This window comes from Mus musculus, chromosome 17 (assembly GCF_000001635.26).
Source record: "Mus musculus strain C57BL/6J chromosome 17, GRCm38.p6 C57BL/6J".
Taxonomy (NCBI): Eukaryota; Metazoa; Chordata; class Mammalia; order Rodentia; family Muridae; genus Mus; species Mus musculus.
The window spans coordinates 33,593,511-33,865,186 of record NC_000083.6 but is presented as its reverse complement, the minus strand read 5'-3'; the positions used below and the strand labels follow the sequence as shown (position 1 = coordinate 33,865,186).

Sequence of the window (271,676 nt, the reverse complement as noted above, 5' to 3'; positions counted from 1 at the left end):
AACCAACTAAACAAACAAAAAACAGTGACAACTTCTGCAAAACTACAAAGCTCCCCAAAACCCATAAAAAACAAATCTAAAAAATAGTTTCTTTTAACACTTATTTTGTGTGTGTGTGTGTGTGTGTGTGTGTGTGTGTGTGTGTGTGCTCACAATGTGTGTCACAGTACATCCGTGGAGATCAGAGGACAACATACAGCAGTCAAGTCTCTCCAGCATGTCATTAGGCTTGGGGGCAAGTACCTTTACTGAGCCATCTCCCCAGCTCATGTGTGGAATTTTGATTCCAACTGTGTCTTTCATCTCCACCTAGGGCTCAGTCTTAGGGAAATCAGTGTAGTTCAAGCTAACTGGAGGTTAAGCTTGAGTTAAAGAGAGAGCAGAGGAGTCAGTTGAGCAGTGGAGCACGTGTCTAGCTTTCATGAGGTTCTGGGTTCTACTGTGGCATTGAAAGAAAAAAAAGAGAGAGTTCTCTAGTTTTGGTTCTCAGACTGGAAAGATTTCTGTGGTAGAAAGTAAATGGAGCAGCAGAAAGAGATGTGAGGCCATATTGGGGTCACATCTGACATTGGCCTGAGCTTGCTGTTCCACAGTGGAGTATTGGCTCTGGGAACCTGCTTCGTGAGTGCTCATTTCCACCGTTAGGAAGACACTACAAAGGAAATTCATCCTGAAAAACCATTGCATTTATTATTACCATTATCACTATTACTGCTGTTATTGTGTTTGTCCTTGTATGGGGTTGAACATGTCATGGCGTGCATGTGAAGGTCAGAGAATAATTTGAGAGAGTCAGTTCATTTCTTCTACCATATGCCTCCCAGGGCTCTAATGTAGGTTGTCAGGCTTGGTGGCAAGTGGCCAGTGCCTTTACCTACTGAAGCAAATAATCCAGCTTGCTACAGAGCACCAGGCACCAAGAACTGACATCTTCCCGTGCTTTCTTGTCTCCTCCTTTGGGTTTTTCTTAAAGGTAAAAAACCAGACTGTGAAAATGTTACTGCGACTAGCATGGGAGAAGCTGAACCAAGTCTCCTGATAAATCCTGAAGACATTGTCCCCAAAGAACCAGGAAGTCCAGAAGAGACTATCCGGACAATCCAGACACCAGGTGACAGAGTTTCTCACCGGAATAACAACGTCTTCTGAGATCAACGCTGTGGTTGGAGCTGTCCCCTCGATGTGTAAGCATGCCTCATCCCTCGTCCAGTTAACCGATCTGCAGCACGTCTGGAAGGGCAGTGTTCCTAGTGTGATCTTGCAGCGTTCCTAGTTGCTCTCTGCATCTGACTCTAGAGTTTCTCAAGGCCTTAAGTTTAACTGTGTATTGTAAGCACCCTGAGGTCTCACGGGTAAGTTTGACTGACCTCTTGACGATGGCCCAAGTTCAAAAGCAGCTCTGTATTAATAAAACTGAGACTCTCATGGATAAGAAAGTTGAATACTTTCCTAAGCTCTACTTGGACTTCTGTGTTCAAGTATTATTCTCTTGCCTCAGCCTGTCATGTCCTTGGAACCAAGGTGAATCCCACTGTGTTTGGCTACACTCTTCTTTTATGCAGTGTTTGGATTTTATGCAAGCACATTGTTGTTTAGGCTAGCTACATTTCAAGGGGTCTGTGGCCAAGTGTGGCTCATGGCTGCTGTTCTACAGCTGGGTTCAGGATGTCTTTGTCTCCCTCATTGATGGCCTAGGTTCCCACCTACGGTGTTCCAACCATCCCATCTGACATCTCTGCTCCCGGATTCGTCGAGTCAGTGACGTGAATAACTACGGTGACGAAGGCAATGCTTAGTCTCTGCTGCACCCCTCCATCTTCTCCCAGAGAGACTTCTTCAAGACCAGGTCAAAGGAAGAGGTACAGAGATCACCTCCAACTTTGGACTTAGCAATGATCACTATTATTTTCGTGACCACCATTGTTGCTGTTGTCTTTTATTTTGTTTTTTCGAGATGGCATTCACTGCTTACCCTTCTCTGGCCTGGTACTCACTATGCAGCCCAGACTGGCCTTCAGGACTTGGTGGTTTTTCTGTCTCGGCTTCCCAAAGCATTGGGATTGCGGGCACGAACAAACATACTTGACTAGTGTCTTATTGATTTGTTTTGTTTTGAGACTGAGCTTTGCTAGGTAGCCCAGACTGAATGTGAAGTCATGATCCTCTTGATTCCTCCTACTGAATTCAGGGATTACATATTGCTTTTTATTATTTATTTATTTATTTTACATATTTTTTAATATGATGCACAATATTTATCATCATCATCAATTTTTTTTCTTTTTAAGACAGGGTTTCTCTGGTTGTCCTGGAACTCACTCTGTAGACCAGACTGGCCTTGAACTCAGAAATTCACCTGCCTCTGCCTCCCAAGTGCTGGGATTAAAGGCTCGCGCCACCACGCCTGGCCACATCAACATCAATTTTATTATCATCTTGTGTAGTCCAGGCCAGCCTCTGAATCAGCCTCATAGCTGAGGCTGGTTTTGAACTTCTGATCCTCTCACCTCCACCTCCTGAGTGCAGGTACGTGCCTGGCACTTGTGGTGCTGGAGATCAAATCCAGGGTTTGTGCATGGTAGGCAAGAGCTTTTTGAGCTGAGCCCCAGCCTTAGCCCCAGCCCCAGGCCATGACTATCAGTTTTGACTTTTCAGAATTATGGCTTGTATAGGGGTCCTTGAATATAGGATTCTTATTTATTTAAATTTTTAGATTTATTTAATTATTTTATGTATGTGAGTACACTGTAGCTGTCTTAGACACTCCAGAAGAGGGCATCGGATCCCATTACAGATGGTTGTGAGCCACCATGTGGTTGCTGGGATTTGAACTCAGGACCTCTGGAAGAGCAGTCAGTGCTCTTAACCGATGAGCCATCTCTCCAGCCCGAATATAGGATTCTTGATGAATGATATTCAGTTTGGTTGTAATGTGCTTCAAAGTTCTTTTTCTTCCCTCAGTATATTATATAATTCTTTCCCCCTTCAAACAGGGTCTCACTGTGTAGGCCAGGTAGGCCTTCAACTCAAGAGCATCTTTCTGCCTCTGCCTCCCAAGTGATGACAAGCACAGATGACCATGTCCACCTGCTTTTCTTCACTTACATTTACTGAATTTTTATTTTGGGAGTTACATTTTAAAAAATATAATTTATTTCTCTCTGTGTGTATGTGTGTGTGCACATGGGCCTATGTATTTCATGTATGCCTGAGTATGTGTGGATATCAGAGGACACCTTGAGGGACTTGGTTCTCTCCTTCCATTATGTGGGCTTAGAGAATCAAATTAAGGTCTTGGCAGCCAGCACCTTCGCACCTTTGTTTTGTTTTTAATAATAAAAATAAATAAGAATGAGAAAAGGTCTCACTCTACAGCACAGGCTTATCTCAGATTCACTATGTAGTCCAGGCTGGCTTTTGGCTTTGAACTTCAACATTCCTGCTTTAGCCTCCCAAGTGCTGGAGCTACAGGAATGCATTCCCACGATGCCTGAAAAGTACTACAACTTTGATGTCTGCTAATTTCATATGTATGGGCACATATGCATATGTGAACACATGTACTTTTGTGGAGGACCAGTGACTGTCATATTAAATGTTAAAAGGCTTTTTTAAATATATATTTTATTTTATTTTATTTTATGTACTTAATTTTTAAAATACAAAATTAAAAACATAAATCTTAGTCTGGAATTAAATTCATTGTTTCTAGATTTCAGATATATTAACTAACATTGGAGTCAAGCTTTCTGAAAAAGAGTTCGAAAATGTGTGGAATCTTGCTTCAAAAAAACACCAGCAAGGAGAAGTTTGTGTTGAAACTATCAGGAATGCTCTAGATGACCTGCTGCATGCAGACCTCTTCAAGTGTAAAACGGCCATGTGATTGATATTTTTGGGAACTTACACATTTAAGCAAAGCAGACTAAATCTATATTCATCTAAAATGTCCTGGTTTTGCTGTGTGTTGGAACTTGGTCGTTACTTTGGTTTAACTCCTATGCCTGTGGATATGACTTCATCTTGTGAATTCGAGAGCCTTAAAGTAATTGAAGAGTGCTGTAGGAGCCTCCTGCTTCGCAGTGGTCATTGCTTAGAGTGATAATGAAAATTAGCAGTGTTTGGCAGGCCTGAGAACTCCACCCATATTAGCACCTCTGAGATTTGGTTGTTTTGTGATGCCAAGCTCATACTATTTTGCCTCCAATGCTTTGTTACTTATTTCAGCTCTGATGTGAAAGGGTGGTTTCTTAGGGTGCCTTTGGTCTCCAGGACTCCTAAGAGAAGCAGGTTATTGAAAGAAGCAGGACATAGGAAGAAGTCTTAAAACCCAACAATTGCATAACGGCCACTAGCTTACTATTTTCTTACCATTTTTTCACCTCTCTCTGCTTCCTGACTATAGATGCAATCTGAATGATTGCTGTTAATTCAAGACCACCCTGGGCTACATAAGTAACTTCCTGGCTAAGCCTAGGCCACCAAGTGAAACCCTGTTTCAAAATCAAAAACAGAAAAAAAATATTTTGACAAAATTTAAGAACTTCAGAAAACCCACAGTAGTACCCAGCAGTGCACGGTGGTGTGCTGGAGTCGGCCCCTCACAGGCCACAGAGGTCAGGCGTGAGCCTCTCTCTCCAGTACTAGATTAATTGGTAGCTTGTTATGAGGTGCGGTGAGATCATTCTATGAAGTAAAACACCAGAATCTACCACCTTCAGCCCTGCCCCAGGAGTTAAGAATTTATCAGGTCACACAACTGCATATGTGTCTATTGCTCATCTGTCCACCCATCCGGCCATACATGTGTCAGAGCAAGTTGCCTATATTGTGCTTCATCGCTCAATACAAGAAAACAGGCCAATGGTACTGGTCTCCCCTCCCTCCCTCCCCCTCCCCCTCCCTCCCCCTCCCTCCCTCCCTCCCTCCCTCCCCTGCCCCCTCCCTCCCTCCCTCCCTCCCTCTTAAGGCTCTGGTTCTAACTCAGGACCTTTTGTACACCTAGATTGCCAATGGCCACAGGACCACAACCCACAGTTCTCACTGTGGAAGTTCCATAATTGGGAAGATTCTGGTGTACAAGCCAGAGTTTTCTAGAGCAACAACTTTTATAATCTGTCCATATATACAGAAAGAGGACTTACTGGAATGACTGACAGGCTGCAGTCCAACTAATCCAACAGTGACTGGCTAGGCACAGAAAGTCCAAGAATCTAGTAGTTGCTCAGTCCACAAGGCAGGATGTCTCAGCTGGTTTTCAGTGTTCATACTATTTCAGTGTACGCTTGAAACCCTGAAGAATTAGGCTGTAATGTCAGGAAAGGAAAGGACTTGCTAGCAAGGCAAAAAAGAGCAGGCAAAGAGCAAAGGCTTCCTCCTTCCATTTTCTTACATAGACTTTCAACTGAAGTTGTGGCCTAGGTTAAAGGTGTGTCTTCCTGCCTCAGGATCTGGATAAAGGACATGTGTCATCCTACCTCAAAGGTCAGGATTGGAAGCACATCTAATTAAAATTATTTTTCAGATTGTAATATAATTACATTATTTCTCCCTTTCCTTTCTCCCCTACTGCTTTCCAATTTATGACCTCTTTCCCATTGTTACATGCACATATGTATATTTCTAAGTATAACCTGTTCAGTCTGTATAATGTATGTTTTCAGGGGTGATTAATTGGTATTGGATAAACAATGGGTGTGCTCTTCCCTCGGGAGGGCTTTCCTTCGGCTGTGAGCATCTTAGTGGCCCATAGATTTTTGTGTGGGATTCAAGACTTGTGGTCTTCCTTAGTACGTGTGTTGCTGTCCTTGTTCGGCTCATAATGAGCATAGGACCTTAATACTGGAAAAACTATCAGGTTGTTGAGAAAGTAATGCTAAAAAATTGAATTGATAGCCCGTGGCTGCAAGTAGATCGTCCCATCCTAAGGAGAGCAGAAGCTGGGCAGAGAGGAAGCAGAATTTATGTATGCTGAGGACCTCAAAGTTGTCCTCTGGATGGCAATGCCATCGTAAATCCCCTATCTAACTTTGATTAACTAGCTCTACCTCTGTATATTTTACTTTTGGGGGGGGGTTGGTTTTTTGAGACATGGTTTTTCTATATAGCCCTGGCTGTCCTGGAACTCACTTTGTAGACCAGGCTGGCCTCAAACTCAGAAATTCATCTGCCTCTGCCTCCCGAGTGCTGGGATTAAAGGCGTGTGCTACCACGCCCCGCTACCTCTGTATATTTTAACTATACAAAACAATTGGTTATTGAAAAAGTATAACATAAAAGCAAAATTCTAGGTCTTTAGGCCCAGGCTTGAGAATGTGACCTCTGTGACTCAATGCTCCAAGGTATGCTAATCATAACACAGACAGCGACATTCCTCCACCCACCCCCTTCCTGGGTTCAAAGAGTGTTAATTCAAAAAATGTGCTATTGTTAGGGGCTCTTAGAAACTGTCTTAAGAGATAACCTGAACAATTACCAGGTATTCCTTGTGACACTTGTGACTTTGCACTTCCTTGTGACTCTTAACTGGTATCTTTGGTATTTTCCAACAACGCCCTCCCCACTTTCTTGAGTTGTGGTTTCTCCCTTTAAATACCCCCTTATCCAGCTACTCGGGGCGCCATGGTCCTCTACCTCTGTGTGGTGTATGACTGTGGGCCCAAGAGCGCTCTTGAATAAAAATCCTCTCGCAGTTTGCAGCAAGACTGTTTCTTGTGGGTGATTTGGGGTGTCACCTCTCCTGAGTCAAAACGTGGGGGAGTCCTCACGTTGTGGGTCTTTCTTTCAGTTATCTTTTGTTAATTTTGTTATTTAACAATTTAGCAATTTTCATTCAGCTTATTTTGTGGGGCACGCCTTTAATCCCAGAACTCGGGAAGCAGAGGCAGGCGAATTTCTGAGTTTGAGGCCAGCCTGGTCTACAGAGTGAGTTCCAGGACAGCCAGGGCTATACAGAGAAACCCTGTCTCAAAAACAAACAAACAAAAGTTTATTTTGAATTATAATTTCTCACAGGTGATAAAAAATGTACTAGTACATTCATATTTCATAGCCTCCCGCAACTCTTTGAGTAGGCTTGCTTTGACCTTGCTGCCACTGAGAATGAGACCACCTGGGGTGGAGGCTTCCGACTTAGTTGGCTCTATTGTTCTGTCACCTGCTGCTGCTCTTCTTCAAGACACTGCTACCTGCTGAGAGGCTCTTGACAACAGACAACATCAAGAATGGATTGGCGGGGGATGGACCTCCCCCCTTTATAAGCACAGACTCTTGTAAACTTGGGGGCCTTCTTTCTCAACGGGTAGTCATTCAGTAGAGAGTTATTTTCATGAGTTTTTAAGCTTCCTGTTGTTTTCACTATTTTTTTGGAAGGGGTTGGTTTTTTTTTAGAGACAGGGTTTCTCTGTATAGCCCTGGCTATCCTGGAACTCACTTTGTAGACCAGGCTGGCCTCGAACTCAGAAATCCACCTGCCTCTGCCTCCCAAGTGTTGGCATTAAATGCGTGTGCCACCACTGCCTGGCTGTTTTCACTATTGTTGAATTTCAGCTTTAATCAATGGTGATCTGATAAGTTACAGGAGGTTGTTTTAATTTTCCTGTCTTTTGAGATTTACTTTGTGACTCATGTGGTCAGCTTTGGAAGATATTCCATGAAGTGCTGGGGAAAAAACAAACGTATATTCTTTTCTGTTTGGGAGAAAATTCTGTAGCTATCTGTTAGGTCCATTTGATTTGTAACATATTAGCCCCATTATTTCCAAGTTTAGTTTTTGTCTGGATGCCCTGTCCATTGGCGAGCATGAGGTTCAATATGTGATTTAAACTTTAGTAATGTTTCTTTTACAAATGTAGAAACCCTAGCATTTGAGGTATAGACATTAAGAAATAAAATGTCATCTTGTTGAATTTTTCCTTTGAGGAATATATAATGTCCTTCCCCATCTCTTGATTAATTTTGGTTTGAAGTCTGTTTTTGTTAGATATTAAAATGGATACACCGGCTTGTTTCTTCAGTCCATTTGTTTGGGAAATCCTTTCCAACTCTTTACTCTGAGGTAATGTTATCTTTGGTATTAAGGTGTGTTTCTCTTATACAGCAAGATGGATCCTGTTTTCACATCCATTCTGTTAGCCTGAGTCTTTTTATGAGGGAATTAAGTCCATAAAGGTTAATCATTAAGGTTAATGAACTAAGATTGTTAATTCCTGTTATTTTGTTGTAGATATTGGTGGTGGTGGTATATGTGCATGTGTACTCGTGCTTCCGTTCTTCTGATATAAAATTATTTCATAGGTATAGTTAACCTCCTTGGGTTAGTTTTCCTTCTAGCGTCTACTATAGGGCTAAATGTGTGGATATTGTCGGATTTTGTTGTATATCTTTTCTCCATCTATGATGTAAAATTTTGCTAAGTATAGTTGTCTGGGCTGGTACCTGTAGTCTTTTAGATTCTGCAAGCCATCTGCCCAGGCTGTTCTTTTACAGTCTCTGGTGAGAAGTTAGGTGTGATTTTATGGTACTTGGCCTCTTCCGTCACTGCTGTTAATATTCTACTTTATTCTGTTTAGTGGTTTGAATACTATATGGAGAAGGGAATTTTTCTCATCCAGGGTATTTAGTGCTCTGTAAGCTTTCTGTGCCTTAGGCATCTCCTTTAGGTTAGGGAAATTTTCTTTTATGATTTTGTTGAAAATATTTTCTAGCCCTTTGAACTGGGAATCGTTCCCTCCATCCCTATTATTTTGAAGTTTTGGTCTTTTCATAGTGTTCCAAATTTCCTGGATGTTTTCTGTCAAGAACTTTTTAGATTTAACGTTTTCTTTGAACAGTGTATCAATTGCTTCTATTATATCTTCTATACCTGAGATTTTTCTCTTCCATCTCTTGGATTATGTTGGTGATGTTTGCACCTATAGTTGCTGTTCTGTTTTTTTTTGTTTTTTTTTAGTTTTCTCGAGACAGGGTTTCTCTGTATAGCCCTGGCTGTCAGGTAATCAGGAGAGAGTAGTGAGTAGTAGTAGTCAACCGAGTAATATCCTCAGCCCCATTACACTTACGTGACCCCACACACATGCAGTCACCCACTGAAAGCAATGTCCTTATATCCACAGGTGACTATCTTCCTGCTGCTATGGAAACCAATTATTTCTCAACTGAGTCGTGCTAATTGGGACCTTTATTGTCAGTTGCATAAATTCTCATAATTTCATTGTTCTTTACACCACTGGATATGCATCGCCCTCTTGATTATCCACTGTCCATTGTTTATGGATATTTAAACTTTGTTGTGCTTAAATATGCTTTTAATTTTTTTTAAAGATTTATTTATTTATTATATGTAAGTACACTGTAGCTGTCTTCAGACACTCCAGAAGAAGGAGTCAGATCTCGTTACGGATGGTTGTGAGCCACCATGTGGTTGCTGGGATTTGAACTCCTGACCTTCCGAAGAGCAGTTGGGTGCTCTTACCCACTGAGCCATCTCACCAGCCCCCAAATATGCTTTTAAAACAAAGCAATACTATTCACAATTTCAAGGATATCCTTCAATCCAAGCAAAACTAACCCTTCTTCTTCAACTTCCACCATCTTACCAAGGCAAGGAAAAACAATTCCTCCTCTTCTAGATGGTTGCCACCAACAGAAAAGTGTAAAGATGCAACCTCCAGCCCTCACATTTAGATTTCAAATGTGAAATTCACGCGGTGTAATATAAGCCATGCTTAAAATTTAACAAGGTGACTTTATTCATAACTACAAGGAAATTAGAACAATAAAAATTAGATGGAGCATGGTGGCAATTAGCTTTTAATTCCAGCACTCAGGAGGCTGAAGCATGCACATCTCTGTAAGTTTAAGGCCAGCCTAGTCTACATAGCAAATTCCACGATAGCCTGGGCTATATACTAAAACACAGCATCTATCTATCAATAAGAAAGCAAGCAAAAATTAGGGGTATAAAGCACAATGGATTTTACTCAGCTATAAAGAAAAAAAGGAAACCATGAAATGTGCAAGAGAGCTCACTATTGTTCTCAGCAAAATTAAGCAAAGTAACTCAAACTCAGACAAAAATCACTTGCCTCACTTGGTATAGAACCAAACATATACATATGTATGTCTTATATATGTATACATTTTAAATGCATATATACGATGCAAAACCATCTTATATATGTATATATGTATACATAAATACATATTTATATGGCTTAGAGTTGGTAGAAGCTATGAAAGTAGACAGGAGATCACAACAGGGTCTGTATGAGATCTGCCCAGGATCTTCTGGCTTTCATAGTCTCTGGTGAGAAGTCTGGTGTTATTCTGATAGGTCTGCCTTTATATTTTACTTGACCTTTTTCCCTTACTGCTTTTAATATTCTTTCCTTGTTCAGTGCAATTGGTGTTTTGATTATTATGTGACAGGAGGAATTTCTTTTCTGGTCCAGTTCTGTAGGCTTCTTGTATGTTCATGGGCATCTCTTTCTTTAGGTTAGGGAAGTTTTCTTCTATAATTTTGTTGAAGATATTTATTGGCCCTTTGAGTTGGTAATCTTCGCTCTCTTCTATACCTGTTATCCTTAGGTTTTGTCTTCTCATTGTGTCTTAGATTTCCTGGGTGTTTTGGGTTAGGAGCTTTTTGCATTTTCTTTGACTGTTGTGTCAATGTTTTCTATGGTATCTTCTGAACCTGAGATTCTCTCTTCTATCTCTTATATTCTGTTGGTGATGCTTGCATCTATGACTCCTGATCTCTTTCCTACGTTTTCTAACTTCAGGGTTGTCTCCTTTTGTGTTTTCTTTATTGTTTCTATTTCCATTTTCAGATTTTGGATTGTTTTGTTCATCTCTTTTGCCTGTTTGTGTTTTCCTGTAATTCTTTAAGGGATTTTTGTGTTTCCCCTTTAAGGGCTTCTAGCTGTTTACCTGTGTTCTCATGTATTTCTTTTTTTCTTTTCTTTTTCTTTGATAGTTTATTTACATTTTGAATGTTATTTCCTTTCCTATTTTCCCCTCTGAAAACCCCCCTATCCCCTCCTCCCTCCCCCTGTTCACCAACCCACCCACTCCAGCTTCCTAGCCCTGGCATTCCCCCACACTGGGGCACAGAGCCTTCACAGGACCAAGGTCCTCTCATCCCATTGATGATGACTTAGGCCATCATCTGTTACATATGCAGCTAGAGCCATGAGTCCCACCATGTGTTTTTGTTGGTTGGTGATTTAGTCCCAGGGAGCTCTGGAGGAACTGGTTAGTTCATATTGTTGTTCCTCCTATGGGCTGCAAACCCCTTCAGCTCCTTACATACGTACAACTCAGATACTATGTGGTCCATGTAATTTAATTTCTACCACCTGTAAAAATGAACACAGGGAATGGAAGTAGCCCTACCTCCTAGCAACTTAAAAATGAATAAACAATAGGTGGTTAGCCTACATGATGGGATAGTGCTGAACTGTAAAACAAAACACTGGCATATACTGCAGCTCAATGAATCAGGAAAACACTATGTACAGTAATATGCGCTCTTGGAAAGATGAGGCAGGAAGATTACCCCAGATTGCAAGCACAGATTAGAGTGAAGCAGAACCATTTGGAGATACAGTATGTGACTATATCTAAAAAAAAAAAAAATTAAAATAATTAAATTAAAAAAAAAGAAAACAGGGCTGGAGAGATGGCTCAGTGGTTAAAAGCACTGACTGCTCTTCCAGGGGTCCTGAGTTCAAATCCCAGTAACCACATGGTGGCTCACAACCATCTATAAAGGGATCCGACATCCTCTTCTGATATGTCTGCAGCTACAATACAGTGTATTCATATACATAAAATAAATAAAATTTTAAAAAGAAAAAGAAAAGGGCAAAAGCAAAAAAATCACTTCAGGTGTGGTTCACTTCAGGTGTGGTTCACTTCAGGTGTGGTTCTGCATGGCTTTAATCCCAGCATTCAAAGGGTAAGAGAACAAGAGGGACCAGGAATCCAAGCAATCCTTAGCTACAGTGATTCAAAGCTACACTATGATATGAAAGCCTGACTAAAAAAAAAAAAGGGATCATCAGGTAAAGGTGCTGCTTCCAAGCCTAGAAACCTGAATTGGGATCCGAATATTGAAAAAGGAAAACCAAGTTGTCCTTTGATCTACACATAGCCACCATGGCATGCAAACACACAATAAACATATAAATCATGCATATGCAGAGAACCTTTGTGGGGGAGGGGGAGGGGAGGAGAGACTTGTACATCCATTTGTATGAAAACTCCAGGGAGATCCCTAGAGCCGGAAAGTGATGAGCTGCACTGGGAAGGGGGGAGGGAGCTGGAGAAGAAAAGGGGTGGGAAGTAACTGCTAATGAGGGAACAGGAGTTCTTCTCTTTCTTTCCTTTTTTATTTCCTTCCTTCCTTCCTTCCTTCCTTCCTTCCTTCCTTCCTTCCTTCCTTCCTTCCTTCCTCCCTCCCTCCCTCCCTCCCTCCCTCCCTTCCTTCCTTCCTTCCTTTCTTATTATATCTAAGTATACTGTAGCTGTCTTCAGACACACCAGAAGAGGGCATCGAATCTCATTACAAATGGTTGTGAGCCACCATGTGGTTGCTGGGATTTGAACTCAGGACCTCTGAAAGTGCAGCTAAGACTGTTCTTAACTGCTGAGCCATCTCTCTAGCCCTGGGAACAGGTTTTTTTTCCTTCTTTTTTTAAAAATTAGATGTTTTCTTTATTTACATTGCAAATTTTATCCCCTTTCCTCATTTCCCCTCTGAAAAGCCCCCTATCCCAACCCCCTTCCCCTGCTCACTAACCCATCTATTCCTACTTCCCTGTCCTGCCATTCCCCTACACTGGGGCATCGAGCCTTCACAAGACCAAGGGCCTCTCCTTTCATTGATGTCCTCTGCTACATATGCGGCTGGAGCCTTGGGTCCCTCCATGTGTACCCTTTGGTTGGTGGTTTAGTCCCTGGGAGCTCTGGGTGGGAGGGGGGAGGGGGGTCTGGTTGGTTCATTTGTTGTTCCTCCTATGGGCTGTAAACCCCTTCAGCTCCTTGTGTCCTTCTAGCTCCTCCACTGGAGACCCTGTGCTCAGTCCAATGGATCGCTGCGAGCATCCACTTCTGTATTTGTCAGGCACTGGCAGAGCCTCTCAGGAGACAGTTACAGGAACAGGATTTCTTACTTTTTGGTGGTGCTAGTGACTGCTGCTGTGTTGAGGAAACAGGGTGTATATAGCCCAGGCTAAACTCAAACTTGCGATTCTCCAGCCTCTTCTTGCCAAGTGCTGGGATCACAGAAGTGCACCAACAAGTCCCATGGGACTGGAGTTTCTTTAGGATGATGAAAGTCTCTCAAAACTAGACTGAGATATGAGGTAGTGACCTCACAATACTGTGAATATGCTAAATGCCACTAGACTGTGAGCTTTGAAACAGTTACTGGTTAATTTTAAGTTACGTGAATTTTCTTCTTCAACAAAGAAAGGAAATACTGGTCAAAACAGGACATAGATCCTCAACAGCCCTCCTTGCCCTCCCCATCTTTCAAACACAGTCCTGGCTACCTAAGACCACTTACAACCTTCACTCACACCACATGCCCAAACCTGAGTGCACACAGGGTTCACTCGGACTGCACAACATGACTAGGTTAGGAATGGTACTCTGGTTGCCTAGGAACCCTTCCTGTTTACCAAAGTAGGCTACCCTTTACCCTAAGTATAAACAGTAAAAGTGAAAGAGAAAAAAAGGTAATGGCTAGAAATACAGGTCAACTGGTACAGAGTCTGCATACACAAAATATAATCTATACTGAACTTGAGGTAATCCCACTTGAATCTAGTGTAGATCTCACCACTTTTAATACACAGAATTACAAAAATGAGCAACCACACCCGGCTGTATGTTCACACTTGGCATACACAAAGCCTTGGGTTCCATCCCTAGCACCCCATAAAGCCAGGCACGGTGGTATATACCTATAATTCTAGCACTGGGGAAGGGGCAGCAATCAGAAACAATAGTACAAAAGTCATTCTCAGCTATAGGGAGTTCAAGGCCACCATGGGTTACATAAGACCTGCTTCCAAGTAAGAGACCCTAACTGGGCAACCTCTGCTTTGCACCTTGGGACTCCCACCAACTCTCGCATTCAGATAAAAGACGGAACCACCTGGGTCAACCACACATTGCAGAACCACAGCCCAGGTGTGGTGGAACACAACAGTAACTCCAACACTGGGGAAACTGAGCCAGAAAGACATGGAGTTTGAGGCTAGCCTGTACTACATAGTGACACTCTGTTAAAAAGAACAGATTGTTTAGAACCACCAAGTACGTGGTAGTTCCCCCCAATAAGAACCCAAACACTCCAGATAACTCCAGATCCCAGATGGGTGCACGTGTAACAGGTAAATTTATAGCCCAGCATGGCCCACTATGGCCTGTGGTGGACAGGCATAGTCCATAGTTATAAGTAAAAACTGTTTATCCCTAACTAGCCTAAAAACAAAATTCATCTTCCAAATTTCAGATGGATAGATGGATGGATGGATGGATGGATGGATGGATAGATGGATGGACAAAGAATGGGTGGATGGAGAGATAGGTTCTATGTGGTCCAAGTTGGTCTGCAGTCGAAAATCTTTTGTCTTAAAGCTGAGGTTAGAGAATAGCTTTTCACCCAACCAGAAATGGCCTACTGTGGCTCTCCCTCCCTCCCCCTCCCCATCCTCTCCTCTCCTTCCCTCTCAGCTCACCCACCCCCAGCACACACACCCACAACACTCTGTTGGTCAAGATGAGTACCAAGTGTCAGTCTACAGAGCCAAGGAAAACCTTGTTCCCCACCTACCTCCAAGGGCCTCTACCATCAGCCAATGCTCCCCATCCTGGCTGAAGCATCAACTGCTATTTCAAAAACCCAGCCATAACACACTGCTCAGATCCAAACTGCTTCATCCACCTTCCCTTGTAAAGGATTGGGCGGGGGTAGAATCACAAAAACAAAGCAGTTCCCACCTTGAGAAAGCCCTCCTGGTGTACACTCCTGCCTTTTGCACCCAGCATCACATGAGCAGTGACCAAGTAACTGTCTACCAGACATCAGAGCTCCAGGAATTCTTTTTGTTGAGATTTGTATGTGTGTGTTGGGGTGGGTGAAAGCTTGTATTTGTATGTGTGTGGTGTGTATGTGTGTGTGTACACCTGGGTGCAGGCATATATTTGAGGGTCCACATGCATGTTCACGCAATCACGTGCATGTGGATACCTGAGGTTGATGACAGGAATCATTCTGGGTTGTTCTTCCACCAGTCAGTATCCTGCCTCAGCTTCCTGAGGCTGGAATTATAGGCAGGCCTCCACACTCGTCCAGCATTTACATGGGTTTGGGGGATACAAATTCTGTTTCCATGCTTATGCAACAGGTGTTTTAATCACTGAGACATATCCCCAGTCCCTCCCCTTTATTTTTTGAAACAAGGTTTCTCACTGAATCTTAAACTCTCAGGCTACACTATCTCCCCAGCAAGTCCCCGGGATCTTCCTGTGCTCATGCCCACCCGCAGTAATAAGATCATAGGCAAATCCAACTTCCTATAGGGTACTGGGGATCTGAATTCAGGTCCTCTTACTTGTACAGCCTCAGAGCTCCAATACTCATCATGGGCCTGGAGGTTACTAGGAGCTAGAGATACCAGGAAGGCCTCTCCTCTGCCTGTTGGAGGCATTCTAACAGTCCCCACCATTTTACTTAGGAATTTGAGAGTCTGGGAAGAGCTCTGGCCTTGTTACTCAGAAGTCAAGTTGTATTAACAATATTTTCTTGTTTTCTGTATGTCCATGTTCAGGTATCTTGGGCTTCAGTTATGACATGGGGACAGCCCTTCCCTACCTCCCGGGGCTAACTCATTGCTAGACAGTAAACAACCTGTCAGCCTAGAACAGAACTGTCTCATAAAACATCAACCAACTGCATCTGGGGAAGAAAGGAAATAAGGTCTCCCTGAATAGCACAGACATTCCTTGAACTCCAGCTCTTCAGGCCTCAACCTCCCCAGTGCTAGAATTACAGGCATGTACATCAAGCCTATTACTTCTAATTCTCCTATCTCCCCTTCCCAACTGCTGGGATTATAGCCCTGAAAAAACAGGGGATAGCCAAGTTCAAATCAGGTTAGCCCAGCTTCCATGTCACAGAAGAAGCCATGACAAAGGAATGCCCAATAAGGAAACATTACTTCAGGTCTCTTCTCCTATTAAGCCCACTGTTAATGTTGAGTGTGGACTCAATACTCGTCCTCACTTTATAAAAGTAGAGTATAGGAGGAAATGTCCAGGACACAGACCTCTTGGCTGAAGACTCCCTTTTAAAAGGTAGAAGGAGATCCAGCCGAGACCATAGGCTGCCCAGGCCAAGGGAAACAGGCTAGAGGCAGACAGAGGGGTGAAGAAACTTTAATAGCCACCCATCAATGTGAGCAGCAGGAGTGTCTAAACCACAGTAGCCCCATTTCTTGAGAGCGTCCTGGGGCCAGCCCCTCAGTCCTGGCTATGGCAAGTTTCCAGCCAAGCTCACCACATACAGCGGGAGTGTCTGAGGACCCCAGTCTCTAGGACCATATCTGTAGAAGCTTAAAAATCAAAGTTCTCTGTGCTCCAAAGAGCCCAGGTCTCAAAGCTGAGAAGCCAGAAGCTCCTTGCGTGTTTCACGGCTCCTTTGTCCCAGTCTGACTGCACTCAGGGCCAGGTGGTAACCATGTGTCCTCAGATCAGAGAGGTTTTCCTTTCTGACAGCAGCAGCGACTCCTTCACAGCCACCAACAGCCCTGGTGGGGGCAGATAACCCTGACCTCGGAGGCGTAGCAATATGAGAAGGGTGGCCGAAACCAGGATGGCACTCAACACCCCTGTAGGGGACAGACAGATGGTCAGGAGTAGGATAAGGAGGGCAGGAACTATCGCAGACTAGTAAGTGGAGAGCCCCAAGTTCCTCACATGGGAAAGCCTATCTTACCAGCAGCTGCAATAACCCCATAGGCACTTGGGTTTCGGGATGAGTCCCCAGCAGAGGTAAATGTTACATTCCTGAAAGAGGTCTCATTCTCCATGGTCGTAGAAATCCTTGTAGTTGTGGCATTCTCCTCCTGGAATATCTTATCAATTTCTGTGTCAGTGTCTGCAACAAGGCAAGGCATCAGTAGCTGAGGGGCGCCCAGGGCTTAGCAGTCTGGTACACAAGGTTTCCAGTGCCCAACTCTTAGAATTCATCCTGATCTAAGACAGAGTAAAGTTGGTGGGAAATCACTAATCCTCATGATGTCCTGTCCACCAGCACAGGGACGAAGGCCTGGGAGGAAGCGTGTGTTTACATCCTCAAACTAGTCACCCATGGAAGGAAAGAAATGTCCTTAAATAACTGTCAGCCTTCCCCACCCACACAGGTATACCAAGATCCCAGGACACAGACCACAGCTGAGCTCATCACTGGAGTCAAGACAGTCTGGGTGGCCATCACAGCGCCACGTGTGTGGAATACAGACATCATCCAGTATGCAATGCAGCTCACTCTCCTGACAGGGTGGGCGGCTGCAGTTGAGGTTCTTGTCAGAGACATCAGAGCAACCACTGATGTTGTCACAGGAGCAAGGAAGGGCAGACTGTGGTTGGCACTGCCCATTCTGAGCACATGACTCAATCCCTGAAACATAGAGTCAATCAGATTCAAAACATCCATGCAAGAAAATGCAGTATGCCAGGCACGGTGGTGCACACCTTTAATCCCAGCACTTGGAAGAGGAGGCCAGCCTAGTCTACATAGTGAGTTCTTTTTTTTTTTTTTTTTTTTTTTTTTTTTTTTTTTTTTTGGTTTTTCGAGACAGGGTTTCTCTGTATAGCCCTGGCTGTCCTGGAACTCACTTTGTAGACCAGGCTGGCCTCGAACTCAGAAATCCGCCTGCCTCTGCCTCCCGAGTGCTGGGATTAAAGGCGTGCGCCACCACGCCCCGGCTTACATAGTGAGTTCTAAGACAGCTATCAATATGTAAAGAAACCCTAACTCACTCTCTCTCTCTCTCTCTTTCTCTCTCTCTCTCTCTCATACACACACACACACACACACACACACACACACACACACACTCACACAAAGAAGAAATCCCAGTGCTCTGGTTACCCAATCCGCTCTAAATCCTAACTTCTTCCACAAGTAGCAAACTAAACTAAAAACTAAAAGCATCTCGTTCCTTTAGCTACTTTAATCCCAGCACTTGGGAGGCAAAGGCAGATAGATCTCTGTGAGTATGAAGCCAGCCTGATCGACATAGAGACTTTCAGGCCATCCTGGGACATACAAAATAAATGTATGAAAGCAGCTTCCTCAGAGCTGAGGAGATAACTCAGAGGGCAAAGTGCTTGTAGTACAAACATGTTGAATGAGTTTGATCCCCAGTACCTAGTAAAGGCCAGGTGCAGCAGGGCACATCTCTAACCACAAGGCTAAGAGTACACATGGCTGGATCTTGGGGCTCCCTGGAACAAACCATTCTAGCTGATTCTCTCCACTCTCCCCACACTAAATCCAAAGGCGCGTGCTGGGGGATTGTCAATTTTAGTGAAAGATGGTCTCAAAAGTAAGGTGGAGAGCAACAAAGGACACCACCAGTGTCAAGCTCCAGCCCTACATACACACAGACATGCTGGCAAACACTCCTGCACACACTTGTACCCAGACACACACTAAGTAAAATAAAGAAGTCTGTGTGTAAAGGCTTGCCCTATGGGAAGTCTCTGTGCAACACCTGTCAACTCCACCTACTAAGCCCTCGGCTTCCCATCAGGCTCCTCCTTTACCTGCTCACCCTCCCCGTACGCCTGCCTACCTATGTCTCTAGAGCGCTGGGTATAAAGCAATCCCAACAGTCCAGACCCACAGACTCCACCTTGCCCTGCTTATCCAGCCCTACAACCAGTCTTTTCCTAATCCCCTAATCTCCATGCCTGGCAGCAGTGTAAACACCCATCCTCAAGCCCCTCTCCAGGAATGGCCACTTACTACAGTCTTCCTCGTCACTGCCATCAGAGCAGTCCTGGTCCCCATCACAGCGCCAGGAAAGGGGCACACAATAGCCACTGGTAAGACACTGGAAGGTGTCTGTCGGGCAGGAGTCAGCTCTAGAGCCTGAGAAATGAACATAAATGAGGCCTTGGGAGGGTTGGGGGATCCAAATCTAGAATATCTTTCAAGAGGACAGTTATGAGCTGCAATCAGCTAGAGATAAGCGATGTAAAGAAAGGGTAAAGAAACTATATTGATAGCCACCCTCTACAGAGCCCTGGGTTTGGGGCCCTGGAAGTTCATGAATGCTGCTAGGCTCCAGTCTTCTGAAACACTATGACCACACAGAGCTGGTGACAAAAGTCGGGACTCAAACCCAGGTCTTACTGACCCTTGACACTATTAGGCTCCAAATGCTCCAAATGGCCACAAAGTCTACATTGGAGACCACCAAGCTCCATAGTTTAAACGGGCTCGGAGAAGAGCCGTTCCCCAACATGCTCTGCAAGAGACTCATGATCAAGGTCAGGGGGACCTAGTCTAACCCACCTGCTTAGCAAAGGGGAAACTGAGAGCCTGGGTAGTAAATCTGCTCAAAAGCCAGGCATGGTATTATATGTATGCAGGAGGTTGGAGGCAGAAGGACTCTGTGTTCCAGGCCAGTTAGGGTTATATAGGAAGACCTTGACTTAAAGCATGGTGATCATGTGTACTCGCCAAGACCTATTCCCTCATCTCCCAAGTTCTTCCCAGGTGAAAACACTCAGCTTGACCTAAATATGTCACCTCTGAACTAGACCCCTAGTACCGAATCTCCACCAGGCCAGAATATCACACTCTTATCTACTCTGATCACCCACTATCCCACGGGACCCAGGTCCTCTCACATCCAAGGCTAAATCCTTCCCTTCTCCATCAAACCCCTCTATCCTGGCCTCCTCCTCGTAGTTTATCTAAGAGACTTGACTCGCTTTCATCACAGGGCCTTTGCACGTGCCTTCCACAACCCAAGGGCCCTTCTTCCACTCTGTATTCAGAGGAAGAGGAGTCTAGACCGTTTTGCACATCAAGCAAACATTCTACCATTGAGCTATATACCCCAGCCACAGCCCACCTTGTCCTTCCACTCTATAGGTGTGATTCTTCTTCAGCTTTCAGATCTTAGTTTATATCTTGGGCAGTGTCTCATGTTCCCCAGGAAGCTCTGCCTCCCACAAACAACAGTCCCTAACTAGTAACATCCATATTCCTATTGACTGAACACTCTCAGTGAAAGTCAGGGACGTGGCCTCATGGCCATGTCTAGTGCCTGACAGTGTGTGAACAAGTCATGTGAGGGTCCACATTGACCCAGATAAAACCTAAGCCTTTCCAGGGAAGCCGGGGCTGTTTGCTGATCAAGAGGGGCAGGCAGTGAAGAGACCTGGTACTTGGGCCAGCAGGAAGGAATGAACAAAGACAGGAGGGAGCCTTTAGAGCTTCCTACCTCACACACAGAGCCAGAGCCTCCAAGACCCCTCCCTCCCTCTCCTTGTAGTCAAACGCAATTATACCTGCATACCACACAGTTCAGAAGCTCCAGAGAGCTGAAGAACTGAATACAAGCCCTGGCCACCACCCCTTCCTGCCCAGCATAGCCTCCTCTCCATGCCTAACAACTCACAGTCCTGCCAACTCAGACCTTCTCTTCCTGACTCTGTATTTTCTTGGAATGGGCCCAGAGCAGAGCAGACCCTATACCTCTTGGGGGCAATTAATCAGACAGGAGTCAGGATGACCCATGATTCCTCCTCCCAGTCTATGTCCTCATCTGTAAAAGAGGAATACTAAGGCCAGACTTAATGTTGCTCAATAGTAAGTCCAGCTCCTGGGATGCTGGAACAAGAAGACTGCTTGGAGCTACAAAACAGCCGAAAGTGGGAGGAGGGGTAGTTTATGGGTACAGATCCATAAACAGCCAAATACAATGGTCCATACCTAATAATCCCTGTGCTGGGGAGCCTAAGGCACAAGTTGAAAACAGCAGTCCAGCCTGTGTTATATAGTAAGTCCCTGTCTCAAAAAAAGGGGAACTAGTGCCTGCCTTTAATCCCAGTACTTGGGAGGTGGATCTCTAGGAGTTCAAGCCCAGCCTAGTCTATATAGCAAGTTGCAGACAGCCAGAGCTATAAAGTGAGACCCTGTTTGGAAAAAAAAAAAAAAAATCAAAACATAATAAAAACCTAAAAACAGAAACAAAAACAAACAAACCAAAAAAACCTTGAAACAGTTAAGACCTATTCTCATACAGAGTGGATGGTCAGTAGTGGCCAGTGGTCACAATCGGGCCTCCTCGTCCTGCCCGGGACAGGTTCCTGGCCAAGATTGGGGTTCACAGGGGAAATACACTCCAGGGCTCTTCCTTCCATTCTCTGAGGCAGGAATACAAGGAAAAACTGAAGCTCTGGGTGCTGAAAGAACAGCCACAGAACTGCAGCCTCAGGGCTGAAGGTTTCGGGAAGGCATACCTGCTGCAAGAAGGTACCGGGTGACCAGCCCTGCGTGGTGAGAGGTCAAAATCAGAAACAAAAGCCTTCCAGCCCACATTGAGCTGAAGGACGGCTTGGAGGTGACTTAGGGACAGCGCAGGAATAAGGGAGGAAGCTGAGCAGAACACAGGAGAAGGCACCCATGTGGCGGTCCCCTCTGCACGCACAGAGGGCCGATTCTCTCCACTCTACCCACGCTAAAGCCAAACACGCGTGCTGGGGGAGTGTCAACGACCGATGGGCGGCGCAGCCAATAGTGAGGCGATGCCAGCGCGTGGAGGCGGGATCAAAAGCGGTGTAGAAACGGGGGTTCACTCACCGGAGACTTGGACCCGGGTATGGGCCGGAGCCGGAGCGGCCTCTAGGCCTGTTCTGAGACCAAAGAGGAGCCGCAGCACCAGGCCCAGGGCCACTGCCCGCCCAGCTCCGCCCCGCGCCATCCAACAGCTAGCCGAACTGCTCCGCTCCAGCCGCAGCCGCTCAGTCAGAAGGACGCGCTGATTCTCGCGCACGCGCACACAAAGGCAGGGGGGAGTGGCGCAAGCAAGCCTGCGACCGTAAGTACCCGAATACAAGGGTACTTTGATTTTAGGGCTCCTCCTGGCTTCTTCCTAGCAGTAAAACCTAATGTGTTTGGTGACCTAGGCCTGTAACTCCCAGATATTCTACAGGCTGAGGAAGAACAAAGCCAACCTAGGCTATTAAAGGAGACCCTACCTCAGAATAAAAAACAGGAATTCGGGGAGTAGTTCAGTAGTAGAGCACTTGCCTAGTAGTATTCAGGAGGCTCTAGGTTTAATCCCCAGTTCCATGAAAATAACCACATTAACTTGAAATAATAAACTTCTGCTGAACAGTGGTGGTGTACGCCTTAAATCCCAGCACTTGGGAGGCAAAGACAGGCAGATTTCTGAGTTCCAGGCCAGCCTGGTCTACCGAGTAAGTTCCAGGACACCGGGGGCTACAAAGAGAAACCCTGTCTCAAAAAACCAAAAATAAAAATAAACCTTCTAGGGATATAAATGAACTTAGCAATTTTGACCTAAACTTCACATGTAGCCTACTGCAAATATCACTGCCCAATGGTCCCAATGAATATGGCAGCCACACCCTGTGAACACTCCCCAGCAGGTCCCTCCTTTGTGCCACCTAAGGATTTTACTTATTTTAGCTTTATTGTCTTGATTGCCCCCTAGAATGCCAGCTGCAGGCGAACCAGGATGTTGGTTTCCTTTGATGAATGGCGAAAATAGTGAGGGAATGATGGAATGATCAAATGAGTGAACAGTTACTGGCTTCGAACCTGGACTGACCATCTCCTTGGTTCCCATCCCAACCTCATTAACTTCTAGTTCTCACACACTTGAGAAACATTTATTCTAACATGGGCCTGGTAGATTGATACTACAATTGTATTAATTGTAATTGATACAGATTGGCAGCCTTGGGTTTTCTCATCCCACTTCCACAGTTGAATGCATTGAGTCAGCTTATCCAATGTGGCTAGTGATGTTGTGGTTTCTGCTGGTCTGAGGTAACCCAAGCTGGCCTGAAACTAGTGATCCTCTCTCTTGCTTTGGCCTCCGAAGTATTGGGGATATAGTCATGTACCAGCTTAGTGTTTTATTCTTCACATTACGTTTTCCATAGCTCTACCTTAAGATTCCACGACACTGGCCGGGCGTGGAGGCGCATGCCTTTAATCCCAGCACTCGGGAGGCAGAGGCAGGTGGATTTCTGAGTTCAAGGCCAGCCTGGTCTACAAAGTGAGTTCCAGGACAGCAGGGCTACACAGAGAAACCCTGTCTCGAAAAACCAAAAAGAAAAAAAAAAAAAAAAAAAAAAAAAGAATCTATGACACTACCTCCCAACAAGGCTGGAAGGCAAGTCACTAACCTTCAAATGGCTAAGTTTCCCAGAATGTAGACCAGAAGGCTACATAGAAGTCCAGACTTTCACACAAATGGTGCTGCTTGTGGATGGATGGCCTCTCTACCACCGTAAATGTTAGAGGTTATGACTACTTTTGGAGTGTACTGTGTAAGCCTCACCAATTTCTGGAGAAGGCAATGGTATTCAGGCAGAGAGGGATGCAGACAGAGGTAAGTAAGACAGCCCAGGGGAGGGTGGGGATCATCCTACATTTTTTTTTCCTCTTTTTTTTTTTTTATTATGTATTTTCCTCAATTACATTTCCAATGCTATCCCAAAAGTCCCCCCCTCCCCCCACCCATTCCCATTTTTTTTTTAAATTAGGTATTTTCCTCGTTTACATTTTCAATGCTATCCCAAAGGTCCCCCATACCCACCCCCCAGATCATCCTACTTTTGAGGATCAGGATCTTGGTAGGGTGCTACCTGCCCCTGGGACACGGCCATCAGGCATAGGCCTCCATGAGTGCAGAGCTTAAGGCTTGTTTGTATAACTATGTATATTACATTCCTCCTTCAAGGAATGTCCTCCCTGTTAAAGTTAATAACTCCATGATAATCAGAGACAGCAAGAGTGCAGGAGGCCAAGGTGTGGCTAATGTCTCAGCAAAATGGTAAACATTAGGATCTTAGGAACAGCTTAGGCCTGTGAGAAAGAACTTTAAAAAAAGAGTTCAAAAATATTTAATTTCTCAAAAAATAAGGATGCAATATGAATTATATGAGCTTCACTAATCTAAAGGAACAAAAGCAGTTGTGCTGGGAGCCGACTTGTCAGAAAGATACTCGGGAGATAAAGAGACGTGGGGAGTGGTGATCAAAGGATAGCCCACCCAGCTAAGTTTGTTTGTTTGTTTGTTTATGCTTACAAAAGCAGACATTTGAGTTCAGGGTTGGCCTGGGACAGAGCAAGTTTTTGGCCCAGGCATGGAAGAAATATTATTTCGGGATGGGGTCCCACCCAGCTAGCTTATGGTCTATGTTTAACAGTAGCAGGCATCTTCTGAATTCTTTTGCAATGTTTAAAAAAAAAAGGGTGTGCTTACTGTCTTCTAAGAATTAAGGGGCTGGGGTCACAAGATGCTGATTCATAGGATAATCAAAAGGGATCCTGGAATACATGACTAGATTGACATGTAAAATAAAAGACTGGGTTCATGATCTGCATGAGATACTCAGAGAATTTTTTTTTGAATAGCAAGAGAGAAGTGCTTGGAGAACTGGCATAAGCAGAACATAGAGAGAGAGCAGCTGTCTGGAGACCTCCAGAGAGAGCAGAACTTACAGAAAGCACTCTAGAGAGCTGTCTCAAGCAAAACATAGGTCCTCAGCTTAGACCCACAATTTGTTCTCACCTCCCAGACAACTCTTCTCTCAGAACCCCTTTCCAAGACAAGGCTGGTCCTTGGTGGTGGGGGAAGGTATCTGGGCAGACCCTAGATTTACACAGAGCAATGCAATCCACTCCCCAACTGCCTAGAATTCACCAGCTCTCAATGAGCCCGAGAGAGTGCACTGTCTGTTCAAGATGACCTCCCAGAATTGCTCAGAGAACTGCCAAAACAGAGATAAAGAGGTGAGCCCACACACGAAAGCAAACACCTATAATCTCTTCAGCTGAGGCTGAAGGACTTCATTAACTTCAAGGTCAGCACGAGTTATTTAGTAAGTTCCAAGTTAGCCTAAGTTAGAGTAGGGACCTGCCTCAGAAAACAAAAGGACTCAAGATGGAGCTCAGTTGGTAGAGAGCTTGCTTGTCTGGCATGCACCAAGCCCTGTGTTCAATTCCCAGCATCCTATAAACCAGGGCTGGGGGCACACACTAGTAATCCTAGTATTTCGGAAAAAAAAAAAAAAAAAAAAAAAAAAGGAGGAGGAGGAAAGAGAAAAAAAAAAAAAGAAAATCAGCCAGGCTTGGTGGCACACACCTTTAATCCCAGCACGCAGGAGGCAGAGGTAGAAGGATCTCTGAATTGGGGGCTAATTGTCAATAGTGAGTTCCAGGATAGCCAGGGCTACACAGAGAAACACTGTCTCAAAAAAGCAGAGAAAGGAAGGAAAGAAGGGAGGGAGGGAGGGAGGGAGGGAGGGAGGGAGGGAGGGAGGGAAGGTAGGAAGGAGGGAGGGAGGGAGTCCTTTCCCACACCACTCCTGCAATTTCCTAGGTCATAAATCTACACAGCAATTTTCAATACCACATATTGCCCGAGGCCTTTAGGAGTCCTCTGGCAGCAGGCTCTGTATACTATGACCACGGTTCCTCTCCCGTTTGACCTCCTTTCTGAATCTAGCTTGCCCTTTCACCTCCTCCGTGAAGCCTGCAGCTGTAGCATCCTATAACACTCACTCTGAGACCCTGACACCTTCCAGGCAGGGCTGTGGCCTTCTTGCTCTTGCTCTCAGCTTCCAGGCAGCCCCAGTCTCCACACTCTTGCTCATCTCTACTTTTCTTTTGATGCCAGTGTTCTGTTTGTTAGTCTGAGATATAGGTTCTCAATCTGTAACCTAAAATCTGGCCTCAAACTGGCAATCCTCCTGCCTCTGCCTCCTAAATTTGGGGTTAGCCATGCACCACCACACTCAACTTATTGTTTTATTTATGTTTTCCACAGTTCTACCTTCATCAATGACTACTTAAGGGCTACAGAGTCATTCCACGGAGCAAAAATGATATTCACCTACTAGCTCACCTACTGGCTTAGTAATACAGAGATTACAGGCACCAAGACCCCATTTAAAAAAAAAAAAACTGGCAAGATGGATCGCAAGTAAAAGTGCTAGCCTCAAAAGGCTGAGACCTAAGTCCCATCCTCAGAGCCCAAAAATGACACATAGTGGCTCAAATCTAATCCTACAGCAGGCTGGGAGGTACAGACAGCAGCCTCAGGCAGACACTCTTGGGCCAGCTAACCTGGAGTACACAGGACACCAAAAACCAAGTGGAAGGAGAAAACCAATTCCCAAAGTTGTCTTCTCATGTCCACACATGCTGCAGCGTGTGTTCACACACCCGGCACACATGTCCACACATGCTGCAGCATGTATTCACACACCCGGCACACATGTCCACACATGCTGCAGCATGTATTCACACACCCGGCACACATGTCCACACATGCTGCAGCGTGTGTTCACACACCCGGCACACATGTCCACACATGCTGCAGCATGTATTCACACACCTGGCACACATGTCCACACATGCTGCAGCGTGTGTTCACACACCTGGCACACATGTCCACACATGCTGCAGCGTGTGTTCACACACCTGGCACACATGTCCACACATGCTGCAGCATGTATTCACACACCCGGCACACAGTAATATCAAATCCAATCGATAAATACTAAGAAAAGACAGATTGGAAATAATGTGGAATTCTATATATTTGTTACAAATTAGGTCACACTCTCCCCAGAGGGAGTCCAAGGAGGAAAAGCAGTCATGTGGCCCTAGAGACATATATAGCAAGGTAACCTAGGGCAGGGTCACAGGTATGGCTGGTCCTTGGACAGCTCCCACCTCTTCATGGGAGGAGCAGGTGTCACTGCCTTCTTCTCAGTGGCTGCCATTGCAGAACTACAAGAAAAAACGACAAACTCCAGTTAGAACCAGGCCTACAAAGAACAGTGAGGATCTTTTGGTTTATTTGTGTTTGTTTTAAATTTTTATTGAAAATAAATTTTCCATACAATATATTCTCTGATCAGTTTCCTCTCTCATTTCCTCCCAGATCCTCCCTACTTCCAATCTCCATGCCTTCTTTCTGTCTTTATAAACAAACAGACAAACAAACAAACAAACAAAACAAAACAAAACAAAAAAGAAAAATATGGGCTGGCGAGATGGTTCAGTGGGTAAGAGCACTGACTGCTCTTCTGAAGGTCCTGAGGTCAAACCCCAGCAACCACATGGTGGCTCACAACCACCCGTAATGAGATCTTACGCCCTCTTCTGGTGTGTCTGAAGAAAGCTACAGTGTACTTATGTGTAACAATAAATCTTTATACACAAAACCCATAAAAACACAAAGTCAGAAACCACAATATAAAAGACCTGTAAGTAAAAAATGCCAAACAAAGCATTATGAAACAAACAGATCCAAAAACAGTACTAAGTTTGTTCTGTGTCGGCTGTCTACAGCTCTGCATGGGGACTGTCCTTCTGTATAGTTTGTACAAACAGTGAGACTCCACTGGAGAAAACTGATTTTTCCTTTGCAAGCAGTTGTCAAGTTCTAGGTTAAGAAAAGAGGCCCATGAGCCGGGCGGTGGTGGCGCACGCCTTTAATCCCAGCACTCGGGAGGCAGAGGCAGGCGGATTTCTGAGTTTGAGGCCAGCCTGGTCTACAAAGTGAGTTCCAGGACAGCCAGGGCTACACAAAGAAACCCTGTCTCAAAAAAAAAAAAAAAAAAAAAAAAAAAAAAAAAAAAAAAAAGAAAAGAAAAAAAAGAAAGAAAACAAGAGTAGAGGCTCATGTGCAGCTCCCCTGTCCCTGCTGGGACCCCCTTGTCTTGAGCATGCGCAGACTCTGTGAGGTCAGCACTGCTCCCTTGGTGTTCTCCATGCCCACTGGCTCCTCCAATCTTCCAGTCTCCTCTTCTGCTGAATTCCCTGAGCCCTGAGGGAGGGGTTTGAAGAAATCATCCCATAGAGGACTGACTGTTCAAGTTCTCTCACATTCTACACATTGGCTGACTGTGGGAATCTGTATCAGCAGTGGGGAAAGTAATTGCTGACCTTTCTAATCCAAATTTCCCTAGTTTATAAAAGTAGCTGTGCCCACCTAGATCAAATGCCAAGCTTTTTGGATATGGAGGGCAGAAGAAAGTATCTCAGAATGCCCAAACCCTTCCCTATGAAGTCCCTCAGAGGGGCATCTGATGCCTATTGAGAGCTGGCAGAACTCATGAAAAGCCTCACTTATTCTGCCCTGGTTCCCAGGCCCAGAACCCAGCCTTGAATACCTGGAATCCTCCCCCACTCCCAGTACGCAGTCTGGACAAACTCCAGAGCACAATGCTGGGTGTTAGATCCCACAGAAATCTGGGGCAAACAACTGACTGAGATGCCTACAACCATATCAAAGCCAGTGCTGCTTCCAGGCTGCAAGAGTCCTAGCTCCTCTCAGCCTCTAACCTAAGCGGCTCCGCCCTGAAGCCCCACGTCACCTCACTTCTCCTATACAACCCAGCCATTTCGGCTCCATATTCTAGATTCTTCCCTCTCTCCTGCTCCCCACTTTTCTCCCTCTTTTGTCTTCCTCTTCCACTCTCTTCTCATGGCCCAGGTTATTCTTTCTGTCTGGACCTTTCCAGATCCTCTGGCTAAATTCTCCCTCAAATCTATAATAAAGACCGTCTCCTCAACCATTCCTAGAAGTCATGACCTCACGCTCATTCACTGGTTAATGGGTGTCCACTGTTCTTCCTCAGATAGTTGGGTGCCACACAAAACCTCTATGGCAAGTGAACAGAGATGCAGTGCTAGTGACATAAGGCTAGCCCATGAGCTAGAGCAGAGTATGGAATGAAAACAGACAATCCGAGCACTTGGAAGGCTAATGTAGAATTCTGAGTTTACGGCCAGACTGGGCTACATGGAGAAACCTTATCTAAAAATACTGGGGGTTGGGGAATGGTGTTACGGGAAAGGAAAGTAGGGTGTGTGTGTTTAAGTGGCATACACCTATAATCCCAACTCATTACAACAGTCTAAAGCAAGCAACTAGATCCCCTGAGTCCATGTGTTCCAGGACAGCCAAGGCAAAATAGTAATGGGTATCATTACTATTGAGCTCTTACAGATTTATTTTAAGATTTATTTATTTATTATATGTAAGTACACCATAGCTGTCCTCAGACACTCCAGAAAAGGGCGTCAGATTTTTTTGTTATGGACGGTTGTGAGTCACCATGTGGTTGCTGGGATTTGAACTCAGGACCTTCAGAAGAGCAGCTGGTGCTCTTAACCACTAGGTCATCTCACCAGCCCCCACTATTGAGCTCTTATAAAGATAAAAAACAATGCTGGACATGCTGTGATGGCTATTCTTGGCTGTCAACTTGACATCTGGTTTTAACAAAAACCATAATGGCTGGGCACACCTGTGAGGGATTTTTCTTAATTAAGTTATTGAAGTAGGAAGGCCTACTTCTAATCTGAATCTTTGAGGTGGAAAGATAAACTTTAATCCAGATATTTTAAGGTGGGAACAATCCATCTTTAATTTGTACCACACCTTCTGCTGACAGCCAATATAAAAGACATGGAAGGAAGCTATCTCTGCCTGCTTGTTCTCTCATTTCCAAGTCTATTCCTGTACTGGCATTAGATCTCTCAAAGATAAGATGCTGGCTATGCTAAAGACATCCTGCTCCATGGACTAAACACTATTGGATTCTTAGCCCTTCCAATCATAGGCCGCCACTGTTGGATTCGCTGGACCACAGCCTGCAAGTCATTCTAATAAATCCCCTTCCTATACATAGAGAAATTCATTCTACAATTCTGTTCCTCCAGAAAGCCCTGAGTAATGTAAATACCTTCAATCCCAGCAGAAGTGAATCCCTGTAAATTAGAAGGCCAGCCTCGTCTACATAGTAAGTTCCAAGCCAGCAAAAGCCATATGTAGCTATATGGGAGACTTATTAGAAGACAAAACAAAAAACAAAAGCAAAAATAAACGCAGACGCAAAAACCACCTGAATCAGCAAGTTCAAACAAGCACCATCTGCCCCCAAACCATCACGGCTGCGTCATAGAGAGAGATAAGAGAGGTCAGAGACAGAGTGGAAAGGAGGTAAGAACATGTCACTTCGGAAGAGTCCCCAGGGGCAGAAGAGAGCCAGGGCTCTCACCATCCCCTAAAAAACAAAAGGCTGCTTCCCTAGAAAGTGAAACCATCCCCAGGGCCACAATGTAGAAGCTGAAAGAGTCAGGTAGCTTGACATGCTTTGCTCACTCTGGAACTGACTCCAGAAAAGAAAAAGGTGACAGGGACAATCAACTTGTTCTATCCTATCTATCTTCTAACAGGTCCTTGTCTCATCACCTCACAGGTGTCACATGAAAGTCTAATGTCACTGTTTTGCAGATAAAAGAAATTGAGGCTTAAGAAGGCCGAGAAAGTTGGAGCAGCCAGGTACTATGGCATACACCTTTAATCCTACCACTCCAAATAGGTCTTTGGGAGTTCAAGGCCAACATGGTCTACATTAACAAGTTCCAGGCTAGGCAGGGCCACATAGTGAGAATCTGTCTCAAAGCTGTGGCACACTGGCATGCACTTGTAATTCTAGTACCTGAGTACAAAGGCATGAGAAGTAGAAGTTCAAGGCCAACCTGGGCTTAAATGGAAAAAAATGTAGGACTAGAGATATAACTCAGGAAAGTATTTATCTCATGTGCCAAAAGCCCTGGGTTCAGCCAGGCGTGATGGTGCACGCCTTTAATCCCAGCACTTGGGAGGCAGAGGCAGGCGGATTTCTGAGTTCGAGGCTAGCCTGGTCTACAAAGTGAGTTCCAGGACAGCCAGGGCTATACAGAGAAACCCTGTCTCGAAAAAAACCAAACCAAAACAAAAGCCCTGGGTTCAACCTCCAACATCACATAAACCAAGAGTAGTAGTACATCCCTGTCAGCACTTGGGAGTTGGAGGCAGGGGGATTATGAGTTCTAGTTCTCAACTACATAGTAAATAGGAAGCCAACCTGGGCTACATGCAAGGCTGTTCCAAAAAATAAAATAATAAATAGGTTGATGGCTAGGGAGATGGTTTAGTAGGTAAAAGTTCTTGCTGTGCCAGCCTGACAAACTATAACTAGAAACTAGAAACGAAATAAAAAGCTGCACGTGGTAGTGGACATCTATAACCCCAGAACAGTTGAGAGGCAGAGACAGCTCATGGGCCAACTACCTTCAGTACATAGCACAAGAGGAGAAACATACAAAACCTTGTCCAAATAAGGAAAGGAAAAAACCAACTCCCAAAAACTTTCCTCTGACCTCCCCATGTGCTGTTACAGCTGCACCCATTCCCTCTCTATCTCTCTCCTCTCTCCTCCTCCTTCCTCATACACACACACACTCCACACACAAACTTTTTTTTTTTTTTTTTTTTTGGTTTTTTTCGAGACAGGTTTCTCCTGGAGCTCACTTTGTAGATCAGGCTGGCCTGGAACTCAGAAATCCGCCTGCCTCTGCCTCCCAAGTGCTGGGATTAAAGGCGTGCGCCACCACGCCCGGCTACTTTTTTTTTTTTAAATATAAAAAAAGGTTGAGGGTTAGAGAGAGTAAAAACCAAGCTTACTATCCTTACAGAAGACCTGAGTTCAGTTTCCAACACACACATCAGAATCTGTAACTCCAGGGGGATCGAATGCCTCTAGCCTCCAAGAGCACATGCATTCACATGCACAGAGCTTCAGACATGTAATTAAAAATAGTAACTTTTGGGACTGGAGAGACAGCTCAGCATGGGTTGCTCTTCCAGAAGACCCAGGCTATATTTTCAGCACTAACATGGCAGCTGTTAATCTATTCTAGTGTCAGAGGACCAGTGCCAGGCATGCATGTTATACAAAGATTTACTTGCAAGCAAAACATCCATACACTTAAAGTAAAAGTAAATGGGTTTGTTTGTTTGTCTGTTTTTCTGTGTAGGCCTGCTTGTTCTGGCACTCAAAAGATCCGCCTGCCTCTGCTTCCCAAGGATTGGCATTAAAGGAGTGTGCCACCACAACCAGGAAAAAAACAATCTTGAATGAAAAGGCTGAGGAAGCCGGGCATGGTGTGGCACGCCTTTAATCCCAGCACTGGGGAGGCAGAGGCAGGTGGATTTCTGAGTTCGAGGCCAGCCTGGTCTACAAAGTAAGTGCCAGGAAACCCTGTCTCAAAAAAACAAACAAACAAAAAAAAAAAACAAAAACCAAAAAAAACCAACCCCCCCCCCAAAAAAAAACCGAAACAAAACAAACAAACAAACAAAAAAAGAAAAGTCTGAGGAGTACCCAAAACCTCGAACTGGGTGAGTTGTACGGCCTAGGCTGTTAGCCTCTCTGGGCATCGATTCTGCTTTTCAAGGATTGTCAGTGATCAAGAACAGCATGCATTCCACTCATCAACTCAGTAAGAGCGCTACCATCAAGAGACAACAGTACAGTGTACTCACTCTAACTTTAGTTGGCTTTTCTTTGTGATTCCAGAAGTGGCCAGTATCTCGTTCTGTGTGTACACGTTTCTGTGTGCAGGTCTATGAGTGTGCCCAGGTCCATGTGTGTGTGTCTGTGTGTACATGTTTCTGTGTGCAGGTCTATGAGTGTGCCCACGTCCATGTGTGTGTGTGTGTGTGTATATGTGTGCAGGTCTATGAGTGTGCCCATGTCCATGTGTGTGTGTCTGTGTGTACATGTTTCTGTGTGCAGGTCTATGAGTGTGCCCATGTCCATGTATGTGTGTCTGTGTGTATATGCACATGCAGAGTCTTTGTTAGGTTGGGAATTCTCCTAGGCTGGATGGCCATCAAGTCCAGGGATCCACCTGTCCCTGCCCCCACAATGCTGAGATTACAAGTGTGCACTAGCAGACTCAGCTGGAGTTACAGACTGTTTAAGTCCCCAACTGAGCCGCAGCATCTTTTTTTTTTAAAGACTTATTTATTTTATGTATGTGAGTACATTGTCACTGTCTTCAGACACACCAGAAGGCATCGGATCCCATTACAGATGGTTGTGAGCCACCATGTGGTTGCTGGAAATTGAACTCAGGATCCTAGAAGAGAAGTCAGTGTTCTTAACCACTGAGCCATCTCTCCAGCCTCCCTCAGCATCTTTAAAAAATAGTAATAATAATAACATAAGCCTCATGTGGTGGTGCATGCTTTTAGTCCCAGCATTTAAAAGGCAGGAGCAGGGGCAGGCAGGTAGATAGATCTCTGTGAGTCTGACACCTGCCTGATCTATAGAGTTCCAGGATTAACAGACTGTTTCTCAGAGAAACCCTGTCTTAGACAAATAAATAGTGTCAAGAGGGTGAGGAGGTGGTCTATGTGTATGTAAATATATAGTCTACAGAGCAAGTTCTAGGATAGCCAGGGCTGTTTCTCTGTAGAAATCCTGTCATTCAGGAAGGAAGGAAGGATAATGAGGGGTGGGGAAGGTGGTGGGTGTAGGGAGGGGTGTGTGTATGTGTGTGTGTGTGTGTGTGTGTGTGTGTGTGTGTGTATGTGTACATGTACTTGTGAAAAGAGGCCACTGGACCCCTGGAAGCTGGAGTTACAGATGGTAAGCCAATCCACATGGGTGCTGAGAACAAACTCTGTTCCTCTCCAAGAGCATTAAACAATTTTAATCACTAGGCCATCTCTCCAGCCCGTTTGTTTGTTTGTGACAAGCGCTCTCTCTCTCTCTCTCTCTCTCTCTCTCTCTCTCTCTCTCTCTCTCTCTCTCCCTCCCTCCCTCCCTCCCTTCCCTCCCCCCCCCCCTCTCTCTCTCTCTCTCTCTCTGTGTGTGTTTTGAAACAGGGTCTTACTATGTACTCCCAATAGATCTGGAACTCAGTATGTAGACTAGGCTGGCCTCCAACTTGTAGCCATCCCTTGTGCTGGGATATAAGATGTGTGCCACTGCATCTGGTCTCAGCGTCTCATTCTTTTTTTTTCTAAGTGTATTGGTATGTCTATGTGTTTTGTAAGTCTATGTGTACAGGTATGTCTATGGATATGGGTAATTTGCCTACATGTATAAGTGTGTGTACCATTTGCATGTTTGGTACCTACAGAGCATCAGATACTCTGGAACAGGAGTTAAGGAAAGTTATGAATTGCCGCATAGGTGCTAGGAGCCCTACCCATGTCCTCTGCAAGATCAACAAGTGTTCTTAAATGCTACATATCGACAGTCCTTGAACCTCATTCTATAAACCAGAATGAGAGCTCTGTTAAATAGAGCATATAGACAGGAAAAGACTGAAGGAAGCAGAAGCCTAACAAAGAGATTGGTCAGTTCAAAGTTACCTTCCTTACAAAGGCTAAACCAGAGGGACCTTCATTATCATGCCAGCCAAAACCTGCTCTGCCAGGGAACTGACTGTGACCTGGTTTCTTAGAAGGCTAGATACACAACTAAGCTTCACTCGGTGGCTTAGACCGAGTAAATGCCTTTCTGTCTTGGTCTGCTGGATCTAGCACAGAAACTCATTCCAGACTATGGCCTCCTATGAACCTCATGAATACTACTGTTATCCTAAGAAAAGACCCCTGAGAACAGGGACCAAGTAGGTTGTTTTCCCTTGGGTTCCTTTGGGGTTCTTTTAATAATCATTTTTGGACATGCATGTCACGTCAGAAGTCAACTTGCAGGCACTGAATTTCTGCTTCCCACATGGATCCATGAGCTCAGGTCATCTAGTTTGACAGCAAGTGCCTTACCCACTAAGCCGTCTTACCTTCCTCAACTTGTTTTAAGACTACCCCTAACTATACCACACAGAATGGCCTGGAACCTGTAAACTTCCTACCTCAGCCTGACTTCACTTCCCCAACGCTGGGATTACAAACACACTACCAGGCCCCTGTCATTTTTTTTAACTTGGGTTCTGGGGATCAAACTCTCAATGCTCATAGGACAAGTAGCTTACTAAGTAAGTTACATTCTCAGCCCTGGCTTGAACTCTTGATTTTCTCAGCTTCAACCTCCTTAGTTCAGGGATCACAATCCTGCCCCACTATACCAGGACTGTGGAAAGCATGTTTCTACCTGCCAGGGAAGAAGAGCCAGTGGCAGTAGGGGACGTCGCAGAGTAAAGCCAATAGCAGTAGGGGATGTCACAGAGCTCTGGACGGGGACACTGAGGATCCTTACCTCTCGGCGGCCTTGCCTGACACCAGGGCCTTTTGTGAGGACATGATGATTGAGGGAGGCACAACTTCCCGGCGGCCATCACGAGTACAGTAGTAATTGTTGGACAGCTTGTGACTGGGGCCCACGGGGAGTTTCGGAGGTGGCTGGGTCCTGAGGGAAAAAAACATTGGCACTGAAACAATGTGACAGTCCCTCTCACTGGCACTCTCCTTTACAAGACTGAGGATTGGAGCTACAAGGGAGGCTGCAGGCCAAAGTCATGTCTTGCTGCATTATCATATTCTATACCTGCGTCTAGAACGAGAAACCAAGCAGCAGACACTAATCTATATATAAAAAAGTCGTCAAGCCAGGTTACAGAAATATGCTCCACCCCAGTCCCTCTAAGTCTCAAATATGGTTAGGTATAGAGGACCCTTACTGAAGTTCCCAAGACAAAGAAGAGACCTAGACATGCTCCTATCCCCAACACAAAGCTAAGCTTAGCAGCAGCCTTCCTTCCTACCTACACATGCTTATGAAAATCAGGTCAGAGTGCCAAGCTGTGACCATCCCTCATCCAGCAATTGTAGTCTCTAACACTGAAGCACAGCCCCAGATTACCCAACTGAAGTGCCTTTCTCCCCACCCCCAAAGACTAGGTCATAGAACTTTTTAATTCCTTGTTATCTCAGGAACCCTTTAAATCACCCTGCTGGGATAAAGGCTTATTACTCAAAGAACACCTTGCCCTGGGAACTCATCCAAGTTCCTGGCCTTCCTGCCACTGTGTGGTCTACTGCCAAGATTCCCTGGAGAGGGAAGCAGAGGGTTACATGGAACAAAGCTCAGCCTGGCCTCGGGCTAACCCTGAGCTTACCAAGCAGCCTAAGGCCTCGAAAGCAAACACTGAACTTCAAACAAAAAGGAAAATTCCCAGGGACAAAGGTGGGTGCTCATAAACAGTTGGGTTTTATTTGTTTATTTGGCTACATTTCAAATTTGGCCACCATTTTTACCCAGCAAGTTCTCCTTAAAAATGTAAAAGCCATTTTATTTTTTAAATAAAAAATATGGCAGAGCTGAGAAATGGCTTAGCAGTTAACACTGGCTGCTCTTCCAAAGGACAATGTTTCTATTCCCAGCAGCCACATGGCACCTCACAACTGTCTGTCATCCAGCTCCAGGTTACCTGACAGCCTCACACAGACAGACGTGCAGACAAAATACCAATGCACAGGAAGAGCAAGCAAAAGAATCAGCTTAAGGTCATTCTCAGCAACGGAAGCTCCAAGTCAGCATGGGTTACATGAAACTGTCTAAAAAATATTAAACAAAAAAAGAAACAACAACAAAGGCTAGACAGCAGCTTATCCATTAAGAGTAAATGCTATGCAATCATAAGGAACAGAGTGTAGATCCCAGCAGATGCATAACAAGCACAGCATTCCACAAATGCCTGCAACTCCAGTCCCATGGGATCCAATGCCTTCTCCTGGCTTCTGTATGCAAACAGGAACATCTTCACACATATGCATAGAAACAATTTATATGACTTATATAGTTTATTTAATAATGGGGGGAGGTTGGGTTTTTTGTTTTCTTGAGATAAGATCTCTGGCTGTCCTAGAATTCTATATAGACCAGGCTGCTGGCCTCAAATTCAGAGTTCACGTGCCTCTGCATTCCAGTCCTAGGATTTAAAGGCCTGTACCACTATGCCTAGCTTAAAATGTCCTAAGACTGCCAGGCAGTGGTAGAGCACACCTTTAATCCCAGCACTCAAGGGGGTACAGACAGGCGACAGGAGGATCTCTGAGTTCTAGGCCAGCCTGGTCTACAAATAGAATTCCACAGCAGCCAGAGCTACACAAAGAAGCCCCATCTCAAAAAACCTAAAAATTTCCTAAAATTAGCTGGAGTACATGCCTTTTAGTCCCAGTACTCAGGAAGCAGAGGAAGACAGATCTCTGAATGCAAGACTATCCTTGTCTACAAAGCAAGTTTCAGGATACCAAGGGCTACACAGAGAAACTCTGTCAAAAAAACAAAACAAAACAAAAACCCTTTTAAAATTAAAAAAAGGTAAAGTGAGACATATGGCTGGATACTGACTGGGTACACCACTACAGTCCCAGTACTCAAGACACTGAAGCAGGAGAGGTGCAGAGCCGAGTTCCAGGACAGCCTGAGCTGCCCAGTGATACCCTGTCTTTTGAGGAAAAGGCTGGAGACTGGAGAGGTGGCACAATAGGCAGCATTTCTTGCAGAACCCCAGTTCAGTTCCCAGCACCCACATGGTGGCTTACAACCATCCATAACTCCAGTTCCAGGAGATCCAACAACTTCTGGCCTCAGAGATATTGTATGCATATAATGCCTGTACAGCCATACATGCACATAAAACATCCACACACAAAACAAAATAAAACTTAAAAAAAAGTGATAGCCAGGCAGAGGGCTCAGCACGTAAAGGTGCTTGCCACCAAGCCTGATGACCTGACTTTAATCTCTGGGACCCAAATAGTGGGAAGAAAAGAACTATTACCACAAGTTTTCCTCTGACCTATACACAAACACACACAAACATAAACAATAACTCCAGTAATATTAAAAAGGAAAAAGCTATAAAGTTCTAAAATGACAAACACATCTGTGAAATTTAGAATTTGCCTGAAGAACATATATGCTATGTTCACATATATGTTCATCTGTTCACAGCAAAGTAAAAAGAACATTTGTCCAATGCCAAAACCCAAGTGAACCACTAGAGGGCGCCTTTACCCCGAAGAAGCTGGCTCCTGCCTGTATTTCCAGTAAATCCGTGCAACTCCTTTCCCTTACAGCCTTCAAGCCAACTTGGGGTCCATGCCATTCAGGACTACAGTGTAAGAGCTTGCCTCTGAACAGGAACACATGCCCAGCCAATTCAGCATGTGAAACTGATCAAAGTAAGACCTGCCTTAAATAGATAAATAGATAGATAGATAGATAGATAGATAGATAGATAGATAGATAGATAGATAAATGTTGTTTTTATAAATGTTTTTTTAATGCATGCTGTATTTATCCCTCCCTGACAACATCCACAAAAGAAATAAAGACAATTATGAGGCTGTTGAGATGGCTCTCTGGGTGGAGCACTTACTTGTTACTCTTGGAGAGAACCAGAATTTGATTCCCACATAGTGGCTCACAATCACCCGAAACTCTAGTTCCAGGGGTTCTCACGCAGTCTCCTGAACTCACAGGCATCAGGCCCATATACATAAACTCATGCAGGCACAACACACATATGAGTATAAATAAATCTAAAAATCTTTTAAGAAAAAAAGATGAAGATAGAATTTAAGTTGAGGGCTGGTGTAGTTCACTTGATAAAGGCATCCCTTGCACTACGTAAACCTAGTATACTGCTATATACGTATACTGCTATATACGTATAGTGGTATCTACTGCTGAAATCCCAGCGCTTTGAAGACAGAAGCAGGATCATGAGTGTAAGGCCATACTGCAGCTACACGACAATTTTGAGACCAGACTGGGCACTGTTTCAGATATTTCCCTCCCTTGGCGTCTGCTGGGTTTTCACACAGGGGCTCATTCTGAACTCAGCAAAGTGAGGTGGAGTCTCTGAGTGCTAAAGCCACCAACCCCACAAAGCAAGAACACTCGTTTGTATTGGCATCCAAAAGCCTGAGGACAAGGCAAAGACTCATCAGTATATAAATGTGATCAAAACTGACTTTAAGCAATGACTTGGCCTACATGGGCCTCATCCTCCCCCTTCAGTAGCTTGAGAACATAGCATTTCATGTGGGTGGTCACAATGAAGACTGCAAAGCTACCCAAGAGACCAACAAATAATACAACCTATCTCCTAACTATTCCAAGACAACCCAATGAAGTTAAAAGTTAAATTTTTGCTTTCACAGCCTGACAAGAAAGATCTCTGCTCAATTCTCCAAGGAAAGTTCAAGAGAACAGCAAATTTAGGGTTGTTTTTTCACGTTTGTTTATTAGACAGGGGTTAACCTGGAACCCATCATGTAGATCAGGCAGGCCTTGAACTCAGAACTCAGCCTGCCTGTTTCCCGAGTGCTGGGATTAAAGACTGTACCACTATGGCCAGCCTTGGGTTTGGTGGAAGAATGTCAGGATGAAGGCAGCAAGCACGGCCTGCTCACCGCTTGGCGATCTCCTGGTAGCGCAGCTGTAGCTTCGCCTGCAGGTCTTGCTGTGGGAGGAGAGAAGAAGTCAGAAACTAGGGAACCCCAGGATAGGGTTAGCGAACAGAAGTAGCCAGTTAGGGTAAGTTTACAAGTCATGCATATGAAGAAAGGCAAGGGCATGGCTTACAAAACTTTAAGGCTAAGTTTCCAGCCTTTCCAAGATCTAACCTAAAAAGCCTTCCTTTTAAAGAAAATCTCCTCTGTATATGGGTCAATATACTAAACGTGCTTACCCTAACATTATGGGAATTCTCACCCAAACAGTTGCTTACTAAGCTCCAGTGCTAGATATACCTCCTTTCTTGGACCCTAAATTATCTCTCCTCTTATCCATCTCCAACCTCCCAGGAGCTGCAGAGATCTACAGCTTCCCTGACCTCTTTGTTTTCTTCCAAAATCTAAAAACTGGTCCTCAGCCTTCCAAAAACAGGGGCACAAGATTCCAAGCTGATAGCCGGGCGTGGTGGCGCATGCCTTTAATCCTAGTCGGGAGGCAGAGGCAGGCGGATTTATGAGTTCAAGGCCAGCCTGGTCTACAAAGTGAGTTCCAGGACAGCCAGGGCTACACAGAGAAACCCTGTCTCGAAAAAGAAAAACAAAAACAAAAACAAACAAACAAACAAAGATTCCAAGCTGATACGGGGGATGAGGAAACACCTGGTCTCACGTGGGAGACAAATGAGGCGAAGAGAGAAAGGGATAGGAAGAGGGGCGGGGCGGGGGGGAGCTAAAGCCAGGCAATCTAAGGCCAAGGAAATCCCAGTAACCCGGCCAAAAACATTTAGGACCTTGAGTCTGACTACTGGAGTCACAAATTCAGGGATCCTGGATTATCCACTGAACTAAGGAGATGTTAAGGGGGATAGGATTCAAGGGCGTACAGAACCCAAATCCTTCCCGGCCCGGATCGGAACAGCACACGCACCCCAGACGCCCAGTTCCGCAGCTTTTGGATAACGCGAGTAGCGGACGCCATATTCCTTCCGCTCCGAAGGACGCTGGTGACGACTCTGTCCCGAGGATTCCTGGGTACCGCGTGCGGTCTCGCGAGAGCGAAAGTGAGGCGTGGTCAGAGCCGACTATAAAAGGCATCCCCTGCTCACGTGACTCCTCTCCGCCAGATCGCCGCCATCATGGACACGAGTCGCGTGCAGCCCATCAAGCTGGCTAGGGTGAGGCGACTGCGGGTGTTTAGAAACCTGAATAAAGAGAGAAGAAAGCTGAACATGTCGAGCCTAACTTTCCCTTATTTCCTGTAGGTAACCAAAGTGCTGGGCAGGACCGGTTCGCAGGGACAGTGCACGCAGGTGAGTGATGGGAACATTCGGACCACTTCCTGGGGTCGGAGCGGAGTCCTCCCGAGTACCAGGATTATAACTGGATTTGGTGACGTTTAATTCTAGTAGCTAGGTTCAGGGAGGATATGACTTTGTAAGAAACGCGGATACCGTAGTAAGACTGCCTTTGAAAGCTTTGGTGGTTTTTTGTTGGGGGGGGGGGGGTGTTCTAGACAGGGTTTCTCTGTGTAACCCTGGCTGTCCTCGAACTGAGAAATCCGCCTGCCTCTGCTTCCCAAGTGCTGAGATTAAAGGCGCGGGCTACCACTGCCCAGCTAAAAGATTTGGTTTTTAAAGAGGTGGAGTTGGCGGGACCTGTGTGTCAGTAGTAGACTTGCTTACCATACAAAGAACCCGAAAAAACTTGAGTACTGAACTCAAAGCTAGTAATTAAAGATGTCTAAGGAAGTTCACTTGGAGTTCCAGTCAAGCTTAGGCTACAAAATGATCCAGTACCGAAAAAACCTGGGCCACTGTTGATAGTGTGCTTGCCTCGGTCCACCACATAGAACAAGAACGGTAGGGCATCTCACCTACTCCAGGAGACAGACAAGCCTAGGCTAAAGATGCCCTGACCGTTCGTTCCCCTGGCTTATACCCAGGTCTCCCATCACAGCTAATTAAGAAACTAAGGTAGGGGGACCCGTAGATCAGGGCCAGCCTGAAGTAAGTTGGAGGCACCCAGATAAAATTGTAAGTGGGGAGGGTGTTGTAATTCCAGAAGGATCACAGGATTTCAAGGTCAGATCAGGCTACAGAGACCCTATCATGTGAGTGATTCAATGCCTTTGGTCTGGCAAATGAGACCTTAAGAGTAACAAATGCTTGTAACTGCTGAACCATCTGACCTGACCAGCCCCTGTCCCAGGCTCTGGTCCATATTACCTTTCCACCCCACTAGTAAGTAGCAGCATTTAACTCTTGTATTGGGCTTGTAGGTGCGAGTGGAATTCATGGATGACACCAGCCGCTCTATCATCCGAAATGTCAAAGGCCCCGTTCGAGAGGGTGACGTGCTCACCCTATTGGAGTCAGAAAGAGAAGCTCGAAGGTTGCGTTAATCTTGCAGCTGGTGGGTAAGTGGCAACCCTTGGGAGGGACTTGTTAGGAGGTAAGAAAGGCACTCTATCTAATGCTTGGGTCTGTTTACAGGGTTCTGGATATCCACTACTTAGCCCACGGAATGATCTGCAACTGTTAAATAAAGCATTTATATTAATTCTTGTCTAGAAATTGGTTTTTCCAGCAGCGTCTTGGCTTTATAAAAACTCCAGTGACCATGCACTCTGCTTTGAAAGCCCCCCTCCCCATAGGTGTTTGTTCCTACTGCTTCCATCCACACAATACGAACTTAGTAGAAATACTTTTATTAGGATGTTTCATGAAGTGAGTTGAGGGATATGGCATTACCCAGGCTTTGCCTCACTCTTTCCCCTCAGCATCCTAACAAGCTAGAGGGAGCATCTTCTCAAGGTGCCCTGCTGTGATTCAGACAGCAGAGAGAGTCTAGATGTAGTTAGCAGCTCACAGAGGTAGAGGTTCCTCATTTGTCATTGCATTCCTTTGCAGTGGGAGACCCTGTGGAAGACTGTCCCTAGAACAAAGAAAAGGGGTCCTATAGGCAAAAGGCTAGTTTCAGACACCCACTGGGGGGCAGTGCAGTAGAAGGATGGAAGAAATAAGAAACAATCTTCCAAGCTTCCTAGGTTGAATCCATGTTAGATACCTACCCTAGCTTGGTTGGTAAATAACTGGGATCAGTGATGCAGGAGACCCAGCACTTGCTCATCCCCATTTGAGTCTTGCATGAAATAACTGACCTGTTTGGCAGTTTCTCCATCTTTGGTCTTCTGAAGGTGCTTAACATCTTTGTTTCTTGGGGACCACACTTACCTGGTGGTTTGATGTCAGGTGGGCATGGAGCAGTGCAGCCACCTCATCCTGTTCAGCCTCCAGTGCAATGGCCAGGGCACTTGTGCCCTCCTGAGAAGTAATAGGACATTGGTCCCTGGGCTACAGAGGCAACCACCACCACTACTCCAGGCCCTTGCTAGTGGCTCACATTGTCTAAGATGGTTAGGTCACAACCTGGCTGGGCCAACAACAATTGAACTGTATCAAGGCGTCCATACTCGCTGGCACACATCAGTGCTGTGGCCCCATCAGCATCCTGTACATTGACATCAGCCCCGCATTCTAGCAAGGCAGCTACCATGTCCTGGTGGCCATGGCTGATGGCCAGCATGAGGGCTGTCTGTCCAGTCTGGGAAAAGAGAAAAGGAGGTCTCGAGTATTTTAAAAGTAGAAAGGGACACCACCTTACCCACCCATCAGGACTGGAGTGTCCATTGCACCTGGCTAGCCTTGGCATTGACATCACCCATACTGAAAAGTCTCTGGGCCACAGCCATGTCTTCCTCCTCTTGTCCTACAGAAGTGAGTGCAGCCAACATGAGGGCAGAGTAGCCAGCTCTATTCTGGTGATTCACATCACAGACCCCTGGGAAGAAGAAAGGTTAGTCACTTCATGTAAGCCTCAAATGCACTGATTTGTTGGGGGGGGGCAGTGTTGGGTCTCCAAATCACAGATGGTGGGTAGGCATCTTTTATCCCAAGCTGACCACAGACAATGACAACCAATGAACTTGTACTGCTTCCAGCTCCCCAGCACTGAGACTGCTGGGTAAGAACTCTCCCAGTTGACAGGACTACATCCCTTGTCCCTCAGCCAATTGCATTCTTGTGCATACATGGTGTGGCTATGTGTAAGAACTAAATACAGAGATTAGAGAGACCTGAGTGTTCCCTACCTAGGTTGGCAGCCAGTAAGGTCCTGTAGCCTCTACTACTCATAGCCCCAGAAATAAACCACTGGCTTACATGTACTCTGAAAATGCTAAGTGTTCTTTCCTGTGTCTGTCCCTCTTTAAAAATAAGATTTGCTAATTATTTCTCCTCAGGTCCACTCATACATGCTTTAAGAACAAGGACACAGACTTAAACACTGGAGAATTTGCCAGATATGTAATTCCAGCACTTAAAATATTGGCCAGCCTGAGCTATATAGTTCCAGGCCTATACAGTGAGCCTTGTCTCAAAAAGTAAAGTAAAATTTAGTAATTTTTTTAAACTTGGCCAGGTGATGGTGGCACACACCTTTAATCCCAGCATTTAGGAGGAAGAGGCAGTTCAAATCCAGCCTAATCTACAGAGCACATTCTAGAGCAGCCAGGGCTGAGCAATTTGTAAGACTCAAAAAAAAAAAAAAAGTGCCATGCTGAGGTGAAGGTCCCAACAAAGAGAATAATGAAGTTAGTAACAGGTAAAGGTTAGTAATAGGTACCCTCTATGTTGTTTCATAAGCAAAACAATTATGAGTGGTCACTCAAGGATGGTGCTAGTATACACTAGATTTGATAGTTATGAATAGCCACCTGAGTGTATTTGCCTCAGTGGGGCAATAAGATGAGGCAGAGTTAGGCAGGAGGCAAGTAAACAGCTTGATGACAGTCAACCTTAACAGTGTGAGCAGCACCCGCCCCCCAGGGGATAGACAGTGGAGCCCAAAAACTCAGGAAACAGCAAGGCTTAGGTATATGCTTTTAATTCCAGCAGAGACAGGTGGATCTTTCGTGAGTTCCAGGCTAGCCGGAACTACAGACAGTGTCTCAGGAAAAAAAGGAAATGTCAAGGCCTAGAGATAATATACCCAGGGAGGAAGGTGCTAAATTGAGGTCTCTGGTCTCAAAGCTGATTGTTATTGGGGCTGGGGAGCTAGCTCAGAACAGCTGAAGATATAATAATATCAAAAGGCCTCTACATCCCTGTAATTTCAGTATTTGGAAGGCAGAAGCAACATGGTCACAGATTTGAGGCCAGGCAGGGGCTAGATATCAAGGCATAAGGCCTTGATGGGTTATGTCTGGTACGCCTTATGTCTGGGTGCACAGAGGGGTTAGAACTACTGCAAGCTTGAGGACCACACTTGGATCCCAGCACATACATAGAAAGTTGAGCACCATTTGCAACTCCAAGGCTGGGGAGATGGAAACAGATGGGATTTGCTGGTCAAACAGCTCTAGGTTCAATAGGAAGTTCAGCTTCAGAAAACAAAGTAGGGAGTCAGAAGAAAACACCCAGTGCTGACTTTGGCCAAGTGAACAGCCACCAAGAATAACTTAAGAGAGGCTCAATGGGACCCTCTGCTACTCATCTGTGCCCCTCAGTGATCCAACCTTCACCTGCCTTAGCCCTCTTCTCCACAACTCTGACCTGTATCCAGTAGCAGGCTGGAAATGGCGAGATTCCCATGAGACACGCTGTAATGCAGAGCTGTGTTTCCATTGCCATCAGCCAGGTTCACCACATAAGCCAGCAGCTCAGGCCCCAGGCTTTTCACCCCTCGAAGAACCCCAGCCACAGACTCTGCCTGAGAGCGTTTTTGGCTGGACACTCGAAACCATTCCTGGGCCACAAGGCGTGCTGCATTCTGGCAGGACCAGGACAAAGAATTAATCAATGGTGAGAAAAAAAATGGGAGAGGCCAAAAAATAGTGTGTGTGTGCATAAGACATGTTTGGTGACCCTAGGGAGGCCAATGCTTTCTAAGTAGGGTGTCAAGAAACCAGGTGGAGCCGGTCGTGGTGGCGCAGGCCTTTAATCCCAGCACTTGGGAGGCAGAGGCAGGCGGATTTCTCAGTTCGAGGCCAGCCAGGGCTACACAGAGAAACCCTGTCTCAAAAAAACAAAAAAAGAAAAGAAACCAGGTGGAGAGCGGGGACCTCACTCACCCTCTTCGAGAAGGAGGTACAGTCAGTGAAGTTTGTATGCTCAGGAAAACAAGAGTTTACATACGGGGAAATGGGAGTGAGTACCCACTTGCTCTTGAAGCGTCATGGATGGGTCTGGGGCTCTGTTTACTTGAGGCTGTGGCTGGGCAGTCCAAGAAAAGGTCACAGCTCTCCTTGGGGTGGGGGTATCTCTTTGGAGAGGTTAGATCAAGTAAGGTCTTTCTAGTGAGAGGGGACCAAACTTGGTACTCTTGCTCTAGGAAACTCTGTCGGAGAGTAGAAATCTGGCCCACACTCACGCCATCTCTGCTGGTGACTCCACGTGGCCGGTTCAGCTGCTGATTCAGAGCAATGCAAGCCTCCCTCAAACGGGGGTTCAGTTCACACCTGCCAAGGAGGCCAGTCTAGACTCAGAATCCTGAACAGTGATGACCAGGAGGAAAGAGGCTATCCGCATTCCAAATCTTTAGAGAAAGCTCACCTCCCTTCTCTCCCTGCCGTCAGCTCTGGATGTGTCTCAAGCTCGCAGTCCCCAGCATCTTTGTCATTGTGGGGGCCAGGGGTTCCAGCGTCAGATCCCCCACTGCTATCATCTGATCCAGAAGAGCTACTCCTGGGGTGTTCAGCAACACCATCTTCATCATCGCTGTTGCCATCCTCACTGGAGGAACTCTCATACCTAAGAACAGGATGGGAGGCCCTGTAGGCTCATTCAAGTGTGTTGAAGTGAGAGTGGCATTTTAAAGATGAGGAAACTGAGGACTATCAAAGCCACTTTATGAGCAGAGGGGCAGAACTGGGATTAATAGCCTGTGTCCCTGTGGCTGCTATGGAAAGGAAGGAAAGTGCTCACTCTCCGTTGAGGACCCCAACGAACTGCAGACTCTTGGGTCCCTGACTGGATTGTGCACCTGGAATACCATCTTTCTTCTTCATGATGGATTTGAGGATGCCTGGCAGGGAATCATATGAGAGCACTGAGTTTGACTTCAGCGACCTGGCAGGCCAAGGTTCAACCAGTAGTGGAGACTCACCAACAGGGGCCATCTCGTCTCCAGCCGTGGGTCTGGGCTGGTTCTCCACTGGCAGCTCTGTCTGTGTGGTTTTCTCAGTGCAACCCAATGTAGTCTGGGCAGCAACGTCGCGAGACTGAGGCCTGGTCACTGCGGCCTCGTGGGCCTCCTCCAACTCCCTCAATCGGCCCCGCAAGAGTTCGCTCACCCCTCGCTGATGCTCCAAGCTGGTGCGGAGCAGCTCCAGCTCACGCTCTGCAGCCTCAGGCAACCCTAGGAGCTCCTCAGTCACCCACGTGTCCACCTCAACGGTCTCAGGGACCACCTCCACTCCAGCCTCCCCTGTCTCGGGTACTGCCTGGGCATCCACCTCTCGGGTCTCAGGCACGACTTCGGTGCCCGTCTCCCGAGTCCGGGGTTCCCCATCGGGTGTCCTAGACCCCGGGTCGAGCACCTGCAGCGCTCCTTCGCTGCGCCTGGCAGCCAACCCGTCGGGATCCTCTGCCCGGGGGCTAGCCCTGGAGCGCACTCCACGATCCGAGGTGGCCAGACGCTCGGTGAGGCGCCGAAGCTGGGCGAGCTTGTCTGGGCGCGCCTCGATCTCTACTTCTTGTTCTGGCTGCACGCGCCCGGCCAGTAGCCGCGCCTTCTCGGCACGCAGCGCGCGCACCTGCTCCTGCAGCTCGGGCAGAGCGCGCGCCTGGTCCTCGAGCTCACGCAGGCGCCGCAGCGCCGCGGCCATCTGCTCCCTCACTAGCTGCAGCTGGGCAGGGCCCGGGGAGGCAAGGGCGGGGTTAGGGGCGGGGCTGCTACGGCCGGACCCGCGCGGACTGCGTGTGACTGCGCGGGCCGGGCTGAGCGCGCGCTCCCGAGCCTGCGCCTGCTCCAGTCGTCGGCTGGTCTCCAAGAGCGTGTGCTCAACGCGCGGATTGCGCGACAAGGAGCGTGGCGACAGCGGAGGTAGCGAGAGCCCCGGGAACGCACCAGGAGAGAGTGCACCCGAGGCTCCGCCGTCGTCACTGGCCAGGGATTCGCTGGAAGTCCAAGCTCCTGGGCTCCGCGCTCCCGCGAGGCCCGTTCGAGACGCGCGCGGGCGGCGTGCATGAGGAGGTCCTGGAGTTCGGCGAGAGGCAGGGCCACGCTCGATTTCCTCCACGTATTTGAGGAAGTCCAGGTCCAAGTGGAAGCCATAGGGCGTCTCCACAGAATAGGGAGAGCTAGGGCTGCGGGCACTTCCAGTGGGGCCTGGGTACAGGGGAGGGCCGCCCAGGTCTGTGGTATAACAGGAGGGTTGAGAGGGAAGAGGGGTCAAACCAAGAAGCTCCCAAAGAGAGTGAACAAACATGTTTCCTCATCCCTTGTCCCTGCGGTGCACCTGTACTGCTGCCAGAGCTCAAGACCACACCTGAGGCTTGCAGGCGTACCTGCACACGATGGGCATGCAACCATGTTTAAGCACCCACTATGTGACAAATACTTATATTCTTGGGACACTATAATAAGGAAGACAATATCTTGACCCCTTGTTAGCTATAAATAGACACAATCATTTCAAATGATTTTCAAGGCACTAATACATGGTGAATTACAGAACCACTGCAGGAGCCAACTTTGGCTCTCACGTCAGAAAAAAATTTCCTGTGGCAGGAACTTAAGATTGAGCGCTTCATAAGGCAGACGCAGCTGCAAGAGCAGAAGGTTCCAAAAAGGAAAAACAGCCCATGGAAGACAGTAGACTGTAGAGTGACGGATGGAATTCAGATGTCTCCAGAATGGTGAAGGGGGTTGGGGGGAGAACTAAAGGGTGGGCAGAGGGCACACTGGGGGGGGGGGTCTCTCCTAGGCAACCACGGGGAGTTGGGACATTAATTATGGGGGCTGTTATGAGTGGGTTTTAAACAGAACCATTACGTTTGCTAATAATGCTTTTTGTTGTTGTTTTTGTTTGTTTGTTTGTTTGCTTGTTTGTTTTTCCAAGACAGGGTTTATCTGTATAGCTCTGGCTGTCCTGGAACTCACTTTGTAGACCAGGCTGGCCTCGAACTCAGAAATCCGCCTGCCTCTGCCTCCCAAGTGCTGGGATTAAAGGCATGTGCCGCCTGGCTGCCTATGTGGCTACTGTGTTAATAAAAATAAAAGGGAATTGTTAAGCTATATCCATATATACAAGCACCCAATGTGGATCTGTGTAAATACATTTACCTCATTTTGTAAACTCACCAGGAAGGTTCTGATTCAGGACAAACTTGGCCATGTTTCCTGGAGCAGCCACCAGACAGCCTGAAAAAATGTCCCCCAGAAAAGTAAGGGTGCAAATCCAGTTCTGCCCCTTGCTTTGACCTTGATATTAGCTACACCACCATTGAAACTTTGAGCAAACAGTTACGCCACATTGAAACTTCAAACCTCACCCACCCCCAGGTTCTCCTCCTCCCTTCCGGAACCTCGGAACTACTCTGCAACAGATGGATTCCAAGTGCTCTACCACTTTTGCTTTTGAGACAAAATATTGCTATGTGGCTAATACTGGTCTACAAATCGTGATCCTGCCTGAGCCTCTCAAGTTCTGGGATGACAAATATGTGCCACCATGTTTAGCCGAAATTTGAAGTTTATGAAGTATGAGCACCTAAGTTGCAAAGCTGGGAAGAAGGAAGCAAGAAAGACGTCAAGCAAAGAAAAATAAGAAAGTGGAAGTACTGCAGACTCTGGAAACTGAGACTAGAGTATCACAATTAGAGCTAGGCACAGTAGTGCACTCCTTTAATACCAGCACTTAGAAGGCAGATCTTGGGCTGGTGAGATGGCTTAGTGGGTAAGCTTAGTGCTCTTCCGAAGGTCCGGAGTTCAAATCCCAGCAACCACATGGTGACTCACAACCATCCGTAACGAGATGTGACTCTCAGTGTCCTTACATATAATAAATAAGTAAATCTTAAAAAAAAAAAAAAGAAGAAGAAGAAGAAGAAGGTGGATCTCGGAGTGTGAGGCCAGTCTGGTCTACATAGTAAGTTCCAGGACATTCAGAACTACATAGTAAGAAACTCTTGGGGGGGGGGGGGTAACGGGAGGGAGGGGCCAGAGAGATGGCTCAGAGGTTAAGAGCACTTCCAGAAGTTCTGAGTTCAATTCCCAGCAACCATATGGTGGTTCACAACCAGCTGTAATGGGATCCGATGTCCTCTTCTGGAGTGTCTGAAGATAGCAACAGTGTACTTATATAAATAAAATAAATAATTCTTTAAAAAAAAAAAGGTACAAGATAAGCCTAAGCAACTTAGACAGATCCTGTCTCAAACGTGAAAACAGAGCTGAGGATATAGTTCAGTGGCCAAATGCTCACCTATCATTCTCCAGGTTCAACCCCCATTTTTCTTAAGAGAAATGGTAAGAAGATTTAATGTGTAGAATTTTAACCAAGGTTACTTGCAAACCCCCTGTAGGAACGATAGATACAAAGTATAACTCTAGCTAAGTCTCAGTGTCACGATAGTTGAACACCTGTCTCTCTGGAATGTCTCTAGGACAGGCAAACACCAGCACCAAAAGAGGCAAAGCTGTAACTATGCATGAGGAGTTCAGTGAGCAGGACTCCTCAGATGACATTTGAAGGCTAAGAAAATGAGGGTCTAGAACTGGGGATTTGCCTGGCATACACAAGGACATGAATTTGATCTGGAGCAGCACCCAAAAAGCAACAAATCCTGGGCTGGAGATGTAGTTCACTAGGTAGAATACTTGTCTAGCACCCACGAAGCCCTTGGTTACTGACTAGTGGTGAATGCCCATCACTCAAGAGGTAGAAGCAGGCAGATCAGGAGTTCAAAATCATCTTCAGCTACATAAGATTTGAAGCCAGTCTGGAATACATAAGAGCCTATCTCAGAAAAGTAGGTTGGAGAGATGGCTCAGTAGTTGAGAGCACTTAACTATTCTTACAAAGGACTCAAGTTCAGTTCCCAGCACCCACACTGGACAGAAAGCTCAAAATCACTTGTAATTCCAGTTCCAGGGGATCCAACAGTCTTCTGACCCGGAGGACACTAGGTCTACATACATACTCAGATACGTTCACATATAATAAAAAACAAAATTTTAAAGTAAAGAAGGGGCTGAAGAGTTGAGTAATTGTTACTCTTCCAGAGAACCCAAGTTTGGTTGCCAGCACTCACACAGTGGCTCACAACTTCCTATAACTCCAGTTCCCGTGTATTCAATGCCCTCTTCTGCCACACACGTGGAGTGCATACGTAAATGCAGGCAAACACTCATGTGCATAAAATAACTTTTTTAAGGAAGGGAGGAATAAAGAAGAGAAAAGAAAGAAAGCTAGATGTGGTGGTACACTGTAAGCCTTCCTTCCACTCAGAAGGCTGAGATAGGAAGACAGATCAGGCTGGGCTACAAGCAAGGCTAAGTTGTATACTGAAAAACTATTTCCGAAAGAGGAAGAGCAGGTAGAGAAGGAATGAAATCACATGTAATGGGTTAGTTAAGATCAAGCATTAAATCTAGAACTTTAATCCCAGGACTCAGAAGCAGAAGCTGGAGAATACCAGTGGGTTCTCAGACAACCAGAGGTACCTAGAGAGACCCTGTCTCAAAAACCAGAAGCAGGATAGGATAGGGACGGGGACGTAGTTTCAGGCACTGCAGTGTTGTAACACGCATAAGGACCTGTGCTCAATCCTCAATGCCTAGCATCCCCATATACATGCAAAAATGGACAAAAAGGGAATGATGAGAGGGTGGGACTTTGAGTACCCACATGAAAAGCCTTGGGGGAGCAAAAAGTGGCTCACATTGATTTTCTACCGTATACTCTCCCTGAGTAGCCCCTGTAGAATTCTGCACCATGGATTATTGGTGGCAATTTACAGTGCAATTCAGTCCATTGCCTATGTGAAACACCTTTCAGATTAGGTTCTCTCCACCTTCTAGGGACCCCTTGTTTGTAGTGACCAGTCAAGCCCTTGATTGTGTAGCTTTACATCGAGCAGACCCAACCCATCTTCTTGCTAACCAACCCTCTGCTTCAAACAACTAAAAACCCAGCCACTCTTTCCAGCTTTTCAAATTCTGCATGGCGATCTGAGTGCCAGACATTACTAGCTCTTCAGCACCCATCAGCATGACTAACACATTACCCTCTCCACTGCTGGGAGAACCCCTTTCTACTCTCTGAGCTCCCTCCTCTAACCCTTCCCCTGTCCAACCTAAGGCTCTGAAGTTTTCCTCCCCACCCCAAGCAGCTGTTTCCTGTCCCCTCACACTGGCTACAAGGGCAGGACAGCAGGTCACCATGGAGGACAGCCAGTGCCTCTCAGGACTTGTTTTTAGGAAATTGCCAGGGAAAAACTGAGCTTCAGAAAAAACCTGGACCGGGGCTCAGGGGTCTGAAACTGCCTTTTGCGCAGCTGCAGTGTGATCCTGTGCAGTCTGCCCCTTCCTCCAGAAACCTGGTCACATCCGAATCCAAAGCAACAGGACCGAGAAAGCAGCCCCAGGTCATTTTTAAGACTGAAGCATCCAGGCACAAAGACTGGACTGAGACATAGGGCAGAGATTACTAGAGTGGTAAACAGCAATAAGGGTTGCTGTTTGCTTTTAATTTGGATGGTTTGGGGCTGTGTGTGGGTATTTGCCCATGGATGCCAAAAGCTGTAGCTCCCCTGGAGCTGGAGTCACAGGTGTGAGTTGACTAAGACAGCTGGAATCAAATGACAAGGGTCGTACTCAACCGTAAGCACTGAGTCATCTTTCCAGCCCATTAGTTTTGTTTTCTTTGGTTTTGTTTTGAGACAAGGTCTCAGGAAGCCTAGGCTGGCCTCCAACTCCTTCCATAGTTGACAGTGAACTCAACTCCCCTCCCTCCAACCCTTGAGTGCTGAGATGATCACGTGTGCTTTACCACACCTGGCTTGTGCAGTGCTGGAGATGGAGCACAAGGCTTTCATGCACACTAAACAAATACTGTAATAAGAGAGCTACTGCCACAGCCTCAGTTTCCCTCTTTTACATATGGATCAGCTTCGTTTTGTTCTGTTTTGTGTTTGAGAAAAATTCTCCCTATGTTATCTAGACCAGGCTGGCCTTGAACTCAAAGAACTTGTTCTGCCTCTCCCTGCTGAGTGCTGCCCTGTTTGCTTTTTGTTTTATTTTATGTATTTAAGACAGGGTCTCACTATGGAGAGCTAGCTGGCCTGAAATTTGCTAATCAGGATGGCCTCTAAAAAGAGATTCCCCTGTCTCTGCTTCTGGAATGCTAGGATTTCAGGTATGTACCACTACGCCCAAATGAATGCTTTTTTTTTTTTTTTTTTTTTTTTGCCCTCAGCCCCACTGACAGAAGCTAGGTGAGTTTTAAGCTACACCACTAACCCCTTTTTAATTTTTTTTTTTTACATTTTATTTATTTTATGTAGGAGGTGGAAGGGTGGGTGGGTGCAAGGATGCCATGGGGTGAGAGTGGAGGGCAGAGGGCAGCTCTATAGAGTCAGTTCTCTCCTTACACGAGTAAATCCCAGGGATGCAACAAGGATGTCATTCCCTGATCAAGTACCTTTACTGGCCAATCCATCTCACTGACCCCTTTACTCAATTGTTTAAACAGGCGTTGAACTCACTCTGCAGCTCTCAGGCAGGCCTTCAACTTTCTTTTCTTTTTTTTTTTTTTTTCTTCGAGACAGCGTTTCTCTTTATAGCCCTGGCTGTCCTGGAACTCACTTTGTAGACCAGGCTGCCCTCGAACTCAGAAATCTGCCTGCCTCTGCCTGTGCTGGGATTAAAGGCATGCGCCACCACGCCCGGCGCCTTCAACTTTTAATCATCCTACCTGGACCTCTCAGGTAACTAGGATAATAGGCGCTTTTGGAAAGATTCCCTTTTGCTCCCCTAGAAACTGCAGGGAACCCAGGCCACATATCACCCTCCCAGCTCACAGCTGTCAGTTCCAGCCTTGGGAGTAAGGAGTGTGGTGGGGCAAGCCAACATTAGACTGCTACACAAGCCAATGCCTCCCGGAGTAGGGCGTGTAGCTGCCCTCATATCTCCCACACTGCCTGGCTATCAAAGTTAAATCCGGATCCCCTGCCTGAGACCCCCTCATTAGGCTGTCAGAGCTGAAGCCACACGCCCCCACACCCAGCCCTGGGACTATTTCGGGACACAGAGCTGCGATCAGTCTAGAGAGCTGTGATCAGGAGAGCTGTCATCAGGAAACCTGAAGGACAGGACACAGAGCATGCATACCCGAGGTCCTGAAGAAGTTATGTCTTACTGATAAGGCTCTAGGTGGGAGCCCTTCATGTTGGGATAGGATTCTCAAACGCAGGATGGGGGAAAGAGCTAGATGATGGCAGGACAAGGGGTCCTTGAATCATCACACACACACACACACACACACACCTCCCCAAACATACAGAACCAAGTCCGCTTAGAAAAGACAGGGCAGTTTCCTACAGGAAAAACCGCTGGGCGGTTCCATCCGCTGCTATTGTCAGTAGGTCCGGGGAGTGGGGGACATCCGTTCCTCCCTCCAACACCGTTTCCGTACCATCCGCCCACTCCACCCCACTGCAAGAAACCCATTCCCAGGTCTTCAAGCCAACTCTGGGGAAGGGTCCCCTAAGGCATCTAGGAGACTAAAATGCGCACAAGTTCCTCTGGTTAGGTCCTGGATGGCCATGTGGTGGCGATCTGCCTAATAATCTAGGGTCCCCCCTCTCCGGTCGGCTTTAAACCACCTGAGGCTCCCAATGTCCAAATGGTCACCATTACAGGACACGGCGCCCACCCCGTTGCAACGCACAGAACCCATAGAAGGGGGCTAAAAGCATCACACCCCTCCCGGACACTTGGGTCCACTGTTCCCCTCCAGGACTCGCGTGGTTGACTTTACCTGAATGAGAAGCCCCGGCAGCGCCCGCACCGCACCCGAGCCCGCCCCCTCGAAGCTCCGCACGGGTTATCAAGGCTTTCACCCCTAACTGACGGCTTTTTCAGCCAACCAGAGCACGAATCTAACCGAACTATCCAATTGTAAGACAGAGTGAGCCATCTGGGCGGGGGCAGGGTGGGGACCCGCCTGAGGGCGGGCCTACAGTAGAATCTGAGAAGATCAGAGCAGGGCAGTGGGATGCTGCTCAGCCAGCTACCTCTAAATCCTGCCTGGTTCAGGAGTAAGAAAAGAGGTTTCATTCACAGGACAGTAGGGAGCTACAGGAAAAATCTAAGCAAACTATTCTAATGGGATTTATATAACGAGTTTAATTCCTACTGTCTTGTTGAAGTCGTAAGAGCCTGGATCTTGTCCACCGCAGGAACTTTGCATATATTGTGCCACTTTAAGAAATATTATCTGGGGGCTGGTGAGATGGCTCAGTGGGTAAGAGCACCCGACTGCTCTTCCGAAGGTCCGGAGTTCAAATCCCAGCAACCACATGGTGGCTCACAACCATCTGTAACAAGATCTGATGCCCTCTTCTGGAGTGTCTGAAGACAGCTACAGTGTACTTACATATAATAAATAAATAAATCTTTAAAAAAAAAAAAAAAAAAAAAGAAATATTATCTATATGTGATACTTTCCTATATTTCTAAGTGTTCAATCTATGTGCCCCTGAAATCTATGTGCCACAAGAAAACAAAACAAAAAACAAACAGAATCCTTAGCACAGCCTTTCCCTAGTCATTATCATTGCCATAGCAATGGTTTATTAACTAAATAGCAATTTTCATTAGTAGAAAGGCAAGGTTACTATCATCACCCCTACTAGACATTTTAGGATCAGGAAACTTTTTATCCACTGCCTCAGGCATACACTAGTTACTTAATAAATGTCTGCTCTACTGGAGATATCTAACTCAATGGTACAGAACTTGTCTAGCGCACCTATCACAATAGATAGGTAGGAAGACAGACAGACAGAGACAGATAGACAGATGAAAATAATGTAAATATAATAGACACATACAGGTGTACTTATAAACATACTGAGATTATAGATCAAAAAATTGTCACAGAAATAAATTAAAATTACATTTGTGAAGGTCAGTGAGATGACTTAGCATGTAAAGGTTCTTGCTGCCAAACTTGACGATCTGTGTTTCATCCCTAGGACCATGTAATGCAAAGAAAGACCCAACTCCTACAAGTTGTCTTCAGATCTCCATAGTGTGCTATATACATCAACCTATGCACATACATACCATATATCAATAAAACTTTTTAGCTGGGCAGTGGTGGTGCACACCTTTAATCCCAGCACTTGGGAGGCAGAGACAGGCAGATTTCTGAGTTTGAGACCAGCCTGGACCACAGAGTGAGTTCCAGGACAGCCAGTGCTATACAGAGAAACCCTGTCTAGAAGAAAGAAAAAAAAAAAGTTTTAAAAGTACATTTAACAACAACAACAACAGAAAAAGCAGAGGCAGGTGGATTTCTGAGTTCCAGGACAGCCTGAGCTATACAGAGAAACTCTGTCTAGAAGAAAGAAAAAAAAAAAAGTTTTAAAAGTACATTTAACAACAACAACAAAAAAAGCAGAGGCAGGTGGATTTCTGAGTTCGAGGCCAGCCTGGTCTACAGAGTGAGTTCCAGGACAACCAGGGCTACACAGAGAAACCCTGTCTCGAAAAAAAAAAAAAAAAAAAAGTACATTTAAACATTTAACTTTAACCCATTTGGAGTTATGATCTGATCAAAAGCTACTACAATTTGCTTGTTTGTTTTTTCCTCCTAACATAACTAGCTGATTTTGTGTCAGGCAAGGGAATCACTGAGATCTCTGCGCCTTGTTCAAGCCAAGGTTCTGTGAAGGAGTAATGAGTACTCTGAAAAAGAGATGCAAGACCCTCATCTGTACTGAATGGAGAATTTAGGGTTTAGGGGAAACGTTGTGGAAGGCAGCTTTCAAGGTGACACTTAAAAGGAGGATACTCCAGGCAAAGATAAGAAGTATAAAACTCCCTCACTGGGACCTTGAACTAGATATGTCAGCAAGAAATAAGTTGGCGGGATACCAGGGAGGTTTGTTTGTTCCCAGTTTTGGGCAAGGGGTTGGGTTTTTAGTTTGTTTTAGTTTTTGTGGGAACTAAAAGGGGTAGGTGAAGCGGGGAAGGGAGGATAGCCCACGTCCGGCCAGAGTTCCTCCTTTGCTCTGGGCAGGCAGACGCGGGAGGACTGCCAGACGCTTTCCACTGGGCCCCAGATGGGCATCTAAGCCACTGACCCCACTCTACGGGTGGTAGACAAGGGGCAGCCCCGACCAGGGCCCCAGGACAACACCCTGTAGCCCCGGGGTTATGGGAGAGAGGGCTGAGAGAGAGAGGTTCCCACACAGGCAAGAGTCTGCACAGCCTTGATGAACAGAGACAGTCCATGGTTTTAGAGCTTTATTGTAGAAAGGCAGGGGGAAAGAGAGAAGGTAGAAAGAGAGAGAGAGAGACTGGCCATGGCCAAGAGGAGAGAAGGGGAAAGGGAGAGAGAGAAGAAAGGCTAGAGAGGAAGAGGGAGAGAGAGAGAGGAGAGCATGAGGAGAGAGGAGAGGAGAGGGGAGGGGAGGGGAAAGGGGAGGGAGGGGAGGGGAGGGGGAAGGGGAGGGGAGGGCAGAGTAAGGGGAGGGGAGGGGGGAGTAAGGGGAGGGGAGTGAGGAGGGGAGGGGCGAGTAAGGGGAGGGGAGGGGAGAGTAAGGGGAGTAAGGGGAGTAAGAGCAAGAGAGTGAGGTGGAGCCAAGCAGCCCCTCTTATGGTCATTACTGTTTCTAGGTAACTGGGGAGGAGTTTAGCCTGAAGGTCAGAAGCTTGGGACCTTGCCTACGTGACTTCTAGCCATGCTTCTCTTGTGGGGGCTGAGGGGGGCGGTAACTTTGATAGGAGCCGGGGTTCCAGGAGACATGAGAGAACTCCTTCTGTCCCATGAAGGTGAATTATCACCACCGGTCCCGGGGTTCAGCTCGACTGGAGACCAGCCTGTCTGTGCATAGCCCATTGCCGCACACGTTTTGTCCATGTTCTGCTTTCCTGGGTTTTTGCTTTGTTTTGTACTTTGACTTTGTTGAAGTCACAGATGACCTTGAACTTCTGCTCCTTCAGCCTTCACCTCCCAAACAATGTGTATTTGGCTTTTTGAAACAAGATCTCACCACAGTTTGACAGGTTAAAGCCAGCCTTGCCATCTGAGTCTGTGATGGTGCAAGCCTGTAATCCCAGCCTTTGGGAAGAGGTTGGAAGAAGGGATCATGAGTTCAAAGGCAGCCTGAGCTGGGAGAGTCTTCTTTCCCAGTCTCTCTCATTGTTTCAATTACAGTAGCTGTAACCATGCTACAGTCAGATACTACATTAATACATTCCTATAGCGTGTGTGTGTGTGTGTGTGTGTGTGTGTAGTGTTTTCTATTAATACTGTGAGGTGATAGTCCATTGGGGAGAGTGTCAGGTCTTTTGCCTGCCTTTAAGGGCTCCCCATTTTTGTTTTTGTGCCAGGGTCTCTCCCTGAAGTTCACCAGCTTTCCTAGCTTGACCGGCTAATGATCTTCAGGAATCCTCCTGTGTCTCTCACCCTATTTCTTACCCTAATCCTGGAGTTACAGCCACATACCTCCATGCCGGGCTATACTCCCAACCCCTGGTTTTCTCCATTTACAAAAAGCTTGGCCTGTTTTCGTTGGTTGATAAGCTGAAGAAATATACCCAAATTTGCTGTAAAAAATTTTTGAAGTTGTAAAAATATTTTTATTGATTAATAAGTAGAGCGTGTGTCCTTACTCAATCTCCAAAACCAAAACCAAAAATGTTTAACTGAAAAATGAAATGTTGCACAGAGAGACAGAGACAGAGAGAGAACTAGATCAGTAAGACAAATGCAATGCATAACTAAGGAGGTTTTAACAATTTGCTGCTTAGAAACTGGTAGGTTATTTCTCCACCACCGAGTGAAACAAGCCAATTCAAGCCAGATTAGAATATATTAAAGGCAGGTTTATTGGGAAGCTGCTCTCAGGCAAGTTCACTGGTCCCAAGGACTGAGGCCAGGAAAGTCACCTTGGGGAGATGGGAAGGAAGAAGAGAAAGAGAGAAAGGGTGTAAGGCTGTGCCCACATAGAAAGAGAAGAGAAGGAGGAGGTAACGGAAGAAAGAGAGGGAAGGAGGAAAGGACAGGAGACAGGGAGGGGAAGGGGGAGAGAGAGAGAGAGAGAGAGAGAGAGAGAGAGAGAGAGAGAGAGAGAGAGAGAATACAGAGATATCTGGGGGTAGGGCAACCCAGCCCCTGAGCTGGAGTTAAGGTTTGGGGGCAGGGTGGGGACCTGAGGAAGCTGGGAGAACCTGGGAGCCAGCTTTGCTTTGATGTAAAATATGCACCTCAGTCCCTTGTCTGGAAGTCCTGTTTTGTTTTGTTTTGTTTTGTTTTGTTTTGTTTTGTTTTGTTTTGTTTTTCGAGACAGGGTTTCTCTGTGTAGCCCTGGCTGTCCTAGAACTCATTCTGTAGACCAGGCTGGCCCTGAACTCAGAGAGATTCACCTGTCTCTGCCTCCGGAGTTCTGAAATTAAGGGTGTGCACCACCAGCTCGGCAGACCTTTTCTTTCTTTCAGTGGTAGGAAGGAAACACAAATGGCAGATCATTGAGCTAATACCCAATCCAATAAGCAATTTTTGGTTGTTTTACAGACACCGTTTCGTTGTGTAGTATAGGACGATTTAAAATGTGTCATTCTCCTGCCTACAAATCTTTTTTGTTGTTGTTGTTTTTGTTTTTATTTTTATTTTTCAAGACAGGACTTCTCTGTGTAGCCCAAGCCTGGCTTCCTAGAAGCATCTTTAATTCTTGTGACTTGGGGAAAAGTATATGTCTTAGTCATTGTTCTATTGCTATATAGAGAGGCTATGACCAAGGCAACTCTTTATTTTAAAAAAACACTTAATTGGGGGCTTGCTTACAGTTTTAGATGGTTAGTCCATGATCATTATGCTGAGAAGCAGATAGGCATGGTGCTAGAACAGAAGCTGAGAGCCTTATATTCACATCCACAGCAGGAGAGAAAGACAGAGACAGAGACAGAGACAGAGACAGAGAGAATGTGATTGAAAACTTTTTAAAAAGCCCAGCAATGAAAGCATATGCCTTTAATCCTAGTGTTTGGGAGGCAGAGGCAGGCAGATTTCTGAGTTCGAGGCCAGCCTGGTCTACAGAATTAGTTCCAGGACAGCCAGGGCTACACAAAGAGACCCTGTCTCGAAAACAACAACAACAAAAAACTTAGAGCTCATTAATGACCCTCCCCTCCACACACACACCATTGGTAACACCCTTTATGTTCATCCTAAAAAAAAATTAATTAAATTAGATTAAATTAAATTAAATTAAAAAGGGGACCATTTTCTCTAGAGTCTCCAGAGGGAAGTGGGAGGGAGAAGCCAACTTCAGCCACTCCAGAATGTACACGAAGCCCTTGGAAGCACTTTGTGCTCTTTCACCATTTCAAGGACCTCCTAGATATATGCCAGACTACCTTCCACCCCTGTCTGGAATGCAACTGCCCCAAGGAGGCTGTGGTTGGCTCTCAACACTCAGATCTCCCAGCATTTGGGCTGAGAACACAGATGGGGCTTTGAAAAGACACAGGCCACCAATTTGGCTTCCAGGGTAACCCTGCATGCCCTCCCCTCCCTGGGCAAAGCAGATGGTCCACATCCAGTTGTTTCCCTCCCCAGAGAGTTCTGGAATGTATCCCTCTCCCACCTGTGGGAATAAAGGAACACATCATTGCTGGCGTGTGTATCACTCCCCCTGCCCTCCTGGCTTGTGTATCACTCCCCCTGCCCTCCTGGCATGTGTATCACTCCCCCTGCCCTCCTGGCATGTGTATCACTCCCCCTGCCCTCCTGGCGTGTGTATCACTCCCCCTGCCCTCCTGCTACATTTCCTAGCTTTGAGCAAGTTTGGTTATTGCACAGAGGGTGTGGTGATTTGAATATGCTTAGCCCAAAGAGTGCCACTATCAGGTGTTGCCTTGTTGAAGTAGGTGTGGCTTTGTTGGAGGAAGTGTGTCACTGTGGGGATGGGCTTTGAGACACTTCTAGCCACTTGAAACAGTCTGCTCCTGGCTTCCTTGGGATGAAGATGTAGAACTCTCAGCTCCTCTAGCACCATGCCTGCCTGAACGCTGCCATGCTTCCCCACCATTATGATAATGGACTGAACCTCAGAACCTGTAAACCAGCCCCAATTAAAGTTGTCTTTTAAGTAGCCGGGCGTGGTGGCGCTCGCCTTTAATCCCAGCACTCGGGAGGCAGAGGCAGGTGGATTTCTGAGTTCAAGGCCAGCCTGGTCTACAAAGTGAGTGCCAGGACAGCCAGGGCTATACAAAGAAATCCTGTCTTGAAAAACCAAAAAAAAAAAAAAAAAAAAAAAAAAGTTGTCTTTTATAAAAGTTGCCTTGGTCATGGTGTCTGTTCACAGCAATAAAATCCAAACTAGGTCAGAAGGGTTTCTCACAGCTTAACGATTTGGAAAAGTGGGTTGTCCTTGAGTTTAACAGAAACTTCCTAGCCCCAGGTGGGCTTTAAATCAGGAGTTAGAGTGATGAACTTTCATGGTCACACAAAATTTCCACTGAATTAGTGACAACCACTTTTTTTGTCTTATGAATTTAAAGAATGACATTCACATACAGCAGAATGGGCTCAGCCAGGAGTTTTATTATAGGTTTAATAGTAGGTACTTAAGAGAAAGAACTAGAAGGGCAAGATGGCTTGCTCCCAAGTCTGGGGACCTGAGTTCCACGGAAGCCACCTAGTTGAAGAAGAGAACCAGCCCGATTCAGACTTACATTCCATTCTTCAAAACTCTTTATTGGTTTGTTTTTGTTTGTTTGTTTGTTTGTTTAATGGTTATGGTGGCAAGTGGTTGTAATCCCAGCACTTCGAAAGCAGACAAGGAGAAATCTCTGGGGCTCTCTGGCTGGTCAGCCTAGTAGTCAACTTGGCAAGTTTCAGATCAGTGGGAGACACTGAGTGAAAATATACAAGAGGGATGACATTTGAGGAACAATGCCCAAAGTTGTCCTCTGGCCTCCACACACATACACATGCATAACACACCAGCGCCTGTGTCAACACACACATACACACAAAATAAGAAAAATAAAGAAATGAGCAAACTACTAAAGGCACTCAACCAGCCAGTCAGTGGTTCGTGCCTGTAAGTCCAGTGCTCAGGAGGCTGAGGCAGAAGAATCTCCAGAAGTTTGAAGCTAGCCTGGGCTACATACCGAGCTCCAAACCATTAAAGGGTTTTGGAGTAAGAGATTCTCTCTAGCTACCAAACAAACAAACAAACAAACAACAAAGCCAGTTAAATAATTGATTCAGGTTTACAGCTCTGCAGTGAAGCAAGTGAATGAAAGTTCCAGAAGAAATGGAACAGTAAAACAGCCTCAATGTATGTGCCCGACAGACAGTAATTACAGAAGAGCGCAGCTGCCACCTTGCTCCTTTCACAGAAGTCTCCTTTTACCAAGTCCTTATACTTAAAACTACCAGTAAGGCTGGAGAGCTAGAGAGCTGACTCAGTGGTACTGACTGCTCTTCCAAAGGACCAGGATTCCATTCCCAACACCCACATGGTGGCTCACAATTGTATTTCTAGATCCAAGGGATCCAATGCCTCTTCCAGCCTGTTTGGGCACTGTGTGTGCATATGGTACACACACATGTAGGCAAAACATCAATACTCATTAGAGAAAACAAAAACAAAAACAAAAAAACAGTAACCACACAATTGTGGTATTTGTGAGGATATATCACATGATCCTAATCACAAATAAAAAAAGCACCTTACAAAATTACTGCCTATTGCTTTCAAAAAAGTGCTCCTGGTCAGCACTTGGCTGACGGAGTCAGAAGTCCAGAAGTCACAGCCTCCCCTGTTACAAAATAAATTTGACCCTGTTTAGGAGGGAATGGGGGAAGGAGGTAAGGACAAGCAAAAAAAAAAAAAAAAAAAAAAAAAAAAACCTGAGCTTGGCTATTCCCCATATGACCAGTAGGTGGTGAGAGTTCTTTATTTTAAACTTCACTTAAACTTCAGACTCTAGAGTTAGGGGGTGGGGGACAGGGGAAGGGCTGGAGAGATCCCGAGTTCAAGAGATCCAAGGAGAGGCATCCTGAGTTCAAACCCCAGGAATCAAATAGAGGTTTTCACACTGTGGCATGCACAGCTCCACACTCAAACACATTCCCCCACATATACCCAATATCAATGCATATGTAATTTAAAAATTCCTCATGAGTATGAATTTTGCCTGCATGTTTACATGTACCATGCATTTATGTGCATATTACGCAAGCAGGCCTGAAAAGGGTCTCTTGGAACTGGATGGAGTTAAAGATGGTTGCTAGTCACCATGTGGATTCTGGGAACTAAACATATATCTTCTGAAAAAACAGCCAGTTCTCCTAACTGCTGAGCCATTTCTCCAGCCATAGTAAAATGCATTTTTTTTTTTTTTTTTTTTTTGGTTTTTCAAGACAGGGCTTCTCTGTATATAGCCCTGGCTGTCCTGGAACTCACTTTGTAGACCAGGCTGGCCTCGAACTCAGAAATCCACCTGCCTCTGCCTCCTGAGTGCTGGGATTAAAGGCGTGCGCCACCATGCCTGGCGGAAAATGCAATTTTTTAAAGGAAGGGATCAGTTCAATGTTATCCTCAGTTACACATCGAACTTTGAGGTCAGGCCGGGCTGTAGGAGACCCTCTCTTAAAGAAAGAAGGCAGTGACTCTGACTCGGCGAGCAAAGGCACGTGCACAAAGGCTTGCTGCACAAGCCTAAGGACCAGGGCTAAATCTCTAGGACCCACATGGTAGAAGGAGAGAGCCTACTCTAAAAGGATGTCTTCTGACTTCCACATTCTTGCCATAGTGTGCAAGTGACCACACTCAAATACACACACACACACACACACACACACACACACACACAAATAATTAACCAATATAATAAAAAATAAGAAAAAAGCATGTCTGTATAATAAAAGATAAAGACAACGGGAGATGCAGGTCAGTGGTAGAGTGTTCACCAGTGTGTGCCAGACTCTAGGTTCTACCCTTCATAGAGGAAAAAGAAGAGAAAATGAAGGAAGAAGGAATGTTCTGAGCTAAAGGTAGACTGAGAGATATGACATTAAAATGTCATAAATGATCCTGGATTGAACCAGAGTCTCAGTATGTAGCTCTAACAGTCCTGGAACATACTATGTAGACCATGTTCGCCTTGAACTTGCAGAGAGATTTGCCTGCCTTTTCCTCCCCAGTACTTCAATTGAGGATTAAAAATGTGTGTCACTAACATCCAGATAGAAAAAAATTATAATGCTTTAAGGGACAGGGGGCCTGTTGCTTTGCAATTTAATTTAAAATATTAAAACAGCAGGCAGGCATAGTGAGTGGTGCTTGCCTTTAGACCCAGCACCCAGGAGGCAGTGGTAGGCAGAGCTCTCTGTGTTCAAAAACAGCCTGATCCAGGATTGGCAGGGCTAGAGAGAGACCCCCATCTCAAAATAAATAAAATATGAAAATGGACAGGGTCTCGATTAATGATTACCCTGTTGTCTTTGATATCTATGCCATCAGCATCAAAACCACTCAGAGTCTTCTCTTGCTCACTGCTCACTCTTTAAAAGGTGTTTTGTTTTGAGAGAAGGTTTTATGTATCCCCAGGCACACACACGTGTGTGTGTGTGTGTATTTATTTATTTTTTTTTTTATTTTTTATTTTTTGGTTTTTTTCGTGACAGGGTTTCTCTGTGTAGCCCTGGCTGTCCTGGAACTCACTATGTAGACCAGGCTGGCCTCGAACTCAGAAATCTGCCTGTCTCTGCCTCCCGAGTGCTGGGATTAAAGGCATGCGCCACCACACCAGGCGTGTGTGTATTTATATATCTGGTGCAGGAGATGGAACCCTGGGCTCCATGTATGCTCAGCAAGTGTCCTATCAACTGAGTTAGAGCCCTGACCATCTCAGGACCCCATATTACAAGGATCAGCAAGTCCTTCATTTTCTCAAAATCTACCAATCCAGTATCCAACCATGCCTCACCACCATGTGGTTCCCTTCCTTGTCCAGCCCCGGCTAAGAAAGTCACCCTTGGGCTGGTGAGATGGCTCAGCGGGTAAGAGCACCTGACTGCTCTTCTGAAGGTCCGGAGTTCAAATCCCAGCAACCACATGGTGGCTCACAACCACCCGTAATGAGATCTGACTCCCTCTCCTGGAGTGTCTGAAGACAGCTACAGTGTACTTACATATAATAAATAAATAAATCTTTTAAAAAAAAAAAAAGAAAGTCACCCTTTCCTCTCATCATTTCAGTTCTGTGTGAGGCCACAAACCAGCTGGAGGAAAGCTCTTAACATCTAATCTTGTCTGGTTTTTTTTCTTAGAGTCCTATACATGACCTACATATTAAGGAAAGATGAAGTTCCATAACCCCGTGTGGTGGCAAACACCTTTAATCCCAGCACTTAGGAGTCAGAGGCAAAGAGTTTGAGGCCGTCCTGGTCTAAAACGTTCCAGAAGTACTACACAGAGAAACCCTGTTTTGAAAAAGACAAAAACAAGCAAAAAGATCAAGTCCTTTCCCAGTACCTTTAAGGACCTGACCTTGTTGTCTTCCTGCCTTGACTCACCCCCCACTTTAAAAAATGCATGTTACTTATTTTATTTCTTTAGTGTGTATACACGTGTGCATGTGTGTGGATTCAAGTGCTACAACACACAAATGGAAGACAGAGAATCTACAAAAGTCAGTTCTCTTCCTCCATTACACAGGTCCCAAAGATTAAACTCAGGTCCACAGGTTTGGTGGTAAGTGCCTTTACATAGTGAGCCATTCTGGAAGGTGACTTTTTCTTTCCCCACCGTTCACTCCTCTGCTCCAAGCACATGGTCTCCCTTCCTGTTTACTCAGTGGTCATATGTAATCATGTCTGCCACAGGACCTTTGCATTGGTAGTTTCCTCTTTCTGGAATATTATTACACCAGATCCACTTGGCCAGCTCTTTCACTTCCTAACTTCCCTGCTTTTGTCACCAAGTCCATTTCTGACCACTCCATTTAAAGTTGTTAATATCTGGGCTGGAGAGATGGCTCAGCAGTTATTAGCACTGACTCCTCTTCAAGAGGTCCTGAGTTCAATTCCTACATGGTGGCTCACAGCCATCTGTAATAAAAGCTGATGCCCTCTTCTGATATGTCTGGAAAGAGCTACTCTGTACTCAAATAAATATAATAAATAAATCTTTAAAACAAAACAGTTCATATCCTTTTAAAAAATTGTTAATCTCCCTTCCCCATTCTGTATGTTCTTCATCTTCTTTGCTTATTTTTCTTCCTTAGAGCAGGGTTTCTCTGTGTAGTGCTGGCTGTCCAGGCTGGCTTCTGCCTCCCAAGTGCTGGGATTAAAGGCGTGCACCACCACCGACTGGCTAAAGATTTTGGACCTAAGTGATGAGAACAAAATGTGGTGCAGAGTAGGTGCCCCACAAATGTTTGATATATTAATAGTGAAACGAGATGGGAGCTGATGAGATGGCTCAGTGGATAAAGGCACTTACTATGAAGCCTGAGGGCCTGAGTTCAATCCATAGGACTCATATGATCGGAAGTGGGAACTGACTCCCACAAGAGTTCCTTTAATTACGCAAACACTAAGTGATACAAACACCTCACACATGTGTATACACAATTTGTCCATCAATGAAATACTGCAGAAAGGGAGAAAAGAAAAGTAACAGAGGGAAACTTACTAATCATCACGTTCATACCCCCCCCCCCCCCGGATTATTTGACAGATTCTATGGACATGTTAATCATGCATCATGCCCAGGCTACACTGGGCATTTATAACTGCCCAAGAGAGCTTGGCAATCCTTCCTCCTGGCACATGTAAGAGCTGCTCACTGGAAAGCCAAGAGGGGGTGCTAGAACCTGGGTTACAACTCTAGAAATTTAGACCTGCTTAACATTTGAAGGAAGTTGTTTTCTTCCAAGAAGAAACACAACAAAAATGTCTTGCAGCCGCTTTGTCTTCCTGACCTAAAAACAATTTCTGGACCTCTGAAAGAAATTCTAAAGCACCTGGGCAAGGTGACTCATACCTGTAACCCTACCACTTCAGAGGATCAACAGTCCATAGTCATCTTTGGCTAAGTAGTGAGTTTGGGACCAGTCTGGGCTACACAAGACCTTATTTGGGTTTTTATTTTGTTTTGTTTTGTTTGTTTGTTTTAAAATAGAGACTGCTCACCAGGTGAAGATGTTTGCTACTGAAAGACTCCATGAGGAGCCCCTCGCTCAGGCCTCAGGACAATAGCGGACACTCAAGAACTCACGATAGGCAGAGCTTGTTGCAAACCACATGAGGCTTTATTCGGGGAAAGCCAGAGTTCTGGGGACGACTCATATCCCACGAAGGGGTAGAGGAGTCGACCTCGAGGGGAAAGAGGACCCAGTTTTTATAGGCCCTCGGGGGGGAAAGGAGAAGGGGGTGTAGGGGATTTCCAGATCTAAACAATATCTATTCTAAAATGATTGATTCCTCAAGAAATGGGTATGGGAGGGAAACAAGGAAAGAGTCTCATGAAGGTGCAGCAATGGGCACACACCTGGTCAGAACATTGGCAGACACACAGGTTCGAGGAGCGGCCAAAGCATTGTGCACCTTTATTTTTCCAAATGAGTGAAGCCAGTTCTACTAACAATAAAATCTATTTTGCCAATTTCAGGGCTTCTGTGACCTTTTACATTCTGCCAGGATCTTTCACAACCAAGCCTGAAAATTTTGAGTTCACGTCGAGAGACCCACTTAGTAGAAGGAGAGAGCAATGCCTAAAAATTGTTTTCTGACCTCTACACACATGCTGTGACATGTGCATGCTCACATACACACATACACATGGTAAATAAATAAAGTATTAAGAATATTATATTATTTGGTGCTTGAAAAACAGCTCAGCAGTTCAGAGCATTGCCCACTGTGCAGAGGACCTGTCTTTAGTTCCCAGCACCCAGTGATCAGATGCCCTATTCTGACTTCTGTGGGTTCCTGCACACACGTAGAGCACATATGTTCACTCAGGCATACATACAAACAAACACATAAAGTAAGTAAAATAAACACTTTTAAAAGAAAATGTGAATAATTATTTGACTTTTTGTAGTACTTATATTTCCCAAGTTAGTACTATTAAGTAGTTTTTGTTTAGATGTCCAATGTGCTAGCCATTGTGCCATAGAGCCAGTAATCCTTTTGTTTGTTTGTTTTTGTTTTTCAACACAGGGTTTCTCTGTGCAACCTGTAATCCTGGCTGGCCTGAACATACTCTATAGACCAGGCTGACCTTGAACTCACAGAGATAACTCACAGAGATCTGCCTGCCTTTGCCTTCAGCGTGCTGGGACTAAAGGTGTGCACCACCATGCCTGGCTTAGCCAGTAATCTTTCTAAAACTTTTTATTATCTGTGTAGATATATGTATGCAAGAGAAAAGAGAGAGAGACAGACAGAGACAAAGACAGAGAGGGGGGCAGGTTACACTCTTGGGGGCCAGAGAACTTGGAGGAGTCAGCCCTTTCCTTCCACCATGCAGACCAGATTATCAAATTCAGCTTATCACACTTGGCAGCAAGAGCCTTTATCCACTGAGCTATCTTGCTAGTCCCTTCAATCTTATTTTTGGGGGAGGGAAAATCTCTATGAAAGACATTCAAAGAGCTATTAAATAATTGGAAAGATAATTTGCACTCAGATGAAAATGAAAACTGTGTGAAATGTAATTTTCTGCCTATCAGATTGGCAAATGACCAAAAAGTTAATGAAATAATTTGTGGACAATAGCAGGAAGAAAAAGGTGAATAGTTATACAATGTTGGCATATGACAGTCTAGTTCCCATGAATAATGATTTGGTAACATCACCCTGAGCCGTAAACATGCATCACCTTTGACCCAGTTTTCCAGTTTGAAGAATTTACCCTACAGGTAGACTAAGTATAATTGTATATGTACAAGTTAATAATCTGAAATATTATTCATTCTTTGCTTAAGATTGCAGCATTTGGGAGTCAGAGGCAGGTAGAGGTGGAATTTGAGGTTAGCCTAGAATACATGTGGACCAGCAAGATGGCTCAGAGAAAAATCTTAGTTTGCTATCTGTCTTATTTAGGGTTTCATTGCTGTGAAGAGACACCATGACCAAGGCAACTTTTATAAAGGACAACATGTAATTGGGGCTGGCTTACAGGTTCTGAGGTTTAGTCCATTATCATCATGGCAGGAGGAATGGCAGTGCGAAGGCAGACGTGGTGCTAGAGAAGGAGCTGAGAGTTCTACATCTTTTATTTTTTTATTTTTTGGTTTTTCGAGACAGGGTTTCTCTGTATAGCCCTGGCTGTCCTGGAACTCACTTTGTAGACCAGGCTGGCCTCGAACTCAGAAATCTGCCTGCCTCTGCCTCCCAAGTGCTGGGATTAAAGGCGTTTTCGAGACAGGGTTTCTCTGTATAGCCCCGGCTGTCCTGGAACTCACTTTGTAGACCAGGCTGGCCTCGAACTCAGAAATCTGCCTGCCTCTGCCTCCCAAGTGCTGGGATTAAAGGCGTGCGCCACCACCGCCTGGTGAGAGTTCTATATCTTGATCAGAAGTCAACCAGGAGAGACTGTCTCTTCTGCACTGGGTGGAACTTCAAAGCCCATCCCCCTACCATCAGTGATGCACTTCCCTCGAACAAGGCTACACCTACTCCAACAAGGCCACACCTCTGAATAGTGCCATTTCCCATGAGGCAAGCATATTCAAACCACCATATTCCCTAGCCTTCATAGGCTTGTTCAAACACATGAGTCTATGAGGGCCATAGAATAATGCAGAATTAGACTAACTTGAAAAATCCCCATAATCTATTACAGTCTTAAGATTGCTGAAAAATCCAAAGTTCGGGCTGGAGAGATGGCTCAGTGGGTAAAAGCACCCGACTGCTCTTCCGAAGGTCCGGAGTTCAAATCCCAGCAACCACATGGTGGCTCACAACCATCTGTAATGAGATCTGACGCCCTCTTCTGGAGTGTCTGAAGATAGCTATAGTGTATTTGCATATAATAAATAAATAAATACTTTAAAAAAATCCAAAGTTCAAAGTCTCTTCTGAGATTCATGCAAATTCTTAACTGTAATTCCCTATAAAATCAAAATCAAAAAGCAGATCACATACTTCAACAATCAAAGGATAAATGTTACCATTCCAAAACATCATAGTGAGGAAATGCTGGATCAGAGCAAAACCAAAAGCCAGCTGGGCAAACTCCAAACTCTGCATTTCCATGTCTGATGCCCAACTCCTTTTAGCTTTGTTGACTACAACACAGTTCTTTCTCTTGGGCTGATTCCATTCCCTGTTAGCATCTTCCCTCTGCAGGAATCCCATGGCTCTGGCATCTGGAACACCTTGGGGTCTTCAAGGCAACTTGAACATTACAACTTATTGTTCTAATGTCTGGGATCCATACATGATCTTCTAGACTTCTCCAAAGGGCTTGGGTCACATATCCAACTCTGGCCTCAATAGCATTCCAGGGTTTAGATGTCTCTACTCCACTCCACTGCTGCTGCTGTTCTCAATACTCTGGAGTTTTTCAGTGCAACTATTCACCAATAACCTCTCACAGGTTCCCTTCATGGTGTTAAGATTCAACTTCTTTGCATGACCTTTTCAGTCCTGGGATGTCAATTGCAACTGAGGCTGCACTTTCACCAGTGACCTTTCCTGGCTTCTCACTGTGTCAACCCTTAATTGCTCTCCATGACCACGTCATGCCTTCAAAACCAGTACCTCCTGGTGACTATTATACATTACTAGGTCCAGCTGCAGCACAAGGTACAACCTTGGCCATCTCTGCAAGACAGCTTTTTTGTGCTCTAAGAAAACTTCCTGGAAGATTTCACCTCAGTGATGTCGGTCTCTTCTTAATCACTGCCAATATCTTAGCTCCAGCTAAGAAGCATCAACTGTCCCAGCAACTTCTTCCATTCTCTTTTTCTTTAATTTATTTTATGTATATGAGTACACTACAGTTATCTTCAGACACACCAGAAGAGGGTATCAGATTTCATTACAGATATCTATGAGCCACCATGTGGTTGCTGGAAATTTAACTCAGGATCTTTGTAAGAGCAGCCAATGCTCTTAACCACTGAGCCATCTCTCCAGCCCAACTCCTTCTATTCTTGACTCTAACACCAGTGCCAAATGTAACCTTAGCTGTCCTGGAACTCACTCTGTCAACCAGGCTAGCCTCTAACTCACAGAGCTCCATCTACCTCTGTCTGCCTGAGTGCTGGGATTAAAAGCTTGCACCAACACTGCCTGGAGTTTAGATGAAGTTTAACTTAGTTTAATTTTAAATACTGCTCTTCTACTGAAGAAGCTGTGTGCACTGTCTCACACTGTGATCCCAGCACTCAGAAGAATAAATCAGAAGAGCCATGGTGAATCTAAGGCCATAGGGGGATACTTCAAAAAACAAAAACAAAAATAAGAAGAAATATAAAAAGTTATCCAAAGTCTTGTACAGGAGTAAGCAGAAGAGGGGGACAGGCTCATGGGACCCCACCCCTAGCCTAAGGAGCTATTGTCAGTGAATGGATGCTGGAGGAGAGGGAGTCAGTGGTCAGCTGCCCACACTTATATAAATAACCCCACTCGCCCATGCTCATACAAGCAGCCCGACTTAGTGTGGGTCACAGGAAAAAAAAATAGGAGAGGGATTTAGGGGAAAGATCCAAACAGGCAGAGAGGAGAGAAAAGAGAGTAACTGGGGAGGGGAGAGCAGTGAATATGGACAAAATACATTATGCATATTATGAAGTTGTCAAGGAATAATGTAAAACTGTGATGGTTTGTATATTCTTGGACCAGGGAATGGCACCATTTTGGAGGTGTGGCCTTGTTGGAATAGGTGTGACCTGGTTGGAGTAGGTGTGCCACTGTGGGTGTGGGCATAAGATCCTCACCCTAGTTGCCTGGAAGTCAGTCTTCCACTAGCAGCCTTTGGATGAAGATGTAGAACTCTCAGCTCCTCCTGCACCATGCCTGCCTGGATGCTGCTATGCTCCCACCTTGATGGTAATGGACTGAACCTCTGAACCTGTATGTCAGCCCCAATTAAATGTTGTCCTTTTAAGAGTTGCCTTGGTCATTGTGTCTCTTCACAGCAGTAAAACCCTAACTAATACAAAAACATATTACAATATGTGTACAATGCCACTTTATTTGTAAAAGCCAAAGACAACTGGTAATCCAAATGTCCTTCAACATAGAAACAGACTAAGAAACTGGTTTTCCCTAGGCAATGTAGCACACGCCTTCAATTCCAGAACTCAAGAGGCAGAGGCAGGCAAATGTCTGAGTTTGAGGCCAGCCTGGTTTACAGAGCAAGTTCCAGAACAGCCAGAGCTACACAGAGAAACCCTGTCTCGAAAAAAACAAAAACAAAAAAAACCAAAACCAAAGAGTGAATTGCAGAATAATCATGCTGAGTAAAAGAAACCAGTCAAAAACAGAATATATTCTGAATATGTGTGATTTCATTTCTAGAACATTCTAAAAAATGCAAACTAATCAATAGAGATAGAGAGTATGCAATCATTTGAAGTACACAGAGAGAGAGAGAGAGAGGAGCCAGCGGCAGAGGTTCCCAAGCAACAAGAATAAACTTTTGGGTGTGGTTGATGTATCCATTAACTATGATAATAATTTAACAAGGAATACCTGTGTCAACATTTACTAAGGTCTAAGCTAGAAATACCTACGAGTTATAGCATAAACGTTATGCTTCAATAAAGCTGTCCAGAAAATTTTCTCCCTATCTTTAAAATGAACATGTTTATACATAAAAATACTTTGAAGCAGAGTTTGGAGAGATGACTTGGTGGTTAAGAGCACTGCTGCTCTTCAAGGGGAACTGGATTCAGCTCTCATCACGTACATGGCAGCTCATGACATTTATGATTCCAGACCCAGGGGATCTGACACCTTCTTCTCAATTCTGTGGTACAAGGTATACACATGATGTACATACATACATGCAAACATATATACATACACACACACATGCAAAACAAAGCCAGACATGATGAAGCATGACTTTATTCCCAGCACTCCAGAGGTGGAGCAGGCAGAGCTCTGTGTACTCAAGGCCAGCCCGGGTTACATAGCAAGTTGCAGGTCAGCCAGGGCTACATAGTGAGACCCTGTTTCAAAAATTAAAAATCAAATCATCCATACACATGAAATAAATAAAACAACTTCAAACTGATCATAAATCATTTTAAATTTAAATTTTTAAATTTTAATTTATGTTATGTGTATGAGTGTTTTGTCTGCGTGTATATCTGTGCACCATAGGCATGCCCGGTATTCACAAATGCCAAAAGACTGCATTGGACACCCTGGAACTGAAGTTCCCGATGGTTCAGAGCTGCCATGTGATAGCTGTCAAACAAACTTGGGTTATCTAGAAGAGCAGCCAGTACTCTTAATTTCTGACCCAGCTCTCCAGCTTCCTGAATAAATCTTTTCTAAAGATAGAATCATGGAAGCCTTGGCTGACTTTGAGTTCACTGTTCAGTGATGAGTAGCATTGAGCATCTGCTCTTTCTGTCTCTATCTCCCCATTCTTGGGGCTACGGGGATATGCCATCATACCTGGTTTTATGAGATGCTGGAGAGTAGAATCAGGGCTTTGTGCATTCCATGCAAGCACCCTACCAGTTGAGCTACACCTTCAAGCCAAAATATTCTCCAGTAATTTTCTATAGCCATATTATCAGAAATTTGACTTTTTTCAAGTTATTCATTTTGTATACTAGTTTTATCATATGTCTTTCTTCATACAAAACTATAACTCACAAAACAACAGGGTTTAGTTTTAACTTTTTAATCACATGTATTTATTTTATGTATTTATTTTATTATACTGTATGTATGTGGAAGTCATGGGAGTTAGTTCCCTGAGGACCAAATTCAAAGTCACTTAGCAGCAAGTGAGTTTACCTGATGAACTACTTCACCAGACCACGACATTCATAAAAACAAACAAAGAAACAAAACCTCAGTGGTTCATAACTAGAAAGCACGAGGTTCAAATCTTAGTTTTTGAATGTCTCAGAAGCTGTTTCTCTGTGTTATTAGCAAAAAAAGCAAGTATTCTTCCTTTCCAGAGCTGATGAGAGGGTAAAAATGGAATGGAGTGGGAATGGGGATACAGCTCAGTTCATAGTGAGTTTACCTAGCGTTCATAAAGCTCTAGGTTCCACCCTTAGCACTGCTTAAATCAAGAGTGATGATGCTCTAGAGATGGAATAGGAACAATAAATCAAGAGTGATGATACTCTAGAGATGGAATAGGAACAATAAATCAAGAGTGATGATACTCTAGAGATGGAATAGGAACAATAAATCAAGAGTGATGATACTCTAGAGGTGGAATAGGAACAATAAATCAAGAGTGATGATACTCTAGAGGTGGAATAGGAACAATAAGTTCATAGTACATATGAAATTAGAACTTAGCAAATTTGAATCGGTGAACGTGAGTTTATTTGGGTATTTACAGGAGCATGGATGATTCAAAGTAGCCGCATTACTCAAAAAGCCTGCCCTGGTGTGTGTGGCAACTCACAGAAGCCGCACACCTAGGGGTCCCTACACCGCGTGCAGTCAGTATTCTTGGTCAGGGAGACTCCTCTCTCAGCGACTATTAGTGCTTGTATATAACCTTGATTTTGTTAATTTCAGAAGCTTCCTGAAACATGTGAGTTTCGTTCGTTTGTTTGTTTTGACTTTCCTGAGCTTTGTAGTATTGGTATATTAGTCAGGGCTCTCTAACGCAGAAATTATGGAATGTCTCTATATATTAAGGGAATTTACAAGTCTACAGTCCAACTAGCCTAACAATGGGCAGTTGTGAATGGGAAGCCTAAGAATCTAGTTTGTTGCTCAGTACTACGAAGCTAGTTGTTTCAGCTGGTCTTCTGTATAATCTGGAATCCTGAAGAAGTAAATTCCAACAGATATGCAAGTAAGTGCAAGCAGGCAAAGCAGAGTGAATCTAATGTCCAGCAGATCTTCTAATGTCCACCACGCCTGGATCTAGAACTTGCCTTGTCACAGGCTGACCTTGAACTCAGAGATCTGTTTGCCTCAGTCTTCCGGGATGAAAGGTGTGTACTACCTTGCCTGGGCCTAAACTTTTCATGGCCACTATGCCTCAAGATCTCCATGTCAAGATTCAGGCCAGAAACTCATGTCTTCCAGCCTCAAGATCTGGATCATAGCTGTGCCCTCCATTTCTGGATTGTAGTTCATTCCAGATGTAGTCAAGTTGACAACCAGGAATAGCCATCACAATAGGTTACTTCAGGAATTTTTGGAAAGACTTTTTTTCCAAGACAGAACTTTCCAATTCATGGCAAGTAACGATACAACATCTGGTTCACCTGTTTTCCTCAGCTTTTTTGTCTGGGCGTCTCTCAGGAGTGCCCAGAGTTGGAGGTTTCTTCTTTGAAAAACCTTACTTGGTAGGGTGGACACCTCCCCCCATTTTTTTTTTTTTTGTTTTGTTTTTCAAGTCATTGTTGTCCTGTGTGTAGCTCTGGTTTTCCTGGAACTCACTCTATACACCAGGCCAGCATCAAACTCAGAGATTGGCCCACCTCTCCCTCTTGAGTGCTAGTATTAAAGGCATGTTCTACCACTGCCTAGCTTGTTTTGTCTAGTGCACTTCTTCTGTAATGTGTCTATTCATACAGGATCCAATGTATGTGCTTAAAAAAACCTTAGTTGGGGCTATTGATATAGCTCAGTGAGCGAAGTACTTGGTGCACAGGCATAAGGTCCTGAGTTCTAATCCCAAGCATCCACATAAAAAGCCACACCGGAGCTGGGGAGGCAGAAACAAGAGGATCCCTGCGGCTAGCTGGCCAGGCAGACTCTCCACATCAGTGAGCTCCAGGACTGAATGAATGAGAGACCTCTTCTCCAAAAGTAAGGTAGAGAGTTCCTTCCTGACAAACACACACACACACACACACACACACACACACACACACACACACACACACACACACTCATTCATACACAAACATGAATGAATGAAAGCATACATATAAAAATGTTTATATTAAACTTAAGATTCACCATTAATGGTGCCAATAAGGAGCAAAGGATTATCATACACACCCTAGGATACACTTAGAAGGATATGATATCACTTCCAAAGATTAATCACAGAACACTGCAAGGGAAGAGTCATCAAAAATATGTGCAATGGCAAATGTTCTCCAAATAACTGGCCTGTATTTGCCAAAACTGTCAACACTTAAAGGACAATGGAGGAACAAAGGGCATCAATGCAAAGTGCAGTGTTTGCTCCCCATGGGACGAAGCATACAGTTACAAAGGATATGACTGTACCGTGGATGAAAGTGGAATATGGACTGTAGATTAGATAACATGACTAGGTCAGGGTTACATTTCCTGCATCTGCTGACGGATAATTATATCAAGAGCCGTGCTGTTTTTAGCAAAGGCCAAAGGGTGGAAGGCAAACATTCCCTGTGTAACAGGCCTTCAAGTGGTTTAGAACAAACTGTGAATGGCACATTGATGGGATCATGATGAGCATAGCTGCCCTCCAGGATGGAATGTGCTTATGTGAAAGTATACTTTAAGCCGGGTGTGGTGGCACACGCCTTTAATCCCAGCACTCAGGAGGCAGAGGCAGGCAGTGAGTCCTGGAACTCACTCTGTAGACCAGGCTGGCCTCGAACTAAGAAATCCGCCTGCCTCTGTCTCCCAAATGCTGGGATTATGCCACCACTGCCCGGCTTGTTTTAAGATTTTTGTTTATTTGGTTTTTGTTTGTTTGTGTGTGTGTGGTTTTTTTTTTTAGGCTGGCCTCGAACTCAGAAATCCGCCTGCCTCTGCCTCCCGAGTGCTGGGATTAAAGGCGTGCACCACCACCGCTCAGTATGATAATATCTTTTAAAAATACAGTTCAGGGGCTGGAGGAATGCTCAAAGGTTATGAACACTGGCTACTCTTTTAGATGACTTGAATTCACTTCCCAGCATCCACATGAGAGCCTGTAATTCCAACTCCAGGGGATCCATTGCTCTCTCCTGTCCTCCAATGGCACTATGTGCAAGTGCACAGACATGCAAGGATAAACACTCCTACATATAAAGTAAATCAGTAAAAATTTAAAAATGAGTGAAATATTCCCAATAAATCCATCAAAAAGTAAAAGTAAAATTTAATGGCCTTTAAGTTGGACCATTATAAACGGAAAACTATTTGTATATAATGAAGCAGCAGTAAATACATTCACTAGGTGTGCAACTTTTTTAAAAACTCCAAAGAGAAACCCTAAAACATCACTTCTTGTTTGTCTCTTAAGAGTTCATTGTAAGAACAGAAGAGATAGCCATTGGTAAAGAGGATTGGATGTTCTCACAGAGGACAGGCTTGGTTCCCAGCACTTACGTGGCCTGTCGTAATTGTGTGTAACTCTAGTCTCAGAGGATATAGCCTTCTCTTCTAGCCTCAGTAGACACTGGACAAGCAGATGGTGCACGTACATTTATATAAGCAAACACCCATACATATAAAAATAATTCCTTAGAAAAAAATTTCATGTGTGAAAATAGGTGAGGGATTTGAGACAGGACCTGGTTAGACTACATTCTCTATGTACCTAGGGATCACCTTTACCTCCTGGTCCTTCTGCCTCCACCTCTCAAGTTTTGGGATTCCAGGAATGCATCACCACAGCCAATTGTTTTTGTTTTCTTTTGTATGAAATGGTAGGGATTGAGCCCACCATTTTGTGTATGCTTGGCAAGCATTCTACCAATTGAGATAGACTTCCAGCCCACCATATAACCTCATGTCATTTCGTTTCTGATTGCTGTGGGAAGAAATACCCTAACAAAAGCAGTTTTAAAGGAGAAAGGGCTTATTCAGGTTCATCGAAGCAAGGAAATCAACATAGGGATTTGAAGTAGCCAGTCACATCCACAGTCAACAGCTCACAATTTTATGATCAAGAGGAGAGAAAGAATGAACACATACATGTGTATATTCACATCAGTTCACTTTCTCCACACTTTTATTATTTCTGTTGTTGTTTTAAGACAGAGCCTTACTGTGTATTCTTTTTTTTTAAAGATTTATTTATTATTGTATCTAAGTACACTGTAGCTGTCCTCAGATGCACCAGAAGAGTGCGTCAGATCTCATTATGGGTGGTTGTGAGCCACTATGTGGTTGCTGGAATTTGAACTCAGGACCTTCAGAAGAGCAGTCGGTGCTTTCAACCACTGAGCCATCTCTCCAGCCCCCTTACTGTGTATTCTTGACTGGCCTGGAACTCCCTATGTAGACCAGGCTGGCCCTGAACTCATTGAGATCTGCCTGCCTCTGCCTCCCAAATACTGGGATTAAAGGCAAGCAGCACCACACTTGCTTCACTTTCTCCACTCTTACACAGCCCTGGATTCCCTGTCTAGGGATTGATGCTACCCATAGTGGGCTGTTTCTTCCCACCGTAATTAAAATAATCTAGACAATCTCCCACAGACATACCCACAGACCAACCTGATCTACGTCTAAAAAAAATCTCTCGGGGCTGGCGAAATGGCTCAGTGGCTAAGAGCGCCGACTTAAAGGCGTGTGCTACCACTGCCCGGCATCCAGCCTTGTTCTCATGTTCTCATTCTCCACTCTTACACAGTCTAGGATATGTGCCACCCACGTGAGTAACTTAACATAATCAAGATAACTACCATCAGTGGAGGGCCGTGGGTGTGTGGGAAGAGGGGAGTAGGAGAGTGCCAGAGTCCAGCCAGAGTTCTGCAGCTCTGGGTGGGCAGACACGGGATGACTTCCAGACGAGGGAGGACTGCCGGACGCTTTCCTCGCGGCCCGGGTGGGCATCTGGCTATGTTAAGCCACTGACCCCACACGGCGGGTGGTGGACAAGGGGCAGCCCCAGTTACTGGGTTCTGTCTCAGGCATCCCACTCTGGATAGGGCGGAGGAGCAGAGAACAGAATAGGGGCCCAGAGGTGGCACTCAGGGATAGGGATAGGGTTAGGGTTAGGGTTATAAGGAAGATAAGGGAAGAGGGCAGGGGGAGAGAGGGACGCTGGCTGGTTCCCACGCAGGCAAGAGTCTTTGGTCTGGTCTGTGGCTGCAGTGTAAGAAGGCCTTCTGTTGGGAGGTTAGACTCTGCTCGTTAAGAGAAAGCCTATCCCATTGTTCAAGCACAGTGGACCTTGATGAACACAGTCTATGGTTTTGAAGCTTTATTGTAGAAAGGCAGGGGGAAAGAAAGAAGGTAAAAGAGAGAATGAGAGAGAGAGAGAGAGAGAGAGAGAGAGAGAGGCTGGCCATGGCCACGTGGAGAGATGGGGGAGGGGAGAGAGAAGAAAGGTTAGAGTGTAAGAGAGGTAAAAGCTTAGAGAGAGAGAAAGAGGTGGGAAGAGAAAGAGAGAGAAGGAGAGCTAGAGAGTAAGAAAGCTTAAAGAGAGCAAGGAGGGGCCAAGCAGACCCTCTTATAGTGGGCTGCTATCTTGTTGTTGCTAGGTAACTGTGGGGAGGAGTCTAGCCAGAATGCCAGAAGCTTGGGACATTGTCTACTTGACTGCTAGTCACACACCTTTCTTGTGTGGGCTGTGGGGGGGGGGGGCGGGGGGGAAGTAACTTTGACAGGAACCAGGGGTCCAGGATAGAACGCCTTCTCTCCCATGCAGGTGGAAATTACCACCCATCGGGTCCCATCGGGGTTCAAGACCTAGGCTCAGCGCTCGACTGGAGACCAGGCTGTCTGTGCATAGCCCATTGCCCCACACACCATCACTTCACAGGTAATTCTAACTTTTGTCAAGTTGACCATTCATACTAACCATCACAACTAACCTGTGCCAGCCTTTCTATAGCTATTCATTGGTTGGTTGCAGTACTGTAGGTAAACCTAGGGTCTCATGCACACCAGGCAAGTGCTATACAACTAAGCTAAGTTCCCAGTCCAAATATAGTGCCATATTTTTTTTTCCAGTGTGAAGAACATTATCTCTGCTGGGTAAGAGCTCTAACAGTGAGCTGTATCCTCAGATCAAAGCCTTGTACCAAAGCTGGGAGTGTATGAAGACATGGACACGATATGATCCTAGCACAGTGCCAGCATATAATAGGTGCTTACAGAGTTATTGCAACAGCTGGGTAAGAGGGCACATTCCAGAAAGCAGTTTTTAGGATAAAAGCCAGAGCCAGTTCCAGATCCCAAGAGGACAGGAGTCTTTTGTCATGGTTGTACCCAGCAGGTACCTCCAAGAATCTTCAGGTTGTTCTGTACTCTCTGAAGCACGGCACTGAAGAAGTCCATGAAAAGTATGTGGAGAAAAGACTATGTGGGATTTGGGGCTGGAAAGATGGTTTAGTGGAGAAAGTCCTTGACTCACAGGGGCAAGGAATCAAATTCTGATTCCCAGAACCCACAAAAAATCAGGGCAGGCATAGTAACTTCCTGTAATCTCAGTACTCCAGGAGCAGGAATGGGGGATCCCTAGGGCAAGGTGGTGAGCTTCAGGTCCAAGAATATTTCTTGCCCCAGTAAATAGAGAAGGACACTTCGCTTTTCCATACACATGCACACACAAGAGCATGCTCACCTGCCCACGTGTGTGCCCATACATATGTTAATACACAGCACACAAAAAGCTGGTCATGTTGGCAAAGTAATTGGTTTCCTTTAGTTTTTTTAAGACTATTTTTTATTTTGTATGTATGAATGCCCCCCTGGAGATCCCAGAAGAGAACTGATCCCCTGGAACTGGAGTTGTAGATGGATGTGAATCACCACATGGGTTCTCAGATCCAAACACAGGTCTTGTACAAGAACAGCAAATGTGTGCATGTGTCTGTGTGTAGCTGTGTGCACACGTGTGCAGGTGCCTGAGAAGGCCAAGAGGGCACTGGGTCTTCCAAAGCTGAAGACTCAGACAGTTGTGAGCCCAGAGTGGGTGCTGGGAAGCAAATTCATTTGCTAGGGTATGCATGCTCTTAATCACTAAGCCATCTTTCTAGTCCCTGTTTCTCTCTCCCTCCTCCATCTATTCATTTATATTGCTTATGTGCATGCCACAGAAAACTGTTGAGGTCAGAGGATAATTTTGGGGAGTCCTTTCTCTCCTTCCAACATATGGGTTCATGAACTGTAGTCAGATCATCAGACTTGGAAGCAAGCATCTTTACCCACTGAGTCATATGACCAGCCCTAATTTTGTTTTGTTTTAATTTATTTATTATTATACATAAGTACATTGTGTAGCTGTCTTTAGACGCACCAGAAGAGGGCATCAGATTTTGTTACGGGTGGTTGTGAGCCACCATGTAGTTACTGGGATTTGAACTCAGGACCTTTGGAAGAGCAGTCAGTGCTCTTGCCTGCTGAGCCATCTCACCAGCCCTATTTTGTTTCTCTTACAGGTGGACCTTCTTGCTACTATCCTCTAAGTGCTAAGATGACAGGCATGCACCACCACACCCATCTTGGTGGTTTTTCTCTGGAGGCAAGAAGACTTGGACAAGGAGATGGCACATGGACTAGCATGGAATGGCTATGAGCTGTGCCCAAAGGCTGATGTTTGGAGAGAACAGATGGTGGATGTATGAATTCATCCCTTGTTGAGGGTTTTCTGCCTACTCTTCCTGTCTGCCTGTCACTGCTGCTGGGATCAGCCTGGCAAAAGGCCCAGCTGGTCAAGTGTACAAGCAGTGGCCTGCATGTCAGCCTTGAGGCATGCAGTTTCAGATTCCAGAGGTTTGCTGCTGGCTCCCAGCCCTGCTGACTCAACTTGGGGGTTTTTCAGTCAATTTGCCCTAAGGGTCTTCTTGTCAGACAGGTTTTCTGTGCCAGGCTTCAGGGGAACTGTCAGAAAAAGGAACACCAATGCAAACTTGTTGAATAAAAACTTAACCAGGCAGCATAAACAAGGAAAGCTGTCTGCCCCACCCCAGTCCTCTTTTGTCTCTGCCTTGTCCCTCTCCCCTGCTCAAAGGTAGGATTTATACACAAACTAAAAAACTCAGTACAGGATCTAGGCTGTATGGAATGAGTGAATGAATGGATGGGTGTGGAAGGGAAATCTTTGCTGATGTTCTCTAGATTGTTTGCTTTTTAAATTTTTTTTAAAAAAGATGTATTTATTTTATTTATATGAGTACATTGTAGCTGTCTTCAGACACACCGGAAGAGGGTATCAGATCCTATTACAGATGGTTGTAAGCCACCATGTGGTTGCTGGGAATTAACTCAGGACCTTTGGAAGAGCAGTCAGTACTCTTAACTGCTGAACCATCTCTCCAGCCTGCTTTTTAAATGTTTAAATGACTGTTTTAAATTGTGTGCATGTGTGTGAGTGCCTGAGGAGGTCAAAGTCACCATAGCTCCTGGAGCTGGAATTATAGGTGACTGTGAGCTGTTGGACTTAGATCCCCTGCAAAAGATGTAAATGCTCTTAACTGGTAAGATAGATTTCCAGTTCCTCCTGGCTTTTTTAGTTGTTGTTGTTGTTGTTTTGTGACAAGGTCTTCTTCCTGGATGGCCTGGAACTTCACTATGTAGACCAGGCTGACCTCAAACTCACAGAGCTTCCTCCAATTGCTTCTTGCTCTGCAGTGCTGGGAGTTAAAGTATGCATAACTATGAATTGTTTTTGTTTTGTTTTGAAACAAGGTCTTGCTGTTTCAGCGTTGACTGGTCTGTAACTTACTATGTAGAGCAGGCTAGCTTGTAGCTTGTACTATTCCCCTGTGTCCTGCGTGATGGGTTTACAGGTGCGTGCCACCAGTTTTGTTGTTGCTGTTGTTGTTTGGAGACCTGGCTCAGAGTAGCCCAGGCTCTCTTAAACTCACTTGTGTAGCTCAAGATGAATTCCACACTCTTCTGCTCCATGCCCCAAGAGCTGGGATGACAGGTCTGTCCTCAGACACTGATCCTCCTTTAACGCAGGTAAATTCCTGGACACCAAGACCCCTGGTGGTGGAGGACAGGCAACAGGAGGAAGCCTAGGGTTGCAATCTCTACAATGTAGACAGAAATCCCAGCTATTGACTATTTGGCCAGGAAGAGGTGACTAATTGAACAAGGGTGTTAGTGATCCTCACAAACACATCTGCAATGACGAATGCTTGAGCTGGAAAGAGCGTGGGAGCCAGAAAGGTGGTGGAAGTGAGAGTGGGGGCAGGGGTTCCGCCTGGTCTGTGGATTAAAGATCTCAGGAAGCCTCTAAGAGGCAGAGAGCAAGGTTCTGTAATCCCCCACTTGCCATCTGAACTCAGCCTACCAGGGAGAGAACTTTCTGCCACGTAACTCTGCCCTACTTTGCTTTTGACTTGAGAAGGGGTCAGTCAAGAAGGCATCCACGTAGCGGGAAGGGGAAAAAAAAAAAAGAAGGCATCTACGTCCTGATTTGTACGCCCTTTCCTCCATTGAACCGGGCTGGGATGCGGGCTAGGGCTGGGAATTTCCGGCCTTAGGATGAACCATGCAGTGCACAGACAGTCACGTCGCTTATTAGGTCGCAAGGAAGGCGAAGCAGCCATCCCCAAGAACTCTTCATACACACACACACACACACACACACACACACACACACACACGCCACACACACACACTCGTAACTACAAAGCCTGTGGCATTGCACCCTAAAACTTGGCCACTCGCTCCGCCCCCGGGCCCCGCCTCCAATGCTCTCCCTCCCACTCCCACACCCGCTTTATAAAGTGGGGCTTTAGGTGCAACCGTGAAACGCTTATGAGCTACGGGCTCCAGATCTTCTTCTGCACCAGAGCAAGTCTAAGTCTGAGCCGGCTCCCCCAGAACTCCAGCTGCTGGGTCTTGAACTCCTGCGTTCCGGAGTCCTAGCGTTGCTGCACCCAAGGCCACCCCCAGAATCATGCGCTGCGCTCCGACAGCAGGCGCTGCCCTGGTGCTATGCGCGGCTACTGCGGGGCTTTTGAGCGCGCAAGGGCGCCCTGCACAGCCAGAGCCACCGCGCTTTGCATCCTGGGACGAGATGAACTTGCTGGCTCACGGGCTGCTACAGCTCGGCCATGGGCTGCGCGAACACGTGGAGCGCACCCGTGGGCAGCTGGGCGCGCTGGAGCGCCGCATGGCTGCCTGTGGTAACGCTTGTCAGGGGCCCAAGGGAAAAGATGCACCCTTCAAAGACTCCGAGGATAGAGTCCCTGAAGGCCAGACTCCTGAGACTCTGCAGAGTTTGCAGGTAGGCGCATCTACTAGGACTCTGACTCTACTTAGACTAACGAGTCTAGTACTCCAGGACCTGGGTGGAGAAGGGCCTCAGAGCAGACTGTGAAAGGGTAGAAGGGAGGGTGAATAAGAGGAGGTTGCCGACATAAAGCCAGGTCTTCACTAGCCTTGCATATCTTCAGACTCAGCTCAAGGCTCAAAACAGCAAGATCCAGCAATTGTTCCAGAAGGTGGCCCAGCAGCAGAGATACCTATCAAAGCAGAATCTGAGAATACAGAATCTTCAGAGCCAGGTAATTACCCCAGCAATTGGCCCAAATGGGAAAGAGGAAACAAAGTGGGGGTGAAATGTAGTGATGAAATGTGGCTAAGCAGTTGTTATGGCATGAGTCAAAAGATCTAACCACCCGTTTCCTGCCCGGTCTTAGATAGACCTCTTGGCCCCCACGCACCTAGACAATGGAGTAGACAAGACTTCGAGGGGAAAGAGGCTTCCCAAGATGACCCAGCTCATTGGCTTGACTCCCAACGCCACCCACTTACACAGTGAGTATCTCTGGTCTTTGCTGTCATCTGGCAACTCCCCAACCACCCCACTTGCCATTCCAATCCTTAGCCTTCTTGTCAGGTCCACCTTAATAGGAAAGAAAGAGATTCTGGCCTTGGGTTCCTGTGGGCTCACTAGGCTCTCATCAAGGGTATTTTTATATATTGCACCCTCTTCACTTATGATCCTGCTTGGCCAGACCACCCCACCATTCTTTCCCAGCAAGAATCTTCCCAAAATCTTATTAGCCGTTAACCAGAACAAGTAGAGGAAGGCAGATCATAAGGAGCTAAAGTTTCAGGGGTTCTGGGAGATGGTGGTGTAGCTCAGGGACATCATGCAAAGGAATCCAGGGCTGTGTGTGGATGTGTGTGCGTTCCCGAGGTTTGGAACCCTCCAACATCTCTTGATGTAACTATAAAAGGGAAAACCAGAGTAAGCACACCCCCACCCCGGCTCCTAGACTAGACACATCCTCTTACATCTTACAGATACAGATCCTTTGTCCTGTATGCTTCCATCCAGTCACATACACATATATACATAACAGTTTCGATCACAATTTCTAGGTCTTAGATTGTGGATGTCCATGCCCAATACTTTGTTTCAAATTGAAGTGTGTGTGGAGCTACGCAGTGCGGGATGGGCGGGTGGGGGATGGGGGGCACAGAGTCAGAGGCTCCCAGTTCCAACCCTGAGTTCATGCCTATTCGTTCACCCTTCTTGACATCTGTGGCTCTCCACAGCCAACTAGGTGAAAGTTTGGATATCCCCTTCACACCCTAAGGCTGCTTGCTGGCTTTCAGCCCAATCCTCCTTAGACTTAATTCCTCCCCTGGCTTTTACTTAGGCAAGTACCTAGGCATGGCGAGGGTCATGGATGAGCTTTTCCAGGGTCGGCAGGCATAGGTTCTGGATGGGTGATGTGGTGGAAGAGAAGAGCTGAGGGGGTGGTTTTGTGGCTTTGGAACTCCCAGACTCAGCCTAGCCAAGTAGAGGAAAGTTCAGAGCTGGAGAGACAAACAGCTGGCCCTAATGGGAACCACATGGGTGGTTTGGCAGTGTGCCTGTCCCGATTGGATGAGAGGAAAGTAGGGGAAAGGGAGCTAGCTGCCCGAGGGATTGGAAAGTATACTTCCCATCTTTCTGGGTCTGCCCCCACTCCTGGCAGTGCAGACGGAGCTGGCTGGCAGAAAGTGCCTGCATGCCCCTCCCCCAGTGACCTTTCTCCTACTTTCCCTGGCTGGGCTGGGGGTGGTTCTTCCTGAATTTAGAGGACTTGTCAAGGCCAAGTTCTTTCTCTCCTCCTCTCCTCTTTTTCTTTTCTTCCTCTTCCCCCTTCTTCTGGTAACAGACATAGCCGTATCCCACACACACACCCAGCCTCAGTCTCCCAGTCCCACTGTCAGCATCTTCTACTAATTCAGAGTACCCCTTTGCTCAGTCAGCTCAGCTCTTGCCTTACCCCAGATCCACCCCGTCCATTGTTTGAAGTCTTCACTGAAACACTGACTGTGGGGTAGGCTTTAGGTGGTTACAGGTCCCTACTGTGGACAAACTTCCTCCTCGTCTCTGGCCTCAGTGGGAGGAGTGGGGACATGCCTCCAGATGACTCTTCATCAGCGACAATACCTCTGTTCACTTTTGGGAGTCTAACAGGGCTTGAGAGAGTGGAATAGCATCCTTTTAGAAGCTGAGACCCAGAGAAAGGAATGGGAAAATGGAATCCCTGGCATCAGGACCATGTGCTGATTGTCAATAACAGGAAGGTGTGATACATGGGAAAAAGGCTCAGGGAGAGAAGCCTTTGTGACCTGAGAGGGTAGACAAGCAGAGTGGGAAGAGTGAAGATTGGTCAAGGGACTGACCGTTCCTTAGTGTGCCTTGAGGACCCTACTGGAGAATGCTATAATGAGGCAGGAACGAGTTTAGGCAAATCACCCTGGGGCTCATCCTCTACCACCCAGCCTTCACACTCACCAGTCTCCTGAAATCACTGGGGGCTTCTCTCCTGCTTCACTCTCTCCCTTTGTCTACTTTCAGGGCCGCCCCGGGACTGCCAGGAACTCTTCCAAGAAGGGGAGCGGCACAGTGGACTTTTCCAGATCCAGCCTCTGGGGTCTCCACCATTTTTGGTCAACTGTGAGATGACTTCAGGTAGGATGTGCTGACACCCACCCCCCCAAGGAGCCTCCTTGCCATGCACAGCCCTGATGTCATAAAATAAAGCCATGTATAGATCAATAATTACAAGCACTTACCTAGCTTGTATAAGCTCCTGAGATCCTTCCACAGTAACACACACCCTATTATGCAGCTTGTAGGATGTAGCCTGTAGGAGGTATATAGATAATCTTCTTCCCTATTGACAGGCATCGCAAGCTCAGTGATAGGTTTCTGTGGTTAAGGTGTACAGCTGTCCAGGCCTAGTCATCTACAAGGTGAGATCAAGGCCAGCCTGGGTAACTTAGTATAACCCTGTCATGCAATAACAAAATATAAGTGAGCTGGGGGCATAGCTTAATGGGAAAGTGCCTCCTACAATGTACAAGACCCTAAATTCAATGCATAGAACCACAGTTGGATATGGTGACTTGTGCCTATATTTATAATCCCAATACTTGGGAGGTTGAGGCAAAATGATTGTTGAAAGTGCAAGGCCAGCCTTATCTCAGTCTTCATGGGCTGGGAATAAAGCTCAGTTGGTAAAGCGCTTCCATTGAATGTATGAAGCCCTGGCTTCCATCTCCAACACTGCATAAAATGGGTATGATAGTGCAAGTCTGCTACCCAAAACTCTGGAGGTGGTAGCAGGCTGATGAGGAGTTTGAGATCATCCACAGTTACATAGTGAGTTGAAGGACAGCTTGGGCTATAGGAAAAAGGTAGTCTAAGGTAGAGACTCTGTTTCAAACAACAAAACACATATACTCCTGGTTCCTGCAGGCTCCTAGGATAGAAGTCTGTTCTGATCCCACCCCCTGCGGGGACTGATGAGTGTGTTGCCCTTCCTGGGATTGTATGGGAGCATGATATTAGGCTTGCAAGCTAGGTAGGGCTATCAGTTTCCCTGTGAGAAGGGACTTCTGGTGACTTTTTGTCTTTCTGGGCAGATGGAGGCTGGACAGTGATTCAGAGACGCCTGAACGGCTCTGTGGACTTCAACCAGTCCTGGGAAGCCTACAAGGATGGCTTCGGAGATCCCCAAGGTAGGTGTTTCTCTGGAGGCCATAGTCATGGAAGGAGCAAAGGGTGCGAGAGTTGAGCCTGGCTCACATATGATTTCTCTTGATTCAGGCGAGTTCTGGCTGGGCCTGGAAAAGATGCACAGCATCACAGGGAACCGAGGAAGCCAATTGGCTGTGCAGCTCCAGGACTGGGATGGCAATGCCAAATTGCTCCAATTTCCCATCCATTTGGGGGGTGAGGACACAGCCTACAGCCTGCAGCTCACTGAGCCCACGGCCAATGAGCTGGGTGCCACCAATGTTTCCCCCAATGGCCTTTCCCTGCCCTTCTCTACTTGGGACCAAGACCATGACCTCCGTGGGGACCTTAACTGTGCCAAGAGCCTCTCTGGTAAGCAGGTTTTATTCCCACTGTAGCCTACATTCAGTCCCAAAGTGTGTATCCATGCCCTGCCCCCCTTTTCTCCTTGCCTCCTGTGTGCCTATGGGCCAGTCATTGAATTAATCTCTGCTGTTTTCAGTTTCCCTGTCTTTAAGTGAACATAATCATGGTGCCTGCTTTTGAAAATTCAACTGAGAACATTTGTGGGTGTGTAGCTGCCACAGGGCAAAGCCAAGACAAACCCTTGTCTTATTCTTTTCAATTCTGAGGTATAGGGTCTTGTGCCATTCTGGCACAGAGCTACACCCTGACCCCTGGTGTTTTGTTTTTGTTGTCTGTTTGACTCAGGGTCTTATATAGCTCTAGCTGGCCTTGAACTTGTTATACAGCTAAAGATAAGCTTAAAGGGTCAGCCTCGGAGCTGGAAAGATGGCTCAGTGGTTAAGAGCACTGACTGCTCTTCCCAGGGGTCCTGAGTTCAATTCCCAGCAACTCCATGGTGGCTCACAACCACCTCCAATGGGGTCTGATGCCCTCTTCTGGTGTGTCTGAAGAGAGCAATGGTGTATTCATATACATTAAATAAATAAACCATTTAAAAAGGGAGGGGGGCATCAGCCTCTAACTCCTGAGTGTTGGGGTAACAGGCATGTGCCATTGTGCTCCTGAGGATCAATCCCACAATTCCATGTCTGGTAGGCAAGCACTGTAACAAATGAGCTACAGTACTAGCTCTTTTTCTGCTTCACTTATTCAGTCAGGATCAAATTATAAAGAGCAGGCTGGCCTCAAACTTCCTATCATACTGCTGAGCACTGTGACTACAAATTTCTACCCACAAACTGCTTCATAGTGTAGCTCATTTGGCAGAGAACCTACCTAACATGAGTGAAGGCCTAGGTTTCATTACCCATACCATATAAAACACACATGGTTGTGCAATGTCAACCATAGACTCAGAAAGAGGAGGCAGGTAAAGCAGACATTTTAAATTGTCTTTGGCCACGTGGAGAGTTTGAGGCCAGCCCGATAGGAGACCCCGTCACAAAACAAAAATAGGACTTATGAGATGGCTCAGCCAGTAACAGTGTTTGCCTACAATCCTGAAGACCTAAGTTTGATCTCCAAGACTCACATAGTAGAAAGAGATCACTGGCTCGCTCCCACAAGCTGTCCTCTGACCTTCATACCCACTGTGGCATGTACACCCACACACATATACACGGGAACACAAAGTAAATAAATGTAATAAATTCTAAAGGTGTAAAATCCAAAGTTCATCTTGTCTCCAACTGTGCTCTCTCTCTCTCTCTCTCCTCTCTCTCTCTCTCTCTCTCTCAGTATGGAAACCCAAGACCTTGACCACATCTCCTGTTCTTTAACCCTATAGGTGGCTGGTGGTTTGGTACCTGTAGCCATTCCAATCTCAATGGACAATACTTCCACTCTATCCCACGGCAACGGCAGGAGCGTAAAAAGGGTATCTTCTGGAAAACATGGAAGGGCCGCTACTATCCTCTGCAGGCTACCACCCTGCTGATCCAGCCCATGGAGGCTACAGCAGCCTCTTAGCCTCCTCACTGGAGCCTGGTTCCAGGCCTAAGAAGACAGTGACTTTGGTTGTGGCCCTGAGATTTGGCCATTCTCTGCTGGGGGCAGGAGCTCTAAGTAGGGCTATCTGCGTCTTGTGGACAAAGAAGAAGCCCGTAACTGGAGAGACTGGAGGACCCCTTTTCCGTGTTGGGGTCTGCAAGCATTGTTGTCTGAAACAGTCAGAGCAACAGGAAACAAATGGCCCAGATCCAGAAAACATGGGCTCGAGGGGCACTGAATATCACTTCTCGCCTACCAGAGAAGTTGGGGATGCAGAGGGACCACTACAGTCCAACTAGCTGGGCCCTTAATGGCGGACTCAGTCATATTGACTGACTGGAGACAGGGTGCCAGGAGCCCTGGATACACTCATGGTGCTGTTGTAGGTGCTGTGGATGCACAGGTGCTAACTGTGGTTCCCAGGCACAGCTCACAGCATTCTTACAATAAAAACAACCTCAGAACATTTTGTTCTCTGTTGTTTCATTTGATTTTTCAAAGTGAATAGTTTCAAAGTTCAAGTAAACATGTTCCTCGGACATCGTATTCCCAGATCCGTTAAGGACAGAACTGGTTGGCTATTCCTTCCCAGTGATTTCAGCTTCCTTCTTTTAGTATTTCATGATGTGAGCCTCTCTTGTTTATATTTCAAAATCTCAAAACAGGTCCAGGGAGATGGCTCAGTGATTAGGAACATTCGTTCTTCCAGAGGGCCTGGGTTTGGTTCCCAGCCTTTACATAGCAGCTAACAATAGCCTATAACTCTACTTCAAGGGGGTCCAATGCCGCCTCTGACCTCTACTGGCTCCTGTACAAATGTGATAATATGCAAATATTTAGGCACTCATATAGAAAAGAAAGTATTGTTTAAAAAACAGAGTTAGGGAAATGGCTTAATGATTCCAAACACTTGCTGTCTAAGCCTGGTGACTGAGTTCAAGCACCCAAAAGGTCAAAGGACAGAACAGATTCCGCAAAGTTGGCCTTTGACCACCACATACAAGCCATGGCACTTGGGCTGTCACACAGATATATACACAATAATTGTTTTTTTTTTAATTTTTAAAAGTTAAAAATCATATAACTCATGCAGTCCAATCATTAGGGAAGTTGGTGATAGAGACAAGTAAAAAGTCTTTCTGATCAGTACTCGGTGGGGTACACACAGATCTCCAGCCCCTGGGAGCTGGACATAGGAGCTTTGCAAACTCTAAGCCAGACTAGGCAATACAACAAGATCCTGTATCACAAACAGGGTGAGTACTGTAGATGTAGCTCAACTGGACATACGAAGCATGCACAGACCCTGGGTTCTTTCCCAGCAGCACTGCATAAATAAAGTATAGCGCTAGATAACACTGTAATGCTCGTATTTGGGAGGTGGAGGCATGAGGATTAGAAGTTGAGGTAACCTGGGCTACAAGAAAGAAAAAGAAGAGAGAAAAGCAAAATGAGATGAAGTTAATTTTAGAAATCTAAACCCGATGTCATATTCCATACTTGTAATTTCAGCACTTGGGGAGCTGAGGCAGGGGGACCAGAATTACCATGAGTTTGAGTCCAACTTAGGCTATATAGTAAGACCTTGACTAATAAAAACAAAGACGTTAAAAAAGTATTTATTTGTTTGATTGCTTATGTATTTATTTATTCATCATTTATACACGTGGGCAAACTTCTGCCTTGACGCTTGTACAAAGTTCAGAGGACAGCTTGCAGGTCGATCCTTCACGTGTGTCTCAGGAATCCACACTTGGCAGCAACCTCCTTCACCTGGTAGGCCATCTTGCCAGTGCCACACATTTTCCTATTCAATGTGTGATCAATATTTTACAGAGCTTTTGCATTTTGAGACGAGGTTTCCTATAGCCTAAGCTGGCCTCTAAGTCAGTATGTTGCTGAGGCTTGCCTTGCTCCTCCTGCCTCCACTTTCTGACTGCTTCAATGACAGGCTAGACCTACCCTTCCTAGCTTATGCTATTTTTTTAAATTTCTTCTAAGTTATTCTGATGGCTGTATGTATTATCTGCTTCTAGCACTTCTCAGTTTGGACCAGCCATGACACACAGACTTATTGAACATGAGCCACTGGCTAGTGACTGCCATACTGGGTAGCATATTGGTAGCATAAACACAAACACAAGGTTTTCAGTAAATTCTTGACATTTTTTTTAAATTTATTTATTATATGTAAGTACACTGTAGCTGTCTTCAGACACTCCAGAAGAGGGAGTCAGATCTCGTTACGGATGGTTTTGAGCCACCATGTGGTTGCTGGGATTTGAACTCCAGACCTTTGGAAGAGCAGCCGGGTGCTCTTACCCACTGAGCCATCTCACCAGCCCAATTCTTGACATTTTTGACCATACCAAAATGGTATGAGAGAAGAGGAGGGACAGACAGGAGTATTGTTCTATATCACAAAAACACACTTGAGGCTAGTGAGATGGCTCACCAGGTAAAAGAGCATCAACGTGGGTGCTATGAATCAAACATGGCTCCTCTGCAAGAACAGCAAGCACTTCCAATTACTGAGCCATTTTTTAAACCCTATTATTTATTTATTTATATTGGTCCTGAGACTTGAACCCAGGACTTCTGGAAGAACAGCCAGTGCACTTAACCACTAAGCCATCTCTCCAACCCCTAAAATACTTTTAAAAATATAAACATAGAACTGAAAATATTTCAGGATGGTGTGCTTATTAAGCATGTCTTAGGTTCAACACACAGCATGGGGTGTGGGGAGAGACAAAAATAAAAGTCAAGGGTACACCAACCTATACTTTTGACTCAGCAAATCTACACTTAGCATTTGTTCATTAGATATGGTTTATGTAAATTTTACTTAAAGAAATCAGACTGTGTCAGTAAAGTATACTGGCATATGCCTGTAATTCCAGCGTTTGGAAGGTGGGTAGAAGAAAGATAATCAAGATTATCCCTGGCTGCCTAGTGAGATGGAGGCCAGCCTGGGGTATGTAAGACCCTGCCTCAAAAAAACAAAAACAAAAACAAAAAACCCTTAGAGTGTTTTGCCTAGCATGCATGAAGACCTGAGTTCCTAGAACAACATTCTCCAATCATAATATTCTTTAATGACAGTATTTGGAAGATGAAGGTATGAAGATCAAGAGTTTTAAGTCAGGGCTGCAGAGATGGCTCAGGGTTACATGGGATTGATTTCTAGCATCCACTTGGCAGTTCACAACTGTTCATACTTCCCATTCTCACATTCTCGGGTATCTGACTTCCTCTTCTGGCCTTCATAGGCAAAACATACATGCACATAAAAAATTAATTAATTAAAAGATTATCATACACAGACATACACAAAGACCATACACAAAGGAGGGAGAGAGAGAGAGAGAGAGAATGAAAACCAAAAGGAAAAAAAAACACCATCACTCTGAAGGGAAGGGAATTGGTTCAAGGCAGAGCGCCTGCCCAGTTCACACAACGCAGATGCCGTGACACACATTCGCTTCTTGGGAAGCTGAGGCAGCAGACTCACAAATTTGAAGCCAAGCTCAACTACACAGTCAGTTCCAGGCCAGCCTGAGATACAGTGGGACCCTATCTCAAAAGCCAAAACCAAGTCAAAACAACAAGCCACCAAAATGATAGGTTGGGGCTGTATCTTAGTTGTAGAGCACTGTACCTACCTCATATTCATTAAGGCAGCATTTGGTTCCATCCCCCAAAACTGAAGGGGGGTACTTTTTCAAAATGTAGTTCCATTCATAAAATATGTGTGTATATGAGTTCATGTGTATGCGTTTGATACAGGGTGGGTTGATACACACTGTGCATGTGAAGGCTAGAGGCCAATTGTAGGCATACATTTTTTTGCAACTTACTTTTAATAAGGGTTCAACCTCTCCTCTAGCCCACCACCCAGCAGAGGTAGTAAAAGAGAAAAGTTGTTAGGATATGGGGGAGGTGGACCTGTTCAGCAGTAGTTCTTTGGGGGCAAGCGCAACCTTCTTTGGCAGCAGTTCAGTCCTGTAGCAAACACCAAATACGACTGTTCATCTGCAGACCAGTCCTCTAGGCAGGCAGACACCATACTTGAACCAGCAGCTGTAGTTCAATCCTGAAGAAACTGCCAGGCTCGCCATCTGGCCTGACCCAAGGCCACTGAAAAGGCAAGCTGCCTCAGGAACCTCACAAGTTGTTCTGTGTTGGACTTTCTTACCTCACGTTGAGCTCAGCAATGCTATGTAAGATGAACCAATACATGTGAGTCGCTAGTGAAGAATAGAGAAGTGGAACAAACGAAACCAGTGGTCAGTGCTTGTCTCCCACTGTCTGTGGAGTCATATTTATACTCCTTCATCACTGGTCCTTTCACACGCTTCCTATATCAAAACAACCTTTCACCGGTTTCTGCTTCTGGAAGACAGTCTTTCATGTGCCTGCTTTAGCAAGACATCCTTTCACCTGTGTGCCCCAGCAAACCATCATTTGACATAACTCACTTTCCAAAGAAACTACAAGTTTCCACTTAAGTCAATAGTGGTGTCTTTAATTATTCTCTTATTTATTTGTTTGTTTGTTTGTTTTTGGTTTGGTTTTTCGAGACAGGGTTTCTCTGTATAAATAGCCCTGGCTGTCCCGGAACTCACTTTGTAGACCAGGCTGGCCTCTAACTCAGAAATCCACCTGCCTCTGCCTCCTGAGTGCTAGGATTAAAGGCGTGCGCCACCATCACCTGGCTCTGATTTATTTTTTGAGGTAGGATGTTTCATTGAACCAGGGGCTCATAGATTAAGACAGACTGGCTGGCCAGCATGTATTAGGGACCTTGCTCTTCCCCAGTAATGGTTGCTGCCACCTCAGATTCTCAGCCTTTTTTTTTTTTAAATTTAATGTAGTATGCTATCTTTATGCACATCAGAAACGAGCTTCGGATCCCATTACAGATGGTTGTAAGCCACCATGTGAATGCTGGAAATTGAACTCAGGAACTCTGCAAGAGCAACCAACTGGCAATCTTAACCACTGAGCCATCTGTCCAGCCCCCACCTCAGCTTTTTAAATGGACTGCTGGAGATTTAGACTCAGCTCCTCATGCTTGCTTGAAGGGCAAGTATCTTACCACCTCGATCATTTCCATAACAGACTCATTTTAGAAACAGAATGTCAGCTGGGCAGTGGTAGCCCATGCCTTTAATCCCAGCACTTGAGAGGCAGAGACAGGAGGATTTCTGAGTTCGAGGCCAGCCCTTTCTACAGAGTGAGTTCCAGGACAGCCAAGGTTATAGAGAAACACTGTCTCAAGAAAGAAAAAAAAAAAAAAGAAAAGAAAAGAAAAAAAAGAAGCAGAATGTCATTTTTTTTTTTTTTGAGTCAGGGTCTCAAATGGTTCTCAGACTTGCTGTGTAGTCAAGGTTGACTTTGAACTCCTGATCCTCCCCCTTCTACCTCCTGAGTACCAGGGTGAAAAGCATGCACCATCATGCTGAGTTTATGCACAGTCCGTAGAGATGGAATCCAGGGCATTGTACATGTTAGGCAAGTACTCTACCAATGGAGCCAAGCCCCCAGCTTCCACTGCTACAGTTTGAATATGTCTGCACAAAGCTCATGCTGTAATGGGCACTTAGAAACTGCTTTTGGGGCTGGCAAGATGGCTCAGTGGGTAAGAGCGCTGACTGCTCTTCCAAAGGTCCTGAGTTCAAATCCCAGCAACCACATGGTGGCTCACAACCACCAGTAATGAGATCTGACTCCCTCTTCTGGTGTTGTCTGAAGACAGCTACAGTGTACTTATTTAAAATAATAAATAAATCTTTGAGCCAGAGCGAGCAGGGACTGAGTGAGCAGGACCGACTGGAGTGAGTAGAGGTCCTAAATTCAATTCCCAACAACCACATGAAGGCTCACAACTACAGTGTAGTCATATACATAAAAATAAATAAATAAATCTTAAAAAAAGAAAGAGAGAAAGAAAGGAAGAAAGAGAGAAAGAAAGGAAGAAAGAAGAAAGAAAGAAAGAAGAAAGAAAGAAAGAAGAAAGAAAGGAAGGAAGAAAGAAAGAAAGAAAGAAAGAAAGAAAGAAAGAAAGAAAGAAAGAAAGAAAGAAACTGCTTTTGATGCACTAGCCAAATGGCTTAGGCAGTAAAGGCGTCTTTCTGCCATCTCTGAGAACCTGAGTTTGATCTGGAAGACCTACATGGTGGAAGAAGAGGACTGCTACCAGTTGTTCTCTGACCTTCATATATAGGCACACACTTATACACATTAACAAATAAATAAATGCAATAAGTTTGTTGTTGTTTTTGTTCTTTGTTTTTGTTTTTCAAGATAGGATTTCTCTGTATAACCTTGGCTGGCCTGGAACTCACAGAGCTCTGCCTGCCTCTGCCTCTCCCGTTTTAAAGTACGGGAATTAAAGGTTTATGCCATTACCACTTAGCTACAATAACTTAAAAAAAAATTAACCTGCTTTTGCTTAAAAAGAAAAGAGAAGACAACCACTGAGGTTTTTTTGAGATGGTCCAACAATAAAGGCACTTGCCACCAAGCCTGAGGAACTGAGTTCAATTCTGAGAATCTACACAGTGGGTGGAATGACAGAACCAACTCATGCAGGTTGCCCTACACACACACACACACACACACACACACACACACACACACACACTGTAATAAAAATAAAAATATTTTAAAAGAAAAAATACCATTGACTTCTCACAGAGGAACTAAAGGCAAGATAAACACCGGGCCTCTCTGCCTTTGATTTATGTCTGAGCCTATGTGAAATCTCTACTACACTGTTTTCTGTTTAAAGGCTAAAGGCACAGAGTCATTGTCCTGAAACTTTGTAAACACAGCTCGCACCTCAGATGGAATAAGAGACAGTTCATTCTGTAGCCAACGATAAGTGACTGTGACCTTGAAGCTTGCATTCAGCTTACCCTGGTTACCATGGTCCAAAAATGGTAACCATTTTGTAATTTTTTTTATAGTCATAGAGCAAAAGAAAGTCATAACTACAGGCATTTTTCAAACACAACTGTGGGAACATCAGGTAGGCAGGTTACAGCAAAAATGGGGAAATCTTTATTATAGTATTTTTAATACTATCTGATGGTATACTGGGATTTGGGGGGGGGGGCTACATAAAAGCTAGTTACTAACTGATACATGCCAAAAGACACCAAGGTAGAAAATGAGTAGATTAAAAAAAAATTATTCTCTGTGTTTGGGTGTTTTGCCTGCATGTGTATCTGTGCACCATGCGTGTGCAGTGCCTGAGAAGGACAGGATAGGACATTAGATCTGCTAGAGCTGGAGTTACGGATGACTGTGAGCTGCTATGTGGATTCTGGGAATGAGCCTGAGTCTTCTGGAAAAGCAGCCAGTGTTCTTAACACTAAGTCATCTTTCTAGCCCCATGAGTGGAGTTTTTTGTTTTTTGTTTTTTGGGTTTTTTTAAAAGATTTTTACTTATTTATTTGTTTATGAGTACACTGTAGCTGCCCTCAGACACACCAGAAAAGGGCAGACACACCAGAAGAGGGCATTGGATTTCATTATAGATGGTTGTAAACCACCATGTGGTTGCTGGGAATTGAACTTAGGACCTCTGGGAGAGCAGTCAGTGCTCTTAACCACTGAGCCATCTCTCCAGCCCCCTGAGTTAGTTAACTATTTACTTACTTATTTGTTTGTTTGTTTGTTTGTATATATGAGAGATGGTCTTTCTACATAGTTCTGGCTGTCCTGGAATTCACTATGTAGATAAAGCCTCAAATTCACAGAGATCCTCTTGCCTCTGTCTCCCAAGTGCTAGGAGTAAAGGCATGCACCATCACATTAGCCAATAAAAAACTTTTTAAAAAGTCTACTCTACAGGCATTGTGCAGCATCATTGTTACTATATGACCTATCTTGCCAGACTATGACTGGCTATTATGAGGGCTAAAGAGAGGCCAGAGAGATAGCTCAGTGCTTAAGAGCATTTGCTGCTCTTACAGAGTATCTGGGTTCAGTTCTCAGCATTCACAGGGTAGCTCAAAGCCATTTGTAACTGCACTTCCAGGACTTTTGATGGCTTCTTCTGGCTATAAGCCTGTGGTACACATATATACATGTAGGCAAAGTACTCATACACATTTTTTTAAATTTAAACAAGGCTAAAGTTGCATAGTTTGGCAATTGACCCACAATATTTGTGTGTGCGTGTATATGTGTGTATTGAGAAAGAGTGTTTTCCTAAGCCCTGGCTATCCTGGATCTCACTCTGTAGATCAGGCTAGTCTCAAACTCAAAGATATACCTACCTATGCCTCCCTAGTGCTGAATTTAAATGTATGCTGCACTATACCTGGCTGGACCTGCAGCATGTCAACTGTCTGCAATGCTGAATCGTAGTCAATCAATTGGTCTCATAGAATCCTTAATTCAGGTGTGGCGTTTTCCTGGGAATTTCAGCTCACGACCTACAGTTTATCTTGAAGACTGGAGCTTCACAGGGTAGATAGAGCATCCCAAAGATGAGAGCTGTTTTCTATGTGGGGAAGGCTGCCCACTGGAGCAGATCATCCTGTAGGAAACCAGATCAGTCCCCTCCATAGCTAGCGACAATGCTAAGAGACACTATCAATGGATTATAGTTTAACAGACTGATATCTTAGCAGCCACCAGAGAGGAGGAGCTGGGACCATTTCTAGACGAAAGCTACTTAATTATGCACACATCTTGCCCTTGCCCTAATTCTTCCTCTATCTAAAACCAAAAGTTCATATCAGTATCCTAAAAAAAGAAACTTGTGGTCATTTAACCCTTTTTGAGGTTCCCTCTTTCCATGGTGACTAATTAAATAAGTCTCCTTTTTCTTCTTTCAACCATTATTTACGCCTTTAATTAGAGTATTAAGATGGTTGAGCCTGACTGGTTGAAACTTCAAGAGCAGTGCCTTTTGCCTCAAAATCTGGTTATAGTTGTGTTGGAAGAGGTAGGAGGACCAGGAGTACAAGGCTAGTCCATTTCGTGCAAAACCAAAACCAAGCCAAACAAACACTCAATGTGTTAGAGTTTAACCTCCAACGTAATATATTGTGTGCCTGTTTTTGTTTTGTTTTGTTTTCTTGTTGTTTGGTTTTTTGAGAAAGGGTATCTCTGTGTAGCCTTGGCTGTCCTGGAACTCCCTCTGTAGACCAGGTTTGGCTCGAACTCAAGATATCCACTTGCTTCTGCCTCCTGAGTGCTAGAATTAAAGGCATGTACCACCCACCACCTGGCCCAAGTCATAACATTAATGGTGTTAGATTAGATGAAACTCAAAGCAGTGGACTCAGGATGGCATTAGTGGCTTTAGTTGTTTCATGTTTTCTTTTTGTTAGTTTGTTCTCTGTAGGGTTGTTTGGTGGGCAACACGTGCAGTGGTGTGCATGGGGGTCAGAGGACAACTTTCTCGATTCAGTTCTCTCCTTCCACTTTTACTTAGGCTCCAGTGATTGAATTTAGACCACCAGAGGCCAGCACTTTACTTACTAAGCCATCTTGCCGGCCCTGTTCACTGGTTTATTATCATCATTTGAGATGTGGTGTGGTATAACTCAGGCTGGCTCCAAATTTACAATTTTGTCAAGGATGAGTTTGAACTGGATAGCCTCTGTCTGGCCTCTGCCTCTCAAGTGTTGGGATCATAGGTATGTAGTACCACGCCTAGATGGTTGGAACAAGGTCTTGTTTGAACTTCAGAACAGCAAGATTATGGAAACTTGTGTGGTCTAGAACTGGCTATGGTCTCAAGTTTCCTTTGATCCTCCTGCCTCAGCTTCCATAGTAGCTGGATTATTGCCATGCACCATCATGAGAGGTTTCCTTTTGTTTAACTCTTTGCTGCCAGATTCTACCTGCCATGAGATTATTGAGACCGTCTCTTTCAGTGTTGAATTGCCAGCACATAGTAGGCACTTAGTGTTTACTGAAGGTTGGATTAAAAGGTGTTTCTTGTCTTTATCTTCCTAATATTTTTCTAAAAGGTTTTTAATCAAACAATTAACATGATCTCACTTGTTTTAAAAACTCCCTCTGAGACAGAAGAGGTGATAGATATGTGCCTGTTATCCTTAGCACTTGGAAATAAGAAGCAAGAAGACCTGTTTAACATCATCCCTGATACATAGTGAGTTCAAGGTCAACTAGGTCTACCTGAGATGCTAAATAAATAAATAACTACTCTTTCTGGTGGCTTTAGGTAAAACAGTGGCCTGTGAGTGATGAGGGCAAAGGAGGGAGAGCAAAGAGGAAGAAACTGCCCAGTCTAGTGATGAGGGTCATGATTAAATGGTAGTATGAAGTTGGTGAGAAGCAACTAGAACCAGAATATTTTAGTTTATTTCTCTGTTGCTGTGATAAAATGCTGAGCAAAAGCAAGCCGGCAAGGAAAAGATTTATTTGGCTTACAGGTTACAGTCCACCAAGAGAAGCCAAGGCTGGAACTCAAGACAGGAATCTGAAAGCAGGAACTGAAGCAGAGACCACAGAGGAACACTGCATAGTAGCTTGTAGTCTCCCCTCCCCCAGCCTGAAACCTGCTTGCTCAGGGGTGGAGCTTCCTGCTCATTCGTTCTGCCATGCCCACTGCTGGAACCTGCCGCTTTGCTGTTCGGAGCCACACACGTGCTCACCTTTCTACTGGATCCGAGATTATTCGGTGGGAATCGGGTCCCCTCCCCCTTCCTTCATAACTAGTGTCTCAACAATAAAATTTGAGCTTTGATCAGAATGAATTTGTCTTAGCTCAGTTTCTTCTTTCGCCCCGGCTAGATTCCTCTCTTACAGCTGGAGTAGCCATATCAATCGAACAGAGTTCATGTTGGGAGCTGCTGGCTGCCGCAACAGTAGCTTGTTTCTAGGCTCATGTACAACTATGTTTCTTACAGTCAAGGCCTACCTGCTTAGGGATAGTACTGACTGAAATAGGTTAGGTTCTCCTATTTCAATTATTAGCAGTCAAGAAAATGTCCATAGACATGTCCATAGGCTAATCTGGTGGAGATAATTCCTCAACTGTAGTTTAGTTTTCTTGAATATGTAAAGCCAATAACCAAGATTAGCTGAGGAATGCAGGAGGATGAGGGACAGAATGAGGTAGTCAAGGGTGACAAGTGGAAAAAAGTCAGGATTCCCCAAACCCAGAATAGAAACAAGTATTATTTAACTACCATGTGGACTCTGCAGTTATGTTATTCTTCACTCAACAGATGCTCAGTACAAGAGTACAGAAACATTGTGCACACAGTCCCCTGCCCTCTTGGTACTGATAATTCTGTTAGTGACTACAAAAGTTTAAGTGAGGGCTGGTTGTGTGTGTGACTCAGTCACTAAGCACTTGCATATAGGCTCTAGGTTTGGTCCTAGTCACTAGAAAGAGAAAACAAAAAGTAACTAGATCAAGAAAGTGATGCATATTTTGTGTTCCTAACATTCTGAAAGACAGCAATACATTTGCAACGTATGCCACAGCTTTCCTTAGATATCAGACACTTTGCTACACACACAAAAATTAACTACAGGTCTTAAACGCATTTGTATACCAAAATACCATTTTGTATATTTAAAAAGAACACAAAGTAAAAATAAACTTTCTCTCTGTGTCTCTGTGTCTGTCTGTCTTCAGAGTTTATGTAGTTCTGGAACTGACTATAAAGACCAGGATGGCCTTGAGGTCACAGAGACATGCCTGCATCATCTTCTGAAAGGGTCTCATGTAGCTCCTGCTAGCCTAGAGATTGCCATACACTATATATGCACACACACACAAACTTGTGGTTCTGTTTATAGAATCCAGGATTTTGTTCTTGTTAAGCAAACACTCTTTTTATCTATCTCTTTAATTGGCATATTGGGCTAACTAGGCTAGCCTTACTTGTGATGGTTTGTATATTCTTGTGCCAGGGAGTGGCACCATTTGGAGGTGTGACCTGGTTGGAGTAGGTGTGCCTCTGTGGGTGTGAGTTTAAGATCCTCATCCTAGTTGCCTAGGAGTCAGTCTTCCACTAGCAGCCTTTGGATGAAGACATAGAACTCTCAGCTCCTCCTGCACCATGCCTGCCTGAATGCTGCCATGCTCCCACCTTGATGATAATGGACTGAACCTCTGAACTTGTAAGCCAGCCCCAATTAAATGTTGTTTTTATAAGACTTGCCTTGGTCATGGTGTCTGTTCACAGCAGCAAAACCCTAACTAAGACCTTGTTCAGCTGCCAGAGGCTGGGTTTTCCCCCGACTCCAGTTACAGCACCAGTTTCCAATGTAACATTTCCCTCTTACCCTGCATCATTCCCTATATAGAATTTATCACCCTATTGCTTCAACATATGCTTTAGCTTGGTATAGAGACACACATCTTTGACCTCAGCACTACTGAGGCAGAGTCACACAGATTTCTGTGAGTTCAAGACTAATCTTGACTCAATAGTGAGTTCTAGGACTGGCAAGACTACACAGAGAGACCCTGTCTCCAAAAATAAAAACTTAAGAAAAAAAGGATGAACCCGGGCGTGGTGGTGCACGCCTTCAATCCCAGCACTCAGGAGGCAGAGGATTTCTGAGTTCCAGGACAGCCTGGTCTACAGTGTGAGTTCCAGGACAGCCAGGGCTACACAGAAAAACCCTGTCTCAAAAAACCAAAAACCAAAACAAACCAAAACCAAACCAAAACAAAGCAAAAAAAGAAAGAAAGAAAGAAAGAAAGAGAGAGAGAGAGAGAGAGAGAGAGAGAGAGAGAGAGAGAGAAAGAAAAGAAAAAGAAACATGAATACAGGACCCTAAGGTTTCAGATCCCCTGAAACTGTGGTTACAGATGGTTGTAAGCCACCATGTTGGTACTGAGAATCAAACCTGGGTCTTCTATAAGAACAGAATGTGATCTTAGTGGATGAGTTATCTCTCTAGCCTCTTATTTTTGTTTGTTTTAGTAAGGGCCTCAAACTCCATATGTGGCAGGAGATGACCTTGGACTCAACTCTCCTAATGGCATATGCCACCACACCCAGTTTATGTGCATACTAAGAACTCTCATTTGAGCCCCATTTTCAGCCCCAAAGCAGCTTCTAAACACCTGTTATAGTGCCAGTAATAACTTTTCCCCCACTTCAGTGCTAGGGATTGAAATCAAGCCTTTGCATTCTAATTAATTTAGCTTCCAGCTTGAGAGATTTCTCAGTGGTTAAGATCATTGGCTGCTCTTACAGAAGACCCAGGTTTGATTCCCAGTGCCCACATGGTGGATCACAACTGTCTATTACTCCAGTTAAGGATCCAACATCATCTCTGACCTCTATGGGCACTGCAAACACATAGTGCACAACATGCAAACATAACACACATACACATAAATAAAATTAAGCTGCATTGCTGTTCCTTACTATTCTCCCAATCTCTTAATATCTGTTAAACAAAGACTTCATGGCCCAAATGAGCCACATAATCTCAGGAATACACAAGCAGAGAAAGAAAATGAAATCAGAGAGGTAAATTTTTAAAAAAAGATTTTATTTATTTATTTTATATATGTGACGAGTACACTGTATCTGTCTTCAGACAAACCAGAAGAGGGCATCAGATCCCATTACAGATGGTTGTGAGCCACCATGTGCTTGGAATTGAACTCAGGACCTCTGGAAGAGCAGTCAGTCTCTTAACCACTGAGCCATCTCTCCAGCCCCCGAGAGGTAACTTCCAAGTTACCAGTGTACAAGAGAATCATAAGTTCAAAGTTGGCTAGCACGAGGTGGCGTGTTTAGCGGCGCAGAGCCAGGTGGATCTCTCAGTGTTAAATATCAGGTTCTAGGCAGGGAGACCCTGTGCTCCAAATAAAACAGAACAAGAAAAAAAGAAGTTAGTTCAAAGTAAATATGTATTGTTATCATTCCTTCTAGGCTCCCAGTTACCTGGCAATAGCTAGGTATGACTAACTCACTAGAAAAGGGGCTGTTTGCCCCCCTCCTCTCTTATCCTACACTCTGCCCCTTCTCCCTGGCCGGCCTCTCCTCTTCTCTCTCCACCCCCCTCCTTGCCACTCTCTCTCCCTTTCTCTATCTCTACTCCCTCTTCAATATGAAGCTAGTCAGGGTAACTTGAGGCCTCGTCTCAACAAACAAACAAACAAACAAACAAACAAGCAAACAAACAAAATCAAGCTGGGTGGTGGTGGCCAATGCCTCTAATCCCAGCACTTGGGAGGCAGAGACAGGCAGCTCTCTGTGTTCAAGGCCAGCCTGGTCTATACAGGGCAAGTTCCAGATGGCCAGGGCTACATGGTGCGACCCTGTCACAAAAAAAAAAAAAAAAAAAAAAAAAAAAAACAATAAAGAAAAAAGAAAATCAGACAGGTATAGTCTGATCCATATCACCAATTCCAGTCTAGCTAGGGTTTCATAGTGAAAAACCTGTCTTAAAAAAAGAAAAGAAAAAATATGAGTAATGGTGAAAGCAGAAAACAAGAGAACTTTTTGAGAAGAGGAACAAATAAAAAAGCCTAGGATCCCCATTTGTTTTGGAGGTACTGACATAAGCTTTGTATTTAAACAAAGAACTGGGGAACTGCAACCCAGAGAAGGCACCCCCAATCAACGAACATACGCCCGGAAATGGTCATTTATGGGGCTAGAATAAGAGGTCGGAGGAGACCCACTGATCTATGATGTCATCAGGACGTTAAAGTCCGTAACGTCACCTAGAGGTAGCTCAATTTCCCTTCCCCTACAGGTTCGCTGGAAGGCCCAGTCTGAGTTCAGTCTCTCATTGGTTACGCACTCTGTCAATCCACTTCATTGTTCAAGTGTTCCGTCCCGCCTTCCCCCATCTGCTTTTGATAGGCTGCTGAATCTGTCATTTCAAAAAGGTCCGCATTCCTTCCGCCTTTCTCCGGGAGACCGAGGGCTAGAAGGGTGGATCCCAGGAGGCTCCTACCCCCCGAGCTCGGTTTCTCAGCCTGATTGGCTTGTCCAGGTGCCTGTCACTACCGCTTTCACCGTTGACTGGCCTTTAGACCGCCGCTCTACGCGGCGCCGGTTCCGCCCCCGACGGGTGTTTGTGGTGGGGCTGCGGAGTCGCCGATCCCGCCGGAAGCGCCAGGACAATGGGGACCCGGGACGACGAGTACGATTACCTATTCAAAGGTGCGCCTTGTGGGGTACAGACAGGCGAGGTGGCGGTAGCGACTGGAGGGCCGAAGCCGTGCTACAGGAACAGAGAGCTCAGGGTGGAGGCCCGGACTTCAACGGGGCCTATCCGGGCTGGGAGTCGGAGGAAGCCGGGGCAAGTGGAGTTCGCTAGGCTTCGGGCCCTAGTACGCAGTGGTGAGGAAAGGGAGGCTCGGCGAGGCCTACGGACCCCGGATGCGCCGGGGCGGGGCCGGGGCCTTGGGGGGGTGGGGCCCGAGGTGGTAGGAGAGGCCGTTGGGGCGGGGCGTCCCGAGGGGCGGGGCTTTCCTGGGTTTGGCGGGCGGACTGCGTTGAAAGCAGGATTGTAGCTGGTGTTAAGGCGAAGGAGAAGGTTGTGGGCGTGCCCACAAAGCCTGATTGGTGTGAGCCTTCTAGGACTGACTGACACACCCGGGGCCTACCTTGGAGTGGAGCCTGGATCATGTGCAGGAACCCTATATTATGGTGCTTTGGAATTGGGTAGATTGGGGCCTGTCTGTCGACTAGTTCAAACTCTTGATATTCATGGAGAAGTGATTCAGTTGGTAGCATTCCTAGCAGCAGCATGCTCAAAGCCCTGGATTTTATCACTAACACCGCCTTGGTGATGGTGCAGGCCTGTAGTCGCAACACTTGGGAGGCAGAGGTAGGAAGATCAAAAGTGCAGAGGCCAGGCTGGATTACTGGAACCCTTTCTCAAAGGAAAAAAAGAAAAACCACACATGGACAACGTTAAATGCAGTACCTGTACTATTCTGAAACTTTTTAATAATGGTCCCTTTTACTCCTCCTTATTAGTTTATACAGCCCATATTATCCAGGAAACAGGCCAGTAGTGGTGCACACCTGCAATCCCAGTACTCAGAGTTGGAGGTAGGAGGATGTACTGGCTAGTTTTGTGTCAACTTGACACAGCTGGAGTTACCACAGAGAAAGGAGCTTCAGTTGAGGAAATGCCTCCATAAGATCCAACCGTAAGACATTTTCTCAATTAGTGATCAAGGAGGAAAGGCCCCTTGTAAGTAGGACCATCTCTGGGCTGGCAGCCTTGGGTTTTATCAGAGAGCAGGCTGAGCAAGCCAGGGGAAAGCAAGCCAGTAAAGAACATCCCTCCATGGCCTCTGCACCAGCTCCTGCTTTCTGACCTGCTTGAGTTCCAGTCCTGACTTCCTTGGGTGATGAACAGCAGTATGGAAGTGTAAGCCGAACAAACTCTTTCCTCCCCAGCTTGCTTCTTGGTCATGATGTTTGTGCAGGAATAGAAACCCTGACTTAAGACAGGATTTCTTTGCAGTTCAGAGCCAATCTGGGATGGTGAGGTAGCGTAGGTATTTGTGTACACTGCCAGGCCTGATGACCTGAGTTCAATCTTGGGACCTTCATGGTGGAAGAGAGTCTGCAAATTGTCTTCTGCCCGTCACAGGTACTCCACATCACATATAGAGATAAACTGAAAAAAAATCGTGTAATTTAGCAGAGTGTGGTGTCACACACCTTTAATCCCAGCTTCAGGAAGCAGAGACAGACAGAGCTCCATGAGTTCAAGGCAAGCCTGGTCTACATAAACGGGTGAGGTGGGAGTGGCAAGTCAACAGAATGAGATTTTTCTTGTATTTTTTTTTTTTTTTTCGAGACAGGGTTTCTCTGTGTAGTCCTGGCACTCACTTTGTAGACCAGGCTGGCCTCGAACTCACAGATCCGCCTGCCTCTGCCTCCCAAGTGCTGGGATTAAAGGCATGTGCCACCACGCCCGGCTTCTTTTAAATTTTTTAAAAGCTAACTTAGGTTACACATCCATAGTATGTCTTTAAAAAAAAAAGTGGGGGGGGCGGGGGGGGGAAACAAGTTCAGAAAGGCAGGTTCCTAAGGGTGGAGCAAGGTTGAGCCCAAGACAGATCTTACCACTTAGAGGTTAAGTTTAGGGGCAAAGATTGAAGCTTAGATATGGAAAAGACAGTTGTTATACCTCCTTCCTTCAACACATATGTATCCAATTACAGGAAGAGCTTTCCTACTTAGTGAGCCTCTGTCCGTGTCATTGGGGTTCCTCATTTTCTGATGAGCATATTTAGGGATCTCTGGCATTGTGACACCTTCTATGCCAAACTGAGCTTTTGGGTCCTCTAACCATTCATGCTGGACTCCCTGATTGATAGTGAATGATTTTGAGAGCTAACTCCTGGATCCTCAGGGGACATACCTTTGCCCTTCTGGGAGTGTGTCCTGGTCCTCAAAGCTAGCCTTGGCATCTTGGGACTGTGGAGGTACTGGGGTATCCTTGGGGCAAAAGGCTCCTGAGATGGAGCCAGACAGATTTCTGCAAAGATATGATTACCACACAGCACCATGGGCTGGGAGTGGGCTCTATCCAGATGTGAGACCAATTAGCAGGTGTTAGATTCCGGGTATCACTTTAGAGGCAGAGTACGTTTTGGAAAGGTTTTGGAGACCAGAGATTTGAAAGGCTCTCTGGTGATGGGTGGGACAGATTCAAATCCTGCTCTGTTAGGGGCCTGTCCCCACTCAGACCACCCAGAGGAAGCTTCTAGGCAGGGCAGGGGATCTGTTCTCTTCCAGTCAGCACATCCAGGCATCTGTGATCATTCCCTGCTTGTTTTCGGCTTTTTACTGTTATAAATAGCCTGGCATTGAATGTGTGCCCTAGTCCTCTCTTTGCCCTGTGGGCTAGTTCCTTGATGTGCGTTCCCAGAAGAGCAGTTACTAGGTCAGGGGCAATGGAACTCCTTTGCCATTACTGGTACTTGTCTCCAGAACTCACTTCCTGGAAGCACCAATCAGCTCCTGCAGCAGCTGGCAGTGGGGGAGTGGCCGCCTGCCCCGACTGCCCTCCCCCACTGGCCTCCTTTCCTGGTCTGGCAGGTACCTTCTTCAGTAAGTCACAGTAGCTGCCTAACCCCCAAGGTTAGCATTCTGTCTGTGCTTACCCTAGGTGTCCTCTCCATTCCTTCCATCTCATCTGAGGATTAACATTTGTCCTTTCCATTCAGACTTTAAACCATTAAATTAGAAAAAGGAGTGCTAGGAAACGAAAAGGGAAGAGAGCTAGCAGCAGACAGGCCACTATCTTCACTTGCCTGTATATGGCAAATCCCTCAGAATGTGAATACACTGCACCTGCCAGTCCCTTTTGAGACTCACAGCCTTCAGAGGCTCAGGCTTAGGGCAGGTCAGCCATTATAACAATGGTGGTGACCTGGTCAGCCTTGGAGAGTCATCTTATATTCAGTGGCAAGAAGATAAATTCAAGGTCAACCTATGCTATGTAGCAAGACCTTGTCTCAAGGAAAAAAAAATCTATGGTTGCACTAAAAGTGTTTACAGGGGCTGATTTTGTCACTTTGTGGCTCTCTTTGCCACCCGTAGGAACTCAGGAAGTATAGTAGTCTGGAGCCTTGCCCCACCCCCAAACCCTAGGGCTGGATCCACCAACTTTGTCTGTCTCTACCTCCTTATCCTAGGCTTTGGTCACATTTCTTTGACATGGAGGGCCACAAGTCTGTGCTTGAGACAGTGCTTGGCTCATACACAAACAGTTTTTGGCAGCCACATCACACTTTGGCCCCTTTGTCCTTAAGGCTGGGGCCAAGAGGTCTCAAGAGTGGGTGGCCACATGCCATTTGTTTTCCTCCATAAATAGTTTCTTCAGCCCCAGGAGTGAGGTTGTTTATTTGTACCTAATTATAGATCCTCACATTTCTTCTCCCACCATTTTCTCCTGTCAGCCACTGGCCATTTTCCTAACCTACTGGTGGATCCCCAGGGATAGCTGTGATTTCTCTGAGGAACACTGACTTAGGGTTATTGCACTTTGACCATCCAAGCTCCAGAGTTCCCAGCCATTAGTGCCCACCCAGTCTTCAAGGACATAGATCCTGTAGGAAGCACAGGAATTCTGTTATTTTAAGTTGTACCCACCCGTGCCCAAGGACATAGAAAGGACACCAGGGACAGGGCTAGCCCTAAAATTTGTAATCCTCTGCCAAGTACATCAGACTAGGCAGCTTGTCTGCGGGGCCTGCTGTGCTAGGGACTCGCTAGCCTCAGAGATGAAGGCAAGAATCCTCCCCTGTGCTAGTGCCTGGGCTAGTTCGAGCCACTTCATAGAGTGCACCTTTCCTACAGTGGGTCTCCAGGGCTGCTGTCCTGTCAGGACAGGCCAGAGCATCCAGGGCTCCTGAGAGGTGTCAGATCTTTGTTTTTGCCAACTGGACTTGCCTGTTCAAGCAGCCAAATGACATATCCAGGGGGACCGTTTCCCAGCCAGCAAAGCCACCAACTTCTTTGGAAATGCTGGGGGCTGTGTCCTGAAGGGCCCATTATTTTCCCAAGACAACTGATCACTTGTTTTCTTGACAATGACATTTCACACCCATTCTACATGTAGAGCCAGTCCAGTCACCACTCTGGTATACTGGGCACCTTGTGCCAGGGATGGCCCGAGCAGCCTCGCCTTCCTGCTGTTCCCCTGGGCATGGTCTATTGACTCTCAGCCTGGTCTGTGCATTCTTGTTCTAAGTGTGTAACCTTGGACTGGGGATTTGGTCTCCAGGGTTGAGTAGCCCTGACTGCTGTGGGATTATTGACATTTGCGTCTGTCCCTGGGGTGGCCCTGAGTCATTTGGGCGTGAGCTTGGCTCCAGGTCCCGTCCTGGTCGTAGTGCAGGTGCTGTGGCTGAGGGTCCCTGAGGCTGTGCAACAGAGGCAGGACTGAGAAGACAGCGAGGGTGTGAGAGGCCGCCTGAGCAGGGCACATTTTCCAGGTTACTTCTGTGGGCATGAGAATGAGCAACAAAGTTCTGGCTGTGGCAGCTCCTGAGAGAAGGAAGCGAAGGGCAGATGCTGTGGAGAGAGATTCCCGCAGTTCAGCTTGTTTCTGTATGGCTCAGAAGTCAGTCAATACCCCAACCCGTGTTGTTAGAAGTTCTTGGCTCTGGATTATAGGCTCTTGTCTACTAGCTCCACAACTATCCTTTATTTTTAATTATTTATTAAAATTTTTAATTATTTATTTTTATTTTTATTTTTAATTATTTATTTATTTATATCCCAAATGTTGCCCCCTCTCCCAGAATTTGACATTTTGGGTACCCAGAGAGTCTTGGAAGGATGCTAAGCCTGTCATTACATGTCTTGTGAACCAGGCCATGTGATAGTCTGCATGGGGAATGAAAGCCTGAACTGAGGAGTCTCACAGACTAGTGGATCTTGATGAGGAGTCAGAGTTTGTTGGCTATCCCTGATGACTGCTCAGGTGTTTTGAACCTGGGAAATAGGCAGGCTGAGGTGCGCTGGGTTTCACTGCCTCTAGGGGGAGAACCAGGACCCCTGAGTTGTATGACAGAGATGTAAGGAGAATGACAGGGAAGACATGAGACTAAGATGGAAGAGAAAGGCCTTGTTTTAGAGACCTGACTTCACATCCTGCCTAGACATTTTCCCAGGCAAGTTGCTCTGGACATGTATTGCTTGGTGAATGTGATTGGGGGTTTGGGGGCAAATCTGCACATAAACACAGGCTCTGACTCCTGCTTTGTTTCCACTTCCCTGATCATAGCAGGGTTCTCATTCCTCAACTGAACCTCAGTCTCCTTTTCTATAAAATGGGCTGTATGAGGTGGTGTTTGCCATCTTTTTTTCACGTAGAAGAGGTTTTATTGGGAGAGAGAGACAAGGTGACAGCAGAAAGAGAAGAGGGGAGAGGGAGGAAGGAAGAGAGAGAGAGAGAGAGAGAGAGAGAGAGAGAGAGAGCGCTAGCGAGCGCGGGTGTGCGAGCGAGCGGTGTTTGTCATCTAAACAGCCTCTTTTTGTTCTCTCTCTTAGTAATCAGTTTGTGGATTGTGGTGGTGGTGGGGTGTTGTTTGTTTTGTAGTTTTGTTTTTGTGGGTTTGTTTTGAGATAGGTTCTCACAGTATATCCCTGGCTGGCCTACACTAGTTTTCCAATCCAATGCTAGGATTAAAGGCATGTGCCACCACAACAGGCTTATTTTGTTTTTAAGAGTCTCATGAAGCTTAGGCCTGTTTCAAACTCACTATATAACCAAGGATAATAATGAACTTCTGATCTTCTGCCTCCATCTCCAGAGTAATTTCAGGGTATACCATCAGGCTTGGCTTTATGCCCACCACACTCAGTTTAATGCAGTGCTAGGGATCGAACCCAGGGCTTAATGCGTATTTAGACAAGCACTGTACCAACTGAGCAGCATCCTCAGTACTGTTTGTCCATTGAGACAGGGACTCAAAATATAATTCAAGCTGACATTGAGTTTACTATGTAGCCCAGTCTGTCTTTAAACTCAAAATTCTCTTGCTGCAATCTCCCGAGGCCTGGAATTATAGGCATGTAACACTGTGCCTGCTTCATCGTTAAGCCTGCCTCAGTCTTATTATTCTTGGCTCTAAAGCAACCATTCCCAAAGGTGAAATGGGTTGGGTTCCCTGTTTTGCCTCATTCTCACCTGTGCCCTGAGGTGACCTGGGCATCCTCCCAGTATGTTACAGGTTGATTTGGACAAGGTAGGCAGGGGAGACCCTTCCACCTGCTTTGGGGTGTGCTTATTTATTCCACAGACATTTGTTGGCACTTGATGTATACCAGGCCCTGTGTTAGGCCTGGAGATACAACAGGGAACAAGAGTCCTGCTTATAGCGCAGATAGCCACAAAAAAGAAAAGAGTGAAACTAGACACATATGAGGGTTGCAATAGCTGGGGGCTTAGAGGGAGGGGCCTAGGACAGAGAATGGGGAGGGTTGGGAAAGTAGTTAAAATAGGATTGTGGAGAGGGTCTTCTTGACCAAGTGGCATCCACAGGCTTACAAAGACATGAGGCAAGGGCCAGAGAAAGAACGATCAGGCAAGAATACTCTGTGTAAAGGTCCTAAGTTAGGACTGTGTTTGATGTATTAGGGGCAGAGCGGGAGCCCATGTAGCTGGCTAGAGCATGTGGGAGAGAGAAGGAAGGGGAAGAGGTTTCAGGACACATAGTGCTGTGCCTTGTAGGCCCCAGGGAGGACCTGGGCTTTGATTCTTAGGGACTTAGGACCCATCTAAGTTCTTCTGCTCGTAAGTCCCTGGCTGGGGCAAGCAGTATGGCTCTAGTGCTCACAGATGTTTTCTTGTGGCCGTGAGGAGTACAAGCTTTTGGCTGGGACCTCAAAAGAAGGCTGATTCTGTGATAACAGTGTAAGATGACAGACAACCTGGCCTTTGAAGGTAGCAGGGATAAACACACACACACACTTATACTTTGTCTAGCAACTGAATTTGTATACACAAGTACATATACAGGGCTAGGGATGTAGCTCAATTGGTAGAGCGCTTTCCTAGAATGCATGAGACCCTGGATTCTCAGCCCTAGTATCAAATACACCAGGTAGGCATGGTACCAAATACCTATAGTCCCCACACTCAAGAGGAAAGGCAAAATGATAAGTATTTCTAGGTATTTCTCAGGTACATCGTCAATTGGAGGCCAGCTTGTGCTACATGAGACCCTATCTCAAAAGAAAGTACACATATACGTATAATTCTGTATGTCTTCAGCATCTGAAGCCATCTGATGGAACCTACATGGGTCCCCAGAAGCATTCTAGTGTCCCTTCAGTTACAAAGGGGATGCAGGATTGATCTTAGAGTCTGAGAGGAAGAAAGAACTGAAGATGACTATCGGTGGTTGTCATGAGTACCTTTCAAGTTGAGTGAGTCATTGACTGAGCCCAGGAAGGTGAAGGTAGCACCTAGTGAGTAGATTGGGTGAGCAGGAGACTATTCTGTTGTGCTGATTTGAAATGTGGGGCTCTGTCAGGATATAAAGGCAGAGGGTGCACCAATCTGAGCTTGCAGAATGGAGGTTAATGTAAGAGTCACCAGCAGTATTTACAGCCAGAAGTCTGGGGACCCAGTTATGTGGCTCCCTTTTATTTTCAAGTAGAAGGATAGCTTGCAGCAGCTCTAACATGGGTAGTGTGGCACCACTGAAGCACAGGAAGAAACAGTGTAGGAGAAGGAGGGCCCTCTGAGCTGCTGCATGGGGACAAGGCAGTGATAGTTGACCTCTTTCTTGTAGCCCCTAGGATGTCTGTAGGTTGGTATATTCACTGGGGGGGGGGGGGGTCCTGAGTTCCTCCTGAGGGTTCTTCCTATTATGTGCCCCTCAGCCTGCTTAGCAGGGCTAGTGAGCTCAGCCTCAAGTCTGTTGCCTGACTGTATCTTTTCCACTGCACCATTGGCTCCTGATCCAAAGATGAATGCTCCTCCCACTCCCTATACCCTGGATGACAATGCTCAGTCTGGGGCCTGTGAAGCCTTGGAGAACTGGAGGCAGAGACAGAAGTATAGATAGTACTTTGTAGGGGTTAAGTGTGCAGAAAGGAGGAAATTAGGGCAGTGCTTGGAGAGGTAAAGCATCAAGAGAATGTATTCCTAGCCTGGCCTTTTGGTTCACTCCTATAATCCCAGCACTTAGGAGACTGAGGCAGGACGATGAAGTTAGGGGTCAGCAGGACTACCCTGTCTCACTGTCCTCTTTCTTTCCCCTTTCTCTTCACCCCACAAAAATGTATTCTTTTCAAGAAAGAAAAATCAGACATGTAAACTGAGCAGCTCACTTGACTGTAGGAAGGGAAGGGGGCTACCTGTTGGGCCTTGAGCCCTCCAGGCCTTAAAACTCCCAGGTAGGTCCTAGGTTCCTCCTGAGAGCTCTCCCACTGTTTGTCTCTCACACACTCAGTAGGGCCAGAGAGCTCAGGTTCAGTCTGTGGCCCTGCCATGCCTGTCTCTCCCTAGGCTGGGAGCCAGATCCTGGGTGAATACTCTTTCCTATTCCTCAGGCCTTGGATGACCAAGCCTGCAGCCCTCCCTTGGCTCTCCACTGGTAGGCCCACCTCAGCTACAGAGTTCCACACCTCTGCTTCCAGGGACCACAAGCTTTCTGGCTAAGGTATCTGATTAGATGCCTACTGCCAATCACATCTGCATTGTGTACATGTGAACAGAAATGTGAGCATGTGTACATGTGAACACATGCATGGTGAATCCTGGGACTAAGAACAGCCCTCCCAGGCCCTGTCCCTGGGGGCAGACATGGCTTTTTGAGACAGGGTCTCACTGTGTAGGTTTGAATGGCCTGGAGCTTGATATGTAGACCAGGCTGGCCTCCCAAGTGCTGGGATTAAAGATCTTAGATTTCTAATCAGCCTGCCTCCACTTCGGGAGTTCTGGGATTACAGTTCTGTTATTACAGGCATGCACCACCATGCTCTGTTTATGCGGTGCTGGAGACTGAACCAAGGGCTTGACCCATGGTAGGCAGTCTATCATCTGAGCTGCAGCCCGAGGTTCATATCTTCATGATTGGCTCCAGCTGCAAGGAGGCATTCACAGGGTTAGAGACCTTTTCTGCCTGTCACTGTTACAAGGCTAGTTTTTAGGCTAAAGGAAGCCATACACACTTACATATCAACCTTATAAAGAGATGACAGTGATGGGACCCTCTAGGAGCACTGAGTAGAGTAATCCTGACCTCAGGCAGGAGTGGTGGCCAGCTGTGTCTAGACTGCAGCCAGAACGCATATTCCTGTTGTTCATTTGACTGTCAGTGTTGTCTGAAGCAGCTGGAGAAGAAGCATGGACAGGGAGGTGCATTGCTTCCTGTTACTTAAAACACCGGACACAAACTCTAATAGATAGTAACCCATCCTGTGCCCTGAACAAAGCCATTGTAATAATGACGTGCTCACCTGTGTCCCTTCTTTGTACTGCATGCTGGCTGGTTCCTGACTCTGTGTACTCTCATTTCCATCTTTCAAGTAGGCCAGCTGCCTTCCTGTTCACACATGTAGAATAGGTGGCCCAGAAAGGTTAAGTGACTTGTTCAAGGTCACTCAACTTCAGACCTTTCTTTCTGTGACCATTCTTGACTTACTCAGCTGTCAGGTTGGTGAGTTTCAAGCCACCCTCCTACAGTATGGCCTGGAATGTCACCATATTCTAGCTGGGACAATCTTCCTCTGAAGGCAAGAGACAGGCGAAGGCACCTGTGCTGTTTCTGAAGCTTCCACTTACCAGTGTGTCCCAGCGTGGGAAAATCCGTGGGTGGCAGAAATCAGGGAGCCACCATGCAGGTTTGCTGGGTGGATATGGGAAACATTGGTTGCTGCCGGATCCTCACCTCTCCTCCCTCTCTCCCTGCCCGCAAGTGGTGCTTATTGGGGACTCAGGTGTAGGTAAGAGCAACCTGCTGTCACGCTTCACCAGAAACGAATTCAACCTAGAGAGCAAGAGTACCATCGGAGTGGAGTTCGCCACTCGCAGCATTCAGGTGGACGGCAAGACCATCAAGGCTCAGATCTGGGACACTGCTGGCCAGGAGCGCTACCGTGCCATTACCTCTGCGTGAGTTTAGCTAGGGTCAAGACCTAGAGATAGCAGGGGTGTGTGGATATATGTCATGGGAGCTTGGAAGGGTATGTAGGGGCTGAACTAGAGCATGGAAAATTTGAGATCAGGGCTGTGGGACCCAGAGGCAGACCAATATCCAGCCTATTGCGCAACCTGGCTGTGAGGTTATTACTGGGTAGACAGTGAAGGTCTAGCTTAGGCCTTCCATTTTCACCCAACCTCACCCAGGCAGCCTACCTGCTTTTCTATTCCTGGCATCTTCTCCCAGTCTTAGCATACATTTTGCCTCCCAGTTGCTAAGACCCACCCAGATTGCCTCTTTGTGACCCCCAACCCCCTGGCTGTTGCCTCACCTCATTTGTTGTGCTTTGCATTTTCTTCACCATGGCCTCATCATGGGTCCTTTATCCCCAGAGGATGGAAATGGTCCCATCTGTGGTACAGGCCTGTTTGCACAGTGGACACTGGCACTTCTGCCTGGTTGCAGCCTTTTCCCTACACGGCTGCTGTATCTTCTCCTTCTATTGATGGCCTTTGAGTGTCTTCTATTACTGAGCCCCAAATTCCCTCCTCAGTCTCTCCCATTCCTGAAGGGCCTCCTTCAAAGATAGGACGACTGCCCCTTCTGGGCCCTGTGCTTGGGCCATCCTGTAGGGTTTCCATGAGGCTGCCACCGCCCTCCCATCTAAGGCTCCTATCTGTACTTACTCTGCAGGTACTACCGTGGTGCAGTGGGTGCACTGCTGGTATATGACATTGCCAAGCACTTGACATATGAGAACGTGGAGCGCTGGCTGAAGGAGCTGCGGGATCATGCAGATAGCAACATTGTCATCATGCTGGTGGGCAACAAGAGTGACCTGCGCCACCTTCGGGCTGTGCCCACTGATGAGGCCCGTGCCTTTGCAGGTGAGCTTGTGGCAGACATGCCAGACTGTGCTCTGAGAACTAGACTGGACAGGTTCAGAGAAACATCTAGAAGTCCGGCACCCACCTCCTCCAGTGTCAAGGCTCATAGTCATAGTGCTTGTGTTCAGCCTCTTGTCCCTCAGTGGTCCCACCTACTAGCAGCAACTCTTCAGATCCTGAGTTGGCAGGTGGGCAGGTATGGTCCTGGAGGGGAGTGTCGTGAGAGGGGTGTGGGAGCCAGACCCTCTTATTTAGAGAGAATTTTCTCTTTTCCAGAAAAGAACAACTTGTCCTTCATTGAGACCTCAGCCTTGGATTCCACCAATGTAGAGGAAGCATTCAAGAACATCCTCACAGGTGGGCCCCGGGTCTGGGTGGCCGTTAGGAAGTGCTTTATGTGTAGGACCCAGTATAGACCTTCCTTGCCCCACAGAATCAGGACATAGCTAGCCCTTGCTGGCATGTGGACACAGAGGTCCTCACCTAAGTCCCTGTGATGTGGGCCCTTCTGGGTCTGCAGGGGAAGGAAGGAACAAGCAGCCTGGGTTAGATAGGACCGGTTCTGTGACTTGCTCCTGCCCCTGCCCACTTGGCTGTGCCTGGGAACCTCCAAGAGCCCAACCCCGAATTCTGTTTTACTGTGATGTGGTAGGGGTTCCCTACAGTGTGGTGGAGAATTGTCTTTGTTTCCTATTGCTATGATAAAATACTCTAAAAAAGGGGCAAATTCGGCATTTATTTTGGCTGTCAGCTTAAGGTACTAGAAGCAGCTGGTCATGCCATCACAGTCAGGAGACTGGGGATCCATGCAAGCTACCACTTCGCTCCCTTTCTCCACTAAACAGCTGAGCATCCCCTGCAGGGAATGGCTCTGCCCACGTCAATTAATGTCATCAAGATCCTCCCCGACGGGCGTGCTCAGAGGCCCTTCTCCCAAGTGATTCTAGGCTCTGTCGAGTTGGAGATTAGGAATCATCTAGCCAATACCCTGCAGAAAGGTAAATTGCCTTCCCTAGGGTACACAGCTTGCTCACGACATCCTCCCTGTTGCAGAAATCTACCGTATTGTGTCACAGAAGCAAATCGCTGACCGTGCAGCCCACGATGAGTCCCCTGGCAACAACGTGGTGGACATCAGTGTGCCACCCACCACCGATGGACAGAGACCCAACAAGCTGCAGTGCTGCCAGAGCCTGTGACTGCCCTGCACTTTCTTTTTCTTTTGGTTTTGGTTTGTTTTGTTTTGTTTTTCTTGGTTTTTTTTGGTTTTTCGAGACAGGGTTTCTCTGTGTAGCCCTGGCAGTCCTGGGACTCACTCTGTCAACCAGGCTGGCCTCGAACTCAGAAATCCACCTGCCTCTGCCTCCCAAGTGCTGGGATTAAAGGCGTGCGCCACCACTGCCCGGCTTGCCCTGCACTTTGACCCAGCGTGCGTGCACGTCCTCGATCCTTGGCCAGCCCTTCACCAGTGTCCTCCCGGCCCCTCCCTTGTCCCTCTAGGACAGGCTGCTCCCACCCTCCAAGTGAGCTCCGCCTGCCAGCCCAATGGCCCAGGAAGAGCAGGAGTCCAGTGGCCTCTCCTGTCCTGCCTGCTCAAGAGAAGCTAAAAGCCCCTTGCTTATGTACCTGCTCTTGGATATTGTGGGCATCTTGACAGGATAGGGAGGTTGGTAGGATGGACAAGGCCAGCCAGAGGTGAGGAAGATGAGTGGAAGGAACCTGCTTCTCCTGTTTTCCAGACTTCAGAGATCGAAACCGCCTTTCCTCTCTGGCCAGTTGACCAGCTGGCCCTGTATCCTCATCCCAAACTCTCTCTGAGCTGATACCCGAAGAGCCAGGCATCAGAGGCTGAGCAGGTGGACATTCTGGGCTCTGCCTCCTGCCTACACCACCATAGCCAGTGCCAGCACGGCCTCCAGCATTCCCAGGCCTGCGCACTCCTGCTCCTGCCTGTAGATTTATGCTGGGAGAAGACACCCTTGCCCCTCTCCCTCCTCCTCTGCACGCAGCGCTCTCCTCTGCCCATCCCCACTTCTCTGTCTCGTCTCCGTGTCTGGTCAGGAACCTGTCTGCAAGTGAAGCAATATCTTCGTGTTTTGTATATACAACTGCTCTTGTAGCCTTTGGTTTTTGTTATTGTAGAGAACAGATTCTTTATACACTTTGTAAAATTTACGCCAAACCCCAGCTCTCGAACTCTTATTCTCCCTGTAGCCCTTGCACTGTTGCCCGTTACTAAAATGTATAAGCCACTTCTGTACAGAAACCTACCACTCAGCTTCTGTCTTCTTTCTCTCCACCAAATGATGCACCTGAACCAGGGCCCTTTTACGTGTCCCCAATAGTAGGTTAGCGTAGTACCTGCTGAAGACAGTGGGCAGACATGCTGATCTTGCACAGTAGGCTGTGAGATAAGGATCTTGGGCTCCAAGGAGGGGAGAGTGAGTCCTCTGCAAGTGGCTCCTGTAGTATGGAGGAAGGAAATGATGGTGACCTGAAGTGGCAGCCTTCACTTGGAACAGTTTAAGGAGAAGTTGTACCAGCCTTTCCCAAATCGTTTGTATCTAGGATTGACAGGCCTAGGATGCCCCCTGGTGTGAATGGGAAGCATGAGCATGCTTGCCACTTCCATCTGCTGCCAACAATGGACTCCTTATCTGGAGTCCTGGCAAGGAAGGTGTGCTTGATAACAGTGGGTGATGTCAGCTCTACCATGGCTGTCTTTACTCAAGAATGACACTTGATGGGGACAGTAGAGGGCAACAGTGACTACAAGGTGAGCAGCTCTTGATCTTCACTGGCGCTTCCCAGAACCCATTGCCCTTGTTCCTGTACCCAAAGCAGATAGTAAGTAACGAGATGTGTTCTTCTCCACCCCTGAAGGAAATCTTACAATCCAAATACAGCCAGCTATTCTAGAAACCCTCATCTCTAAATGAAGAGAACCTGGGGGTGTCCTGCCTCCTGATTCTGGAATGAATGTAGCCTCCTTGTGTGTGTTGGAAGAGGGAAGTGGTCAATCCCAGATACATCTCTCAGATCCAAGCTGGGCACAGTGGCTCAGACTTGTTACCTCATACTTTGGAGGTGGTGACAGGAGATCAGGAGTTCAAGGCCAGCCTCAGCTACATAAGACCCTGTCTAAGAAAATAAAATTTAAATTAAAAAAAAAAAAAAAGGAAAAACTAAAGACCCCAAAGAAGTTGGGGTGGATTTTATGGGCATCTCACAATCCAGAAGTTACCCTTGGCCAAAGCTATGATGGAAGGTGGACTGTCTAGCAGACATAAGCAGGAGGTAGCATAGGTCTAAGACTCAGCTCGCAGGAACTGCCAATGGAGTTGACGTACTGGAAGAACCAACTCCAAGTTGTCTTCTGATTTCCACATGACACTAAATATTTTTACAAAACAAATGTCACTGGGTGGGGGCAAAGGCTCTAGGTAAAAGTGCTGCATGAGTACAGCTCCCAGAACTCACAAAGTTGGACTCAATGTAAACACCTGTAATGTCAACAATCCTTCGGGGAAATGAGAGGCAGAGCCAGGGTATTCAGAAGCTCGTGGACTAGCTTCTGTAGAGGTAAAACAAGAAAGACCCTGTCTCAAACCATGTGAAAGATGAGGACTCCCTATAAAGTTGTCCTCCCACCTGGACCCTTAGGAGAGACTATTTGCACACACAAATGTGCACATAGCCACATGCAATGTGCACACACAAATGTATCCACATAGAGTATACACTGATGCTCTCACAGTGTACACACGTAAGTAGATATGCAATGTCCATGCAACACATTATATGCTTTGGTTGTAAGAAATGGAAAAATCAAGGAGAACTGATCTGGAAGCTTCCTGCCTAGCTTTCATAGTGCCAGAAGCTGTGTAGCAGCTAGAGGAGAACTGTCTTTGACAGCTCTGCCTGTAGACCCTGCTACAGTACTAACATGTTAGGCAAGATATGCCTGCTGGTGCCATAGTGGCATGACTTACGAGTAGCAGTTCCTTTCTGATTAAATCTAAAGCCCATTCCACAGAAGTGAGTTCACATTTGGTACCGTGAGCCTAGTCAAAAGCTTGCAGCTAGGGATGTTGTAGGCTCTTACAGGATGCACATGCCTGCACTCACCTATACTAGCATTGTCTTTCACAACAAAAATAAAATTAGTGCATAAGCAACTCATTTTATTGTTTGGTCAAGCTTTTAGCTGCTGTGTCCAGGTAGGGACTAGACTAGAACTAGAGGCAGAATATCCAGGGCTAAGTCTAAGCCAAACAAACTTTTATTATAGAATCGTTGGGTTTGTAACTGTCATAGTGTAGCAAGGGACTGGAGAAAACACTACAAAGACCAACACATGAAAGACAAAAACACAAAACTACTGAAAACCCTTCCCCACATGCAACAAACGGAACCTGCTCAAGAAAGCCCGTGAACTTGGGAGGCAGGAGTATCCCTTAGTTTGAGGCCAGTCTGGTCTACATAGCAAATTCCAGGACTATACAGGAAAAAGAGAAAGCCCAAGATATAAAAATGTGGGGAAGCAGGTACAATGCTAATGCACCTCTAATGAATCATGAACCTTGTGGCTTAGCATGTCTGAGTACATATTTTCCCCTCAGCTCACAGAGCTCTTGCTGTCCAGGCCTTGATTTGTAATCCAGGGTGGCCCTGAACTCAAGAGATCTACCTGCCTCTACCTCCTGAATGCTGGGATTAAAGGCATGTACCACTATGCCCAGCTTGCTTTTTCTTTCTTTTTGAAACATTATGTGTATGCATGTTTTGACTGCATGTATGTCTGTATACCACATGCATGCAGTTTCCACAGAGGTCAGATGAACATGTCAACTGGAGTTACAAATAGTTGTAAACTGCCATGTGAGTGCTGGGAATTGAACCTGAGTCCTCTAGTAGAGCAACCTGTGCTATTAATCACAAAGCCATTTCCATCTTTCCTTTTCTTTATAAACTTTCTCTTTTTGTCTCTTTATATATGTATATGTTGAGTTTGTCATGTCTGCATGGTGTATGTTCATATGTGTGTAGAGATGCGCATATACCTATGGAGAGTACCAGAGGTAAGTTAGAAAGTGTCTTCCTCTATTTGAGGTAGGATTTCTCCCAGCAAGCCCAAGCAATCCCCTTCTCCCTGCATCATCAGTGCTGGGATCACAGATGTGTGCAGGGTGACACTTGGTTTATTACATGGATGATGGCACTCAAGGTCTGGTCTTCTTGCTTACACAGCAAGTGCTCTTAGCCACTAAGCCACCATTCAGCCCTAGACTCTATTTCTAACCATATGTCCTAGTGCAATTCTCTGTCCTGGAACAGTAGACCCTGGAAACCTCAGTGGGTGGCCTCGAAACTCTGATCCGAACCTGAAACAATATGTTAGTGGTGTTGGGAAGTGTGACCTTTCTGAGTTAACTAGAAACAGATGAGGTCATCAGAGTAGGGCTCCCATGACAGCATTGCAGCTTCATAAGATGAGGAAGAGAGACCCAGCTCGGCACACTTAGCGTCTCACCTTGCAATTCCTTCTGCCACGTTACAAAGTTGTAAGAAGTTCTTCACCAGATGTTGCACCTTGCTCCTAGACCTCTCAGTCATCAGAATAGTGAATTAAATAAGCATCTATACTTTAAAAAATTATATTCTATGTCTGCCTGCCTGCCTGTCTGTCTGTCTATCTGAGCTTAGTGGACAATTTATTTTCTGGAATTGATTCTTCTTCACTGTGTGGGTTCCAGGGATCAAACTGAAGTTGTGAGGCTTGGTGGTGGGCACCCTTACCTGCCGAATTATCCAACTGACCCTCCTCTTTCCAATATCCTGCTCCCAAACCCTTTGTCACGGCAACTAAAATGATCTTAGACAGGCGATGTGGCTAGAAGTTTGATTGGATGTGAGTTGGAAGGGGCTGTTGGGAAGATGAATAACTATTCTGGACCAAGGGAGCCGGAGCAGTCAGAGAATGAAGAGTCTGGGATAATTTTGGTACTTGGTTAGTATTAGAAGATTATTTTGGCTGGCTTAATGTCAACTTGACCCAAGCTAGACACATCTGAAAGAAGAGACTATCAGTTGAAAAAAAAATGCCTGCATAAGTTCCAGCTATAAAGCATTTTCTGAATTAGTGATTGATGGGGCTAGAGGGCCCGGTCCATTGTAGGTTGTGTCTCCCCTGGGTTGGTGGTTCTGGGTTCTGTAAGAAAGGCTAAGCAAGCCATGAAGAGCAAGCTGATAAGCAGCACTCATCTTCTGCATTGGCTTCAGCCTCCAGGACCTTACCCTGTTTGAGGTCCTGTCTTGACCTTCTTCAGTGATGGATTACAGTATGAAGTGTGAGCCAATAAACCCTTTCCTTCTCAACTTGCATTTTTGTCATGATGCTTCATCACAGCAAGAGAAACCCTAACTAGGACAAAGGTATTTTCTTGTTTTGGAAATTTTGTTTTTGTGTTGATTATTTTTATTTTCTTTCTTTCTTTCTTTCTTTCTTTCTTTCTTTCTTTCTTTCTTTCTTTCTTTCTTTCTTTCTTTCTTTCTTCCTTCCTTCCTTCCTTCCTTCCTTCCTTCCTTCCTTCCTTCCTTCCTTCCTTTCTTTCTTTCTTTCTTTCTTTCTTTCTTTCTTTCTTTCTTTTTGGTTTTTTGAGGCAGGGTTTCTCTGTGTATCCTTAGCTGTCCTGGAACTCACTTTGTAGACCAGGCTGGCCTCGAACTCAGAAATCCACCTGCTTCTGCCTCCCAAGTGCTGGGATTAAAGGCGTGCGCCACCACGCCCGGTGTGTTGATTGTTTTGTTTCTTTGTTTTGTTTTTGTTTTTTGTTTTTTGTTTTTTTGAGACAGGGTCTCTATGTAGCTATGGCTGTCCTGGAACTTACTACTTAGACCAAGGTAACCTCAAACTCAGGAGATCCTCCTGCATCTGCCTCCCAAGCACTGAATTTGTTGTTTTTATGAGACAAGGTCTTAGTATCTAGCACAGACTGGCCTCACACTTGAAAGGACCTCCTTCCTTGTCTCCCGTATGCTAAGATTAAAGGCAAGTGCTACCCATTCTGGCTGAATTATAAGTATTCAATCAAGCTTTTGTCATTTAAACTATTTTATTCTCATCATTACTATAATTTTTATTACTGTGAATGCATATGATATGATTGTGTGCATACACATGCCACAGTGCATGTGTGGAGGTCAGAGAACAAATTTGTGAAGTCAGTTCTCTTTTTTAACCTTCGCACGTGGTATATTAGTTACAAAACACCATGACCAAGGCAAAGTATCAGAAAAAGAACTTATTTTGGCTCACAGTTTCAGAGGAAAAAAGAGTCAATTATGGTAGGGAAGTATAACAGCAAGCAGGAGGCATGGTAGCAAAAGCAAGAAGCTGAGACGTTACATCATCAAGTGTAAAAACGAAGCACAGAGTGAAAGGAAAGTGGTGTGAGGCTTTACATTTTCAAAGCCTGCCCCCAGGGTCATACTCTTTTCGGCAAGGCACATAAACCTCCCCCAAATAATGCCATCATCTGGAAAACAAATACTCAAATATCAGAGCCTATAGGGAACGTTTTTCATTAAAATGACCTTACATGGCTTCCAGCGGTGAATTTGAGTACTCAGATGAACTAGTTATGTTTCTATTGCTGTGATAAAGCACTGTGGTGAAAACAACTTACTGAAGCAAGAGTTTCTTGGGGACTTACATTTCCATAAGGATAGGAGTTATGGTACTTTGTATGAAAATGGCTCCCATAGGCTCATAGGGAATGACACTGTCGGAGGTTTGGCCCTGTTGGAGGAACTGTGTCTCAGTCTCCTACTGCCTGTAGATCAAGATGTAGAGCTCTCAGCTCCTTCTGCAGCATCATATCTGGCTGCATGCTGTCAGGCTTTCTGCCGTGATAATAATGAACTAAACCTCTGAAACCTCTTAACTTTGTAAGCCAGCCCCAATGAAATGTTTTCCTCTATGAGAGTTGCTGTGGTCATGGTTGTGGGAAGCCGCCCCCACATTCGCCGTCACAAGATGGCGCTGAGAAAAAGTTTAGGTCAGGTAAGAATACCTGGAGAGAGATTGGAAGAAAGGAGAAGGAAAAAGAAAAGAAAAAAGATCAATCAGCGGAGGCTTCTAGGAGAAGGAGCCTATACTCATCACTAGATGAGCTCAAGGAGCCAGTTCTTAGTAGTTCTGAATCAGATGAAAAGGCTATTAGGGCCTGAAAGGCGCTCTCCGGAGCAGGTGAAGCCACTGGACAACTAACAAAGATCGTCCAGGGACCTCAGGAGTCCTTCTCAGATTTTGTGGCCAGTATGACAGAGGCAGGCTCTTGCAGCCTACAAGGTCTTATTGTCCACCCTGGAGTTGTAGATCAGGATTATAAAGGGGAACTTCAGGTTCTCTGTTCTTGTCCTCAAGTTGTCTTTTCTATATCACAAGGGGACAGAATAGCTCAACTAATAATTTTGCCAAGCCTACATGGCTGTTTTTTCTTCCTCTGGTATTCCTAGAGCTGCCAGAGGGATTGGTTCTACTGAAAGTGATTCTGATTACTTAATAATGCCTTTAGATTGTTGTCAAATTTTATCTACTCATGCCAGGCCATTACAGGTCTGGCAAATGGATGTCACGCATATTTCCTCCTTTGGGAGAAATCAACATTTACATGTTTCTATTGACACCTGCTCTGGTGTAATGTTTGCCACACCTTTAACAGGTGAAAAAGCCTCACATGTGATTCAACATTGCCTTGAGGCATAGAGTGCTTGGGGGAAACCCAAACTCCTTAAGACTGATAATGGACCAGCTTATACATCTCAAAAATTCCAGCAGTTCTGCCGTCAGATGGATGTGACCCACCTGACTGGACTTCCATACAACCCTCAAGGACAGGGTATTGTTGAGCGTGCGCATCGCACCCTCAAAGCCTATCTAATAAAGCAGAAGAGGGGAGTCGAGACTCTACCCCGAGTACCAAGAGTGTCTGTGTCTATGGCACTCTTTACACTCAATTTTTTAAATATTGATGCTCATGGCCATACTGCGGCTGAACGTCATTGTTCAGAGCCAGATAGGCCCAATGAGATGGTTAAATGAAAAAATGTCCTTGATAATAAATGGTATGGCCCGGATCCTATTTTGATAAGATCCAGGGGAGCTATTTGTGTTTTCCCACAGAATGAAGACAACCCATTTTGGATACCAGAAAGACTCACCCAAAAAATCCAGACTGACCAAGGGAATACTGATGTCCCTCGTCTTGGTGATGTCCAGGGCGTCAATAATAAAGAGAGAGCAGCGTTGGGGGATAATGTCGACATTTCCACTCCCAATGCCGGTGATGTATAATGCTCAAGTATTCCCCTGCTTTTTTACCACTAACTAAGAACTGGGTTTGGCCTTGATTCAGACAGCCTTGGCTCTGTCTGGACAGGTCCAGACGACTGACACCATTAACACTTTGTCAGCCTCAGTGACTACAGTCATAGATAAACAGGCCTCAGCTAATGTCAAGATACAGGGTGGTCTCATGCTGGTTAATCAACTCATAGATCTTGTCCAGAAACAACTAGATGTATTATGACAAATAGCTCAGCTGGGATGTGAACAAAAGTTTCCGGGATTGTGTGTTACTTCCATTCAGTATGAGAAATTTACTAGGGCAGCTAATTTGTCAAAAAGTCTTTCTCAGTATATGTTACAGAATTGGATGGCTGAATTTGAACAGATCCTTCGGAAATTGAGACTTCAGGTCAACTCCACGCACTTGGACCTGTCCCTGACCAAAGGATTACCCAATTGGATCTCCTCAGCATTTTCCTTCTTTAAAGAATGGGTGGGATTGATATTATTTGGAGATACACTTTGCTGTGGATTAGTGTTGCTTCTTTGGTTGGTCTGTAAGCTTAAGGCCCAAACTAGGAGAGACAAGGTGGTTATTGCCCAGGCGCTTGCAGGACTAGAACATGGTGCTTCCCCTGATTTATGGTTATCTATGCTTAAGCAATAGGTCGCTGGCCACTCAGCTTTTACACACCACGAGGCTAGTCTCATTGCACGGGACAGAGTGAGTGTGCTTCAGCAGCCCGAGAGAGTTGCACGGCTAAGCACTGCAGTAGAAGGGCTCTGTGGCATATATGAGCCTATTCTAGGGAGACATGTCATCTTTCAAGAAGGTTGAGTGTCCAAGTGTCCTTCTCTCCAGGTAAAACGACACGGGAGCAGGTCAGGGTTGCTCTGGGTAAAAGCCTGTGAGCCTAAGAGCTAATCCTGTACATGGCTCCTTTACCTGCACACTGGGGATTTGACCTCTATCTCCACTCTCATTAATATGGGTGGCCTATTGCTTTTATTAATAGAAAAGGGGGAACTGTGGGAAGCCGCCCCCACATTCGCCGTCACAAGATGGCGCTGACAGCTGTGTTCTAAGTGGTAAACAAATAATCTGCGCATGTGCCAAGGGTATTTCTCCACTCCATGTACTCTGCCTTCCCCGTGGCAACAACTCGGCCATGGGCTGCAGCCAATCAGGGAGTGATACGTCCTAGGCGAAGGATAACTCTCCTTAAGAGGGAAGGGGTTTCGCTTTCGCTTTGGGCTTGGGGCTTGGGGCTTGCTCTGCGCTCTGGCGCTCTGGCGCTCTTGCTCCTAAAGATGTAAACAATAGAGCGCGCTTTGGCGCTCTGGCGCTCTGGCTCCTAAAGATGTAAGCAAGGGTTTGAGTTTTGCACTCTTGCTCCTGAAGATGTAAGCAATAAAGTTTTGCCACAGAAGATTCTGGTTTGTTGTGTCTTTCCTGGCCGGTTGTGAAAACGCGTGTAAGACATGGTGTCTCCTCACAGCAGTCAATAGAAACCCCAAGGCAGGAGTACATCATGGCTGGGAGCAGCAGATGAGAGCTCACTTTTGAAGCCTTGAAGCCTTCCCCTAGTGATCTATCTTCTCAATAAGACCACATCTTCTAATCCTGCTCAAACAATTCTATTAACTTATTGAGTATTCAAATATATGAGCCTATGGGCACCCTTCTCATTCAACCCCCCCCCATGTGTGTGTGTGTGTGTGTGTGTGTGTGTGTGTGTGTGTATGTGTGTGTGAAATGGCAGAATGTCTCAGGCTATATGAGCTGGTGAGTGTCAACCAACTGCCGCTGAAATCTAGAAAGTCTAGATAGCACAAAACTCAAGCCTCAGTCTTGTACCAGCTTACGATTTTGATTATTTTAATAAGACAGATGGCATTTGGGGCCAAAGTAAAAACAAACAAACAAACAAACAAACTGTAACCAGGAACAACATGCAGAACCTACAGAAGGGAAGGGAGCTTTAAGGCAGGGGTGGGTGCTTTAATCAGGAAGAAAAGCTGCATGTGAACAGGAGGGAGAAGGTTTGGGGTGCAAGAGAAGAAACACTACATGGAAACAATTTATTAAATAAGTTTACCTTGAAATAGTAACAACAGCGGGTCACACCTTTGAGGTGGGGAGCCTGGTAGTTGCTTGGTCCTTGAGACTGGATGCCTCAGCAATTGTAGTAGTTCACAGTGTCCATCATTTTCACACTGGAGAAGTCAACAACATAGCGGTTGCCAAATGCACAGGAGTAGTGCCTCAGCAATCCCAAGAAAACTTGGAGGATTCCTGGAGAGTCAACCCACAGTGGAAGCAAGGAAATGCTGGTTCTGGCATCAGTGAAGGAATTGTCATCGGTAACAGCCACAGCAGGGTACATGCATGAACTCATTGACGAGAGGGTTCAAGCAGGCAAAAGGAGAATAATCTTTATTCTGCCATACCCTGTTTATCTGGCTGCCCGCAAATGGGTACATCTTCCCGCATTGACTAATGCAATTAAGACAATTTCTCAACTGACTCTCCTAGTCAAGTGATTCTAATTTGTAGTAAGATGACATTAAAACCAACCATCATATTATTACTTTATATGCATATGATGCATTGTGTGGATGTGGACATTCATGTGACATGGTACAAATGTGGACACCAGAAGAGGGCATCAGATTTCATTACCGATGGTTGTGAGCCGGGATTTGAACTCAGGACCTCTGGAAGAGCAGTCAGTGCTCTTAACCGGTGAGCCATCTCTCCAGCCCCAACTTTTTAATGTATATAATTTTTATTAATTATTTTATTTATTTACATTTCAAATGTCCCTCTTCCCCGTCTCCCTTCCACAAGCCTCCCTCCCTCCCTCTTCCTGTTGCCTTTGCCTCTAAGAGGGTGCTCACCTACCCACCCACCCACTCCCCACTCACCCTTCCAGCATCCCCATTCAATGGGGCAACAAGCCTCCATAGGACTAAGGGTCTCCCCTCCCATTGATGCCAGATAAGGCAGTCCTCTGCTGCATATATTGTGAAAGCCATGGACCCACTCTTTGGTTGGTGGTTTAGTTCCTGGGAGCTCTGTAGGGTCCAGTTAATTGATACTTTTGTTCTTCCTATGGGATTGCACTTCCCTTCAACTCCTTCAGTCCTTCCCCTAACTCTTCCATTGGGGGCCCCAGGCTCAGTCTGATGGTTGGTTGTGAGTATCTGCATCTGTATTGGTCAGGTGCTGGTAGAACCTCCCAGGGAACAGCCATACCAGGTTCCTGCCAGCAAGCACTTCTTGGCAACAGCAATAGTGTCAGGGTTTTGGTGTCTGCAGATGGGATGGATCCCAAGATGGAGTGGTCTTTCGATGGCCTTCCCTGCAGTCTCTGCTCCATTTTTTTTTTTTTTTAAGATTTATTTATTTATTTATTATATGTAAGTACACTGTAGCTGTCCTCAGACACTCCAGAAGAGGGAGTCAGATCTTATTGGTTGGATGGTTGTGAGCCACCATGTGGTTGCTGGGATTTGAACTTCCAACCTTTGGAAGAGCAGTCGGGTGCTCTTACCCACTGAGCCATCTCACCAGCCCCATATTTTTTTTTTTTTTTTAAGATTTATTTATTTATTTAACCATTTTTGTTCCTATGTTTCCTTTAAACGGGGACAATTCTGGGTTAAAAAATTTGAGATGGGTGGGTGGCCTCATCTCTCCCACTGGAGGCTGTGTAGACTCTTCAGGTTCCATCTCCTCGTTGTTGGGTATTTCGACTATCATCATCCCCATTGGGTCCTGGAGGCCTCTCAAATCCATAGAATATGGGACTTTCTAGTGGTTCCCTCTGTTCCCCATACCCCTACTACTTATTTCTATTCATTCTAGCCCTCTGAACTTCTCTGGTCCTGCCACCCCCTTTTTCCCTCCCTTTCCCTCTCACACCCTGTTCCTCCCTTCCTCTGCCTCTGTGATTATTTTGTTCCACACTTTGGCCTTCCTTCTTGTTAAGCTTCATATGGTGTGTGAGTTATATCATGGGTATTCTGAGCTTTGGCTAATATCCACTTATCAGTGAGTACATACCATGTGTGTCCTTTTGGATCTGGGTTACCCCATTCCAGATGTTATTTTCTAGTTCCATCTGTTTGCATGCAAAATTCATGAAGTCATTGTTTTCAATAGCTGAGTAGTACTCCATTGTGTATATGTACCACATTTTTGTATCCATTCTTCCATTGAGAGACATCTGGGCTGTTTCCAGCTTCTGGCTATTATTAATAAGGTTGTTATGAACATAATGGAGCACATGTCCTTGTTATATGTTGGAGCATCTTTTGAGTATATGCCTATGTCTTCGTACAGGGGAATTAAGTCCATTGATGTTGAGAGATATTAAAGACCAATGATTGTTGGTTCCTGTTAGTTTTGTTGTTAGAGGTGGTATTATGTTTGTGTGGTTCTCTTCTTTTAGGTTTATTGTGAGATAATTTCTTGGTTTTCCTCGTGTTGGAGTTTTCCTTCTATTATCCTCTGTAGGGCTGGATTAGTGGAAAGATATTGTTTAAATTTGGTTTTGTCATGGAATATCTTTGTTTCTCCATCGATGATGATTGAGAGCTTTGCTGGGTATAATTGCCTGGGCTGCCATTTGTGTTGTTTTAAGATCTGCATGACATCTGTCCAAATCTTTTGGCTGTTAGAGTCTCTGTTGAGAAGTCTGGTGTAATTTTGATAGCTCTGCTTTCTATGTTACATGGCCTTTCCCCCTTACCACTCTTAATATTCTTTCTTTGTTCTGTGCATTTAGTGTTTTGATTATTATGTGACAGGAGGAATTTCGTTTCTGGTCCAATCTTTTTGGTGTTTGTAGCCTTCTGGTACATTTATTGCCATTTCTTTCTTTAGGCTAGGGTGAAAGAAAGATGGAATTTCAAGACCTGTAAGTCATGTAAAGTACTTAGAAATTGCTGGTTGTTTGTGAGCCTAGAGGCTGCCTGGGGCTGAGAATAAAGAGAAACAAACCTGGGTATGCCCCGTAGTTAAAACATTCCTGGGAATAGCTTAACCTTAAAGATAAAGAGGAATGTGAAGACATAACAGGGCTATCTGAACTGAGTCAACAACTCACAGAACTCTGACACCCTGCACGTACATGTAATTTTTCTGCTGATGTTTGAATAAGCCAATAGTGTGTCGCTGTGCTGAATTTCACACCCCTAAGCCCCTTACCCCATAAAAACCCCTAGCTTTTGAGCCTCGTGGCCGACATCCGTTATCTCCTGTGTGGGATGCATGTCGGTCCAGAGCTCCGTCATTAAACAACCTCATGTAATTACATCAAGATGGTCCTTCATGATTTTTTGGGTGCACGCTGAGTGGGGGTTTCCCCACTAGGTTCTAACATTTGGAGGTTCCACTGAGATCTGCGTGACACCCGGGAACCCCAAAGGACCCCTTGGAGGTACGTTTGTTTGTGTGAGTCTTGTATGTTGTCTGTTGTCTAAGTGTCTAAGTGTGGCACCGCTGAATTTGTGTCTTGGTTTTTCAGTTCTGAGATTGTGGGTTTGAGTCCCACCTTGTGTCTTGGTTTTTCAGTTCTGGTATTCTGTATTCTGGCAGCTGCCACTTTGGACTGTAAGGACCTAGTGGCTTCGGGAGGAAGAAGTTCTAAGGCCCCGCAGGCTGCAACCTTGGAAGACGTTCCAAGGGTGACCCTGGAGGAAGTGCCCAGGGTGAGGGACAGTCAGAGAGGTCTGACTGTCATCTGGCAGAGTGAGAAAGATAAGATGCTTTTTCTGCCAGAAAGGGAGTCGATGTGGAATCCGACCCCCGTCAGGAAGTAGCGTTTGGCTGGTTGTACAAGTTCAGGCGTGGATGAGTGTGCTTAGATATACTGGTGTCTTTTTTTCTCTGTTGCTGTTTTGTTTTTGTTTGTGGTTTTCGTCATGGGACACAGACACTGTACATCGGAGGTAAAGTGGAATCCCTCCCTGCCTGTCTGTCTGAATGTTTGCCTGTCTGTCTGTTTTGTTCACTTGTGTGTCCTCCATTAGACCACCTTCTGATTCTGTTTTGCTTTTGATTTGTCTGGTTTCAGGTCTGGTTTTGGTTCCAAGGAGTTGACTGATTATCTTGGTTTGGTTTTAGGCCGGTCTCAGTTTCTGGGGCCTTCCCATGCAGAGAGGTCCATTTGGGTTGGTCGTAGTGACAGTGAGCTTCTCTGGAAATTGCGTGTAAGATGCCCTGTATTGGTCTTGCTTGTGTTTGTCATTTCTGTGGTACTGTGATTCTATGGTGGTTGCCTGAAAACGGTTTCTGTGTGTGTGTTGTGTGTCTCTTTGTGTTTGGACTTGGACTAACAACTGACGACTGTTTTTGAGTTATGCCCTCTGGAATAAGCCTAAGAATCCTGTCATATCCCTATGCTGACCACTTCCTTTCAGATCCTCAGCTGCCCTGCCTCCCTCTCCAACTCCAGGGAGCAGCCAGAGGGTCACAGTGGTCCCGCCCATGGACCTAGAGCCTAGGGAGAAATGAGCTCGGGAAACCAGGAGCAAGAGAGGTGTGGTCCCTGAGAAGTCAGTGGCCTGGATGTTGTGGCTGCTGAAGAGAAAAAGAAGAGGAGGCTGTGGGAGTAGCCGGCCAAGAGCACCGCAGGTTCCCTGGCAGCTTCTCATTCTCCTGTCCCTTGCATCCCGTCTCTTGTCAACAGAAAAACTGCTTTTACTTTGAGATATGAGTGGCCCAGTACAGCCAGCTGTGAGAGCTGCACTCCCTTCTCTGCCCGACGTGTTTTCTCTTCTAGGGTGACCTCGCCCTGAGCTGCTGGCAGTGAGTCTGTTCCAAGCTCCAGTGAGGGAGGCATCCACCCACTTGGGGCTTCTGTCCAAGGTAAGGAGCACCTATGAGTCTAACTGCCAGGCTCTGATGGGGGTCTCGTCTCTGTGGGACTAGAAAGTGCCCCAACAATCTGACCGAGGTAATAGGAAGTTACAGAAGTTAAGAGAAGGACAGGGTAAGTCGGTAAGAAAGTGCAAAGGAGGAGAAACAAAGAAAGGATAGAGGTCTGCAAAGAAGAGCTAAGAGCAAAGCTTCAGCAGACTCAGGAGAGATGGACGACAGTGGCAAATAGAGAGGTTAACAGTGAGGAGAAGTGAAAATAGAGATGAAGGAGATTAGAGAGGTCTGAGATGAGAGAGATACTCTGAATGAGAAATATTTAGAGGAGGAACCAGTAAGTAAGAGACAGGCAAGAAGAAGAGTTGAGGAAACAAGAGACTGACAAAGACAGAGACCAGAGTCAGAATCAGAGATGTGCAGTGAGACAGAAAGATAAACCAGGGTAGATTCGAACTATGAGAGAAGATAAGTGACAGGATATAGATGTGATAATTAGATAACATCCAAAGGAAGCAAAGACAAGGAGGAAGAACAAAAAGATATATATAGAGAAAACATTGCATGAGATTTCCATTCCAGTTAGGAAACAGGAGCAAATAGTGGTAAATAACAGAGACTAGAACCTAGCAAAGTAGCATATGCTAATAATGCTAGCACTTGGGAATGATCTGTAAGAAACAGGGAGCCAGGGAATTAAAAAGAGATAAGAGAAATGAAATGCTGGCCACAAAAGTCAGGGTGTGGCCAAGTATTTAGAGGTCAAGTGAAAATTATATTGTGTGTACAGACCTCAGAGCTCAGGACAGATAGAAAGAATAAATAGAACTCTAAAAGAGATCTTGACAAAATTAACCATGGAAACTGGCGCAGACTTGGTGCTCCTTCCCTTTGCCCTATTTGGAACTAGAAATACTCCCTCTTGATTCAGTCTTACTCTTTTTGAGATCCTTTATAGGGCTCCCATGCCCATAACTGTTTTAAATGATATGTTTAAACCTACATGTTGTTGTAATAATAATCTGTATGCTAAGTTAAAAGGTTTGCAGGTGGTGCAGAAAGAAGTCTGGTCACAACTGGCTACAGCGAACGAGCCGGGTACCCCAAAGACATCTCACCAGTTCCAGACAGAGATCTGATCTACGTACACCTACATCATGCCCAGATCCTCAAGCCTCTCTAGAAGGGTCCCTGCCTAGTCCTGTTTACTATCCCTTCTTCTGTTTTTGTTCCCATGTTAAGGATACAGTATAGCTTATGGTCTCCAGTGTCAACACCAACCTATAGTTAAGATAGAAGAAGAATATGATTTCTATTCTCCACATAGAGATATAGACTTCTGAAATTCTAAGATTAGAATTACTTAGTAGAAGAAGAGGGGAATGAAAGAAAGATGAAATTTCAAGACCTGTAAGTCATGTAAAGTACTTAGAAATTGCTGGTTGTTTGTGAGCCTAGAGGCTGCCTGGGGCTGAGAATAAAGAGAAACAAACCTGGGTATGCCCCGTAGTTAAAACATTCCTGGGAACAGCTTGACCTTAAAGATAAAGAGGAATGTGAAGACATAACAGGGCTATCTAAACTGAGTCAACAACTCACAGAACTCTGACACCCTGCACGTACATGTAATTTTTCTGTTGATGTTTGAATAAGCCAATAGTGTGTTGCTGTGCTGAATTCCACACCCCTAAGCCCCTTACCCCATAAAAACCCCTAGCTTTCGAGCCTCGTGGCCGACATCCGTTATCTCCTGTGTGGGATGCTTGTCGGTCCGGAGCTCCATCATTAAACGACCTCATGTAATTACATCAAGATGGTCCTTCGTGGTTTTTTGGGTGCACGCTGAATCGGGATTTGAGTGGGCGTTTCCCCACTAGGTTCTATCAAGGGAAGGGTGTGTGTGTGTGTGTGTGTGTGTGTGTGTGTGTGTGTGTGTGTGATTTTGTTGAAGATGTTTTTTGGCCCTTTGAATTGGGAATCTTCACTCTCTTCTATTTCTATTCTTAGGTTTGGTATTTTCATGGTGTCCTGAATTTCCTGGATGTTTTGAGTTAGGAGCTTTCTTTAAGGGAGTTATGTACTCCTTAAGGTCCTCTATCATCTTCATGATATGGGATTCTAGGTCAGAATCTTGCTTTTCAGGCATGTTAGGGTATCCAGGGCTTGCTGTAGTGGAAGAACTGGGTTCTGATGGTGCCAAGGGGCATTGGTTTCCGTTGTTTATGTCTTTGTGCTTGCCTCTCACCATCTGGTTATCCCAGGTGTTAAACTGGCCTTGCTGTCTCTGATTGGAGCCTGTCCCTCCTGTTAGCCTGGTTATGATAGACCTCTTTGAGTCAGGCTGTCTCTGGGTTTGGGAGGGAGTCTGCAGCTCCCCATCAGTGAGCCTGGTTATAACAGACCTCCTGTGAACCTGGTTGTAAAGGACTTACTGGGAGTCAAGCTGCCTCTGGGTGTGGGAGGACCCTGGAGCACCCGCTTTGTTCCTGGCGTGGTTTTGGATCAGAAGGATGATATGTCTACAGCAGGGCAGATAGGTCCTGCTTCCGCTGGAGTCTGTGGGAGGTCCCAGTTAGGCCAGGTATTGGGGTAGGAGGGGCTCATCTGTGAGCCTGGTTGTGATGGATCTACTGAGAGTCAAGCTGTCTCTGTGTGTGGGACGGGGTCTGGAGCGCTGGCTCTGCCCCTGGCAGAGTTGTGGGCTGGAAGCCAGAGGCCAACTTTTAAGAGTTATGTCTTCTAACTGCTGTGATTCTGGGGATCTCGCCCATCCTTTGTTTTTCAGGGAAAGGGAGATCTCATACTGTAACCCAGACTGGCCTAAAAACAGATATAGATAGGTCCTCTTTCTCACCTTCAAAAGGTCTTGGATTACAGGTGTACTCCGCTGGTCTGGCCTCTCATTGTTGTCAAATTCAAAAGAAACTCTGAACAAATGGCTATATATAGTACCTATGAGCATACCAAAGTGCATACTGGCCTCCAGGTTCTCTCAACATCACAAATACCTGGTATGGTATCCATGCTGGCATCCTGGCTCCACAATGATCCTTGCTTGCAGGGCCCATGCTAATCTTCTTTGTATTGTTCTAATTTTAGTTCATGTGCTGCTGAAACAAGCAAAAGATTGTGTGTGAGTGAGTGAGTGAGTGAGTGAGTGAGTGAGTGAGCGAGCATGTGTTTGTGAGTGGTATGTGTGCATTTTTGGATGCTGATGTGCCCTCTAGTGTTCACTGGAGCATTTTAGAGAAGAGTTTTGGCTATCCTGCTTTATCGTGCTCCTTCAGAGAAAGGCAGAGTCTCTCTAAATCTGGAATAAAAGTGACAGCCAGGAAGTATGAGAGATTCTCCACACTCTCTACCTCCTTACAGTGCTAAGGTTACAGGAAAACACTGCTAAGTCTTTATATGAGTGCTGAGGATTTGAACTCATGTTCTCAGGTCTGTATAGCAAGTATTCTTACCCACAGAGCTATCCCCTAAGCCCAGATTTCAAATTTAAACTTATTTTGTATTGTATGTGTATGAGTGTTTTGCCAGAATGTATGTCTGCGCACCACATACATGTCTAGGGCCCACAGAGGCCAGAAGAGGAAGTTAGGTCCCCTGAGACTAGCAAATATAATATAATATAATATAATATAATATAATATAATATAATATATATGGTTTATTTCTCTAGTCTCATGCCCCGTACCCCATCTTGATGTCTAGACATCATTTGGCAGATCCAGACCAGAGGCATTGGTTACTAGTCATCCTGAAATATCTTGCTGGGCTGATAAATAGGCAAGATAGAATCAAAAAATATCTTCCAGTAGGACTGTGATTCACTATAAAGTCTTGATAAGAGAGGACAAATGAGAGCCAGTCCCACAACACCCAGAGGAAGCTCCACTCCCAGGCACTTTAGCAGGATCATAGGATCAGAGGTGTTTTGAGCAGTCCTTTGGCGCTAACTTCACAGCCAGTCCCACAAGACCCAGAAGAAGCTCCACTCCCAGGTGCTCCAACACGCCCAGGACCACAGGATCCAGGAATCCCAGGATCCCAGCATCCTAGGAGCTTGGTCACACCAGAATCTCAGGCTCCCAGAGGCAGCTGGACTCCCAGGAGCTTCAACACACTCAGGATCTCAGGATCAGAGGATTTCAGAATCACAGGATCACAGAGAAAGCTGAACTCTGAGGAGTTCTGACACAACCAGGATCACAGGAAGGACAGGCTCCAGTCAGATATAGTGAGGGCAGGTAGCACTAGAGATAATCAGATGACAGGAGGCAAACATAAGAATATAAGCAACAGGGGCCGGACAGTGGTGGCGAACGCCTTTAATCCCAGCACTCGGGAGGCAGAGGCAGGCAGATTTCTGAGTTCGAGGCTAGCCTGATCTACAAAGTGAGTTCCAGGAAAACCAGGGTTACACAGAGAAACCTTGTCTCGAAAAAAACAAAAACAAAACCAAAAACAAACAAACAAAAAACCACCCCCCCCAAAAAAAGGAATATAAGCAACAGAAACAAGATTAGTTGGCATCATCAGAACCCAATTCTTCTACCATAGCAAGTCCTAGACACACCATCACACCAGAAAAGCAAGATTCGGATCTAAAATCACTTCTCTTGCTGGTGATAGAGGACTTTAAGAGGGACATAAACAACTCACTTAAAGAAATACAGGAGGCCGGGCAGTGGTGGCGCACGCCTTTAATCCCAGCACTTGGGAGGCAGAAGCAGGTGGATTTCTGAGCTCGAAGCCAGCCTTGTCTACAGAGTGAGTTCCAGGACAGCCAGGGCTACACAGAGAAACCCCGTCTCAAAACAAAACAAAACAAAACAAAACAAAACAAAACACGAAAAACGAAAAACGAAAAACAAAAAACAAAAAACAAAACAAAACAAAAAACAAAAAACAAAGAAAAGAAATACAGGAGAGCACACATAAACAGCTAAAAGCCCTTAAAGAGGAAACACAAAAATCCCTTAAAGAATTACAGGAAAACACAATCAAACAGGCAAAGGAAATGAACAAAACCATCCAAGATCTAAAAATGGAAATAGAAACAATAAAGAAAACACAAAGGGAGACAACCCTGAAGTTAGAAAATCTGGGGAAGAGATCAGGAGTCATAGTTGCAAGCATCATCAACAGAATACAAGAGAGAATCTCAGGTGCAGAAGATGCCATAGAAAACATTGACACAACAGTCAAAGAAAAGGCAAAAAGCAAAAAGCAAAAAGCTTCTAATCCAAAACATCCAGGAAATCCAGAATACAATGAGAAGACGAAACCTAAAGATAATAGATATAGTAGTGAGTGAAGATTCCCAACTCAAAGGGCCAGTCAATATCTTCAACAAAATTACAGAAGAAAACTTCCCTAACCTAAAGAAGAAGATGCCAATGAACATACAAGAAGCCTATAGAACTCCAAATAATACTGGACCAGAAAAGAAATTCTCCTATCACATAATAATCAAAACACCAAAGGCACTAAACAAAGAAAGAATATTAAAAGTAGTAAGGGGAAAAAGTCAAGTAACATATAAAGGCAGACCTATCAGAATTACACCAGACTTCTCCCCAGAGACTATGAAAGCCAGAAGGTCCTGGGCAGATGTCATACAGACCCTAAGAGAACTCAAATGCCAGCCTAGGCTATTATACCCAGCCAAACTCTCAATTACCATAGACGGAGAAAGCAAGATATTCCATGACAAAATCAAATTAATACAATGACTTTCCATAAATTCAGCCCTACAAAGGATAATAGATGGAAAACACCAACATAGAGGGAAACTACTCTCTAGAAAATCAAGAAAGTAATCTTTCAACAAACCCAAAAGAAGATAGCCATACAAACATAATTCTACCTCTAACAACAAAAATAACAGGAAGTAACAATCACTTTTCCTTAACATCTCTTAACATTAATGGACTTAGTTCCCCAATAAAAACACATAGACTAACAGACTGGATACATAAGCATGACCCAGCATCTGCTGCTTGAAGGAAACACACCTCAGTGACAAAGACAGACACTACCTCAGAGTAAAAAGTTGGAAAACAATTTTCCAAGCAAAAGGTCCCAAGAAACAAGCTGGAGTAGCCATTCTAATATCGAATAAAATCAACTTTCAACTAAAAGTCATCAAAAAGATAAGGAAGGACACTTCATTCTGGTCAAAGGAAAAATCTACCAAGATGAACTCTCAATTTTGAACATCCATGCTCTAAATGCAAGGGCACCCACATTCATAAAAGAAACTTTACTAAAGCTCAAAGCACACATCACACTCCACACAATAATAGTGGGAGACTTCAACACCTCACTCTCAGCAATGGACAGATCACAGGAACAGCAGCAAAGCAGAGACACAGTGAAACTAACAGAACTAACTAAATAACAGTTATGAACCAAGTGGACCTGACATTTATAGAACATTTCATCCTAAAGCAAAAGAATATATACCTTCTTCTCAGCACCTCATGGCACCTTCTCCAAAATTGACCATATATATATAAATTGGTCACAAAACAGGTCTCAACAGATGAAGAAGATTGAAATAATCCCATGCATCCTATCAGATCACCATGGACTAAGGCTGGTCTTTTTTTTTTTTTTTTTTTTTTTGGGGGGTTTTGGTTTTTGGTTTTTGGTTTTTGGTTTTTGGTTTTTGGTTTTTGGTTTTTTTTTGGTTTTTGGTTTTTGGTTTTTGATTTTTTGAGACAGGGTTTCTCTGTGTAGCCTTGGCTGTCCTGGAAGTCACTTTGTAGACCAGGGTGGCCTTGAACTCAGAAAACCACCTGCCTCTGCCTCCCAAGTGCTGGGATTAAAGGCAAGGCTCGACTTAAATATCAACAAAACCAACAGAAAGCACATATATATACACATGGAAGCTGAACAACGGTCTACTTGGTCAAGGAAGAAATAAAGAAACAAATTAAAGGCTTCTTAGAATTTAGTGAAAATGAAGACATATCATACCAAAACTTATGGGACACAATAAAAGCAGTGTTAAAAGGAAAACTCATAGCTCTAAGTGCCTCCAAAAAGAAACTGGAGAGGGCTTACACTAACAGCTTGACAGCACACCTAAAAGCTTTAGAACAAAAAGAAGCAATTATATTTAAGAGGAGTAGACAGCAGGAAATAATCAAACTCAGGATGAAATCAACCAAATAGAAACAAAATGAACTATACAAAGAGTCAACAAAACCAGGAGCTGGTTCTTTGAGAAAATCAACAAGATAGATAAGCCAGACTATCGGGCAGATAGACAGTATCCAAATTAATAAAATCAGAATGAAAAGGGAGACATAACAATGAAATATATCTTAAAATAATTATTCTGTCTGTTGAATAATTGAAAATATTAAGATCATGTTCTACAAACATCATGGAAATATTACTGATAATTTTTCTCACTGTTCTTGAAATTAGCATTTTCTTAATGTTTAACTTCAAAGATGTTTTTGTTTTTGTTTTTCAAGACAGGGTTTCTCTGTATAGCCCTGGCTGTCCTGGAACTTACTAGACCAGGCTGGCCTCATTTGCTGGACCAAATCTACAGGGAGAACCCAGAAATCCGCCTGCCTCTGCTGGGATTAAAGGCGTGTGCCGCCACGCCGGGCTCTCAAAGATTTTTTACTATTTTGAAATTTTTAAAATATACTTACTGATAATTTCTCTCTTAAAAACACTGATAATCTTTTTTTAAGTAAACTGATTGTTAGACAATGTACACAGATATATAATGTGGTTTTTTTTTTCAGTTTCCAAGTATTTTATTCAGAATTTTGTGTTTGTTTCCTGAATCAATAAATACTATACAAAACAATGTAAAAATGGCTACCATTTTCTCTCCCCTGCTCCCCTCACCGGGGGACAATTCCCCGAACAACCTCACTCAGGGGCTCTCCCTGTAGATTTGGTCCAGCAAATGAGGCCAGCCATGTTTTTTAGCCTCTTGACTCACTTTTGGAGATTTGGCTGGGGTAGGTATATAATGTGTTTTAAATGCTCTCTCACTATGTCAAGTGGTATCATATAAGGGCTTTTGAATACATTTCTTAATGATTCATTTTTAATATTTTATGCTCTTTTACTATGCTTAATTCCCAAAGAATATTTTGTATGTTTTGAAACAATTTATTATTCAACATTAGATATAGGATCTTTAGTTATGGATAGTATTAAATATTCATTAATGATATTTTCGGGGTATGAAAGGATATGAATATAAAAGTTGAAGAGAGAGAGAGAGAGAGAGAGAGAGAGAGAGAGAGAGAGAGAGAGGACAAATGATTTACAGAGAGCACTGTGCCTTTTCCTTCAGCTCACTAAGCCAAGGTTGCCTTAAACTTACAATCTTTCTCTGCTCCTGAAGAGCTGGGATGACAGGCATGTACTACCACATCCAGTTTATGTGGTGATAGGGATGGACTCAGGACTATCATTTTTTCTTTTTTTTTATTTTATTTTTTCTTTGTTTGAGACAGGATCTCATATAGCCTGGACTGGCTTTTACTGTGTACCCAAGGATGACCTTGAAGTTTTTATCTTCCTGTATCCACTGTCCAACTGTCAGGAATATTGGGGTACACCATAAGGCCCAGTTTTATATACTGCTAAATGTAGACCCCAGGGCTTGGTATCTGCTAGACAAGAACTCTACCAACTGAGCTACATCCTTATCCCCTCATCTTTTCTCTAATTTTTTTTGTGAGTTAGGGTCTCTCTATGTAGCCCTAGCTGATCTGGAACTCACTATATAGACCAGGCTGACCTTGAGCTTACAGAGATCAGTCTGCCTCTGCTTCTGCCTCTCTGTACTTTTATAGATTAAGGGTATGTACTATCACACCTGTTTCCAAAATGAATATGTTTGATGAGCATGAAGTAATGGGAACTTGAAGCTAACTTTTAAAAAAAAAAGCCTCTTAAAATTGTCTGTTTGCTCTGTCTGTCTGTCTGTCTGTCTCTATCTTTCTGTCTCTCACATACACATACACATACACATACACATACACATACACATACACATACACATACACATACACATACACATACACACTACACTACCACCACCACTAGACAAAGAACAAACAAACAAACAAAATGGGAACATAGTTCAGTTGGCAGAGTGCTCACCTAGCACAGACATCCTGGATTTCATTCCCATCATCACACAAACCACTCATGACAATGTGAGTTTAATCTCAGAGACTCACATAAAGGAAGGAGAGGACGGATTCCTGAAAATTGTCTTCTGATGTTCACATGGGTACCATGACAGGCACTCATGTGGGGGAAAGCACACACATACACAAAACTGATAAGTAAGTGACAAATTTTTAAACAGAGGGATTAAGTCCATAAGACCATAGTTTCCTCTAGCCGTGAATAAAAAAAATTGTTTCTGTGTGTCTGGAGTGATGGCTCAGTAGTTAAGAGCACTGTCTGCTCTTGTAGAGGACACAGGTTAGATTCCCAGAATCCACAGGGGCACTTCACAACCGTGTGTAACTCCAGCTCCAGGGATCTAATGCCTTCTTCTAGATTCTGCATGGACTGCACTTACCTAGGATACAGTCAAAACACCCATCAAATAAAGAATAAATCTTTAAAAAATTAAAATTGGGGCTGGAGAGATGGCTTAGCGGTTAAGAGCACCGACTGCTCTTCCAAAGGTCCTGAGTTCAAATCCCAGCAACCACATGGTGGCTTACAACCATCCTAACAAGATCTGACACCCTCTTCTGGAGAGTCTGAAGACAGCTACAGTATACTTACATATAATAAATAAATAAATCTTTAAAAAAATTTAAAATTGTCTCTATGGTAGAAGAGACAATGAAACAATGCATCTTACCTTTGGCCCAGATTGTCTTCGTCCAGAAAAAGACTCCTTAGTCGATGTCACAGCTAAATTTATTTCTGTTCTCGCCTTTTAGCTCACAGCTTTCCAGGACTGTAAAGGGCTACACTCATGGTGTATAGAAAGCAGACCTCTTCTCAATTTGGTGAAAGTGTAAAAGAAAAATAATTTTAAAGACTGGATTGTTAGTCTAGGCACTGAACTTTAACTTTCAAGTTAAAGTAAGGATGGCATTAAACTCTTGATGTCATCAAGAGTCTTCACCTTCTAAATGATGGAATACAGACATTGGACACCATGTCCTGTTGTTGTTGTGTAAGGAACTCTGCACTCTGTGAATGCTAGGCAAGAACTCTACCAACTAAGCTATATTCTTATCCCCAAACTATAAATAGATTGATTGGTGCTACTATCCTAATTTCTGTTTCTTAAATTTTTTTGCAAAACAGAGAAACTAAGACAGTGGGTTTATTGACCTATATGCCCAGAAACAATAGTAATAATCAAATCAGACAATAATCATCAATGGATATCAAATTGCTCAAAAACATTTGTTTTAAAATTTTTATTTATTTGTTTGTTTGTTTGTTTGTTTATTTATTTATATGAGTACACTGTAGCTGTCTTCAGACACACACCAGAATAGTGTGCATTGGATCCCATTGCAGATGGTTGTGAGAGCCAGCATGTGGTGGCTGGAATTGAACTCAGGACCTCTGGAAGAGCAGTCAGTGCTCTTAACCACTGAGCCATCTCTCCAGCCCCAAATATTTGTTGACAAATGATATTTAATTAATTTCAAAATATTTTCCCATAAGTCATTTTTTTATTTTGCTTTTTTATTAGGTATTTATTTCATTTACATTTCCAATGCTATCCCAAAAGTCCCCCCCACACTCCCCCACCCACCCACTCCCACTTCTTGGCCCTGGTGTTCCCCTGTACTGAGGCAGGTAAAGTTTGCAAGACCAGTGGGCCTCTCTTTCCACTGATGGCTGACTAGGCCATCTTCTGATACACATGCAGCTAGAGACACGAGCTCTGGGGGTACTGGGTAGTTCATATTGTTGTTCCACCTATAGGGTTGCAGATCCATTTAGCTCCTTGGTTACTTTCTCTAGCTCCATAAGTCATTTATTAACAGTATAGCACACTAACTCACATTGGAGAAACAGGAAGGCAACATTTTAACTCAGCATAATCATTAGTGGAGGTTATCAACACAATGTTGTTTTTGTACTTTCTACAAAAGAACAATGTGAGGAAGAAATGTAGATGTTTTCAAATGAAGGGCTAGTCTACAAAATATCTAGTCTGTCCTTTTGAAAAGCATCAAGGTCATGAAGACAAGGCATAATTGAGGAACTGTTCCTAGCCCCACTCCTGGGTGCTAAGAGATGAACCCAGTGTCTTGCACATGTTAGGGAGGGGCTCTACTGTTGAGCCAGGACCTTAGCCCCTCTGGGGGATTCCAGACCCTAAACTGTATCACCTAGCCCTACCTTTAAAAGATGTCATTAGTGCTTGCTTCGGCAGCACATATACTAAAAGATGCCATTCAAACTTTGAAAGGGCTTTGAGAATTATATGGTAATACATGGTTAATGTAAAATTTCTGATCTTGAAGGTTTTCCTCTGATTATATGGAACAATGTGCTCATATTCAGGGAATGGCTCAGCATGGTAGCATACAACTGCATTCCTAGTATATGGGAGGCTGAGGCAAGAGCATGACTCAAGATTAGCCCGAATTACATAGTAAGATCCTATCTCAAAAACCGAAGACAGGGCTGGGACTTTTGCTCAGTTGGCGGAGTGCTTGCGTAGCATGCATAAAGCCAGGGGTTCCAGAGTGGCGATGGAGACCTGCCATCCCAGCCCTCAGGAGATAAAGGCAAGAGCAACCCTCTTTGGCTACACAACAAATTGGAGGCCAGCCTAGGATACCTGAGATCCTGTCTCAGCTAAGAACAACAAAGCAAAAATAAAGAAAGACAGATAATGGAGAGCTACAAGATGGCAAGATGTGTACCACTGCAGACTAAGTACATTTCGGAGAGGTAGAGGCAAGGGGAATACTGTAAGAGTGAAATGAGAAGGAGATATCCTTGGAGATGGTGAACAATAACAAGAGTGATATCAGTCTGAGAAAGTGCAAAAATTGTTCAGCAAATGTCCTTGAATAAACATTTTTGTCAAGTCTCAGTGTCTTCAATAGTAATTTTTGTTATGATAGTTACGAGGCATGGGTGAGCGAAATACTCCTGATTTATAATTTCTGAGTTTTATGCTTTTTTTTTTTCTTTTTCTGCTGACAGGAGGTCTCACTATGGCTGTGTCAAGTAGGCTGGCCTACCTCACAGAATCTACAATTCATAGAGATTTGCCTGTTTCTGTCTCTGACGGCTGGTCTTCAAGGCCTGTGCCAGCACATCTAACTTTTTAAACTTCTTTTTACTGTTGCTGTTGGAACTGAACAAAAGTGATTCTACATTGTTTCTTATATGTTCATATTCTGTGGGCAAATTAAAAAAAATGTTACTAAAGCCGGGCGTGGTGACTCATGCCAGGCATGCCCACACTTAGAACTTGGAAGCGGGATTTCCAGGTCATCCTTGTCTGTATATCCACTTCAAAGCCACACTGGGCTTTAGGAAACCCTCTATCAAAAACCCAACCCAAACCAAACCAAATCAGCATCACCATAACCACCACCACCACCATGAAGCTTAAGGTGTGGCTCAGTGGTGGAGCACCTACCTAATGTATCAGGCTGCTGGCTCCATCACAGGCATTGTAAGAATAATAATTCATACTAATAACGTGGGGCTGTGGTGGCATATGCCTATAATCTTACGCTTGTGAGGGTGAGGCAGGACCTGGGCTACACAGTAAGACCTGTCTCTAACAAATAAGCAAACACAATGATTAAAAACCGCTAATGTTTGTCTCACAATATTTATATTAGTTAATGTGTCCCCAGGGTCTTGCACATGCCTGGACCATAATAATGCTTCCTACAGAATTTTGATCTTTTTGGTTTTCCTTCATATGGTTGGCCTTGCTTTCTGTGTAGTTGAGGGTGACCTTGAACTTCCTGGGTGCTGGGATTATAGGCATGTATGACCAAGCCCAGGGCTTTGTGTATGCTAGGCAAGTACTGCTAAGTGTTCTCTCACTGAAACCAGTGCTAGATTGGCAGACAGCAAACCCCAGCCATCTTCCTGTTTACACCATCTACAGCACTGAGGTTACAGGAGTTCGAGGCCCTATTCAGCTCTTTTATGTGGATGCTGGGGATTTTAACTCAGATCCTCATGTTTGCCATGCAAGAGCTCTTGCCCGCTGATCTATCTCAACAGCTCTTTCTACCATCTGTTGCTCCATTTTTTGAATGTATGTCTTGCTTGAATAATTGATGAGTAAATGATGATGGCTTTAGTTTCCTCCACAGAACTCTAACCCCTTTGGGCGGATTTCCTTCTGCAAAATGTGATCATAGCCACCCTAGGATTGGTAAGTGTGATAAAAATGTAGCTCAGTTCACACTGTTTGTGCCTAGCACGGAAGAAAAACTTCATTCCATTCTAGCTCCCGATAGAACTGGGAAGGTGGAGGCCAGAGGATCAGAGAGGTTATCCTTGGCTACAGAGTGAGTACGAGGTTAGCCTGATCTACATTAAAACTGTCTTTAAAAAACACAACAAACAAACAAACAAACAAACAAACAAACAAACAAACGGGGGCCGGGGGGAGCGGAGAAGAAGGCGGAAAGAAGTTATTTGGCAAGTGTGAAGTTGTTTACTTAAGCTCGCCTTTGTTCTGCTCCAGGCTCTGGCAGCAAGTCTACAGCCAGAGATTGGGATGGGGGAGGAGCTGGGATGAGGCGGGGTCCATTTTGGGGGTGGAGCCAGAACGCAGCAGGGGCGGAGTCAGAAGCTGCGGCGCCGCGGGGCCTGGACCGCCCAGGACGTCCCGTATTTTGAAGGCCCCACCTTCTTGGGCGGGGCGTGTATGCTGATTGGCAGATGATACTCAGAGGCAGTCTTCATTGGTTCGCCGTGCTGTCTGCTCGGCGGGCGGTGCCCGGACGCAGGTGCTCGCCGGAGCCGGAGCAAGCCGCTGCTGACGGGCCGGGCCGGGCCGGGACCCGGGCCAGGGAGAACCGAGGGGCCTGCGCGGTCGCCCGGCCCGGCCGCGGAACAGGTAGGCACGGAACAGCGAATGGGCCTGACCCGAGTATGTAGGCAGGTTTCCCAGGTTCCGGGTTCGAGCCTCCGGCTGAGTACTCGAGCGGGACAGATAGGGCGCTACCCTTGGCCTTACTTAGCCCTGCTCAGGACGCAGGCACCTCAATTATCATTTCAAGGTTGGTGAGAGGTCTCCGAGCCTCGCCACGCAGGAGAAACCTCTGTGAGCCTCGGTTTCCCCATCTAGGAAAAGTGGGTCATCTCGGAGCCAACATGATTTAGGAAATGGCTGATGAGAAAAGCGCCTGGCATACAGTAGGAGGTCAATAAGTGACTAATGTCACTCTGAAACCCTCTTCATAACGGTTCTGTTTGGGTGATTATTAACATTATAAAGAGTTGGGGCGCTTCACAAAAAGCTACTCAGTGCACTGTACTGAAAATGTTGTTTTTCAAACAGTAGTCAGGGACTGCCAAGATAGCTCAGCTGGTCAAGGTGCTTGTTGTCTGAGTTCAGTCTTGAGGTCTCATATGGTGAAAGAAAAACTGACAACAGAAAGTTGTCATTTGGACTCCATAGACACACCCTTGCATGAATATACACCACATACATATGCAAAAATACAAGCAAAATAAATATAATTGAAAACACTTTTTTTGTTTTGTTTTGTTTTTCGAGACAGGGTTTCTCTGTATAGCCCTGGCTGTCCTGGAACTCACTTTGTAGACCAGGCTAGCCTCGAACTCAGAAATCCGCCTGCCTCTGCCTCCCGAGTGCCAGGATTAAAGGTGTGCGCCACCATGCCTGGGGAAAACACTTTTAAAAAAACTCTGTAGTCAGAATTAATGTGGTTAGTGGGAAACATACTAGGTAGAAGTATTAAAAGTAATTCCTTTCATCTAAATGAGTAAATTGAAGTTCAGGGAAGTTAAAGCTGTTGCCCAAGGCCATACAGCAAATAGGAAGTAGAGCTTCTGGGATTAGAACTTAGTTTCTGGACTGGGGGTCTAGCTCAGTACTTGCCTAGCATGCACTAGGCCCTTGTTTTATCTCAGTACTGCCAAGAAAAACAACACACACACACACACACACACACACACACCCTAAAGTAAGAAAGAGATGGATGAGGCCCAGAAAAGCAAATTAACTTGAATCAAGACATACAGTATCAGTGACAGAGGCAGAATAAAGTGCCTAGGGCATGGAGCATGGTGGTACAGGCCTGTTAGGTCAGGTGCTCTGGAGGCTGAGGCAGGAAGACTTCAAGGTTCCGCTGGGTTATTTAGTGTAACTTTGGTATTGTTTAGTTCTTTTATTTTTGAGGTCTTACTCTGTAGCCTTGGCTGTCCTGGAACTCCTTACGGAGAACAGGCTGACTTAGAGATTGGATTGCCTCTGCCTTCCAGGTGCTGGGACTAAGCTTGTGTGCCACCATACCATTTTTTTTTTAAATGTATGTGTGCCTCTGTGAATTTATGTGTATTATGTAAGAGCCCTCAGAGGTCAGAAGAAAGTGCTGGATTCCCCAGAACTGGAGTCACAGGCAGTTGTGAGCTACCACATGGGTACTGGGAACCAAACCTGGGTCTCTGCAAGGGCAGTAAATAGTCTTAACTGCTGGCCCATTTCTCTAGCCCACAATTGTGTTTTTAACATTTATCCATTTGTTTGGTTTTGTGTATGTGTGAGTTTGTGAGCCCTCACCCATGGTAGCATATGTAGCGCTCAGAAGACAGCTTTGGGAGTTAGTTCCTCCTACTGGTTGGGTTCTGAGGATTAAACTCAAGTCATCAGAGTTGGTGGTGGCATGTACCTTTTCCCACGGAACCATCTTACCAGACTTTAAACACAAAGAAAGAAAGAGTAAAAGAGAGAAAGAAGGAAATCTCTGGAAGCTGTTCTTGGTGGCACATGTCTATAGTCAGCCCAGGCTCTCAGGAGAATGAGGCAAATGAGGCAGGATGCCTGCTGCAGGTTTGGGTACAACCAGAATCACATAGCCATAAGGTTTATACCATCCTAGGTGGAAAAAAAAAGTGTGGACTGTAGCTTAGTGACAGAGTTTTTACTTAACGTATTTGAGGGCCAGGTGTTACTTACAAAGCTTTCCTGAGAATCTGTGTGTGGGCAGTTCATGGTTGCTGAGGGAGGGAGAAACATTTCCTTTAGTGATGAAGACACTGGTAAGGTGCCCACATGCTTACCTTACTCCTATTTCTTATTGGCGTATTCCTTCAACAACAACAACAAAAACAACAACAACAACAACAACAACAACAACACCCCTAAATACATTAATGTAAAAAAAAAACAAAAAAGAATCTGAGTGTGATGGTACGTTCCTGAAATCTTAGCGGGCAGGAGGCTGAGGCAGGAGAATCACTAAGAATTCAAGGCCAGTATGGGTTATGTAATGAAGCATTGTCTCAAAAGGAAAGCAAACAAAGGAACAAAAACTAGGAGCTGGAGTTGGTTAAGAATTCTTGCTGCTCTTACAGAGAATCTGGGATCAGTTTCCAGAACTTACATGATGGCTCACAGCCATCTGTAACTCCATTTCATTGAGATGCAATTTGCCTCTTCTGGCCTCTTCAAGCACCCACTGGACATATGTGCATGTAAGTAGAACACTCATACATGTAAAATAAAATTAATAAAACATAATAAAATTAATAACAGCCGGGCGTGGTGCCGTACGCCTTTGATACCAGCACTCGGGAGGCAGAGGCAGGTGGATTTCTGAGTTCGAGGCCAGCCTGGTCTACAAAGTGAGTTCCAGGACAGCCAGGGCTACACAGGGAAACCCTGTCTCGAAAAACAAAACAAAAAAAAACCAAAACAAAACAAATAAAATTAATAATAAATAGAATTAAATGAGACAACAACAACAAAACCCCTAATGTCTCTTGAGGATCAGACAACTCACTGTATAGTTTAAATCCTGGCTGTGCTAGCTGTGTGTCCTTTCTGAACTTTGGCCTCTTTTCAATCAGCGAGGCTAATTACTGGACTTAAGTCATAGTTTTGTTGTGAAGATCTGATGAAATCCATCACAGTAGTCCTAGAGCTGTTTTTCATCAGAGAGATGGGCAGGGCAGCCTCTGAGTCTTAGGTCTCCCAGTTGGTTACAGAGTTGGAGGTAAGGAATGAATTCAGCAAGGCTCCATGCAGTCACTCTGTGCCAGATCCAGGGCTGGGTGCTGAGGACAGCAGGAAAAATGTACAACAAGGTCCCTCTGTGCCAGAATTCACTGGCGAGCATGAAGATGCGCATGACAGGTCTAGTAACAAATAAAACATTTCAGAGAGGACCCTATGCCATAAGTGAATTGTGAGTCCTTTTAGCCAGATTGGCCTAAGAGGGATGTTACCTTTGAAGGGGACACTTCACAGCAATTCCTTGAAGTTTGAACTTAGACAGATAGCTTGATCATCTAATATTTTGTGTGCATTATTTATTTTGGAGAGAGTGTCTCATGTAGCCCAGGCTGTCCTCAAATTCAATATATAGCTGAGGGTGCCCTTGACCTTGTGATCCTGTTACCTGATTGCCTGAGTGCTGGGATGACGATGTCATGGGGAGAAGCAACCCAGTGCTCTGCAAATGCTAGATAAGCATTCTACCAACTAAGCCACTACTCCAGCCTTAGTGTGCAGTGCTTAATACATTTTTGCTGCTATTATTGTTTATTTGAAACTTATTATAGTGTGTGTGTGTGTGTGTGTTTTCTCTCTTTCCACCATGTGGTCTGGGACTAGAACTCAGTCATCAATGCCTTAACCTGCCGAGCCATTTTACCTGCTGATGTTTGTTTTGGTTTTCGATGCAGGGTCTCTTGTAGCCCCACCTGGCCTCCAGCTCTCTGTAGCCCAAGTAAGCTTGAACTCTTGATCCTCTTGCCTCAGTGTCTAGAGTGCGGGAATCACAGGCATGTGCTACCTTGCCCGGCATTGCTGTTAATACGTTACAATTTAGGACTGATGTGAGCAGATTTACTAATATTGATGGATTTCCCCTTCAATAGTAGATAAAGTAAGGGGTTGTGATGATTCCTGTAATGCACAGTTGTTTGTATAAATACTAAGGTCTCTTCTCGGCTAGCATTTGGATGGCAGAGGTGGGAGGATCAGGAGTTCCAGCCTGAGCTGTATAGTGAGACCTTGTTACCAAGAAAAGAGAGCGAAAGAGTGAGAGAGACAGAGACAGAGAGACAGAGACAGAGCGAGCGAGCGAGCGAGCACTGGGGGTGTAGTTCAGTTGCTAGAGTGTTCACCTATCATGCACAAAGCCCTGGGTTCTATCCCCAGAACTACATACAGCAATGGGGCATTCCCAAAATGAATGTGTTTGGAAGGAAAAGGTGCAAAGACCAAGAGTTCAAGGTTGGGACTTCAGAGATGGCTCAGGGTTACGAGCACTGGCTGCTCTTCCAGAGGACCTGGATTTAATTCCCAGTATCCACATGGTGGTCACAACCACCTGCAACTCCAGTTCCAGGGGATCTAATGCCCTCTTCTTGCTTCACAGGCACTAGAAGAGGTGCACGTAGTTACACACAGGCAAAATGCCCTTGCACATAAAATACAAATAATAAAATTTAAAAACATTTAAAAAATGATAGTTAAAAGTCATCTTTGGCTATACAGTGAGTTCTAGGTCAGCCTAGAAATCTTTTCTTTAAGAAGAAAAGAAGCCGGGTGGTGGTGGTGGCGCACGCCTTTAATCCCAGCACTTGGGAGGCAGAGGCAGGTGGATTTCTGAGTTTGAAGCCAGCCTGGTCCACAGAGTGAGTTCCAGGACAGCCAGGGCTACACAGAGAAACCCTGTCTCAAAAAAAAAAAAAAAAAAAAAAAAGAAAAAAAGAAGAAAAGAAAAGAAAAAAGGGGGTGTGGGGAGAGAGGAAAGAGTGTTAAACAGACCATCATCAGAGGTTGAGGTGGACTTATTTCTGCGTGCATTCTCTTGGAGAGCCCAGCGCTTCCCCCACTGACCTCTCAGTTGTACACTCTGCTTAAAGGAGCATCAGGGTCCACAACAAGGCAGGCCTGGCCGATGGCCTGTAGCTGTTATCTCTGGCTCTCAGCCTTCCTCCTGGCTATGTCTGACTCTGGTTGATACTTGTTTATCTGACTCCTCGATCACCTATAGAGGCCTAGGAGGTTGTGCTGGGTTTTTTAGCTGAGCTCTTCAGGGACGAGTTGATTTGTTAACAGACTGTCTGGGTGCAAAAAGTCAGGTAACAATTTATTTTCCATGTCTTTGGGTCTCTGATTTTCATAGGCAGTGCTGGTAAGAGTTGACTTGGGGCCAGGCTGGCCCTATCAGTTGGAATTTACAAATACTATTAGGGTTGCTGTGGGCACTGGATTTAACTCTTAGAGATAAGAATCCTGGATGTTGGACAAATTGAAACCAATGATCTTTAGCTCTGGATTGATGCCTAAAGAGCCTTCTCTTACTTTCATGGATTTCTCATAAGAGTCGTGCCTGATGGTACAGTCCTATGACCTCAGGCATTTGAAGAGCTGAAGCAGGAGAGTCTTAAGTTCAAGGTTTGCCTAGGCTACAGAGCAAGTTTCAGACCATGTGGGCTTAAGTAGCTTAGTGATACTCTGTCCAAAATTAAAACATTATGAGTCGGTGAGGTAGTTCGTAGGCTATCAAACCTGATGACCTGAGTGTGAGCCTCCAAGACTTACTTGACAGGAGAGAACTGACATTCAGATGTACTCTATACGGCATCTACTCCCTCCCCATAAATGAGTGTAATATAAAATTAATAAAAATTTTTAAAAATCAACAAGAAAAAGTTTTAAAGTGTGTATGTGGTGGTGGTGGAGGAGCTGGGAGTATAGCTTAATGATAGGGTGCTTGCCTAGTAAGACGGATCTCTTCCTACTCCTAGGAAGGAGAGAACATTCATAGAAGGTTTGCACCAATCGAGAAGCTAGAATCCTGGTCATGCTACTCTGCAGAAGAGGACCAGTCTTCATAGGGTTCTCTTTGCTGATTAGACCCTGAGGCAGAGGGCAGAATCCCACCAGAGCTACCCAAAGCAGACGAGAATGGCTACCTAAGGTGTTCATTATCTCCTGTAGCCTCTCCTTGGGAACCGAGGACAGAGCAACTGGTCTTCTGGGGACACTAAAGTGTCATTTCCTAGATGAACTGAGGTCTCTTAGAGTGCACAGTTGGACAGAGGCCTGCACAGTGGGCCTGAGTGACTCACCGTTCTGGTGCAAAACATTAAATTTCTAGTTTCCTTCATCCCCCACCCATCCCAGGTGTGTGTGTGTGTGTGTGTGTGTGTGTGTGTGTGTGTATGTTGGGAATTGAACCCTCTCACTGCTAGGGCAGTGCTTTATATGTCTCAGGCCCTCACTGGATTCTTGGTAGGTACTCTACCTCTGACTCATGCTTGAGCCTCTCTAGATGCATTCTGCTTTCACTAACGATAGCTTAATATGTTTTGAGCTCAGTTTCAAGGATCCGGTTTTCGCTAGAATAGGGTGATTCTGGCTGTGTAAAAAACTGAGCAAAGGGCATGGCACACAGGTGTGCAGTCACTTTCAATCAATGTTCCTCTATGTGAAAATGTGATTTGGAGACTGGTTTTGTAGGAATTTGAAGTGGGGCCATGCCTGCCTTTTTCTAGAAGAATGAGAGAAAATCCAACACAAGCCCAGCTGTCTTCTACGCCTGCCTAAGTTGTATACATCAACTTGTAGAGTTCTCACCTACCTACATTTTACAAATGCAAAGATTCAAAGAGTCAAGTCTTTGCCCATAGTCTTTGAGTTCTGTTTTAGTGTTATTTCTGTTGCCCTGATAAAATACCAGGGCAAAAGCAACTTAAAGGATGTCTTACAGTTTTACTGCTGTGAACAGATACCATGACCAAGGCAAGTCATATAAAGAACAATGCTTAATTGGGGCTGGCTGACAGGTTCAGAGGTTCAGTCCATTATTATCAAGGTGGGAGCATGGCAGCATCCAGGCAGGCATGGTGCAAGATGAGCTGAGAGCCCTGCATCTTCATCTGAAGGCTGCTAGGAGAATACTGACTTACAGGCAGCTAGGATGAGGGTATTAAAGCCCACACCCACAGTGACACACCTACTCCAACAAGTCCACACCTAATCCAACAGGGCCACACCTACTCCAACAGGGCCACACCTTCTAATAATGCTATTCCCGGGGCTGAGCATATATAAACCATCACAGAGGAGAGGAAAGGATTTATTTTAGCTCACAGTTCCAGGCTATCACTTCAGAGAAGTCACAGTGGCAAGAGCTAGAGAGCATTCATCATATCATATCTATAATCAGGAACAGAGAACAATGTATGTAGGCTAGTGCCCAGCTCACTCTGCCCTTTTTGTTCAGTCCAGTGTGTAGCCTACCTACATCCAGGGTGGGTCTTCCCACCTCAAGTAACCAATTAAGAAAATCCCTAGATAGGAGAGACTCCAGATGTTTCAGAGAGCAGAATCCCACCAAAGCTACCCAAGGCAGACGAGAATGGCTACCTAAGGTGTTCATTATCTCCTGTAGCCTCTCCTTGGGAACCGGGGACAGAGCAACTGATCTTCAACCTTGATTTGAGATCAACCCCTAGGACCCATATTGTGGAAGAAGAGAACTGAGTTCTGCAAGCTATCTTCAGACTCTCACATGCATGCTCTGGAACATATACATCTACACACATATACATATTACACACAAAACAAACATAATTTAAAAAGAAAAAAAATTGTCTCCTATGGGCACGTGGTTATATCCCAACCTAGTCTAGACATTCCTCATTGAGAGCCCCTTCCCAGGTGAGTCTTGAGTGTGTCAGTTTGACAGGTAAATAATCTTCACAATCTCTGACAAGACAGGACTCAAGAGCCAGGCGTGATCTGTAATCTAGCATTCAGAAGGCTGAGATATTCAGTTCCAGGCTAGTCTACACTACAGAACGAGCTCAGAGGCTATGGCGATGGCTTGGAGGTTAAGAGCACTGGTTGCTCTTCCTTAGGACCTGGATTCAATTCCCAGCAACCACATGGTGGCTAGCAACCATGGGTACTCCAGTTTCAGGAGGTCTCTGCAGGCACCAGGCAGTAGTCTACAGACAGATGTGCAGGCAAAATACCTATACAGATAAACATTAAGTAAAACAGTGAGATCAGAAGAGGGACTCAGGCTGGGGACCCCACCCTACAGGAAGGTGTGGACTTTAGTCTACATCCCCTGAACCCATGCAAAGTAAGGCACAATAAGCCTTCCGTGCAGTCCTAGTCCTCATACTGTGAAGTGGGAGGAGGGGACAGGAGAATCTCTGGAAGCTGGGTGTGAGCTGGTCTGGTGTACCTAGCACAAAGAAGAGACTCTGTCTCAGGCAAGGTGGAAGACAAGGGTATTCTCCTGCCTCTGATCTCTACTAATGTACCTTTGCACATGTTCACTTGCACTCTCACACACATATTTGCAAGCACAGGAACATAAACACATACATACCTTAAAAAAAAAAAAGAGGAAACAAAACTGCTGTTGTGACTCACTAATTTTGCCTTTGATCTCTCTGCCCCCTCCCGCCCAGGTTTCTGGGACCATGGGCCTCAGGCCCTGAGGACAGGAGGCTCCCTGTGGCCATGACGACAGGTGACTGTTGCCACCTCCCTGGCTCCCTATGTGACTGTTCGAGCAGCCCTGCCTTTTCCAAGGTTGTAGAGGCCACAGGGCTTGGGCCACCTCAATATGTAGCACAAGTGACTTCACGGGATGGCCGGCTGCTCTCAACTGTCATCCGGGCTTTGGATTCACAGAGGTGAGTAGTGACCATTAGTAGCCAGGCTTTTGTCCCCATTTCTCTCTGGGTTGAATGATATTCTACTAGTCTAGGGTCAGGAGGTCCAATCACTTGAGAGAGTCAGAGAGGTTAATATGCTAGAGAAAAAAAGCCAAATACTGATGTTGGAGGAATGGCTCATTGGTAAAAGGACCTGCTGCTCTTTTAGGAGTTCAGTTCCCAATACCAACATTGAACAGTTCATAACTGTCTGTAACTCCATTTCTAGGGGATCTAACACCCTCTTCTGACCTCTTTGGGTACTCCTTTATTTGGGTACAAAGACAAAAAAATAGTGTGTGTGTATATATATACATATATATATATACATATATATATATGTATGCATGTATATATATGCATGTATACAACACATATATATAGTAATTAGTATGTATATATTAGCACACACACACACACACAGACACATGTACATCCAAGTAACTGGGGTGTTTGTTTATCAGTGGAGCTAGGGAGATGGTTCAGTTCATAAAATGCTTGCTGTGCAAGCTTGAAGACCTGAGGTCCATGCCTACAATCTATGTAAGAAACTGAGCATTGTAGCCTGGGTTTGTAATCCCAGTACTAGGGAGCCAGAGACAAGCAGATCTCTGGAGCTCTCTGGTGAGCCAAGCTACCTTAATTAGTGAGTCCTAGGCCAATTAGAGACTTAAAAAAAAAACCATGGTGGACATCCCCTGAGGAATATCACCTGATGTTGACCTCTGGCTTTTACATACACAGACCTACTCCAACAAGGCCACATTACCTAAAAGTGTCACTCCTTGTGGGCCTGTGGGGACCAATGAGTGTATGGGACTTGCTTATAGAGCCTGGGTATGTGGTTACTTACAGGAACATGGGTATTCAGCATCTTAGTTAGGGTCTTACTGCTGTGAAAAGACACCATGACCAAGGCAACTCTTATAAAGGACAGCATTTAATTGGGGTTGGCTCACAGGTTCAAAGGTTCAAAGGTTCGTCCATTATCATCAAGGTAGGAGCATAGCAATGTCTAGGCAGACATGGGGCTGGAGGAGCTGAGCATCTCACTACTAGTTCTGAAGGCAGCTAGAAGTAGACTGGCCTCCCAGCCAGCTAGAACAAGGGTCTTAAAACCTACCCCTACCATGACACACCTACTCCAACAAGGCCACACATCCTAATAGTGTCACTCCCTTGGCCAAGCAAATACAAAACCATCACACCCAGAATAGCTGAGTCACCAGAAAGTCTTAGCCAGCATCGATGAAGACTTTCCTATAGCGTCATACATGGAGTCCCTTTCGTGAAGCTCCTATGTACTGTATTTAGTCTAGCACCTTATAGACCATAAAAAGTCATGTGTAACTGAGAAATAATGGAGTATATTTAGCAGTAAAAGATGTAGGAGTCTGGGATCAGGAGAGGATCTAGTGACCTTCTCACCTCCTCCTCCTTGGAGGGGAAGGCCTAGAGTACACAGGCTGGGTCTTGAAGGTTACTGGCAAATAATGCCAGCTTCTCTGATGAAGATGATGACAGCTCTCGTGCCCACAGAGTGGGGCTATACAACACCAATGACCTCGGGCTTTGGGGAAGCAATGAAGAGAGAGAGGAATGTGGGGGACAGCACCTAGGATGAAACTCCTATGGATGTCTTTCTCTCCCCAAGTGACCTGGAACAAGTTGAAATGCCTTGCTGGTCGGATTATTCCAAGAATAGTGTTACAGTCCTCAGAATGTGGGGATTTGCTGCACCTTCCATAATGAAGGTTTGTTATGAGGAGCCCACTGTGAGTTGAAGGGATCATAAGCTGAAAATGCTGACAAGATGTCTCAATGTATAAAAAACTGGGTCGGTGTGCCTGGCAACCTGAGTTCAACCCTAGGAACCCACATAAAGTTGGAAAGAGAGACCTAACCACAATTTGGGCAAGAGACGTGGGCAGATCCTGAGAGTTTATTGGCTAGCATGCCAGCCTAGCTGAAAATGCAGACTTCCAGTTCAGTGAGAAACCTTAGGAAGACACATGCCTTCACATGTTTGCTCACAGGCACATGCACCTGTAACTCAATGTGTACCATACAAACACACACACACACACACACACACACACACACACACACACACACACACACACATTATAACTTTTCTAGGCCTTCATTTCTTCCCCTCTCCTTGCCTTCTTTTTTCTTTCTTTTTATTTTTTTTTTTAAGATTTATTTTATTTATATGAGTACACTGTAGCTGTCTTCAGACAGAAGAGGGCATTGGATCCCGTTACAGATGGTTGTGAGCCACCATGTGGTTGCTGGGAATTGAACTCAGGATCTCTGGAAGAGCAGTCAGTGCTCTTAACTGCTGAGCCATCTCTCCAGTCCTGCCTTCTCTTTTCTTCTTCCCCTCCCACTTTCTTTCCTCCCTCTCTATAAAATGGAAACAAGTGAGCACTTTCCTCCAAGCTTATTATGAGAATGAGATAAATAGCCGGGCAGTGGTGGCGCACACCTTTAATCCCAGCACTTGGGAGGCAGAGGCAGGCAGATTTCTGAGTTCGAGGCCAGCCTGGTCTACAAAGTGAGTTCTAGGACAGCCAGGGCTACACAGAGAAACCCTGTCTCGGAAAAGAGAGAAAGAGAAAGAAAAAGAGAAAGAGAGAGAATGAATGAGATAAATGAAGCCTAGTATTGCACTTGGAATACAGCCTGTAGTCACAGCTCTGGAACCAAGGGGAGAGGAACATTAGTTTGAGATTGGCTTGTGCAGCACAGTGAACAACAAGCTCAGCCTGGGTTATGCAGTGAGTTCCCTGTTTCAAAAAGCAAGACATGGTGTCGGACATAGCTCAAGAGGCAGAGGCAGGTGGATTTTTGTGAGTTCAAGGTTAGCTTGGTCTATATTAACAACTTCCAGGCTAGCCAAGGTTACATAGTGAGACTCTCTCTGTCTTTAAATAAATATAAAAACAAAGTATTAGTCATGGTGGCAGATGCCTGGCATCTCAGTACTAGAGAGATAGTCACAGGAGGGCCAGGAACAAAGTGTTCCTCAACTATGGTAGCAAGTTAGAGGCCAACCTGGGCTACATGAGACCCTGTCTGAAAACAAACAGACAAACAAACAAATAAAAAAGGTTGAAGTCAGATGTGGTGGTATATGTCATTAATCCTAGTTCTTGAAAGTCAGAGACTGGCATATCTCTATGAGTTTGAAGCTAGCCTGATCTACATAGAGAGCAATGTAGGCTACATAATCAATCAATATACAATAAAGGCTACATAATGAAACAATGTCTTTTTTTGTTGTTTTGCTGTTTTGAGACAGGGTTTCTCTGTGTAGCCCTGGATGTGTCCGGGAACTCACTCTGTAGACCAGGCTGGCTTGGAACTCAGAAATCCACCTGCCTCGGCCTCCTGAGTGCTAGGATTAAAGGTGTGCACCACTATTGCCTGGCAGGATTCTTCTTTTTCAAGACAAGGTTTCTCTTTGAAGCCCTGGAAACTATGTCTTAAATATATAAAAACATGCTAGAAAGATGGTTCAGTTGGTAAAAGGCCTGCTATGCAAGTGTAAAGACTTGATTTCAATCCCCGGAATCCATGTTCTCAAGCCTTCAAACCTTAACCACTCCTACAGAAAGATAGGGATGGGGACAGGAGAAACTCCTCAAAAGCTCAGAGAAGAGAGCCTGGCACTCACAGTACTGAACACTGACCCTGCCTCAAACAAGGTACTCGTCCTCTGTCTGACCTCCACCCATATGTCATGGCACACATACATACAGTCATTCATTCATACACACACATACACTCACTCATACAAGGTAAGCTAATTAAATGAAACAACAAAGACAAAATGGCCCCAGAAGTGCTGCATACATGGGGAGTGCTCAGTAAACTGTTAGCTTTTGCTCTCTCTGCCTTTGTTGAATTGGTGTTCCTGAGTTCCCAGGGCTTCCCAGCAGAAAGTGAGCAGATGTGGGTCTTAAGATTCGAGTGCTTCCTTTCTCTGAGTTGATTTCCGGAGTGGGGAGTCCTTTCCTGTGTGTGTGTGTGTGTGTCTGTGTGTGTTGTATAACTGCAAGTTTGCATGAGAGTTTGCATGTGTGTGAGTACACACACGTGCAGTTGTGTGTACATGTGTGCTTGTATGTTTGTGGAGGTCAGAAGCTGATATCAGGTGTCTTTCTTGGTTTCTTTCCAACAACACACACACACACACACACACACACACACACACACACACACACACAAATGTTGAGCCTGGGTCTCTCACTTGAACTCAGAGCTTGATGACTTTGTTAGTTTAGATTGTACATGGGCCACAAAACCTAGCTGGTATTTTTTTGTGGGTCCTGAGGATTCAACTCCAGTTCTTGTGCTTGCAGGCAAGCTCTTTACCAGCTGAGCGGCTCCCCAGTCTCGCCAGTGGACCTTTGCTACTGCAAAGGAAAACAGCGTCTTAGAGACCGGGTTAAAAGGAAAGATATAAACTCAGGCTAAGCTCCAGCCTGGAACTCCTGCTCCTTCTGTTTCTAACTCCAAGGTGCTGGCTTCACAGACATGTGGGTCTGCTGGTGGAGGTGGAACCCAGGGCTTTTTGACTACTAAGCAAGCATGCTGACAACTGAGGCTAAGCCCAAGCTCTCTGTTGAGCTCTTTTGAAAGTAGTCAGGCTTCAGCCACACAACAGGAAAGCTGGAAAAAAGAGTTGGGAAGTAGAAAACACCCTTGTTGAGAATAAAAAGCTCTCTCTCTCTCTCTCTCTCTCTCTCTCTCTCTCTCTCTCTCTCTCTCTCTCTCTCTGTGCGTGTGTGTGTGTGCGCGCGCACGCGTGTTTGAAAAGTTATGCCTGACACTATGCTTTCTGGGCAGAAATGTTTAGAAAACAATGACTTATATACTGGATAGTCCGCGGGTCCACTAAAGCCACACCTTCTACCTTCCTGAGCTGCCCCAGGAAGAACACAACTTTCCCAGAGACAAGGCTGTGATTAGAAACCCCCCAAAGCAGCTGTGTATACCTGGTTTCTGTGCCTGTTGCCCCGTCCCACCCTTTGTCTTCCTCAGCCATGCACAGAAAAACAGACGAGTGATTTTCTCACATGCACAGGCTCCTCAGATGCTGTGACCTTTATGTACGGATAGAGGCAGGAGTTTTAATAATGCCTTTAAAAAAATCTTGTGTTTGTAATGTACATGTGTATATGTAGTCATGTACGTGTGTGATGTGTGTTAGTGTAGTGTATATGTTGTGATCCATGTATGATGTGTGTTAGTGTATGGTTTCTGTATGATCATGTGTGTGCTGTAGTCCTTGAGGACTGTATTAGGTCCTGGAGGAACCTGGAGAAAGCAACTGAAGAAAGGAAAGGCTTATTCTGAATCACAGGTCCAAGCTTGTCTATCGTGTCCATCGTGTCTGGGAGTCACAGTGGCAGAAGCATGAGACGGTTGGTCACATTGCACACAGTTAGGAAGCTTAGGAATCAGAGAGATGAATGCTTGTGTTCAATTTGCTTTTTTCTTTAAAAAATTGTAAGTATGTATGTGTGTATATGCCACGGCATATGTATGGAGGTCAGAAGACTCTTCCATCATGTGGGTTCCAGGAATTGGAATCAGGCCATCAGACCTATCAGCGTGCACCTTTAGCCAATGAGCCATCTTTTTTCCTTCCTTCCTTCCTTCCTTCCTTCCTTCCTTCCTTCCTTCCTTCCTTCCTTCCTTCCTTCCTTCCTTCCTTTCTTTCTTTCTTTCTTTCTTTCTTTCTTTCTTTCTTTCTTTCTTTCTTTAAATTTATTTATTTATTATATGTAAGTACACTGTAGCTGTCTTCAGACACCCCAGAAGAGGGCATCAGATCTCATTACGGGTGGTTGTGAGCCACCATGTGGTTGCTAGGATTTGAACTCAGGACCTCCGGAAGAGCAGTCAGTGCTCTTAACCACTGAGCCATCTTTCCAGCCCGCCACTGAGCCATCTTAGGTCTCTGTTTCTTCCTTTTTATTCAGTTCAGGATCCCAGCCCATGGAATGGTATCATCCATGATTGGGGTGGGTCTCCCTACTTCCATTAACTTAATTTAGAAAATCTCTCATAAACATGCCCATAGATTTGTCTCCAAAGTGATTCCATCTCCTGTCAGGTTGACAATCTAAAACATCAGCAGGACCAAGAACGGACCACAGAAGGACCACCAAGAGATGACAGTTACTTAGGAATGTCATGATAGTATTTCACCAAAAGAAGAGAGCATTAGGCAGACAGATGAATGGACAGGATGCTCATTCTAGGCTACAAAGAGCCCACAGAAGCTCTGGGGAGGGAACATATGGGCCGACCAATGGGAGTTTGAAAAGTTATGTGAAGAAGAGGACGTCTGGAGCTGGGCTGTTGAAGGGTGAGTAGGGATTTTCCCAACAGCAACTCGGAAGTGACGGTGAGCTTGTAACCTAGCAAGTGCTGATGTTAGTCTAAACAAGGAACCGTACCATCGATCATTCACAAGTCTTGTCTCTGTGTCCCTTCAGTGACTGTCCCTTCTGCCGAATCTGCCACGAGGGAGCAAATGGGGAGAACTTGCTGTCCCCATGTGGCTGCACGGGCACACTGGGAGCTGTGCACAAGAGCTGCCTGGAGAAATGGCTGTCTTCCTCCAACACCAGCTACTGTGAGCTGTGTCACACTGAGTTTGCAGTGGAAAAGCGGCCCCGACCTCTCACAGAGGTATATTGCTTGGGGGAGACTGGACATCCTGAGGAGGAAGGGCAATTTGAGGACAGATGTAGCAGCTACCCAGGTCAGCTGGAAAGCGGATTATGTCCCCGCCAATGCTGGGAGGGATTTGCTGATATGTGGGAACCCAAGTGGTCAGAGGCTGCAGGTCTGCAAGCCCCTCCCTGCCATGCCCCTCTCCTCTGCTATTGTTTTGGTTTGTTTTTGAAACAGATTCTCAAGTGTGCTAGGCTGTCCTCAAGTAGCTTTTTTGTTTGTTTGTTTGTTTGTTTGTTTTTGGTTTTTCGAGACAAGGTTTCTCTGTATAGCCCTGGCTGTCCTAGAACTCACTTTGTAGACCAGGCTGGCCTCGAACTCAGAAATCTGCCTGCCTCTGCCTCCCAAGTGCTGGGATTAAAGGTGTGCCTGGCTCCTCAAGTAGCTTTTAGCTGAAGATGACTTTCCAACTCCTGATCATCCAGCCTCCACTTTGCAAGTGCTGGGATTACAGGCATCTCTGATTTATGCTGTTCTAGCAGTGAACCTAGGGCTTCATGTATGCTAGGCTAGCCCTCTATTAACTGAGTCATAATCCCAGTCCTAACCAACAACCACTTTTAATATTGCTGCTTTCTTCCTGTCTCTGGTTCCTGTTATGAGTACAAGCATGTGTCACCATGCTGGGCTGGTTTTGGTTTTTTTTTTTTTTTTTTTTTTTTTTTTGTAAGTAGATTGTTGTTCTATCTCACGGAGGCCTGGAACTCAGGGTTAGGTTAAGGAGATCCTCTTACACAGGGCTTGACCCCTAGGGCTACCATTGATAGTTCTTTATTATATTTTTGAGACATGGTCTCTTGTAGCTTAAAAATTGCTTTATAACAGACTGTCTTTAAAGTCCTAATCCTGGGATTAATAAGTATACCACCATGCCTAGGTTTTTATTTGTTTACATCTGTCTGTCTATCTATCTATCTATCTATCTATCTATCTATCTATCTATCTATCTATCTATCTAAGACAAGGTTGCATCATGTAACCCTGCTAGCTTGGAACTTGCTATGCAGACCAAGCTGGCTTTGAACTATCTGTGAGCCTCATGCTCCAGCTATCACACAGTTGTTGGGAGTAGTTTTTTTTTTTAAACTTTCTTTTAGATTTATTTATTTTATGTATGTGAGTACACTGTCCATCTTTTCAGACACACTAGAAGAGGGTTCTTAACTGCTGAGCCATTTCTTTAGTCCCTGGGGATATTTTTGAGACAGGTTCTCTCAAAGTAGCTCTAGAACTGGTCTAGAAATCTCTATGAAGACAAGGCTAGGCTCACAGAGATTTGCCTTCCTCTGCTTCCTGAGGGCTGGAATTAAAGATACGGTCTACCATGCCATCTTCTTGTTTCGTTTTAAAATACCTTTTTTTTTTTTTTTTTTTTTTTTTTTTTTGGTTTTTCGAGACAGGGTTTCTCTGTGTAGCCCTGGCTGTCCTGGAACTCACTTTGTAGACCAGGTTGGCCTCGAACTCAGAAATCCGCCTGCCTCTGCCTCCTGAGTGCTGGAATTAAAGGCGTGTACCACCACGCCCGGCTCTAAAATACTTTTTAAAAAATTAAATTACATGTATGTATGTGCATTTCTCTGTGTGTGTGTTTGTCTCTCTGTCTCTCTCTGTCTCTGTCTCTCTGTGTGTGTGTGTGTGTGTGTGTGTGTGTGTGTGTGTGTGTGTGTGTGTGTGTGAGACACATGTGCCATGGCATATGAGTGTATTTATAGGACAGCATGCAGAAGTTAGTTATCTCATGTGGGACCTGGGATTAAACTCAACTTGTCAGACTTGGTGCTTGGCAAGTGCCTTTACCTGCTGAGTCATCTACCATCCATCTATCTATCTATCTATCTATCTATCTATCTATCTATCTATCTATCTATCTTTCTTTCTCTCTCTCTCTCTCTCTCTCTCTCTCTCTCTCTCTCTCTCTCTCTCTCCCTCCCTCCCTCCCTCCCTCCCTCCCTCCCTCCGTCCTTCCCTCCCTCCCTCCACCTACCTATCTACCTACCTACCTACCTACCTACCTACCTATCTATCATCTACATATCTCCCTGTTATAGGCCCAGTTGACCCAAAGCTTGGAATCCTCCTGTCCCAGCCTTTTCTGGTTGCTGGGGTTAGTTACCAATAGATGCTACCAAGATCAGATCACCAAGTATTTCTTTGAGCACCTCTGGTGTGCCCAGTGTTTTGTCAAGTGCTGGTCCCAGTCACCAAGACTGGCTAGTTAGTAGGAATAATTATGAGAGTGTCTTAGTTCCTGTTTTGTTTGTTGTGATAAAATACCCTGACAAAAACAAGTTAAGCCTGGAGGTGGTGGCATACACCTTTAATTCCAGCACTTGGGAGGCAGATGCAGGCGGATTTCTGAGTTCCAGGACACCCAGGGCTATACAGAGAAACCCTGTCTCGAAAAAACAAAAAAAAACCAAACAAACAAACAAAAAAAAGAACAAGTTAAATAGGAAGAAAGACATCGTTATGGCTCAGAACTCCAGGTCACACTCCATCTCTTAAGTAAAGTCTTAGTGGTAGGGACTATCTGTCTCAAACAAGATGGCTGGTGACATTGTTTCATAGTTCAGAAGTGGAGAGGGAGCAACACCAGTGCTCATAGCTCTCCTTTTACTGTCCAGGCTAGGCTAGCCTATGAGATGGTGCCACCCATCAGTTCCCAGTTAGAGTCTTCTTACTTCAGTTAATATAATTAAGAGCATCCCTCACAGGCAGGTCTACAGGCCACCCTGATCCTGACAGTTCTTCCTTGATACTCTGATCCCCTGTGATTCCAGATTCTGTCAGATTGACTATTAACACTAAACATCACAGGGCTGGAGAAAAGGCTCAGTGGTTAAGAGTATTGACTACTCTTCCAGAGGACCCAGGTTCAATTCCAGGCACCCACATGGCAACTCACATCTGTTTGTCACTCTAGTTCCAGGGGATCTGGCACCCTCCCACAGATATACATAGAGGTAAAACACTAATGCATATAAAAATTAATTAATTTTAAAAACCTCGCTAAACATCACAGAGGGAAATAAATGTTGCAGGAGTGGGATTTGTGCAGGGCAACACGTGGAGCTCCTAAGAGAAGACTTAGGAGCTGGGAGATAGCTCAATGGATAAAGTGCTTGCCATAGAAGCACAAGGGTCTGAGTTCAAATCCCCAGAACCCACATAAAGACAGGTATAGCCTATTTGTGTAATTCCTAATGCAAGATGGGAGGTATAGACATAATCCGTGGAAACACACTGGCCAGCCATCCTGGTGTACACAAGAGGAAGACATCTCAGAGTGGGGGGTGAGGATTGATTGAGTTTGTCCACTGAACTCCACTTGTATGTTGTGGTACATGCTTTCCTGTACTCACACACCAACACACACATGCACAAAGATTGCAATTGTGTGAGTGAGGGAGAGACTTTGGCTGAGTGTGAATCCCCAAGTTGAGATCTGAGGTGACAGTCAGGAATTTAGAATGCCTAGGGAAAAGATAGTCTTGGCAGAGAGTACAGCACGTGCAAAGGTCCGGAGGCCAGGAGGAGCTTGTACAAAGCCCTGAGATCAATCTGTAGAATCCCAGCACTTGATAGGTAGAATCAAGAGGATTAGAAGTTAACGGTCATCCTTGGCTACATAGGGAGTTTGAAGCCAGTCTAGGCTGCAGGATACCTGTTGTGTAACACTATTCTTGGGGATATTCGAACAAACATATGAGATGTTTTGAACAAAAAACTGAGTGGTTAAAGTGCTTGCCATGTAAGCATGAACAGCACTGGGCTAAACTGTGCAGAACAGTATCCAGTCCTGGGACCAGAAAGTACTGCCTAGATCAGTCAAGGCTACTATAGGTCACTTGGGAGACCTAAATAAAACCTCCAGCCCACCTGGGAGCTGGGCTCCAAGGAGACAGTGAGTGGGACCAGAATCTGCATAAACTATCTCCTACCCTTGTCCCAGACCTCAGTGTGCCAGTTTAAAAGGCACTACCACAAACCCTTTGTGATGTTCCTGCTGTCAGTAGTGCTGTCTTCTTACCCACTCCTCCTGTCCATTCTACAAGGTCTTTAGCTCCCTAGCTATCTTCCCCATTTACAAAGATTATATTTTCCTGTGTGTGTGCATGTGTGTATATGCGCACACATGTATGATACAGCACACATGTGGAGGTTAGAGGATGGCTTGCAGGGAGTTGCTTCTCTCCCACCTTTATGTGGGTTCTGGGGGTTGAAGTCAGGTCATCAACCTTGTGTGGCAAGTGCCATCTTGCTGGCCCTAACTTTCCCTGCTAGCACTCGAGAACAGGGACCCTTTCTGCTAACTTCCCTAGATTTTTTTTTTAAATGAACCATGCTTGTTTCTCTTGGTCTATCATCTCTGTGAGTCTGTCAGTATGGTGACAAAGGGAGCTATAACTCTTATCCACAGTGCTTTGCTGGTTGTGATGGGGTACACAGGTAGTATGCTGAACAGTCAGAGACAGAAGGGTCACAGAGTCAAGGCCAGCCTGGTCTGTACCTTGGGCCTGGGGTCTGTGGTTCATCTGGCATATGACCTAACATACACAAAGCCCTGGATCTGATACTTAGCACTTTATAAAACTCTTCATGGTACCACACGACTATAGTCCCAGCACTGAGGAGGTGGTGCAGTGGGAATCAGAAGTTCAAGACCAGTATTGTCTATATTGTTGAGTTCAAGTTCAACTTAGGCTACATGAAACCCTGTCTTGAAAAAAAAAAAAGCTTGGGAATAGAGTGGTTTTGATTTTGAGAATTCCGGGAGGGGCGGTTGGAATGTTTAATGAATAACAGAGGTGTATATATACCTTATACTCTCCTCCTAAGGTAGGTTTATAAAAATATATTACTTTAGTTAATTAGTTTCTAGTATTGCTGGAACCCACGGCCTCGCTCACACTAGGCAAGAACTCTTTCACTGAGTGTCTTGGAGTCAACATACATGGTCAGATCTTTCTTTTTCTCTCTTTCCCTCCTTCTGGAAGGAAATGGCTCAGCATCGAGATCACTTACTGGTTTTTTGAGGACTGAAGTCCAATTCCCAGCACCCACATCAGTCTATTCACAACCACCTGTAAGCCTAGCTCCTGAAGGGACTGACTCCTTCATCTGGCCTTCACGGCCACCTTACTTACCTCATACACACACACACACACGCACGCGCACGCGCACGCGCACGCGCACGCGCACACGCACACGCACACACATGTAAAAAATTCAGTGTCAGTCTTAGTTTCTTTCCTATTGCTGTGATCAGACACCGTGACCAAGGCGAGTTTATTGGGAGCTTATGGTTTTAGAGGGTGAGTCTGTGGTCATCACGACAGGGAGCATAGCAGCAGACAGGCAGGCAGGCATAGCTGTATTTGAAACCTTATATTTTACCTGAAAATAGGATATAGAGAACGACTAACTGGAAATGATGTGTGGTGACATATCTCCTCCAACTAGGCCACACCACCTAATTCTTCCCTAGCAGTGTCATCAGCTGGGGACGAAGTTTTCAACTATAGGGGCATACGTAGGGCATCTTTACTCAAGCCACCACTTTCTACCTCTGCCTGCTGAGGAAGGTTCTCACATATTCTAGGAGGACCTCAGACCTAAAGAGGCTGGCCTTGAACTCATTGAACTCATGATGCTTATTCCTACATCTCTCAGGTATTGGGATTATAGGATTACATCACCACCTCCTCTGTTTCTTTCTTTTCTAGGGTGATATTAGTAATTGAACTTAGGGCCTCATTCATGCCAGGCAAGTGCTGAACCATTAAATTATACCCTAGATATAATATTTTAAATACTTTTGAGCTGGGCATTGGACCATACTTTCAGCACTTGGAAGCACAAGGGCCAGAAGTTCAAGGCCCACTTGGATTGCATGAGACTCTGTGTGAGAAAACAGGCACCCACGACAGTGGTAATGATGATGATGATAAATGATACACACACACACACATACACACATACACACACACACACACACACACACACACACACACACACACACACATACACACACACACACACACACACAGAGTTTCACAGTGTGGAATTTTCTACTGTACCACAGTGGTACACCTTTAATCCCAGCACTGGGGGGCAGAGGCAGGAGGATCTCTGTGAGTTCCAAGGCCAGCCTCGTCTATATACCAAGTTCCAGGACAGTCAGGACCACATAGAGAGATACTCAGAAACAAAGAGACAAAGAATTTATTTTTATTTCCTATTTAGGTATATGTATGTATGTTCACTCGGGTGCAGGTGCTGAGAGGCAGGTAGAAGACATGGGATCTCCTGGAGCTGGAGTTACAGGTGGTTGGTTATGAGCCCTTAACGTAGATGATGGGAACTGAACTCCAGTCCTTTGGAAGTAGCAACTGCAATTAACTTCTGGCCCAGCTCTCCAGTCCCCCTTTCCCCATTATGCTCTGTTTTAGAGTTTCAGATTGTTAGAACATTTTGGATTATAGAGTTTTAGGGTAGGAATAGTCAGTCTGTTCTTGCTATGGGAATTTGCATGAATGAATTAACTCTTCTTTTATTTTGATGCCCCCATTTGCACATCAGAAAAATGGGGACAAGCACTCAGCAGACTCCTTTCATTAATAGAAATATGGAGATCTAGGCTTACAGTCTGCCCCCCATTCCCTATCCATTCTGCAGCACCCATCCACATAACCCCTCTCTGTCATCTGCATCTCTACAGTGGCTAAAGGACCCAGGGCCGCGCACTGAGAAGCGAACACTGTGCTGTGACATGGTGTGCTTTGTGTTCATCACACCACTGGCTGCCATCTCAGGCTGGCTTTGCCTGCGAGGGGCCCAGGACCACCTCCGTCTGCATAGCCGGCTGGAAGCTGTAGGTCTCATTGCCCTCACCATCGCCCTCTTTACCATCTATGTGCTCTGGACACTGGTGAGTGGGTAAAGCCCATGTGGGTGGGCTCAGCTGGAATCCCTAGGCTGTGTATGAGTGTAGCTTCTGCTGGAAGTGGTCCCCTCAGCTTCCTGTTGTTCCAGGTTGACATTGTAACACAGGTCCAGGGATGCATCCAGCCAGTAGTGAGCCTTTTGTTTCAAGGGCACAAGAACATTTAATCACTGTGGGTCAGTTGGGAAGAAGGAAGACAGATCAGTAAAAGGCTGAAGCTAAGAAGACATTGGGAGTGAAGTGGAACAGATATATATTAAGAAACTGAGGGTAGGGCTGGAGAGAGAGCTCAGTGGTTAAGAGCACTGACTGCTCTTTCAGAGGTCGTGAGTTCAAATCCCAGCAACCACATGGTGACTCACAACTATCTGTAATGAGATCCATATGTCCTTCTCTGGTGTGTCTGAAGACAGCTACCATGTACTCATATAAATTAAAATAAATAAATTGAAAAAAAAGAAAGAAAGAAAGAAACTGAGGGTAGGTGAAACATCTTAGCAGTAAAGTAGCTGGCCCTGAGTTTGACTCCCTGGACCTATGTGGTGGAAGGTGAGAGCTGATTCCAGGTTGCCATCTGTCCTAACATAAGGGTGCCATGGGGTATGCTGCCATGGAAATAACTAAATAAATGTAGCAAAAGTATAGATTAAAAATCTTCCAAAAAATTATGAGCCCTCACCTCTCTCTGCTGAACTGTTGGCTTCTGATAGACTCCAGAGAAGGGGAGACTTTGTCTTTCTTCAGTTGTGTATCCACAGCTGGGCCCACTAGGTTCTGGTGTGTACCAGAATCCTTGGCCACACAGAGTAAAACAAAAGCCATGACTATGGGGAAAGGCTTTGTAGGGAGGGAGGGTTTGATGAGGTTAGGGGTGGTGTTGAAAATGAGCGGGAGTGAGAGCAATTAGAATGTATATATGCATAAATGAAATTGTGAAAGAGACATTAAATTAATATAAAAAGTTAAGAAAGACACACAGAAAGAAAGAAATCTGGCCAGAATGTAGCTCGGGTGGTGGAATCCTTACCCAGTTTTGCTTAGTGGTGTCTTAAGTACTGGCAGTGTTTGCACAACAAGGATGTGATGTAGTCTTCAAGATACATTCCCATCACAAAGGGACACATTTTAAAATACATACATTGCATGAAAACATATGTACTGCTTGTTTTATCCTTTGCTAATATCCTTTCAAAAGAAAAGAGGTCGCTCTGGAGAACACGAGTTGATTGTGTGGCTGTACTGTATTTATTTAGTCAATTCCTTTATGACATACTCTGAGACTTTTGGTAATGTGTGTGATTTTCACCTGTTACAAATAGTGTTTTGGGCCACTACCAATGAAGTTCTTCCTTGCTTCTTTTTCCCTCTTTCCCTCCCCCTCTCTCTTCCTTCCTTCTCTTCTCTTCCTGTGGTGCTGAGGACTGAATCTAGAGACTTGAGCATTCTAAGTAAGTGCTTTACCATGGACTTCGTCCCTAGCACTCAGAGAGCATTTTATATGTTCATTAAGTCTATGGGTGCAGATGTGCACATGTATACATATATGTGGAGGCCAGAGAGAGCCCAATATTGGGTGTCTTCCTCAATCACTGTTTATCTTATTTGTGTATTTCGTTATTATATTCATTGATTTTGTATGTGTATGTGTGTACATATATGAGCCATGGTATGTACATGGAGGTTAGAGCACAGCTTTAGGAAGTATGTTCTTTCCTTCTGCTATAAGGGTTCTGGGAATTGAACTTGGGTCTTGAAGTGGGTCAACTACCCTTATCCCCTGAGCCATTTCTCCAGCTCATCCACTTAAAAAAATTAAAAAAAAATTTTTTTTTGAGATGTAACCTGGAACTTATGCAGACCAGATCTGCACTTGTTTGTTTTCTCTCTCTATGTGTATTGGTTAGATGACAGCTTACAGAAGTTGATGGTCCCCTTTCCCGCTCTATAGTTCATGGTTGTCGGGCTTGGTAGCCTTTACTTACTGAGCCATCTGGCCAACATTCCACTTGTTATTTGAGACAGTCTCTCTCCGTACCTGGAGCCTACTGTTTTGTCTAGACTGGCTGAGCAGGGATCTCTAGAAATCTGCCTGTCTCTGACCTGAAGCACTGGTGTTACATATACATTGTACAAAGCACAGCTTTTTTTAATGCAAACTTTGGGGGTCTGAATTCAGATCTTCACACTCTCATGGCAGATACTTTATCAACTGAGCCATTTCCCTAGTCCCCTTGCTCACTTCCCTTTTTGAGACAGGGTCTCATGTAGGCCCTCACACTTGCTGGGTAGCCAGGATGGTCTTGAATTCCTGGTCCTCATATCTCTACTTCTAACGGCTGAGATATTACCACATCTGGCTTATGTACTAGTGTACATTTTTTATTACTCCTCTGTTCTCCACCTGTTTGTCCCGCTCTCTTCCAACACCCCTGGTGACCACCCATCTTTTTATTGTCTCCATAGTTTTTCCTCCTCTGAAATGTCACATACTCGAAGTTGTACAGTGTGACAGCATGCAGCCTATTAAGTTTTCTCCATGCCTTCTTGTGGCTTGATGGCCCACTTTTGTTGTTGTTCCATACTGAGTATTGAATCCATGGATCTCATATTCTAAGCAATCATGAGCTCATTCCCAGCCCTGTTTCTATATTGTTATTTTAAGACAGTACCTAAGTTTCTCAGACAGGTCTTGAACTCACTCTGTAGTCCTGGCAGACCTTGTCCAGTCTTAGTTTTCTGAGTAACTGGATTTACGCAGTTAATCAGGTTACATTCCTACAGTACCAGATGGACTCTTTTTAATGGTTCCACCAACCACATGCTGGACAAGCACTTTACCACTGATTTGCAGCTCCAGCTCTCACTTTGTGTGTGTGTGTGTGTAAGAGTGTTGTGTGTGTGTCTGTATGTGTGAATGATAGTGTCTTAGTTAAGGTTTTACTGCTGTAAACATTAGACACTGTGACCAAAGGCAAGTCTTATAAATGACATTATTTAACTGGGGCTGGCTTACAAGTTCAGAGGTTCAGTCCATTACCCTCAAGGCATGAATGTGGCAGCATCCAAGCAGGCATGGTGCAGGAGGAGCTGAGAGTTCTACATCTTCATCTGAAAGCTGTTGACAGAGTACTGGCTTCCAGGCAGATCTTAAATCCACACCCACATACCTACCCCAACAGGTCCACACCTTCTGATAGTGCCACTCCCTGGGCTGAGCATATACAAATCATCACAGGTGTGTGTGTGTGTGTGTGTGTGTGTGTGTGTGTTTGTTTTTGTGTGTAGGAGGGTATATATGTAGGTATATGTGTGTGTACACATGTGAGTGCTACCAGCCATCTAATCCTAGCAATTCTCTTATCTCTACCTCCCTCTCGTCCCCAGTTTTGGGGTTACAGGTATGGTACAGGGTCTTGCTCAGCTTTTTACATGGATGCTGGGGATTTGAACTTATGCCCTCAAGCAAGTTCTCTTACCCATTGAGCCATCTTCCCAGTCCAGTAAATGCACCATCATTTTTATCCTCTTACCTAAGAAGAGACACCTTGGTTGCTTCCAGGTTGGGCAATTTTGTGATTGGTTGGGGTTAAATAATCCCAAGAGACTGTTAAGGCTCCATTCTCATCAACTGTTAGAGTCATGCTCCCTCCTGGGATCAAGGTGGTAGATCCCTCATGTTTACAGGACTCGGAGCGTATCAGAGTATCCTCAGAGGACCGAATGGGTGAGTGTATGCATAGTATTCAGGAAATGCCCAGAGGTGGCACTGCTTCTAGGTTTGGCCCATGACAAATGCCAGGGCTCCCTTTCCTCCCCAGGGTGGAGGCCTGTCTCTACCTCCCCACCCACTGCAGGACTGCCCCCGCAGGTCTCTTTCCGATACCATTGCCAGCTGTACTCGGAATGGAGGAAGACAAATCAGAAAGTCCGCCTGAAGATTCGGGAAGCAGATGGCTCCGAGGATCCACATCACTCCTTGCTGGCTACTGGACTCTTAAAAAAGGTGGCAGAGGAGACCCCTGTGTGAAGGCCTGGCTGGCAGGGCTCAGAGGTAGTAGACAGACCAGAGTCAGATGGCAATGCAGCTGGCATTTGGAAAGATGGAGGCTGCCTGACTTTTCATGCACAGCTATGATGCTTCTCAGGCCCGTAGCCACAGCCAGCAGAGCCTGCTCTGTGATCCCGTGTGAACATATTTTCAAGGGTTTTGTTTTGCACATTGTTGTATATGACAAGCACAGATGGACAGATTTGAGCTTTGGATGGAGTAGGCACCTCTGTCTCATTTTGAGATCTGTTTGACACCTTTTGCACAGCAGCTTTAGCGCTGGTGTCAAGGGCGCCCGTTGGACTAGAAGGTTCCAGCAAGCTTCTTGCGTTACTCTGCACCTAGCTGGCTTGCTTTACTGGCACTCTTGACTTATAATCTTATAAAGTTGCACTGCATTTCAAAAACCCACCCCTGAATGAATAAAAGGAGCCCTTGCTGGCTAATATGGACGCATCAGTTATGTTTCTAAGCTGTTCCAAGCGAGTGATTCTGTGGGGGCACAAAGTCTAAAATGCTTGGCTTGTTCTGTGGGGACTGTATGAAGCTTCTTTTCTTCTCTTCTCTTATTGCTATGATAAAGGACCTGAAGTGGAGGGACAGAGATGGCTCAGGGGTGAAGAGCACTGGCTACTCGAGAAAAGGACTGGGGTTTAATTCCTAGTGCTCTTCACAGCTTGTAACGGTCTCCAACTCCAGCTTCAGGGGATCCAGTGCCTCTTTAGGCTCCCATAGACGCTGCTCACATATGGTGCAATACATAAGTGCAGGCAAGATACTCATACACATAAAATACAGTTTTTTTTTAAAAAAAGTAACTTAGCCCTGGGACTAAACCACCACTCAAAGAAAACACGTGGTGGGACTCATGGCTCCAGCTGCATATGTAGCAGAGGATGGCCTAGTGGGTCATCAATGGGAGGAGAGGCCCTTGGTCATGTGAAGGTTCTATGCCCCGGTATAGGGGAATGCCAAGACCAGGAAGCAGGAGTGGGTGGGTTGGGGAGCAGGGGTAGGCGGGAAGGGGATAGGGGATTTTTGGAGAGGAAACTAGGAAAGGGAATAACATTTGAAATGTAAATAAAGCAAATATCTAATTTAAAAAAGTAATGTAAGGGAGAAAGCACTTAGTTTTAGCTCACAGCTACAGGTACAGCCCCTCATGGTAGGGAAATCAAGGCATAATTAAGTTGGGTATTTCTATATCAATCAGTACAATCAAGATGATCCCCATAGTCATCCCCCGAGAGGTTCATCTCACAGGGGACTCTAGATTCTGTCAAGTTGACAGTTAAATCTAACCAGCATGGAAGCCTAAAGAAAAAATAAAGTCAGAGTTGTTGTTTTTGTATTTTTTTTTTTAAATAAAGACTAGGATTCAGGACCTTGGGAGACAACTCAGTAGTTAGAGGGCTTGCTACACAAACATGAAAATTTCCCATCTCTATAACCTATATAGATCAGTAGTGTGTGTGTTTCTGTCCTCTAGGAAATCCTAGTAGCAAGCTGGCTAGCTAAACTAACCATATGGGCAAAGCTCTAAGTACAGTTGAGACACCTTGCCTTAATGTATAAGGGGGAGAAGATGAGTGAAGACACCAACATTAGCCTCTGGCCTCTGCATGCACATGCACAGGTTTGAACAGGCATGCACTTGCACATATATGAGGGAAAAAAATAAAAGAACAAGAAATGAGGTTAGCTTATTTTTTATTATCATGTTAAAATGTATAATAATAATAATAACTATTATTATTATTATTATTGTTATTTTGCTGGAAGAGGTCAGAAGAAACCTTACTAGTAGAGCAGAGTCTCTCCTACCTTCATGTGGGCTCCAGGGATCACACTCAGGCTATCAGGTTTGCACAAGTGCTCTCATCCATTGACAACCCACCCCCCACCCCCGCCACTGGCCTGGGCAGGATTTATGGTGAATGATCTTTTAAAAATATTTTGTAAAGATTTTATTCTTGTGTAAAAGTGTTTTGTTTTCCCTGCATATAAGTGAGTGTTCCATGTGTATGCAGTGCTCAAGGAAGCCAGAAGAGGCCAAGAGATTCCTTGGAACTAGATGGAGTTAGAGATGGTTGTTAGTTGACATGTGGCTGCTAGAAACAAAACCTCTGTCTTCTAGAAGAACAGCAAGTGCTTTTAACCACTGAATCATCTCTCTGGCTACAATAAATGATTTTTTAAAAGTTATATTAAGCTGGGTATGGTGGCGCACGCCTTTAATCCCAGCACTCGGGAGGCAGAGGCAGGCAGATTTCTGAGTTCAAGGCCGGCCTGGTCTACAAAGTAAGTTTCAGGACAGCCAGGGCTATACAGAGAAACCCTGTCTCGAAAAAAAACCAAAAAAAAAAAAAAAAAAAAAAAACCACCAAAAACCAAAACAAACAAACAAAAAAGTTATTTTAGCTGGTGATATAGTTCAGTGATTGAATATTTGAATAACAAAGACAAAGTTCTGGGTTAGATTCCCAGGATCATTAAATAAATTAAGTTTTTAATATAATTTTAGTGCACACATACACAGAAACACACACACAGTCTCTGAGTAGCTCTGGCAGGCTAGAATTCAAAGAGATCCTCTTGCTTCTGTCTTCTGAGTGCTGTAATTACTAAAGGTATGCATCACCATGCCTGGCAATACATATATTCTCTCTGTCTCTCTCTCTGTCTCTCTCCCTATGTATATAATATATATATGTTATTTATATATACATATATATTTTTAAATGCTACTGGGGATTGAATTTGAGCTTCACATAGTCTAGGTAAATGATCTACCATGGAGTGATATACTCAGCAACAAATGACTTTAAGAGTAAACCAAGTTGGGGGTGGGTGTGTGTGCTGAAGAAATGGCTCAGTGGTTAAGAGCACTGGACTGCTCTTTTATTGAAGAGGACCTGGGTTTGATTCTCAGGATCCATGTAATGGCTCACAACCATCTGTATCTCTAGTATCAGGGGATCCAACTGATACCAAGGATACACATGGTACCAAGACACACAGGTAGGCAAAACACCTGTACACATAAAATAAATCACAAAGGGCCTTTTGTGGTGGTGCATATCTTTAATCCAGCACACAGATTTAGAGGTAGGCAGGCAGATCTTTGTGAGTTCGAGGGCAGCCTGAAATACATAGCAAATTCCAGACTTCCCATGGCTTCATAATGAGATCATGTCTCAAGGTAAAATAAGCCATGTGTGGTGGCATATACCTTTAGTCCCAGCCAAGAGGCAGAGGCAGTAGGAGCTCTTTGAGTTCAAGGCTAGCCTGGTCTATATAGGGAATTCCAGAACAGCTTAAATATTTTATCTTAAACAACAGTGACGACAATGGTAACAACAATAAAACAAACAAAAAGCAAATTAATAATAATAATAATAATAATAATAATAATAATAATAATAATAAAAACTTGACAGTATACCAGGGCCATGTATGTAACTCAATTGTACAATCTTAGGATTTTACTGCTGTGAACAGATACTATGACCAAGGCAACTCTTTTTTTTTTTTATTTGTTTGTTTTTCAAGGCAGGGTTTTTCTGTATAGCTTTGGCTGTCCTGGAACTCACTCTGTAGACCATGCTGGCCTTGAACTCAGAAATCCGCCTGCCTCTGCCTCCCAAGTGCTGGGATTAAGGGCATGTGCAACCACTGCCCGGCAAGGCAACTCTTATAAGAACACCATCCAATTTCGGGCTATCTTACAGCTTCAGAGATTCAGTCCATTATCATTAAGGCAAGAGCATGGCAGCATCCAGGGAGGCATGGTGCAGGTGGAGCTGAGAGTTCTGCATCTTCGTCTAAAGGAGGCTAGTGGAAGACTGACTCCCAGGCATCTAGGTCAAGTGCATTAAAGTCCACACCCACAAGCCTACATCTACTCCAACAAGGCCACACCTACAACAGTGCCACTCCACGGGCCAACCATATACAAACCATCATAGGTACAAAATATTTTTATCATGTGGGAAGTCCTGGTTCCATTCCAAAAGGAAAAAGGTAAGAACAATTTTCACATATTTTTTATTTCCAATTTGCCAGATCCCATAAATTCATTATAACTAATGATAATACTCTCTATACCAATCTGGGATTACCATGGATGAGACCCAAATCTGAGCTTGTTTCATATCTCTCCTCTTCTCTGGGGAAGAAGTTATTACCTTGATTTCTAAAGGTGGGAAGACAGAGGCTCAACATATGAAGACCTTTATCTGAAGTTCTACATCTTTAGGAGCTGGGGATGCCCCAGTGTTAAGCTTTGTGCCCTACCCTCTGGCAGACTCAGGAGAGATGTAGAATATGGCTGTGGTAATAACAGCTTCAGTTGCTCCTCATTCTCTTTTGTTTAGTTGGCCCTGGAATAATATAAATAGACTATTCTCAAATTTGTGGTACTCCTCTAGTGCCTGCCTCTGGAGCACTGAGATTACAGGTATGTGCCACCATGCCGGGCCAGCTCACTTTTGAGTTCTTGTTGCATGCTGAATTATGTAACAGCCCAGGGCTCTTGGCATTTTCCTGCATTGTATGCGCAGGACAGCCCTAAAAGGTGGTTTCTGGAGAGCATTTTGCTTACTTACTGGGTTTTTTTTTGTTTTTGTTTTTGAGACAGGGTTTCTCTGTGTAGCCCTGGCTGTCCTGGAACTTACTCTGTAAATTAGGCTGGCCTCAAAGTCACAGAGATCCACCTACTCTGACCCCCAAGTGCTGGAATTAAAGGTGTGTACTACTACTGTCTGGCAGGAGTCTTTCATTAACCCTACTTCCAGATGAGCAAATTGAGCCTCAGAAAAGCAGTCTCATCATCCCAGTGGGTCCAGTACAGTCTGGTCTTCCCTGTTGTTTTCTGCACCCATCTCTTGCCTAGTACACAGGCTCATGCATGGTAGTATCTTGCTGCCCTGACTGGAAACTCAAGGGGAAGTCAATTTTTCAGAAAGTAAAGACTCAGAGGCTGGAATCTGGCCCATAGGAAGAGCAGGTTGGGAGACTTCGTGACTGGAACAATATGATTGAGGAACAGAGCTGATGTGATCAGGCCTTGGGTGACTGGTGAACTGATATCCATAAAAAAAAAATTTATGTAAAAACACACAAGCATCTTCACTCTTCTGGCCTACCAAGCTTGGTACCTATTTCTCATCATAACTTTGGAATGTAGGGTCCCAGGAAATGGTGTCAGGGTGGTGCCGTAAGGAGAGATAGAATAGGAGGGAGGGAGGGGAAAGAAGGGGAAAAGAGGAGTCGGAAAAGGGTGGGAGGGAGGTTTCTGTTATACATCTCTTCTAATGCTTTGAATTACATGGAGAGTTTTAGTTTGATATTAACCTGTCAAGAATTCTGCATGCAGGGTTGGCTCTGTCTTAGTGGGTAAAGATGTTTGCTGCCAAGTTTGACAACCTAAATTTGATTACTGGAAAGAGAAAATCAATTCCCACATGCCAGCCATGGCATGCTCAAAGCCTGTATTCAATCATTCCCCCTCCATCCCCCCCCCAATAAAAATAATTCCTGCCAACATAATTTTTATATTTTTTCTCCATTTAAGGAAAGCTGATCTCTCCTTGACATGCCACGGACATTGTCAAAGCAGTTGTGGTTACTTGCACAAGATAGAACCTCATCATGTTGGGGTGGGGGAGCCTTGGGAGGCTTCACCCTTCCCTGAAGATCTATTGGTAGTAGATGCTGGAGGAAAGAGGTGTCATTTTCCTCAGTGTTGTAGCCACCTATTTAGTTGCCCCAATAAATCAACCCCTAATCTATGCTCTTGCAAGCAAACCCAACTCAGTAGGTCATAAAACAAAGACAAGGAGGTACATGGAGGAACTTGTTGGAAAGAAGGTACAGTGGAAATGCGGGAAATAAAAGGGCAATGGTAGGTGAATATGATAAAAGAACAGTATAGGGTCAGGGATTGAAGTTGATAGACTGCTAGCATGTTCAAATCACTGGGTTCAATTCCTAGCACTGATTAGCCTGGTTCCTCTGGCCTATCATTCTAGCACTCAAGAGGTGTAGGCGGCAGCTCAGACATTCAAGGCCAGTATTGGCTAGAAACTGTCTCAACAACAACAGCAAAACCCCAAGCAAGCGCAAAATACATGATATACATATATGAAGTTGCTGAAAAAAGAAAAAGAAAGAAAAGGCCAGGCGTGGTGGTGCTTGCCTTTATTTCCTGCACTTGGTAGGTAGGGAGAGGCTGGAGGGCTACATAGTGAGACCCTGCCTCAAAAAAGAAAGCTAATGAGTAAAACAAAACGGAAAAATATAAAGTAAGCTGGACCGACTAGGTCCGTATGTGCGCTCGTATTGTAAGTTCGAATGAGCGACACATATCTCTCCCCCTGTCCCACAACCCAACTGTATCTGCGGACATCGGGAAGTGAGGCCTGCCACTGGAGGAGGCGTGGCCTGACGTCCAGGGGGCGTGACCCGAGGCGAGCAGGAAGCGGGAGCCGGTCGCCGCACAAGGAGGCGTTACTGGTCGTTCGGGGTCACGTGAGCGCGCAGGCGCAGCTCGACAGAGCCCGCTCCCTCACACAAAGCCCAGACGCGGAGAAAATGGCGGCAGGGGTCGAAGCGGCAGCCGAAGTGGCGGCGACAGAACCCAAAATGGAGGAAGAGAGCGGCGCGCCCTGCGTGCCGAGCGGCAACGGAGCTCCGGGCCCGAAGGGGTGAGTAGTCTAACAGCAATTGATCCTTCTCTAACTCCAGCCAGGTTACTTCGCAGCTCCGTTAGGTCTGTGGGCCGCTTTCTCTTCTCCCACGGCGGCGCGGCGTCTGCGCAGGCCTTTTCCCTGCCGAGAGTTGGGGGCGGCCAAGGCTGTGACGACGACGAAGCCAGGAGAGCCTAATGGATCGCCCCCTGCCGACAGCGCTTGCCTCCGCTGCCTCAGCCTCCTGGCTGTCTGAGCGCGTCGTCGAGGCCTCAGGCCTGTGGCCTGGTATTTTATTCTCAGAGCAGTGATGGCGCGCGGGCTGCGGGAGATCAGGGCCCGCAGCACCTCTCACTGGGGTCTCGAGGGTTGAACCATTAAGACTGTGTAGTTTCAACCCTTCAGCATACAATCCATAGTAGTGGAAGTATTCTGTCTCAGTTTCTCAGATCTGAGAAGTTAGGGGCGGGAGGCTTGCGCGTGCGAGGTGTCACGTGTACGGTCGGCGGCGCGACCCGGAAGGTGTCGACATGACTCTTGTTGCGGGGTTCCGAGACACCGGTGTTACCCTCATTCTGCAAGAAGTGCTTCTTCCATTAGAATGGCCCCGGACCCGGGCTCCTGGGCTGGAGTTCTTTCCCCTCTTTATAGTCCTACTTCCTAAAGTGCAGTTGGTACCAATGGGAGAAATGGTCTTTGCTTGCTCAGTGTTCATCCTTAGCAACAGACCTAAAGTGTTCGGGTAGAGGCACCACTTCGGGGTTTCAGAAATTAAAATAGACAGACGTCATCATCCCTTTTTTGGAATCCTGCTTGGAGATCTGTCTAGGGACCTTGATTCGTTATTATAAGTGTCCTAGCATGGCCTGAGGAGTCCCAGCCTTTTGGGAGGAGTGGGAAGCTGCAGGATCCAGAGTGCAAAGTGTGGCCAGACTATATAGAGTGAGTTCAGTCTAGGTTGCCATTTAGTCATTGGGAAATTGAGCTAGACCCTAACTCTCAAAAAGAGGGATGAAAACATAGCAATAACCTGGCACTCCAAAGTCCCTAGATTCGATTCCTAATATCAGACCACAGGGTGGTCTTTCTGAGCCCTAAAAAGTTTTCTTCAAGGAGGAAACCATAAGATTCTGCTCCTGTGAAACTCTCCTCATACTGATATACTAATATATCAGCTTGAGGAGGTCTGGAGAAACATTTTGGTTCTAAAATCAGCAGCCCATGTCTCTGAATTTTTGTTTTCCATCAAATGTATAAGGTGGGAAGTTTTAGGACTCTGGGAGTTGAGAGTACTTAAAACACTTGTTAGTGAAGCATTTACCAAGTAATGGCTATTTTGTTACTGGAGGAAATTTCATATCTTTTATCTTAGTTAGGGAGAAGTAAAACACCATTGGTTAACTGGTTCTTGTGTGTTATTCAGCACTGGAGAGGCTGCGTGAGTTCCAGAGCTGATTCGGCTCAAGATTTGCCTAAGCTACATAAGTACTTGCCTGTCGTGTATGAGTGTGTAGATTATAGCCCATTAATAGAGTAGTTACTCAAGATGCACAAGGTCCTGGGGTTCACCCCATAGTACTAAAAGGATAAAGAGGCCTCTCTTTACTACCAGAAAGGCTCAGCTTAGGAGTGTGCTCATTTTTAACTTTCCCTTCCATCCTCTTGGGAACTCGGGGTCTTGAGGATGCTAGACAAGCACTCTTACCTCTGAGCTACACTTGAGCACCTTTAGTTAGTCTCATGTTCAGATTTTTCAGCTTTTGTCATAGAGATGCCTTGTAGGATCAGATTCCCTCTTCTAGTCTTTGTTGTTTTCAGTTTTTGAGTTAGATGCCTGGGCAAACTGTAGAGTCTACAGTGTAGACTGTGATGGCTTTGAATTCAGAACAACGCCTCTGCTTCTGTCACCTCCACCCAGTTGCTGGAATTACAGGTGTGTACTACCACGTCTGGTTCACTTTCTAGGATTTCAGAGGGCCTTATTTAAAAAGCTTTAAGGAAGTTAATTTCTGTCCAGAGTGGTAATGCATGCCTTTAATCACAGCACTTGGGAGGCAGAGGCAGGTGATTATCTGAGTTCAAGGCCAGCTTGGTCTACAGAGCCCAGGACAACCAGGGCTACACAAAGAAACCCTGTTGCAGGGGCAAAAAATTATTTCCTATATATAGAATGCAATGCCGCTAGAGCCTTTCTATATGAAAGATTGCATTTTTAATAGAACACGGTCCTATGGTACAGTTTTAAATTTCCACTGTCTGTATTCAGATAGATAACTTGTGGCTGAGTCATTTGACAGACAGAATGTGCATAGGAAGTATCAGATGAAATAGCCCTTGTGGGAAAGAACCTGAGTGGTCTCAGACTGGCTTAATGGAGGATACCTGAGAAAGTGGCAGCACTTAGTTTTGTAGTGTGGGTGAAAAATAATTGTTATTTTTGCATCACAAAGTTCTTGAAACAAACTCTTTTAAAAGCACAGAGTGTCTTTTTCTTCCCACCTTTTGACTAAGATTTGAACCCAGGTTTTCGTGCTTGTTAAGTATGCATGTATATTACCTAGTGAACCTTCTCACTAGCTTGCTTTTTTTTTTATTAAAAATATTATGAGAATGCATGTTTTGTCTGCGTATGTGTCTATGCACAACATGCATGTACATGGAGGCCAAGAGAGGGCATTGGGTCTCCTGGCACTAGAATTTTAGACAATTGTTGGCTGTCATGTGGGTACTATTACTTGAATCCAGGCCCTCTGGAAGAACAGCCAATATTCTTAACCACTGAGCCATCTCTCTAGCCCATTTATTTAGTTTTTGATAGTAGAGATCAATTGATGACCTCCTGCATGCTAGGCAAGAACTCTACCACTGAGCTGCATACCTAATTTTATTTTTTATTTTTAAGTGTTCTGTGTATGCACACAGGTGAGTGCCAGTGCTTGGAGGCAGGAAAAGGGTGTCAAATCACCTGGAGCTGGAGTTACAGGAAGTTGGGAACTATGGGTGCTCTTAACCACTGAGCCATCTCTACAGCCCCATTGTTTGGGGTTTTCAGACAACATTTCACTCTGTAGGTCAGGCTGGCCTTGAATCCTGCTGCTCTGTCTCCTGAGTGCTATGAATACATATGTGTACCATCATGCTCTACTCTTATTTCCTGTACTTTTTAAAAGTGATTGTGTACTTGGTGAAGAGTACTTTTAAGGCACATTAGATTGTTAGCTCAAGATTAGAAATGGAAGCTCTGTATTATTTGAGTGTGTGCTGTTAGAGCTTTGCTGTTACTTTGTCCTTTGATTTTTTTTTTTTTTTAATGACTACAGAAACAGATACCAGCCTGCAAAGATAAGCTTGCTTTTACTTTTTTTTCTCTCTTCAAGGGCTTCCCAAATGGACTCTCATATTACTCTGCTTTGCAGTATTAGTTAAAACTGAACTGTCACTTTGGTAGTTTGTAGTGAGTTCAGTGCTTAGGTTTCTTCTGTGATGGACAATGGTTGGAATGTTTTAAAACCTCCCAAGTGAATACAATACAGAAAGGCTAGGAGCAAATAGGTCTCCCTTTTTACACCTCAAAATTATTATTGGTGTGCTGTGTGCTAATTCTTTTAAAGACTTGTGACTTAGTAGTAGCCTCCACTTAAAAATGAGAGAATATATTATTCAGACTTGGATGTATGACTCTTAACTCTTTGTTACCCACAGTACTGGTCCTTACATATTTTGCTCTTAACGTATACCAACTCGCTTTTTGTCTTAGTATCTTTTTGTACTCAATTTATATTTGTTGAGGCAGGGTCTCACTTTAGATCATGTTTGCTTTAAACTAGATTGTGTTTGCTCTAAACTCAGAGATCACCTCTCAGTGCTAGAATTAAAGGTGTTCTCTACTATGCCTGGCAGATGTTTATTAACAAAGAAAAATAATGTTGCACTTTTATTTTGGGTTTTTTTTTGATGAGAGGGAATTAAGACAGGGTTTGTCTATGTAGCCTTGGCTGTCCTGGAATTCACAGAGAGCCACCATAATCCTACTGTTTTTGTTTTTGTTTGTTAAGGCAAGATCTTATGTATCTTTGGTTGATCTGAAACACCACAGTAGATTGGTCTCTTAATTTACCATACTCCCCCTCCCTCTTATTCCTGAATTCTGAGAGTATGAGTATGTACTACCATACTTCTTGACTAATTCTTTGGTTCTCACAGCAAGCCTGTGTGCTACTATGGATACAGGCTATAGAGTTACACTGGAAATGGACCTGATTATATGTTTTGATAGGGGAAGAATCTGTACCTAGAATAGTGTTCCATTAAGCTCTGAATTTAAAGGCCTTCTGTTGGGGGGGGACTTTATGTAAAAGATTATTTTCAAGAGGGAGGATGTATTTTTGTCCCAGAAGATGTGATCAGAATTTCAGGGTATTGAGATTTTTCCATATATTGAGAAATTCCAGAAATAGTATGAGTAGAATTAGGTATGGGGGTGTCATGAAGACATAAGAGATGTTAGGATGACAGTGGGGTTTTGTTTGTTTTCTGTTTTTGTTGTTTTACTTGAGATAGGGTCTCTGTATCTCTGGCTGTTCTGGAACTCATTTTATTGTCTAGGCTGGCTTGGAGCTCAGGTTAGCCCTGGGGTTAAAAGCATGTACTACCATGCATATTTAGTATACTAAATAGAGCAGTATAAAGGCATTTAATCTATAAAGTGTGACCTTTGTATGTAGTATACTTTAAGTGTGGCAGAACAATGACTTGATAAATGTCAATTTTCAAGCAACTTAGTAAAGCAATCCCAAAAGTTGTATTAAACAAAGTTGGTTTAATGTCTTGCCAGTACCTAACATGTTTTAGGTCTTAACAGTATATTATGAGATACAGCAGTGTATTAGACTATTAGAAAAGATTATTTTATTGGGCTTGATTAGAACTTGGAGTAGCTATTTTACTGGGTGTAAGGATCTAATTTTCTTTGGCAGTTTGGAATTGAGAGCCATATGTTAAAATATATTAGCTGCCTTAGATCTACCTGTTGTGTCTGCTGTTTCTTGAAAGGTTACAGTTTTGTTAGTTTATGTTAAGGTTACAATTCAAACTACTGGCATGTATTAGGACGTTTAAAAAACATGAAAAGTAAGTATAAATTTAACCCAGGCTGGGTGGTATATACCAGTAGTCCCAGCATTCAGTAGGTAGAGCCAAGAACTATATATTATCAACGTTTCTTCCAGATAAGTGCTCAAATTCTTCTTAACCCCACTTTGTAACATTTTTAGACTTTTCCTTGTTACTCCAGATGTTTTTGATAAGCTCCCCCAGGTGTATGTTAAGTTCCCCCTAGGTGTATGCCATTGATTCTCAGTGGATTACCTTCCTTTCCTTTGGGAATCTTAACTGGGGGTTGGGTTGTTACTGTTGCCTATTAAGTCAGGATGCCTCTAAGCATCCTGAAATGCAGAACATAGGATAACAAGAATATCATCCTAGGAGACTGAGGCAGTGAGATTGCCAGTTCCAATCTAAAAATAAAGAGCTGAGGATAGAGCTTGGTGATAAAACATTGCCTAAGGTGTGCAAAACCCTGTATTCAATCCTCAGGACTGACTGCCAAACAATAACTCATCCCCAGACAGTGAAAAAACATGCAAAGACGATTTCTTTTAAAAGTGAACCATGTGTCTGGCTAAAGTGCCTAAATCTAAAATATGTTAGTGAAATTCAGAATAAAGTAATAGACTAATTACAAATGGGGTGTGTGTGGTAGGTAGGTAGGTAGGTTGGTCAGAGGACAGCTTCTTTCTACCATGTAGATTCCAAGGACTAAACTTGGGTTATCGGGCCTGGTGCCAAATGTTTTTACTTTTACCTGATGTGCCAGCCCAATAACATGGTGTTTTAAAAATGGTCAGAAGAGGGCTAGAGAGATGGCTCAGTGGTTAAGAGCACCGACTGCTCTTCCAGAGGTCCTGAGTTCAATTCCCAGTAGCCATATGGTGGCTCACAGCCATCTGTAATGGGATCCGATGCCCTCTTCTGGTGTGTGTCTGGGGACAGCTACAGTGTACTCATATCAAATAAATAAATGAACCTTAAAAATAAAATGGTCAGAAGAGCTAGGTGTAATGGTATGAGCCTGTAACCTCAACACTAGAAGGGTAGAGGGAAGAGTTCATCATCCTTGGCTAAAGTTTAAGGCTACATTGAGCTGAATGAGACCTTGTCTTTAAGGGGGGGAAAGGACAAAGATTTGTCAGCATCTTACCAAAGACTATGGATTGCAAATTAAGCACATGCAAAACCAAAACCACAGAACTGTAAGTTAATAGAGAAAGAAAGTGAAACCAATATACTGGACCCTGGAACTCCTCTCTGGACCAACTTGGCCTCCAACTCAGATCTGCCTGCTTCTGTTAGGATTAAAAGCATAAGTCACCATTGCCCAGCTGAATTTTAAATTTCTTTATTACTACTTTTATTTTTCATAAAAACAGTCAAAAGGTCTTATAGATTCAGATAATCATGTATTGTCATTTTAAAATTTGCTTCAAGTACTTCAATCTAATGTTTAATACTTTCCAGATTTGGAGTATTTATGATAAAGATGCCTACAAAGGGTCAGCAGTTAAGGACACAGTGGTTAAAGGTGCAGGCAGGGCAAACATGGTGGAAGTAGAAAACTGACTCCCAATAGTTGTTTCCTTACTACCACATGCATTCCGAACAGCATGAATACTCAAACACATACATACACAAACTATTTATAATTCAGCACTCAAGAGGCAGAGTTCAAATCCAACCTGGTTACATAATCAGTTGCAGGCCATACAAGGCTGCATTGTGAGACCTTGTCTCAAACAACAACAACAACAACAACAAAAGTCTTTCTGTAAGTACATTTTGTATTATTTGCTTAAAAGAGGGACTTTCAGAATTAAATGTTATGTATTGATCTAGAGAAATGACTCGGTTAAGAGGACTCAAGTTTAATCAAATGTGACACCTCAGATCTGTCAGGAATTCCAGTTCCAGAGGAATTTGACACCCTCTTCTGCCCTCCTTGGGCACCAGACAAGCATGTAGTACAAAAAAATATTATGCACAGAATAAAGTAACTTTTTTTTAAATTGCATATAAGGATTTGAGAAGAAAATATTCAGTGGTCTTGTGACAAGTGAAAAAAAATAGCATTGGATATGTTACGATGTACTTTGTGAGATAATACCTGTTATATAATCTGCATTTGAATGTCTGAGAAAAATCTCTGAGTTATATTTAAATACGTTTCTATCCACAGTTCTCTGGTAGATGGTGACAAGAAGATTGATGTATAATTTACGAACTTTAGATAACATGTTGTCTGCCAAGAAACATTGAAAGATGTTTTGGCAGATAGTATTGTATTTGGTAAACTTAGGTGACAGATCCGCAGCCGCCACACACACACACACACACACACACACACACACCTGGAGAATTGTATCACTTCCATCTTCCTGTGTTAGTCAGTGTAAAGGACCTTACCTTAGGTAAGAAGATGCTCTTCTCTTGAGCATCTATTGATGATAGGTAGGTAGGTTTGTTCTCACGTAACTGAGGCTGACTCTGCCTCCTTTTTCTAGGTGTTAGGAAGACGGGCGTGTGCCACTGTGCCCATTGCGGGAGTAGGGTAGGTTTCAGGGAATGCCTAATTGCAGATATCTGCTCTGCAGAGACCTTCATTTGCAGGATTCCAAATCAAAACCAGCATTGACCACGTCATATATAACTGTAGGATTATATGTCTGGTACGGACAGATAATGTCTTTTCCTTGTATTAACTGAGGAACTTTTTTTTCTCTTGAATTCAGTGAAGAACGACCTACTCAGAATGAGAAGAGGAAGGAGAAAAACATAAAAAGAGGAGGCAATCGCTTTGAGCCATATTCCAACCCAACTAAAAGATACAGAGCCTTCATTACAAATATACCTTTTGATGTGAAATGGCAGTCACTTAAAGACCTGGTTAAAGAAAAAGGTAATGGTACTGGTGGTGAAGTAGGGTAAGAAGGTCAATGTGTCATCTTCTCTGTGGCTATCTCCTGGGTTTTTGTCAGTGGAAGCTGCTCTAGGAAGAGCATGTGTTCTGTTCAGGTTTAGCACTATCCCTCAGTCCACCCCCATCCATTTTATGTGATCATGCCCATGTGTTAAATAGGGTGATTTATATGGTCCGTTGCCCTACAAATGATTTTACTGGCTTAATATGGTTATTGGGACGCCAGTTAGTCAGTGAAGGGAGTTTTTATGTTAAGGAAAAGTATCAAATTCTTCACATTATTTGTTGTTTTGGGGTGTGTGTGTGTGTGTGTTTAATTTTTTAAAGTTTTTTAAAAGTCTGGTTAGGAGATAGTTTTAAATTTTGTGGGTATCCTCCTGGAATCAAAATTTAGTGCCTAGAATGTATGCTGTTCAGATTCTAAACTCTGCAACGGGATTTTCTGTTTGAACTATGAACTCTCCTCTGAAGTCAGAGATTGGCAATGGGAGATTTCAGGTCATCTGTGCATGTGGTGCCTTAAGGGTATATGGTGTCCCAGCCCAGGCATCCAGATTCTGGGCTAAGACAGGGCACATGACCAAGTGTCTCTGCACGCTGGAGCGTCGCCCTCTCCTGCACTGTGTTTGCTTTTGTCCTCCTTTCCTTCATGATTCTTATCCTGTTGGTGGCTCTCGGAACTGAAGAGATTGCTGGGTCCTGGTTTAGATAAGGTAGGGTGCCTTGAGCAGCTCCTCTCCTCCAAGGGAACCTAAGATCAAATCACCCTTAATGGAGTTTCTTTGAAGGACTGAAAGGAATTGGTTTTTTGGGAAGCATTCATAATGAAGAGAAGTTTGATCTTGATTTGTTGAATGGCTAATTCTTAGTGACGGGGTACCACTTGGATGGCCCTTTTGGTGTGTGTACTGGTGCCCCAGCATTGAGTTTTGAACCAGGTCATTATTCTGTCACTAACTTGACCGTGACATGCCAGAAGCACTAGGCACTGTGAACCTTCAGTCACATGTGCTGCTCCCATGTGAGATTGGTTTCTTGCCTTGATCAGCCAAATCATTCCTGCCAATTCTCCTAGAGCAAGAGTGAAGTTTCTTTTGTCTGAAGGGAGTGTCATGTGGCATCCCAGATACAGTGTTCTTGGTTCTATGGGACTGCTGCTATAATGTATTATAATTTAGAATTTCTGTATAGTACAGTTGGATCTCATTCAAATTAGTTTTCGGAATAAACCTCAAATTTGTGTTCTTTTGTGATTTGGTTGAACCACTGAATTGCTATCTCCATTGATAATAAGGTATAGTAGTTCCAAGAACCAGGAATGTGGCTTTGAAAATGAAATTGCTAGAGTTTTGTAAGAGATTGCAGGCTAAACTTTTTCAATTTTAGGAGTGTGTGAACCAGTTTTGGGACATGATAAAGTAGGTGACATTTTTACTGCTTTACCATTCAGTAATTAAGTTTTGGAAGCCATAAAGTAGCAGCCATGATGTTTCTGGATGTAGAAGCAGTTCACCTCAATGTACTATTTTGTCCTGTATTAAGTGTGGAGCCAACCTGGTGATTTATTCAGATCCTTCCAAACTGGTTCTCATATTCCCCTGGCATACTGCCATGGATGTGGGTGTGTCTTCCTCTCAGTGTACTTTTGATGGTGTTACTCAGAATTACAGGTGTGCAGTAAATCTTGTTTTTATTGAACATTAAAATGTTCTTGTTTAGAGCTCCCCAGTACAATTTAATTATTCTGCTGTATAAAAAAAATTAGCAGTATTAGCTTGGGAATAAAATGATTCATAACAGAAAGTGTAATTTTTCTATAATAGTGTTGAGATTCAGTGACGTTTAGACATTTATATATTGATTTATATATTGTATGGTTTAAAATATCCTTGTTTGATTTTTTTTTTAAACCTGTTGTCTTTCCTTTGTCTCCTCCCCCCTCATCCCCCCCAAGACAAGGTTTCACTTTGTAGCCGGATATCCTGGAGCTCATTATATGGACCAGGGTAGTCATAGAGATCCAGCTGCATCTGCCTCCAGAGTACATAATGTGTTGTCAGAAAGCCCTAAGTTTTTGAAAAGCTTAAGTGGCAGATAGAGGTACTTAAATCCTAAAAGGATTTGTTTCAAAGTAACCATAACTAAACAGATAATAGAGATTAGACTGATACAATCAAAGCAGTTTTCTCAGTCTTCAGTTTGCCCTGATAAAACTATGTCCTTCTGGAATAAGAGCTAAGATTAGTCGTCTTTACCTCCCTTTCTACCATTGCAACAGTGTCTTTAGTTGTAGCCTCTCAGAACAAAACAGGAAGGGCAACAATGTTGTTAATAGCATCTCATGTACCCCTTTCTCCTTTTCTGATCTTCCCTTTCTCTGATAGCAAGTGTATATTTTGTGTTTAATTTTACCACTTTAGAATCATCTATAATGATGCAAAATTTGTTTGGTGTTAATGGTGACATTAGAGTGTTACCCATTTTGAAGACAGGATGTATGGAAAGCATTGTTTTCCTGTGAGCCATGTTGCTGTTTTGTTCAAATCCTGTTAGTGTAGGGCCTAGATTAAGATACTATTTGTGGACTTTACTGTTTGCTTGAATACCTGCTCCTTGCTCCAAGGTGTTCCAAAGGAACAAAGTGAAGGTTTTTATTTATTTTTATTTTTAAATTTTTTTTTGGAGACCGGCTCGTCTAAGGTTTGCTTTTTGATCCCTGCTGCCTTAGTCTTCCAAGTGCTAGGGTGACAGATGACTTTCACAACTTAAGCATTCTTTTTAATGGAGGCAATGGTTGTGGTGCAAGAGAGTTCCCTGATTGGAAAAAAAAAATTGGAACCACTTTTACATGAATTAAATTAGAGGTTCCAGAACTATGTTTGAAAGTAACTTTCATTATCCACAGCTACTCAGATGAATTACAATAGAATAATGGGATACTGTCTTAAAAGTGTTTGACTGTAGGGCATGGGTACCAAAAATGAAGATTTGTTTTAAACAAAAGGTGGTGGTGGGGAGGTGTTTTTGCTTTGTTTTGTTTCTGTGCGTTTGTTTGTTTGTTTTTTTTTTCATATTAATGTGTTAGAGACCTTAAAATTCTCAGAATGAAGAAAGTTGGGTTCTGAGCTTCTTATTTCTGGGTTTACCTAGGGAGCTAGCAGTGTGAGGTGGGGCAGCTGCCACTCAGGCAGGACTTAGCAGTACTGGTGAATAAATACTTGCCCAGTTTGAGGAAGAAAGAAAAGTCAGTGATACAGTTTACTTTCAAATCCTAGTTTAGCAGCAGTCAGTTTACTTTGTATAACCAAAGATTTCTTTAAGCCTTTAATCCTTCCACTCTTATTTAATGATCATAACTTTGAGTAAATTTCAGATTGCTGCTGACAGAAAACTGAGGCCCAGAGGGCAGGTGTAGCCCAATAGAAAACCTCTCCTGTTTCTTTGCAATATGCATTGTGGGTTAAATGAGACAAAACTGCTTTCAGTTTAAATGACGTTCGTATCCAGTCTATTCTTCATATTTTCCTGTTGGAAATCGAGCTGTTATTTTGCAAGACCTGCTATGCAAAGAAAGCACTAGGTGTTTAAGTACTGCTGCTGAGCCCTAGCAGCACAGCCTGTGAAGCTTTCTTATGTGGTCTCTGTAGTAGAAAGTTTTCTTACCCTCTGTAAGTCTGAATTTGGCTTAGTCAGTTTCTTTCTGATCTGTCTATAAGTCAGCTCCTTGTTGTATAGAGTAGTTTGCCATATTTGAAGTTGTCTTTTTTTTTTTTCTTCTTCTTCTTCTTTTCCTTTTGAGACAGGGCTTCACTGTATTAGACCAGAGAGACCTTGAGAGCCACCTCCCTTCAAGGGGCTAAAGGCATGCTCCCACCTGAAGTTGTCTATAGAGAAACTTTCTGGACCATGCAATTTTCCCTTAGGTTGACTTAGTATTGACCATTATGATACAAAAAAGCATGTTCAACAGTGTGTCCTGCTTTCTTTCATGTACATATTCCATTTTTTTTTAAAAAAAAAAAGGATCCAGGTATGGTAGCACACCCATGTAATCTCCAGCATGTTGGGAGGTGAACACAGAAGGATTGGGCATTTAGAGGCAAGTCTAAGCTACATGAGACTTTGCCTTAAAAACATGGACTTGTTCTGTAGGTAAAGGTGTTTGCTGTACATGCATAAAGTCTAGCTTGAATTCCCCATATCAGTACAGTAATCTTACTGGTCCTACAAGGAGATAATAGCAGACTTCTCAGAGGCTCACAAGCCAGCTACATTGGTGTATGCAGAGGCAAAAATGAGAGTGCCTTAATCAATGTGGGGAGGCATGGACTGATATACCTAAGGTTGTCCACTGACCTCTACAGTGGTGTCATGGAACACACGCGCCATCTCATACGACTATGTACATGTATATACAAATACAAAGATTCCAAAAAAAGATGAAAGAAAGATCCTAAGTCCAATCCCTAGCATACAAGCACACATCCGTATTCTCTTCAGTAAAGCTTTAGTTTCTTTATTCTTTTATTTCTTTTTCAGTTTCTTCTTTTATTTAGATACTTTGAAATTTAAAGGTACAGTAGACTTGTCTTAGAAGTCTACTCTTGGGATTCTGTGGAATCCAGGTTGGTGATCAAGGAACATGTTTCATTAGCTAGGAGTTCCACTTGTGTGGCTGCTGTTGTCATTTAATTTACCTCCTGACTGCATACTAGTACAAAAAATGAAACAGCCTTTTTAAAGCTTTCGTGGGGGCTGGAGAGATGGCTTAGTGGTTAAGAGCACTGACTGCTCTTCTGAAGATCCTGAGTTCAATTCCCAGCAACCACATGGTGGCTCACAACCATTCGTAATGAGATCTGACTCCCTCTTCTAGAGTGTCTGAAGATAGCTACAGTGTAATCCTATAATAAATAATTAAATCTTTTTTAAAAAACAAAAAACTTTTAAAGCTTTCATGATTATCTTCCTCTATAGATATGAATTACAAACAGTTGGCAGATTCCCTAAAAGTAACCAGATGAAGTCTTTCAGGGTATCAAGATTGGAATGTTTCAAACTTGTGTCGTGTATGATTATGCTGATTGTACCTCAGTATAGAAATACTTAATTCTGGGCCACAGGAAATATTTCTAAGAGGGATATCATTTTTTAATCAAATTTTTAGTGCACAGAATTGAAGCTGGAGGTGTCTCATTACTAGAATGTCTAGTGGGAAAAGCTGCAATTTTCTTAACTTGGTATATTGTTAAATGGTTATGACTGTGGAAAAAGTTTGTTTTGGACTTGTTGTTTTCTAGGTTGCAATTAACATTGTTTTGGATAAAGTGTCTTTGGACACAAACTAGAAATTTCAAATGCAATAGTCCTTGGATTCTGACAAACTTAAAAGTTGTCTTGAGGTTGATATAGTGATTCTTTTATTTAAGGGCAGTAGTCACAGCTGGTAGGAAATAAACTTGGAATTTCTTCACTGGTTTGACACTAGGCATTTTCATCAGTGGAGATAAGAGCTGTTGGTCATTGAATGGCTGCTGCTGTTGAAATAAATGGCTTTTTAAAATGGCGTTAGAAGTGGTCATGGAGTTATGGAACTGTTTTTAACTATTGAAAGGGTAACATAAAGCCAACCTGTACAACTGTCACTTGGCTATGATCAGTTTTTTGTTTGTTTGTTTGTTTGTTTGCCTGCATAAAGTATGTACTCAAAGTCAAATGTAATGGCCTCTTCTATTTCCTCCCCACACCCCCTTTGCACTGATTCTCTTTGTTTTGTGCAAAGTACCAGTTTTGTAACATTTCAGGAAAGGACTAGGAGGATGAGGCTATAAAGTTTAAACGTTGAACACTTGGCCTTCAACCGCTCACTGTGCAACTCCATTAATAAATGCACCCTTAAAATGTTCACATGTGTTTGTGAAATAATTATATTTTGTTATCCATTTGAATCTTTGTGTATTTGAAACATTCTAATTCTAATGTCCTTCGAACAAAGGAGTTGTTAGCAGGGAAGGCCAATCAAGGCCATTAATGAGTCATGTTTACCTAGGCACTGCTGAACCTAAGTGAGCTGAAGGCTTTAATCATCCTTCTAAGGAAGGAGTGAGTGATTCCTAAGAATTCCCCCATCTCTCTTTTTTAAACTTTGGAAAATGGATTTAGATGTTTTCTACAAGTTAATGCTTTGAGCCATCTTCAAGTTCAGCAGCCATTTTGGTGGTTGTCTAGATGATTCTAACATCTGGTTCTGGTGGTCATGAATTGGCAATCCAAACCTTGAGGAAAATCTGCAGAAATTTTGAAAATCTGCTATTTTTTCCATTGCATGTAGCTTAGACTCGTTGTACTGTTTAACTGTCTTGTTGCCAACTGGACCCCAAACTTGAATTTTTACCCTCTGACAGGGATTTTTAAAACTGGAAAGAATAAAGCCTGATGCTATTCTGATTTAACAATTGAATAGCCAATATTCTTCCAAACCATGGTGTCTTGAACTGTATGCAAAATATAGCTATAGAATTTGAGGAGCCCAGTACAAAATGAGAGGCTGCTTGTTAACTCTAGAAATTTCAAGAACATGGTTCAGGCTAAAAATCTGACCTGTTACACAGTTTGTACACACAGAGCTGGCCCTGAAGTTGTATCTATATGCCATTTGGTTTATGTATAGGCACATTCTTGTATTTGTGACTTATGAGCTCAGTTTAGTGGCATTGTGATGTGTGTGCTGTTTATCTCGACTTCACCAGTAAGAGTATATCTGCAAAAACATCTTTTCTTCCTTCCCTCGAAAGTGAATCTTGCAGAATTCTTTCCTGTAGATTTGGATTGCCTCTAGTCATGAGTGAGCATTATAGACAGGGAAATTGATAATGGAAATCAGTGGAAGTAGTGTGCTTGTGGTGGGAGGAAAATCAAGGACATATTGTTAATGAGTTTTCACCTATTTTACTGCACACCTGTAATGCCTAGTTTGGTGGTTTAGAGAATATGGAGTGTTTCTGGGCTTTCTTATAAGGCAGAGGCTCCATACAAGGTTGCTGATGATTGTTCTAAATTCCCATTGTTTTCTTGGCTTTTCTCCCTTGGTTTATGTGTCGTCTGGAAACTGATTTGTAGTTGGTGAGGTAACATACGTGGAGCTCTTAATGGACGCTGAAGGAAAGTCAAGGGTAAGTGTCTGAGAGAATTTCTTCTGTGGATTTACTACATGACAAATGTAACTGTATGGTGGCGTGGACTCGAATGAAATCAGGAAGGCAGTGAGTGCTCATGTTACTGTAGCCATGTTTGATTTTTGCCAACATTCCAGTAGGGTGGGAGGGGGCTTGCAAACAGGAGTCCCGCTTTTCCAAATGGCTGGCCAAAGAGCTTTCTGGTATTCTGTTTGGATGCCCAATTTGGATAACTGGGGACCAATAGCAGCATTGTCTCTTTGTTTAACAGGAATTGGCTGTGTGTGAATTATGCATGGAATTTTAGTGGTGGTATAATTAAAGTAAAAGTGTGTTCTTGTCTAGAAAATGTTACTCTTGGTTGTTTGCTGATTTGAAAGTTGTGTGAACCAAAGATTCTGAAAAGTAGCCTCTGTGCCAGTAAATTGTAAACCACACCTTACAAACCTGAATGTTCAAACTTGGCCTAGTTTAATGAGAACATAAACTATGTTCTGTTGTGTAATAGAATGGCTTAGAATAATCAAAAGGAGGATTTTAGTTTATGGAAAGGATGGATTTATTTAGTAGGAGTATGGTAAGGATTGATTGAGTATAAAGGGAAGCAGATCAAAAGTTTGTGTGATTTCTTGGAGAACCTGATTAGGTCTGCTCAGGAGCTTTAGTGCAGTGCTGGTAATGTGTAGGAAGAGGAGATTAAGGAGCCCAGCTTTTTACAAGGAAGGCTAGGTCATGCACTTCTGTCAGCTTCCCCTTAGAAGGATTAATTTTAAAAATCTTCAACTTTTGTTACGTACATCATATCTTTTAATTTGTTCCTGCCATTGATATTTACTGTTTGTGTTTTTTGTTTTTTCTTTCCCCCCTTGCTCATCTGACTGGTCTGTGGCGTCTTTCAAAGGGATGTGCGTAAGTATTACTTACTTATACTTACTGGCATTTGAGTTTTTCAAGTTGTAGGACTGGTTTTATTCATTTTTTTTTGACTTTTTTTTATAGTGTTGTTGAATTCAAGATGGAGGAGAGCATGAAAAAAGCTGCTGAAGTTCTAAACAAGCATAGTCTGAGTGGAAGGCCACTGAAAGTCAAGGAAGTGAGCTCTTTTTTTTCCTTCTTTTTCCTTGGTGGTAGTAATGGAACCCAAGGCCTTGTACATACTAAGAAAACAGTATACTACTGAATTATATTCCCAACTCAAAAAGTAAGGTATAATTGTTTGATTAGGATAAGAATGGTCTTTGACTAGAATGTACTGAGTAGACAAACTTATTGTTTTTGGTTTATTTGGTTTTTTGTTCTTTTAAGACAGGCCCTGTAGTCAAGATTGACCTTGATCTTTCTTTCTTTGTCTTTTAATTGCTATGTACTCAGTCTGATGTTTTAATAGAAGATAGTGACTTTGTAATAGCAGATCCTGAGTAACCTGAGCTGACCACTCTTCAATCCTTGCTGTCTTAGAAATACAAAACCTGAGCCTCTGGATTTTAGAATTGGAATTGTGTTAGGAAGTCTTTATATCCACCAACCAGAACACTATTCTCTTTTGTTGCCCATCTGTTTTGTTGTTGTTGTTGTTTCTGGTGGTCTCAGCTTCCTAAGTGTTATGATTGCAGTGATGTGTCACTGAACACCTGCCTCTTTATTTTTGTCTATGTAGTATGTACCTATGTGTACACATGTGTGTACAGGTGGCCATGCTAGTAGTGAATGTTTTTCTTCCTCAGTCTCTCTACCTTAGATTTTGAGATAGGTGCTTTCACTAAACCTGGCCTCACTGTTGAAGCTAGACTGGTGGGCCAGTGGATTGCTTTCCCATTCCCTTCCTAGATGTGCGTGCCCCACAACCCCAGCTTTTTTTTTTTCCCCCCTTGGGTGACTGAGGATCTGAGCTCGGGTATTAATGCTTATTTATTTACCTGCTGAGCCATCTTATCCCTCTTTGAATTTTATAAAATGAATGTATTCATCTTTATTAAATCCAAACCATGGGGTTTTTATTTGTTTCATTGTTTGTTTTTGTGGTGGTGGCGGAAAAGATTGAACCCAGGGCTTTGTGCCTACAAGATTGCCACTATACTTTTTTTTTCTATAGAAGGATATTTTATTAACTGCCAAATATTATTTGCCTCCTTGACTGTGTGTGTATTTGGGGAACAGTGTTAAAATATCTGAAATTAGTTCTTTGCTGTGTATCCCAGGGTAATTTATAACTCATGATCCTCCTGCCTTAGCTGCCTGAGTGTGTAGATTAAAGGCAGCTCTTTTAGACCTTTTCCTTTTGGAAGAATACAGCATATTTGAGACTCTGAGGAAAGCATGGTCAGGTATAAGTCAGTTCTTACGTGTTAATGGTAAATTGAAGAGGCAGGCTTCAGGAATTGGGTCACGCTGTAAAGATGGCTCAGTGGTTGGGAGTGCTTTTTGCTTTTCCAGAGAGGATCTGCATTTGATTTCCAGCACTCAAGCAGGAAATACACAGTGCACGTACATGTGCTGTATACCTCTATATGGACACATAGACACAGATAAGAGTAAGATAGATAGTCATGCCAGCATCAAATTTCCATAAGTCTGTTCAGGTACTGATACACAGCATTGACTGTACTTGAATGCCAACACTGGTGCCCTTGAAGGGTTTAGGGAACCTTGGATTATAGAATGATGATTTAAGACTTTGTGAAAAATCATTGATGAGTTTTACATAAGTAACACTAATTAGTAAGAGTCATGCCCATGAAGATCTTGTTTCAATCTGGCATTTTTAACTCTGGTCAGCCAATCCTTTATCCCTTACCCGTTCATTTTAGTTAAAATTGAAGATTGTTTTTAGATTTTTAGTTTTATGCTTTTTGTTTCTGAACTGTTGCTCTTCCTAGAACTCTTCTTGTTGCTGTGGTTTATTTCATTTGTTAATAATTAGAGAAATACCTTTCAAACTGTCTGTTGGTCTGCAGATTTTTGTTTGCTTTTTTTGGTGTTGGTAATGGGAGTGGCTGGTGTATACTGTGCCGTATGATAAGGTCTGCCACTCTAAGTCGTATCCAAAGACAGACTTCGAGTACACAGCAAGAGGTACCAGACTGGACTGTGACAGAGCCCTCCCTGAAGCTTTTTACTTCAGCTTTGACCTTGAGCTGCTGTAGCAATCCTGAGAATTAAGGTTACAGACCTTTACCACCACTGCTACTGTGCTTTACTGGGAGCCTTTTTTATTTTATTTGTTTAATGATTGGGGGTAGGGATTGTACTTAGGAATACTAGGCAGAAACTCTATCACTGAGCTGCACCTCAGCAGACGAGAGCCTCTGTAGTGGTGAAGGCAGCAGTTCCACTAGTTTCTGCAAGCCTACTTCTGACCTACTTCTAGCTGTAACGCTTTATGCTTTTTTCAGGATCCTGATGGTGAACATGCAAGGAGAGCAATGCAAAAGGTGATGGCTACGACTGGTGGGATGGGTATGGGACCAGGTGGCCCAGGAATGATTAATATCCCACCCAGTATCCTAAATAATCCTAACATCCCAAATGAGATTATCCATGCATTACAGGCTGGAAGACTTGGAAGCACAGTATTTGTAGCAAATGTAAGTAAATGGGAACATTCTCTAAAATAGAAAAATAGGGAGGGACGGAAATAATGTGAAAATAGTGTGCATTTAATTTTAAATAAAATGAAAACAAATTAGAAAAATGTACAAAACACTTTATATTGATTGTATCACTGTTATACGAGTAATTTAAGTTAGACTTATGGTAGATAGCTTGTTTTCATTTTAAGTAGGCCTTCTACTTTGTTCTTGTGACCACTGCATTTGTGGCTTCAGGATTCACCTCAGTCCTATTAGGGTCTTGTTTCCTAAGGCTTTCTGATGCTACAGAGGCAGTAGCTGGGTACGCGTCCTTAATTGGGGTTTATTTAGGTAAAGGGAAGAATGGATAGACCATCAATATTTTCACATTTTTTTTGTATCTAGAGTAAATGGTGATATTTTTATTCTCTGCAAGGACAAATACTTTTAGAACTGAGTGGGTTCACAAGTTAAAAGGGGGGAAAGACTTAAAAGGAGAGTGACTTTTTGGGATTTTCAAGACAGTTTCTCAGTGGTGTTGCATTGGTGGGCCTTTGGCTCAAGAGATCTACCTGCCTTTGCCTTCTCTGTGCTGAGATTAAAGGCAGGTACCACCACCATCCTGCTGACTTTTTTAAGTATGAGGGGGAAAGCTTGTTAAATGTGAGGAGACTTATTCTGTTCCATTTAAGAAGAGAGGCAATAAATAGCAGAGTTAAGGCCCAGTTTTGCAGTCCTATTTAAAAATTCAACTGAAGTTAATTTTCTTGTAAAGTCAGTCAAAGCAATCTTAATATAGTAAAAGTGTGTCTTTTTCCCCAGAGAAGTTTACCTTGAAGTTTTCACCTTCTTCTTTCACCTAGCTGGATTATAAAGTTGGCTGGAAGAAACTGAAGGAAGTATTTAGTATGGCTGGTGTGGTGGTCCGAGCAGACATTCTGGAAGATAAAGATGGGAAAAGTCGTGGAATAGGCATTGTGACTTTTGAACAGTCCATTGAAGCTGTGCAAGCAATATGTATCCTTTTGTGGGAATTCAGCTCATGGCAAACAGTGCCCCCAGCACTGTTAGGCAATAGCATACCTAGGTATATTACGACAACAAGGTAGAAGTAACTATTTTCTCTGTGACTAGAGTAAATAGATTACTATGGAATCTGAAATTTTTCTGGAGTAGAACACAGATGGATAAAAGGTGTGGTTGTATCATAGACACATGCTATGAATGGTCTTTTCTTTTCAGAGGAGTTTAGGAAATAAACCATTTATGAGAACTGAGGGTTTTTCTTTTTTTCTTTTTCTTTTTGGTTTTTTTTTTCCAGACAGGGTTTCTGTGTGTAGCACTGGCTGTCCTAGAACTCACTCTGTAGACCAGGCTGGCCTCGAACTCAGAAATTCGCCTGTCTCTGCCTCCCAAGTGCTGGGATCAAAGGCGTGCGCCACCACGCCCGGTAGAACTGAGGCTTTTATTTCTTTATAATATATCCTTATGGACTCTGTCTGTTGTAGAGAGACGTTGTTTGAAGAGATCCCTTTCCTTGCTGTAGGCTTGCCCTCGGGTTACATCTTTTTAATTACAGTGAGTATGTCACACATAACTACAGAAATTAAACTCAGGAGACTATTACTGGTTGCTTTACCCAGAAAACATGATATTTCAGAAATACTAAAGACTCTTGGTCTGTTGAACACATAGATAACTGCTTTAACTAATTACCAGAAGCATTTTGCAGTGTAAAGTCATTACTAAAACTTCATACCTAGAGAGTTGAAATTTCTTATGAGTTCACTGGTAGCTATGGAGGTGTTACCTTTTTAACATTTTATATGGTATGCTTTAACAGTTGTTAGAAATAGCCTTAATTGTAATACCAGCTATGTTTAATGGCCAGTTGCTGTTTGATAGACCGATGCACGTCAAGATGGTAAGTTACTAGGATCACTTTCTTTGTAATGTGTTCAAGTAAGCTAGGAAAAATGTAGAATTACTAAAACTGTATCTAGCCCTTAAACTAAACCTGTTATTTAGTAGGCTGCAGAGTGATGAGTCTCTCTGCTCATGGAAGTTGTTTTCTGTACATTCCTGCCTGGTTGATTATTACTGTTAACTCCTATGTTCAGGAAGCCCATTGAGTATCCTGCGTGAGCTACAAAGAATCAGCTACAAAGGATCTTTAGCATAGAACTCCAGTTTTCAAAGTATAACATACAGTGCTTGGTTAGTATAATGAACAGGTATTTGATTCAGACAGCTTTTAAAGGTCTGTTGGAGTTCAGTCTTAATAAACAGTAACCCTACTATAACATTGCCAAAGATAATAATTTATAGAAACAGTATTAGAAGATATTGAGGCCAGTCTGGGTTAGGATTCAGATTCAGGAATAAAATAAAAGGAGCTATAAATTTTGTTATTTGAAGGAGTTTAAGTCTTTGAATAGCTAATGGATTCATAAGACTCAAAAACAAAAAAAAAAAAAAAAAATTAAAAGAGGGGCTGGAAAGTTGGCTCAGCTATTCTTCCATAAGACCCCGTTTTAGTTCTAGCACCCACATGACAGCTCACCACTGTCTGTAACAATAGTTCCAACACCTTCAGACAGATACACATGTAGGGTAAAAAAGCAATGCACATAAGATAAACAAACAAAAAAAAGAAATGATGTTTTGAGCCTCACTAGTACTTATTGCTCAGGTTCTGCTCTACATACCCAATAATACAAATGTATATTTATCCTTCCTGTTGGCATAGAAGATAAAATACCTCTCAAATACCTCTTTGTGTTTGATATAATTATTCTGTGCCATGGCTATGTCATAGTTTATTTATATTTAACTAGTTAACTTGTTTGTTTAGTTTAAATTTTTGCTTTTTCCCTGGTGCTAGGGACTGGACACAGGGCCTTGTATGTGATAGGCAGGTGTTTTATCTCTGGGCTACATCTGCAAACCTGTCTTTGTTATTATTGTTTGTTTGTCTTTTGTTTCATTTTTTTTGTGACAGTTTTGTGTAATGTAAACTATCCTAGAACTTGCTGTGTATCCCAAAGCTGGCCTTGAATTCCTGATCCTTTTGTGTAAGTCTCTCAAATATTGGGATTACAGGTGTGCAGCACACACACAGTACCTGACCTCTTTGGTTCTTTGTTGTGGTAATTGTTTCTCATCTTTTGCTATTGGTGCTCCAGTGGAGATTAAGATCTTTTTTCTTTTTCTTTTTTTCCAGGATGAGAGGGCTTTACCAAAGGGAGACTTTTTTCCTCCTGAACGCCCACAGCAACTTCCCCGTGAGTATATGAATTATACTAAATAGAAACTGTTCCAGTTAAATTTATACTTGCAGTTGTGGAAAGTTACCCTGGGGATTCTTGTGATCTGTTTGTCCTGTCACCACCCCACCCTACACAGGTTGCACTATGTAGCCTTGGATAGCCTGGAACTCACAGAGATCTGCTTGCCTCTGCCTCCTTAGTGCTGGGATTAATGGTGTGCACTGTATCGTGCATGTCTTGATTAGTCGTTTTCTATAGGTTTTTCAGGATAAGAAATGAGTAAAGAAATTTACGACTTAAGAGTAAATTTGATAGTGGCACTGGCTCAGAGGATAAAGGCATCTTATGCAAAACCTGATGACTAGAGTTTAACCCCTGGCACCCACGTGCTCGAGGGAGAGAATGAGTCCTTCAAGTTGTCCTCTGACCTCTATTCGTGTGTGGCTTTGTTGGAGATGATAAGTCACTGGGGCAGGCTTCAAGATTTCATAGGCCCACAATATCCACAGTTAACTCTCTGCTTTGTCTTTGTAAAAATGTTAGCTTTTTGGCAGTGGTGGCGCACGCCTTTAATCCCAGCACTCAGGAGGCAGGCGGATTTCTGAGTTCAAGGCCAGCCTGGTCTACAGAGTGAGTTCCAGGACAGCCAGGGCTACACAGAGAAATCCTGTTTTTTTTTTTGGGGGGGGGGGGCTTTTTTTTTTCTTCTTTTTTTTATTTTTTGGTTTTTCCGAGACAGGGTTTCTCTGTGTAGCCCTGGCTGTCCTGGAACTCACTCTGTAGACCAGGCTGGCCTCGAACTCAGAAATCCGCCTGCCTCTGCCTCCTGAGTGCTGGGATTAAAGGCGTGCGCCACCACACCCGGCTTTTTTTTTTTTTTTTTTCTTCTTTTCTTTTCTGAAGTTAGCTTTTAATTACTTTTCTAGTACCATGCCTGCCTTTCTGTCGCCATGCTCCCTGCCATGATGGTCAGGGAGTCTAACTCCTGGAACCATGAGCTCCATACTAATCTTTTTTTAATGAGTTGCCTTGGTCCTGGTATCTTGTCTTATCACAGCATTAGGAAAGTAACACATCGTGTTTCTCTGTTGCAGACACTTTTAAAGAAGGGCTCTTGGATTATACAGGCTGTCCAGATATAGAGAGCAAAATTATACAGTTTGAAAGTGTCTTGGAGTAGATGGGTGGTTAAACAAATTGAATAAATGCCAAGTTGAGCTGGATTTTGCTGTATAGTCAGTCTATCAGTATCCCTTTTAGGTGTATTCTAAGGACTAAACCTAATGTCCACATGAAGAAATGACATAAATGCTTAGAACAGCGTGTCTCATTAGTCAAAAAGTCAAGCCAGACTTGTTGGTAGTCTAAAGCAGGCAAATATGAGTTCAATGATGGTCTGAGTACACAGGTAGATGTTATTTTAAAAGGGAAGGGAGAATGTTGGAACTGATTCATTAATTTATGTATAGATAACTAAAATTTGGCAAAATCGGTTGATTAGTCAAAAGGGGGTGGGGGTGGAGCCACAATTTGGAAGAGATAAACCTTGTTTCCAACTGTGGGCAATGCCCAGAACAGGTGGGTCTAAAAGGCAGAAGATAGTTCCATGGTGCTGAGGAGAGAGCTGACTGCTATTGGAGATGAGGTTTTTAAAGTGATGAGAAAGTTAATGAAATTGTGATAATTGCTAGCTTGAAAGGGCCTGTAGCTTTAAGAATAGGTCAAAAAAATGCAGATATAGTGATTGAACACTTAGCAAAGGTTAGTCAGATTACCCAGTAGCAAAAAAGGGGTCAGGGAGACAGGAGATGGCTTGTCTGTTGAAAGGACAATATTTCCTTACTACCTGTCTGCAAGCAGGTGGTCACTTAACATGCTTGTTGTGGTTCTTGTTGATGCTTGTGCTAGAGGTAAAGGAGCACTGAGCCCCAGGGAACCTATTATCCCTGGTTCTTGGTCTCTTGGTATGACTCAAAGGGTTGACCTCAGAGCTTTGAGTACATTGGAATAATAACCCTTGGTGACTTATTGGAGTTGTTGCCATGCAATTAAAAACCTACTTGATAGATTAAGTACCTAGAGCCTGTTGAGGTTTTTTGTTGTTCGTTATCTTGGTTTAAGTGTCAGGCCTCAGTGGCTCTTTCCGATACCAGTCTGCATTTCTTGTTTCTTTAGTTGTGTTTGTAGAGCATAGCAGTGAGGATGTGCTGGATATCAATTTAGTAATTCTTGAGGTGCTAGCACACATCTGTGATGCCAGCATTCAGAGGGTGGAGGCAAGATGATCTTAAGTTGGAAGCCAGCCTTGGGCTGCATAATAAGACCTTGTTTTTAAAAGAAGGGGGCAAAGAGGGCAGGGGAGAGAGAAAGGTTAGATTTCTTTAGGGATAAAAAACAAACAAAAAACTGGGATGGGGCTCAGGCAGGGACATGTGGATCTTTGTAAGTTTGAGGCCAGAGAGGGCTACATAGTGGTACTATATATATTATTTTATTTGTTTCTTTAGTGCATTCATTTTGTGTGTGTATCTCTGTGTATGCATGTTAATGTGCAGATGCTTGAAGGTCATAGGGCAAATGAATGCACCAGCTTTCTCTACCATAGGTTCTGGAGGTAGAATTCGGGATTGGGAGTAAGGTCCTTAACCTTAAGTCATCTTGCCAGCCTGCGAACTGACTTTTTAGCTGCCCTTGTTGTGTAGGTACATATTTCATACTCCAGTCTCTGACTGTATGTCCAAAGCTGCACCTTCAGAAAGAGGGACACTCACAGGGATGCAGGTGTGTAGGTGTTGAAGTCAAGTCAGGCCCTGGGCTTGCTTGGTCTAGGGGTAAAGCACGGCAGCTAGAATATACCAGTTGTCTGCGGGTCACCATGTTTTCAGAAAGGGAAGCCATATTCTTGACTTTCTCTGCTTCTTTCAGATGGACTTGGTGGTATTGGCATGGGATTAGGACCTGGAGGTCAGCCTATTGATGCCAACCATCTGAGCAAAGGCATTGGAATGGGAAACCTAGGACCTGCAGGTGAGAATTGTAGTGGGGATAAATGGGGAAAATTGAATTTATTAAAAGCCACTATTAGTGCACTTGAAATCTGGAGATTTTCAAATATGATTAATGCACTTTCGACAAAATCCCCTTTTCATCTCAGCCTCGTGTCCACAAAAGCAGTGTTGTTTTTATTGAGTTGAGTTTGTGTTTTAAGCCACTGTGCCTCTTCATCTTAGTCATGATGACTTTTGAGCGGACAAGGAAGAGCGTTGGTCTTGTTCACGGTCACACTGAGCACAGTGCAGCCGCTGACTGCAGAACCACAGCTCTGCCGCTGGTATTTCAAGCCTGCCCAGAAGACCATTTTGCACCTGATGTTGACAGGACTTTTTCCATAAGTATAATAAGCATTGATAAAATAAAAGGAATTTGAAAAGCTTTTATGAATGACAAAACTCATGGGACACAAGGAAAAATGGATAGTTGTCTTTGTTCAGGAAGACAAGGAAACACGAGTGAAAGCTTAGCTGCGTGTGTGTTTAAGTTTCTGTGTACTGTGGTTCTGTGCCGTTAAGACACACTTCATTCTTTTGGATCTAGACTTGGACTTTTCGTAGACACATTGGAAACGGTGATGTGGATGCTCTGCCTCACCACTGTCACTCTTGCATATCCCTGATATCATGGCTCTACCAGCCTCAGCACACTTTATTTAATTGGGGCTGGGGGAGGGACTATGTGTAGCTTAGAAACTGCTTTATTATTATTTAAATTTTTGCTTTTAATATTTATTAAACATCTTTCTGTTCTACAACATTTTAAAACAGTAACTTTACATAGTTTGTGTCTGAGTGTTATATTTTATATTTAATATTGTCTAGCTTGGTCATGTAATAAAGATTACATGGCCTCCAATTTTTTTTTTAAAGATGTATACATTTATTATATGTAAGTATACTGTAGCTGATACTGTATCTGTCTTCAGACACTCCAGAAGAGGGCATCAGATCTCATTACGGATGGTTGTGAGCCATCATGTGGTTGCTGGGATTTGAATTCAAGACCTTTGGAAGAGCAGTCAGTGCTCTTAACCACTGAGCCATCTCTCCAGCCCCATGGCCTCCAATTTTAATCCACATTTAAACTTACTCTGTTAAAAGCTTTTGTTTGAAAAACAATCTTGACAGTTGAAATAGTGGCCATCCCACCTTTGAAATGTAGTAACATCAAAGATTTTTTTAAAATTCATTGGTTTGGAATTTTGTGCTTTTAAAGTTTAAGTATTACTGTTTTGATTTAAAGTTTGTTCGCATTGACTTTCTCTTTTAAAGGGATGGGAATGGAAGGCATAGGATTTGGAATAAATAAAATTGGAGGTAAGAAATTTAAAATAAAGTAATATGTAATCAAAGTGTTTTCCCCTCATTTTCCTTATCTTTGAAACCCTGCATGTGCATTCTTCCTTTGGTTTCTAGAAGTCTGAGTCTAAGAATTACTTTGCCTATCATTCTAGTGGGTGTCTGTTGCCTTGGTTCTGGCTTTCTCTCTAACTAGCTCTGTGACCTTGGGCAAATTGCTTTCTCTCTCTGTATTGCTTGTGTATTCATGAGGCTTGAATCAAGCCAAGTTTTAAAAAAGGAAGTCATCTTTTTTCCTCACCCTAAAGCTCTAAAACTTTGTATATTCATAACGTAATGCCAAAAGTGAAATATAAAACAGTTTTCCTTGCCTGATGATGTGAGCAGGCTTGTTGGGATGACATTACATACTTTTCTTTTAGGCATGGAAGGACCCTTTGGTGGTGGTATGGAAAACATGGGCCGATTTGGATCCGGGATGAACATGGGCCGAATAAATGGTAAGAATGGCATTTCTTCCTGCTGTGTCTTGTCTACTCTTTGATAGTTGAGGACTTCTTGTCCTTTTGTCCCATTTGTTTTTCTACTTAATCACATACCTGGTTGTGAAGAGATGTAGGAAAGCTATATTGTCAGTAATGCAGAGACAGTGGTTTACATTTCCAATGAACTGAGTTTTGTTCTCAAGAGTCCACATGGTTGAAGAAGAAAACCTGAATTCTGCCGGTTGTCCTATGGTAACTTAGCACATGCACATCTAAACAAACAATGGAAAAATCCTAGCCCAGCCTGCTTCCGTATCTCTAATTGTTTACTTCCTTGAAAGGATAAGTCTGTGAACTGCATGCAAGCACACTTACAGTTCTACACTAAAAGGTACATTCACAGTACCAATTTGCCAGATATTCCCGAGGAGTGAAATAATACTGTTTTTATTTCCCCTCAATCTGGGCTTAGAACCCAGTGCCTCATGCATGTCAGATAGACATGCATACCATGGATTTCTACTCCCCTGTCTATCTATCTAATACTACTGGATTTTCCTATAACTTCTCAGTAGAGAAGAAAAGCAAAGTAATACATATTTGAATCTTGCATGAGCGAGACGGATGTATATATATATACAGGAATAAAATAGATAGTGGTTGGAGTCATACAAGACTTTTGGTTTTTTCGAGACAGGGTTTCTCTGTATAGTCCTGGCTGTCCTAGAACTCACTTTGCAGACCAAGCTGGCCTCAAACTCAGAAATCCGCCTGCCTCTGCCTCCCAAGTGCTGGGATTAAAGGTGTGCGCCACCACCGCCCAGCAACTCTTTTTTTTTTTTTTTAATGAAGTTTATTTTATGCGTATGAGTGAGGGCTGGTGTATAAGTATATCATAAGCATGCCTGTTGCTTTTGAGGTCAGAAGAGGCTACTGGAACCCCCAAAACTGGAACAGACAGTTGTGAGCCTCTGTGGGTACTAGGAACCAAACCCAGATTGTCTGCTCTTAACCACTGAGCCATCTCTCCAGCCCCATGAAAGACTATCTTGGGCAGGTATTAAATGTGGTTGGCCTTTCCCTCACAGAACTTCAACATTTTTAAGACATTCCAAAGGATAGGATGACATAGTTCTCAACAATATTACAGTGATATAAAGAACAAATGGATAGAAGTTTGTACCCAGGTATATCTCTTCATTTGGTTTGCGCAGCCTTTGCCTCATGCTTGCCAGACATGTGAACTTGGCCAAGTTACTAAAGGGATTTTAGCCTCTTTATGAAAAGGCAGCAGTGGTTATGAGTAATCAGTGATGATATAACAGATTTTTTTTTTAAGGATTTATTTATTATATGTAAATACACTGTAGCTGTCTTCAGACACTCCAGAAGATGACATCAGATCTCATTACCGATGGTTGTGAGTCACCATGTGGTTGCTGGGAATTGAACTCAGGACCTTTGGAAGAGCAGTCAGTGCTCTTAACCACTGAGCCATCTCTCCAGCCCAATATAACAGCTTTTGGTAATGGATAAGAAGGTTCCATAGGCTCCATGTGGGCAGGGTCCACTTTGGGGCATAACAATACCATGACTTTTCCTGGGTATAGTCTGCTAATCTTCTTTCCAGTTGATAGTTGCTATGTTCTTTAAATGTTTAAAGGCCCTAGGAAGATTGTCTACATCGTTTAGCTAAGCATCCCAACTCTACAGTTGTTGTTTGGTTTGTAGACAGTGTCTTTTTTGAGATTTAGGAACTGCTGAAACTGTTTCCCAGTATTTGGTGGCTATTGTTGGGTGGAAACTTTTCTTCACTGCGTGGTTAGGGAACAAATGGTTTTCTTTGTAAATTTAGTTTTATATGTACAGGTGTTTGCCTGTGTATGGTCTGTGTAACAGTTTCATTACTGTTGCCCAAGGAGGCCAGAGAGAGTGTTGGATCTCATGGAACTGGAGTTACAGAATGTGAGCTGCCATGCTGGTGCTGGGAATTGAACCCATGATCTTCTGGAAAAACAGCCAGTGCTCTTAACAATCCCATAAATGGTTGTCTTAAATCTAACCTAGCTTGGGTGCATGTGAAGGTGCGCTTACTGCCTCTAACTTTATCTATTTAATCTAAACAGGCATGAGAGACAGAGAGGAGAGGAACATATGATATATGAAAGAGAAAGGGTTCTAGCATCCTATGGAGGGCTGAGGGAGGAGCAAGCAAAACCTAAGAGGAACAAAAATAGCATGAAGAAAGTTCCTGATTTCTTAATAAATAAAGAGTAAAGCTAGGTCAGTAATAATAAAGGCATCTAAGTCTGAAATGGGGAAAACTTAGTTTTTCCTGGACTTTGTCTTGATTATCTGACTAGTTCAGATTCTTTAACCTTTAAAATTTATGAGTGAGTTCAGACCTGTATCTGACTAGGATGATTGAATTTCCTATTGCTACAACTAATTTGTTTTGATATCTAAAATAGTACTTCATAAAAGATGTATTTTAAAACATGTCTATGGCAAAAAGAAAATGACATAATGTTATGTTATGAACCTTCCATCATTGCCATTCTGTTATCCCTCTCACATGTGTGACAAAGGTATCAACTGTTCCTGTCCTGAAGTGTCTATGAAGTTACTATGACAACAGGAACAGGTCCTGTTCTGACCTGGATGGAAACATTACCTTTAGGCCTTGCCACTGTTAATTAATACTATTACTTTCTAATTAATTCTATTTAGTCATTGAATTCCCTGCTACTGCTTGTGATCAAACACAAAGGAGTAGAACATTCTTTACCAAATAAAATAGTGAAGTTGAATTTTCAGAGTAATGGCCTGGATTGGTTTGGGTTTCCTTCAGTTTTTTATCTGTTACCCCTTCCTACACATTTTCCCTTTCCAATCATAGCAGTAGATCTTTGCACTTCTTGGTACTTTAAAAATAGGTTTGTGGTCCTTGATCTTGAATGCAGTTGAAAAGATGATAGCTATGAATGGCCAGGTGAGTGGTCTGATGAGTAGGTGTGTGAGAGCTTTTGTTTCCAGGCCCTAGGCAGCTATATCAGCAGCACATGAAGTATGCGTAGACCTAGAAAAGATTGTTCTTTACAACCAGTACATAAGCTATGCTCAAAGCAAAAATGTAGGGAGACAGGGTAAACTTTAGACCATTGAAGTTGATGACTTGGAGGCCTAGAGGTTTGGCACAGAGTTAGTTGGCATTTGCATGAGGGCAGGGGTGGGGTGTCTATGAATATCTAAAAAGTTTGACAGTTTCAATTTATTGAGTACTTTTTTCCCACATAGCAGAAGACTGAGGAGAATGTACACTTTTTTTTTCTTTTTTGGTTTCTCTGTGTAGCCCTGACTGTCCTGGAACTCACTTTGTAGACCAGGCTGGCCTCGAACTCAGAAATCCGCCTTTCTCTGCCTCTCAAGTGCTGGGATTAAAGGCGTGCGCCACCACGCTCAGCTGAATGTACACTTTAAATCCCAACACTCAGGAGTCAGGTAGTTGGATCTCTGAGTTCCAGGACAGCCAAGGCTACACAGAGAAACCCATCTCAAACAAACAAACAAAGATAGGAAAACAACAAGGTGTTTGAGGGGGTTTATATTCCTTTTCAAAGATGTCCTTATATGATATACAAGGTGAAACTTAGTCTACCTTGAAAAGTACAAGAAAGATAATAAAATGGGTATTTTCTCATTAAATATTTCATATACATACTTATACATATATATGCTTTATCAAATGTTAAAATGGTTCTTTTGCAAAATAATAAGAAATAGAACACAGCTGAAGCATGCAAGTTGTGTGTGTTTTGCTTTATAAATATTTATTTTATTCTTTGGCTATATTTTAATTTTTTCTAGACAGGGTTTCTCTGTCTGGCCCTGACTGTACTGGAACTTACTCGGTAGACCAGGCTGGCCTTGAAGTACAGAGAGAGATCACCTGCCTCTGCCTCTGCCTCTGCCTCCTCTTCCTCTTCCTCTTCCATAGGGTTCAGATAAAGATGTGTGCTACCACCGCCTAGTTTCTAAGTCTACAAATCTGTGCTCTAAGAAAAAAATATATTAGTAAACTTCAGTTTCCAGGAAGTTTTTTATCATTTCTTTTGAAAGCCCTCTTCCCGTCTAATTAATTCTGACCTGATGACCTTAAGTACACATTAGGACAGTGAGCAAAACTTTAATGATAAGAGACTCCTGTTGTGGGCATTCTTAGTAAACATTAGTATTCTGTGAACCCCAAATAAGTCCTGAATGAGTCTCAGGTGTCAATGTAGCAAGGTTGAGCATTTTCAGATGAATACTAACTCTTGATAAAAAGCTTCCATTTCCTGTGTATTTGTTGCCCAAGAAGAAGTGTTGATTTCCAGCTGCAATAGGAAAACCAGGTCTAATAACAATACTTAGGTATCCAATGTAATACAGATTATTAATCACAAAGGCTTTCAACAGTCTCCATCTGGGGACAGCTAGGAGATACAGAAACACAGAGTGCGTGCAGCATGCAGAGGCCAAGGCAGGATCTCTCTCTCTCTTCCTCCTTCCCCTTCCCCTCCCCCCCCCCCCCCTCTGTCGTCTGTCTGTCTGTCTGTCTGTCTGTTACACTGTATAAGGGCATTGTATACAGGTGGACCTGTATACAATGCCCTTAAACAACACTGACTGACACACTTCATAGCACCACATTAAGTTTCCCTTTTGTCTCCAAAAGCAATTAAAGGAATGTCTTTTGTCTGCCAGGTCCTGTGGAACTGGGTCTTTGGCTCACACCCCTCTAAGCTTGCTGGGTCTGTGCTTAAGCTGGGAGCCAAGTAGCCATTCATTCTCCCCTTTATTTTCCCACATGCCCAACATGATTATTATTCTACTTATCTCTCTATCAGCAGTCAGGATACATTTAAGTGTCTTCTCTCAGTTCCTTGCAAATACTGTGTCCATTATGTTATACATTCCTACAGAGATGATGACCAGGGTGACTTACTTAACCTCTACTCCCTTAGAAACACCACACAGTAGTGGGTGCTTCCCAACTAAAAGGAGATGCCAGAGTCTGTAGGAACAGCTCTGTGGACCTCAGAAGGGGCAAAGGTTACCTAGGTTCAGGTGCCTGCCATTGGCAAGTGTGCTGTAAGATTGCTATGGCTACATGGCAGCATAGAGCATGACACAGACATGTGGTCCTAAGAGATGGCCACAGAAAGTGCATCTGCTCGTGTATGTCATTCTATAAAGATTTCCCCTGTGGTCTGGTTTGCAAACCATTATGACTGCTGGGAAGTCCAGCTAGCAAATTTGATGTATTTTAAGGACCCATGATAGAAGCTAAAGCTTTGGATTTCTAAGGTGGGTATTAATAGTAGCAGTAGCAAACTTGAGGAGGCTTAGATGAGCCATTGGCCAGCAAGCAACAATGTTTTCTCTATGGGACAGTGGGGCAGGAAGATAATTCTTTATCTTTGTCACCACCACATACTGCCTACTCATTAGGTGCTCAAAGTCCTCACCTCCTGCTCTGTACAGGTACTTTGAATTACTTTGTGATGCGGAGAAGAAGAGTCCATGCAGGTTCTAGGACACCTGAAGAATCCTTGGTTTCCTGCCCACCGAGGAAGTCTCAGTACTAAGAGTGTCCAGACCACCTTTAGAAAACTGCTACTGAGCAAGGGTTGAGGGCCTTCCTCTTTGTTCTCTTTGCTGGACAAATTTGCAGGCACCCCTGTAAACTGGGCCTTACTCAAGAGTTACAAGGAGTCCTAGCATTATGACTTTCCTGGGTTTTTGGTTTGGTTTGGTTTGGTTTTTTAAGACAGCGCTTCTCTGTATAGCCCTGGCTGTCCTGGAACTCACTCGGTCGACCAGGCTGGCCTCGAACTCAGAAATCCGCCTGCCTCTGCCTCCCAAGTGCTGGGATCAAAGGTGTGCGCCACCACGTTTTTTGTAAAATGATGTTAAATGTATGTTTCTCAAACCCGTTCTCTATTCTTAAAATATATATACTTTTAGAACATAATGAGCAGGTTTCTGTTATAGAACAATTTGGCTAATTATTTTTTCTTCCTGATTTCCTTAGAAATCCTAAGTAATGCACTGAAGAGAGGAGAGATCATTGCAAAACAGGGAGGAGGTAGGAATCACTTAGCTTGATGTTCTGTGTGGTGGTGTTGTTGTTAGAACGAGCACTTAATGGAAAGTCAACGGTAATGTGACAAAGATGGCTGTGACACAGGTTACCCAGGGTGGTATCAATTGTTGCCTTTTCCTGTGTGGCTTATGACAAATGACAAAACTCACCTATAAAATGGGGGGGGGGGGTTTAATAGATACAACCTCCGAAGGCTATAAAAGAGCCAGTGCATGTAAAAAGTCTTAAAACTGAAAAGTGCACCATCCTAAAGCAAGGCAAATGTTTGTTGGAACCCTCATGCAGGCCCAGTGTGCATTGAGTGTTGCAAACATTTTGGTATATGATCGTCCATGATAGTTTTATGAGCACTTAGAATTAAAAGTACTATGAAGATTTAAGAGAGTGAGTGGTGTGTGTGTGTGTGTGTGTGTGTGTGTGTGTGTGTGTGTGTGTGTGTGTGTGTGTGTGTGTAAATGCAAGTGGAAACCAGAGACAGCAGATCTCTTGAGAGTTGGAGCTATTTGGTGGTTGTAAGTTGTAAGATGTGGGTCTTGGGAACTGAATGAGTTCTGGTACTTTGCAAGAATAGTTAAGTTCTCTTAACTGCAGAGCCAGCTCTCTAGCCTAACCTTACCTTTTAAAGTTTACCCACTCCACCTTCCCTTTTTCCCTAATCTTTGAGTTTGGCTTTCCCATAGCAACCCACTTGCCAGGCATTTCTGTAGGATCCTTGCTAAATTCTTTTCTGGGTCTGCTGCTGTGGACATATATTACTATGTTGCCAGCATCATTACTATACTCTGTGTTGAGCCAGCAACTCTTTTCCCCTTGCAAATGTGAAGAAGTTACTTTTTGAGCTACTTGTGTTCTGAAATGCTATTGAAGTTGTACTTGGATTTTGCCAACCAGTGTGCTACATTTCAGCCACAGAAGTGGGCACAGAAAGATGAGTTGATTTGTGCCAGGTACATAGCTTTGGCCAGTTATATACTGTTAGAAAAATTGCTGAGTGATCTCTTGTAATTTTTACCTTGTGTCAGTAGTAGGCCAGCTGTGGGCTAGACTGCTATGCTGAGAAGTGGGCACTATGAAACTTCAGTTTTGAGCTCTGCTTGGTTAGGTGGTGAGGTAATGGCCTTGGTGATAGTCAGACCTTCCTTGTCTAGGTTTGCAAGCATTATGGATAAGAGTCATTGTGCACTGGTCTCTGACCCTTAGCCTCTTCCAGAATTGAACTTGCCATGGTGTCAGCATCTTTCTTCCAAAGCCAATGAAGTAGCTATCAATTTCCCCTATAGAAGGAAAGGTTCCAGAAAATGATCAGTTTGTATGCTTGTGTATATTGAGGGTCATTTTTGTTTTATCTTTTACATGGCTGTGTGATTATTTTGTGCCCTAGAAGTGCTAAAGGAATTGCAGCAATAGTGGACATCAGCAGGGCATTTTAAGAGGGACAGGTTCTCTCAACTTGAAGGTTGTAAGTAACTTTGAATTGTCTCCTGTCAGTTACCCTGAGTATGAAGTTTTCTGTGCTTTTTAAAGAGCATTCGTAATGTCTGCTGATGGGGACACTACAAAGGTTTTTAGAAATTGAAGTATGACAACTCATAGCCAGTATGGAGGTGAAGTTTTATTCCTTCTAAATTTTATTGTGAAATTTTTACCTGTGCTATGTAGTGGAAAGGATGATTGTGTGGATTTCAATGTGAAAACTTTCAAGAGGTTTTTTTTTGTTTTTGTTTTAATAGTAAATTACTTTGAGCATGACTTCCTGATTTGAGCTTAGGATCTGAAGTGCCCAGCCAGGCACACATTAGTATATGAACATCTACATAAGTCTCTGACTTCTACTTGTGCTTTTTATTCCTGTTTCAGGTGGAGCTGGAGGCAGTGTCCCTGGGATCGAGAGGATGGGCCCTGGCATTGACCGCATTAGCGGTGCTGGCATGGAGCGCATGGGCGCAGGCTTAGGCCATGGCATGGATCGAGTGGGCTCTGAGATTGAGCGCATGGGCCTGGTCATGGACCGCATGGGCTCAGTTGAGCGCATGGGCTCCAGCATTGAGCGCATGGGCCCACTAGGCCTTGACCACATGGCCTCCAGTATTGAGCGCATGGGCCAGACCATGGAGCGCATTGGTTCTGGCGTGGAGCGCATGGGTGCCGGCATGGGCTTCGGCCTGGAGCGCATGGCCGCACCCATTGACCGTGTGGGCCAAACCATTGAGCGCATGGGCTCTGGTGTAGAGCGCATGGGTCCTGCCATTGAACGCATGGGCCTAAGCATGGATCGGATGGTGCCCACAGGCATGGGGGCCAGCCTGGAGCGCATGGGTCCTGTGATGGATCGGATGGCCACCGGCCTGGAGCGCATGGGCGCCAACAACCTGGAGCGCATGGGCCTGGAGCGTATGGGAGCCAACAGTCTTGAGCGCATGGGCCTGGAGCGAATGGGCGCCAACAGCCTGGAACGTATGGGCCCTGCCATGGGCCCAGCATTGGGCGCTGGTATTGAGCGAATGGGCCTGGCCATGGGTGGAGCCGGAGGTGCTAGCTTTGACCGAGCCATTGAGATGGAGCGGGGCAACTTTGGAGGAAGCTTCGCAGGTTCCTTTGGCGGAGCTGGAGGCCATGCACCTGGAGTAGCCAGGAAGGCCTGCCAGATATTTGTGAGAAATGTAAGTGGTTCTTTAGTGGAATTTTCTTGTGGTTGTTGTGAAGTGGGGAGGCCAGTAGACTGAATGATGTAGACTGGAGAGGGAAGTTTGATGAAGGGAGAACTGGGCAGTACGGGTGATACAGCTTGCCTATCTCCAGAGTTGAACTGGAAGTTGAGGGGTTACTGGAAGAGCAGTAGTCTTAGTGCCAGGCATGGTGGTCCACTCCTTTAATTCCAGCACTCTAGAGGCAAAGGTGAAGTGGCACTCTGGGATCCAGTCTAAAAAGAGCTACCAGGTGAGACACTGTCTCCAAAATACAAAGAAACAAAAATACAATTGCCTGGCATTGCCTGTGATATGCCAGGTGAGGAATAGACTGAGCTCTAAAGGTCTGTGGTTTCTGGTCCCTGGCTTGAGGAGCACTTCAGCCTTGGCACAGTGATTCTGAGAAAGGTAGCTGTGCTTGAGTTACGTATTGTCACCAGATTGTGAGTTGTGCCACTTAGTAGCCTAGTTCTACATAGACTTGTTTTGTTCCCTGCTGATTGTCTTGAGGTCAGCAAGTGAGGATTTGAGGGATTACTGGGGGTTCAATCTAGGGCTGTCCACACACTAGGCAAATCACTGTATACCCCATAAGCTGCACTCCAGCCCAAGTGCCTTCAAGTCATATTCTCGTATCTAGTAGAATGTTTGTACATTAAGACTTTGTTGTATCACAGATTAGTCTGCCTCTTTTTTTCCTCAGCTCCCATTTGATTTTACATGGAAGATGCTAAAGGACAAGTTCAATGAATGTGGTAAGTGTGTAACAGGCTCTCTGTGCTTCCTGTGTCGTGGCTTGGTGATGCTGCTGAGTTGGAGCAGTGGAGCTTCTTTCCTAGTCTTACCCACCACTGTCCATGGGCTCCAGAGCGACCATGGGCCTTGCCATTGTTCTACCTGCAGGTGTACAGGCAGCTGTTGGGTGTCCTGGTATGTGTCATGCTGTGTGCTCATTTCATCCTTGCAGTTCTTTTCTAGTTAGTTTTTGGAAGCAGACTCTCACTTTATAACCTAGGCAAAACTCAAGTTCATGATTCTCTTGCCTCTGCCTTGCATTTGCTGGAACTATAGGTGAATGCTACCACTCCTGCTTTTTCAGAGTTTCTGAGAGGAGGCAGTGTTGTCATCTTTTTACATAAGAGTCAGCAAAGCAGTATTCCTACGGTCACAGACTTGTAAAACACAAAAAAAGTAAATTTAAGAAAAATTGATTTCCTCCATTAAACTCATAGCTGGTTTGGTTCCTCGGGAACTCATGCTTAGCAGTTGTAGGTCTGAGCACACAGTATGGGGTGAAAGTCTGGTTGTGGATTCTTAACACGAGGCAACCTTTCTGGAAAGCTTCTTTGATGACCAGGATGCAGTCGTCCCCTGCTTGCATTGCACCTTCTCAGCTAAACCAAGATGTGGGTGGCTGCTGGATCAAGACACCTGTTTCTTGTTTCCTCATGCAGAAATGGCTCACATTCCAATGTTCTTGGTGTGTTCCTTGATTCTTTGGGATAAGCTGTAGAGTCAAAGCCAACTATCTTTCCTAGTCCCGTGATTCTCTGAGTTGCAGTTTTCACAACAGTCAATATTGTAACTAGATATTCCAAAAACTGGGAATGGAATGTGTCACTCTCCCCACTTCTGAGAAAATTCAAACTCAAAAGATTCTGCAGACTTGGTTACATTTCTCTCCTGCCCTTGAACATGAGTTATATGTTCAGGTATATCCTCTGCTTTCCTGCCAGAAAATTCTCTCTGCCCCTTTGCTTTTTTCCTCCCCCTTTTCTCTTTTTGAGATAGGCTTCAAAGTCCTTATGTAATCAAGAATGACCTTAAACTCTTAGTTGTATTGGGGAGGGGGGTGACGGGGGGGGGGGGGATATAGATTGGGCCTTTTAAAACTCAGATGGCCCTCACTATATAGCTAGAAATAACCTTGAACTTGTAGTCTTCTACCTCCTGAATGCTTGGATTACAGAGGTAGCCACCCTGCCTGGTTTGTACAAATGCTGGGGTTCAACCCAGGGGTTTTATGCATGCTAGGCAAAGCACTGTGCCCACTGAGCTGCATCCTTAGTGACCTTGAATTCTTGATTCTTCTACCTCCAACTTCCAAGGGCTGGGATTACAGGTGAGATACTTTTCCCTCTCTTTTTCTCCTGTCTTATCATTCTCTTTTGAGCCTGGGCCTTGCCAGGTAGCTCTAGACTGGCCTAGAACTCAAAATCTTGCTTTAGCTTCCCAATCACTGGGATTGCAGGTGTGTACCATTGTGTCCTACTCTGGCAGGAATGTTTGTTCTGATGAATTTGTACTTACTATCTTTTAGAACTTTATCATGAGAAGCCACTGGAATGTCATCTCTCCCCAAGCCATTAGTAGGACTAGAATTGTGGGCCTTAACAGTACTAATGTGTCTTTGACTCTTACTTTATTATAGACCCATTTCTTTTGTGCTTGACACATACCTGGGTACATAATCATCATATAGGTCCATAAGCTACTCACTAAGTATACCTGTCTTACAGAACCATCATATTGGTAATGGCCTTGTGACAAGATGGTTGTATTCAATAGTCAACCCTCTAGAATTCTAATCTAAAGTTGGCTCCACAGTTCCCTCTCTCTGTAACTTGCTGGAGCATAAGGACAAACATTTGAAGCCATTTGGCAGGTTCTTCACAGCAGGTTAGGCTGTTGTCATGCTTGGAGAACAATGGCAATGTAGTGGAGGGAGCTGTAGTTGCTGGCGCTGCCATACGTGGTGTTCTAAGCATTCACTTCATACGCAAGGGTCTCTCCTTTTTGACTATGTCACCGAAATCCAACAGGTGATCTGGACTGAGTGGAGCCCAGACTGAGGCTGAGCTCTGGGTTTGCCTGATGCGTGTGGTCTCTTCTTCCCTCCCTGTGCCAGGCCACGTGCTGTACGCCGACATCAAGATGGAGAACGGAAAGTCCAAGGGGTGCGGTGTGGTTAAGTTTGAGTCTCCAGAGGTGGCTGAGAGAGCCTGCCGGATGATGAATGGCATGAAGCTGAGTGGCCGAGAGATTGATGTTCGAATTGATAGAAATGCTTAAGCAGTTGCCTTTTTTAAACATCAATACCAGACCTCTGAATTTGTATTTTTTCTTGTTAACCATTTTAATTTGTTGGCTGGATGTATAAAGATGTTTAAAAAATTCAGTTGCTTTTTTGGGGTAATTTGAATTAATTTTTTAATGATTGGGGTTCCATTTGACTGTTTGCATTGAGATTGCAATGTGCGCAATTTTTTTTGTAGTTGTGGCATCTTGTTGACATCGAATATGACTTTGATAATAAATACCAGTTCCTGAAAGTGGCTTGCCTTTTTTGTTTTTGTATATTTTGTAGAGGTGGCCATTTGAGATCTGCAGAGCTGTCAACACCAGGGATCTCACCCTCATTGTTGCTTGCGTGTGGGCCCCAAGGTTTGAAGAGAGAACCTGGTTATACACTTATTAGTAAAGATTCTAGAAGGTCGTCATTTTCCTAGGTGTGATAATAGCAATCCTGAAAGTCGTCCTGTAGCTTTATTCTGTAAGTCCCAGCTTACTTCACTTTGGCTTTTCTTTGTTCAAGCCCACTGAGAATGTCACTGTTTGGGGCTTGTTAGGCAGGAGCCCCACCATAGACTCACTCTCTTGGCAACACAAATGTTTGCAGCCTACAAGGGGTTTTTGGGTGCAGCTACTAGTCATCTAAGTTGTGTGTGGATGTATCCTCTCATCAGCTCCTTTCAGTTGGGAGGGTAACTGATTTTTTCCCCCCACCTTTCGTTCCAGGCATATGCCTGTGTTCTACTGTGTGTGCCAGTTAGGAAGGAGAGAAAAGACAAGAAACAAGGATATTTTAAAGAGGAGTTTTATATAAGCACATGCCTTTGGGTGTCTGTTTGCCAGGCTGGGATCCCGGGCTCCTGAGTGAGCAGTAGCTGGACTGTTGGTCCTGGAACCCACTTATCTGCTGTTCCATACTGTCACCGAGGAAATGGTTGCATGTCCAGAGGGTCTACAGAGAAGGATGAATTTCAAGTGACCCTGTGCCACAGAGGCATGATACAAAGCATCCCTATGAGGAATCACTGTACATACCCCCAAAGCTGACGTCATCATATACCTCTGTTTCCCTGGCAGAGAGAGCATGATATAGTCAGCAGAAGCCAACCCTGGTGTTCCCCATTCCACCCAGGCAGGACCAACACTTACAAGGGCAACAGTGCAGTTCTGGGCACATAGCCATCTGCAGGAGAGAATGGGTAGAGTGAATTCTCAGCCCTAGCACCCCTCCTTTCTCTGGATGTAGGCCAAGCACACTTACACTTGCCCTTGGGGTCCCGGCAGAGCATCTCATCCTTGCTAGTGAACTCGATCACCTCTAGGATCTCTCCACGCCGGATGCCCAGGTGCTTGCCACCCCCACGCCGGGTCTTGGCATTGGGGTCAATCATCATCTTCGTGTGAATCACAATCTCACCTTCAAACTTGGAGAACATCATGTTAAGACTTAACTTCTGCTGTTAGTTTGGTTTCTTCCTCAGGATGGAAGTCCTGGGTCCTAGATACCAATCCTCCCAGAATTCTTTACTCCATGTTCTCACCTTAAACTTCTTTCTAAACTCTCTCTCAGCCTTTTCTGCCTTCCTGATCTGTTTCAGCAGCTTGGGGTCTGTAGCTGGCAGCTGCTGTGGCTGAGTGGCCTTCTTCCTGAAAGACCCAGGTATTGGAGTATTTATGAGCAAGAAGTAGTCCCATCTGAGTACCAGAGCTCAGCCCAACACCTTAACACCCCATTTGCCTTGTGTACCTGAGCTCTGGCTCCTGTTGAGGCCATCTGGTGGCTTGCTGGGTAGACAGCATTTCATCTGAGAGCATTGGACAGAGTCAGGACAAAGGCCCCCTGTTGTGTACCTCTACCCTAGTGACTTGTGAGATGATCCTACCCACTCTGGGTTTTCAGTGACCCCTGAATCTCAATCACTTTTCTCCACCTTTCTCATTAGCTCCTGTGGGTAAGGTTCACTTTGGTGAGGAAAATAAAGGCTGAAAAGTTTGTCAGCTCTTTAAGGCTACCCAGCTAGTAAAATTGTAGAGGTGGGATGGATTTGTGGGGTGGGCCTTTTTGTTACTATGTAGACCAAGCTACCCTGGAATTCAGATCTATCTACCTCCTCCTCGAGTACTGGGATTAAAGGTGTGGCCACCATGACCAGTCTACAAGCTGTAGGCTTTGGGAGCCATTTTGCTTCTGCCTCCCAGAATATGGTGGAAGTTTGGATTCAGAGCTAAAAACGGGCGTCCTCTTCTGGCACCCACTGCTTGCCTCTGAGGAGTAGTAGCCAGGGTGGGGTTCTTCGCCTGAACCTTCTGCTGCTGATGCTGATGCTGAAGCCCAGGGGGGCTAACTTGTAGTAAGCCAGCAGTAAGCCAGGCTTCCAGAGTGAGTCCAACTGTTAGCAGAGAGTTTGCATGCCAACCTCTTGAAGCCTGAGTGAGTGAGGGCCTGAATCAACAGCTTCCTTTTGTTAATGACCCAAATGTCTCTGTGGACGTTTCAGACTAACAGTCTTTTCTGATGAGCAGCCCACAGAGGGGTTATCTATGCACTACTTGATCTCCACTCCAGCAGATACCTGGTTCCTGCCTAGAACCTGTACTGCACCTGCTTCTCTCATCTGCCTCAGCTTTGTGTGGTCTCACAGAGGCAAACTTGACTGATATTCCTGGATCCTGTGGTCCTGGATTATCCTACATACAGCTTGTTCTGAGCAGGCCACTGAAAGTCTGCCCTTTTTTGGTCTGCACATATCCTGGAAAGGCTGAACCCTGCCTGTCTCCCAGATGAGTCCCCAGATGAACAAAGAGGTAGGCTGTCATGCTTCAAAGGAACCCAAGTGTAGGAGGGAGAAGCTAATGGTTTCGGGCCACTCTGGTACTAGAAAGATCACCGAAATGCTCAAAGCAGCAGCCTTTAAGAGGCTCTGTGCCCAGAGGAAGGCTCACACCATGTTCCACTGAAAGAAACTCAAAGAAGTCTGGTAAATTTTATCATCTTGAAGAAAGGTGGATAAAAACCGGGAGGATGTTACTAAAATCATTGGGGGCCAGGGGTGTGGTCTATTTAGGAAAAGCAGTCCTTGGAAATAGTAGTCAAGGATCTCATCAGCCTCTCTGCACAGCTGAACCCTATCAAAAAAACAAAACAACCCCTCACCCCCTCCCCCCAAAATAAAACCCATAGAGTATCTTCTCAATGGAAGCATGAGGGGGCGAGGTAAGAAACTACCACCAGCTCTTAAGAGGCAGAGGCAGTCTGATCTTCAAGTTCAAGGACAGCCTGGTCAGAGTGAGCTCCAGGATATCCAGGACTGTTACACAGAAACCCTATCTCAAGAAATAAAGAAGAACTAAAGGAAGTATTGCAAATATTGTCACAGTTATACTACGATAAGCAAACAAAAGGGACCCAGGAAGGAGCAAGGGCAGGAGAATTTGAAGGCACCTGGCTTTGTATGAGGACCTCCACCTGGGACCGGAAGAGCAAGTGGATCTCAAAGCCTAGAGTCCCCTCCTAGGAGGCCCAGTAAGACAGGGGAAGGGAAGCTCAGCTGGAATCCCAACAGATGGAATCAACTGGTTGACCTAGTCTTAGATATTTGAATTTGGTAATGGGGTACCTTCCTTGGCTGTAGCTTCAGAATCGCAGTTTTCTCATAGAAACTCATGTTACCATGAGGCACCAGTCCTGGAGCCCCTTGAAATGACTTAAAAGAACCTTCTGCCACACTGCTCCAGCCTAAACTGATTTCAGGGATACATCTTGCTGGGGCATCCTCCTAGGATGGGCTGCAAGGAACAGGATGGGTAGGATTTGCTTTGGTTTTGTTGCAAGGTTTCATCTAATCCAGGTTGGTCTTGATTGCTAAGTAGCCAAGGTTGATCATCCTGCCCCCTTCTAAATGCTGAAGTTACAGGTGTGCATTATAATTAATTGTACCCAGCTTTGCAACCTTAATGCCTTACTCTGCCATGTCTCTTCTGCACATGAGTGCTAGGCTTTATAAAGGGAACATGCCATACCATGATCTCACTCACACTGTCTAGCCTTGTTTGCCAACTTTGATTTCTTCAATTCTTTCATTGCTGTTCATTCTCTTGTCATCTCACTGGACCATGCCTCTACCTATAGCAAACCTGGCTGCTTGGGTACCTCTGGGTTTTCCCTGCCTCACCATCTGGCCTGTATGGATCACTTCGTGGTCTTAAACCTGGGGCATGAGAGAATGAATGCCTTTTTGCAATTAATGTTTCATGGGTGCCCAGGCCAACCACCAAGACCACCTACAAACCTCTGCCTCTGGGGCTGATACTAGAGTCATCTGTGGCCTCCACAGCATCATACAGTTCGTAGATCTCATCCGGGTTCCTGGAAGGATACTTAGAATGAGGACTTTCTTTAGCCTTACACCCATGTCTGACCCCACTCTCCATACACTCACTGTGCAATATGTTGAGGTTGTTGAGCTTGGAAGTGGGTCCCAGTAGAAGAGCCTGTCTTCAGTACCGCTGTGGAGGAAAGAGCAAGGAAGGGAAATGGCTCTGCGCAGATATTTAGCACCCTCTTCTGCCTGAGCCTTACCTGCGGCTGTTGCTGCGGCTCTCCTGAAGCTTTGGATATTGATGGGGCCAGGTGGTAGTGCGGGCTTGGCTGGGGGGTGTCCCAGGCTGCTGGCTGAGGGCAGGGGCCGCCGTCGGGGTGGGCGCTGGACTTGGAAGTCTTCTGATCTCCAGCGGGGTATCCCAGGGACTATAAGCCCAGGGCTGAGAGGGCACTGGGGGCTGGAGCCCGCACTAGCAGAGGGCAGGGAGCATTCAGACACTGAACCAGGAAGCTTGGGCTTTCTAGGCAGACCCTTGGGGAACTCAGGCTGGAAGAACTTGCCGTGTTGAGGCTGCAGAAACTTCCTCGGGAGCGAGTTGAACTCGGGGTCCGAGGATGTTCTAGGGAGGTGACCCAATTCTGGCTGTGAGGGCTTCTGAGAAAGCACATTGGGGTCTGGCTTCTGAGTCTTTTTGGGAACCTTGCAGACTTCAGGCTCCGAGGATGCCCTGGTAAGGTCACTTGGCTGGAGCTGTGGATGCTTCTTAGGGAATGCATTGAAGTCTGGCAGCGGGGAGTGAGACTGGGGGTTACATGACTCAGGCTTCCGAGGGGGTGTCTGGGGGAACTCATAGAACATGGGCTGCTTTGGGGACTTGGGGCAACCAGTGGCTTGAGGATATGAAGGTTTCCTAAAGTTCTCATTGTTCTTAGGAAAGGTACTGATGTCAGGCTGTGGGGAGTGAGAGTCAAGCTCCCTGGACCCACACTTAGAGGGGGATGTCTGAGAAACTTCGATGGACTCTGACTGTGGCTGGGACTTCCTAGAGAAACCAACAACAGCCTCAGGCTGCAGTGGCTTCTTGGGAAAAGTACTGGATTCAGATGGCAAGGGCCTCTTAGGTGCCTCATTGGCCTCAAGGTGCCAAAACATCTTGGGTTTGAGCTCTCCTAGAGGCCTGGCAGGATTGTTAGGCTCGGGCTTCAGGAGCTTCTGGGCAGGAGGAGCACTAGGCTCCTGGGGTGTCTCAAGCTGTGGAGGTCTCTTGGAGAGCTCTCCAAACTCAGGTTTTGGGGGCTTCTTGGGGAGGCTGGCAAACTGGGGCTGTGGGGGCTTCTTGAGATCTGTGAACTCAGCCTGGGAAGGCTTTTTGAGACCTGTGAACTCTGGATGTAGAGGCTTCCTTGGGAATTCAGCCTGTACAGGCTTGTTGGCTAGATGAGGGAACTCAGGCTGTGGTGACTTTTTAAGAACTCCAGGCTGTGGGGGCTTCCTGGGGAGGTCTGCAAACTGCAGCTGCAGTGGTTTCAAAGACACTGCACTGAGCTCAGACTGTGAGGACTTCTTGGGCTGCTCACTTAACTCAGTCTGTGGAAATTTCTTCAGGACTTTGTTTAACTCAGGCTTTGGGGTTTTTCTGAACAGTTCTCCAAGTTCTGGCTGAGAGGTTTGGAACTTAGCTTGGAGGTTTCGGAAGTCCTGATTGCTCCCCTAAAAGACATGGGTCATTCAGGAAGGCTCTCATCACAAGGCGGCAGATGGAGAAACGGTTACAGTTGGTCACAGGCACACAAACCCATCACCCTCCTCTTCCCTTAGGTTCTCATTCTAACTTTGGTTCTTCCCCAATCTCAGCTTCTCTTTTTGGGTAAGAACTACTCCTGTCCCCAGGTTCCTGGAACCCACGCCCTCCAGACTCCTCCACCTAAGCTGTGTCTAACCTCTAACAGGACCTAACTACTTATTCCTTTCTACTAGCCCATGGCCCACGCTTCTGATCAACAATATCTTCAACCTTTGTGCTTTGTGCCACTGCTCCCCCTTGACCTCTCTTTGCCCTCTGCCTGATCACCGGTTCTCCCCAGTCCTTTTTTTTTTTTTTTTCCTGATTTCAAAATACATCCGGAATTCAACTACTTCTCACTGTCACCCCAAGTAGAGGAACTGCCCTCCACAGTCCAGATCACTGTAATGGGCTCCTCCTCCGTGGTCTGCTGCCCTAGAGGAGGCCTATAAAGTGTCTGCTCCCAATCTCTCAGCGAGTTCATCTCTGAGGAAAGCAAACAGTCCCTGAATGACTCAGCAGTGGTCCCCCCACCCCGCCTCTGTCCTGTCTGTAATGCATACCACTCAATGCATGGGTCTCTCCTCTTCCTCCTCTGTGTCTTTATGATAATGCTCCTTAAGGGTGACCTCGGAGATAACCCCATTTTAAATCAGTTTTCTCTTCCCAGTTGCCCACAGTCACCAACATTTTCTACTCTCTTTGTCTCCCATTACCTATGAAGTTTTTTATATTAGTTCTTATATTAGGGTTGTTTTGAGGATTTTTATTTTTGTGGTGTTAGGGATGGAACTTAGCACCTTGCTAAACAAGCTCTAGCAATGAACTATATCTTCCCAGTGATGAGGGTTTTTTGTCATCGTCCTCTCCTCCTCCTCTTCCTCCTCCTTTTTTTTAATTTGTTTTTTGAAGCAGGGTCTCATATATCCTGGGCTGGCCTCAAACTTGCTTTATAGTTGAGGATAACCTTCTGCCTCTGCCTCCCATGTGCTGAGATTACAGGTGTGTGCCACCATTAGTTTAGCTTGCTTGCTTGCTTTTCTTTTTCTCTTCTCTCTTCTCTCCTCTCCTCTTCTCTCTTCCTCTCCTCGCCCCCCTCTCTTTTTCTTTCCTTTCCCTTTCCCTTTTCCCTTTTTCCTTTTTCCTTTCCTTTCCTTTTTTTGTTTTTTGTTTATTTTAAGTCAGTTTCTCACTATGTAGCCCAGGCTGGGATTCAACAGTTCTACTGCTTCAGCCATCTGAGTGCTGGCATTACAGGTGTATACCACCATACCCATTTTGACTATAAATTGTTAAAATTTAGTTGGGGGGACTAGAGAGATTTCTCAGTAGGTAAAGTACTTGTCATGCAAGCCTGAGTTCTAGCTTCAGTACTCATACATAACAAAGTCAGGAGCAGTACCTGTCATCCTAGTTAGCTCTGGAGAGCTTAGGCCAGGAGGCCCTCTAGGGCTTGTTGGCTAGCCATTCTAACTAAGTTAACAAGCTCTACATACATCTATCTAAGATGTGGGTATTAGGTGTCATAGTCCCTGACATGTCTCATGAGGACCAGAAGGGAGGCTCCCCAAATGTACAGGCACTATATGATATGTTTAGAACATTTCTGGTGCTCTCAAGTCTGACCTGCTCTTTGCCATAGGTGCTGGTAGATATCCCCAGCCTATCTTCACCAAGGGTAAAAAAGATTGGAGGACAGAGAGGACAGAACCTTGTAAATCTATCTAGAGATGGACTCAGAAGGATCTCTGGGAAGGAAGCAATTCTTGCCTGGGGTCAGACATTTCTTTGTTGAAGCCCCAGTCTAAGTGAGTTGATGACCACAAGGGTAGATAAGGAAGGGTTTAGCAGAGCACAGCTTGGGTAACGGACTGGAGATGGGGACTGGTGTAGCAGGTGCGTGACCCATTTAATCACTTCACAGGAAACCTCTGCTTATATCCCAGCTGCTGACCTGGATTGAGGGTATATCATTCCAGGCAGACCCAACCAGCACCACACTGCCTTGCAGTCACAGATACAAAGCTGGTCCACAAGAGCTCAAGCTATTATGCCTTGGTTGTTTCTTATCTTTTCCTGTGCCATCTCATCCCCAAGACTGTTCTAGCTCTGTTCTGCTAGGTTACCCATGAGGGCATATTTACCAGTTCCCCAGTTTCTACTTGGGACCCTTGTTACCTGAATGAACTTCCAATGGGGGCTTGAGGACTCACCATGGCTTCAGGGGATGATGAACCACAGGGTGAATGAGCTCTGAGCTTAGGCTTCTGCCTTGAGGAAGTTAAGTGTGGTTTCTGCTCCACGGGCTGACACACCAAGTCGGAGCTGTTGGGCTGGGGAGGGCAGAGGAGGAAGGAGGCGGAGATAGCCTTTCTGTCCCCTCCTTGAGTTCCTGCCTGTCCACTACTGTCCCCAAAGTCAGGTCATTAGACCTAAGCACATCTATAAAGCACAAGTTTCCTAGCTCCTACTAGCCTCTTGATTCCCTATTGTCCCCCTTAGTTTTAACACTTTGGGGTCCTGACAAGCTTTGTCTCTGAAGAGGCAAGCTTAGGACAAACTCAGGACAGTCACAGCACCTTAGTGGGGATTTTATGGCTTTCTCTGGGTCTTAAGACGTCTCTAAAGAGGTAGACCTAGGATATGGCTGTTGCAATGGTGAGGACATATCTGTCCTCCTGTATTGCTTCATCTACCTTGTTTCACCATTTGTACTCTCAACAGGACTTCCCTGTTAAGGTGACAAATGCCCCATCAGCCAGGGCTATGCACCCAAAGCATCATCAACTGGGATAAGCAGACTTATGGGTGGGTGGCATTAAAAGATGTCTAAGTCCTGGGCTGAAGGGACATCACTGTTGCTGTGAAGGTATGGGGTTTTAGGACCTCTCAAGTTCACAGTGGTTAAAGGAAGCAGAGAGAGGAGAAACAAGAAAACTGGATTGCAGGAAAATGAAGCCCAAAGTGGGACAAAGGTAGATATAGGAAAGGAGAGCCCTGACACGTGATTCAGTCCACAGGAACAAAGAACACTCAGCAGGGTTCAGAGGTATGATTCTCAGTTTGGGAACAGAATAGAATTCTTTGAGCTGTTAAAAAAATATCTTCCAGAGATTCTGATGTCACCAGTCTGGGATGTGGTCCAAGGAGGAGGACTACTTACACCCTAGCAGGATGGTTCTGGTGTATAGATGAGTGTACATGTGTCTATGTCCCTGGAGTCACAAAGTACATGCTCTAAGCAACTGGCGTAGTGGTGCATACTTGTAATCCCAGCAGAAGCAGGAAGTTCACTACATTTCCAAGGTTAGCCTAATCTACATAGTGAATTTCAGGCCAGCCAGCACTACATAATGAGACCCTGACTCAGAAACGTAACCAAAAAAGTACATGTTCTACCCAGGTATAGTGGCACACATCCGTAATCCTCGCATGTGGGAGAAGAGGATATTAAGTGCATGACCATCCCCCGGCTGGAAAGTTGAGACCCTGTGAAGGAAGATAACATAAACTAAATCCAAAGTTTGTAGCTCTGTTGGTAGTGTACTTATATAGCATGTACAAAGCCTTAAATCTGATTTCTAGAATCTCATAAAACAGCACTTGGGAGTTAAAAGCAGGAGGATTGGAAAGTCTGGTAGTTTAAGGCTATTGTTGCAGTGCCTTGTAAAAATACAATGAAGCCGGGCAGTGGTGGCGCACGCCTTTAATTCCAGCACTTGGGAGGCAGAGGCAGGCGGATTTCGAGTTCGAGGCCAGCCTGGTCTACAAAGTGAGTTCCAGGACAGCCAAGGCTACACAGAGAAACCCTGTCTCGAGTAAAAGAAAAAAAAAAAAAACCCACAATGAAAACCAATCTTAGAAACAAAATAAATATATGTTTTGACTTAGGTGATGGGCCTGCTGTTGGGTATTATAAGGCTGATAGAGTAGCAAGAACTTGTATAACTCTTGGGAATGAGCCAGGTATGGTTTCAGCTTATTTAAATGGAAATAAAGCAGCTTAGGTTGAGAGGCACACCTTCCTTATTTTAGCACATAGCATCAAGATTCTGATGCTTGTTTTCCTGTCTTGGGTCACAGTTCCTAGAGACGAGTCTGCTTTTATAGGAGTCTCAAGTGGATAGTTTCCAGAATCTTGGTGAATGGAGTCAGGTAGAAATATGAAAGAAGCCACGCCACGCCTATAATCCCAGGTACTGGTTGAGAATATGGCTGGTGGATGTCAGATTCAATTCAGGTTTGGTAACTGAGTGGAGACCCAATCTCAAAACCGAAAACAATGAGTCAGTGAGATGGCTAGGGGTTGTGGTTATGGTTAAAACATTTGCCACACAAACTGGATGACCATAGTTCGATTCCTGGAACACATGTAAGGTGGAGGGGAAAAACCAACCCCACAGCTGTCCTCTGATCTTTATGCTGGCCTGAAAGCACACAGTAGGCCATCAAGGCCAGCACAAGCTAAAGGATTGAACGGCAGGAGACCCAACAGGGGAGAATGCAGGGTTGTTGGTAACCTCCCAGCATGGCTGGCAGACTGTATTTGACCTGCATGAGGATGACCTGGTGGCCCTAACTAAACTATGGAACTAGAAGTCTAAAACAATGGAGGGCCAATTATTGTGGTGTTCCTGGAAGATCTGGGAGTTCTTTGAAGGAGGGAGCGGGAGCGTGGTCCAGAGGCATGAGCTGGGATCCACCTGGGGTTGTTGCTGCTCTCCACTTCTCTTAGGATAAATAGAAGCAATTCCACATCCCTCAGGTGACAGATCTGTTAGTGCATAATTGCCACGAGGTAGCCTGAAACCTGAGTCTGCAGACAAATCTCCAGGAATTTCTCCATCTATTCAAGTCAACCTGAGCAGCTGCATAAGTTCCTGCCAGCAGATACTTTCCCCACACTGACACTCTTGGGTGTTGTCTGCTGGAAAGCTGGGGCACTAGGATGACTTCATTGTTTAGGTGGGAGGTGGAGGTAGAACACTGTGGAGTTCCAGTTTAAAGAGAAGGAGGTTGGGGATTATGGGAGTTCAGGAGCAGGAAGTGGGGTGCACAAGCGTGGGTTGAGCTGCGGATGGGGATCCCCAAGGCATCCCAGAAGAGCAAAGACTGGGCATGTGTAAAGCAGTAAGGATAGCTACTTTGGGCAGCAAATGGAGTGCAATGGAAGTTCTGTATGTCCCTGGTATCTGACCCCCCTGTACTAAGTTTCTGGGACAGGAAATCTCAGAATCCCCGAGTCTTTCTACTCAACCTCTCTCATCCAGAAGATCCCATTCTGTGTGGGTGCATGAATCTGTGCCTATGTTTGCAGAGGTTAATGGCTGCCATCAGTGTCCCACTTACTTTTTGAGACAAGGTCTCCGAACTTGAAGCTTACTATTTACTAGACTGGCCGACCAAGCAGCCCTAGGTATCTACCCACCTCTTTCTTCCTTTCCCTAACCATTTGCTATTTACTCTTTTACTTTGGCTTAATAAACTCATTCAAAACCAAGTATGGCTGCTGTAAATTATTCTCTGGTTCCTACAAACTGTAGTTAAATAGAAGGTAGGAGGGTTGTGACAGGGATCCAGGGCCTAGAGGACCTAGCTTAGCAGGTGACTAATGTCACCTTTTGGTTATAGATACCAGGACAAAGAGGTGATAGAGGGTAATTCTGATTTAAAGTTAGGATACAAGGAAGTGGTGAGTGAGACAAACTAGGGTGGTACCAAGGAGGTCTTTGGGTTTTTCTTTTCCAGATTCTTACATTTCCCAGAAGAAGCAGGTATGAAGAGTAGAGCCATGGAGGTTTGAGAAGGAGCCTTGTGGGCTACTAGAACAGGATCTATGTTTGTGTATGTATTGTGCATGTGGGGTACAGGCAACCATGCCAGCACATGTGGAGACCAGACAGAAGTTAATATTAGAATGCCTTCCTCAAAGTCACTTCACTTTGAGACAAGGTCTGTCAATGGAACTTTTAACTGTTTTGGCTAGACTGGCTGGCCATCGAGCCCCAAAGATGACTGTCTTCTCCCTGTTTCCCCCATTACTGGGTTACAGACATGTGCTACCATATAGTTTTAAAATGGCTACTGGGAATCTGAACTCAGATCTTGTTTGTACCTACTATCTCTCCAGCCCAAGGAGTCTTTATCCAGAGCTATAGGGGGCACTGAGGAACACTGGCGAAAGGCTGTTTCCGCGGGTGCTCTGACTGAGATAGGAGGGGATGCCCTAGCTAGACAGAATAAGACCAACCTCTAGGCGATGGCTGAACACTGGACTTCTAAACAACACACTTGGATTTCCAAGAGGCATGGCCAGTCTGGCTCTGGTCTGGAACAGAAGCAAGGCACCATATTTTCTTTGTGGATATATATAAGAAAGAGGTGAGGTGGGGCGGGCGGGGCGGGGGTGGGGGGTATAAGTGTGTTATATACTCTATACATAGCCAGGACAACCTTGAATTCCTAATCCTCTCGAGTCCACTCTCCCACCCCTTCCAAGTTCTGGAGGAAATGTATGCACTTATTAGCATGCCTGGCTTATGTGGTGCTTGGGACAGAAAGAGCTCAAGAATTTGTGCATGGTAGGCAAGTACTGTACTGAGCTACATCTCCATCCTCAGTACATTTCAAATGGACCCAACTCTCCAGAATGGAGATTGGGGCAGAAGCCAGCAACAACACAAGGTTTGCTGACTGAAAGGAGGATGCGGAAAAAGTTCAATTCCCCATCTTGCCCCTTCTCAACTCTTCAACTACAGTAACCCAGGCTCTTCTCTCTCTGAATCCATTGGCCTCAGGAGCAAGGGAGGTGGAGGTCTAATGCAGAAGAGCTCAGAGTTTACTCACACCTAGATTTCCACATTGCCTTCCTAATTTTTTTTTTTTTTCGAGACAAGGTTCCAATGTATATCCCTGGCTGTCCTGGAACTCACTCTGTAGACCAAGCTGGCCTCGAACTCAGAAATCCGTCTGCCTCTGCCTCCCGAGTGCTGGGATTAAAGGCGTGCACCACCACCGCCCGGCTTGCCTTCCTAATTCTTGATACTAATAACAAAATTTCTTGAGATAGTGTTTACTATGTACCCTGGCTGGACCTTGTCACTTAGATCTGCCTGACTGTCTAGCAAGTGCGGGGATTAAAGGTGCGTGCCACAATACTTTAAACTCGGGGCCTAATATATGAAAGGACAACTTTGGAGACTTGATCTTTCCCTCTCTGCCTCACACAGGCCATCAGGGCTGCATAGGCAAGCACTTGAACATGGTGAGCCATGAAATTTCAAGACACTGTTTCTCTGTGTAGTCCTGACTATATTAGAACTAGCTCTGTAGAACAGGCTGGCCATAAACTCAGAGATCCACTTAACTCTGCCTCCCAAGTGCTGGGATTAAAGGCATGTGCCACTATGCCTGTTTGTTTGTTTTTAAATAAAGGAAAACAACCTGGAATAAAGAACAACCCTATTGTATCTGGTTTCTGGAAGTTGTGGAACAGAACAGTGGGCACTGACTACCCTATCTACAGCTGGCTACGATGGGCACTGAGTTGGAGAGAGATCCCATGGCTGAGGTGCCAGGAAAACAGGAGTACTGATGAGGGCCAGATTCTGTGAAGCCAATTCTAAGTCGCCCTCCCATTGCATGTGAGCACCCTAGTCCAACAGCCTAGTGCTTATTTGGGGGGTGGTGGTGGTGGGTTGCAGGAGAGGAATCACAGTTAAAAGTTTAAAATAAATTAATTTTTAAAAGAAATTAGCTGTGACGCTTAAAAAAAATTCACTCTCATACTGCTCTTACAGAAGACCCAAGTTTGGTTCCCAGCACCCATCCCGACAGCTTACAAGTGCTTGGGGCTCCTATACCCTCTTTTGGCTTCCATGAGCATTAATTACACTTGTGTACACACATACACTCTCATACTTTCTCAAAAAATAAAAAAAATTAGAAAAAAAATCTTATCTGGGGGGTAAGGGACCCAAGACAGCACACACTAGCTCAACGTGCCTCCTCTATTGTCCCCTCCTCCCTCAAATTACAAAACTCTCTGTATTCCTTCCCACTCAGTTCAACAGAGCTGTTTCAAAGCTTCCATAAAACTAGCTTCTCCCCCTCTGACAGTTGTGACACCCCAGGAGCAAACAGGGTTGAGTCTGTATAGAGTTGAGGGGGGGCCAGCTGAGCCTAGGTCTCATCCCTTGCTTCTAGCTCTATGCCTGAACATTGCTCAGCCTTATCCAACTGGGTGTTGGCACCAAGGAACCCAGGTGTCAGGGCTGTGGGGTGACCAGGGTGATGGTCCTGGAAGTGGACCGTGAGGCTCTTGAAGAAGTCACACACTGCATACACAAATAGCAGCCATCTGTGTGTTTCCACGTGATGTGGCTGGGAGCCAGGTACCCTGCAGGCACCTCAGTCTCCCTCCAGAAAGCCTTTCAACCATGGATGGTAGACGTTGGCCAGAACAGATTAGACTTTTCCCTGGGTCCATCCCCCTCAGCTGCCAGGGTCCAGGCAAGCTGGATTCTTTTTCCTGGGCTTGACTGCCCATCACCGCAGGCACCACATTTGCCTCCTATCCCTGGATCCACCACCGGAGAAGAGCACTCAGAGATTGGACAAGACACAAATGTTTACACAGGAACGCCAGCGCAGATGAAGGCATAGGTACCAGTCATTTTAAAGGTAAAAATCATGTATTTTAAGGGACAGGCACTGCTGCTTTCCAGCATTCGCAAGGCCCACACAGGGCATAGGAATGAAGGCCCCTCCACCCTGCCCTGGTGGTCACCTGCACGCACCTGAGGGCGCATCAGAGCCACCCTGAGGTCTTCTGGGACTACTGGTAGCGCCTGCAGGAAAGAAGCAGTTCAAGTTCAGAATAAAGGTGGGCTCAGCCAGCTTTGCAGGCAACCTGCTCCTATACTCACCTTGACTCTTCTTCCAGATGGCAGTGCTGGATGCTGGTGGCCCTGGAGTGGCAGCCAGGAATGGGCGCAGTCGAGGGGGACTCAGGCCAAAGGGTGCAGGGTTCAAGTATGGAAGGAAGGGCCCAGTGGGGGCAGAGGTAAAAGGCTCAAGTAGTGGGAATGGCAGGCCCAGGGAAGACGAAGGGTCGGACTCTGGGGGACGCTCGGGTACAGGTGGCTCTTTGTCCAGGGCAGGGGGTGGTGGCGGGGCTGGGTTCTGACCATGGTCTATACAAACATGCAGATGCTTGAAGAGTGAACGGTGAGTGCGGAAGCGCAGGAGGCAATTCTCACACCTGGGGGCAGGCACAGTACTGGACTATATCCTGGGCAACAGGAAGGGCCTATCCACTGCTTCCCAGGGACCAAGATGTAGGAAGGGTATCTATATCAGAATCTCTGTAGTACTGCACACAAAGTAAAGGAGCTTGGCCTACAGGCCCTCCTTTACTGTAGTCTTAATTCTTCTGGACCTTTCCAGCTCAGAATCTCAAGTTTGGTTTTACTTAAGTGCCAGTTTTCCACATAAGACATGAGGTAGAACTGGACGGAACCACGGCATGTATACCCTGCACCTCCAAACTGAGCCCGTAGCCAGAATGACTTAATTCCCATCTGTTTTCCATGCATGGTTGGAGCTGGTTTCCCAGGCCACACTCATACTTCAACCCACCCTTCCTCCACACACACTAAGAAGCACTAAAGATCTGGGAATTGAAAGAGGGGGATGGTCAGGCTCTCACTTGAAGTAGCGGTTGGGCTTGTAATGCAGCTTGCCGTGGGCTACCAGCTCCTGCATGCTGGGGAAACTCTCAGTGCAGCTCAGCGCGGAGCATCGGAAGAGTTTGCCTGGTAGGGATAAAGTGCAGATGTGGAGTGGGGTGGTTAAGACTAACTCTGGGGGGGGGGGCTCTGCCTATCTGCTTCACTATCAGCAACCCTCATCTTACCTTCCAGTGACTGTGTGGGTGGGCAGTGGGTACGGAGATGCTGTGCTAGATCACGAACACTGGGGAAACTGAGGCAGCAGCCGGGGCTAGAGCAGGGTATTTGTTTCCCTGCAGGAACGAATGGGTGTCATTACTCTCTTCCTTACTGACCTACCCAAAAGCCTTGATTACTCCCCACCCAGCCACTGTCAGAATAAACTGCCCGGAAGGGCTGGATTGGTTTAGTTCATCTCTGGAGCCACACCTGACATATTGACAAGGTGCTCAGTAAATGGTGAAGACCACCCCCCACCCCACCCCCCCACCCCCGCAATGGGATAAAAGGTGATTCCTTGTCTTGCACCATCTCAGCCCTATCAAAGGCATGTGACTCCCCAGAAAGGTCCACAGATAACCTGGCGGTGGACGGCGTCTGGGCAACCGAAGGTCCTCATTGGTCCCCACGCCTGTGTTGGTTGAGCCAGTCTGGCAACTGTCTGAGGCTGGATAGGCAACTTGCTGCAGAGGTCCTCCATGGTCCCACACTGGTGGCATGGCTGTTGGGTTAGGGCTGGGCTCCTCCACGGAGGAAAAAGTGGCTGGAGCTGCCCCATCTGGAGATGCCACCTCCTTGTCTGGCTCACCGGAGCTGGATTCTACAGTGGTCAGCGTGTCCGAGCTGGGCCTGGATGGTTCCTCCTGGTGCAAGAAGTGGCTAAAATCAGGCTGGGATCCCTAGGTCAGACAGATGCCCTTCTACTACAAAGGTCCACAAGACAGACTCCTTCAACACTCACCAGATATTACCCAGTCATTCCACTTTCTGAGTCACCAGCAAGATACGGGAGATAAGGGCAGACCGAGCTACTGTCTCCTAATTCCAATTGCAGGAGTTATCAGGGATTATGCATAAAAAAGCAGCATTAACATCCCTTCCTCAATTTTGGCAGGAGAGGCACTAGGGGCGGAGGTGTGGCCTAGAGGAGCAACTAGGAAATGCTGGAGGGCCTACAGTGGATCGTGTGATGATGGGGAATACTGGCTAAGCTAGAGCTGAGCAGATAGACGCTCTGAGCCAATACGTGTTAAATTTAGGGACTGAACTCTAGGAGAGTGGGTGTGGCCCGGCCTTCAGGGCTGGACGAAAGCTAAGTGACAGTCAGAGGCGGGCGGGGACCCGGATGTGGGGGCGGGGTCAGCTGGAGGGGGGCGCGCGGCAGGACCGTTCCCTGTCAGTCCCGCTGCTCTTCCGCGTCCGCGTGCGGGGTGCTGCGCTCACCATCCTCTACTCAGTTACACCTCTGGTTCCCGTGCCTTCGGAGGCTCTGGCTCCAGCAGGGGCGTCTTCCTCGGCGACACGGTCTCTCGCTCACATCGGCGCCATTTTCCCGCTTCTCAGATCTCGCGAGACATGGGGTGTGGCCTAATTCTGGGCGCTTCTCTAGAAGGAGGGGCCTGAGACTACACTGCAGCTCTTATACAGAAACAGAGAAGGTCTGCTTTTGATTGGTCTTAAATTTCAGAGAAAACTGACAAAAGCTCTTCCCCTCCCCACTTTTATAGCCCAGGTTGGCCTTACACAGAAGTTGACCTTGAACTTAGATGCCAATACACCAGGTTTTAGGTGGTACTGAGTATCAAACCCAGAGTTTTCATATATGCTAGGCAAACTCTCTACAAAGCAAGCCACATCCTTAGCTCTGTACACATACACGTACAAATGAATATGTATATGCACAGATGTGAGCAGGTAAGAGCGGAGGTCCAAGGTAGACATTGTCTTCCTTCATTGCTCTCCACTTCATTCACTGAGGCAACATCTCTCACTGAAGTTGGAGCTCACCAGTTCCCACCTAGCTAGCTAACTTACTTGTCAGAAGATTCCTGTGTCCACCTCCAAAGGGCCCTGATTACAGGAAGCTGCTATGCCTCACAGGGAGGGCTAGAGATCCAAACTCTTTCTCATTTACATGATTGTGGGTTTGAACCCTGGTCCCTTGTGTCTGCACAGACCCATCTTCCTAGCAAGCACCATAAAATTTTCAGCACATCCAGTGTGCAGCAAGTACGAATCTGTTGTAATAGCCCAATGTGAGAAACACTCTAACTAATGGATCTTCAGGAACAAGCAAATTCCACAGGTCGAGAGGTGTGAAAATGAATCCCAAGTGCACTACTACTGAGAGGTCGCCTGCCCACCCTACTTTCCTTAAGTGCATCCTATGTGCCAGGAACTTAGTACTGCTCTTGGGAGTCTCTAGTCAACCAAGAAAATGGAGAGACAATAAATCAACAACAGCAGAAAAATGATCTTGGATCTATCCTAGGAGATAAGAAAACAAACAAAACTGATGTGAAATGAGGAGTCAGGGAAGCCTGTCTAAGGGGGTGACTTGAGCTGTGCCTTGATGCCTACAGAAGCAGAGCACTACAGCAAGCTGGCGCAGATGTCCTGAGCTGGCAAAGAGCAAGCTCCCCTTTCGTAAGCAAGGGCGAGACCTCTGCACTATTGAAACAGAATAAAGATGTTGGTATGGAGGTCAGAAAGAGAACTTGGGTGAGTCCTGTAGGGCTTCCTTTCTTCCTTCCTTTCTTTCTTTCTTTCTTTCTTTCTTTCTTTCTTTCTTTCTTTCTTTCTTTTGTTTTGTTTTTTCGAGACAGGGTTTCTCTGTGTAGCCCTGGCTGGAACTCACTCTGTAGATCAGGCTGGCCTCGAACTCAGAAATCTGCCTGCCTCTGCCTCCCGAGTGCTGGGATTAAAGGCGTGCGCCACCACGCCTGGCTCCTGTAGGACTTTCAAGAGGTGGAAGAGAGAGAAACCATGGTTTCTGAAGTAGTCATTGATGAATGTTTGTTTTTCCATTTTTGTGTATGTGGTTGCATGTATATATGCACACATGTTTGTGGGGTATTTGTTTGCAGGTGCATACTCACATTTGTGGGTACATGTTCACTTTGTGGCTTGTGCATATGGAGGCTGGTGGTTGCAGTGGGGAATAATCCTCCAGGCCTCTTCCTCCTTATTCGATGAGACAGGACCTCAAAATCAAACTCAGAGCTCAACAATATGACTATTCTTGCTCTGGGGATGCACGGTCTCTACTGTCTGAGGCTGAAGCTGCAGGTGGGCCATAGTGCCCACCTGGCATTTACCTGGTATCTGGGGATATGAACTTAGGTCGTCATATTTCTATGGTAGGATCAGTTGTATGACAAGACTTTTTCCAGGGAAACACAAACACTTCTACTCACCTTAGATAAATAACCCATGACAGAGCAAAGTATGAATAACACCAAAGCCACTATAGTGGATCAAGGGTTTTCTTAAGTTACTACAGGGATATAGGCAAGGGGTTACTTACTGAGGGAGAAATGACTCAAAGACATTTGAATCTGCCTTACCAAATTCCACCCCTTAATGGGTGTATTAGTTAGGATTTTACTGTTGTGAACTGACACCATGACCAAGGCAACTCTTTTTTTTTTTTTTTGAAAAAATTTTTATTAGGTATTTATTTCATTTACATTTCGAATGCTATCCCAAAAGTCCCCTCCACACTCCCCCACCAACTCCCCCACCCACCCACTCCCACTTCTTGGCCCTGGCCTTCCCCATATAAAGTTTGCACTACCAATGGGCCTCTCTTTCCACTGATGGCCGACTAGGACATCTTCTGATACATATGCAGCTAGAGACATGAGCTCCGGGGGTACTGGTTAGTTCATATTGTTGTTCCACCTATAGGGTTGCAGATCCCTTTAGCTCTTTGGTTACTTTCTCTAGCTCCTCCATTGTGGGCCCTGTGATCCATCCAATAAATGATTGTGAGCATCCACTTCTGTGTTTGCTAGGCCCCGGCATAGCCTCACAAGAGACTGCTATATCTGGGTCCTTTCAGCAAAATCTTGCTAGTGTATGCAATGGTGTCAGCATTTGAAAGCTGATTATGGGATGGATCCCCGGATATGGCAGCTCTAGATGGTCCATCCTTTCATCTCAGCTCCAAACTTTGTCTCTGTAACTCCTTCCATGGGTGTTTTGTTCCCAATTCTAAGAAGGGGCAAAGAGTCTGCACTTTGATTTTCATTCTTCTTGAGTTTCATGTGTTTAGCAAATTGTATCTTATATCTTGGGTATTCTAAGTTTCTGGGCTAACATCCACTTATCAGTGAGTACATATTGTGTGAGTTCTTTTGTGATTGGGTTACCTCACTCAGGATGATGCCCTCTAGGTCCATCCATTTGCCTAGGAATTTCATAAATTCATTCTTTTTAATAGCTGAGTAGTACTCCATTGTGTAAATGTACCACATTTTCTGTATCCATTCCTCTGTTGAGGGGCATCTGGGTTCTTTCCAGCTTCTGGCTATTATAAATAAGGCTGCTATGAACATAGTGGAGCATGTGTCCTTCTTACCGGTTGGAACATCTTCTGGATATATGCCCAGAAGAGGTATTGAGGGATCTTCTGGTAGTACTATGTCCAATTTTCTGAGGAAGTGCCATACTGATTTCCAGAGTGGTTGTACAAGCTTGCAATCCCACCAACAACGAAGGAGTGTTCCTCTTTCTCCACATCCTTGCCAGCATCTCCTGTCACCAGAATTTTTGACCTTAGCCATTCTGACTGGTGTAAGGTGGAATCTCAGGGTTGTTTTGATTTGCATTTCCCTGATGATTAAGAATGTTGAACATTTTTTCAGGTGCTTCTCAGCCATTCGGTATTCCTCAGGTGAGAATTCTTTGTTTAGCTCTGAGCCCCATTTTTTAATGGGGTTATTTGATTTTCTGGCATCCACCTTCTTGAGTTCTTTATATATATTGGATATCAGTCCCCTATCTGATTTAGGATAGATAAACATCCTTTCCCAATCTGTTGGTGGCCCTTTTGTCTTATTGACAGTGTCTTTTGCCTTTCAGAAGCTTTGCAATTTTATGAGGTCCCATTTGTTGATTCTCTATCTTACAGCACAAGCCATTGCTGTTCTATTCAGGAATTTTTCCCCTGTACCCATATCTTCGAGGCTTTTTCCTACTTTTTCCTCTATAAGTTTCAGTGTCTCTGGTTTTATGTGGAGTTCCTTTAATCCACTTAGATTTGACTTTAGTGCAATGTTGGGAGCCGCGCCCACATTCGCCGTTACAAGATGGCGCTGACAGCTGTGTTCTAAGTGGTAAACAAATAATCTGCGCATGTGCCGAGGGTGGTTCTCCACTCCATGTGCTCTGCCTTCCCCGTGACGTCAACTCGGCCGATGGGCTGCAGCCAATCAGGGAGTGACACGTCCTAGGCGAAATATAACTCTCCTAAAAAAGGGACGGGGTTTCGTTTTCTCTCTCTCTTGCTTCTTACACTCTTGCTCCTGAAGATGTAAGCAATAAAGTTTTGCCGCAGAAGATTCTGGTCTGTGGTGTTCTTCCTGGCCGGGCGTGAGAACGCGTCTAATAACAATTGGTGCTGAAATCCGGGACGAGAAAAAATCCGGGACGAAAAAATACAAAAAAACTCGGGACTGGCGCAAGGAAGATCCCTCATTCCAGAACCAGAACTGCGGGTCGCGGTAATAAAGGTTCCCGTAAAGCAGACTGTTAAGAAGGATTCAACTGTATGAATTCAGAACTTTTCAGCTGGGGAACGAGAGTACCAGTGAGTATAGCTTTACGAGGTAAGCCTGGCCTTGAACTTTCTAAGGAAATTCAAGACAGTCTATCAGAAGTAAAGTGGAAAATAGCTTTATAAGGTATGTTTGGCCTTGAACTTTCTCTAGTGTTAGAAGCCCTTTTGTTCCTTTTCACATGTTATCAAGTGGTTAAGGCAGGGAGGATTCTAGAGGAAATTCAGGACAAGCTATCAGAAGTAAAGTGGGGAGAGAGAGTAGGAACAAAGAGGAAATATGGTACACAAAATAAGTATACAGGCCTTTCCAAGGGTCTTGAACCCGAGGAAAAGTTAAGGTTAGGTAGGAATACCTGGAGAGAGATTAGAAGAAAAAGAGGAAAAAGGGAAAAGAAGAAAGATCAATTAGCGGAGGTCTCTAGGAAAAGGAGCCTGTGCTCATCGCTGGATGGGCTCGGGGAGCCAGCTCTTAGTAGCTCTGAAGCAGATGAAGAATTCTCCTCTGAAGAAACAGACTGGGAGGAAGAAGCAGCTCATTATGAGAAAAAAGGGTACCAGCCAGGTAAAGTGCTAGCTAATCAGTTAAGGAAGCCAAAAGCGGCTGGCGAAGGCCAGTTTGCTGATTGGCCTCAGGGCAGTCGGCTTCAAGGTCCGCCCTATGCGGAGTCCCCGCCCTGCGTAGTGCGTCAGCCCTGCGCAGAGAGGCAGTGCGCAGAGAGGCAGTGCGCAGACTCATTCATTCCCAGAGAGGAACAAAGGAAAATACAACAGGCATTTCCGGTCTTTGAAGGAGCCGAGGGTGGGCGTGTCCACGCTCCGGTAGAATACTTACAAATTAAAGAAATTGCCGAGTCGGTCCGTAAATACGGAACCAATGCTAATTTTACCTTGGTGCAGTTAGACAGGCTTGCCGGCATGGCACTAACTCCTGCCGACTGGCAAACGGTTGTAAAAGCCGCTCTCCCTAGTATGGGCAAATATATGGAATGGAGAGCGCTTTGGCACGAAGCTGCACAAGCGCAGGCCCGAGCAAACGCAGCTGCTTTGACTCCAGAGCAGAGAGATTGGACTTTTGACTTGTTAACGGGTCAGGGAGCTTATTCTGCTGATCAAACAAACTACCATTGGGGAGCTTATGCCCAAGTTTCCTCCACGGCTATTAGGGCCTGGAAGGTGCTCTCTCGAGCAGGTGAAACCACTGGGCAGTTAACAAAGATAATCCAGGGACCTCAGGAATCCTTCTCAGATTTTGTGGCCAGAATGACAGAGGCAGCAGAGCGTATTTTTGGAGAGTCAGAGCAAGCTGCGCCTCTGATAGAACAGCTAATCTATGAGCAAGCCACAAAGGAGTGCCGAGCGGCCATAGCCCCAAGAAAGAACAAAGGCTTACAAGACTGGCTCAGGGTCTGTCGAGAGCTTGGGGGACCTCTCACCAATGCAGGCTTAGCGGCCGCCATCCTTCAATCTCAGAACCGCTCCATGGGCAGAAATGATCAGAGGACATGTTTTAATTGCGGAAAGCCTGGGCATTTTAAGAAAGATTGCAGAGCTCCAGATAAACAGGGAGGGACTCTCACTCTTTGCTCTAAGTGTGGCAAGGGTTATCATAGAGCTGACCAGTGTCGCTCTGTGAGGGATATAAAGGGCAGAGTCCTTCCCCCACCTGATAGTCAATCAGCTTATGTGCCAAAAAACGGGTCATCGGGCCCTCGGTCCCAGGGCCCTCAAAGATATGGGAACCGGTTTGTCAGGACCCAGGAAGCAGTCAGAGAGGCGACCCAGGAAGACCCACAAGGGTGGACCTGCGTGCCGCCTCCGACTTCCTATTAATGCCTCAAATGAGTATTCAGCCGGTGCCGGTGGAGCCTATACCATCCTTGCCCCCGGGAACCATGGGCCTTATTCTCGGCCGGGGTTCACTCACCTTGCAGGGCTTAGTAGTCCACCCTGGAGTTATGGATTGTCAACATTCCCCTGAAATACAGGTCCTGTGCTCAAGCCCTAAAGGCGTTTTTTCTATTAGTAAAGGAGATAGGATAGCTCAGCTGCTGCTCCTCCCTGATAATACCAGGGAGAAATTTGCAGGACCTGAGATAAAGAAAATGGGCTCCTCAGGAAATGATTCTGCCTATTTGGTTGTATCTTTAAATGATAGACCTAAGCTCCGCCTTAAGATCAACGGAAAAGAGTTTGAAGGCATCCTTGATACCGGAGCAGATAAAAGTATAATTTCTACACATTGGTGGCCCAAAGCATGGCCCACCACAGAGTCATCTCATTCATTACAGGGCCTAGGTTATCAATCATGTCCCACTATAAGCTCCATTGCCTTGACGTGGGAATCCTCTGAAGGGCAGCAAGGGAAATTCATACCTTATGTGCTCCCACTCCCGGTTAACCTCTGGGGAAGGGATATTATGCAGCATTTGGGCCTTATTTTGTCCAATGAAAACGCCCCATCGGGAGGGTATTCAACTAAAGCAAAAAATATCATGGCAAAGATGGGTTATAAAGAAGGAAAAGGGTTAGGACATCAAGAACAGGGAAGGATAGAGCCTATCTCACCTAATGGAAACCAAGACAGACAGGGTCTGGGTTTTTCCTTAGTGGCCATTGGGGCAGCACGACCCATACCATGGAAAACAGGGGACCCAGTGTGGGTTCCTCAATGGCACCTATCCTCTGAAAAACTGGAAGCTGTGATTCAACTGGTAGAGGAACAATTAAAACTAGGCCATATTGAGCCATCTACCTCACCTTGGAATACTCCAATTTTTGTAATTAAGAAAAAGTCAGGAAAGTGGAGACTGCTCCATGACCTCAGAGCCATTAATGAGCAAATGAACTTATTTGGCCCAGTACAGAGGGGTCTCCCTGTACTTTCCGCCTTACCACGTGGCTGGAATTTAATTATTATAGATATTAAAGATTGTTTCTTTTCTATACCTTTGTGTCCAAGGGATAGGCCCAGATTTGCCTTTACCATCCCCTCTATTAATCACATGGAACCTGATAAGAGGTATCAATGGAAGGTCTTACCACAGGGAATGTCCAATAGTCCTACTATGTGTCAACTTTATGTGCAAGAAGCTCTTTTGCCAGTGAGGGAACAATTCCCCTCTTTAATTTTGCTCCTTTACATGGATGACATCCTCCTGTGCCATAAAGACCTTACCATGCTACAAAAGGCATATCCTTTTCTACTTAAAACTTTAAGTCAGTGGGGTTTACAGATAGCCACAGAAAAGGTCCAAATTTCTGATACAGGACAATTCTTGGGCTCTGTGGTGTCCCCAGATAAGATTGTGCCCCAAAAGGTAGAGATAAGAAGAGATCACCTCCATACCTTAAATGATTTTCAAAAGCTGTTGGGAGATATTAATTGGCTCAGACCTTTTTTAAAGATTCCTTCCGCTGAGTTAAGGCCTTTGTTTGGTATTTTAGAAGGAGATCTTCATATCTCCTCCCCTAGGACTCTTACTCTAGCTGCTAACCAGGCCTTACAAAAAGTGGAAAAGGCCTTACAGAATGCACAATTACAACGTATTGAGGATTCGCAGCCTTTCAGTTTGTGTGTCTTTAAGACAGCACAATTGCCAACTGCAGTTTTGTGGCAGAATGGGCCATTGTTGTGGATCCATCCAAACGTATCCCCAGCTAAAATAATAGATTGGTATCCTGATGCAATTGCACAGCTTGCCCTTAAAGGTCTAAAAGCAGCAATCACCCACTTTGGGCGAAGTCCATATCTTTTAATTGTACCTTATACCGCTGCACAGGTTCAAACCTTGGCAGCCACATCTAATGATTGGGCAGTTTTAGTTACCTCCTTTTCAGGACAAATAGATAACCATTATCCAAAACATCCAATCTTACAGTTTGCCCAAAATCAATCTGTTGTGTTTCCACAAATAACAGTAAGAAACCCACTTAAAAATGGGATTGTGGTATATACTGATGGATCAAAAACTGGCATAGGTGCCTATGTGGCTAATGGTAAAGTGGTATCCAAACAATATAATGAAAATTCACCTCAAGTGGTAGAATGTTTAGTGGTTTTAGAAGTTTTAAAAACCTTTTTAGAACCCCTTAATATTGTGTCAGATTCCTGTTATGTGGTTAATGCAGTAAATCTTTTAGAAGTGGCTGGAGTGATTAAGCCTTCCAGTAGAGTTGCCAATATTTTTCAGCAGATACAATTAGTTTTGTTATCTAGAAGATTTCCTGTTTATATTACTCATGTTAGAGCCCATTCAGGCCTACCTGGCCCCATGGCTCTGGGAAATGATTTGGCAGATAAGGCCACTAAAGTGGTGGCTGCTGCCCTATCATCCCCGGTAGAGGCTGCAAGAAATTTTCATAACAATTTTCATGTGACGGCTGAAACATTACGCAGTCGTTTCTCCTTGACAAGAAAAGAAGCCCGTGACATTGTTACTCAATGTCAAAGCTGCTGTGAGTTCTTGCCAGTTCCTCATGTGGGAATTAACCCACGCGGTATTCGACCTCTACAGGTCTGGCAAATGGATGTTACACATGTTTCTTCCTTTGGAAAACTTCAATATCTCCATGTGTCCATTGACACATGTTCTGGCATCATGTTTGCCTCTCCGTTAACCGGAGAAAAAGCCTCACATGTGATTCAACATTGTCTTGAGGCATGGAGTGCTTGGGGGAAACCCAGACTCCTTAAGACTGATAATGGACCAGCTTATACGTCTCAAAAATTCCAACAGTTCTGCCGTCAGATGGACGTAACCCACCTGACTGGACTTCCATACAACCCTCAAGGACAGGGTATTGTTGAGCGTGCGCATCGCACCCTCAAAGCCTATCTTATAAAACAGAAGAGGGGAACTTTTGAGGAGACTGTACCCCGAGCACCAAGAGTGTCTGTGTCTTTGGCACTCTTTACACTCAATTTTTTAAATATTGATGCTCATGGCCATACTGCGGCTGAACGTCATTGTTCAGAGCCAGATAGGCCCAATGAGATGGTTAAATGGAAAAATGTCCTTGATAATAAATGGTATGGCCCGGATCCTATTTTGATAAGATCCAGGGGAGCTATCTGTGTTTTCCCACAGAATGAAGACAACCCATTTTGGATACCAGAAAGACTCACCCGAAAAATCCAGACTGACCAAGGGAATACTAATGTCCCTCGTCTTGGTGATGTCCAGGGCGTCAATAATAAAGAGAGAGCAGCGTTGGGGGATAATGTCGACATTTCCACTCCCAATGACGGTGATGTATAATGCTCAAGTATTCTCCTGCCTTTTTACACTAACTAGGAACTGGGTTTAGCCTTGATTCAGACAGCCTTGGCTCTGTCTGGACAGGTCCAGACAACTGACACCATTAACACTTTGTCAGCCTCAGTGACTACAGTCATAGATGAACAGGCCTCAGCTAATGTCAAGATACAGAGAGGTCTCATGCTGGTTAATCAACTCATAGATCTTGTCCAGATACAACTAGATGTATTATGACAAATAACTCAGCAGGGTTGTGAACAAAAGTTTCCGGGATTGTGTGTTATTTCCATTCAGTATGTTAAATTTACTAGGGCAGCTAAATTGTCAAAAAGTCTTTTTCAGTATATGTTACAGAATTGGATGGCTGAATTTGAACAGATCCTTCGGGAATTGAGACTTCAGGTCAACTCCACGCGCTTGGACCTGTCGCTGACCAAAGGATTACCCAATTGGATCTCCTCAGCATTTTCCTTCTTTAAAAAATTGGGTGGGATTAATATTATTTGGAGATACACTTTGCTGTGGATTAGTGTTGCTTCTTTGATTGGTCTGTAAGCTTAAGGCCCAAACTAGGAGAGACAAGGTGGTTATTGCCCAGGCGCTTGCAGGACTAGAACATGGAGCTCCCCCTGATATATGGTTATCTATGCTTAGGCAATAGGTCGCTGGCCACTCAGCTCTTACATCTCACGAGGCTAGACTCATTGCACGGGATAGAGTGAGTGTGCTTCAGCAGCCCGAGAGAGTTGCACGGCTAAGCACTGCAATGGAAAGGCTCTGCGGCATATATGAGCCTATTCTAGGGAGACATGTCATCTTTCATGAAGGTTCAGTGTCCTAGTTCCCTTCCCCCAGGCAAAACGACACGGGAGCAGGTCAGGGTTGCTCTGGGTAAAAGCCTGTGAGCCTAAGAGCTAATCCTGTACATGGCTCCTTTACCTACACACTGGGGATTTGACCTCTATCTCCACTCTCATTAATATGGGTGGCCTATTTGCTCTTATTAAAAGGAAAGTGGGAGATGTTGGGAGCCGCGCCCACATTCGCCGTTACAAGATGGCGCTGACAGCTGTGTTCTAAGTGGTAAACAAATAATCTGCGCATGTGCCGAGGGTGGTTCTCCACTCCATGTGCTCTGCCTTCCCCGTGACGTCAACTCGGCCGATGGGCTGCAGCCAATCAGGGAGTGACACGTCCTAGGCGAAATATAACTCTCCTAAAAAAGGGACGGGGTTTCGTTTTCTCTCTCTCTTGCTTCTTACACTCTTGCTCCTGAAGATGTAAGCAATAAAGTTTTGCCGCAGAAGATTCTGGTCTGTGGTGTGAGAACGCGTCTAATAACAGTGCAAGGAGATAGGAATGGATCAATTCACATTCTTCTACATAATAACCACCAGTTGTGCCAGCACCATTTGTTGAAAGTGCTGTCTTTTTTCCACTGGATGGTTTTTGCTCCCTTGTCAAAGATCAAGTGACCATAGGTGTATGAGTTCATTTCTGGGTCTTCAATTCTATTCCATTGGTCTACTTGTCTGTCGCTATACCAGTACCATGCAGTTTTTATCACAATTGCTCTATAGTACAGCTTTAGGTCAGGCATGGTGATTCCACCGGAGGTTTTTTTTTTTTATCCTTAAGCAGAGTTTTTGCTATCCTAGGTTTTTTGTTATTCCAGATGAATTTGCAGATTGCCCTTTCCAATTCGTTGAAGAATTGAATTGGAATTTTGATGGGGATTGTATTGAATCTGTAGATTGCTTTTGGCAAATGGCCATTTTTACTATATTGATTCTGCCAATCCATGAGCATGGGAGATCTTTCCATCTTCTGAGATCTTCTTTAATTTCTTTCTTCAGAGACATGAAGTTCTTATCATACAGATCTTTCACTTCCTTAATTAGAGTCACACCAAGGTATTTTATATTATTTGTGACTATTGAGAAGGGTGTTGTTTCCCTAATTTCTTTCTCAGCCTGTTTATCCTTTGTGTACAGAAAGGCCATTGACTTGTTTGAGTTAATTTTATATCCAGCTACTTCATTGAAGCTGTTTATCAGGTTTAGGAGTTCTCTGGTGGAATTTTTAGGGTCACTTATATATACTATCATATCATCTGCAGAAAGTGATATTTTGACTTCTTCCTTTCCATTTTGTATCCCCTTGATCTCCTTTTGTTGTCAAATTGCTCTGGCTAGGACTTCAAGTACAATGTTGAATAGGTAGGGAGAAAGTGGGCAGCCTTGTCTAGTCCCTGATTTTGGTGGGATTGCTTCCAGCTTCTCACCATTTACTTTGATGTTGGCTACTGGTTTGCTGTAGATTGCTTTTAACATGTTTAGGTATGGGCCTTGAATTCCTGATCTTTCCAAGACTTTTATCATGAATGGGTGTTGGATTTTGTCAAATGCTTTCTCCGCATCTAATGAGATGATCTTGTGGTTTTTGTCTTTAGAGTTTGTTTATATACTGGATTACATTGATGGATTTCCATATATTGAACCATCCCTGCATCCCTGGAATAAAACCTACTAGGTCAGGATGGATGATTGTTTTGATGTGTTCTTGGATTCGGTTAGCAAGAACTTTATTGAGGATTTTTGCATCGATATTCATAAGGGAAATTGGGTCTGAAGTTCTCTATCTTTGTTGGGTCTTTCTGTGGTTTAGGTATCAGAGTAATTGTGGCTTCATAGAATTAGTTGGGTAGAGTACCTTCTGCTTCTATTTTGTGGAATAGTTTGTGAAGAACTGGGATTAGATCTTCTTTGAAGGTCTGATAGAACTCTGCATTAAACACATCTGGTCCTGGGCTTTTTTTGGTTGGGAGACTATTAATGACTGCTTCTATTTCTTTAGGGGATATAGGACTGTTTAGATCATTAACCTGATCTTGATTTAACTTTGGTACCTGGTATCTGTCTAGAAACTTGTCCATTTCATCCAGGTTCTCCAGTTTTGTTGAGTATAGCCTTTTGTAGAAGGATCTGATGGTGTTTTGGATTTCTTCAGGATCTGTTGTTAGGTCTCCCTTTTCATTTCTCATTTTGTTAATTAGGATGCTTTCCCTGTGCCCTCTAGTGAGTCTGGCTAGGGGTTTATCTATATTGTTGATTTTCTCAAAGAACCAGCTCCTCGTTTGATTGATTCTTTGAATAGTTCTTCTTGTTTCCACTTGGTTGATTTCACCCCTGAGTTTGATTATTTCCTGCCGTCTACTCCTCTTGGGAGAATTTGCTTCCTTTTTTTCTAGAGCTTTTAGGTGTGTTGTCAAGCTGCTAGTGTGTGCTCTCTCTAGTTTCTTTTTGGAGGCACTCAGAGCTATGAGTTTTCCTCTTAGAAATGCTTTCATTGTGTCCCATGAGTTTGGGTATGTTGTGGCTTCATTTTCATTAAACTCTAAAAAGTCCTTAATTTCTTTCTTTATTCCTTCCTTGACCAAGGTATCATTGAGAAGAGTGTTGTTCAGTTTCCACATGAATGTTGGCTTTCTATTATTTATTTTGTTATTGAAGATCAGCCTTAGTCCAGGGTGATCTGATTGGATGCATGGGACAATTTCAATATTTTTGTATCTGTTGAGGCTTGTTTTGTGACCAATTATGTGCTCAATTTTGGAGAAGGTACCATGAGGTGCCGAGAAGAAGGTATATCCTTTTGTTTTAGGATAAAATGTTCTGTAGATATCTGTTAAATCCATTTGTTTCATAACTTCTGTTAGTTTCACTGTGTCCCTGTTTAGTTTCTGTTTCCATAATCTGTCTATTGGTGAAAGTGGTGTGTTGAAGTCTCCCACTATTATTGTGTGAGGTGCAATGTGTGCTTTGAGCTTTACTAAAGTTTCTTTAATGAATGTGGCTGCCCTTGTATTTGGAGCAAAGATATTCAGAATTGAGAGTTCCTCTTGGAAGATTTTACCTTTGATGAGTATGAAGTGCCCCTCCTTGTCTTTTTTGATGACTTTAGGTTGGAAGTCGATTTTATTAGATATTAGAGTGGCTACTCCAGCTTGTTTCTTCAGACCATTTGCTTGGAAAATTGTTTTCCAGCCTTTCATTCTGAGGTAGTGCCTGTCTTTTTCCCTGAGATGGGTTTATTGTAAGCAGCAAAATGTTGGGTTCTTTTTGTGTAGCCAGTCTGTTAGTCTATGTCTTTTTATTGGGGAGTTGAGTCCATTGATATTAAGAGATATTAAGGAAAAGTAGTTGCTTCCTATTATTTTTGTTGTTAAAGTTGGCATTCTGTTCTTGTGGCTGTCTTCTTTTAGGTTTGTTGAAGGATTACTTCCTTGCTTTTTCTAGGACGTGGTTTCCGTCCTTATATTTGTTTTTTTTTTTTTTTTTTCTGTTATTATCCTTTGAGGGGCTGGATTCGTGGAAAGATAATGTGTGAATTTGGTTTTGTCGTGGAGTACTTTGGTTTCTCCATCTACGGTAATTGAAAGTTGTCTGGGTATAGTAGCCTGGGCTGACATTTGTGTTCTCTTAGTGTCTGTATAACATCTGTCCAGGATCTTCTGTCTTTCATAGTCTCTGGTGAAAAATCTGGTGTAATTCTGATAGGCTTGCCTTTATATGTTACTTGACCTTTTCCCCTACTGCTTTTAATAATATATCTTTATTTAGTGCATTTGTTGTTCTGATTATTATTTGTAGGGAGGAATTTCTTTTCTGGTCCAGTCTATTTGGAGTTCTGTAGGCTTCTTGTATGTTCATGGGCATTTCTTTCTTTAGGTTTGGGAAGTTTTCTTCTATAATCTTGTTGAAGATATTTGCTGGCCCTTTGAGTTGAAAATCTTCATTCTCATCTACTCCTATTATCCATAGGTTTGGTCTTCTCGTTGTGCCCTGTATTTCCTGGATGTTTTGAGTTAGGACCTTTTTGCATTTTGCATTTTCTTTGATTGTTGTGCCGATGTTCTCTATGCAATCTTCTGCACCTGAGATTCTCTCTTCCATCTCTTGTATTCTGTTGCTGATGCTCGCATCTATGGTTCCAGATTTCTTTCCTAGTGTTTCTATCTCCAGTGTTGCCTCACTTTGGGTTTTCTTTATTGTGACTATTTCCCTTTTTAGGTCTAGTATAGTTTTGTTCCTTTCCATCACCTGTGTGGATGTGTTTTCCTGTTTTTCTATAAGGACTTGCAACTCTTTAGCAGTGTTCTCCTGTATTTCTTTAAGTGAGTTATTAAAGACCTTCTTGATGTCTTTTACCATCATCATGAGATATGCCTTTAAATCCGGGTCTAGGTTTTCGGGTGTGTTGGGGTGCCCTGGACTGGCTGAGGTGGGAGTGCTGGGTTCTGATGATGGAGAGTGGTCTTGGTTTCTGTTAGTAAGATTGTTATATCTGCCTTTCGCCATCTGGTAAACTCTGGAGTCAGTTATTATAGTTGTCTCTGGTTAGAGCTTTTTCTCTCATGATTCTGTTATTCTCTACCAGCAGACCTGGGTGACTAGCTCTCTCCTGAGTTTCAGTGGTCAGAGCACTCTCTGCAGGCAGGCTCTCCTCTTTCAGGGAAGGTGCACACATATCTGGTGTTCAGACTTGCCTCCTGGCAGAAGATGAAGGCCCAAAACAGGACCTGTCCCAGAAGCTGTTAGCTTCTGTAGTCCACACTCTCATCTGTGCAGACTAGTCTTGGTGGAGTCCGGGAACCAAGATGTCCCCTGCAGATGCTCTGGCAATTCCCTCACGGGCCGGGCAGACACCTATCCACTGGCAGGGAAGGTACCTGGATGTCTGGAGCGCCAAAAGGGGGCTGTCTCAGAAGCTCCCAAGGCAACTCTTAAAAAGAACATTTAATTGGGGCTGGCTTACAGGTTCAGAGCTTCGTTCAGTTATCACAAAGACAGGTACATGGCAGCATCCAGGCAGACATGGTGGAGGAGGAGAAGTTGAGAGTTATACAGCTTCATCTGAGGGCTGCAAGCCGAATACTGGCTTCTAGGCAGCTAGGACGAGGGTCTTAAAGCCCACACCCACAGTGACACACCTACTCCAACAAGGCCACACCAACTCCACACCCTCTAATAGTGTCACTCCCTGGGCTGAACCAGCACAATAAAATCTCATAAAAGCTCATAAAAGCTGGGAACCTGGAACACACTGCATAGCAACTCAACAGGTTAGAGAGTATTCTTTCCAAGTGACTCAGTTGATCTAAACCTCTTCCAGGTGGCTGGCCGGGTCTCAGAGTCTTATTTGCAGTTTCACTTTTCTGAGAGTGACTCTGAGCAATCTGTGTGGTTTACTATGGCAGGGATGGTCCTAGTGAACCTTGTCAGTTTCAGGGACTTCCTGAAGCTATTTTAAATGTTTATCTTTAGGCTTAAGGAGCTTCCTATGGGGTTGAACAGCTACACAACAGCTGAGCCACTTCCCCAACCATATAGATGTCTCTGGGGGGGGGGGGAAGATCTAATATCTCTTTCTAGTGATCATTTTAGGGTGTGCTTAGGGTTACATGGTAAAATAGAACTTAGATCTCAGATTTCTATACATTTAGCTATTCAAGGGATGTTTACTGAGTCATAAGCAACTGTAGAATTCACATGCAACATGTATTTAGGTAAACATATGTTTAATCTGTATGTGCCACTATAGGCAAAGGAGATGGTTAGAAGACATTTAAAAACTGAGAAAAATGGAGGCTAGAAAGATGAACCAGTGGTCAAGCTCTTGTAGAGAACCCAGGTTCAGTGCCCAGCACCCACATGGTAGCTCACAACTGTCTGTTCCTGGGAATTGGATGTCCTCTGCTGGCACTTGTACTCACACAGATACACACATACACATAAATAAATAGTATAAATCTCTTAAAAAGTAAAATTGAAACTGAAAAAAGAGAAAACAGTTGAATGCCCAGCTCTAAATGAGACCTATATATCACACCCTTCCCTCCTGGGATCATCTTCTCAAAAGAAATTCATAACATAAGAACCAGAAGGGTCAATAACGTCAAGGACACAATAACCCCTGATAGACTGACCACATACTGAGGCAAGCCCCGTTTCCAAGAATAAAAGGGCAATACAAAGTAGATCCAATGAGGGAATTTTTAAAAAGAAAGAAAGAAATTGTTTAAAGTTCATTTGGAATGGATGAGATGATGGAGAGAGGGTGGGGATGTCACTCAGTAGACTGTGGTAGAGCCCTTGCCATCCCAGAACTGGCAAGGTGGAGGCAAGAGGGTCAGGAGTTCAAAGTCATCTTCAGTTATATGTAGAATTCAATAGCAGCCTGCACAACATGAGACCCTGCCTCAAAAAACTAAAACAAGCCAGGAATGTTAGCACATACCTTTAATCCCAGTATTTGGTAGGCAGAAGCAGTCTGATCTCTATGAGTTAAAGACCAACCTGATCTACATAAAAGTTCTAGGCTAGCCAGAGCTACATAGTGAAACCCTATCTCACAAACAAACAAACAAACAAACAAGCATACAACTAACCCCTAAACAACATCCCCCAAAACAATGATACCAAGAACAAAGGGGAGGACCAAGGAAGTAATACAATGTTGGGATTAAAAGTGTGTTACCACACCCAGGCTTCTTCAGTTTCTTTGGTACTGGAATCACAGGTGTGTCACCATGTGTAGCTAGTAAGATCTTTTTCAAGAGAGGAGTGGAGCCTGGAGAGATGGCTCAACATACAAGTAACACACTCATACACATAAAATAAGATAAATATACTTAATTTTTTGAGAAAACCCTCACACATACAGGGTCTCCCTAGTTGGTCAACATGCACAGACTAAGAGACTGTTGAATGCTCAGCTCTAAATGAGACCTGTATAATCACACCCCTCCCTCCAGGGATCATCTTCTCAGAAGAAATGTCAGAAAGAATGTAAGAATCAGAGATGGTCAATAACATCAAGAAAACAGTGGCCCCTGACAGGCTGCCCACATGCCAAGGCAGGTCAAAACTAGATCTAATGGGGAAAGTTTAAAACAGAAAGAAAGAGAGAGAGAGAGAGAGAGAGAGAGAGAGAGCTTCAGGTTCATTTGGAATCGATGGGAGGGTGGAAAGAGGGTGGTTATGGGAGAATCTAGGGGTGGGAGGGAATATGTTCAAAATATGTTGTATAAAATTCTCAAATATGGGGCTGGTGAGATGGCTCAGTGGGTAAGAACACTGATTGTTTTTCCAAAGGTCCTGAGTTCAAATCCCAGCAACCACATGGTGGCTCACAACCACCTGTAATCTGTAATGAGATCTGATTCCCTCTTCTGGTGTGTCTGAAGACAGCTACAGTGTACTTGTGTATAATAATAAATAAGTCTTTGGGCCAGAGTGAGCAGAGGTCCTAAATTCAATTTCCAACAACTACATGAAGGCTCACAACCATATCTGTACAGCTACAGTGTACTCATATACATAAAATAAATAAATACAAAAAAATTCTCAAATATGTAGCCAAAGAACACTGCATTTTTCATCTTCCTGGTCTCCACATCCAGAGTGACCAGATTATAAGTATATACCACATCTGCTGCATGCCATATTGGTGACCCAATTCAGGGTTTTGTGTATTCAGGAGGAAAACCTCAGCCTTTTTTTTTGTTTTTTTTTTTTTTGTTTTTTTGTTTTTGTTTTTTTTTTTTTGAGACAGGGTTTCTCTGTGTAGCCCTGGCTGTCCTGGAACTCACTTTGTAGACCAGGCTGGCCTCGAACTCAGAAATTCGCCTGCCTCTGCCTCCCAAGTGCTGGGATTAAAGGCAAGCGCCACCACGCCTGGCTCAGCCTCTTTTTTGTTGCAAGGTGGAGAGGTGCTTCTATGCTGGAGAAGGAAGGATAGGGTGAGGCTGAGGTAAGAACGGGGCCATAAGGAAGGGAGAAGAGGGGCCGGATATAAGAAATTTTGTGCAAGAGCCCACAGGATGTGGTGCTGAGGCCTGGCTAGAATGTAGGTGACAGTAGTTCACAGTGTGGAGCTGTCCCTAACCTAATGATTCAGAACTGTCTGTTAGAATATATCAGCCCGTGGTGGGGGAGGGTATGGGGGACTTTGGGGATAGCATTGGAAATGTAAATGAAGAAAATACCTAATAAAAATATTAAAAAAAAAGAATATATCAGCCCACTTTTCTTCACTCCAACACTTCTCAATCAGGCACCCTTCCCAATACTTAACCGTCTACCCTGCTCATAGTCTTGCTTCCTGTGAATGGGGTGTCCTTTGTACCAGTGGTGTGAGGGACTGTATTAGTCAGGGTTCTCTAGAGTCACAGAACTTATGGGTAGTCTCTATAGAGTAAAGGAATTTATTGATGACTTACAGTCTGCAGTCCAACTCCCAACAATGGTCAGCAGCTGTGAATGGAAGTCCAAGGATCTAGCAGTTGCTCAGTCCCACACGGCAAGCAGGCGAAGGAGAGAGAGAGTCTTTCTTCTTCCAATGTCCTTATGTAGGTCTCCAGCAGACCTTGAACTCAGAGATCTCCCTGTCTTAAATCTCCTGGAATTCATAGCCACTATGCCTTAAGATCTCCATACCAAGATCCAGGTCAGAAACTTCTATCTCCCAGCCTCCAGATTAGGGTCACTGGTGAGCCTTTCAATCCTGGATTGTAGTTCATCCCAGATATAGTCAAGTTGACAACCAGGAATAGCCACTGCAGGGACTGTACCCTCAAAGTGCATGGAGAGGAGAGCAATCTGCATAGTGAGTTTGAGGGGGAAAAGATGGAAACCCCTTCTGCCCTTTCTTCCTCCTCCTTGTTATCCTCCTCCTCTCTCCTTTTGTGTAGCTCAGGCTGGCCTCGTTGCTTTGTAGCCTTGATGGCTGCACTCCCGGGTCTTCTGCTTTCACTTCATGTATGCTGGGATGATGGGGTGCCGGTTTATGGGGTACTGGAGATGGAAGCAAGGACTTTCTTCGTGCCAGGAAACCATTCCATCTCTTGAGCTACATCCCCGATTGTTTCACTTCTTCTCTTTTGTTCCCTTTCCTTTCCTCTTTAACCTCCCTCTGTCTTCTGTCTTGGTACTGGGTTGGAACACAGAGCTTCATGTGAGATAAGCCAACACTACCAACTGAGCTATCTCCCTAGCCCTTTACTTTTTTGTAATGGAAATTTGTTTATTTAAAATTACAATTGAATTCATTTTTTTTTTTTTTTGCTATGTGTGTATGGGCACACATGTGCTATGCTGTGTATGTTGAGGTCACAGGGCACCTAGCAGACTTGGTTCTCTTCTTCCATCATGTGGGTCCTAGGCATGGAACCAAGTTTTCAGACTTGCTAGGAAGCATCTCTACTTGCTGAGTCATCTCATTGGCTCTAAATAATTTATATACTATCATTATTATTTTAAATATTTATCTGTGTTTATTATATATATATATATATATATATATATATATATATATATATATATATATAAATGCTTTGTCTACACATGTGTATATATGTACCATGTGTGTGCCTGGGCCCAGGAGGCCAGAAGAAGGTGTTTGATACCCTGGGACTGGAGTTATCGATAGTTGTGAGCTACTTGGTGAGTACTAGGAATCAAACCCTGGTCCTCTAGGAGAGCAGTCAGTGCTCTTAACTGCTGAGCCATCTCTCTAGCACCTATATGTTATTACTGGGAGGGAACACACAAAAGAGGAAAACTTTGCATAGTTGGTTCCATCCCTCCACTTTTATGTGAGTTCTGGGGATGAAATTCAAAAAATCATGAACTCATATGAGGCCTGAATACTAGATAAAGAACTACAGGCAAATAAGGAATGTTGAGAAAGAGAGAAATAGTCTTCCCCAAAGAAGAACATACTAATTTGTTTCCAATATCAAATGGTCAGCCCTGAAAACACACACATACAAATGATATTGTACAGACTGAGTAAGTATATTTAGGACAGGGAAAATGATTATTTTATAATCTCAAAAAATAATTATTTTATAATTTAAAGTAAATAAATCTTAATTTTTAATACTGGTAGTGAAACCAGACAGAAGACACATGTCTTTAATTTTAGCACTTACAAGGCAAAGGATACAGAGAGATCTGTAGGAGTTCAAGGCTAACCTGCTCTACAAAGTAAGTTTCCGTCTGTCTGTCTCTGTGGTCTCTCTGTTTCTTTCTCTCTTTCTCTCCTTCAGGGCTGGGTTTAACTTCATGCTAAGCAAGTATTCTCGATCTTAAACTAAAGTGTAAAAGAATTCAGAGATGAAGTTGTCCAGCCACACTCAAGGACTGTTAAAAATTTTTGCAGAACAAACAAGAGGCCTGATGAGGCCCAGCTGCATCCTTGTGCTTATTTTTCAGCCAAGGTTGGTTTCTTGCGGCAAATGCAGAGGGGGAAAGGAAAAAGGACCAGATGGACTTTTCTGGGCAGCCTTCCCCAAACCTCCTCAAAGGATCTTATTGTAGTCCAGGACAGCCTCAAAATCAGCTATGTAGGGACCGGTGAGATGGTTTAGTGGGTTAAGGCCCTCACCACCAAACCCCTGATGAACTGAGTTTGATTCAATTCCTGGAATCTGCCTGGGGGAAGTAGAGAATTAAGTTCACAAGGTTGTCCTCTGACCTACATGCATGCATGTGTGTGTGCCCCCTCCCTCCCTCCCTCTTGCTCTCCCTCTCCCTCTCTCTCTCCACACACACGCACGCACGCACGCACGCACACACGGTTTTTTAAAAGTCAGCAATATAGCCAAGGGTGACATTGAATTCTTGGTCCCCCTGCCTCTACCTCTTAAGAACCGAGATCGATCGCAGGCATGCGCCATCACACCCAATTTTATGCCGTCCTGATGAAACCATGAGGATTATGCTTGAGACGCAAGATTTTTTACAAACCAAGTCACATTCCCAGCCCCAGAACTCAGTAATTTACTTCTTGCTTTTACTTGACACATGTTTATTACCTCAGTGATGAGAGAAAGTGGAAAGGTCTAACTGTCCACGTCTCCTAACTCTGGGCAGTGCACAGCACTTTGCTCCCAGGGCAGGACATGATTTGTTACATACACACAAGGCAGCTGGGAGGTAGGTTTTGCAGCAACTACTATTGGACACAGGAGAAAATGGAGACTTAGATAGCAAGTCAACCCACAGGAAGGCAGTACCAGGCATGGGGTGCTACAGTGCTCATCCTCCATACACAGGGGTCCCACTGGGCTTGAGGCCACAGCCTGAGTATTCTGGCCAGTGCAGATAAGATAACCAAGGCTTCCACTGGCAGGGTTTGGATCCCAGGCAGGCAAGCAGGCAGGCTGGTGGATGGACGATCAGATCTTCTCCACATAGTTTCCTGGAAAGAGACCTTCCTGGCCATGAAGCCGACCCTTCCACCAGCCAGAAGAGTCTGTGGGAGAAAAGAGCTTCAAGTGCCCAGTGTACACTGGAGAAAGCCTGAATGTCTAGCCTGTAGCTATCTTAGATTTTTATTTTAATTAATTAATTAATTATGCTTTTAAGATATGGTCTTGTGTGGCTCGGGCTGTTTTCGAAAACACTATGTGTGGGACTAGAGAGATGGCTTATTGGAGAAAGTACTTTTTTACATGTGTGAGGACCCGAATTTGGTTCTTTAGAACCAATGAAAGCCCTATGCAGTGGTAGATGGCACGTCTGTTAGTCCAGCTCAGTGGTGAAACAGGAGAATCCCCAGAAACTCTTGGGTGACCTAGCCTGGCATATATGACCTTGGGTGACCTAGCCTGGCATATATGACCTTGGGTGACCTAGCCTGGCATATATGACCTTGTGTGACCTAGCCTGGCATATATGATGGCAAGCAACAAGAGACACTATCTTCAACAAGGTGGAAGGTAAGGACTGACCCTAGACTGCCCTCTGACCTCTGTATGTGCACCATGACACCTGTGCACCTTCAGTAAAACAGAAATGCACATTTGTATGCACACACATACACACAGATACGCACATAGATAAGTGCACAGACACACATGCCCATGTACACATGCTCACACACAAAGATGTGTGCATTCTGTGTTATGTTGTTAAGGTTGCCCTTGGATTCCTAAGCCTCCTGAATCTGCCCCCTGAGGACTGTGATTATAGATATGAACAGTCACACTCAGTCCTGTTTTAATTGGAGACTGGCCCAGCTTGGCTATATACTCTACATCCTCCTGAAGTTCTAGGATTATAAGTATGTGCCATCATGAATGGCTCTCAGGAGTTGGATCTGAAGTTGACTGGGATCAAGTCCAGGGCCTTGTACCTGCTAGGCAAGTGTTCTACTGAGTAGTTTACTGACTAAGCCTGTACCCAGACTTCCATCTCCTTCCCACCCTTCCATTCCCCCATCCCTCCCTTACATTGGGAAAGATGGAACCGAGAACCTCATGCTTTGCGGCAAGTGCTCTCCTGCTGACCTGCGTTCACCATCTCTGTCATTCTCTAAATGATTTCTGTGTGCTCTTTTATCACACTACCTTCTTCCACAGACCCTGTCCTTCAACCCTCAGGTGTAGTCTGGAATAACCAGGTCCCCTTGACACCCAGGAGACCTTGCAACCCACTTTTGGAGTGTGAGGAACCTATCTGTGGTTACCCCAGAGGATGGAGGTAGGAATTGGGCAGGGCCATCTAGACCCAAGCTTCCTTCCTACTGTCAAGAATTTGTAAAGTCTGATAAAAATAAAGGTTCCAGCCTGGCAATGTGGTGACCAAGAGGTTGAGGGAGGAAGGATAATGAATTCAAAACCATCCTAGGCATGTCCTTGTCTCTAAATGAAATAAAATAATAGAGATACTTAGGCACTAGGTGTGATGAAGTCACAGCCCTTGTGCTTTAGGATAAGTGTTCAGAGACAAAGATATCAAGACCATGCAGCTCTGGTGAGGCTGTGAGCTGAATACCCCTGTTTATTCACTTATCCTTTTTTTGTTTTTTGTTTGTTTTTGCTTTTTTTGTTTTTCAAGACAGGGTTTCTCTGTGTAGCCTTGGCTGTCCTGGAACTCACTTTGTAGACCAGGCTGGCCTCGAACTCAGAAATCCACCTGCCTCTGCCTCCCAAGTGCTGGGATTAAAGGGGTGCACCACCATGCCCAGCTCATTTATCCTTTTTTTTTTAATGAATGTGCACTGCAGTACTCAACTTTAATTTTTTATTACACTTTCTTTTTCAATAATGTTATGTGTATGATATGAATAATGTATGTTGCATGCTTTTGCATGTGTGTAGGAGCCCATGTATGTGGGTGCATGTGTGCATGGAGACCCCATATCGTCATCCTCTTCTGCTCATCTACCTTATTCAGTGAGGAAGAATCTTTTAGTCAGAATCACAGCTCAGCGATGTGGCTAGGCCTGCTCTCCAGCTTGCTCTGCGGACCCTGTGTCTTTCTTTAGTCTGGGATTACAGATACACTGCCATGCCTACCCAGCATTTACTGGATCTGGGAACCAGAACCCTGGTCTTCATGCTTTCTTCTTTCTTTCTCTCTCTCTCTCTCTCTTTCTTTCTCTCTCTCTCTCTCTCTCTCTCTCTCTTTCTTTCTAAGATGTATTTATTTAAGAGGGAGTCAGATCTCCTTGCGGATGGTTGTGAGCCACCATGTGGTTGCTGGGATTTGAACTCAAGACCTTTACAAGAGCAGTCCGGTGCTCTTACCCGCTGAGCCATCTCTCCAGCCCAGTCTTCATGTTTTCAAGGCAAGAGATTTAACCATGGAGACATCTCCTCAGCCCAGCTTTGGTGTGTGCGCGTGTGTGTGTTTAGGTCAAAGTCCAATCTTTCCTTCTATCATGTGATTGTGTGTGTCCTGCAGATAAAACTTATCCACTGGGCCATCTCATTAGCCCTTGTCCCTGTTCTTGCATGGATGGAAAGGCTACGCAGTAATGTGTGACTGCCTCACTGTGTCCGAGTTCTGAAGGCTCCCCACTCTCGACCCCTGTCCCAGAATACAAACCTTCTATGAGGATCTCAATGACTTCGTTCACGTTAAAGCTCAGCTCATCCACATCCTGGCCTATGTATTGGTACAGTGCCCGGCACCTCGGGCCATGTGTCCGTGGTTGGGGCTTAGGCCGGCCCACTCCTGGCACAGGTCTCTGCCCTATACTTCGCTTCCTTTGCATGCTGAAGGGGGAACAGCATGGGTCTCAGCACAGCCCTAGATACTCCCTTATCCCATGAGGACCTCCCGGGGCTGTGCCCTCCATCTTTCCTCACTTACCCTGCCACACCCTGGTCAGGCACATTAAGGAATTCTGTACTGTGCTCTGAAGGTGGCCGTGCTCGAGGACGTCTGCTGGCTCCTAGGGTTGAGGATGGAGGGCCCCGTGGAGGCCTCTGGGAACTCCTACCAGATGTGATCTCCAGGGGTAGGGACCTTACCTGGGAAGAGGGTGGTACCCCATTTCGATTCAAACCTATGGTGGAAGCAAAGATAGAGATATGTGTCATGAGTGGCTGTGAACATTTGAGGAGTTATCTCTAAGTTCTAAGCCTGACAGAAGATGCAGCCACTCTCAACCCAGTGTGGTCAGAAATGTGTCTAAGGGCCAGGAGTGGTGATGCTTGCCTTTAGTCCCAGCACTTGGGGAGTCAGTGGCAGGTGGATCTCTGTAAGTTCTAGGCCAGCCAGGACCAGATAGGGAGACCCTGTCTCCAAAACAAAAACATGTTGATGCACTTAACTCCAGTACTTGGGGAGGCAGAAGCAGATGGATCTCTTTAAAAAGTGTCAGTACTACATATTGAAATCCTATCACACACAATCGCTAGTGCATGCACCACCACCACCACACCCCCCCCCCACCACCACCACCCCCACCCCCACCACCCCCACCACCCCCACCACCACCCCCACCACCACCACCACCACCACCCCCACCACCACCACCACCACCACCACCACCACCCCCACCCCCACCCCCACCACCACCACCACCACCACCACCACCACCACCACCACCACCCCCATCACCACCCCCACCACCACCACCACCACCACCACCACCCCCACTACCACCACCACCACCACCACCACCACCAAAACTAAAAGAAAAGGACAGAATGTAAATGAGGGACTCTGGAAGTAGGAGGATGTAGAATGAGTGGCTTTACAATTTATGTATTATTATTATGTGTGTATGATGTATGTGTGGGATACATGGTACAGCACACACGGGGGTCAGAGACCAACTCTATGGAGTTGGTTCCCTCTTTCCACACTTTCTTGCATTCTGAGGAACAAATTCAGGCCTCCAAGAGGAATTTGAGGGTTCCTTTCTTCCTCTTCTTTTTCTTCCCCCTCTTCCTTCTTCTCTCTCTTTCTCTCTCTCTCTCCACTCCCTTCCACCTCTCATTCCACCTTTGAGTCAGGGTTTCGCTATGTAGCCCTGGCTCTTTCAGAGATCAACTTGCCTCTGCCTCCTGTGTCCTGTTCACTACACCCAGCTCAGATGTGTGTGTGTGTGTGTGTGTGTGTGTGTGTTTATTTTCAAGACAGGGTGTCATGTAGCCCGGTTGCATCACATTCCCTGTGTAGTTGATACACCTAAATTTATATGGCTTTCTGCATGCTAAGCAAGCATTCTATGACTGGGCTAAAAGTGGTGTGGAAATTTAGATAGCAAATCCAAGCAGGGGTTTGGCAGCAAGAATAAATTTGGTGAGTTGACTAAATAAAACATATTAGGCTAGGGAAGAGGCCGTGACTAGCTAGGGTAGGTTTTTTTTTTTAAGATTTATTTATTTTTATTTTATTTATACTAGTACACTATAGCTATCTTCAGACACACAGGAAGAGGGCATCAGATCCCATTAGAGATGGTTGTGAGCCACCATGTGGTTGGTGGGATTTGAACTCAGGACCTCTGGAAGAGCAGTCTTAACCACTGAGCCATTTCTCCAGCCCTAGGGTAGGTTCTTAAAGGTATTCCCAATTTTGTTTATCCTGCATCTTGTAGTATATAAGAGAGCTATGGTGAGGTGAGATACTATTCTTGTTAGCTTCTTAAGTCCACAGCAGACAAAGGAAGTCACCAAGAGAGGTAAGGAGATACAATCCTTACCTCTGGGAGGCCCAGGGGCTGCTCGAGTGGGAGCCTGCGCTGACCTTCGAGGTCTACCCTGGGCTAACCCCTTCCGTGTAGGCTCTGAAAGAAGAAGAAATCAGATATAGGTTTGAATTGTGGCCCGGCCAGACTAGGTTCTTGGCCTAGTGCCTCCAACACTCCTCCACATTGGTTCAGCTTGAGACCACGGCCCTGTCCACGCTCATCGGTTCTTCTACGTTAGTTGCTGGTGGGGATTAATATCTATTTTTTGAGCTCTCCCACTCCAGGACACGCTCCACCGTCTGTTGACAGCTTTGTGTTGATTTTATGGGCATGCCTCTCCACGTTTCTCTTTCTCTTATTGGCAATTTCTCTAAAGCGAGATGTCTTCCTCTATACCTTGACTCTAGAGGCCCCACCTCTCTAGACTAGCCTAGTTAGCTGGCTCCGCCCCCACAAAGTTGATTGGTCTTCAGTGAACCATGGCCCAGGCCCCTTCCCCATGATGCCCAGTTCTGGTTCCAGCTGACTTACTGGTGCTCTTAGGCAATCCGTCCCCAATGCTGATAGTGAGAGCTCGACCCCCAGCCTTGAGCACAGCCAAGTCACTTGTCCCGCGAGAGAAGGTGACATTTCGGGTACTACCTCCGCCCCAGCCTTCTTTCTTCACCCGGAACTGTAGTCTAGGGGAGAGAAAGGAGTTTGGGGGTCCCTCTTCCACACCCTACTGGTGCCCGGGACCCTGCAGTAGGTAGGGTGTACGGCCCATAGGTCGGGCGGAGGATGGTGCCCAAGCTGGCTATGGATTGAGGGGCGTACAGGTCACTGAAGGTGAGGGGAAGGGGCCTGCGCGCTGCCTCTTCAAAACGCTTGCACAGAAGGCTGACAAACTCGGTCTTGAAGATACTTTCTAAGAAGCTGTCCGCAGCCTCTTCTTGAAGGATGAAGAAGTCATCCTGTCGGGTGCTGGGAAAAAAGTAAGAGAGCATGAAATGAGGGTGTAGGAAGACATGATGTGTAGGGTCCAATCTATGAAGATCAAGCTGGGGGAAGGGAGAAGGAGGAGCCTGGGAAGGTGGTAACTGAGAATGACCAGAGGTCAGGTAGGAAGAGGGACAGAAATTGTCTCCACACAAAGATCATGAAAGTAGGGCAGGACCTGAGTTGCATTCTCTGGGACCCACTTGGTGGAATGCCTTTGCACAGACCTCCACTCATGTGCTGTGATGTGTGCCCCTTCCCCCAAATAAAATGTAATCAAATAGTTTGTTGAAGATCATGAAAGTAGAGGCAAGTGAATGTGGCAGGTAGCAGCAAGACAGCTATAGGTATAATAGCACCTAAAGTTACCATGGTAACAAGCAAGGAGGCAGCCCAGGAACACCTGACAGGTGGGTTACCACAGGACAGGTGGCTACTTGGCCTTACCTGAGAGACACCCCTCGGAGGGCCTGGATATCCAGTTTCTTCTTCAGGACTTCACGCACTAGACCCTTCTCTGGTCCCCTTTTCACCTTCTCTCTCCCAATCACATACACACACTTTGGGGTCAGGATCAAGTCCCGTTTGATAGGCTGCAGGAAGACAAAGCCAGAAGCTGATGGGTGGTCCCCAGGGGATGGGCAGCCTGGCCAGAGGATCAACCCTAGACAAGGGTGGAGCTTTCAGGGCAAGTGACTGGGAAATCTCTTTGTGTGTGAGTTGCTAAATCATGTAAGAAATAGAGTAAAGGTGAGGTTATATTGTTTAGAAAATGTATGTCAGGGCTAGTTGACAGGTAGAAGATAAAAGAAATACCTGATAGCTGTGTGTGTGTGTGTGTGTGTGTGTGTGTGTGTGTGTGTGTGTGTGTGTGTGTTGTGGAATGCTGTCTTCTGGGTATGACATGGCTGTTGCCCTCTGCAGCCAAATTTACCCTCAAGAGACTTGCACAAGATTGGGCCTACTAACTTTTGATTTCGGGCGAGGGACTCATGTGGCCCTGTCTTTCCTTGAAGATCTCTAGGCAGTTAATGGTTTGTGTGGGAGAATGGGAGGTATTTTTCTCCAGCTTATTTTAAGTTGCCAGTGCTTCTGTAAGTAACTAATCTCTGATCCACGTCTCTGGAAATAACCCAGAATAAACTTGTCCTGTCTCTGAGCTACACTTTGACGGAATCATTTCTTCGCTCTATCGTTAGTGTCCTATTTGGAGTAAAGAGACATTTTGTTAGTCTCTCTAGGAAAAGTTCACAAAACTGTATGCATGTGTATACATCTGTGCTGGGGATGGAAGCCTTGCATGCTAAGCATAAGAGGCCAAATCTACTCCATCTTGGTATCAGCCTCCATCTTAAAGAAAAAAAAAAAAAAAGCCTGAGAACTTGAACTGCAGCTGAACCCGAGCCGCACCCAACTACCAGAAAGGACTCCTTGGCTTCTCCTTAGCCCATACCGCAGATTTACTCCCTAGATACTTCCTAGCAACAGTTAATCAAAGATTAGTCTGATTGTTTCAGATGGACTTGCAGACTGGTTGTGACTAGATGTGGTCTTGCTTTAGATTGCCCACCTGTCAGCTTATTGTCATTCTATTAGATGCTTGCCAGGCTGGGTACCCCTCACTTGTTCCCATTTCCTAAAATAGATTGTCCTGCTGAGGGTTCAGGCTGCTCCGCCTTCCTGTTCTGATGTGTCAGGATTGGGCTGGAGGAGAGCCCAAGCCTGAGCTTGTAATAAAGAGACCCTGATTCGATTGCATTGGAAACAGCTCCCTGGTGGTTTTTTGGGATTCACAATGCTTCCTAGCAGACCCAAGCACACACTGAGCCACACGCCCTCAGCTCAGCTTTTGTAAAGGTATGGATTGAGGTCAGGTACTGGTGGCATACACTTTACATCTCAGTACTTTAGAGGAACCCTATCTTGGGGGAAGTGTGTGTGTGTGGGGGGGGAGAATATTGATGGCTTGAGTGATTGAATGCACATCACAGAGGCAGGTAAGAGCATATTGCCCAGTCTTTTGTGGTGGCACACACTTGTAATCTCAGGCCTTGGGAGGTTAGGGGTGGCACACACTTGTAATCTCAGGCCTTGGGAGGTTAGGGGTGGCACACACTTGTAATCTCAGGCCTTGGGAGGTTAGGGGTGGCACACACTTGTAATCTCGGGTGGGGCTTGGGAGGTTAGGGGAGGAGGATTGTTCATTTTAGGCCAGCCTTGGCTCAAAGGAATGAATAAAAGAAAAGACATGGTCACAAGTAAGGGGCATATGTGTATATGAACCACATGAATCTATGAGTTGTATAGGAAGGTGGGGTATGACGGTTAGTTATATTTTATTTTTACAGTTATTTATTTTGTGTGTATCTGTAGACATGGCATGGAGGTCAGAGAACAGCCTGTGGAAGTTGGTTCTTTCCCTCTACCAACTGGGTTCTAGGGATTGAACTCAGGTCTTCAGGGTTGTGAGCAAGCACCTTGACCTGCTGTGCCTGCCATCTTCCCATCTCATCTCATATATACATCCATACAACTGCATGTCTATAAGGGATTTTCTAGATTATGTTAATTGGTCATGACTATTAATGATTTCTGGAACAGTCAGGCGTGCACTTGTGAACAAGGCTTCCTTGACCTGGTTAGAGTGTTTATATAGACAGGGGCTTCAGAGTCAAGTTAAGGTACAATGGACATGTGTGTCTAAGCCAGGTGAGGGAAGTGGTCCTGGGGAATAGGGCTTCTGGATCAGGTGACTATGTCATAGTAGAGACATCTGGTAAAATGAGGGTGCATCTGATGTAGGTCTGTCTGGGTTACACAAGGACAGGCCTGAATGACAGCTCTATTACCGGCTGTGGGTGTGGGGCTGGGTGTGACAGTGCAGCGTGAGATGTTTCCTTTTCCTCCACCCAGGGTTGCATATAGCTCAGGCTGACCCAGAGCTCACTCTATAGTAGAGGATGGCCATGAAATCCTGATCTCCCTCCCCTCCCCCAAGAGCTGGGATTGTAGACATTAGCTACCATGCCTCGTTTATGTAGCACTGGGAATGGAACACAGGGTGCATGCTAAGCAAGCGCTCTGCCAATTCCGCTACAGCTGCATGAGGTCCTGTTTGATGGACACCAGTATCTACCACAGTGGAGGTTTTCCTTGTGGATAGGCGTGTCTGGGCCTGGTGGGGGCATGTCTGCGAGAGAGGATGACTGGAGGCTAGGTGAGCACACTTATGTGGAAAGGTGCATCTGGGTCCCATGGGTTACGGTATGCTTCTGGTGTGCTTCCTCAGCAGAGGCACAGCCTCAGATGCAAACACCCACCCAGGTCTCACCTTGAAGCGGCGGTCATACTTGGTGACTGAGTCGGCAAAGTCCACTCGTTCCCTTTTAGCCAGGAACTGGCGCAGCTCAGGCCGCTCCTCCAGTCCCAGATAGTCCCCAACGAAGTTACGGTTGATGCTGTTTCGCCTTCGTTCCTTCTTGTTCAGTAGGATGTTAGAAGCTGAGCGGACATGTGTGTAGTTAAAAGTCATGGCCTCTCCTTAATCCTCTTGCCCCCAGACTGAGCCTCCTAATGAAGGCCCCTCACCTTCTTCCCGCATCTCTTCATACTTTCGGACTGCTACATGGCGCCGCCAGGCTTTCTGGATAGTGCGAGCGAAGCCGTCAAACTTCCTCTCTCGCATCTCTTCCAGGAGGAAAAGCTGGACAGGAGGGAGGGAGAGTGGCGAGTGGCATCTCTCAAGTCCCTGACTTCTCATGGACCCTCCTGGATAGCCTCACTCTTGCTATGCAGTTGAGGATAACCTTGAACTCCTGATCCTTCTGCCTCTCCCTAAGTGCTGGGATGATAGGCATGCACCATTACATCTGGTTTATGGGCTGCTAAAAGGAACCCAGGGCTTTGTGTGTACTAGGCAAGCACTCTATCAAATGAGCAACATTCTCAACATCCAAAATAGTTTTTGTTTTCTCTTCATGACTGCACCCACAAGTTCTTCCCATTTAGGGAATTGAAGAGATGGTTCAGTGATTAAGAACACTGGCTACTTTTCCAGAGGCCCTGGGTTGGTTTGGTTCCTAGCACCCACATGGTGGCTTACAACTCTCTGTAACTCCAGTTTCAGGGGTCTGATGCCCTCTTCTGGCTGCCACAGGTACTTCATGCACATGGAATACAGACATATAGGCAGGTAAAACACCCATACACATAAAAGAAGTAAAATATTTACAAAATTTATTTGTTTATTTGCTTATTTATTTGAGACAGATTCTCTCCACATGACCCTGGCTGTCTTGGAAATTACAGTGTAGACCAGGCTGGCCTTAAACTCACAGAGAGATCCTCTTCTGCCTCTGAGAGGTGGCATTAAAGGGATGTACCAGAACACGTGGTTGGTACGCACCTTTAATCCAGCATTCAGGGGGATCTTTGAGTTTGAGGCCAGCCTGATATATGTAGAAAATTCCAGGCTAGCCAGGGCTACATAGTGAGACCTCATCAAAAACAAAACTCTCAACAAATAATTCCGTTTCCCCCATCCCCATTCTAATAAAAACTGACCACTAACTTGTCATGTGTTAATAGTTCTCACTTAGTAAAGTTTCCCAAAATTCAAGTCTGCACACTAAAAATTTTGTCATAATACATTTTTTTAAAAAAGATTTATTTATTTATTATATGTGAGTACACTGTAGCTGTCTTCAGACACTCCAGAAGAGGGCATCGGACCTCATAACAGATGGTTGTGAGCCACCATGTGGTTGCTTGGATTTGAACCCAGGATCTTCAGAAGAGCAGTCAGTGCTCTTAACCACTGAGCCATCTCTCCAGTCCCCCACAAATAAATTTTTTGAGACAGGGTCTCTTACTAAACTGGTCTGGAACTGGTCCCAATACCTCAGCCTCCTAAGTGTTGGCATATAGCGATAAGCTACTATAGCCAACCTCAAATTTTAATTTTTCTTATATAGCTTTACCAGAGGGACTGGGATGTACCTCGGTTGGCAGGGTGTTTGCTTAGTATTCACAAAGTCTGGGCTCCACCCCCAGAACTACCAAAACCCGTGGCTGTGATGCACCAGGTATGAGGTGGTGATAGGAGGAACCAAAGTTTAAAGATGCACAGTGAGGTGGAGGCCAGCCAGGGTTTCATGGGACTCTGTCTTCAGAAAAAGAAGGCTTTGGCCTAGCTCTTTTTATTCTATGTATTTTTTCTACCGTGTGTCAATTTTTGGAGGATTAATTTCTTGTGGGAATTTTGCCTGCAATAATTAGGAAGCTGGGATTCTCTTCCCCATCCTCTCATTCTCTTTCCTCCCCCCATTTGCCCCCTCCTGTGTCCTGTCTTACATGTTACAACTAAGTTTTCCTAGGCACAGTTTTACACATTTGCACCTTTGTTCTTTGATAACCCTTTACTTCTCCCACCTTCTTCCCCTCCTCTCTACTCAGCCTTTCCCTTCCTTCCCAAGGTCTCATTCTGTAGCATAGCATGGTCTGGAACTCACAGGGCTGGAGACTCCTGCTTCAGCTGCTAGTGCTTGCATTGTAGGTAAAAAATTTTTTATTGGATATTTCATTTATTAACATTTTAAACTTTATCCCCTTTCCCCATTTCCTCTTCGCAAACCCCAATCCTATTCCCACTCCCCCTGCTTCTGTGAGGGTGCTCCCCCACCCACCTACACACTATCGCCTCCCTGCCCTGGTATTCCCCTACACTGGAGCATCGAGCCTTCACAGGACCAATGGCCTTTCCTCCCATTGATGCCGGACAAGGTCATTCTGCTACTGGAGGCCATATGCAGCTGGAGCCATGGGTTGCTCCATGTGTCTTTGGTTGGTGGTTTAGTCCCTGGGAGCTCTGGGGTGTCCGGTTGGTTGATATTGTTAGGTAATAATTTCTATTAGTAATACTTTGAACTTTTTTTCTTTTTATGGTGCTGAGGAATGGAGCACAGGGATTTTTAGGCTAGGCAATGGCTCCATCATTAAACGGCCATGCCAGCCCCTCACTGGGGGATTCTAGTCAGGGTCTCATCCTTTAGCTCGCCCTCTCAGTCCCTACTAGCAGATTCTAGGTGGGAATTTTAACTTTTGAGACATTCAGACCTCTCTCTCTTTCTCTCTCATATTCATATACATACATACATATATATATATTACATCTAATAATATACATGTATATCTGTATCTGTATATATATTAGGAGGGGGAGAAGCAGAATGGGGGAGAGGAGCAGAAGGAATGAACAAAGGAATAGAGAAGGACAATGAGAAAGGGATCTCTGCACAAATGGGGGCTCTTTAGTCTACCTAAGGGGCACCACCACACTATACCCTGTATTTGTCCTCTCCCTGATCTGGTCCCCCAAGAACTGGCCAGTAAACAGGGCCTTTTCTGAGTACGTACTTATGTCTCAGGCACTATGCAGGTGACTTCCTGCTTTGTTTAATCCTCATTCCAGTCCTGGAGGGTGGCTCTTACTTTGCCTCATTTCCATATGGGGAAACTGAGGCTTGGAGAGGTGACAAGGTCTGATGAAGGTCACACAGTGGTGTCACAAAGTAACGAAAGCTTCCCCTTCACCCCGTCAGGGTCTTGCTATGTACCTTTACTCTGACTTTGAACTTAGAGCCTCCTGCCTCAGCCTCTGGAAGGCTGGGATTATAGGTGTTGTGTACTACCAGACCAGCACATGCACTCTCTCTGTCTCTGTCTCTCTCTGGTGCTGAGGATGGGACCCAGGACCTCAAATATGCTAGGCAAATGCACTGTCACTGAGCTGTATCTCCAACGTCAACCTCAACTCTCCCTTCATCTACCTACCCCGTCATCTTCTCTCTTCGTTTTATTATCTTTTTATACTTTTCACTCTTTAAAAATGTGTGTTTGTCTGTGTGTGTCTGTGTGTCATTGTGTAAATGTGTTTGTGTCTCTCTGTGTGTGTGTGAGAGAGAGAGAGAGAGAGAGAGAGAGAGAGAGAGAGAGGGAGAGGGAGAGGGAGAGGGAGAGGGAGAGGGAGAGGGAGAGAGAGAGAGAGAGAGAGAGAGAGAGAGAGAGAGAGAGAGAGAGAGAGAGATTGGTGCAGGAGTCCCAAGGTACGGTGTGCATGTGTAGGTCAGAGGCGGACAAGTCTGTAGACCTGGTTCTCTACTTGCACGGTTATGTGAGTTCTTGAGATTGGTCCTCAGGACTCAGTTTGCTGGGTTTGTTTGTTATGCACTTTTACCCACTGGTCCCCCATCCCTCTTTCTCTCTCACACACACTCACCGACTCAGGATTCTTAACAAAGACCTTGGTACTCCCCATCTGGTACTGGTCTGGCTCCATGTTGACAGCACGAAGCAGGTGCTGGACACCCTGGCGTTCATCTCCACGCCACCGTGGCCATGTCTCAGGGGTCAGGATGGCATACCTAGAGGTAGAGGTGATGAGGATGTGGGGACATTTGGAGCAGGCCTGCTGGTTGGCCATTTCAATAGGAGAGGCAGTCAAGGCAGGAGAGCCTGGTTCATTACCTTTGCAGGAATTTGGAGAACTGCCGACGGTAGGCGAAGCCTGCCCTTCGCACTCGGATGTTCTCCCGCAGGCCCAGGTACTCCACCTGGTGCTTCACTCTGTGGGAGTGAGGTTTCCTGAGATCCAGAAAGTGGCAGATGCCCAGGGAAAACTAGGGGCATGAGGCCTGGATTTGTGCTGGAGGTATCTCATGGTCTATCCATGTATGCATGTATGTATGTATGTATGTATGTATGTATCTATCTATCTATCTATCTATCTATCATTTATTTATGATTCTATCATCGTCTACCTATGTATTATCTATCTGTTGTCTATTATCTATTTATCTATTAATCGTCTATCTAATTTGTCACCTGTCTACACATTGCCTATCTAATTACTGTCTTCTACATAATCCGTCTGTCTATCTGTCTATGGCAAGTGTCTCTCTCAGTTGCTTCGGTTTCCCTTGAATCTATGATCCTCCAGCCTCTACCTCTCAAGGCTGAGAATAAACATGAAAGCCACCATGCCTAGCCTAGCTTGGGGGTGGTTTAGTTGGTGAGTTTTGAGTCCCAAGGAGTTTCTCAGCTCAGTCTGGGACCAAATCTTGGACTGAGACCTGA

At 44.8% G+C, this 271,676-nt stretch overlaps 11 protein-coding genes and 2 long non-coding RNA genes across 28 annotated transcripts in view; 5 read left to right on the top strand and 8 right to left on the bottom strand.

Moving 5' to 3' along the window:
- Window positions 1-664: 664 nt before the first annotated feature.
- Gm52316 lies at window positions 665-6,113 on the bottom strand. The gene is made up of 2 exons (XR_003952409.1): window positions 5,145-6,113; window positions 665-4,277 (listed from the first exon to the last, which is right to left on the bottom strand). It is a non-coding gene; the product is annotated as a predicted gene, 52316 (long non-coding RNA).
- Window positions 6,114-15,412: 9,299 nt separating this feature from the next.
- Window positions 15,413-22,096, bottom strand: Cd320 (CD320 antigen). Of its 2 annotated transcripts, none has more exons than NM_019421.3 (5): window positions 21,896-22,096; window positions 19,046-19,171; window positions 17,462-17,692; window positions 17,009-17,170; window positions 15,413-16,901 (listed from the first exon to the last, which is right to left on the bottom strand). In NM_019421.3, the coding sequence occupies exons 1-5, from the start codon at window positions 22,014-22,016 to the stop codon at window positions 16,759-16,761; spliced, it is 783 nt and encodes a 260-aa protein (NP_062294.3). In that variant the 5' UTR covers window positions 22,017-22,096; the 3' UTR covers window positions 15,413-16,758. The 2 variants fall into 2 exon arrangements, with proteins under 2 accessions (NP_062294.3, NP_001292098.1); NM_001305169.1 differs by lacking the exon at window positions 21,896-22,096 and adding an exon at window positions 21,556-21,761.
- Window positions 22,097-26,870: 4,774 nt separating this feature from the next.
- Ndufa7 (NADH:ubiquinone oxidoreductase subunit A7) lies at window positions 26,871-40,615 on the bottom strand. Of its 4 annotated transcripts, NM_023202.4 has the most exons (4): window positions 40,507-40,615; window positions 39,537-39,586; window positions 35,371-35,520; window positions 26,871-27,088 (listed from the first exon to the last, which is right to left on the bottom strand). In NM_023202.4, exons 1-4 carry the CDS (start codon window positions 40,555-40,557, stop codon window positions 26,998-27,000), a joined length of 342 nt encoding a protein of 113 aa, NP_075691.1. In that variant the 5' UTR covers window positions 40,558-40,615; the 3' UTR covers window positions 26,871-26,997. The 4 variants fall into 4 exon arrangements, 1 of the variants encoding a protein (NP_075691.1); NR_103516.1 differs by lacking the exon at window positions 39,537-39,586; NR_103515.1 differs by lacking the exons at window positions 26,871-27,088; window positions 35,371-35,520 and having other exon boundaries at window positions 39,000-39,586.
- A 9-nt stretch (window positions 40,616-40,624) lies between these two features.
- Window positions 40,625-42,151, top strand: Rps28 (ribosomal protein S28). 2 transcript variants are annotated; one of them, NM_016844.3, is made up of 4 exons: window positions 40,625-40,753; window positions 40,841-40,888; window positions 41,857-41,990; window positions 42,071-42,151. In NM_016844.3, exons 1-3 carry the CDS (start codon window positions 40,715-40,717, stop codon window positions 41,977-41,979), a joined length of 210 nt encoding a protein of 69 aa, NP_058540.1. In that variant the 5' UTR covers window positions 40,625-40,714; the 3' UTR covers window positions 41,980-41,990; window positions 42,071-42,151. The 2 variants fall into 2 exon arrangements, with proteins under 2 accessions (NP_058540.1, NP_001342313.1); NM_001355384.1 differs by having other exon boundaries at window positions 41,857-41,994.
- A 115-nt stretch (window positions 42,152-42,266) lies between these two features.
- On the bottom strand, window positions 42,267-54,664 carry Kank3 (KN motif and ankyrin repeat domains 3). 3 transcript variants are annotated; one of them, NM_030697.3, is made up of 11 exons: window positions 54,622-54,664; window positions 48,942-49,001; window positions 46,743-47,993; window positions 46,562-46,661; window positions 46,190-46,387; window positions 46,008-46,095; window positions 45,191-45,407; window positions 43,273-43,418; window positions 42,981-43,181; window positions 42,812-42,901; window positions 42,270-42,512 (listed from the first exon to the last, which is right to left on the bottom strand). In NM_030697.3, exons 2-11 carry the CDS (start codon window positions 48,973-48,975, stop codon window positions 42,462-42,464), a joined length of 2,376 nt encoding a protein of 791 aa, NP_109622.1. In that variant the 5' UTR covers window positions 48,976-49,001; window positions 54,622-54,664; the 3' UTR covers window positions 42,270-42,461. The 3 variants fall into 3 exon arrangements, with proteins under 3 accessions (XP_006525238.1, NP_109622.1, NP_001344091.1); XM_006525175.4 differs by lacking the exons at window positions 48,942-49,001; window positions 54,622-54,664 and having other exon boundaries at window positions 42,267-42,512; window positions 46,743-48,541; NM_001357162.1 differs by lacking the exons at window positions 45,191-45,407; window positions 46,008-46,095; window positions 46,190-46,387; window positions 46,562-46,661; window positions 46,743-47,993.
- A 28,947-nt stretch (window positions 54,665-83,611) lies between these two features.
- Angptl4 (angiopoietin-like 4) lies at window positions 83,612-90,287 on the top strand. The gene is made up of 7 exons (NM_020581.2): window positions 83,612-84,124; window positions 84,294-84,404; window positions 84,540-84,657; window positions 86,702-86,815; window positions 87,772-87,867; window positions 87,956-88,237; window positions 89,619-90,287. The coding sequence occupies exons 1-7, from the start codon at window positions 83,795-83,797 to the stop codon at window positions 89,798-89,800; spliced, it is 1,233 nt and encodes a 410-aa protein (NP_065606.2). The 5' UTR covers window positions 83,612-83,794; the 3' UTR covers window positions 89,801-90,287.
- A 13,032-nt stretch (window positions 90,288-103,319) lies between these two features.
- Gm17251 lies at window positions 103,320-105,329 on the bottom strand. Its single transcript, XR_003952408.1, has 2 exons — window positions 104,600-105,329; window positions 103,320-103,645 (listed from the first exon to the last, which is right to left on the bottom strand). It is a non-coding gene; the product is annotated as a predicted gene, 17251 (long non-coding RNA).
- On the top strand, window positions 104,701-122,703 carry Rab11b (RAB11B, member RAS oncogene family). 3 transcript variants are annotated; one of them, NM_008997.3, is made up of 5 exons: window positions 104,701-104,964; window positions 115,210-115,405; window positions 116,127-116,320; window positions 116,597-116,677; window positions 117,374-122,703. In NM_008997.3, exons 1-5 carry the CDS (start codon window positions 104,925-104,927, stop codon window positions 117,517-117,519), a joined length of 657 nt encoding a protein of 218 aa, NP_033023.1. In that variant the 5' UTR covers window positions 104,701-104,924; the 3' UTR covers window positions 117,520-122,703. The 3 variants fall into 3 exon arrangements, with proteins under 3 accessions (NP_033023.1, XP_006523950.1, XP_030105459.1); XM_006523887.4 differs by having other exon boundaries at window positions 104,846-105,134; window positions 117,374-118,590; XM_030249599.1 differs by having other exon boundaries at window positions 104,847-105,144; window positions 117,374-118,590.
- A 23,806-nt stretch (window positions 122,704-146,509) lies between these two features.
- Window positions 146,510-179,495, top strand: Marchf2 (membrane associated ring-CH-type finger 2). 4 transcript variants are annotated; one of them, NR_045522.1, is made up of 7 exons: window positions 146,510-146,641; window positions 155,215-155,442; window positions 161,979-162,174; window positions 168,941-169,150; window positions 173,034-173,168; window positions 176,945-177,959; window positions 178,789-179,495. NR_045522.1 is itself a non-coding variant. In NM_145486.5 (6 exons), the coding sequence occupies exons 2-6, from the start codon at window positions 155,267-155,269 to the stop codon at window positions 177,089-177,091; spliced, it is 864 nt and encodes a 287-aa protein (NP_663461.2). In that variant the 5' UTR covers window positions 146,510-146,641; window positions 155,215-155,266; the 3' UTR covers window positions 177,092-179,495. The 4 variants fall into 4 exon arrangements, 2 of the variants coding, with proteins under 2 accessions (NP_663461.2, NP_001239409.1); NR_045523.1 differs by lacking the exon at window positions 173,034-173,168; NM_145486.5 differs by having other exon boundaries at window positions 176,945-179,495.
- A 233-nt stretch (window positions 179,496-179,728) lies between these two features.
- On the top strand, window positions 179,729-218,954 carry Hnrnpm (heterogeneous nuclear ribonucleoprotein M). 2 transcript variants are annotated; one of them, NM_001109913.1, is made up of 17 exons: window positions 179,729-179,920; window positions 187,747-187,913; window positions 195,054-195,106; window positions 196,011-196,018; window positions 196,109-196,202; window positions 198,502-198,540; window positions 198,658-198,693; window positions 199,542-199,695; window positions 200,553-200,602; window positions 201,902-201,962; window positions 204,873-204,974; window positions 206,273-206,317; window positions 206,722-206,799; window positions 212,861-212,914; window positions 214,790-215,592; window positions 216,323-216,374; window positions 218,528-218,954. In NM_001109913.1, the coding sequence occupies exons 1-17, from the start codon at window positions 179,808-179,810 to the stop codon at window positions 218,689-218,691; spliced, it is 2,073 nt and encodes a 690-aa protein (NP_001103383.1). In that variant the 5' UTR covers window positions 179,729-179,807; the 3' UTR covers window positions 218,692-218,954. The 2 variants fall into 2 exon arrangements, with proteins under 2 accessions (NP_001103383.1, NP_084080.1); NM_029804.3 differs by having other exon boundaries at window positions 198,502-198,693.
- Window positions 218,955-219,480: 526 nt separating this feature from the next.
- Window positions 219,481-227,131, bottom strand: Pram1 (PML-RAR alpha-regulated adaptor molecule 1). Of its 2 annotated transcripts, none has more exons than NR_028279.1 (10): window positions 226,975-227,092; window positions 223,271-224,723; window positions 223,131-223,197; window positions 222,981-223,057; window positions 220,439-220,496; window positions 220,233-220,338; window positions 219,953-220,115; window positions 219,841-219,874; window positions 219,727-219,761; window positions 219,481-219,643 (listed from the first exon to the last, which is right to left on the bottom strand). NR_028279.1 is itself a non-coding variant. In NM_001002842.2 (10 exons), the coding sequence occupies exons 1-10, from the start codon at window positions 227,010-227,012 to the stop codon at window positions 219,612-219,614; spliced, it is 2,028 nt and encodes a 675-aa protein (NP_001002842.2). In that variant the 5' UTR covers window positions 227,013-227,131; the 3' UTR covers window positions 219,481-219,611. The 2 variants fall into 2 exon arrangements, 1 of the variants encoding a protein (NP_001002842.2); NM_001002842.2 differs by having other exon boundaries at window positions 227,010-227,131.
- Window positions 227,132-233,470: 6,339 nt separating this feature from the next.
- Window positions 233,471-236,095, bottom strand: Zfp414 (zinc finger protein 414). 2 transcript variants are annotated; one of them, NR_034153.1, is made up of 7 exons: window positions 235,971-236,095; window positions 235,489-235,565; window positions 235,108-235,390; window positions 234,713-234,820; window positions 234,506-234,611; window positions 233,724-234,058; window positions 233,471-233,645 (listed from the first exon to the last, which is right to left on the bottom strand). NR_034153.1 is itself a non-coding variant. In NM_026712.3 (6 exons), exons 1-6 carry the CDS (start codon window positions 235,971-235,973, stop codon window positions 233,581-233,583), a joined length of 900 nt encoding a protein of 299 aa, NP_080988.1. In that variant the 5' UTR covers window positions 235,974-236,095; the 3' UTR covers window positions 233,471-233,580. The 2 variants fall into 2 exon arrangements, 1 of the variants encoding a protein (NP_080988.1); NM_026712.3 differs by lacking the exon at window positions 235,489-235,565.
- Window positions 236,096-257,422: 21,327 nt separating this feature from the next.
- Myo1f (myosin IF) overlaps window positions 257,423-271,676 on the bottom strand; it is a 52,058-nt gene continuing 37,804 nt past the window's right edge. The window contains exons 18-28 of the mRNA NM_053214.2: window positions 271,068-271,166; window positions 270,820-270,964; window positions 267,132-267,246; window positions 266,875-267,044; window positions 263,991-264,136; window positions 263,382-263,528; window positions 263,097-263,245; window positions 262,578-262,661; window positions 260,735-260,930; window positions 260,468-260,637; window positions 257,423-257,888 (exon numbers count right to left, since the gene is read on the bottom strand). Coding sequence (NP_444444.2) covers window positions 257,812-257,888; window positions 260,468-260,637; window positions 260,735-260,930; window positions 262,578-262,661; window positions 263,097-263,245; window positions 263,382-263,528; window positions 263,991-264,136; window positions 266,875-267,044; window positions 267,132-267,246; window positions 270,820-270,964; window positions 271,068-271,166 — 1,498 coding nt within the window. The 3' untranslated portion in view covers window positions 257,423-257,811. The remainder of the gene's footprint in view (window positions 257,889-260,467; window positions 260,638-260,734; window positions 260,931-262,577; window positions 262,662-263,096; window positions 263,246-263,381; window positions 263,529-263,990; window positions 264,137-266,874; window positions 267,045-267,131; window positions 267,247-270,819; window positions 270,965-271,067; window positions 271,167-271,676) is intronic.

What these genes read in the sequence shown, in the direction of transcription:
- Zfp414 (NM_026712.3), bottom strand. An exon ending in ACCCACACAGTCACTGGAAG is followed by an intron (nt 234,612 to 234,712) that starts GTAAGATGAGGG and finishes TATCCCTACCAG; the next exon opens with GCAAACTCTTCCGATGCTCC. An exon ending in AAGCCCAACCGCTACTTCAA is followed by an intron (nt 234,059 to 234,505) that starts GTGAGAGCCTGA and finishes GCCTGCCCCCAG; the next exon opens with GTGTGAGAATTGCCTCCTGC.
- Rps28 (NM_016844.3), top strand. Translation starts at nt 40,715, where the DNA reads ATGGACACGAGTCGCGTGCAGCCCATCAAGCTGGCTAGG. An exon ending in AGCCCATCAAGCTGGCTAGG is followed by an intron (nt 40,754 to 40,840) that starts GTGAGGCGACTG and finishes TATTTCCTGTAG; the next exon opens with GTAACCAAAGTGCTGGGCAG. An exon ending in CGCAGGGACAGTGCACGCAG is followed by an intron (nt 40,889 to 41,856) that starts GTGAGTGATGGG and finishes TTGGGCTTGTAG; the next exon opens with GTGCGAGTGGAATTCATGGA.
- Pram1 (NM_001002842.2), bottom strand. An exon ending in AGTTTAGAAAGAAGTTTAAG is followed by an intron (nt 220,116 to 220,232) that starts GTGAGAACATGG and finishes ATGTTCTCCAAG; the next exon opens with TTTGAAGGTGAGATTGTGAT. An exon ending in TGATGACGTCAGCTTTGGGG is followed by an intron (nt 219,644 to 219,726) that starts GTATGTACAGTG and finishes CCTTCTCTGTAG; the next exon opens with ACCCTCTGGACATGCAACCA.
- Rab11b (XM_030249599.1), top strand. Translation starts at nt 104,925, where the DNA reads ATGGGGACCCGGGACGACGAGTACGATTACCTATTCAAAGGTGCGCCT. An exon ending in TCGGGCCCTAGTACGCAGTG is followed by an intron (nt 105,145 to 115,209) that starts GTGAGGAAAGGG and finishes CCTGCCCGCAAG; the next exon opens with TGGTGCTTATTGGGGACTCA. An exon ending in TGAGGCCCGTGCCTTTGCAG is followed by an intron (nt 116,321 to 116,596) that starts GTGAGCTTGTGG and finishes TCTCTTTTCCAG; the next exon opens with AAAAGAACAACTTGTCCTTC.
- Marchf2 (NM_145486.5), top strand. Translation starts at nt 155,267, where the DNA reads ATGACGACAGGTGACTGTTGCCACCTCCCTGGCTCCCTATGTGACTGT. An exon ending in CGGGCTTTGGATTCACAGAG is followed by an intron (nt 155,443 to 161,978) that starts GTGAGTAGTGAC and finishes GTGTCCCTTCAG; the next exon opens with TGACTGTCCCTTCTGCCGAA. An exon ending in GGCCCCGACCTCTCACAGAG is followed by an intron (nt 162,175 to 168,940) that starts GTATATTGCTTG and finishes GCATCTCTACAG; the next exon opens with TGGCTAAAGGACCCAGGGCC.
- Hnrnpm (NM_029804.3), top strand. Translation starts at nt 179,808, where the DNA reads ATGGCGGCAGGGGTCGAAGCGGCAGCCGAAGTGGCGGCGACAGAACCC. An exon ending in GGGAAACCTAGGACCTGCAG is followed by an intron (nt 204,975 to 206,272) that starts GTGAGAATTGTA and finishes TCTCTTTTAAAG; the next exon opens with GGATGGGAATGGAAGGCATA. An exon ending in TGGAATAAATAAAATTGGAG is followed by an intron (nt 206,318 to 206,721) that starts GTAAGAAATTTA and finishes CTTTTCTTTTAG; the next exon opens with GCATGGAAGGACCCTTTGGT.
- Ndufa7 (NM_023202.4), bottom strand. Translation starts at nt 40,557, where the DNA reads ATGGCGTCCGCTACTCGCGTTATCCAAAAGCTGCGGAACTGGGCGTCT. An exon ending in TGCGGAACTGGGCGTCTGGG is followed by an intron (nt 39,587 to 40,506) that starts GTGCGTGTGCTG and finishes CTCCTCCCACAG; the next exon opens with CAAGACCTGCAGGCGAAGCT. An exon ending in TACCAGGAGATCGCCAAGCG is followed by an intron (nt 35,521 to 39,536) that starts GTGAGCAGGCCG and finishes TTTTTCCCTCAG; the next exon opens with GACCCAGCCACCTCCGAAAC.
- Kank3 (XM_006525175.4), bottom strand. Translation starts at nt 48,066, where the DNA reads ATGTTTGTTCACTCTCTTTGGGAGCTTCTTGGTTTGACCCCTCTTCCC. An exon ending in ACGGCAGGGAGAGAAGGGAG is followed by an intron (nt 46,096 to 46,189) that starts GTGAGCTTTCTC and finishes CCTCCTTGGCAG; the next exon opens with GTGTGAACTGAACCCCCGTT. An exon ending in TCAATGCCAAGGCTAGCCAG is followed by an intron (nt 43,182 to 43,272) that starts GTGCAATGGACA and finishes CTCTTTTCCCAG; the next exon opens with ACTGGACAGACAGCCCTCAT.
- Angptl4 (NM_020581.2), top strand. Translation starts at nt 83,795, where the DNA reads ATGCGCTGCGCTCCGACAGCAGGCGCTGCCCTGGTGCTATGCGCGGCT. An exon ending in CAACTGTGAGATGACTTCAG is followed by an intron (nt 86,816 to 87,771) that starts GTAGGATGTGCT and finishes CTTTCTGGGCAG; the next exon opens with ATGGAGGCTGGACAGTGATT. An exon ending in TGGCTTCGGAGATCCCCAAG is followed by an intron (nt 87,868 to 87,955) that starts GTAGGTGTTTCT and finishes CTCTTGATTCAG; the next exon opens with GCGAGTTCTGGCTGGGCCTG.
- Cd320 (NM_019421.3), bottom strand. Translation starts at nt 22,016, where the DNA reads ATGGCGCGGGGCGGAGCTGGGCGGGCAGTGGCCCTGGGCCTGGTGCTG. An exon ending in CAGTGATGAGCTCAGCTGTG is followed by an intron (nt 17,171 to 17,461) that starts GTCTGTGTCCTG and finishes GCCTTGTTGCAG; the next exon opens with ACACTGACACAGAAATTGAT. An exon ending in TGGGGTTATTGCAGCTGCTG is followed by an intron (nt 16,902 to 17,008) that starts GTAAGATAGGCT and finishes TGTCCCCTACAG; the next exon opens with GGGTGTTGAGTGCCATCCTG.